The 286,009-nt window shown below is 46.8% G+C and overlaps 1 protein-coding gene across 1 annotated transcript; it reads left to right on the top strand.

Annotated features, from left to right (window-relative positions):
* Positions 1-49,659: 49,659 nt before the first annotated feature.
* On the top strand, positions 49,660-273,417 carry LOC146869341 (coiled-coil alpha-helical rod protein 1-like). Its single transcript, XM_085651076.1, has 18 exons — positions 49,660-49,773; positions 66,528-66,595; positions 67,374-67,644; positions 106,126-106,675; positions 115,112-115,287; positions 131,299-131,434; positions 136,557-136,667; positions 149,066-149,209; positions 149,886-149,996; positions 151,223-151,329; positions 164,060-164,172; positions 164,639-164,717; positions 178,791-178,921; positions 179,034-179,276; positions 199,139-199,240; positions 250,247-250,398; positions 256,577-256,718; positions 273,049-273,417. The coding sequence occupies exons 2-18, from the start codon at positions 66,544-66,546 to the stop codon at positions 273,141-273,143; spliced, it is 2,715 nt and encodes a 904-aa protein (XP_085507202.1). The 5' UTR covers positions 49,660-49,773; positions 66,528-66,543; the 3' UTR covers positions 273,144-273,417.
* Positions 273,418-286,009: the final 12,592 nt, after the last annotated feature.

Genomic DNA, 286,009 nt, shown 5'->3' with positions numbered 1-286,009 from the left:
CCATGACGAGACTATCTCGTCATGAGCCCCGCCCGCTAATGAAACGCCCGGCACAGGGCGTGGAAAGGGCGGGGCACTCAAGGGGTTAATAAAATCTAAGAGATGTAAACATAAACAATAAAAATATAATACATAGCGCATCCTTAGAGTTCTATTAGAAAGTCCCATGGCTTTCGTGATTGCCGCTGTCACTGTTAATGTTACTAAGACTTCTAAAGCGCTCTGTTACCCTGGGGTGTCCTGGCGCTGGGCACTGCCTACCTGGAAGTAGATAAGATAAAACTGTTCACGTAAAGAGCCATGTTTTCAATTCCTTCCTGAAGGGGGAGCTCAGTTGAGTTTCTAAGATGGAAAGGCAGGCTGTTCCAAGCCTTTGTAGCACCCCAGCTGGCCTTTTTAAAACAAGGAACAATCACTTGTTTAGCTTGCGAGGAGCGCAAAGCTCTTCCACGAACATACCATTGTATCCCATTTTTTAGAAAATCAGGACCAACACCCATAAGGGCCTTAAAACTGTACACAGAGCCTTAAACTATGCCCGTTGCATGACGGGGAGCCAGTGAAGATCTCTAAGTCCCATCCTCACAGAGACAAACCTGGGTGTACCTGTTAGCAGCCTGGCTGCCGCATTCTGTACGATCTGGAGTCTGTTCGGGTGTCTCTTTTGGCTGTTCATGTAGAGACTATTGCAGTAATCCAGACGTGACAGAATGAGCGCTGTGGTTGCTATCTTCAGGCTGTCTTCTGGAAGGAGGAATTTAATTTCCCTCAGAATTCGAAGAATGTAGAAACTTGATGAGACGACCTTGCTGATTTGGTCACTGAAGGAGAGTTTCGAATCAAGGATCACCCCCAGATTCTTAACCTTCTCCACAGGGACTGGAATCGTACCCATTGCAGTTGGCCACCAGTCCGGTGTCCAGAGGTTAGAGGTGTTCCCAAGTATGATCACCTCTGCTTTACCTGCATTGAGTTTCAGGCAGTTTGATGCCATCAACTTCACTGGGCTGCTTTGATTCCTGTGTTTGTACAAATGCAAACGATAGTGTAGATGTGACTGACAGCACAGGGCCATGAATAGACCCTTCTTTGTCAAACACAGCGTGATGGTGAACACCCAGAGATTATGCAAATTAGCACCTGCTGCTAGTTCAGCGGCGGCTCGGGGCAACAGATGCGCTTTGGCTGTCAGAGACAGATTCCACTCTGACCGTTTCATGCTCACCAGCACTAGCAGCTAAGGTGACCAACCGTCCGTAAATTTCACGGACCGCCCGTTATTTGGGCCTCTTGTCCGTTGTCCGTGAAGCATTCTTCCACGAATGCCTGTTGTCGGTAATTTCAGACATTGAAGCGAGCTGTCCCCCTTCAAATGGCCTGAGAGTTCTAGAACTCCCAATGCATGGGCCAGCTCACGCTCCTGCTGTGATCAATGGCCTGCAGCAGCCCCTCCCCAACTCGGCAAAGACTGCTATTAGCCCATTAACATTCTGTATGTCGGCCTAACTATCACATACAGAATGATAATGAGCCTCTCTGTGCAGTGACAGTATAACCTCAAAGGGCACCACGACAGCCAAAGTGTACATGAACACCCTCTCACCTCATACTCCGACCCCCCCTCAAGTGCCAGACACTCAAGACTCCACAGCATCAGCAACAACTGTGGTGATACCTGGAAGAGACAGAAATGCAAGTGAGGCGCAAAAACAGATGCATAGTATCCGTTATCCATTTACACTCTGACCACACAACAGCAGTACAAATGAGCACTAACAAGATGTCTGAATTAGCCTCCCTAATGGTGAAACTTGGGCATCTCAGCAGATCTGACAAGTACAAGGGCACCGTGGCACGTGATACCATCAGCAGTGCCAAAAATCACCACCCTGCAGCATATACTAAAGCAAGTGCACAGTCACACTGTAAAATGTTGCAGTGCAAAGGTGCATTTTAGCAACATCAATGCAGCGACTCAGAAATTGCAGCCGTGCCCTAGAACAAAGCAACAGTGACTACAAAAACTGCAGCTTTGTAACATCCAGTCCAGTAAGTGATTGTATCTCAGTCGGTGGAGTTTGCAGAGAGTTGTTAGTACGTGATGCATTTACATCGCAAGTCTTTACAACGACTTCCACTAGAGGCCGCGCTGGACTTAAGAATAGTATTATTTACTATTCCTACTCCAGTTCGCACAACACTAGGGAAGGTGTTGGAATTGATTTTCAATACCTCAGCGCCCCCTAGTTTGAATTTGTTGTAAAGACTTGCAATGTAAATGCATCACGTACTAACAACACGGTTGTTGTAACGACCACATTGTAAAGGTTATCGCGGTGTAACGACCGCATTGTAAAGGTATCACGATGGAATGACCGCGTTGTAAAGGTATCACGATGGAATGACCGCGTTGTAAAGGTTGTTTCCCGGCTGGATTGCACCCCAGCAGCTGAACATGTTCCTGAAGCTTCATTGTGCAGGATCCCTTCTGCGCTGCAGCTCCTCCCTTCCAGCCATGGCATGCATCTCTTTTACAGCTCATAAATGGCTGAAAGAGTGAGAGTTGCTTGTCCTTGACAGGGCAAAAGTGGCAGGAAACCAAAATGCGGGACAATTGACATCCCTCTGTGCAGTGCCTCTGTGTAGGCAGAAAGGCAGGAGCAAAGATTGCGGAAGAAACCTTCAAAATGCAAGACGGTGGCCACTCTGATGAATAGCTCCTCCAGTCTAGGTTTTTTCTGTGCATCCTGGGACTTGTAGTTCTGATTTATAATGGGGGAACCAATCCACACACATGGCCCAAGTCAACTTGAAAGCTCTGCAGGTCTAGTCCCCATCATATGCTCAACAAAGAGGTATAGATTTTTCCATCTGGTGAAATCCCTACATGCAGTAGTTAATTTATTAAAAAGTAAGTGCCAGGGCCCACGGTATTTCAAACAAGTCTACTGCAACTGACACCACTCCCATTTCAACTTAAACTGTAGGTTCATGTCCTATTTGTATAACTTTTTAAGGTACATTAAATAGCAAAATGCTTTAGTAACAAACTCCACTAAAAACACATACACACAGCGCCACCATGAGTAGGATTCTAAAAATAAATGCCGGTGTTTCCAAATAAGTGCCAATGCCGAGCACCTGCAAACACCGGCACAAATTTAGCACTGCCTATAGGCCACCAATATAAATGGGGGTGCTCTCTCCTGGATGTACGACACTATCCCGCATGCATTAAGCATGCATGCCTTTACAACGCCGGCTTTAGAACGAATGCTTTGTTACGACACTTTCCTTTAGCACGCAAGTTATGACAATGACTTACCTTAGGGAGGCGCTGGATTATGGAATAGTATAATTTACTATTCCAACTCCAGTCTGCGCAACAGTAGGGAAGGTGTTGGACTTAAATCCAACACCACTTCACCCATGCACCCTCTTAAAGCAAGACGTTGATACAACTTGCGTGCTAAACAAATGAGTGCTAATGATATGTTTGTTCTATTGCCAGTGTTGTGAAGGCACAGCATGTTTCTGGCTTTGGTCTAAAGGATGTTTCCCATCTCTCCCTATTCACATAATAATATACTCCTACCCTTGCAGGAGTACAACTCCATGTATACACAATAGGGTATTGGGGAAGTATCCCCGTACCTGAAGGGTTTGAGAGGTTTCTCAGTCGGAGTATGCCCTCCCGAAGCAGAATTATAATCATAAAAAATACCCCAATGGACCAGCACGTGGCCAGTGGAACCGATTATCCAACTGTACAAAAAAAGAGGGGGGGGCTCTCTAGTGAAAGGTTGCACCTAACTCAACCATGAATGGGAGGAAGGAAAACACTCTTTGTTAAATTACCCTCACACACCCTAGTGATGTCATGCTTCATCATCGGGTCACCCCGACGCCTAAAAGTCGGGGTGGGCTCAACCACAGTGTTGGGAGCTCTTATGATAAGACCAGGGGGATTAAAGATTAAAAGACCTCAGGCAGACCCCTGGTTTCTCTTTATTCTTGGGTCTGTCCGGGTTATTAAAAACCTTAAAAACGGGTCCGTAGGAGTGTTATGGTCCTAAGACCCTAGTGCCGACATGTTTCAGTCCTGGGTGGCCGTGTAGGTCCCGGACTTTCTTCAGGGCAAAGGATAACCCCCCTTGAGAATTATAAGGATGGGAGACCCTATCTTATCAATGAAGCGAGGGCAGAGTAGCTACTCCTCATGTGCATGTAACAGATAACTTATCCGTTATGTGTGATCCTCCAGCTGTGAACATAAACAAAGGACAAAGACAGACAACACACAACATTAATATAACATCATTTCAGTATTACTGTTGTGCTTATGACCATTTAGGTGCATGGTAGAGACCAGACATATTTGCAAGCCATAATCATGTGCAAGACCATGTCAAGTCAAGTCAAGTTATTCTTTATTCGGTTATTAATACCAAAATAACCATAAAAGTACAAAAACAAAATCACATTTATATAAAATTACATAGGGCCACATATAATAAAAACCGAGTAAGTTCAGATCTCAATTGTTTTCCGCAATTTAAAAACATTTTTGAGGAATGAGGAAATAAATACGACAGTTAAAATATTGTCCAATTTCTGTACAGCTAAAAAAGCAGGGCGACAGCGATTAATTTCCATCATTTTTAGCAAAGGTACAACAAACATTTGTCTTGGTCTAGTATAAAATTTACAAAAGAAAAGTATATGCATATCCGATTGTACTGATAAATCATCGCAGGGACATTTACTCATGATTTTTGACCAATTATTCATGTTTGGAAAGCTGAGTGCTCTAAATAATAGATTAAATCTAAAACGTGTCAATAAAAACCTTTCATAATCACTCATTTGTAGCTTTAAATATGGCTGTAAACTATAGCAGGTTATAATTTGCTCGTGAGCTAACACCGTAGTTTTCTTAAATTCAGTTCTTACTCTGGTCTCTTGCAAATAGGTCATACATTTATCTTTTAAACACTTCCTCGAAATATTACAGAGGGAAAGAGGGTCAGTATAGTAATCCCCTAGTCCTAGTAGCGTGAGAAAATTATTAATATAGTGCAACCATTTAATTTTCCCACACTTCTCTAGACCCATTGCATTTCTCATGATCATTCTGTTTAAACCAGATTCATCTACGGTCCATATTCTATGCCATAAAAGAACTGGTGCAGTTTTTATTGTGTCTTCTAAATATATTTCCCCTAGTTCATTATGGCAAGAGTATGTTGACACACTCTGTGGGACGGCCAGGAGATATTTCATAAAATTGTTTTCGACAACTTGTAATATGCTGACGTTAGCATATCCCCATAGGCCTGCTCCATAAGTGGCAATTGCTACACAAGTTGCTTTGTAAACAGTCAGCATTTCTTTAATTGGTTTCTTCCCTATTTTCCGGCTAAAATTTTTTAAAGCCATAATGGATTTACAGTACAACAGTTTCCTTGTCTTAATGGTATTTTTCCATAGCCCAGAGCTATCGATTAAGACTCCTAGATAAGGAAATGTTAAGGTGTCCTCAACTGGGGTGGTTCCAATATAAATTGCTTTTTTCTTCCTCTGTGCACCCGCCCCGCAGTGCATGGTGAATGTCTTAGAACAATTTATGCTTAAATCTAGCTGGTTCATAAAATCCGAAAAGGAAGTGACTACTCTTTGCATGGCCTGCGGTGTTCTAGCCATTAGTACCGCATCATCTGCATATAACAGAATTGGGATTGATCTATTTTCTACCATTGGTACATCCCTACACTCTGTTATCAGAGTCTTTTCCACGTTATTGATATAAAGTGTAAAGAGAAACGGCGCCAGGACACAGCCCTGTCTTACACCCCTTCTGATTGCAAATGATCTAGTACATTCACCATTTTTCCCATATCTTACTCGGGCCGATGCCCCTGCATAAAGGTCTCTCAGGAAGTCAATGATCTGCTTATCCACACCCAGGTTATCCATTACTAACCAAAGTTTACAATGTGTTACTGAGTCGAATGCGGAGGTAAGATCTACAAAAGTTAAAAACATTCGTCCCTCTTTCACTTTGGTATATTTTTCAATTAAAATATGCAAATTCAAACACTGTTCAATTGTACCAAGACCTTTCCTAAAACCGTACTGCAAGTCACTTAAAATATTTGCTTCATTAGCCCATATATGTAACCTATCTAAGATTACCCTTCCTAGAATTTTAATGGTGGAATCCAGGAGTGATATTGGGCGGTAACACTTGCAGTTTTCACGGTCGCCCTTTTTAAAAATTGGTACTATCAGGGATTCACACCACGATGGCAGGAGGCCTTCTTTCAGAGTGGCATTAAACATATGTGTGAGGATTGGTGCCCAGAGTTCCTTGTTGTTTTTGAATAAATCAACAGGGACTCCATCAGGGCCTGGTGCTTTCCCTGCCAAACTTGCATCAATACATTTCTGCACTTCTTTTATTGTTATTTTAGGTTCGAGTTGAATACTCCTCTGTACATGATCTCTCAGGTGACTATCATCATGGATACTAACAATATGATCCTGTACAATGGAGTACAAATTGGAAAAATGCTCGGCCCACTCATTCTCAGTGATTGCTACATCTAGTGGGTCCGTGTCACTAAAATTTAAAAAGGGGGCATTGACAACTCGCCAAAATGAGGCGGAATCTTTACTTAACGATGCATCACATAAAGCATCCCATGCTTCTACTTTTAGTGCATTTTTCCTGTTTTTAAGGGTCTGCTTATAGACACTCCTGCACTTCCTGATTAGGTCAACATCCTTCTCAGTAGCATGTATAGCATGTTTTAAACTTTTATACGCCTTCGTACATTCAGTATCAAACCATCTCTTCTTCCTTGTGTTCGTTCCTTTAGAATCAACCCACAATAACTTTCTTATTTGAGCAGTGATTGATGTAAAATTACTAATAAAATCTATATCTTTGGCATTTACATCTGTACATACATAAAATTCTGGCAACATGCTTATAATTAATTTCTCCTGAAATTCTACGGGGCAAACTTTTGTCCACTTCAGAGCATAACCATTTTTCCGTACCATAGCAATATCGTCTATTATTACTTTAGTTTTGGTCCTGCCACGATAGTTCTTACATCCCATGGTTATTTTAAAGTTTAATGGAAAATGATCACTAAGTGGGCAATCCAAAATTCCGTATTTCCAGATCATGTCCCTATGTCTAGTGGTCATTAGGGCATAATCAATAGTTGTGTTTGCCCCTCTGCCATTGAACGTTGGTAAAAAGGGGATTTCCGGACTGATCAGCTTGTTTACAAAGTCCAGATCATTTTCAAATATTATTTCATTTAGACAATCCCCTCGTACAGAATGCTCAAAATGACTAGAGCATTTGTCTCTATCCAGTTGTATCCCACACAACCCGTTCTCGCCACTCCTGCATATTTGGCAGTTAAAATCCCCTGCCCAAATAATACAGTAATCCTCTGACCTCCCCCTAGTTGCCAATGTGATGTTACTACCTAATAGTCTAAAAACATCCCTTGGGTCTTCACCTTGGATGTTATCATAAAAATTAATCAAAATTATGGAAAACCCCTTGTTAACTGTGATCCTTATAATATGATAATATACATTATTAAAAACTAACTCGGTTTTAACTCCTACAAGGAGGTTCGAGACATACGTACACAAACCTCCTTTAGCCCTACCATGAACGGAACTGACCGCTGGGGAAAAAAATGTTTTAAAACCATTAATATGTATGGGTTCAGTTGTCCAAGTTTCCTGGAGGCTAATTACATCAGAGTCGCCTACCATTTTTTCCCAGTTTTCATTACCCACTTTAGACCTCAGTCCTGCAATGTTCCAACTCATAAAAGACCAAACTTCCCCGCTAGGTTGATCATCATCTAAAGTGTTACTACTATCAAGAGGCATTTCCTCACCACGGAATGCCTCAATTTGTGAACTATCACTAATAGGGGCCACCTTAACTATCTCTGTTTCGGTGGAGGTATTCCGAAGCCCTTGGTCCCTTGTCTGATATCTTTTGGGGATATTCAAATCAGTAGGTCTATTATCTCCCTTGAGTCAGTCAATATCTTCTAACCCCTGCAGGCTCTGAAATCTATTTGCTAATGGGATTGTAAAATTTGGACTAATATTATCTCTAAGTCTGTACCCATAATTCCCAGAATACCAGGTATTTTCTCTCCTTAGATCCAATAACGGATAAAAATAGGTTAAATCTAGAGTGTGAATTCTGCTAATGTTATAGTTTGGTTCCCATTGACAAATGTAACTCACAGCTCTTCTGTCCCTCAAGTTTATGATAATACAATCTCCTTGGATATCTTTATGCCTTTGTCCAATCCAGTGTACCCTCCTAACATTTAAAATTTCTACACGAGTTTGTCCAGGCAATGGCCTATTGTGATTCAGCCAGTAAATTACCTTATTCTTGAGTTCCTGATAATTCTCTATCTTTCCGTCACTCAATTCTGGTACCCCGGTTAACACTACTGTATAGGGTAATGACTGTGGAGGGAGGTCAATATGTATTTTCTTAACCTTGTCATTCTGTTCCTCAATGTTTTGGTTTATCATTCCCTCCTTATCTCCATATCCCTTACCTTTCTCTTTTTCAATTCTTTTTTCACCAGTATCTATTTTATTCGACATATTTTCCCCCCTAGATATAATAAGGGGTGCATCATCCTTCTTACTCCTTTCAGATAGAGTCACTGCTACTGATGTATGTGGTACATTAATAGCAACATCATCTGCACTAGAGGTGCTTACTGCAACTTGAGATTTAATCAGTGCGCCATGGTTTTCCAAAGATTCTACAATACCTGCCCCTTGCTTTTCTAAGCCCTCAATTTTATCAGAGAGGGACTTTAATCTTCCTACCACTGGCAGTATCAGGAACTTCATTACCTGCTCTATTTTCATCATAAAATCTACCAAATCACTCAGTGTAATGGCTTCTTGTAAAGTGGAGTTTTCTTCAATATTACTTGGTGGCTTTCTTTTAGCTCCATTCTCTTGGCGAGGGGGTAAAACAGATTTCCTATTTTTCCCTTTTAGTTTCCCTTTCTTACGCACAATCTGTGCCACTTTAGTCTTCGGTCTACTATCCTGTACCTCCTGCAAGGAGGTTACACCAATTTTCGAACCCATAGAGTTTGTATCTTCATTCTCACAAATAATTATCTCCTCCCTATGATTGGAGACGTTATTCGTATTAGATTGTCCCTCACTTAGTTCTAATCTAGGAGTTAGAGACAACCTATTGTCTCGATTCATGAACTCGTCAGGAGGTGTACTCTGTGAAGTTACAACACAAATCGGGTCCTTGACCGGAAAATCCGCATAAGAGGCCATTAATATAGATTCTTGTGACAATTGCATACTCAACATAGCATTAGAGCGGTCCTCTGTTTCCTGTTGATGTTGCGCTAACAAACAAAGACTAGGAGGTAGTGATAGCCGCCTCTCAGTGCTCTCAATAGCATTGGCGACGACTCCAATTGTTTTTTGCAACCTCCTGTCTATTGCTGTTAGACTTGGGAGAGGAGTCTTAGCAGGGACTTTAGTTTTAACAGATGAGCGAGTAGCCATCCGTGTAGTTTTCCCCATTGTCCACTCAGAATATACAGTTCAACACTTAGATTTATGCAAGCAGCTAAATAGCTGTGGTGAGGGTCAGGGGGGGGGGCCCTGCCCTGCCTCTTCCTGGCGATGACGGGCAAGGACGGGCCCGCCCTTGGCCCGGGCTTCGCCCGGGCGCTGCCCGCGCGCGTCCCGCGCTGCGTGAAGCCTGGTGGGCTTAAGACGAGCCCGGGCGCTGCCTGATGCCGTCAGCGGCAGGCGCCCGGAGCACAGACTGCTGGGTATTGTGGTCCTTGGGCCGTTCACCTCACGGCGGTGCGGGAGGAGTCCCGGTAGTTGGCTGGCAGGTGTAATGCTCCCCACAGGGCCGTTTCCCTCACGGCAGGCTCTCTGGTCTTTGGAAGGTAGGTAAAGCGCGTCCCGCGCTGCGTGATGCCTGGTGGGCTTAAGACGAGCCCGGGCGCTGCCTGATGCCGTCAGCGGCAGGCGCCCGGAGCACAGACTGCTGGGTATTGTGGTCCTTGGGCCGTTCACCTCACGGCGGTGCAGGAGGAGTCCCGGTAGTTGGCTGGCAGGTGTAATGCTCCCCACAGGACCGTTTCCCTCACGGCAGGCTCTCTGGTCTTTGGAAGGTAGGTAAAGCGCGTCCCGCGCTGCGTGAAGCCTGGTGGGCTTAAGACGAGCCCGGGCGCTGCCTGATGCCGTCAGCGGCAGGTGCCCGGAGCACAGACTGCTGGGTATTGTGGTCCTTGGGCCGTTCACCTCACGGCGGTGCGGGAGGAGTCCCGGTAGTTGGCTGGCAGGTGTAATGCTCCCCACAGGGCCGTTTCCCTCACGGCAGGCTCTCTGGTCTTTGGAAGGTAGGTAAAGCGCGTCCCGCGCTGCGTGAAGCCTGGTGGGCTTAAGACGAGCCCGGGCGCTGCCTGATGCCGTCAGCGGCAGGCGCCCGGAGCACAGACTGCTGGGTATTGTGGTCCTTGGGCCGTTCACCTCACGGCGGTGCGGGAGGAGTCCCGGTAGTTGGCTGGCAGGTGTAATGCTCCCCACAGGACCGTTTCCCTCACGGCAGGCTCTCTGGTCTTTGGAAGGTAGGTAAAGCGCGTCCCGCGCTGCGTGAAGCCTGGTGGGCTTAAGACGAGCCCGGGCGCTGCCTGATGCCGTCAGCGGCAGGCGCCCGGAGCACAGACTGCTGGGTATTGTGGTCCTTGGGCCGTTCACCTCACGGCGGTGCGGGAGGAGTCCCGGTAGTTGGCTGGCAGGTGTAATGCTCCCCACAGGGCCGTTTCCCTCACGGCAGGCTCTCTGGTCTTTGGAAGGTAGGTAAAGCGCGTCATAAGTCTCATCCCCTTTTGTGCCACTCATCTCTTTATCTGTAACACAATAATTCTATGTGACAGGTTTATCGTGTAGTGGCGATTTTATTTGCATGCTAACACTATCTGTGTGTTAGTATGTGTACATTCCAGAGTGCCTACACCATGTGCCAGTCTCTATGAACAGCTAGCCACGTTTATCCTTCCAACTGTGTTCATTAAAAGTGATAATAACTTGACAAGGGAATGTCATATAGACAGTGTAAAATATGTCACTCCCCATAGAAAAATGTGGACCTGAATTTGTTGAACTCAAAACCCAGAGCAAGAAAAAGTCCCTCAGACTAGTAAAAATTCAGGAATTGCTTTATGAACTAAGCCTTAAAGTAAATGAGATGAAAGGCATTATGCGTAATGTGAGAAGTCTGTGGAAATTTAAGTATAGCTGCTGTACGACGACATGGTGACATTTTGGTAAGGGCAGATGCTCTTTGTGCTGGACAAAAGTCAATGTAGCATAAAAGCCACCCTGAAGGCAAGTTGGATGGCGAGCCAAATGAGTATCCTCAAGTGGAGTGTCGTAGAGTACAGTGGAGGACAGTGTTGTGGAGTGGCGTATTGCAGACAGAAGACGAGTGGCACATCGTTGAGTGGCATAGAGTGTAGTACAGTGGCGTAGAGTGGATGGGCATAGAGTGAAGTAGGGTGTCATAGAAGGTAGTAAAGTGTTGCAGGGTGGAGTTGCATACAGAGGAGTAGAGTGTCGGACAGCGGAGCGGCATAGACCAGAGTATACTACAGTAGCATACGCCACTACAGTGAACACGACTCCAATCTGCAGCTAAGGAACTACACCCCTGGATCACCAGCTGCGCAGACAAGCTCGTACCCCTCCACCACTCTGACAGACATCACCCCATGAAGGCCGCCTGGTTCACCACCGACCTCCAAGAATCCAGACGCTCTTGCAGATGTCTCGAAAAACGCTGGAGAAAGAGCAAAACCACAGAAGATCAGAACACCTACAAGAACGCCATGACAGAATACCATCAACCCATAAGAGCCACCAAGAGGACCTTCATCCGGAACAAAATCCTCACCAATGCCAGCAACTCAAATGAACTCCTCAACGTCATCCAGCAGTTCACAAACCCCCCCCCCCCCAGCGAGGCCACGGATGTCACACTGTCCCAGGACCTCTGCAACATGCACGGCTCCTACTTCCACCTGAAAATCAAGGCCCTCTACGACAACTTCAGCGAACAGACTCCAGAAACGACCCTCCCTTCCAGCAATGACAACCAGCGCACCATCTCCACCTGGAAACCGGTCACCTCCGAAGATACCACCACGACCATGGAGAGAACCCACTCAGGAGCCCCACGGACCCCTGACCGACGCACATCTTGCACAGAACTGCCGCTGCCATGGCACCGAACTATGCCGTACCATCAACACCTACAAATCCGGCATCTTCCCCGACGACTAGAAGTGGCTAGAGGTCAAGCCCCTCCTCAAGAAACCCTCGGCTGACCCGACGGACCTGAAAAACTACCAGCCCATCTCTCTCCTTCCCTTCGCAGCCAAAGTCACAGAGAAATTTGTCAACGCCCAGCTAACCACCTTCATCGAAGAGAATGCCATCCTCGACTCCTCCCAGTCTGGATTCCGCAGCAACCACAGCAACGAGACCACCCTCCTTGCAGCCCCGATGACATCCGTGTGATACTCTACCAGGGCCACACCACGACCCTTATCCTGCTAGACCTCTCTGCAGCCTTCAACAGAACCCAAAGGATCAGACTCCCACCCTTCCTCTGAGAACCCACAGAGATCAACTGTGGAGTACCCCAACCCAAGGATCATCACTCAGCCCCACTCTCTTCATCATCTACATGGTCCCTCTCACCGCCATCGTCAGACAGCATGTGCTCAGTATAGTATCCTACGTCGATGACACCCAGATCAACCTCTCCCTCATGAAGAACCTCGAAGACACCAAACTCAGCTTCCAGGAAGGAATGAAAAAAGAAGCAGCCTGGATGCGCAACAGCTGCCTAAAGCTCACCTCGGAGACGACAGAGGTCCTCATCCTTGCACCCTCCCACACTGCCTGGGACAACACCTGGCGGCCCTCCGCCCTCGGAAACCCACTCACCCTGATGGACCATGGCCGGACCCTCAGCATCATTCTAGACTCCTCCCTCACCATGACTCGCCAGATCAACGCCGTAGCCACCACCTGCTTCAACTCCCTCCACATGCCCCGCAAGACCTTTCAGTGGATCCCCCCAAAGCCAGAAAGAACGTTACCCATGCACATATAACCAGCAGACTGGACTACGGCAACTCCCACTATGCTGGAATCAACAACTCCCTGCTATACAAACTCCACACCATCCAGAACACCGCAGCCAGACTCGTACTCGGAACCCCACAACATGAGCCCATGACCCAGCACCCGTGAGACCTCCACTGGCTCCCCCTGGAGAAGAGAGTGACCTTCCAACTACTCACCCATGCCTACAAATCCCTCCACAACATCGGACCCAAATACTTCAACAAAAGAGTCTCTTTCCACATATCCAAAAGAAAACTACGCTCCGCTGACCTTGCCTTAGTAGAGACCCCGCGCATAGGCAGAACCAGAGCAGGTGGAAGAGCCTTCTCCTACATCGCGGTCAGGGCCTGGAATGAGCTCCCAGTCAACATCAGATGCTCTCCTACCCTGCACACCTTCAGGAAGAGCCTCAAGACCTGTTTTTTTGGCTGATCGGGAGCTGCAACCCCCTCCCCCTCCCCCAGAGCCTTGAGACCCTCACGGGTGAGTCACGCGCTGTAAAAGCCCCTGATTGATTGACTCTACGCCGCTCCATTGTATGACACTCGCCTCCACTCTATATAAGTCTACCACACTTCACGGCACTCTACGACATTCTACTCCACTCTGTCCCCATACACTCTATTATCCAACGCTAAATTCCACTCTATGTCAGTACACTGTATTCCACAATGCAACACTTCTCTATACGACACAGCACTTCACTTTACTGTATGAGACCCTACTCCAATTTATAACAGTTTACTACCTACAGTACATCAGTACACTCCACTCCATGCCACTGTACTCTATGACAAACCAATGCACTCTGTTGTGCTTTACTCCACACTACACCACTGCACGCAACCCTACTCCACTGTTCAAGACTTTACCTCACTGTACCCTACTATACAATATTCCACTCTACGCACCACTGTTTCACACACTACTGTACTCTATGAAACTCCCACTCTACAACTCTGTACGCTACTCTGACACTTTAATCCTGTCTATACCCCTTCACTCCTCTGTACCACACTGTACTATACAGTATAACAGTGTACAACATTCTACTCCACTCTACTCTATGAAACTGTAGTCCACTATACAACATTGTACGCAATTCTTTGTGTGGCACTGCACCCTACTTTACTCCACTCTACTCCACTACTTTACTGTACGCAACTCCACTCCACTCAATGTCATTGTCCCCTATAGCACTGTATGATAATCCACTCTACTGCACTCTACAACACTGTACTGTACTGTACTGTACACCACTCTAAAAAAATCAAGCAGCAGCTAGTATGTCAACTAGAATGCATATATGTCACATATGAACATCATAAGGGAACGGAAGGATCCCATACTCTCTTAATATACCCCATACCCCTGACCCTTTATAACCACCGAACTCAGTCTCCCTAGAGCCCGCTCAAACTCACCCATGTATACAATTACGCACACAAGCACATACACATAATAATTTGTACATGCACGCACGCAGGCTCCTTCTTCAAGCCTTCGCTACATACATTCCAGGCCCAATGGTGCTGCAGGCGATTCTTCAGCTCCATCGAGGCCTGGGCGCTGTGGGAACAGACCGGCAGCAGGCCCAGCATCCATGGTTGTCAGCATCTGCGAGCCTCGTCAGAGTCTCTGCTTCTCCTGCCAATCACCAGAGGAGGGTGAGATCTGTGGATGTTCTTTGAATGACCAATGGTTGGTGCTTGCACAGCCCCTCACTCAGTCAAAGCTGTTGATGGTGTTTTTTTCCCTCCAAATAGCATGCAAAAGCAGTACTACGCGCAGCCTCAGGAAGTCTATACGCAGTGCGCATGTGCGCCAAAGTCCCTAGCAAAGCTGATGGTTAGAATTCAGGCACTGAGCCTGGCTCATGAGTCTGCGAATGATCCCTGGAAAGTGGAGGGACCGCCTACACACCCTAATGGACAAAGACACCACTGTACTGGTGTAAAATCTCATGTGAGTAAACTGAAGAACAGTTGTGAATTTACATTCTATGAGTTTGAAAAGTGAAGTTGTAATCATAAATACAAGTGCAAATGGCTTTGTGAATTTGGCCCGGCTAAAGGTCACCAGCATGGCTACTTAGTGCTTTACCTGTTTTCCCCATGTCACTGGCTCAGGCCAGAAGCGACCTACTTTGACTCCAGCCAGCAAGGCCATAATTTTCAATAAGTCATTTTGATGTATGATGCAAACTTAATTCATGAACTTGAGCTTCATTTTTAAAATAATAAGTGCCAGGGCCCTGGCTAGGAGGGTGCTGCTGCTTGCACCACCCTTTGCCCATCATCGCTGTCAATGACGGTACCAAAACAACTCTTTCGCCTTTAAGTGCGACATTTCAGATTATTCGAGGTCCCCAAAACTAAAGGAATGGCTGGGGAGGTAGGTATTAGTAGTTTTTTAAAATGTATATTGCATTCACAAATAACCGTTGTTCTGCTCATCTCTAAATTAGATAAGCAGCACCATCATGTGGCAGACTGCCATACATGTGTTGTTGAAAATTAAGTGCTGGTGCTGAGCACTGAAAACCACCGCCTCAAATTAAGCACTGCACTTGAGGTACCTTGTCTGCTGTGACTGAACTGAGGATTTTTGGTTGACTCAGTAAAAAAACATGAGGCTTTGTTTCGTGATCAGGAAATTAAAAAAAAATAACTTGCACCTTCAAGGTGCACACACTCCAGTGCTGCGGTCAGGAGTGTTGTAAAAAAAAATCACACTAATTTAGGATAAAAAGCATCAGCGACCATCCATTTGAGTGCAGGCGAATTCAGATTTTCCACAACCAGGGTGGGTAGAAAATCATGATTTTATTAAAGACACGGAGGCTGATATTATGCATACTTCATTCATTTGCCAACTCACAGCAGCAACAGCAAACAATGTAAAAGAACTTAGAACATAAGACTTAACATTCCAATTTCCATATAATCCAGAGAGCGGCAGCCAACTTCCTTCTTTATGCTGCGAACACGCTCAAAAGTTCGAACCAAGACTTTAAAACTGATTCCAAAAGATTAAATCCAACGAGTCCAAAGAGCCTTCTTCCTCCATCATTACTTCTTGTTGTCTCCTCCTGAAAGAATCAAGCACAATCATTAGTGGGTGGGTAAAAAACACAGGGAGGGATAATATCAGCCTCCGTGTCCTTGATAAAATCATGATTTTCTACCCACCCTGGCTGTGGAAAATCTGAATTTTATGGCACGGCACGGAGGCCAATATTATGCATGTTTAAAGCCGTGCCATAATATTCGCAACTGGACAATCCACAGGGTTAAAGTACCATTTCTTAAAAAAAGATTCAGAAGACCAATCAGTCGCAGCTAAAATGCTTGTTAAACCCCCACCCAGGATGAATGCCTTAGAAGCCATTGTCCCCCTAGCAGAGTGAGCACCAAACCTAGTTAAAACAATTCCCGCTTTACTCATGACCTCCTTGACCCAACGAGCCAAGGTAGGAGCGTATACTGTGCTTTGTGGAGGTCTGTAAGAAATTAACAATTGAGAATCAGAACAATGTCTCAGACATTCAGTCCTTCTCTTGTACTCACGTATACATCTTACCACGCAAAGTTTCCTACAGTCATCAAAGCTAGGGTAGAAAATTGTTTTTGACATAGTTTTTGTTCTTTTTGAGATACAGAAACAAACACCTTGTGGAACACACCTACGCCCAGCAATCTCTAAAGCCTTAACGTCCAAAACCCTCCTGAAAGAAATCAGACAAAGCAACATAACCAACTTCAAAGAAAGATCTCTGAGGCTTAGAAACTTGTTTTCACTCCATCTCAACAACTCTCTCAAAACAACATCCACATCCCAAAGGGAAGTGTATTTTGGTCCCGGAGGGGCTTCAATTCTCACACTCTTCAAGAGTTTCCTTATCACATCATGCTGACCAATGGGGATGCTATCCACTAAGTCATGACCAGCAGAAATAGCCGACCTTCCAATATTAACAGTACTATAGGACTTACCATCATGAAAAACCTCTGACATCTAGTTAACTACATCGACTATAGGAGCTGATACCAAATCCAGACTCCTCGAAGCACACCAACGAACCCATCTCCCCCAAGCCAACCTGTATACCTTTGAGGTACCTGGAGTCCAAGACTCCTTAATGGGCTTTGATGCTTCCAAAGATAAGCCCGACATTTGCCAGGCTCTCCCAAAATCACCCACGCCATTAGCCTCAAATGGCCCTGAATAACCAACTCGTGGAAATCTCCTGAAGCGTTGGTTAGCAAATCCGGCACATCTGGTAGAAGTACCGGGTCGGCAATCAACATCTCCATAACATCTGGATACCAAACCTGAGACGTCCAAAACGGATTATTAAGACAACGTCTGCCCTTTCCTGTTTCACCTTCAAAAGAACCCTCTGAATCAGGGGGCAAATGCGTAACAACGAGACCTGACCCAAATCTGCAGAAAAGCGTCCACTGCCTCCGCAGATGGATCCGGCCTCCAACTGAAAAAATCTCCGAGTCTGAGCATTCACTCGATTCGCAAAGAGATCCAATTAGAAAGGGCCCCATTACTTGCTGAACGCTAAGAATATACCTCTGTTTACCTCTGTTTAGTCTTCAATCGCTGAAGTCCTTCAATTGCCTTGAATTCCAATCCGCAATGGAATTGCTCACCTCCCGGCAAGTATTGAGCTAGAACCACAATGTTTTTGCTCAGGAAAAAATGCCAAAACTCCTTCGCCAAATCCGCTAAAGCCTTCGAACTGGGACCCCCTAATTTGTTGACATACCTTACTGCCGTAATGTTGTCCATCTTTAAGAGAACACAACATTTGACCTGATCTCTTGCAAAACTCTTCACCGCAAAAGAACCTGCCAACAACTCCAGGTAATTGATATGCATTCTCCTCTCTTGACCTGTCCACTTTCCTCCAGTAGTCAATGAGCCACACCTGGCTCCCCAATCCTGAAGGCTGGCATCTGATTCTATAACCATGTCTGGGCACGGATCAAAGATCGCTCTCCCATTCCATACCTCGAGATTTTCCAACCACCATGCCAGCTCATCCTGTGTCTCTGCATCTATCTGAACTCTTTGAGAATATCTCACCCCTCTGTTCAGATACAAAGTCCTCAATCTCTGAAGGGCTCGATAATGTAATGGGGCTGGAAAAACTGCCTGAATTGAGGCAGTAAGAAGTCCTATAACTCTTGCTACCTGTCTCAATGCAACCCATTCGCTCAAAAGAACCTTTCACACCTCCCGGTGAATTTTCCTGACTTTCTCCATCGGTAATTTCAAGACACAATCCAAGGTCCAAATCTGGAAACCCAGGAAAATAGTCTCCTGAGTGGGTACTAAACATGATTTCTTCCTTTTTACTATGAAGCCCAAGTCCTCTATCACTCTGACTGCTAAGTTCGTATTCTCGTGAGCTTGCTCCTTGTTGTCCGACATTATAAGAATGTCGTCCAAATAAATGATCAACCTTATCCCCTTGATCATAACCATGCCGCAATTGGACGCATCACCTTCGTGAAAAACCAAGGTGCGGATGTCAAACCAAAAGGGAGTCTCTTGAATCGCCACATGATCCCTTGCCATTGGAACTTTAAGAAGTCCCTTTGATTTACACAAAATGGAATAGTTAAGTAAGTGTCTTTGAGATCCAGGTGAGTTAACCAATCTCCCTTCCTCAAGAGGTCTCTTAGCACATGAATACCTTCCATTTTGAAATGGTTGTATTCCACCCATTCGTTCAACTCCTTTAGATTTATCACAGGCCAACATAGTCTTGTCTTTCTTTTCCACTAGAAAAAGATGGCTTATGAAACAATTGCATGAATTCTCTGCTTTCTCTATGGCACCCTTCTTTTCTAATTCTAGTAAACCTCAACTTACCAAATCATCTTGGTCTTTCCCGAATCTTAGAGGGGGAGGACTCATTACCTGAATTGGATCCGCTACAAAATCTATACGGTAACCAGACACAGTCTGTAATAGCCATGGGTCTGAGATAATTTCCTTCCATCTTTCTAAAAAGAGAGCGAGCCTGCTACCCACCTTTACCTGAATAGACAAAAGGTCTTTTCCCAAACATAACTTGGAACCTTGATCTTCTTTCGCCTCTAAAGCGACCTCTCCCCCCTCTTTGTCTCGGAGGGTAAAACCCAGGTGTATAGGAGCTTGTTTGAAAACCTGCTGATCTATAACCACCTCTTGAAAAGGAGCCTCTTGAAATTCCAATTCCTCTGCTTTTCCTTCCTTCAATACATAAAGATGCGTTGGCATTTCGCAACAAACAAATGGCCCTTTGGACCCATTGCTGCAGTTCCTCTGTATTAAACACTCTTTCTTGTAAATAGGCTTCCTCGCATAAATCAAAAATGTTGGTCAAAGGACCAAAAACATCCAGGAGGCGGTCCTGACATTCCTTAAGCCCTTTATCAAGACCCCTTCTAGGGTCCCTCCCCAACTTGTTTAAGAAGGTTAGCATCTTATAGTCCAATTCACGGGTAAAGGCTCATTTATTAGCCAATGATGGTCTAGGGCACTGTTACCTCAGCCTTGTCCTAACCTCTTTTGGCATCTCTTTCCTGATCCAGTATTCAACATATTGTGCGACATGTTTTTACGGCACCCATTGTGGAGAAAGTGGATGTTGAATAGTATCGGGGTTGAACATGACCTCCCCTAATGGATCTAAAACCTGGACCAGTGAACCATCATCTTTCTCCTTTTTAGGTCTCGGCTCGAAGGCTGCGCTTGTGCAGTCTCGCTCCGAGATTTAATGTTTTGGAGTGGGGCTTTAACCCGCCCCTTTTTTTTACCTCTTCTCCATTGGCTGGCCTCTAAAATACTGGTCAGCCATTGGAGAAGAGCATTGTCTCTCCAAACAAGCCCCGTCTTTTTCGGATTCGGGGGCGTGTTTTTTCAATTCTTTCTCTCCTCTGGAATGTAAACATTCCAGCCAATGGCAAGAGGAGAGAAAGAAAAACACGCCGCCGATTCCGAAAATGACACTGCGTTTCTCCGAGGCATTTCTGGCTGACCTCGGAGAAAGGCGGTGGTTTTCATGGCGACTCCCTCCCCCTGCTGCCTCCTTTCAGTACGAGGCGCTACATGCCGCCTTATTCTGCGCTGCCCAGGTTCACGGCTCAAAGGCAGCTCGTACACCTTCCCTCTTCCAGATGTTTGTCGCTGGCGTTTCCAGTTGAATTGACTCAGTGAGGCACGCGCTATTCATTACTTTGTTGGCGCTGCCTGCACAAGTTTAATCTGCAGAACAAATGAATGCGGGTTTAATTAGCGTCTTGTTCCTCGTCTCTAGTATGTTGCACATATTGGATACTGAGTAGTGTGGTTTCTATTCAGCGGCGGTCAGCTGATATCTGCTCTCTTCCTGGCGCGTGTCTGTCTCTGCTCCTGGATCTTTTCTGGTGCCGGCTCAAAGTCCAAAGGCCAGGAGCGGGCGGGTGCGTGCTTGCGTTGCGCTAACATCATTGAGTACTCTTCTTCCCCCACACGTGTAGGCTGAACTTTCCCTCTGTGACCCGGGCCCAAGAATCGCGAGCAGGCTGCCGAGTGAGCGGATAGTCGCAGGTGACAAGGCGGCGGATCATTTCATCGATATCACAAAGCAGGGCCAAAGGGACGAGCACTGAACCTCCTGCCGTGCACCTGATAGGTTTTGAAACCGCTACTACCACCCAATGAACCCCTAGCAGAGCACTTACCGGCCGTTCGGGGAAAAAAAATTGTCAAACGTCGCAACTCCACAGACTGTCAGCCCGACCGTGAATGAAAACCAAATTCTGCACATTTGGGCTCTTACTAGGGCCTGGGTACCTATGGTGCAACAAACTGAAATACCTCAGAAGATAAAGAAAGTCCTGGCTACACCTGTCTCTGACTTAATGCGGAACGGTATTTTCATAACAGGTCATTTTGGTTTGTCAAAAGACAACGGTGCTGTGCATGCACCTGCAATGTGGATTGTGATATTACGGTGTTGCTGTGCAAATCTGGGCAACACACTCCCCTCCCGACCCCCGCCTCAGAGTGTTGAAGCTGCCTGCTCTGAACCATAGCGGAGGTGAGAGGTGTCGCACACTCCTCTCAGGGGCCCCGGTAAGTTCACTTCATTTATGCTCTGCTTCTGAATCCGCTGCTGCCAGTCTCCATCCCCATCTGCGCTGCCCGAGCCTGCTGCTGCTCCCCAGAGCGCCACCTCACACCTCATTTTCCCTGTCTGGATCCCAGTCTGGGCTGTCAAGTGCACCTAATTATGTACTCTGATTTTTTTGTACTTTCGGTGTGCACGGACCCAGTGGCTATGTGTACGTGCTTTGCATGTTTATAGTCAGTCACTCAGTGGAAAGGTATGTCGCTGGTAGAAGGGGGCCCGCAGCGTGTCGGCCGGCAGTGAGTAGGGTGCATGGAGAAGCTTTGACCTGAGTCCTCTTTTACGGAACAACCCTCACGTTTCGTGTCTTCAAAAATACAGCGTGTCTGCCTGTTTCGTATGATTATGAGAAGAAGTGATCTGGTAACTAAACTGCACTCTTCGGAACCAGAGATCCGGGTTTGCAAATTGGTTGCTTCTGTTGTGTGATCCTGCCCAAATGACCCGAGTGTCTTCCTCTGACCCGCGTCTCTTGTCTGGCAAAAATAAACGGGAGTGCCTCGGTGCATTGTGTAAAGTTTGCATTGTATGTTCTCCATGAAAAACATACTTATAGTTAAAAAATAACTTAATGATGGTAAGTGATGAGCATTATACGCGGTAGGTTGTATATGAGGCGCACTTGTTTACAAGTTGGATTCTGAACCAAACCGACACATCGGTGATTGCTGGCCATTTACTTAACCCTCAGATATCTTTAATGCGATTCAATTGTACGAATGACTCGGCGAAGGCTTGTATCAGCTGTGCTCTTCTGCTTCAGTTTCAGTTATTTGTTTGATGCTGGAGGCGAGAGTGCGTATAAACTCCTCCCCCTCGTTAATCCAATTCCGCTTTGGAATTCAGAGATTCGTGCCTGATCCGGTCACGCTAGAAGCTGTTATTTTTAAACATTAGCATATCTGCCAAGTCATCCCTGGTTATGAGATAGTTTAGTGTTTGTCCACGATTCACAAACATTTTGTGCTGGTTTTGTTACAAAAATGATGCAAATCGGAGAAGGTAAGATTAAAATGTTTGTGGTGCACACCTGCCAACTTAATTTTTAGTGATGAATGCAAAGATCTAGAAACAACGGTGCCACTTCTGCTTTGGCTCCCAAAATCAATATGTATGTGTCTAGATCTATGTGTGTGTGTGTGTGTGTGGCTGTGTGTGTATGTGGCTCTGTGTATGTGTATGTGTCTCTGTGTATGTATGTGTGGCTCTGTGTGTGTGGCTTTTTGTGTGTGGCTCTGTGTAAGTGTGGGTGGCTCTGTGTGTGTGTGGGAGGCTCTATATGTGTGTGCCTCTGTGTGTGGCTCTGTGTGGGTGGCTTTTTTTGTAGGTGGCTCTATGCGTTGGTGGCTGTCTGTGTGTGGGTAACTCTGTGTGTGTAGGTGGCTCTGTGTGGGTGGCTCTATTTGTGTGTGGGTTGCTCTGTGTAGGTGGCTCTGTGTAGGTGGCTCTGTGTAGGTGGCTCTGTGTGGGTGGCTCTGTGTGGTGGCTCTGTGTGGGTGGCTCTGTGTGTGTGGGTGGCTCTATTTGTGTGTGGGTGGCTCTGTGTGTGGGTGCAAATGCAATAGGTCTCACATTTGAGAGTGATTACGCTATTGACATTGTAAATAACAATGCCGTTTCTTTAACCCCTTGTGTGCCACGCCCTTTCCCCGCCCTGTGCCGGCCGTTACATTAGCGGGCGGGGTTTATGACGAGCTGGACTCGTCATGGGCACAGCGCAACCGCGGCCCATGACGAGTCCAGCTCGTCATGGGCACACAAGGGGTTAAATGTTTTAAAAACAAAAACAAACAAAAATAATGTCATGAGCAATGCCAATAGCTCTAACTTTAACAATGCCGAGACCGTTGCATTGTAAATGCTTGTTAATTTTCTTTCTCTTACTTTCCTCATCATCCGAGGATTCAAAATCTGAGGAACATGAAATAATGATGTCCCCACTGCTTGAGAACTCATCGCAGACAACTGCCATGCGATCCCCTTTCTTGGCCTTTATAGTTCCTTTAACTACCTAAAAGCTTTATTTCCTGTTCCTTTCTTTATAAAGACCCCTTTTTCATTTCTATCCTTTTCTTTTGCCAACCACTTTCTCTTCTATGTGGCCTTTAAGCCACTTCCTTTGGCACCAGCCATATCCTCCTCTTCTACAGAGCAAAACTGTTCCTCACTATTCCTATTCTTATTAAATCTAACTTCTAACTTGTCCATACAGTCATCTAGCTTCTTTCCAAGCTGTGATGCCAATTCTGAAACCACCTTATCAACACACTCTTTGACTTTAAGGTAAACAGCCTCACCATTTCCTCATGAATGCTCTATATCACTAATAGACTCTTTGAACCAAACCTTCAAAATTTGTTACCTAAAGAGCACCTCCTAAATCAAAACCGTAAAACCCTGCCAGAAAAAACTGTAGTAAATCACCACTCTACAACACCTTTCTAAACACTCTTCTAAACAATGGTGTCAAAAATCACCACTAAAAATCACCTATCTCCAATAGCCACAGAATTCCTGTTGACAGTTGTCCAGTTCACCTCAAACTGACTAGAACAAGCATTTACAATGCAATGGTCTCGGCATTGGTAAAGTTAGAGCTATTGGCATTGCTCATGACATTATTTTTGTTTATGTTTTTGTTTTTAAAACATTTAAAGAAACGGCATTGTCATGAGCAATGCCAATAGCTCTAACTTTAACAATGCCGAGACCGTTGCATTGTAAATGCTTGTTACCAGCCTGGCCGGGGTGGAGACGGCTGCATTCTGCTGGGGCTGAACGGATACCATGTAATCAGCGCCGCATGGAGGGCGGCGCAATCGGTATTAAATAGACAAGCACTGACCGGGGAGGGGGGGTGGACTCGAGGCGGACCACAGCTAGAGCGTGCAAATACGGACTAGAAACTATTTTCAGAAAATGGTTCAATACACCATAGAAACAATTTGCAGAAAATGGTTCACTACAGCCTAGCAACAATTCTCAGAAAATGTAACATTAAAATAATAGTTCCGCGCCTGGTTCCTTTTCCCCCTCAAAGGTAATGAATCCGAAAAAAAAAACCTCTGTTGCAGGCAATCACTACTCTGTCTCAGCGTTTAAAGGGGACAACGTTACAATCCATTTTTTTTTAAATATAGGACACAGTTTCCAATGATGTTTCGAGAAGCCATTAACGCACTAGGCTTCCCTAGGCTGCGTGATCTCACCTGGTCCCTCTCGGAAGTGTAATTCATGCCTCCCTACCAAGGTCCCTTGAGTCACACTGGACACCGTCCCGTAAAACTGAGCATCAAAGTTAAAAGTCCTCAATCCTCACTCAACGTGAAATTCTAAAGAGCAGTGATCCCCACTGTTGCGGTGCTACCCTATGAAGGTTGACAGGATAACGTGGTTTTGGGTCAGAAATGCATTGATCCGCAGGACACAAAAAAGCTACAGTCACCTCAATAAGCAGACACAAGTTTATAGAAAAGTGGCAAAAATTGTGATTTATGTCAGTGGTTTTCAGCCTGTTTCCGATTATTAAACTAGAGCCGGCAGTGCTCAGTGGTTCGCAGACTGCACTGTGATTGGCCCAATTCTCACTGAAATCCTCGAAAACTGCAGAGTTTGATCAGGCGCATCAGATAAGCGGAGCACTTTCATCGATTCAGGGAGCGGATATTTTATGTTTCCAGTTGAATCAGACTGATTTGCTCACCGCTAGTGAAGATGTAATCCTTATGCACTTTGTGTCACACAGCACAAACCTCACCTCTTCTGAACCGTCCCTGAGAGAAGGAAACTCGCACAGCAGGATGTATCACTGTGCGACCCCAGCAGGCGGGGGTGTTGTCGCCACTGCAAGCTCTTTTGGAGGCAGGGGCCCTGCCGAAGGTCAGGCGGAACTCTTTCCCATCTGCGCTGTAGCCCTTTGCATAACACCAGAGCATAGACTGCCTGATGAGCCTGTCGAAGTGCTCCCTGCGGGGCTCGGGGGAGTCTCTTGGGGGGGGGGGAAGCAAGGGGAGCGGCTCTAAGGCGCCCTTACAGGTTGGGACATCCTCCGTAGTCTCCCCACGCAGCAGCTCTTTGTTGTCGGTTGATGGCGGCGCTCCCCAGCAGACTGGGGGGGGGTGCTGCAGTGCTCGGTGCAACCTCGGTGCCCTTGTATTCCAACAGCTCGTGTCCGGGCAGTAACGTAGTATGTTGAGAAGGGAGAGGAATGGAGCGTTGGGCTTCACGAGAAAAGTGGAGCAGGAAATAAATAAATAAAGTGAGCGCGGTGCCTAAAGCGTGCGCCGCGCTTATTTAAGTAAAGTAAAAAGTGGAGCGGGAAATAAAATAAAGGGCCTCTTCTGGTGGCAAGGGCGAGTGAGGTCCTGGCGAAGGCGCAGAGACCCGGAGGAAGTGCGGAAGCGAACGAGGGGTTGGAAGCGGGCGAGGTGAGGGCCAGGAACACCACCGCCTTTCTCCGAGGCAGAGCAGAAATGCCTCGGAGAAAGGCAGCGTCGTTTTCGGATTCGGGGGCGTGTTTTGCTGTTGTCTCCTCCCTGAGACTTCTCGCAAAAAACACGCCCCCCGATCCGAAAAGGACGGGGCCTAATCTGAATGACTGACCTCTTCTCCAATGGCTGGCCAGCATTCAAGAGGCCAGCCAATGGAGAACAGGGGAAAAGAGGGGCGGGTTCAAGCCCCTCTTCTCCAAGTCATTAAATCTCGGTGCGAGACTGCGCAAGCGCAGCCTTCGCAGCCGAGACCTAAAAACGTACTTCTGCCTATTTTGCTTGTCCAAAAGATGGCTGCCTTAAATCCCATAGTCAGTGATGTGTTTTTCCCAAATCAAAATGGCTGCCGCATCACCTGATGCAAGTACGGCGGCCTCTTAGCACCAAAATTGATTATTCAGTGAAGCTGGATCATGAAGTAAGTAAAGCACACATTCCTCTTCATAAACAGCGCGCGAAAACTGTGCCCTTTATAATTCCCATAGAGTGTAAGGTCAATCCTTAATGTTCCTAAATATACAGAATTTCTTAAATAAATTATTTCATTCTGAAACTAAAATAAATATTAAATCTGTGCGCTGCGAAGGAGATGTGCTAGTTCCCCTCGCGTGCACGAGGAAAACATTTGCTTTAATGTGAATAATTTAATTTTTTTGAATCATCAGTCTAGCATTTTTTAAAACATGTGCACTCGAGACACAGCTAAAGAATGCTTTGCTCGAGATGCTGTAAAAGCTCTTCACGCTCGATATGTTGCGCCGTGCTGGATACACTGAAAGAAAGCCGAGGGAGCACGAGCACAGAGCAACGGACGCGCTCACGTCCCAAGGCATTAAACAGCCTAAAATCCAATTTCCCAAACGCGTATCATTTAAAATAAACGTGCATTAAAACAGGATTGAGACTCATCCAAGCAATCACAATACCAAATCAAGCAGATTAGGCGAGAAAACTAAATTATTTTTTTACAATCATAAAATAATATTACTAAATTCTTTAAAACATGAATCTTTTCACCCAATCCATACAGACTGACAAGAAATTCACAACATCATTAGAATAACAATAGATTCAAAACATCACTAGAATAATAAAGTAAGAGCAATAAAGGGCGAACTTATCTCAGCTGTGAGCAGCAACAAAGAAGGAAGTTGCTGCCGCTCTCTGGATTATATGGACATTGGAATGTTAAGTCTTATGTTCTAAGTTCTTTTACAATGTTTGCTGTTGCTGCTGTGAGTTGGCAAATTAAAGAAGTATGCATAATATTGGCCTCCGTGCCTTGCCATAAAATCCATTTTTGAGTTTCGATTGTCAGGGACAATGATTAATTTATCCTATAATAAGTGTCAGGGCTCAAGATATTTGCAGCTTGCACGGCCCAAGATCCCTGCCAGCACTGCTAAATACCAGTGCCAACATGGCTGTGCAGTCGGCACCAGCTCCAGCTGTGTTCTTGCATGATCCAGGAACCCCGATAATGGGATGGGAGGACTGGAAGGAAGCATTCGAAACATATTTAGAAGCAATAGGTGGGAAGTTTTGTGGCTGAAAGGAAGTTATCCAGTCTGGGGGTTAAGGGTAAAAAAGTCCTTAAAACGTTAGTGATTCCTCATGGTGATGAGAATGAAAGTGGTGATGTGTCAGATGCGCAACAAGGTCCTGAAGATGCATCTGTGATGGCCATGAAGGTATTGGAGGAAAATATTGGGAAAAAGTAAGCATGGTGGTGGAATGACACAAGGTTTCTTCACGTGCTCAGCAATCTGGTGAAAGTACTGAGCACTTCATGGCTGTGTTGAGAACGTTGTCAATGTCTTGTAAGTTTAAGGACTTACAAGCAGAAATAATTAGGGGCCAGTTGATAAACAGGGTGAGAAACCTCAAGATTCAGGGTGAATAAAAAATTAGCTAGCATTCGCGCCAAGAAAATTCAATTCTATTAAGGACACGGAGGCGAGGATTATGCTTTCTCTTTCTATTTATTGCTACTCACAGCAGCCAATGAAAACGTTTTTAATATGTAAATAAACTACATTTCCCATGATGCCTATTAGCACATCACATCCTGAAAGACCCTATAAGAGCCACCATAACCGGAAATCCTCCTCTTTCTTTGTTCGAACAGCAAAAGTCCAATAACAATAACGTAAGTCCAAATAACATCCTCCAACGTGGAAGAACCAAACCAACTGGAAAGTGACGTCTTCTTAACCAGAAGTACTCTTAATCCATCTTCTTCTCAGAACCTGGAAGTAATGAAACACAGGAAAAACCCGTAACTTCTGCTTAGACAGAATATAAATACATACGGGTGGGTAAACATTACATTTCTGTAATACAACCGGGTGGGATAATCCTCACCTCTGTGTCCTTAATAGAAATGAAAATTCTTGGCGCGAATGCTAGCTAATTTTTTATTCTATTACAGGACCGGAGGTTTCGGATTATGCTACTTTAACGCTTATGAAAATACCACAGAAGCTATATCACCCACCGGTTTGAAAGGAATCAAAACCCTAATTTAGATTTAGGACCCAATTATTCCGTTTTATCTGTCACATGCCCACACACTGTAAAATATTATGTAAAGACAGAAAAACGGTATAATGCTGTTTAAACGTGCATGTTAAAGTTGCACAATTGTATCTGGAAATAACCTACAGCCTGCTTTCAAAAAAAGGTCTCAATGCGGTTTGGTTTAAGTGTTTTTTCCTCTTCATTGTATTCAAACTGAGAACGTCCTGCCTAGGATATTTAACAGGAAATTCAGAGCAGCAAGAATGTTTTCCATTGTAGTCTGTTATCTTGGCATGAGAAGTCACAAACAACAGGAAAGAGCTGTTCTTTAAATAAATGTATGTAATCTGGGTGGGACATAATGGAAAAGCAGGAAGCTTTTTCTATTGTGAACATTGTACTAACTATGGATCTAGGCCAAAATTAGTATTATAAGAAGTAGACCCAAAGTGTATGTAAGTTGAGACTGACTTGTGCTTCGCTCATAGCACATCACTCTCCCAGCTGAATTAGCCTGGCATGTACAATAAACCTTTTTGTACTCCCTTTTGTTGCAGATGTGGTGATTAAATGATTTGCACTGCTTAAAGGATTTTTTCCAGACAATGCCATGGAGCCACACATCATGCGGCCCGGACACCCAAGAGGGCCACAACACCCACCGACACCACCCCCGTACCACTCCTCCCTGGCACCCCTCGACCAAAGACATGCCACTTCAGCTACACCCAAATATGTATAAAATAATCGTCGCACAATCACAACTGGTGACATGCATGTGTCGAAACAGAAATGAGCAGCACACATTCTCTTCCGAAGCAACCAATTTTACTTTATTAAAAATAACACAGAAATGAAATGATGACAAATGGCCGCTCCCCTCTGGACAATCCGCAGGTCCCAGCCTGCAAGACAAAAAACATGATGAGAAGGTGTGGCCTGCGCACATCAAAGGACAGACAGAGCGAAGGAGAGAGAGAAGAAGAGAGGGGGAGAGAGAAGAAGAGAGAGAGAAGAGAGGGTGAGGGCGAGGGAGAGGGAAGGAGAGAGAGAGATGAAGAGAGGGTGAGGGAGAGCTGCCCCTGCGCACCCAGGGCACACTGCTCACCTGCTGCCACCGGTGTGTCTCCAACCACTTGCTGGCATGCATAGCAGTAACCCGGGTCACACATCTGCGACAGAGCTGTCATCTGAAACCGAGTCCAGATACACGAATGGCACAGTACATACAATTGCACAAGACAACATTGCCTGCCCGCCCATGCACACCCAAGCAGAGGCACACCAGCCCCTCCCGCCGCCCATCGGAGCTTGGCCACCCATGCACACCCAGGCCTCAATGCTCACCTTCCACCACCGGCACGTAGACGGGAGGTCCCACCACGTGCCGCTGCAAGCCACAAGCCCGGGGCCCGCGGACATGGCACCCTCCACACCATGCAGCCAACCTCCGCAGGCCACCAGGTCTCACATGTGATGCTGGGTCCTGATTACTCCATGGCATGTGACATACCAGTGCACCCCGCACCATCGCAGGCTGCACACCCTCTCAGCCCTATGGGTGCCACTAACTCTGTAATTCAGGAGGCGACGGCACGTGGCAGTAGGCCCACGCCGGCCGCTGGGTCTAGCCCACACTGCGGTCCAGCAGGGCACACATTACCTGAGCTGGCCGGACCGCCGGGACGGGCATCATCGTAGGCTGCACATCCGCTCAGCAGCTTAAGGTGCCACTGACTCATTGCACCCGAAGCCATCGTCCCTTGGCGGGGTGCCTGTGCCATCCGCAGGGCCTCCAATGCCACTAACCCTGTGCAACCCCAGTCAGCGCCACGTGGTGGCAGGCCCATTGCGGCTGCAAGGCCTCGGGTTCCCACTAACCCTGTGCAAGCCCAGTCAGCACCATGTGGCGTTAGGCCCATGCCGTCCGCCAGGCCCCAGATGCCACCAACCCTGTGCGCAACAACTAATGTGCCCATCATGGATGAGAAGCGTGAAGCGTCCATCATCCAGTCAGCACCGGAAGAGGGGGATGTGACGCTGTCGGCCCCTTATGTTGGCGCAGTCACATGGCCAGTGACGCCTGTGCCGGATGGGTGTGGTGTGTGTGAAAACCTGCCCTCAGGGAGTGGCTGTGACATGCTGATGACTAGACCAGTGACTTGAACACCACCAGCAAGTACACCTGCGAGGGGTAGCAATGTGGCCCCCCTCTCGGAGTGTAAGCGGAGTGGTCTGGCCTGCCGTACGCCGGTCCAGCACAGGGCTTGCAACAATAACTCGTGGGCTCTGGGCATGGTTCAGTTCATGTCTGGACAAGGAAGTGACTGATGCGTGTGTCTCTGTTGTAGTGTCCACGGGACCATGTACACAAAACACAATCTCGCACACTCTGACTCGCATTCCGCAGGTTGATCATCAGTGACGCAAGGGAAGGCACTGTCCACACATCCATCCACACATCCATACCTGAATGATGTAAGACATGACAAAGCAGTGCGTCACTAGATGTTTATTGGCACATCCAGTGCAGTTCTGCAGCTGGAGCGGTACAGGGCAATTCAGAGCACACCACACAATATGGGCCCGTGGAGGGTAAGCCAGAGTCCATCCGGGGATGACATGTACTGCAGTAGAGGAAGGGTACAGTCCGCAGTCTGTTCGCCGCGTCATTGTTCGTCGGACAGGATGTGTCAGTCCATGTCGCTGTCCAAGGTGAGTGCATCGGAGTGTATCGGGGGACAGTGGAAGGTCATGAGGCGATGTTCGGGACCAAGCAGCAACAGGCCTGTTGGCGGAAATGAATGCTATTGCCTTCACAAACCCATCCACGTCCTCGTCCCCAGATGTGTTGCCTGCCCCACCTGTGGGTGTTGCTGTTCCAGCTGCGGTACTGTGTGCCACTGACACATCAGGTGCCTGAGTGGATAGGCCTGCCGCACTGGGAGGCACCGATACACCAGGGGGCTGAGATGTGGATGGTGTGGGGGCAGCAGCATTCATCAGCGCCTCGCCTTGTGGCGGCGATGCCATGATGTAGACCTGCAGGGCATGATAGATCCCAGCTACATTTTGCAGATGTGTAGCAGTGACTGCCATCCTTTCCGCCTCCATCCGCACCATGTCCTCCATGATCCTCCGTATGTGTGCCAGCTCACGGCTGGCATCGCTGGAGCCACTCTGAGCGGACAGGTGTTCTTCCCTCCACGTCATGACTCCAGCGATATCAGCCAGGGCTCGTTGGAGACCAAGGGTCAGGCCTAGACACCCAAGGATGGCGTCCAGTTTGGTAGCCATGAGGTGAAAGCCCACCCGCAGCTGCTCAGCCGTCTCCCTCTGGCCCTCCATCACACGGCATTGGAAGGCCATGTGTTGTTCCTGGGGGTCTTGGGAGAGTGCCGGGGCTGTGGGTGTATCCTGCTGGGGGGTTTGGGTGGTGGGTGGGGTCTCATCGATGTAGCTGGGCTACCCTGATCCTGGTGGTGATTGGCGGATGAGGTCAATGATGTCTTGGATGGTTTGGGTGTCGATGCTGGTGTTGTCCTCCTCGTCATCAGTGAAGAGTGGCTGGGACTGCTCTGCAGGGGGTGTTGATGGTGGCCCTGCAGTGTGAAGAGGAGATGGTGTATTACAATATGTCCACATGTTGCCGCATGGTACATGTTGACATTCAGACAGCATGGCATTGAACATTGTGACAGTCTGTAGGTCTGGGCGGGGATCCAGGGTCATTGTGGGTGTGCACTGTGACCTGCATAATTGTGCATGTGTGCCATTGTGGCCATCTCCACCCGTCCCCCCAGTACCTGGTGGTAACTCACCCTGTTGCGGTTGTGTTGTGTCATGTCGAGCAGTGTCCGGCCCCCCGACTGTGGACACCAGCTACTCCATGTCATCCAGCTCCAGCTGTGGCGCTGGGCCCCCACCTCCAGTCAGCGTTGCTGCCTTCTGGTTGGCAGAGAGTTTCTCCTTGGTCTTCCGCTTGATGTCATTCCATCGCCTCTTGACCTCATCCATTGTCCTCTTGTGCTCTCCGACGGCATTCACCTTGTGAACGATGTCCCGCCATATTGCAGTTTTGGTGCCCAATGACACGTTGGAGGTGACAAAGAGTTGTTGATGGTGTTCCATCACCTCCGTGACTATGATCCTGTTCGCCTGCGGACTGAATTTCGTCTTCCTCGTCTTCTTGTCCTTGCCCTTCCCTGTCCCCGAGGTCCCCGGCTTGTCGTCCGGGGTGCTTATGGGGTTCCACTCGTCCTCTGCGCCTGCTCCGGCTGTCTCCATGGTGCTTGGGTGTTGGTCAGTTTGTGTTTGTTATTTCTGCTTTTTATGGTGTTTTTTGCCGCCTGCCAGGTGAGTGTTTAGCGGGTGGAATGGTTAGAAAGGGAGAGGTCCCCCTTAACTATTCTAGTATCTAACGTCTCAACTTTAGTTGCAGGCCTTTGTTCTTGCCCGCTCCGGTGACGCGGGCCCGTCACAGGATGATTTTAAGTGCTGGGAGCGGGCATGGAAGAGAGACTGCTCGTCGAGTATTCTATGTGCATTAGGGACAAATAATGTGATAAAATATTAAATACACCAGACTTTTAAATAACAAAAGGGACATATTTAGCAACATACCTTAAAAATAAAACACATACCTAAAATTAAATAAACACTGTTATGGCAGTCAACTGATTGTGTTGTTGACTGAAGTAAATCATCAGAATGGTAGAGAGATTTCCTTCTCGATATCTTTCTCCGTGTGTGGAATATACGGAAGAGGGATTAAGTGTATTATATTGATAGTATGTCAACAATACATTTTATAAATACATTCATGCATAATTCCTGTACAAAGACGTGATCTGGATGATTGTGGAATGATATAAACAAGTGTTTCTGTAGGTATTTCGAGTTGGTGTGTAAAGGGTAGTCCAGCTAAATCAGATGACTACGGTATGAGACTTTATCTGGTCGCACTTGGCCTTGGGCACTGACAGTAATCCTAGTTCTAGTTTTATATGGTGTATCTAGTGATAACCGTTGACAGATGTAGAATCTCACTATGTGAATGAGTGCCAGGGGATCTCATGATTAAGACCTGTAAGGTGTGTCTTGAGGCGGTGAACCCAGCGCTGTTCTTTAAGACTCACCATGTATCGCATTGTAGAACTGAACATTTTGTCTGTTTTCTGTCAGTGTTAACGTATCTTCTGCTTCTTTTGCTATATCACCCTCGTGTGACTCTGCCAAAGACAGCTTCTTTGGCTTCTTCCACCTGGCTCAACTTTACTGACAACTTATTGTTTTGATGCACAAGACACCTGAAATTCTGTGTTGTGTTTACTTTTGTCAGTTACAGGTACCATTGACCTGTGAACAAGAAGAATGGTGAGTCAATAAGCCAACTTCAATGGATACTTATAGTATTTGTGACCAAATATTTTCCCATAGGTCCTGAAGAAAGCCCTCAGACCCCTCCTGGGCATAAACGCAGGGCTGAAACATGTCGACCTTTGACCTTCCCTAGAACAGCACGGTGCTATAGAATACTAACTTTTCTATAGTAGCACCACCTTGTTTTTTTAACCTTGCCACCACTCCTCCCGAATAAAGTTTGTTTAGGAAGAAGAGCGAAGCAATTTTAACTCACGTTTCCCTTCTCTCACCTCACTTCTTGAACCCTATTTCTGGTCACTACTGCTAAAACCAGCGGTCTTACCTCCAGGTGGAGGAAAAGCATTTCATAAAAAAACCCAATGAAGATGCTTTCATCACTCCTGTATGTGACTGAGGGTTTTAATATCGGTTACCAGAATTGACGGTGGGTTTCACAGGTACAAATGATACATTTTCTCTTTGATTACAAAAATCAAAATTATACAACATGGTGTAATAGAGTAGCCTTGGGAATTTCATATAATGAGCATAACGCAAAGTGCAGGACATTATGTGAGACTGTACCATCATAATTAAGAGTTCACCTGGGCTACCTTTTATTCATCGCACATAGGGTAAATAAACACCACTGAGGCTATTGACGTCAGCATCAAGAGACCGCTATGAGAGTGACTGCACAGTACATAGACACCACTGAGGCCATTGCCGTCAGCATCAAGAGACCGCTATGAGAGTGACTGTGCAGTAGATAGACACCACTGAGGCTATTGCCGTCAGCATCAAGAGACCTCTATGAGAGTGAATGCGCAGTAGATAGACACTACTGAGGCTATTGCCGTCAGCATCAAGAGACCGCTATGAGAGTGACTGCGCAGTAGATAGACACCACTGAGGCTATTGCCGTCAGCATCAAGAGACCGCTATGAGAGTGACTGCGCAGTAGAGAGACACCACTGAGGCTATTGCCGTCAGCATCAAGAGACCGCAGTAGAAATCGCTAGTGCATACAGCAGAGCCCAAGAGATTCAAAAGGGTCAAGAGGAACCAACGGGGAAAACAGGAGGCCCAGGAACACATCGTCCTCCCGTCCAACGCTAGCGAAGAAGCCCGAACCCGTAACCATTGTACCCGGATCCCCAATCATCCGACCCCCTTCTATGGGTCCTCAATGTTTCCAGTGTGGAGGGATGGGGCATATCGCCCGGTTTCATCCCCAAAAAGAAGAGCCCGCAACTACTATTGCTCCCCTATAGAGAAAAAAACGCCTCCTGTACAGTATCAGTGAATGGACACCCAGTGACTGCTTTGACTGATACGGGATGCCTACACAGTGTGGTTCGCCCTCAAGACCTGGGATCCCGCATTGGCCCAATTGATGGAACTGTAGCTATACGCTGTGTTCATGGTGATACAAAACCGTACCCCAAAGCACAAGTACGGATACAACACCCACATGACGCAGGAACCACTCTAACGGTTGGACTTATACCCCGTTTACCTGAACAAGCTATACTCGGAAATGATTACCCAAAGTTATCACAGTTGCTGCATGATACCAACCCCGAGGATGAAGAATGGTGGTGCACGGCACCTTTTTCACAAGAAGTAGACAAGGAGTGGCCACAGTCGAAATCTAGAAAGAGCAGAAAACAAAGGAGGGCTGAGAAAGGGAGGAACCTGATGGTTTTACCCTTTCTACAAGACGAGAATCCCTGGGAAACCGATAGAAGTTTCCATGCTGCGCAAAGAGAAGACCCGGTGTTACAAGAAGCTTGGAACAGGGCCCTAGAGGACGAAGACCCACACCACATAGGTCCCTACTTCTTTAAGAGAAATGGGTTGTTATATAGGAAAGGGAGTCCCACTCAAAAACCCCAACTATTGATTCCCGGTCCATCGAAGGAAAAAGTGTTGTATATAGCCCACAGCCACTTATTGGGGGGACATTTTGGTACAGACAAAACAGAAAAACAGATCATGGAACGGTTTTATTGGCCCGGCATTGTTGGACTTGGCCCTTTTTCCCCGAAATTTTTTGCTTTTCTGGGAAATCGCATGATGTGTAAATGCAAAGATTGAATGCTGTGTGATAATGTACGCAGACTGAGTTTCCCCATTTTAAAACATGATACTTAAAATGGATGCCATAGCTGTGTGGTTGCGCCGTTTGACTGAGCTGGGTTAACAGTCTAGTGGTTATTTCCCAGCAACCCCAGCTTTTGGAGGGAAGCCTGGCACCCAGGGTGCTCTACCCCTCCCCCTAGGCAAGTTAGAGCCAGTCTCCCCAAACGCTTCTAGAAGCTTCTGGCACTGTCTGGAAGGTGGGGTGAGGGGCGTATAAAGGGCGGAGCTGGGCTGCCATGTGCTCAGTCAGAGGGTGGACCTGAGCGAGAGGGGACCTGCTGCCACCCGGGTTACCGCCACATGGACCTGTGTGCTGGGCCCTGAGCCTATCTACCCCCCTCTACTGTCCACAGGGCGAGGGAAAGCTATAGTTGGGGCAACGCAGACCTGGAGAAACCTACGCAGGAGTTTTAGGCGGTAGGGCTTAGTCAGGGACCTATGCCGCTGGAAGTGACAGGGCTTAGGTGCTGCCTTTTAAGTGAGTGAGGAATCCTGAACTGACCCACTGATCTGGCCCGGCGGGAGGAGAACCCAGGGACGACTGGCAGAGACTAATTAGTCCGCCTTCAGCCACCAACTCAACTTCCCCCCCCTCAAGAAACCCTCAACCAAGGGCGCAGGAATCAGCAAGCGCCTCGGGGGACCCGGGCTGCAGTCCCTGCGGAGAGAGAGCGCTATTTACGAGCTGCCTGTGGAAGGAGAGCGCTATATCCGGTGAGCGCTGCATTTCTAAGTGACTGTGCCCTGCTGGTGAGTGTGGGAATCCCAGCTGCCGGCTACCTAGCGCCTGTAAAGCGCTATATATCATGGCCCAAAGGGGGGGAGGAGCGTGTGGCCAGGGAGAGCTGGGCACTGAAAGATATAACGGGAGCCTACCCCGCGTGCCAGCCTAATTAGGAGCCCCGCGGGAGCCCACCCCGCGTGTGTGCCACCTTTGAATATTTAAACTTATAGCGGGTGCCCACCCCGCGTATTGCCGCCTGTTTCCTGTCTGAGACCGGCGGGAGCCTACCCCGCGGTCTTTATGCCCAGAGCGGGTGCCCACCCCGCACTGTGTCACCCGCCGAGAATTAGCGCCGCGCGGGCTTCCCCATGACGTCGAGGGAGCCGCGCTGTGATTGGCGCTAGCCGGAGTGTCCCGGGGGGGAAGTCCCGCCCAGCAGGAGGAAGCCGACCGGGAAGAAGAATCCAGGCGGGAGCCTACCCCGCACTGAATGGCGGCCAGAGGACGCCGGCGCTCTCGCAGGGCTCCCATGCCGTGAGGGGAGCCCCGCGCCTCTGCCCCGAGAAGTCCCGGGTCCCAGGAGGGGGCCCGGGTGAAGTCCTGAAGTGAAGCCCAGGGAGGAGCTGGCCGGCGGAGCACTCCGGGAGGCGGGGCGCGCAGGAGGTGCCGGAGGCTGAAGCCGCGCGGGAGCGTTGTCCAAGTTCCGGGTCCCAGGAGGGGGCCCGGGTGAAGACTAGCGAGGCGCGGATGGTGGCGGGACTCCCCGTGAGCCAAGGAGAGCCCCGCCTGAAGCCGGTGTCGTCGGAGTTGCGGCCCTAAAGAGCGGAGTCCTTCCATGAGCCCGGTGAGTGGGGCTCAGCCTTGCTCAGTGGGGGTGTGTCGGGGCACATTGCCAGTGCCCGCCCCTGGTGCCAGGAGCCTAGTGGGAGTGCCGTATTGGTTCCCTGCACAGCTGCCCCACCTGACAGCGGGCAGCTGCAACAGAGGCGCCTGCCTGACGTTGGAGCCCCAGAGTGTGGGACCTCGCCCCAGACTGAGTGCCCCGTCTAAGGCCTGGTATACTTGCCAGGGGTAGCGCTTTGCTCAGAGACCATATTACGAGGCCCTATTGAGTGGCTATGCGCTATTGATCCTCCGGGTACAGCGCTAGGTGCAGACGTCATGTTTTAAAGCGCTATATTCAAATCTCATGTTCTTAAGCGCTGTGTCAACTGCTATGTTAAAGGCTATGCTTTGAAGCGCTAATGCATTGCTACGTGCAGCGCTATGTTTGTATGCCATGTTCTGAGCGCTATTGAATTGCTATGTGCAGCGCTATGGTAAATGCAATGTTTTAAAGCGCTATTGATTTACTATGTGCGGCGCTATGTTAAACTGCCATATTGAAAGCGCTATGGATTTGCTATGTGCTGCGCGTTGATTCCATGCCAGGTTTTGATGTGTTAATGCTTTTGATCCTGATGTTGATCTAGATAAAACTGATTGGTTTTATCCAACCTACTGGTGTGTTGTCAATTATTGCGTGCGTTTCCTGTCTCAGTGGATGTGTGTGCTGTATGGTCACTTTACACGTAAGCCCTTGGATGCCTACCTGCTCGCGCCACGCTACCCCCTTAGGGCCTGGTGACCCCCGGTCCTACAGGACTATACCAACACGTAAAAAAATACTGTAGAGAATGCCCGGTTTGCCAAAGAAACAACAGATACCATCCTCTCAGAGCACCCCTTCAACCGCTTCCCATCATAGGTGAGCCCTTCAGTAGAATAGGTATGGATATAATAGGTCCTTTGTTGCTTTCCCGTAGTGGATGTCGTTATGTTCTTGTTATGGTAGACTCGTTTCCGGAAGCCATACCCTTACGCCAACCGGATGCCTCTAATATAGCCAAGGCCATGATAAAGTTTTTTTCACGGGTGGGATTCCCGAAGGAGATCTTGACGGATCAAGGAACTCCATTTGTGTCCCGATTGATGAAGCAAGTCTGTGTGCAGTTAAGAGTCAGTACAGCTGCCTATCTTCCCCAGACAGACGGGTTAGTTGAAAGGTACAATGCCACCATTAAAACCAATCTCAAGAAGCTCCTAGTATTAGAATCTAGGAAATTTGAAGACATGCTGCCCCTGGCATTATTTGCCATCAGGTGTAAAGAACAAAAAAGCACGGGGTACTCTCCCTTCGAGTTGTTATATGGTCATAAACCATGTACCTTTCTGGAGATGGCCCAAGAGAGATGGGAAACAGAACCAAATGATTCCAAGCCGCTGACTGAATATGTATCTAATCTACGTACCCACCTGGGACAGATCAGGGCTATCGTTAAGAATAACTTGGAGGAAGCCCAGATAGCACAGAAGGGGCAATACGATAAGGGGACCAAAGTACGGTCTTTCGAAGTTGGTGACTCAGTGTTACTAATGATGGCTTCATCGGATCATGAGATGGGAAACAGAACCAAATGATTCCAAGCCGCTGACTGAATATGTATCTAATCTACGTACCCACCTGGGTCAGATCAGGGCTATCGTTAAGAATAACTTGGAGGAAGCCCAGATAGCACAGAAGGGGCAATACGATAAGGGGACCAAAGTACGGTCTTTCGAAGTTGGTGACTCAGTGTTACTAATGATGGCTTCATCGGATCATAAGTTATTGGGGCAGTGGCAGGGTCCCTATACAATCGTTGAGCGGGTAACTCCTCTGACCTACCACATCGAAACGCATTCGGCGTGACATACCTCCCAAATCTATCACGTTAATTTTCTGAAGAAATGGGAGGGACCCTTGCCAGTGCCTGTGAGTATGGGGGAAGTACAGACTCCCTTATTCAACCAGTGTATAGACCCCTGTCTGTCTCCTGTCTGTCTGACCCCTGTCTGTCTCTGTCTGATCCAGCGCGGAGTGCTAAAACCCCAACAGCGAGACCACAAATCTTCCAACATTCATACACTCATTCATTGGTGGGGCCCATAACACCAACATTCATTCTGCACAGCTCTATGGTCATAATAAAAAAGGGGATCATTACTCCGTACGCTGGAATGGGAGGAAAAATATTCACACAATCCCTGATGAGCAATTCTTCCCTACCTCACCGGAATCTAGACATCACCTAGTACATCCTCCCATAAATAGGCCATGAATCAGCTGAGTTGCTTGGTATCGCGACACTTTTCCTTTATACAAATAGAAATGGGAGGGACCCTTGCCAGTGCCTGTGAGTATGGGGGAAGTACAGACTCCCTTATTCAACCAGTGTATAGACCCCTGTCTGTCTCCTGCATTACGATGTAGTCTATCAAAAGTGCTACACCCCCTTCAGGATACCTTCTCTACCTCTCCTGGTAGGACCATACTCATTGAGCATGCTATAAAAACTCCACCTGGAAAACGGGTACGCCTTAGACCCTACCGTATCCCTGAGGCTCGTCGCCAGACCATTAGAGACGAAATCCAAAAGATGTTACAGATGGACATAATTGAACCCTCTGTGAGTGAATGGAACTCACCTATTGTCCTTGTACCGAAGCCAGATGGCTCGGTACGATTTTGTATTGACTTCAGAGAAGTTAACAAGATCTCCGAATTTAACACATACCCCCTTCCCAGGGTGGATGAAATGGCCGAGAGGATAGGCCGGGCTAAATATATCAGTACCCTGGATTTATGTAAAGGTTACTGGCAGATTCCCCTAAGAGAGCAGGACAGAGAAAAGACCGCGTTCTCTACCCCTGATGGGTTATATCAGTTTAAAGTGCTAACCTTTGGGTTACACGGGGCTCCAGCCACGTTTCAGAGAGCTATGAATGTGGTACTACAACCCCATGAGAGATACGCGGGGGCATATATTGATGATATAATCATTTATAGCGATACCTGGGAATAGCACCTGTCTCATTTCTCCCAAGTAGTACAGACCTTAGGGCGACACGGCCTCAAAATAAACCCAGCTAAAAGTCATCTAGCAGCCCAGACCATTCGATACCTTGGGTATCTATTAGGGGAGGGGGTTATACGACTACAAACCTCTAAACTGTCATCTCCCAGATACCGTTACCCCGAACCAAGAAAGATCTCCGAGCTTTCCTAGGGTTGCTCGGATATTACCGCTGGTTTATTCCTAGGTTCTCACAAACAGCAGCCTCTTTGACTAATCTGCTCCAAAAAAAGTAAAAACAGAAGAGATATTAAAACATCCGCCCTCTGAGAAAGTACAGGCCTTTGAATCCAATACTGTGTTAGCTAGTCCTGACTATTCTCTTCCCTTCGTCCTTCAAACAGACGCCTCAGATCAGGGACTAGGGGCTGTCTTGTCACAGGAGACACCCCAGAGAAACCTATCCTATATATCAACCGTAAGCTCTTCCCGAGAGAAAAGAATTATGCCACCATAGAGAAAGAAGAGCTTGCCATTAAGTGGGCCGTAGACACTTTGCAATATTATCTTGAAGGTCGGGAATTCACATTATATACAGACCACGCCCCCCTAGAATGGCTAGCCACGAACAAAGGCCACAACAAGAGAGTCCTTAGATGTTTTTTATCCCTACAACCAAATCGGTTCCAAACAAAACACCGAAAAGGAAGCGAACAGGGGAATGTGGACTACCTGTCTAGATTTCCCCAAGAACAGAATCCTAGTAGAAAGACAGCAAGGGAAAGGGGATGTGAGAAAGCGGACCCAGGGCTCACCTTTGTACCGCCATGGGAAGACCTTCCCCGTAGAATCCGTGGTTCTCTCGACACCCGACTCCCGAAAGGTGTATTTCGGAACATGAAGGCCCACGCAGAACTACAAAATCCATCCACATATCCTGTCTCTCCACAGCGAGGCTTCGACCCCAAACCGGAAGTAGGCAGAGTCGAACCCGGAAGTCATTTCCCCAGTCCAATAAAAGGAGGGCAAAATGAGAAGGAGGGGGTCTTGGACCAGTGGCGGAGAAAGAAGAGAGAGTGGAGCTGGAAGAGAGAGTGCGAATGAGAGCAGGCGGAAACTACGACAGAAAAGATGAAGAAGACACGAGGACGCCCTCAGAGAAGACTCCGATCAGATTCCCCTCTCAGAGGAGGCGAGGTGGGAGATGTTGTGGTGGTTGGAACATATGGAATCATGGAACGGTCGAGCCCTATTCGGCACCACTCCGGAAGTAGTGATCGAATCCAATGCCAGTCGGTGGGGTTGGTGCGGTCAAGTGTCCACAGGCGGCCGTTGGTCTCCGGAGGAATTCAATCTCCACATCAATTGTCTGGAACTTCTGGAAGGCTGTTTTGCGATTCAATGCCTTTCGCCCCATCAGATGAATTGTTGCATTCTTCTCCGCATGGACAATGTGTCGGCGGTTCGTTATGTGAACAAGCTGGGCGGCACCCGGTCCCGCCTTCTAGCGAAGATTGCAAAGAACTTTTGGCATTTTTGCCCTCAGAACAAATTGTTTGTGGTGGCGGAGTACCTGCCGGGGTGTAGCAATCAGGTTGCCGATTGGAATTCCAGACATCTCCGGGATTTCAGCGACTGGAGGCTTCACCCTCGGGTGTTCCGGTTATTGACCCAGATGTGGGGCCCTTGTCAGATCGATCTCTTTGCTTCCAGACTCAACAAACAGATTCCAGTGTTCTTCAGCTGGCGTCCGGATCCGGACGCTCTTGCCACAGATGCCTTTCTGCAGGTGTGGCCCCCAACACTTTGCTATGCGTTTCCTCCGTTTGTGATGATCCCGCGAGTCCTGGCCCGAGCCAAATGTTATCAGTCGGAGTTGATTCTGATCACTCCTCTATGGAGGGCTCAACCGTGGTTCCCAGTTCTTCTGGAAATGTTATGTGCGGTTCCGGTCCTTCTTCCTCAACGGTGGAATCTCTTGTTAGACCCTCTCCACTCTCCGCATCCGTTGATAACATCAGTTGAACTCAGTCTGGTCGCTTGACGAATTTCGGGGATCGCTGGAAAGTCCCGGGCCTTTCGAGAGACGCTACCAGATTCATCGGCGAGGCTTGGTCGCCCAACACACACAAGCGTTATGCTACAGCATGGAAACGATGGTGTGATTGGTGCTCTCAACGGGAGGTGGATCCCGTTACAGCAGATGTCTCCTTGGTAGTGAATTTTCTGGCATCCTTAGCCGCTGCAGGCCTTGCTTATCGCACTGTCAATAATTTCTGATCGACCGTCTCGGCGGGACACGTGGCCATTGACGGTAAACCTCTTGGTGAACATCCATTAGTATGTAAATTACTTGGAGGCATCCGGCTGGTAAAACCTCCTTGTCCTAAATATTTTGAGCTTTGGGATGTCTCCGTTGTCTTACGTTTCCTGGACTCCTGGCCTGTTAATCATTGTTTATCTCGTAAGCAACTTTCTGCCAAACTTACTATGTTGCTTTGTTTAGTAACCTGCAAATGCGTTTCGAATGTTCGCGCTCTAGATCTCGCGGGTCGCAGATTCTCTCCAGAAGGTGTTACTTTTTTGGTCACCAGGCGCACTAAATGTAACACTGCTTCTGTCACCTATCCTGCATTTCCTGATAATCCAAAATTGTGTGTGGTACAATGTATCCGAGATTATGAGGTGAGCACTGCTGGTCTTCGACATGATATGGGCGGTCAATTATTGTTTGCTTTACAGAAACCTTTTCGCCCAGTGACTCCAGCTACACTAGCAAGATGGGTGCGTTGGCTCATGGGCAAAGCTCGTATTGATGTTTCCAGATTTGGTGCTCATTCTGCTCGTGGGGCTATGGCCTCCAAGGCTTTTTCTGTGGGAGCCACTTTATTAGACATTATGAATGCTGCTGATTCATCCTTGGACTCTACTTTTAAAACGTTTTATTATAAACGTATTGTGAATGTTGCATCTGTTGTGGTGGCTCAGCTTTGAACAAGCATAATCAGAGCCTCTGGTTCTGACATAGAAAACTGATCCAGCGCGGAGTGCTAAAACCCCAACAGCGAGACCACAAATCTTCCAACATTCATACACTCATTCATTGGTGGGGCCCATAACACCAACATTCATTCTGCACAGCTCTATGGTCATAATAAAAAAGGGGATCATTACTCCGTACGCTGGAATGGGAGGAAAAATATTCACACAATCCCTGATGAGCAATTCTTCCCTACCTCACCGGAATCTAGACATCACCTAGTACATCCTCCCATAAATAGGCCATGAATCAGCTGAGTTGCTTGGTATCGCGACACTTTTCCTTTATACAAATAGAAATGTGAGGGACCCTTGCCAGTGCCTGTGAGTATGGGGGAAGTACAGACTCCCTTATTCAACCAGTGTATAGACCCCTGTCTGTCTCCTGCATTACGATGTAGTCTATCAAAAGTGCTACACCCCCTTCAGGATACCTTCTCTACCTCTCCTGGTAGGACCATACTCATTGAGCATGCTATAAAAACTCCACCTGGAAAACGGGTACGCCTTAGACCCTACCGTATCCCTGAGGCTCGTCGCCAGACCATTAGAGACGAAATCCAAAAGATGTTACAGATGGACATAATTGAACCCTCTGTGAGTGAATGGAACTCACCTATTGTCCTTGTACCGAAGCCAGATGGCTCGGTACGATTTTGTATTGACTTCAGAGAAGTTAACAAGATCTCCGAATTTGACACATACCCCCTTCCCAGGGTGGATGAAATGGCCGAGAGGATAGGCCGGGCTAAATATATCAGTACCCTGGATTTATGTAAAGGTTACTGGCAGATTCCCCTAAGAGAGCAGGACAGAGAAAAGACCGCGTTCTCTACCCCTGATGGGTTATATCAGTTTAAAGTGCTAACCTTTGGGTTACACGGGGCTCCAGCCACGTTTCAGAGAGCTATGAATGTGGTACTACAACCCCATGAGAGATACGCGGGGGCATATATTGATGATATAATCATTTATAGTGATACCTGGGAATAGCACCTGTCTCATTTCTCCCAAGTAGTACAGACCTTAGGGCGACACGGCCTCAAAATAAACCCAGCTAAAAGTCATCTAGCAGCCCAGACCATTCGATACCTGGGGTATCTATTAGGGGAGGGGGTTATACGACTACAAACCTCTAAACTGTCATCTCCCAGATACCGTTACCCCGAACCAAGAAAGATCTCCGAGCTTTCCTAGGGTTGCTCGGATATTACCGCTGGTTTATTCCTAGGTTCTCACAAACAGCAGCCTCTTTGACTAATCTGCTCCAAAAAAAGTAAAAACAGAAGAGATATTAAAACATCCGCCCTCTGAGAAAGTACAGGCCTTTGAATCCAATACTGTGTTAGCTAGTCCTGACTATTCTCTTCCCTTCGTCCTTCAAACAGACGCCTCAGATCAGGGACTAGGGGCTGTCTTGTCACAGGAGACACCCCAGAGAAACCTATCCTATATATCAACCGTAAGCTCTTCCCAAGAGAAAAGAATTATGCCACCATAGAGAAAGAAGAGCTTGCCATTAAGTGGGCCGTAGACACTTTGCAATATTATCTTGAAGGTCGGGAATTCACATTATATACAGACCACGCCCCCCTAGAATGGCTAGCCACGAACAAAGGCCACAACAAGAGAGTCCTTAGATGGTTTTTATCCCTACAACCAAATCGGTTCCAAACAAAATACCGAAAAGGAAGCGAACAGGGGAATGTGGACTACCTGTCTAGATTTCCCCAAGAACAGAATCCTAGTAGAAAGACAGCAAGGGAAAGGGGATGTGAGAAAGCGGACCCAGGGCTCACCTTTGTACCGCCATGGGAAGACCTTCCCCGTAGAATCCGTGGTTCTCTCGACACCCGACTCCCGAAAGGTGTATTTCGGAACATGAAGGCCCACGCAGAACTACAAAATCCATCCACATATCCTGTCTCTCCACAGCGAGGCTTCGACCCCAAACCGGAAGTAGGCAGAGTCGAACCCGGAAGTCATTTCCCCAGTCCAATACAAGGAGGGCAAAATGAGAAGGAGGGGTCTTGGACCAGTGGCGGAGAAAGAAGAGAGAGTGGAGCTGGAAGAGAGAGTGCGAATGAGAGCAGGCGGAAACTACGACAGAAAAGATGAAGAAGACACGAGGACGCCCTCAGAGAAGACTCCGATCAGATTCCCCTCTCAGAGGAGGCGAGGTGGGAGATGTTGTGGTGGTTGGAACATATGGAATCATGGAACGGTCGAGCCCTATTCGGCACCACTCCGGAAGTAGTGATCGAATCCAATGCCAGTCGGTGGGGTTGGTGCGGTCAAGTGTCCACAGGCGGCCGTTGGTCTCCGGAGGAATTCAATCTCCACATCAATTGTCTGGAACTTCTGGAAGGCTGTTTTGCGATTCAATGCCTTTCGCCCCATCAGACGAATTGTTGCATTCTTCTCCGCATGGACAATGTGTCGGCGGTTCGTTATGTGAACAAGCTGGGCGGCACCCGGTCCCGCCTTCTAGCGAAGATTGCAAAGGACTTTTGGTATTTTTGCCCTCAGAACAAATTGTTTGTGGTGGCGGAGTACCTGCCGGGGTGTAGCAATCAGGTTGCCGATTGGAATTCCAGACATCTCCGGGATTTCAGCGACTGGAGGCTTCACCCTCGGGTGTTCCGGTTATTGACCCAGATGTGGGGCCCTTGTCAGATCGATCTCTTTGCTTCCAGACTCAACAAACAGATTCCAGTGTTCTTCAGCTGGCGTCCGGATCCGGACGCTCTTGCCACAGATGCCTTTCTGCAGGTGTGGCCCCCAACACTGTGCTATGCGTTTCCTCCGTTTGTGATGATCCCGCGAGTCCTGGCCCGAGCCAAATGTTATCAGTCGGAGTTGATTCTGATCACTCCTCTATGGAGGGCTCAACCGTGGTTCCCAGTTCTTCTGGAAATGTTATGTGCGGTTCCGGTCCTTCTTCCTCAACGGTGGAATCTCTTGTTAGACCCTCTCCACTCTCCGCATCCGTTGATAACATCAGTTGAACTCAGTCTGGTCGCTTGACGAATTTCGGGGATCGCTGGAAAGTCCCGGGCCTTTCGAGAGACGCTACCAGATTCATCGGCGAGGCTTGGTCGCCCAACACACACAAGCGTTATGCTACAGCATGGAAACGATGGTGTGATTGGTGCTCTCAACGGGAGGTGGATCCCGTTACAGCAGATGTCTCCTTGGTAGTGAATTTTCTGGCATCCTTAGCCGCTGCAGGCCTTGCTTATCGCACTGTCAATAATTTCTGATCGACCGTCTCGGCGGGACACGTGGCCATTGACGGTAAACCTCTTGGTGAACATCCATTAGTATGTAAATTACTTGGAGGCATCCGGCTGGTAAAACCTCCTTGTCCTAAATATTTTGAGCTTTGGGATGTCTCCGTTGTCTTACGTTTCCTGGACTCCTGGCCTGTTAATCATTGTTTATCTCGTAAGCAACTTTCTGCCAAACTTACTATGTTGCTTTGTTTAGTAACCTGCAAACGCGTTTCGGATGTTCGCGCTCTAGATCTCGCGGGTCGCAGATTCTCTCCAGAAGGTGTTACTTTTTTGGTCACCAGGCGCACTAAATGTAACACTGCTTCTGTCACCTATCCTGCATTTCCTGATAATCCAAAATTGTGTGTGGTACAATGTATCCGAGATTATGAGGTGAGCACTGCTGGTCTTCGACATGATATGGGCGGTCAATTATTGTTTGCTTTACAGAAACCTTTTCGCCCAGTGACTCCAGCTACACTAGCAAGATGGGTGCGTTGGCTCATGGGCAAAGCTGGTATTGATGTTTCCAGATTTGGTGCTCATTCTGCTCGTGGGGCTATGGCCTCCAAGGGTTTTTCTGTGGGAGCCACTTTATTAGACATTATGAATGCTGCTGATTCATCCTTGGACTCTACTTTTAAAACGTTTTATTATAAACGTATTGTGAATGTTGCATCTGTTGTGGTGGCTCAGCTTTGAACAAGCATAATCAGAGCCTCTGGTTCTGACATCGAAAACTGATCCAGCGCGGAGTGCTAAAACCCCAACAGCGAGACCACAAATCTTCCAACATTCATACACTCATTCATTGGTGGGGCCCATAACACCAACATTCATTCTGCACAGCTCTATGGTCATAATAAAAAAGGGGATCATTACTCCGTACGCTGGAATGGGAGGAAAAATATTCACACAATCCCTGATGAGCAATTCTTCCCTACCTCACCGGAATCTAGACATCACCTAGTACATCCTCCCATAAATAGGCCATGAATCAGCTGAGTTGCTTGGTATCGCGACACTTTTCCTTTATACAAATAGAAATAAATCATCACTCAAATAATAATACCGACACAGTTCTAGTAATAATAATGAAATATTTATCTAAGAGAAAGCATGGAAATACGTCATAATACATTCAATATCCCTGTCCGTATATTTACCTATTCTGTCTAATCGTCGTCATCTAAGTCAGGTTCAATCTGTCATTTCTGTGCCCATAAAGATCGGAAAGTTTTCAAAGAAATTGGGCATCTAGATCAGTCCATCAGAGTCTCAGGCAGGCCCTGTCCAGCAGAGTCACCGTCCTCTCCATCAGCGTGGTGTCAGGAATCAATCAAAATAGTAAAGGCAAAGAGTTTCCTTCAAGAAGATCTAACTGAACCCTCACTAGTCTAACATTTTTATAATGAAAACGTCAGAAACATTGGAAACATTACATGTTTTTGGTTGAAGCTTATTGGTTCGCTGGGATCAACCCCTCTACTTCCCAGCGCATATTGTTGCACTTAAAATAATACAATTTTAATATTTATCAGAAATAAGTTCAGCACATTCGTCCGGGTCAAATCTTGTTAGGTCATCAGTTCCCACCATTCTTGTTTAAAGATTGTCCTCTTTCAATACATTTTACCGTCGATTTTGCAACAGTTGCATTCCATGATCCTTGCAAAATAATTTGGCTGGTAATGTCATCACCATGACAGTTCACTTTTTCAGTTGGTCTTTTGTTTAGAATTTCTTTACTCCAGTCAGTCTGGGATTGCAAGTAGGTTGGCTTTAATTGTATCATCTTTCCCTTTCGTTTAGCCACACAGTCTGTAACATTCTTTTGGTTGGCAGGCAGCCTGGACTGGCGGTCCTTGATGTGGTCACTGGTCGAGTTCATTCAGAAGCCACGGCTTCAGGCAGCGACGCATGCGCAATCACCCCTCTGTCATTTCGCTCAGTCAGATGTTAGCAGAAATAAACAGCAGCCATTTTGTGGCCCATGGCGTCGTCTCAACTTAGGCAAAAGAACACAAAACGTAATTAATACATGGAAAAAGCTATTACAGTGTTATTCCCTCACTAAACCCTTTATGTGTATGTATTTATCTAGCAATAAGCAAGACATTTAATGCCCAAATCACCATTTACATCACATAAGCAACGTATAACATGCAATTTCTAATCATCCATCATTAGTATGCGTACGCAAATCAGTTTACATATTAATTAGGCCATGCCATTGCAGTTCCCACATGTGTTTTCACATTAGTAATGTTGGTTAATTCTCACTCAACAGACTTATTAATTAAATTAAGGTTTAGACATTAATCGACTTAGTACTTAACCCCAAAAATAAGAGGGTACACAAAATTTTTAAGAAAACCCCGCTCCATCAATAGAATTCAAAATTTGTCCTTAATAGAATTGAAAATTCTTGTCACGAATGTTTGCAAATTTTGAATTATTACTGGAACCTGGGGACCCCCATTGAATCCCAGAGATACGCACTGACTCATTATTGGAAGCGGGGACCCCAGCTAAGCAATTTTGATGATGTGAACCACAAAACAATACACAAAAATTACAGAAACAAACATTCATCAAACAAATCACGAAACACTTTATTTATACTTCCTTAATTATACTGAAAGAATTGTTTGTCACTGTACTGCATCCTTCTTACCTCTCTGGGCTGTATTTGTCCTTCCTCAATGTCCGTGGTTACAGTAATGTTAGTCCTTCCTCTGTCTCCATGGATGCATTGAGTCTATGGTGGCTCACCGCGCTCTGTCCTACTTCTATGTCTATATCCTGCTCGTGGCAGCCGTTGCTTGGAGACAGGCTGCCTTCGGTTCGAAGAGCAGTGAGGGGCTACACAACCCCGGAGCGCGAGTCCCTGAAGAAGTAGAAGCAGGTGACTGTAGTTTGGTGCATGGAGGGCGGGGTGCTGGGGTCTGTCCGCAGATTGTACAGTGGGGTCGCACTAAGTGCATCTCGCCCCTCAGAGTGGGCTGGGGGCTCCTGTTGGTGCCGAAAGCTGTCCCATCAGTGTCCATCACCTCGAGGGTCTGTAGTGTCACCTGCTGAGAGTGCCGTGTCTGTCACTGGTCTGCAATGTTTCCTCGGTGAATTACTACTAGTCTGTCACTTTTGCCCGTAGGTCTCTTAGTGGGTCTGCTCTGTCCCACAGCAAGAGGTACCCCGTCCCTCACTGAGGTCTGCTCTGTCCCACAGCAGGAGGTACCCCGTCCCTCACTGAGGTCTGCTCTATCCCACAGCAGAAGGCAGCCTGTCCCTCAGTGAGGTCTGCTCTGTCCCACATCAAGAGGTACCCCGTCCCTCACTGAGGTCTGCTCTGTCCCACAGCAGGAGGTACCCCGTCCCTCACTGAGGTCTGCTCTATCCCACAGCAGAAGGCAGCCTGTCCCTCAGTGAGGTCTGCTCTGTCCCACATCAAGAGGTACCCCGTCCCTCACTGAGGTCTGCTCTGTCCCACAGCAGGAGGCAGCCTGTCCCTCATTGAGGTCTGCTCTGTCCCACAGCAGGAGGCAGCCTGTCCCTCAGTGAGGCAGCCTGTCCCACAGCAAGAGGTACCCCGTCCCTCACTGAGGTCTGCTCTGTCCCACAGCAAGAGGTACCCCGTCCCTCACTGAGGTCTGCTCTGTCCCACATCAAGAGGTACCCCGTCCCTCACTGAGCTCTGCTCTGTCCCACATCAAGAGGTACCCCGTCCCTCACTGAGGTCTGCTCTGTCCCACAGCAGGAGGCAGCCTGTCCCTCACTGAGGTTTGCACAGTCTCACACCAGAAGGCAGCCTGTTCCTCACTGAGGTCTGCTCTGTCCCGCAGCAGGAGGCAGCCTGTCCCTCATTGAGGTTTGCTCTGTCCCACAGCAGGAGGCAACCTGTCCCTCATGGAGGTTTGTACGGTCTCACACCAGGAAGCAGCCTGTCCCTCACTGAGGTCTGCTCTGTCCCACAGCAGGAGGCAGCCTGTTCCTCACTGAGGTTTGCACGGTCTCCCACCAGGAAGCAGCCTGTCCCTCATTGAGGTTTGCACTGTCTCACACCAGGAAGCAGCCTGTCCCTCACTGAGGGCTGCTCTGTCCCACATCAAGAGGTACCCCGTCCCTCACTGAGGTCTGCTCTGTCCCACAGCAGGAGGCAGCCTGTCCCTCACTGAGGTTTGCACAGTCTCACACCAGAAGGCAGCCTGTTCCTCACTGAGGTCTGCTCTGTCCCACAGCAGGAGGCAGCCTGTCCCTCATTGAGGTTTGCTCTGTCCCACAGCAGGAGGCAACCTGTCCCTCATTGAGGTTTGCACGGTCTCACACCAGGAAGCAGCCTGTCCCTCACTGAGGTCTGCTCTGTCCCACAGCAGGAGGCAGCCTGTTCCTCACTGAGGTTTGCACGGTCTCCCACCAGGAAGCAGCCTGTCCCTCATTGAGGTTTGCACTGTCTCACACCAGGAAGCAGCCTGTCCCTCACTGAGGTCTGCTCTGTCCCACATCAAGAGGTACCCCGTCCCTCACTGATAATTACACTGCACTTAACCCAACATACACTCCAAATAATACCACTCAGTGCCACATAATTACACGTCACATAATTACTCTACTGAATACAACATACACTCCCCATAATGCCACTCAGTGCCACATAATTACACGGCACAAAATTACACTCTACTCAATGCAACATAAATACACTCCACATAATACCACACAGTGCCACATTAATATATGCTACATAATTATACTGCACTCAATGGAACATACACTCCAAATACCACTCAGTGCCACATAATTACACACCACATAATTACACTCTACAGAATGCAACATACACTCCACACAATACCACTCAGTGCCACATAATTATATGCTTCATAATTACGCTGCACTCAATGCAACATACAGTCCAAATACCACTCAGTGCCACATAATTACACACCACATTATTACACTCTACTGAATGCAACATACACTCCACACAATACCACTCAGTGCCACATAATTATATGCTATATAATTACACTGCACTTAACGCAACATACACTCCAAATAATACCACTCAGTGCCACATAATTACACGTCACATAATTACTCTACTGAATACAACATACACTCCCCATAATGCCACTCAGTGCCACATAATTACACACCACATAATTACACTCTACTCAATGCGACATAAATACACTCCGCATAATACCACTCAGTGCCATATAATTACATGCCACATACTTGCACTCTACTCAATGCACCATAAATACACTCCATATAATACCACACAGTGCCACATAATTATATGCTACATAATTACACTGCACTCAATGGAACATACACTCCAAATACCACTCAGTGCCACATAATTACACACCACATAATTACACTCTACTGAATGCAACATACACTCCACACAAAGTGCCACATAATTATATGCTACTTAATTACACTGCACTTAGCACATCATACACTCCAAATAATACCACTCAGTGCCACATAATTACACGTCACATAATTACTCTACTGAATACAACATACACTCCCCATAATGCCACTCAGTGCCACATAATTACACACCACATAATTACACTCTACTTAATGCAACATACACTCCAAACAATACCACTCAGTGCCACATAATTATATGCTACATAATTATATGCTATATAATTACACTGCACTTAACGCAACATACACTCCAAATAATACCACTCAGCGCCACATAATTACACGTCACATAATTACACTCTACTCAATGCAACATACACTCCAAATAATACCACTCAGTGCCACATAATTACTGAATACAACATACACTCCGCATAATGCCACTCTGTGCCACATAATTACACGGCACATAATTACACTTTACTCAATGCGACATAAATACACTCCACATAATACCACTCAGTGCCATATAATTACACGCCACATACTTAAACTCTACTCAATGCAACATAAATACACTCCACATAATACCACACAGTGCCACATAATTATATGCTACATAATTACACTGCATTCAATGCAACATACACTCCAAATAATACCACTCGGTGCCATACAATTACACACCACATAATTACACTACTGAATGCAACATACACAATAAACACAATACCACTCAGTGCCACATAAATATATGCTACATAATTACACTGCACTCAATGCAACATACACTCCAAATACCACTCGGTGCCACATTACACACCACATAATTACACTCTACTGAATGAAACATACACTCCACACAATACCACTCAGTGCCACATAATCATATGCTACATAATTACACTGCATTCAATGCAACATACACTCCAAATAATACCACTCGGTTCCACACAATTCACGCCACATAATTACACTCTACTGAATGTAGCCTACACTCCACGCAACACCACTCACTGCCTCATAATTATATGCTTCATAATTACACTGCACTCAATGCAATATACACTCCAAATACCACTCAGTGCCTCATAATTACACTCTACTGAATGCAACATACACTCAACACAGTACCACTGAGGGCCACATAATTATACGCTACATAATTCTACTGCACTCAATGCAAAATCCACTCCACATAATTACACACCACACAATTACATTCTATTTATTAAATTTTTATTTTTATTGAAGTACTTTAGTTACAATAAAGATTACTGGTCAAACATATACAGTATCAAATACCATAAAAAACAGCTTCAACATAAAGGATTCTCACATAATAAAGTTAAACATCATCCACTAAATAACCATCAGTCCGAATCAAAAAAAGAACCCCAAATTTTATCAAATTTTCTCCCACCTCCCACCCGCAGAGCATAAATTTGTTCACTCTTTCTTACTCTCCTCATTTTCTGTATCCACTCTAATTTACTTGGAATCTGTTTTGTCCGCCAGTTTTGCAGTAGTAAAGATCTTGCAACTACCGTTACTATATACAATAGTTTAGTCAATTGGGCGGATATTTTAAGATCTGAATCAAAACCATATAGTATCAGTTTTTCATTAAAAGGGAGCGTAATTTTGAAATTAATCTGGCAGAACACAAAAATATCGTCCCAAAATTCCCTTATATTGGTACAATGAGCCATTACGTGAGACCAGTTGGCGGAAATGTGCTGGGTACATCTGAAACAGTTTGAAGGATAGTTTGGATACATTTTGGAAATGGCAGCAGGAGTACGATATAATACCCATTTCCCCAAAAATAACATTCTTCGCCAATTAGCTCCCCGAAATATATTAAAATTAAAATGGTTAATGGTCTTCCAAGTATTCATAGATAATACATGGTTTTCTTGTTCCTTCCATTTTTTAATTACTTTTTGACTTAAATCCGTTTCCCTACTATATGCTAAGCAACGTTTCCATTCCCCTGGTCTCTTAATACACTCATTTATCAAGAGATCTTTAACCAATTGCGTTGGTTGATTAAGCTGTTCAATATCAAGTTGGCCCAAAAATTTAAAAATAGTATTATATGACAAGACCAACAAAAAATTTGTCTGAACAAGACTTGCCATCTCTCTAGGAGTTATCCAGCCTCCATTTTTAAAAAAATCAGCTACTTTACTAAATCCTACTCTGGCCCAATTGTCCACTATATCCGATCTACCTTTAATACCCATCAGTGGAAAAATACTGGACAGTGGAGTTGTTGCATTAACTAGTGGGAGTGAATATCTATTAAACATAACAGTACGTTTTTTAAGAAACCATAAGAGAATTTTATAGCGAACTAATTTGGGGGATTTAAAAATCTGCGGGGGAGGGGGTAGCTCATTTTCGAAACAAATTAGATCGAAGAAACAATTAATAAACAAATTTTGACCTAGAGTTTGATTCCTAAATCTCGACCGATACTGTATAAAATAGGCATTATAATAATCTCTAATATTTGGCAGAGAAAGTCCTCCTTGATCTAAATCAGCATAGAGAGTATTGATTGCTATACGAGGAGGCTTCTTTGCCCATACGAATGCAGAGAACATAGATTCAATCTTGGAAAAATACGTTCCTGATAAAAAACAAGGAATAGTAGAAAACAAAAAATTAAATAATGGAAGAATGGACATTTTTATCAGGGCAACCCGACCCAGGATTGATAGTGGCAGGGAGTTCCAGCGTGTAAACATTAAGCGGATTTTAGAAAGAAGGGGATCGAAGTTAAGCATATATAAGTCCGTAACTGACTGTGAGAAATAGACCCCGAGATATCTTTTGGGTTTAGTATTAATGCAACACTTTAGATCGGGATGTATTTCTGGGTCTCTGTTCCCACAAATCAAAATCTCTGTTTTCTTTTTGTTTATCCGGTAACCCCCTAAGGCTTCGAATTCTTCGAAGATCTGAAGCATCTTAACTTGTGAATGAAGCTCAGGTTTAATTAATAACATAATATCATCCGCATAAAGTTTGATCTTACTTATTGAAGGAATAGGGGGAGAGATATTAACACAGTTCCTTATTGCAGCCGCAAGGGGCTCAATAAAGAACGCAAACAAAACTGGGGATAAGGGACATCCCTGTCTCGTACCTCTCTTAACGAAAACAGTACCGACCATTACCGTATTTATAATAATATTTGCTTTGGCCATAGTATACAGATTTCGAATTAAATTTACAATTTTATGGGGAATACCAAAGTGCCTTAAAATAATAAAAAGTGTCTCCCAAACCACCAAATCAAACGCTTTTTCTGCATCTAATAACAAAATCAATGCTGGGATCCCTCGTGTCTCAAAATAATCTAAGGCATCAACTAAATAATGTGTGTTTGTAAACAGTTGCCTTCCTGGAATAAAACCGTTCTGATCCGGGTGGATCAATTCTGTTGAGATTTGATTCATGCGCATTGATATTAATTTAGTAACGATTTTATAATCTGTGTTTATTAAGGTAATTGGTCGGTACGAGTTTGGGTCTTTAGCATCCTTCCCCTTCTTCAGAAAACTCACCACCGTTCCTTCTCTAAAAGAGTCCGGGATCGGGCCTCCTTCCAACATCGAATTTAATAATAACAAAAAAATATTTGAAAAAGTGCAAAAAAACATTTTAAAAAATTCCGCTGGAAATCCGTCTGGGCCAGAAGCCTTCCCATTTGGTAGATTTTTGACCACCAATTCTACCTCTTCCACTGAGAAAGGGCATAACAATGCTTCCTGATCGGTTTGAAAAAGGCAGGGCAATGCACAATTTTCTAAAAAATCCGATAGTTTTATTTGATCAATACTATGTTGCTGACTATAGATTTTATTATAGTGAGTTAGCATTATCTTCCCTACCCCAATCGAGTCTATTGTATCTATTTGAGTCGCTGGGCATCTTAATTCTCTGATCAAATTAGCCGTTGCTTGTTCTCTCACCTGCCAAGCTAGGAACTTCCCAGTAAAATTACTGTCTTCATATATTTTTTGAGAATGTCTGCGAAAAATCTCCTTGCTTTGAGCATAATAATGTGCGCTTAATGCCCTTTTGGCTTCATCTAATTGATGTGAGATCGTATTGGATGAGTTCGCCTGTCTTAATTTGTTTAAAGCTTGTATTCTTTGTTCCAGCGCCTCTTTTTTACTTTTAATTGCTTTAAATACTGCTGCATCTTTACTTATAATTATACCGCGGATAAAGGCTTTCATAGCATCCCAGATAATATTAATCGGGGCCGAGTTGACATTGCGAAATACAAAATCATTGATCTCTGTTTTCAAAGACGTTACCCACATTTCATCATTCAAGTATGTTTTGTTGAATACCCAACGCTTAGGAGTCTTTGAGTTTGGATCCAGAGCAAAATTAATAACCAACATTGCATGATCTGAGAACCCATTATGAATAGGCCTTTGATTCAACATATTAAGCTGTCTAGAGGCTAGAAAAAAGTCAATCCGTGAAAAGGACTTAAACCTGCCTGACCAACATGTGTATTCTTTTTTTGACGGGTATTGAGTGCGCCATGGATCACAAAGGTCCAAAGTTTTTTTATAGTTAAGAATAACTTTCAATGATTTAAGTTTGACTTGTTTCCTAGATTGCGTGGTCTTATCCAGCCGTAAGTTCATAATTAGATTGAAATCTCCTCCAATAATGATATCTCCTACCACCATCAGTAAAGATTGAAATAGATCCTCATAAACTGAGGAGCAATCGTCTACCGGAGCGTATAAACTAACGAATGTAATAGGTCTCAATCTATTTTTTATTCTACAAGAGGCCCAGCACCAACGTCCTGATGCATCCTCATTTGTTTGTATGATCTCAGGATAAATATTCTTATTCAGAAATATGGCAACCCCTCGCTGAGCCTCTGAAAATGAAGAGAAACCACGATATGAGGCCCATTTTTTAAACATAGAGAATTGATCCAATTTTGCATTTGGGATATGAGTCTCCTGCAGCAATATTACCGAAGGATTTTCCGACTTAATCCATAGCTCTATGGCCCGTAGTTTCTTTTGGTTATTTAAGCCGTTCACATTGAAAGAAATAATTTTCAAACAGTCACTACTCAGTATTTAGATAGATTACATATTTTCTGGAGGAATCTCTCATTTTAGTAAACAAAGAACCACCTATCAGGCAGAGAATAGTTAATAAAAAACATAATAATAGACCTAGCACTAAAGACTTCATTATTTTAACCCCTACAACACACCCACCACCCCCCCAAACCCCACCCTCCAATCGCCCCCCCCACCCCCACCATTGGCCAAGATTCCCCAACCCACGCAGACCAATGGTTCCAACCCCCTGCCAATCGGGTGACATCTCTCACCCCCTGGACCCCCTGGACTCCGCACTCCATCCTGTGCACCTGATCCTCCCCTCACCCTACCAAAAAAAACATCATCTAACCACGACCGTCACAACTATCAGTCTATATTTAGGGAAAGAAAAAACCCCAGACCCAACAAAATCCAAGTCCTTAAAGACCATAGATTTCCCAAATTTTTCCAAATTTATCCTTATAAAGAGCTGGAAATGTCCCGGAGTAGTTCCTGCGCTGCTGCAATATCTGACAACATAAATAATTTGCCTTTCACTAAAACTTTGAGTTTGGATTGCTGTGCTATCGTGGCTTGAGCTCCTTTAGCTTTAAATAATTGTAGCATCTGGACAAACTCTTTTCTTCTACGAGCAGCAGACGCAGACATGTCTGAAAAAATGCGACACTTCACGGTTTCATTGACGAAAAATTGTCTTTGCTGAATTGCCGTTGAAAGAATAGTCTCCTTAATCCGTATGTCCGAAAAATTCAATAAAATTGTTCGAGGAAGGGAAGAATTTGGGAAAGGCTGAGCGGGAACGCGATGTGCTCGCGTAATAGTCAGGTCGCCCTCATGATTAGGGATGACTTTAGATTTCAAAAAAGAGGTGACCCACTGCAGCGTGCTGGGCCCTTCAAGACCCTCCGGAACCCCCACTATGCGTAGGTTAGATCGACGATTATAGTTCTCTAAATCGTCCAATTTGGATTCAAGAGCACGTGAGGTGAGGGAGAGCTGATTTGTGTCCTGTTTGACCTTAATCATTTGATCCTCCAAACTAGAAATGCGGGTTTCGGCTTCTTGCAATCGAGCGGGGAATGCGGAAAAGAGATCTTCCATTTTATCCAGACGTTGATGGATTAAAGCTAGCTCAGATCTCTGGAACCTCTTCAGCTCTCTAACCTCGTCGAGGATTAAATTTAACATATCCTTGACTGTCATCTTCATCTCCCCCACTGTCCCAGTATCCAAATCAAGCAAAGGACTGAGATGGTCCCCATTAGAGACATTAGAGACAAATTTAGTGGTCGAAGCATCTGCCATAGTTGTTGGGGGATGTGCGGAGGGATTATCACTCGACGAAGGCGTAGAAGGCGTAGATAACATAGGGGGTGCCCCTAAATTAGATTTAGGCGAAGAATTAGGAGGGTGAATAATTGGAGGAGAGAGAGCAGAAGAAACTTGGGCAGACACAACATTTTTCTTTTCAAAGAGAGGAAATGATTTAGTGCCTTTAACCCCCTCCACTGGGCTTGCCTGCGTGGATGCCCCGTCTTTAAAGAACGAAGACCCTGCGATTTCTGTGCAGTGAGAAGCTTTCAAAACTGAAGATGGAGATAGAGATGAAGACAGAGTCTCACAGATAGATTCCTCGAGCTCTTCCGAACTTTCTGCACTGTGACTTCTCTCCTTTGCCTTACCATCACCGAGGCACCCCTTATTTAATAATTTGGCGGCATTCCGCGCCTCTTTAGCCTGAATGCGAGAAGCCTTCGCCTTCCGTGTATTCAACAGCTTCCCCATCCCCAAAGCAGATAGAGCAAATATAGGCCTTAATCGTTGTCACCGGATGCTGCTACCATAAGCTAGTTTCTGAGATATGAGAGTTCAAAAAGTTCAAAAAGAAATTTTATGTCGTTTTTGCTGAAGCTCACCTGGCGCTTGCAGCTCAGCCACCTCTCACTGTAGCAGCCGCATCCAAGACCCTCGGGCGCAGCGTCAATGCTGGGCGCAGGTATAGACACCGGCTCTGGGATGAAATAATACTGTAGACGCTGCCCTGCGATGCTGCGATGCTGCAAAGTACAACGCTATGTCAGAAGCGGCACGTCTCGAAGTCCATGAACCAAGCTGCTTCCCTGCCCAGAAACGATGAAAACGATGAAAACGAGCTTTCACGGCAAGCTAGTAGCAGTATGCTGCTCCCCCGCCGTCTCAGACACGCCAGCCGCTCACGCCGTCAGCCGCCATCAACCGCGCCGGAGCTGCAGAGCTTCGAGGGAAAAGGGAGGAGCCAGGAGCCAGGAGCCGGGAGTCCTCAGGTGCACGTGGAGGCGTGGATCTCCATCGCACACAATTACATTCTACTGAAAACAACATACACTCCCTATACCACTCAGTGCCACATAATTACACTCCAGATAATTACTCTACTCAATGCAACATAAATACACTCCACATATTACCACTCAGTGCCATATAATTGCACACCACATACTTGCACTCTACTCAATGCAACATAAATACACTCAATAGCACACAGTGCCACATAATTATATGCTACATAATTACACTGCCCTCACTGCAACATACACTCCAAATACCACTCGGTGCCACATAATTACATGCCACACTATCACACTCTACTGAATACAACATACACTCCCCATAATACCACTCAGTGCCACATAATTACACTCTTCTCAATGCAACATAAATGCACTCCACATCATACCACTCAGTGCCATATAATTACAGGCCACATACTTACTCTCTACTCAATGCAACATAAATGCTCTTCACATAATACCACCCAGTGCCACATAATTATATGCTACATAATTACACTGCACTCAATGCAACATACACTCCAAATACCACTCAGTGCCACATAATTACACACCACATAATTACTCTGCTGAATGCAACATACACTCCACACAATTCCACTCAGTGCTACATAATTATATTCTACATAATTACACTGCACTCAATGCAACATTCACTCCAAATAATAGCACTTAGTGCCACATAATTACACGCTACATAATTACACTCCACTGAATGCTACATAATTACACGGCACATACTTACACTCAACTCAATGCAACATAAATACACTCCACATACCACACAGTACCACATATTTATATACTACATATTTACACTGCACTTAACGCAACAGACACTCCAAATAATACCACTCAGTGCCACATGAATACATGCCACACAATTACTCTACTAAATACAACATACACTTCCCATAATAACACTCATTGCCACATATTTACACTCTACTCAATGCAAAAAATACACCCCACATACCACTCAGTACCACATTATTACAAGCCACATAATTACACTCTACTCAATGCATCATAAATACACTCCACAAAATACCACTTAGTGCGACATAGTTACACGCCACATAATTACACTCTACTCAATGCAACATAAATACACTCCACATACCACTCAGTACCACATAATTACACGCCACATAATTACTCTCTACTCAATGCAACATAAATACACTCCACATAATACCACTCAGTGCCATATAATTACACGCCACAGAATTGCACTGTACTCCATGCAGCATAAATACACTCCACATAAATGCACTGTATACCACATACCACCGATCAACATAAGTGCACTCCACAACATGACACAATTTCTCTAAGCATAATTTCACTGAACACCAGAGTTCCATGCCACACAAATCAACTCCACACATTTCCAATACACACGGCATAATTGCACACCAAACAACATATTTCAACTCCACAACTCCACAATCCACAACGTACCTCCAATCCACACCATATAGTGTCACCACCTGAGCACCAAACATCATTCACCACCACCATTTTGCATCAGCGCACCACCTAAGCATCACGTCAGTCTTCCCTTGGAATCTGGCATCGGTTGATTCACCCCTAGTGTCCGTCCGCTGCTCGTGTTCTAATTAAATTACTGTTTTCCAACCTCCATGTCCCTGTTATTTATGTTCCGCTTCCCCATAACAAAAAAATGTATAACAGACAAGCATGAGAACAGGCAGGAAGAAGTTGCCAGCAGTGCAAGTACAAAAAAAGTAGATGACATTTTTTATGTTGAAATCTTTTTTTAATCAGGTTTTTCAGTTGTATATAATGTCGTCTTCGTTTGTATAAAGGTAACAAAAATGCTTAACACTTTTTATTATAACTTTTCAACATAATGCACGGCAGCCACAATGCTCTACAACATAGCCAAAAGTTCTGGCTAAACACATAAGGTCCCAAAGGCGAGTCCTATTGGCTATGCCATTGCTTGTTTTTTAAAGTGTTGTTTTAGAACACTTCAGGTGGAACAGGCAGTGGTGCCCTTGATCACTGCTTTCTCCTTCTGAGTCTGCCAACACCATTCCCAAATGGGAAGAGGTGTGATTGAGAACCCTCCCCTTTGAAAATCAGTTATCACCCCAACTTAGAGGTTGGTAACTCATCAGTGGTAGTGACCTCACTTGCAGTCTTAAACCATTGACCTCATCAGAAGGAGGCACACCTTCAAGTCTTGTTCTAGTTCATTCAGTCTCTTATTATATCTCCTCTTTTATCACAAATTGACAACATTCCATAGTGTTTCTCTTTATCTGAAATGTGTTTTTTATTCGGATCACAGCAACTCTGTTGGACATGATTTTCCTCAGGTTCCAGACCCAGAAATCTTTTTTTTATTGAAACTAAGTCCATACGTACATCCAACATGTGTTTTGAGGAAAACACCCTCTTCCTCAGGGTGTAAACTCCCAGAGTCCCTCAAGGTCTTAACTCTGCTCATTGCAAGATCGGAACCAGAGCCTCATCCAGGCAGCACTGACTGCAGCATCCACATTGACTTGGAAAGAGGACGCTCAACAGTGGAGCCCCACCCGAGATGAAAGAGTGGATTTCTTTAAACTGCTCATGGTCTGCAAAGGGAGGGTCTGGAACATGAGGAAATTATAACTAAGAGACTTGATGTGATCGGAATAACAAAGATTTCTAATCAAGAGAAAATGAAGGAATGTTGAGAATTTATAATAAACAAGCAGAGATAATAAGGCAGGAAAGAACTAGGATATGTTTCGAAGGTATGCCTCCTTCTGGTCAAATTGAATTAGTACTAAACCAGTAGGCACTGGTTTGGAGGGGAAGACGTTGGCCTACTGATCCGTAAACCTCAACTCTATGTTTCTATGTAAGCCATTGATATTATTACTTTCTGAATCAGAAATAGGAGGTGCTCCCTACTTTCACACCACCTTCTATAGACTAGATAGAATTGATAGGCCAGGTGGTGGTATTGCCTGCATACATCGGAACAGCTTCTCTGTGAACCACTCCAACTCCCCGGTTCTCCCTTCCTGTGAATACCTATGTTTAGACATCTCTAATAATAACAAGCCAATATGCACACTACCTTCCTTTTACCATCCACCAGGAAACCACCTCGCCTTCATTGAACACGTAATGGATATCCTAGCCACAAATGTCTGGCAACAGAACGTTCAGATATTCCTGGGGGACTTTAACCTCCACTGGAATGACCCTGACGACCCAGAGGTCAATAGCCTCAAAGATTTACTATCCGACCTTAATTTGTCCCAAATCTGTGACAGCCCCGCCCATAAAAAAGGGTCAACCCTCGATCTAGTCATTTGCAAAGCGGACTCCACCCAGCTCGAGTCGATCCTCCCCTGTGATTGGTCTGACCACCACATCATCATTTTCCATATCAATGTAGCAGTTAAACTTATCCAGTATTGGGGTATTGCCGACGAGGTGGGAGTCTCGCGGTACAATAAATGTATACATAATAGTCATAAAAACATTATACAATAGGCTACTATGGATAGTAAAGTCACTACATTAGCCTATCTTAGTCCTTTTGTAAAAAGAACCAAATTTGGAACACAGCCAATCAGGCTGCAGCACCCTCTTAGAACCCTCCACAGAGAGGCAAACCCTCAGATTTTCTACCGCACCTCGTGTGACAGGGAGTCTCCCTGAGCTCTGCTCAGTTTTTCTTCACCTTTGGCTGAACTTTGTGAGTAGCTATGTCTGATTCTTCAAAGAAAAGCTTGTTTTTGCCTTGTTCTTCATGTAGGAAGAACAGACTACATTTTGAGGATCCCCACAAGGAATGTATTTATTGTCTTTACCCAGCACACAAGGTTAAAGACTGCAGGATTTGTAGAACCTTCCCTGCCAAGACTTTGAAGGACAGAGAAGGAAGATTGCTGGTTTGGCTGGGGAATTTGAAGGCTACATCTGATGTCGTTTCAGGAGATGATGGCAGTGTTAGTCCTCAGGCGTCCACCCCTCTGGCCAAAAAGAGGGATAGATCTGATGATCCCCCTGAGCGACAGAGTAAGACCTTAAAGAAGCCTCACACTGAGACTGGTCACTCTTCTTCTAGAAAAGAGAAGCTTTCATTCTCTTCAGAGGTGAAATCTGGTGAAAAAATGAAGATTTCCGTGAAAACTGCCTCAAAACAACAGAAAACGAATTCTGAGTCTGTCAGGATCCTGTTGACGTCGAGAAAAGCACCGTCGTCGATGAAATCTCCTCAGATGGTGAGTGATTCCTCGTCGTCGACGAAGAACATCCCGTCGTCGATGATCGCTTCGTCGACGGCGGCACCGTCGATGATTATATCATCGCCATCGACGATGCCAATCTCATCGACGCCTACCTCGTCATCGAGGGGACATATGCTGTCGACGCTTTCGACGTCGATGATGGTTCAGCTCCCGTTGACGGGTCCACCGTCGGCGATGATACTACTCCTGTCGACGAGTCCACCATGGACGACGGCAGCGGCATCGACGACGACCACATCGTCTACGATGGTTTTTCAGTCGACGGTTACAACGTCGACGGTAGCTTCTGTTATGGCTATCTCGGCTGATACTGGCTCACCGTCTATGTACATCTCGTCGACACTGAAGCGTAAAAGGCCTAAATCTTTACAGATTACGCCAGTTTCTACATCAAAATTATCGTCGTCATTCCCATCTTCAAGAAACTTATTACCAGGACGTTTCTCATATTTCACCCTTGTCTCCTAGTCACTATCTGGAGGAGTCAGATGATGATGGACTTTTTAGCCCAGCACATAACCCTTCTCAACTCTGGATCAAATATCAGGATGATGACGATGAGGAAGAGTACTATGAGCCTTGTGAGTCTCTGCGAGGTCCTCAAGAGACTTCATTTCAGCAGGAACCTATGGTGCAAATGCCTATGGCCTTCATGCAGGATCTATCATACACGTTTTCCACCAGCAGCGCCTGTTCCAACACAACCTGCTGCTATTGCAGGTCCTTCTGCCCCTATCAATGTTCCTCAGGAGGTTGTACCTGCGCAACATTTAGTCCAAGATGATGATGGCGATACTGTGGCTGAAGATGGGAATTACCAAACTCTCCCACAACTGTGGATAAATGGGATCAATACTTGATTCCTACGCCATCCTCACCAGTTCCTCAGGCACTAGATTCCCCTCCGGAAGATATTGGAGGTTTTCACACAATTATGGAGAGGGCAGCAACACGGTTTCATCTTCCTGTATCTGTGAAGCAAACAGATTGTTTCCTTTACGATTTTAAGGACCAGAGTAGGAAGTCCGTACGTTCTATCCCTATAATAGATCATATCCGGGAAGAAGGGACTAAAATAATAAACTCAATTTTCAGTGCCTGCGATTCTCCCTAGAATCGAAAAAAGTACAGAGCACTGGATAATGCTCCTGCTTGCCTGTCCGGACATCCTAGATCAGATTCCGTTATTTCACAGGCGGCTCAGCGTAAGTCTCGGAATCCATCCATTCCTGTGACAACACCGCCGGATAAGGATGGAAGGCGCCTTGATAACATTAGTAAGCGTTTCACCACCATGGTGGGTGCTTCAGTTCGTGCTACAAACTCTTTGGCGATTCTAGGGAGATATGACCGCCAACTATGGTCGGACATTTCTCCATACCTCGATTACCTACCTGATTACAAGAAGCAGGAGGCAAAGAAAATTCTTCTTGAAGGAGAAAGGGCTGCATCAGAAATTATTTATATTTCTATGGACCTAGCCTCCTTGGGCTTTCGTCAACTTGCCGGAGCAGCAGTCCTTAGACGTCAGGGATGGTTGAAATCTACCACCTTTCGCCCTAAGGTCCAAATGAAGATTTTGGACATGCCATTTGATGGTGATATGTTATTCAGGAAACATATAGATGAGGCTTTGCAAGACATCAAAAAAGATACTGACCCTGCTAGATCCCTTGGCACCTTACAATATCGGAAGACTCCTTTTCGGGGAGCTAGGGGCAGAGGATCGTATTCCTTTTGTGGTGGCTATCAAAGATACCAAAACCAAGGCAATCAGAGAAGATATAATTATCAAAAGCAGATGTGGTTTTGTGGTACCCCTCTTATTTGATCGTGCCAGGTGTTTTCTCATCCCCTACTATTGAAAATTACGTTTATAAACAATAAAAAATGCAAAAAGTAGGGTCTTTGGTTCAAATAATGGGCCTTTGTCGCAGTTTTGTATTTTGTGTCGGTTTTTGGTATATTGTGGTTTCAAGAATTAAAAGGTCTTCAACAGTGTTTCGTTGCGAGCTGTCTGCTCTGCGCTTCCTCGAGGTTGCATTGAGTAAGACACTGACTCAACTCATATCGGCATATTATGTTTTCACTAAGTAAAGTCCTGTATTTCCTACAGGTCAGTAAATGCAGGTAAGCAAGAAGGCGTCGAAGATGGAGAACAGGGGCGAGAACTGCGAGGGCTCAAAGAAAACTCCATGTTTTAATGTTGTGGTCTCATTTGGAATGCGTGGTGTTAAGATTAGATGCCAGATCCGGGGAATCTGTGCCCAGGGGTTCCAGTGCGGTGTGCATATTATGTATGCAGTACTCACTCACTCTTAAGCTTGTCATTCCTTTAATCAGTGTAGGCTCTACCTTGCTTCAGAGATGTGATTCCATCTCTCCCAGTTCTAAGAGCAACCCATCTCAAACGTTTACTTAAAAGAAAATGGTCGTTAGTCCCAAGAGCACGGGGATTAGGTGAATACTATCCGACACTCATGCACGCAAGTGTGGAATACAAACATCCAAACGGTGTTGTTTTCTATGTCTTCTAAGGCCAAATCAGACAACGATGGATGAGCGAAGAAAAACTGAGGAGAAACTGGAACCTCCAAAGCCAGCAGGTAACACTTCTCAGTTAAAAATCTGCAGCTGAAATGTTATGTTAACAGTTATTTCTATAGCACTAATATACCGAAGTTTCATGGCCTTCAGATGTGTGAGGTTGAACGATTTAGGTCAAACCCATGGTACATAATAAGGTAAGCAGTCATTTCCACTTGTGATGCTATCCTGCAGTCTGATAGACTAGAGTGAAACCCCTTTCTGCATAGTGAGACTTCACTCCGTGAGAGAGTGAATATATATGGCAGATGAGATGAACCCCTGTTTTAATGGGTATTTAAAGTCAGCAGGATTTTGGTGGATCTGGTATCTTTGAAGAGGGAGATTCAATGATTAATTTTTCTGAGTAAAAGGGTGTCTCGGGGAGAGCCCGTGCCTCAAGGGAGGCTTAGAGGGTGTAATTTGAAGGATCTGGGCTAAGGGAGGTCTCTTGTGTGTCTAATTAATGCCTTGAGATGTTGGCTTTTTACGCTTCCAAGGGGGTGTTACTGGGTAAATGGATGTTTTAAGGGAGCATATAGGGTTGCATTCGCTGGATCGGGTTCAAGAGACATCTCTTTTGTGGGTCCGATATGTGGCAGGGGGTGTGGCTTTTGACCTTTCTGAAAGTAGGTTTGTGGTGGGGATGATATCTTAAGGGTGGTCAGAGGTTGACTTTAAATTATTCTGTGCAGGTGTTGAGTGGAATTCTTGCTGGATAGATAATCTGTAGACTGTAGCCTCACTCTTGCTCTTTGGTCTACCTCACTTGTGTCTGTTTCTCTTTTGCTATTCTAGGTCAGCCGAGGTTGATGACCCCATCACACTTCGAGAACAGGCTGCCCCCAGTCCCAATGTCCCTTGCGCCAGGGACAGCTGTTCGGCCCCTGGTACAGATGCCCTTCCCTGCTGCCGCCATTGGCCCCAACCCTTGGGCCTCCATGGGTACGTCCAGCAGAGACTTGCAGGATAGTCTGAACGTGAAGGAGGTGCACAGAAGGACTGATGGGAGAGGGGGAGCACGCGGCCGTGGGTGTGCGGATCCTGAGGAGACGGATGCCAGAGCCAGGTACAGCACCTGACCTGAGAGAGGCCGGACGTCTAATCCTTTCACTGCACCCCTCACACACTGCGGACTCCACGGACAAGCACAGCCTTTCCCACAGTGAGAGCTACTCACGCGTCTCATCATTCCCCTCAGTTCTGGCCCACAGCATGCCTTCTTCGCCATGCTGCAACACGCACACATCTCTCTCTCTCTCGCCTCTCTGTCGGTCTCTCTCGCCTCTCTGTCGGTCTCTCTTGCCTCTCTGTCGGTCTCTCTTGCTCATTTGTTTATTTCCTGTCTTATTTCCTCCTATTCCTCCTTCTTTCCTTCACTCCTGATTTCCTTCACTCCCTTCTTGGAATGTATAGGTGAGCGAGTTAACATGTAAATACAACTGAGCGCCAAGGCACCAATAGGAGGCTGACTCTCTGAAGTACTACAGACCAGCATGTCCGGAAGCAAACCATCTACTGAGTATGCAGAGTACTCGACACTTCCACAACGCACGTGCCACATGAATTGTACATGGATTCTTAGGCTCAGAAAGTACTCATTCCCTATAACTGAAGCCAGCAGCTTCCTCCCCTCTTCACTGGGGGCGCCACTGAGCTTTGCATCGGCAGCTCTGGTACCAGTCCTCACTGGTCACTCTTCAGCATGGCTTGTGTCTCTCGCTGGTTGTAACCTCCACCCCTCTCACAGATGGTCTGAAGGTCTCCGGTCTGCGAGTGACACAAGGAATAATACCCTGACAGGTCTTCTTGAGTCCGGTCATTGAGCAGAATCAGATAACCTCGGCAACAGTTGTACTACAGTTTGAAACCAGGGACCAGATGTACTAAACCACTGGCCACAAAGTGGAAACAAACGTTTTGTGAGCAGTCTTTAATTTTTCAATGCCACCGCTGCACCTATAGATCTCTTCTCCGAATCTGCGGACACAGGAGACTGCAGAACGCTCTGCCTAGCGAGTATGCCGCTGCCTGCGTCCCACGCAGGGGGACATCAGCAGGGCAGCCTTCTAGTGGCCGCCCGTCGGAGCCTCCCCCCCTTGCTCCGCCTCGCGTGAGGCCGCACCTCGGGGAGGGGAGGCCCCCAATGGGATTGTCCGGGAGAGGCGTGCCACTAGGGTGGGCGAGGCTAGCCCCCCCTTTTTAGGCGCCTCACCCCCTCTGATCTTCCTCTGCTTCCTGCGCGCTCCTCCTGGCCACGCGTATTGACATCGACGGTTTCGACCATTCCACGCGGTTACGATCGGGGTCCCCTGCGTCGTCGTGCGTTCTTACCATCGAGCATCGGTGAGTTTTGCAACCCCCCCTCCCACCCCGGCCCTGTCCCTGGGCATGACCAGGTTGACGGGGCCCTGTGGCTCGGATGCCACGGGTGGGGGGGGGGGGACGCAAGTGGGGCCCCGCGCCTCTGAGGGATAATGTGGCGGAATTTTAGAAATAATCGCGGCGGGATTTGACGCTACCGGGCCGCAGGGAGGCCTAGAAGGAGGGATGGCTATTTGGAAGGAAGTGGCATCGCCCGGCGACGCCGGCCGTGTGGGGTGGCTTGACTCGCTGGGCCGTCGTGTGATATCGCGCCCGTTCTTTCTCGCCAAAAAACTGAAAGGCGTTCACCACGAAATCCCCACGACCGAACGCTCCCCTTGCACCAACCAGTCACCCGGCTTGCTAATTCGGCAGCAGCACCCGCCCAGCCGAAGAGTAGTGTGGGGTTAGCGGAATGGTCCGTTGTTATCGCAGGTTTACACGGGATACAGAGCAAACCGCGACGAGCCATGCGAGGAGTTTCGCGCCATGCAGGAACAGCTGCGTAACCCCGCGACCATGGTGTAGGCACTAATGCTGTGGCGGTACCATTGCGGGGGACGTGGGCAGCGGCAAACTAGTGGTGTTAGCAGTGCCGTCCATCGCACACATCGGCATCACACAGAATTTATCTAGCGTGTCACACGGGTAGACTCCAGCTCGTGATGACGACAAGCCGCATTCACACTTAGAGAACGATATACCCTGCACGCAACATACAGCTGCAGTGAGACTGCAACTTAACATATAGAAACACAGTCGAATACATGCAGAGGCGTATAGTAGCGCAGTAGGCAGCGCGTCAGTCTCATAATTAGAAGGTCTTGAGTTCGGTCCTCAGAGAGGGCATTTACTTCCAACGACCATAAACGGACTTCTCACTGACGTGCAGAAGACGTGAAGAGTTGTTAAATAATATAGTTCTTAATGCACTGATGCTAACGCTGCAGACAGCGCTGCGAAGCAGGCGCCTGCACACTCAGCTACAGCACACCCTTAACAAGGCAGAGGAGCTATGCAAGCGCTGTAAAGTCTGGGTGCAAAGACGCGTCACAGTTTTACACCGCAGAGCACGTACGCACGACTCTACAGCGCGCTCAGGACTGTCCTTGTACAGCGCTACGTGGCACTGGTGTCGCCTCCACGCACAGTCCGGGGTGCTCTAGATACGGGCCGTTCTGCTTCCAATGCAGGGTTAGACTCCAAACGGCGCAACACCCATTGCACTCCAAGGGCTTCTGCCCCCCCCCCGTCGTGTTTGGCAGCCCGGGGAGACAGCTTCCGGGCACACACCCAGCCGCACCCGAGCACTTCACAGGTCTTTAAAAGACCAATTGCATGTTAATGAGGCCTCGCTGTTTTACCTCGTCTAAGAGCCCCTGCAGCACAGGGGCACAGAGTGCTTTTTTAGCAGAAGCCGTAGCTCAGCGGCATTGTTGTCAGCCTTTGGTGTTGCAGGTCCCAAAAAAGCAGGGGTTCAATCCCCAGCAGTGGAGGCAAGGTCATCCCTGACGGGCAAAGTCTACAGCAATTGTTTACAGCGTGTCCCCCCATCAACGGCGCAGCCGCCTTTGGGGCAACGGATCGGGGTGCTAGCGTTTGGTGCTTTGGTGCGCGCCGGGGCTTTGTTCGGCAGAGTCGCGCTTTATGTCTGGCGATCAGACCCGTGGATGGATCGGAGAGGGGATGTGGTGCCTCGGCTGGCCTGCCGACTTTGGGGCTGAGTGCCAGGGTTCGAACCTCGGGGTCGCTTCCGCTCCTGTGATTCTGGGGCGGGCCGCTCGGTCTCTCTGTGCCTGATGGTGTCTTTAGATGCGGTGCTCGTGAGGGGCTGCTTGCCCTGGATCGCCCGTAAGATAACCCACTTATCGTCATACTTATGTTGTATGAAATAAACCTGCAGCAGTTCTTCACCCACAATGAAAGTGTCGGTGTAATCTATGGGTGACGTCTGTGCATGTGTGTTGAGTGGAGCGGATGACGGTGTGGTCACTATGCCGCTGCCCGCGTCCCACGCAGGGGGACATCAGCAGGGCAGCCTTCTAGTGGCCGCCCGTCGGAGCCTCCCCCCCTTGCTCCGCCTCGCGTGAGGCCGCACCTCGGGGAGGGGAGGCCCCCAATGGGATTGTCCGGGGGAAGCGTGCCACTAGGGTGGGCGAGGCTAGCACCCCCTTTTTAGGCGCCTCACCCCCTCTGATCTTCCTCTGCTTCCTGCGCGCTCCTCCTGGCCACGCGTATTCCCACCCTTTCGGCTTACCCTGCGCAGCGGAGGTAGCGCGCTATTGGAACGTTTTAATGTTTTGTTTTTTTTTGTTTTTTTTCTTGCGTTGCAGGCGGAGTTACAGGGCGATCTGGAGGCAGAAGGGTACAGTAAGGGTACCTCTGCGACAGGCGGTACAGTAAGGGTACCCCTGTCCGGCACAGTAAGGGTGCCCGAGCCAAGGTCCGGGAGCCAAAGGAGGTTCTGCGAAGACCGCGGCGGCGCCCCGTTAGTCCTTTGGGCGGTTGGGGGGCCTGAACCTACCGGGGGTGTGCCACAACACGCTCCGCCCCTGTCAAAAGGGGCGGGAGTATGCGACAGATCACGTGATCCAAAGGATGATCTGAAAATATGTGCCGCACTGCAGGGCATCGACCCACCGTGCGTGCTGGCTCGCCAGGCGGGCGGAGCAGCGAGGGGCTGCTTGCCCTGGATCGCCCGTAAGATAACCCACTTATCGTCATACTTATGTTGTATGAAATAAACCTGCAGCAGTTCTTCACCCACAATGAAAGTGTCGGTGTAATCTATGGGTGACGTCTGTGCATGTGTGTTGAGTGGAGCGGATGATGGTGTGGTCACTATTACTTTCGCTCATAACGACCCCTGTGATTGGCGACAAAGACGGAAGAGCAGACCATCACCCCTTTGATTGTATTCCCAAGTGAGAAGCCTTGCTTTTTAATTCAGCCCATATTCTTTAAAGGGAACTAGTGCTGCTTGAATAAGCAGAAGTTTCCGTTGTGGGAAAACAACGTGCAGGCTGTCACCATGATTCACACAGGGGAAGGTGCTGCTATGGCAGCCAGCGGGAGGCATCTGAGCCCTGGAGTGGGACTTCACCTGAGGTGCACTGAGAAGGATTTCAAGCACCCTGGTATTCTGTGCTGCTGGTGGATAAATATACATGAACGCGTGCCCCGTGGCTGCACCAGTGCATAGGAAACAGCCTTTAACCTGTGAGTTAAATTAAAACGTCTGTGTCCTGTAGAGCATCTGCTATAATGATTGTGAACCGGTGCAGTTATGCCCGCAGTGTCCCCCCCTCGCCCTTGACAGGGGTGAACCGGTGCAGTTATGCCCGCAGTGTCCCCCCTCCCCCTTGATAGGAGTGAACCAGTGCAGTTATGCCTGGCAGTGTCCCCCCTCCCCCTTGACAGGGGTGAATTGATCCAACGGGTTACTAACCTCAGGTACTCAACTATATACTCACCTAGGCCCATAAACACACACTCCTTCACGTAGGCTAGTAGATACCGCTGGGGGTCAATTTGTTATACTAATACCTGTAAGATGAATTCATCTTAACCATTTCTTACCAAACCTTTCCGACCAAATGTACTTTCCTCTGGTCAATGTATCTTTTAATTAACTGTATAGGTAACATATACGTAGAATAAACCTTTAAATAACCACAGACTCAGGAGAGTTTTTAAATGTTTATCTAGTTAATTAATGTGAGCCAAGAACCAAAATACAGTTAGAACACCATTTTCTCCAAGGAGAGGACGGGAATAAAATTTAAATAGAATAATCGTTAAACAAATTGATAATGATGACAGAACCTGAATAGGGAGAAAACAGAGAGAGCAGTACAATGACATACTACACAGAATTATAGTTACCTAGAATGGTGTGAAAACCAACCCCATGGCCAAGGAATTGGAATGGGTCCCCTGGGACAGATCAGGTGACAAAGGCTCAGGACAGGATTCAGGGACAGGATAGATGACCTCTTCTAGATACGACGCCTGCGTCGCACCCCTCTCTGACACTATCTTCCTCCTCGATTCTTCCGCAATCTTCTTCTATTATGTGCCTCCTCGATTCTTCCACGATGTTCTTCTAATTAATTGGCTCAAAGTTCTAAGTCTGGAAATGGATCTTCTTTAGTATTCTTTTAATTCTCGGACAGCATCTCGGTATCTCATTATTCTCCGTCTCGCTGTGTGTGTCTAACTAAACTACCTCAATTATACCTTTCTAATGGCATGTACCACCCCTTAATGTTTCGAATTTATGAAACTTCTAACTCTGATTGTACATGAAAAGGGGAGATGATCATCGCACCATGCTAAGTTTAATATTTTTCTTTAAGCTCATTGTTCTGTGTTCCCGCCCTTTAATTTACTTTCCAATGCTTTATTTCCCACCCGATTTCACATTTTTATCGATCAAAATTATACAATTTAATAACTTCATTCATCAGTCAGGAAGATGATTCTGTTCCCAGGACAAATAGAGGTCGTGACCTTGGATGAGTTTCAAATTCATTCGTCATGGTCCCTGGCGGGTTACAAGTACACATGTGCGGAGGACACGTGGGGTATGGACATCTGACATCCTTTGAGGCCCAAAATACGAACTAATAAAGAAGTCAGAAAGAGACGCATTAAATTCAAATTAAAACGATTTCACTGTATACCACCTATCTCTACTCTAACCCCCTTTACTTATATAAATCTTTCGCATTAGCATTTTATCAAATTTTGTAGGGGTTAGTTTCAGCATAAGCATGCGCATTAACATGTGAGTTCCAAGCGTCCATTTTGAAAGCGATTACGCAGCTGCAAATATTTCCCTCCAAAGCATAGGTACGTCATTACTACGTATATGTAGTTGACGCATGCGCAGTAAAGATTCCCTCGTTAGCAGCCATTTTTAGTCACTCTCGGGTTACTTGTTAGTACGACACATAGGCAAGCTTCCCCTAAGCTTAAATGTACGAATTTTTGATGGATTATTAGTATTTACAAACACAATTATTACGGTATTGCTAGTTATTTGAGAAGATTGCATTCAAGCAAGTCTCTTTTATACGAGTCCTTGCTCCATCAATCCCCTCTCTGATGGCATTTTACGCCATCACTAATTTCACAGCACCTAAATCGGATGCCAACTTTAGCACATCTCAATTCCCTCTTCAACTTTTTCATATCCTTCCTTTTCATTTCTATACCGTAAACCCTTCATCCTTTTATATAGATTTCCTTTCATTTCTTCGAGTTGTATTTCCGCATACTTTCTTTTCTTTCCATTTTCATTTACTTCATACCTTTTTCTTTTCTTACAACATTTGAATCATATCATTATTGCTAAGACCAATAGTATTATTCCCAAAATTGGTAATATTATTTGACCTATTATGCTCTTACGTATGTTAGAAAACCAGCTCCCTATGGTAGTAATACTATTTGTTAATTTCTTCCATATACTGTCAAAATCCAGTTGTTTCAAATCTTCTTCCAATTTTGTAATATTCATAATATATCCTCCAATTTCAACACTTTTGTCTGGTATGTAGGTGCAACAATGTTGCGCCTTCAGCATTTTACAGACTCCGCCCTCTTTTGCCAATAATATATCAAGAGCAAGTCGATTTTGCAAAACCATAGATCTAATTGCAACCATTTCTGTATTGATCATCAAAAATCCTCCAGCAGTGTCAGTAGATAACCGATCTACTACTGTAGATAGCTGACACATTTTTCGTGAATTCAGAATTACTCCCACTGAAGATATCAGTGCACTAAAAATATCACCTACTATTTCAGAAAAACAAGCTCTTTTTATACGTGTTAGTTCCTTTGCGTCTTCATTGCTTCCAGTGATTCTTTTCACATGGTACACCTTTGGGAATACTATTCCAAAATAGCAAATCCTGTACCAATGATCAGGCAGCCTGAAATAGGCTTTATTTCCATACACGTAATAAACTCCAGGAAATACTGGATCTGTTCCACCTTTCAGTCCCCATCCCCCAATCACTAAGAAATTACGTTCACATTCACTGGAACCAATAAATTCATTGTTATATTCAGTCTTTAATCTATGGAGGCAGATCTTCCCTTCAAAGTCCAGGGACATAGCAGCATGAGTCTTGCCAGTTTTATAAATGTCATCTTTCTCAGCCCATTGAGGTATCTGAGGTTTCGGTTCAGAAGCCCTTCTTTGGAAGTCCGGTCTCCTCTGCTCAACTAAATTCAAAAATATCTTTTCTTCTTCGTGTAATTTACATGTTAAAGTGTGCTTCAGCTATATCTATTGTTTTCATAGTTAGAAAATATTCTCCCATAAACTGTGCATCCTTAGTACTAAGAACTGGGTTCATGCTCTTTCGCATGGGAACCTCGGAAAAAATCACATCTACATTAGAATAATAATATTGTAATTTTCCTGTTCTATAGAACAAACTTGCTAAAATACTACAAGAAATACCATAGGATAATGGAATATGGTGATATGTTACACCTTCTGCTACTGATGCAGGTCGTTTCATACACACATAACAATCACTAACTTCCGTAGTGTCCACGTATTGCACCAATAACTTTGTAAATACATTTAAAGCAGTGTCATTATTTGTCACAGTGTGATGTACATCTCACTCATCTGGTGTTTCTAAATCTACTCTGTCTCCTTTAATCTTATACTCATCTGGTGCTTCTAATACTACTCTATCTCTTTTAATGTTAGCTACCCTTTCATGCGTATTTGTGTTATTCTTTTCTTTTGTAACCATCAAATAAGGGATGGCTACTGTTAGTACTAACCAAATTATAAGTACTAAAAATATACTACATATGCATATTCTACAGCATCTTTGTATACATTTTCGTTTTGGTTTTCCAGCAGCCCTATCATCAGCCATTTTGGGCTAAGAAGATTTCTCTTCTTTACTTTCGAATTATTTGTGAAATTTAAAATTCTTGGGGAATTTTCAGGTTGGTCTCACTTCTTTGACAATCTGCTCTGCATTTATTTCTTCATCACTTTCTTCATTTAAATCTAGATTCTCGAATTCTTCAAGAATTACATAGGTCCATTCAGGACCCTTGAACTTATTTTAATTTTTTTTTTATTAATCCTCATTCGCCACCAACCTTGCTTCAATTCACACCGAGATGTCTGTACCCACACTCAGCAAGCTGAGGGACGTAGGCAATTGGAAGTGGATACCCGCCTACAGGTAACAGACCTACTTGGGGATCAATGAAGAACCAACTGAGATAACTCTTCCGCCAAGCTCCAAGAGTTAGATGACACTCGTTGTAAAACTGCCAGGGGAAAAACTGGAAGTGGCCGACTTAGCCCAAAGAGTATTAAGGCGGCATAATCATCCTGGCTAGAAGGATAGCATAGAAAAGCAATGATCCAGCAGGGCCGGTAACTTTGTCTGCAGATCCAAATATTATTAAAGATAAGTCAATGTTGATAGGGCATCCCAAGGTACTTACCAAAAAGTTTCCAACGCTATCCCAAAAGGAAGCAAGGGCAGTGCATTCTTTAAACATGTGGATGTCAGAGGCAGAAACCTGCCCACATTTCTTGTAACTCACCGGTGGGCCTTTAACAATTTTTGACAGTTTACGTGGAGAAAAATAGGCCCTGTGGATAGTAAACAGGTGGTTCCTTTTTAATCAGGCCGGTTTTACTACTTCCTTTAAGATTTTACAAGAATTCTGCCATAATTGATCGCAGTCTAGTGTAGGTAAGGAGCCACCCCACAATTCCTCAGCAAGATTGAATTCGCCATCCACCGCTTGTATGGCCTGGTGCCAAAAAGACACTTCCTTCTTCCCAGGGGGCTTAGTCACAAGCTGGCGTTCTAGGAAGCTACCACAGCCCACTGAGTTCTTACGATTTAGTTGTGAGTGTGATTGGGCCCAGCTTTCCAGCTGAAGGTGTTTAAATCTAGAGAGGCCTGCTCCAACCTTGACCTCGAGTTGTTCCCATGAAACAAAGGTACCCCCAGGGAGCAGGTCCACCCAGACCTCTAACCCAGCTTCTCTCAAAGGTATTGCCAGCCTGTCCCTCAGACACTCTGGAGCCCCCGGGGAGTCCAAGAGGGGAGCCAAGCTGGAAAAATAACCAAGCGCCACCGAGCCCCTCAATTTGGCCCAAGTTTTTGCTAGGCCCTGGAGAACCTTCAACTTGACCTTTTTAAAAATCTTTGGGTCGCCGAACTTGAACAGAAAACCCTCCTCCGGTAGTTTGGTGCCTCTAAGCATAGCCAGGAACATCCCACCCGCACCAGTGTTAACAGACATTCTCAAAAGCATACGTGAATGTTAAAGTTGGAAAGCCCAGGCATAGAGCTGGAGATCTGGGAAAGCAAGGCCTCCCTTTTCTCTCCTTCGCCTCCGCTTTTTCCATGCGATCCTGGGAGATTTATACACCCAGACAAATGAGTTGATATCCCTCTGCAACTTATCAATGCTAGATTTTTCTAAGTGAAGGGGGATACAATTAAAGAGGAAAGTCATTGTAGGGAGTATTGACATCTTAATCAGGTTGACCCTGCCTATAATGGATAAAGGAAGTAGGGCCCAAGATTTCATTAGCCTCTGGCTCTCCCTTGCCACCGTAGCTATGTTGGTCTCGGTGATCTTAGTGATGTCTTGAAGAACAATGATTCCCAAGTATCTCATTTTGGAACTGATCTGGTGCTGGTGCTGAGTCCCTCCAAGATTCCAAGTCATGATTTCAGTCTTCGAGGCATTGATTTCATAGCCTGAAACCAAGCCGAACTCCTGGGCGAGACTGATAACGGCTGGAAAAGCTGATTGCAAGTTAGCCGAAAGATCTAAGATATCGTTTGCATACAGGGCGACCTTCCTCTGCCACTCCCCATACTTAAAAGGCTGGATATTAGGGTAGTCTCTAAGCCGTTGAGCAAATGGCTCAAAATATAGATAAAAAAGGAGAGGGGAGAGTGGGCAGCCCTGTCTAGTCCCCCTTGAGATCTTAAAGGGGTCAGTAATGTTGCCATTAACAAGAAGTCTGGCAGATGGATTCTGATAGATCAACTGAACCATACGAGAGAAATTTTCCCCTAGGTTAAATTTCTTCATGACCTCCGACAGGTAGGTGCAATTCACTCTGTCGAAGGCCTTGGTGGCGTCTAAAGTCATGGCTGCTAATGGAAGGGAATATGCGGAAGCCAGATCAATCGTGCCAATAAAGTCATAAGTGAGGTCAGAAAGCTGCCGGCCCCTGACAAAGCCCTTCTGATCTGAATAGAGGATGTCTCCCACCACGAGACCTAATCTTGCTACCAATATTGAAGTGAAGATTTTATAGTCGGCATTCATGAGTGATAAGGGCCTATATGACCCACAGCTTGATGGAGCTTTCCCTGGTTTCAAAATCAGGATTATAGTAGCGTCATTCCACAAAGCTGGGAGCTTTAGTCTGAGAAGTTGGCCTGGCATATGCTGGTCACTAGTTATAGTGGCCACCTTGCACCAGCCCAATTCGACTCTTATGGTAGATAGGTTTAAGACAACCTTTTAAAGAAAGCTATCCTAGTGATAGCTGTGGAGAGCAGCCTTCAGGCTAAGTCTCTGAGGAATGTAAAGCAGCTTGTTTTACCTTATAATCTCTTGAATTACCAAATGAAAGAACACCACACAGGTATATATATCAAATATATATGTATTTATTTCTAGACACACTCTACTAATCTCTTTATGAGATTAGAAGCCAGGTACACATTCAAATGTCAACGTTTCACAATAAATTAAGCACAATTATGGCTGGAGCCCTATGGGCGTACCAGACCATATACTAAAAAAATGGGTTAACAATGTCGACTTGCAAAATGACAAGGCCTAGGGCCTGGGGAATCGCTGGGGCTTCACTACTGCAGTGTTAGCAGGTAAGTAACAAGCCCACGGGACACGCGTGCAGTGTGTGAACACAGCCGCGGGTTCCCTATTGGTTTCAATGGAGCAAGTCGCGGTTTGAATTTTAAAGTTCTAGAGCACTTCGAGGAAGTCAACAAGCAAGCCATTTACAAGGTAAGTACTTCGAGGGCCAACACACACTAGGGTACCGGAGTGCACGAGTTACCTAACCCAGGGAAGCCGGGTGCATAGGTGTCTTTTGGTGTCGGGTCGAGTCGCTGTTTTCAAGGGAGACCAAAGAAGACTTGCTGCTTGAGACGACTGGAGAAGTGTCCGCTGGAATCTGAAGATGGATTGAAGATGTGGAAGACCTGAAAATTAAAGGGACAGTGTTCAAGGTCACTTGCCAGTGACCGGTGGCCAGCAAGATGGATGACCACAGATGTCGCGTTGCTTCAGGTCGTCGATGGTGTTTTGACTCTTCGCTCACGAGGTCCAGGAGGGATCGACGATGACCAGCAGCTGGATTCGGAGTGTCCCACGACGTCTGCAGCTGATGACGGTGTCGGCAACCGGATTGGAACCAACAAGCCTTGGCAACTGCAAGTCTCGTGTAGACTGAAGAAAGTCGATGGAGCAGACCAGCAAGGTCTGATGGACTCACCCAACAAGGGTAAGTGAGGGCAGGCCTGGAGCAACCAGGAGAGCCCTTTGAGTCGATGAGAAAGTCTTTGGGGGACCCACTAGCCAACGGGCAAGTGATCGCGAAGACGCCGCCTCAGGAAATGCTTCACAGGAGCCCACGGTCACTCAGGACGGGGTAGGCAGCTGATTTTTGGTGCAAGACCTGCTGAAGCCTTGGCCACAAATGGTCCAATGCACAAGTTCGTAGAACGTTGTTTAGGGTTTGCACTCGACAATAGTGCACGGTCCCCAGGTATTGCTGTTCCTCGTCACTCGTGGGGTCCACTCGCCACAGCTTCACTGGGGACTCACAATGGCCGTCGAGAAGTCAGGAAATCCACTTCCGGGGCAGCAGGGACTTCGAACTCCGCCGGGAGCGGGAAAGTTTGCAACCGTTGATTAAGGTTTTTGGTGCCTGCCAAGCAGGGGAGTCACTCCTTGACTCCAAGGGAGATTCTTCTGACTTCCAAAGGTAGTGGAACGTCGAAGGGCCAGGATTCTTCTTTGTAGAGCGTCGCCCAGGGTTATCTGTTTTGCAATGGCAATGCTTGCTATCTTATAGTGAAGATAGGGGAGGGCCTAGCTCTATGACCACTCCTCCAGGAGGGTCAGGGTAGTGGGTGGTTACACCCACTTCCCTTTGTCCAGTTTCGCGCCAGAGCAGGGACAGGTAGCCCCTGAACCGGTTTGAGCTGGCATATGCACAGAGGAGCCTACTGCTCCCCCAGTGCAGGACTTCAAAGCACTCTAAGAGTGCACCCACCCAGCTCCAATACACTAAATCCTTTCTGGAATGTGGTGACACCTCCCTATGACAGGATGCCTTTTGTTGGGCTTCCTCCACTGCGAGTTTCAGTCAGCATCAGGAGGGCAGCCCAGTGTCTGTGCTGGTGGCATCCATTTTGTGATGCCAGGGCTCTTTCAGATTTCTACCGTTTAGTACAGTGGGTACATGTCATCCCCTCTAGAAGGGTGGGATCATACTCCCACACCAGTTACTGGTGTGGGGGTATGATTCCAAGTTGTTTGACACCAAACACAACATGTTTTGATGCAGTCATTCCAAAGTTAGCATTTACCGCGAGGTTATAATGCACTTAAGAGTATATGGTTTAACCGCATCCACAAACAGTAACAGAGAATAGACTCTGCCAGCTGCAGAGAGGTCCTGCTCATGCAGAAGCATCCCCTCACATAGTAAACCAAGCACCCTGCCCTCTGGATTGATAGGGCCTGCTATAGGGGTGGTTGATAGGTTTATATATATATATGTGTGTGTGGTGAGATATAGGAACCTATACCGCAGTGAGGAGTGCTAACACTACCTCACACAGGCTGCAGTAGCAGGCCTGTGGTGTCCGATTGAGAATGCTTCCCAGGGGTGGCATAATACATGCTGCAGTCCCTGGTAGGCCTGTAAAGTACCAATGCCCTAGGTACCTAAGGTACCATATACTAGGGGCTCATAAGGTACCACAGTATCCAATCACTAGTGCATCTAATATGCACACCAAGTTGTTTAGAGAGAACAGAGAGACTGGGGCCCTGATTAGCAGGGACCCAGCCAGACTACAGCCAGAAACCAGTGTATACATCAGAAAAAAAGTGGGGGCAACATAAGTGCAGATCCTACTCTCCTACATTTAGGCCCTCCTCTAACACCTGATTAAAAAGCGACGTCAGGGTGGGAACGATCTTATCGCACAACATCTTATAGATCTCGGCTGGGAGCCCATCAGGGCCCGCTGCTTTCCCGTTCTTACAGTGTTAAATGGCTTCCCTGACCTCAGTATGAGTGAAAGCCTGGTCGAAGTATTGTTGCTGATCAGACTTCAGAGAGGGAAGAGGGATGCCTCCCAGCCAGCTCTAAGCACTAGAGCTATCCACCCTTTTATCTTGACAATAGATGTCCCGAAAATAGGTCTGGAAAGCATGACTGATTTCCCCATCTGAAGAAAAAGTATCATTGCCACTGATAATTTCCTTAATGTGATTCCTTGTCTGGTCTGATTTTGGTCTTCCACGCAAGGAGCTTGCCTGCCCCTTCACCATACTTCAAGTGGGCGATTTTGCTTGCCTCCCATTTTCGAGTAAGCCTAGAGTGCAAGATGTTCTCTAACTGATCCTTCAGACCATCCAACTTAACCTGACATTTTTACTGGATTTCATGGGAGGCTTGGCGAATTAGATCGGCCTCAGCAACCTTCAGCTTTTCTTCAATGGATGAGATCTCTTCTTAGTATCTTTTGTTTCTATAGCAAGAACTACTGGTGATTTGGCCTCGCAAAAAAGCTTTTAGAGAGTCCCTTACGTTTGTTATAGAAGTCGACCCTGAGTTCGTTTTCAGAAACCATTTGGTTTCTAGTACTAGGAACAAGATCTGTTCTTCCTCCAAAAGTAAGGAGCGGTCAAACGACCATGTCTTAGAGGGTCTAGGTAATGGATATTCTAGACCCAACAGAATACCTGAATGGTCTGAAAGATGGTTAGCCAAGTAAGAGATTTTTTTCACTCTGCCTCTTAACGAATTACTTATCAAAACATAGTCTATTCTAGATTGGTGCCGATATTTGTAATTTCGAAACGAGACACCTGGCTGCTGACCTGATCTTTCCCTCCAAATATCAGAGAAGGCGAATTGCTTCATTGCCCCTAGTAGAAAATCCCGAGATCTAGAAGGGACCATGGCTCTATTGTTTGGAGTCTTGTCTAATAAGGGGTTCAGGATGATATTAAAGTCCCCAGCTAGGATTATTGTTCAGGAAAGTCCAACAAATAGGGAAAAAATAGTCTTAAGACAGGAGGGGTCATCTTGGTTGGGTCCATAATAGCCGACCATGGTAAACAAAGTCCCCATTATCGTACCTTTAACAATAGCCCATCTGCCAACTGGGTCAACTAGTTGCAGTAAAATGTGCGCCTTAGCTGATTACTTAAATAGAATTAGAATCCCTCTGAGATTTGCTGACTGACTAGTACAAACATACCAGCCCACCCAACTTTTATTTTTAAAGAGAGAGACTGTCTCTTCTTTGAGAAGGTGCGTTTCCTGAAGAGCTATGACTTGCACAGATGAATCCTGTAGATACTGTATGATGTTGTCTCTTCTCGGTCTAGTGTGCAGGCCCTCTACGTTCTAGGACAAGATCTGTATGGAACTCATAGTAGGACAAGCCAGAGACCAATCACTAAAAAGGGAATTTGAAATGACCCGCACCAGCACTTAAACCAACACAGTTCCAAAGCCATTACTCTTAAGAATGAGATAGATACAATCAAGAAAGGGAGAATGAGGAATGTTTTTTCTCTGCTGCACCCACCCCGTACCCATGTACCCCGCCAACCCTCCCCCCACCGCTGGAGAACCCTTACCCCAATTATCTGGACAGATGAAGTCCAGGCAGTTGCATCCCGGAGGTGCCCACCCCCACCACTTACGATAAAGTGAAGAAAAGAAAAAAGTACAGAAACAAAGAAAACATTTACGGAGAGGACCTTTTCGACCCTGAGAAGCAGTCGGGACCAATTTAAAAGAGAAGGAAATCAGGTAAGTATACACTATTATCCCCCTTTTCTTTTCCTCAATTTTATCTTATTGTTTCCTCTCATTATTGTCCCCCTTCCACCTATAATCACCTATTATACTAACTCTTCAGCACAAAAGGAGAAAGAGAAGGCAGAACCCTCAATTAACAATAACGATGTTACCCCAGCCTAGCGATATCCCAAGTTAAGACGATCCCTTATGGTCCCCCTTTGCTAATGCTATCAAGCAGCTCATCCGCCTCCTGAACTGTTCTTAAGTTGTGCATTTTATTATTGTGCATCCCTTTCAGGAAGGCTGGAAATTTTAGTTTGGCTACTGCGCCATGTTTTTTTAAATCCTCCAACCTCCTCCCAAGCTCCCACTGCCTATCCAAAGTGGACCTCGAGAGGTTGGACCGGATCTCAAACGAAACCACATTTGTATGGCGTGGGGAACATGGCGCCTGCATGCTAGCAGTCGCTTGCTCCCGGAGCTCTCGCTTCAGCCACTGAACATACCTAATGAGCTAATTAGCTAATTCAGCCGGCAGCCGGTAGACCTTTTCGGCGTGTGCCTCTCTGCTTTCTTCACCTTCCTTTTTGCCGTCTTCTCCCCGGGTTATTTTGCTTCGTTCCTGCAGTGAGAGGTGAGCGTTGTCAGCGTTGCCGACTTTCGTGCAGCCGAATATGTGCAGAGACGAGGCGGGTCGACGCCTATCCGCGCCATCCCGCTGGTCTGAAGCCGCCCTGGAGCTCTGTAGGGGACCTAAGGCGGCCGCACGAGGCCATCTCCGGGGGAACGACAGCAGAGGCAGCATCAGTGGCTTTTTTCGAGCTGCTGAGCAGAGGATCCAGTGAGAATGTTGCTGTGAGATTGTAGAGGACTATGCCGCTATATCGGAACCAGGTACCGGGGCAGGGACTGGGGGCACAGCTCTTCAAATAACGCAGCATTCTTTGGAGGTTTTGGCCCCCGAGGGTCAAGCCCTCCTGTCCCTCAAACCCCCGCAGGAAGCTTCTCTCCCCACTAAGAAAACGTCGCAGTCGGCTACTATTGCTAGAAGGGGTTGTAAGAAGCAAAGGAAAGGCGCTGGGGTGAGTTTTGGTCGGGCTAAGGCGATTTTCAAAAATAATTCTATTGCCATAGATAATTCCAGTAAGGACTCTGAGCTGGTCCTAGATCTGAGCACCGACAAGGTCGTCCCTGGGGGACTAGAGTCTCCTCCTGCCCTCGCCGCACCAGCTTCAACTAGCAACTCTGCCTTCCAGATCTACCAAGTTAAGGGCAGATCTATAAAACCCAAGAGGCCAAAAAGTAACTCCACAAACATCTTAGTTAGGGTTACTGCATTGCTGCGTTCCTACTTTAGGGTTCAACCAGAGGTTCTGGATATCGCTGCACAAGCCGAAACCCTCAGGCTGAGCTCAGCAAGCTTAAATACCTCCATAACATCGTCACTATCATTCACAGTGTTATCTGATAGTAATATGGAGTCAGCATCAGATTTGGTCTCTCATCAGGGCCATTTGGGGGTACCTTGGGTACCCTCGGACCCCCATGAGCCCATGAGCAGCTCGAACATCGGCTCCTTGGCTTGCTCACAGACCCAGAATCAGTCACAGCCACTGCCACCTCCACAACAAGTCTCTAACGGCAAATCCAAGGGGGAACAAGTGGCAGGCTCTTCATCTTTGCTATCACCTTCACCCGCAGGCTTGGAAGCTCTCTTCACATTATCTGAAGACATAAAAAAGGGCTTTGCAGTATCTGCAGTTAATCAAGGAGAAATCAGAAATTTCTGTGAATCCTTGGTAAAAAAAGTGGATCTTTTAAACTCCAGGACTGTAACTCATGAGAATAGTGTTAGTGAACTAAAAGAAGACCTCGGGCTGGGGAAGTCGGAAATTCTACTGCTAAAGAAAGAATGCATAGAGCTTAGCGATAGACTGGAAAATTTGGAGAATAACGCGCGTATAAATAACTTTCTCCTATTGAATGTTCCGGAAGGCAGTGAAGGATCCGACATTAGACCTTATATTGTTTCTTTACTCAAGGCCTCCCTACAGCTAGAGGACTCAGATGAAGCACTAAGTCATGATATACAGAGGGTGCACAGATATCCCTTCTGAAGGAACCCCAATAGATCCAAACCCAGAAAAATTCTTGTTAATTTTCTTACCTTCGCTCTAAAAGAGAAAATCCTCAACGCAGCATTGAAATTGAAAACAGTTAGGGCAAAAGAGTTCTCGTTTGAGACCCTTGAACGTATTGTTCAATACTTTTAATCTTTGACTTCTTCGTTTGGGCTTATCAGTAGATGGCCCAGACTGACTAGAAATTTCGTTTACCTGGTCAGGTTCTTCATTAATTGTCTTTAAATGATATTTTAACCTTTTCACACCACCTGGCCAGTTATCACCTCATCTGACCTTTTTTGCTTGCACTGCACTGTCACTGTCTTCAAGTGCTCTTTTATTTTCATTAAGTTGTGGCACAATCTGGTTATTTTCGTTTTCCGAATCCCTCTCTGTCTGACCTTGTCCAGGGCTTATTTCCATAACGTTCTTTTCTGCCTGGATGCGTTCTTCTTCCCTGGCCTGACACTGTTCAGGTTTTATCTGGATTTTCCCTTCTCCCTTTACCTGAACTTGTTCTTTTTCTACCTGGTCCTGCTCAGGTCTTACTGCCCTTTGGTTTCTGGAGCCTGAACGTGTTCTTCTAGACCGATCTGTCCCTCCTCAGACTCATGAATGGTTTCATCCACTTCTGTCTGAGTAGATTGTTCTCTCCATGTCTGATCCTGCTCAGGTTCTCCAACAGCTGTATTTTCACTTTCCTGAGCTTGTTCTTCAATACCTGACTGGTGCTCACTATTCTCCTGTCTCTCTAACTGGATTTGGCTTCTTGTTCTCACATTTACTTCGGGTATATCAACCACTGGTATCCAGTCATCCTGACTTATGCTCGGTTGTTCTTGATCAGCTACTTCAGGATCTGTTAGTCTAAGTCCTTCAGCTGTACAACCTTCTGCAGCCTCAACTGCTTGAGTCATTTGGGGTCCTTCCTCGTCGGGTGCTGGTACTCTTAGTGTGGCTTGCATGAATCCAATTAGGTAAGCCTGCACTTTTCACTGCTGTTGTTGTAGTCAACATAACCTGATGTGGTTTTACCCACCTTGGTGCTAGGCATGACTCTCGAGTGTGATTCTTCACCAACAGCTAGTCACCGGGATTTAGATCCGGCTGCCTTGCAACTGTATCCTCTCCAACCTGGTGAGAGATAGAACACACTAGGTCAGCCAGTTCTTTGCAATAGTCTAATACCAAATCATCAGTTCTATTCAACAGTTTGTGTCCTGGTATACATGCTTGCCTCATTGCACTTCCCATGAGTATTCTTGTCAGGAATACTTCTGAGTCCCATCAGAACAAGAGGTAAAGCATCAGACCACTCCAGTGGCGTGGATCCACATACCTTTGCAAGTTTTGTTTTTATAGTGCCATTTATTTGTTCTACCACTCCAGAAGCCTCTGGGCGATATGCACAGTACAGTTTTTGTTCAATTTTAAATGCTTCACAGATTAGTCGAATTATTTCATTATTAAAATGAGACCTATCTGATTCCAAAGTTACTGGAAAACCGAACCGTGGAATCAGTTCTCTCAACAATAGTTTGGTAAGTGTTATACTGTCATTTCTTCTAGTAGGGTATGCCTCCACCCACCGTGAAAACAAACAAACTATAACGAGTATGTACTTCGAACCTCTGCAAGGTGGTTATCGGATAAAATGTATTTGTAGCCTTCTAAATGGGCCTTCTGCCTTTCCAATTATCCCCATACAGACCACTGTTTTCCTGCCTGGATTCATTTGTTGACAGGTTAAGCATCTCTGGCATAGACTCTCTCTGCTACATTCCTGAACTTCGGATTAAACCAATCCTGCCTAAAGAGTCTGATCATGGCATCCCTGCCTATATGGGTGACTCTGTGATACATCCTAGCCAATTGTGAAATCATATAGTCTGGCATTACTGGCCTGCCATCTAGGTAAATCCATACATCATCTTCTGACCTCTTTTGGCACCCTACTTTCACCCATTCTTCCTTTTCTTTCATCTCTGCCTCATCTTGCAGCTGTTTCCAATCCTGAGAGTAACATAAGTTGGCAGCTAATTCCACTTGCTTCAATTTTCTTATTTACCGCCAATTTATTTCTGGCACTGTATTGGGCAACCTGGTCAGCATATCTGTTACCAGCTGTCACATAGTCATCTCCTGACTGATGTGCGGCACGCTTGACCACTGCCACTTCTGGCAATTGTATTGCTTCAAGCAATTCTTTTGCGAAATTTCCATTCTTAATTGGGGATCCTGAAGAAGTCAAGAAATCCCACTGCATCCAAAGTTGGCCAAAATCATGCACAACCCCTTAACCATACTGACTATCAGTAAAAATGGTTACTTTCCAATTTTTCCCCATTTTGCAAGCTTTAATCAAAGCTATCAATTCGGCTACTTGTGCAGATTTGACTCCTGGTAAATAGGATGCTTCGACTATTCCAGCCAATGTACATACAGGGTAAGCAGCACTTAGCCCTCCCTCCTCATGACGCATACACGAACCATCTACAAACAGCTCATGTTCGGCATTCTTCAGAGGTTCTTCCTGTATGTCTGGACGGGGCTTGGTGCAAAGCTCTGTCACATCCAAACAATTGTGCTCGACTTCATCCTTCACCTCTTCTCCATGAACATCTGGTAACAAGGTGGCAGGGTTCAGAACAGTACACCTGACTATTGTCACGTTTTCAGCACCTAAGATGATTCTTTCATATTTAGTCATCCGACTGGCAGTGAGATATTGAGTTCGAGTTCTTGTTAAAAGAATCTCAACTGAATGTGGAACATTTACCTTTACCAGATGTCCCATTACAATTGATTCGCTTGGCTCCGGACTCATGCATGTTGCAGCTATTACTTTTAAACAACCAGGTAAAGCTGAGGCTACAGGGTCCAAAGTGGCAGAGAAGTATGCCACTGGTCGTCGCATCAAACCATGTCTCTGGGTTGAAACTGAAAGTGCATAACTATTTCTTTCACAACAAATCAGTGCAAATTCTTTTGAGTAATCTGGCATACCTAAAGCTGGGGCTTCACACACGCATTTCCGTACATTCACAAAGGCTCCCATACTTTCGTCATCCCATTCTATAGGATCTTTTGCTCGCTTCTTGGTCATTTGTATTGGGGGTTTGGCCAGCATTGAAAACCCTACAATCCACTGCTTACAGTATCCTACAACTCCAAGGAACATTCTTATTTCTCTCTGAGTTTGAGGCAATTTCATTATTTCTATTCTTTCTGGGGTCACTTTCCTTACTCCGCGTTCTATTTGGTGTACTGGGTATTTGACTCCGGTTCTGCGAAACTGTAATATTTCTGGGGACACTTTGGGGTCTATTAGGATGGCGGGCGGACTTTTGTCCGCCCGCAACCCGGCCACCAGTGGTGCGGCGGTCCCTCACCGGCAATTAGTATGCCACCGCCACGGTGGCGGTGGCATCCTCCATCCACAACATTGAGGTGGGCGGTGCTCACAGCACCGCCCGCCACAATGCTGTGGATGCACCTTGTGCATTTGAATGCACAACGTGGCAGGCACCACGCAGTGCCTGCCACGTTGTGCATGCAAATGTAGGGGGGTACCATAGGTACCCCCTATGTGCACCCCCCACCCCCCAACACCCTGGGGACCTGCAACGGGCCCCCACATTCAGGAACCGCATGCCGTTGCCGCCATGGAAAGGCACTTCTCAGCCTGTGTTTTAATATGGGTGTCAGTGTCTTGCAGACACCGCCACCATATCCAGCCCCTTTTCTGCCTGGGCGACTCGTCTACGGTCTGTCCGTCCCCCGGGGTCCACCCGCCATCGTAATATGGCGGGGGAAATGGGAGGCGGGCAGCAGGTAATGGCGGGCCCGCTATTATAATAGATCCCTTTATGTCCACCATGAGCCAAATGATTCAACAAGGCAATTGAATCAGTAACACAGTCATCTCTTGTCTTTGACGCGACTAGTAAGTCGTCAATATACTGCACCAATACTGACTCTCTGGGTAATACTAAGGTTGCTAGGCACCTTCTCAGTATCTGATTGAATATTGAAGGACTTTCAGTGTACCCTTGAAGAACGCGATTCCAAACTAAAATACGGTCCTCAAATTTAAATGAGAAAAGATATTGGCTGCCTGTGTGTAATGGAATAGAGAAAAAGGCACGACATAGATCGATTACAGTAAACCATCCTGCCTACCGTGGTATCTGGTACAGCTCACAGCACCGCCCGCCACAATGCTGTGGATGCACCTTGTGCATTTGAATGCACAACGTGGCAGGCACCACGCAGTGCCTGCCACGTTGTGCATGCAAATGTAGGGGGGTACCATAGGTACCCCCTATGTGCACCCCCCACCCCCCAACACCCTGGGGGCCTGCAACGGGCCCCCACATTCAGGAACCGCATGCCGTTGCCGCCATGGAAAGGCACTTCTCAGCCTGTGTTTTAATATGGGTGTCAGTGTCTTGCAGACACCGCCACCATATCCAGCCCCTTTTCTGCCTGGGCGACTCGTCTACGGTCTGTCCGTCCCCCGGGGTCCACCCGCCATCGTAATATGGCGGGGGAAATGGGAGGCGGGCAGCAGGTAATGGCGGGCCCGCTATTATAATAGATCCCTTTATGTCCACCATGAGCCAAATGATTCAACAAGGCAATTGAATCAGTAACACAGTCATCTCTTGTCTTTGACGCGACTAGTAAGTCGTCAATATACTGCACCAATACTGACTCTCTGGGTAATACTAAGGTTGCTAGGCACCTTCTCAGTATCTGATTGAATATTGAAGGACTTTCAGTGTACCCTTGAGGAACGCGATTCCAAACTAAAATACGGTCCTCAAATTTAAATGAGAAAAGATATTGGCTGCCTGTGTGTAATGGAATAGAGAAAAAGGCACGACATAGATCGATTACAGTAAACCATCCTGCCTACCGTGGTATCTGGTACAGTTTCACGGCTGGGTTGGGCACTACAGGGCAACAAGGTACAACAATTTTGTTAATCTTTCTTAGGTCTTGAACTATCCTATATTTCCCGCTAGGTTTCTTTATACCAATTAAATGTGAATTACAGGGACTACTCATTATTTATTTTTGAATGCCTTGTTCAATCATTCGATCGATTTCTGCTGCAACACCAGCTTTAACTTCTGGACTCATTTTGTATTGTCAAGTATTTGGGTAAACTGCACCTTCCTTCACAGTTACTTTTACTGGGTCTACATTTGCCATTAACCCTACATCTTTTCATGGAAAATCCCACAGATCTGGATTGACTGTCGTTTTGACCTCGTCTGTTAAATCGTCTTTCGTCATCATGGAATACATCTCGTCTACCTCTGTGCCTTGTTTAGCTAACATGATTTTGTTGACTCCGTCTTCATCTGGGGTTTGAATTGCAACACCATCCAGTGTGCAAAAAATTGTGCAATTCATTTTGCACAGTAGATCTCTTCCAAATAAATTTACTGGACTGGAGTAGCGCACTTCAAATCTGTGCATTTCCCTGAAATTGCCGATGCGTACCTCCATGGGTTCTGTAATAGGGGTTCTAATCTGTTTATTGGAAACGCCCACTACTTGGATCGCTTTTCCCGCGAGGGGTAGGTTTGGAATGTCTGTTGTTCTCACAGTAGAACGGGTAGCACCAGTGTCCAATAAGAAGGTAATATCTTTTCCTTCTACTTTACCATCAACATATGGAACTGACTGATCTACCATTAAGGATGCGCCAAGTACGCACTCCTTTTCCTCCCCCCTCAGGCACCTTCATTGGTCGCTGTCATGTAAATAAGGGTCCTGTAGAAGAAATTGCGAGGTTACAGAATTTTTCTTACCACTTCCTCCTTGAAATCCGGTGTCCACACCGTACTTGGCCTGGTTCACAAAATTTGGCATAGGGGCAGGTGGCAACTGACTCTGTAGATTTACAACCTGCTGCCGTTGACTCATTATCACCTCATTCTGCATCTGTGGATTTAAATTTTGATTTGGGCCATTATTATTCTGTATATTTTTACACTTGTTTTTCCAATGCCCGAATTTTCCGCACCCGTGACAAGGAAATGTTTTCTTTGCCTCCTCTCTACTCCTTCGTCTCTTTTGTTTTCCCCCATTAATTTCATTTTGGCCTTGCCCCTTTCCTTGATTTCCTGTCTGGCTGTTTAGTTGGAATTCCTGCTGTTCTGCTAATTTTACTTGGGCCCACATCACCTTTTCTTTTAATTTATTTCGTTTATTGTCAATCTCATCTCCGCAATACTTTGCGTATTTGACAATATCATCTATGGGTCTCGCTTGCCAACACAACATGTGTTGACGAATCATGTCTCCAATTTCTGGTTTCAATCCTGTCACAAACGATACACAAAATGTCCCATATCTTTATCTCCAATGTTCTCAAAACCACTATACGATTTAAATACCTGCAGTAAGCGTTCATAATAAGTATGTGTGGACTCATTTCTATCCTGGGTCGTTCTATCTATCTTTACCCAATCTGTTTCTTTTGGAAGAATTTTCCCTTTCAAGAAAGAGATCACCTGGCGATATTTCTTCATTACCTCTTCTAAAGGGGCTCCTGTTTCAGCATCTCTCGTGTATTCATCACTAGGCCAATCAACAGTAATTTTTCTTTCTGTCCACAAATCAGCAGGTACTACTATGTCAAATAAACCATCCAAATCCTTTAACAATACTTTAGAAACCTTCACAAATCTTTCAACTTGCCAGTACCATTCAACTGGCTTTTCTCTTAACTTCGGGAAATCATTCGTAAACGATAAAATGTCCTGTCTGGTCCATGGAACATGTATATATCCTCCTCCAGGCACCTCTCTCATTGGACATAATCTTTCTACCTTTCCTGTGTCTTTCAACAAAATTCAGAAGTTGTTCAATTGGCGTGTGCTTCTTCCCTTTTTTGCATCCATCTAGCTTTCCATTTGTCTAGGTCACCCCATTTTTGTAAAATGGTCATTAATTCTTTGACCTGAAATTTTCTTCCAGACACATTCATATTTTCCAGGTCCTTATCACTGAATTCTGCTCTGTATGGTTTCTGTAATACCTTGGATTTCCCTATTTCAACTCCCATATCAGAAGCTAGGTCTGTCAATTTCTCATGGAATATTTTTGTATTTCTAGTGATACTTCTGCAAATGAACAGTAACTCTTCTTCACTGTAAGTATTTAGCTTGTCTAGTCCCACGTTTTCAGGTATCATTTCTTCCAATTCCACTTTCAATTTGTAACTATCTAGAACTTTCAGTGGCTGTTTTGGCTTGTCTATTTCCTGGGCCCATCTTTCTATTTCTTCTGGGGATACTATTGTGACACTCTTGACTCCTGTAGGCGTTTCTATTTGTACTTCTTCTGAGCAACTAGGTGTAACTCTTCTCGGGGTATCATTTAACTGTCCTCTTATCACCAAATCCATTAATGATATCACCAAAGCACATTCACTGCCTTGATCATCAATTATTATATTCTCTTTTCTGGGTTCTATTGTGGGTGTGGACATGACTGGTGGTTTGTGAGCGATTGTCTTACCTCCATATAATGGAACCACCAGACCTATAGTCACTGGTATAGTTAGTGCTTCAGGGTGGGTACTCGATTGGGTTATTTTCTGTATTAATTCCTCTCTATTCTTGTTTATTGCCTCTTTCTTTTTCCTGAAGTACTCTTCCGCTCATTGGGTCATGTATAACTTGAGGAACTAATGGTGTTCCCAAAACCGGAGAACTAGGAGTAGTTTTACTCAGTCCTTCTTGGTAAGTTGTAGGGCTTTTCATCAAAATGCCCTCCAAAAAATCATCTTCCGATTCTCTGCTACCTATCATTGTTAAATGTTTGGTCTTCTCTGTGCACTTGCCTCCTGACTGTTCCTCAGCCATTAATACAGGATATAATCCCTTAGCCACCATTGCTTATCTCCATTGTTTCATCTGAATATCTCGTGATTCACACGGTAGCCTAAGATAAAACCCTCTAAAGCTTCTGCTACTTCTGGATCTATCACGCTCAAATGCTTCAGTCTCCCATTCCTCTAAAGCTTCATATTGGGTTAATCTTGGTCGGGGCTCTAATTCATTCATTTTTAATCTCCGGTTATGCAGAATTCTCCCATTAAACGTACCATGTTCTGGAAATGCTAGCACTCCATCGCTTTTTGTATATTCTATCCAATTTTCCAACCATACGCAAGTATGATAGCCTCTTTCCATCATCATGTATAATGCGGGCGATTTCGGGGGAGGGATAAGAATTCCCTCTCTAGTCAACGGGTTTATCCTTTTTAAGATAATTTTTAATTTTCTGCATAAATATCATTTTCTTTTTTTCTCCGTACATTTTAGCTGTCGATCCTTTTATATATTGTTCTCTGGCAAACCATAAATACCTTCTGTCTGGGCGATTCCCTATTAATGTTGGATTGTGTCTCCACATACAAAGCCCACTGTCAATTATTATTGTAGCTCCTATTTTCTAGCCAATCAAAGGTTCGTTTTTACTCTAATACTTGACCAATATCAGTGCGGATTCTTTTGACCAATCAAATTCTGTTCACACTATGCGCTTACCCAATACTAGCGCGTCTTTTCTGTGACGTTAATATCAATATCACTCCTTACTACTGACCCCTCCTTAACAATTTCTGTTCCAACCAATCCCAGCGTGGCCCTCTGTGACATCAGTGCAGCACCCGCAGCTGACCCCTCCTTTACAAGGTAACACGAATAACTTATTTTTCTTTCAATTTTCATACAAATCCGCTAAAATCAGAAAGTCAATTTTACTTTTACTACGAGTACACCTTTCCGCTTACTCTTCACACCCTACAAGTAAATCTCTTCCGCTTACTCAAGCGCCGACGAACCTGCTACTCCTTCGGTATTACCCTTTCTAGGTGATGTAAGCCCAAAGTTTCACCAGCGAACTCTTTGCTATCAATCATTCTCACTTTTTTACAAAATAATCCCTAAAGCAACACTGTCAACCCCGCATAGTCTTACAGTGCTATCTTTAGCAAACGATTAACCTCACTGCAGTGTGGTTTCCATTCACCACCCGCTATTCAATATTCCCGGGAATTTCCATACAACATAAAACAAATACAAACGGGTTTGTTAATACATAATCAATATTTCAAATTCAAATATTTTTACCTAACTAGTTAATAAAATAAACCATAGCTCTGCTACCAGAAAAACTGATCTAATGGGTTACTAACCTCAGGAACTCAACTACCATATACTCACCTGGGCCCATAAACACACACCCATTTCACGTAGGCTAGTAGATACTGCTGGTGGTCAATTTGTTATACTAATACCTGTAAGATGAATTCATCTTAACCATTTCTTACCAAACCTTTCCGACCGAATGTACTTTCCTCTGGTCAATGGATCTTTTAGTTAACTGTATAGGTAACATTTACGTAGAATAAACCTTTTTTAAATAACCACAGACTCAGGAGAGTTTTAAAATGTTTATCTAGTTAATTAATGTGAGCCAAGAACCAAAATACAGTTAGAACACCATTTTCTCCAAGGAGAGGAAGGGAATAAAATTTAAATAGAATAATCGTTAAACAAATTAATTACGATGACAGAACCTGAATAGGGAGAAAACAGAGAGAGCAGTACAATGACATACTACACAGAATTATAGTTACCTAGAATGGTGTGAAAACCAACCCCATGGCCAAGGAATTGGAATGGGTCCCCTGGGACAGATCAGGTGACAAAGGCTCAGGACAGGATTCAGGGACAGGATAGATGACCTCTTCTAGATACGACGCCTGCGTCGCACCCCTCTCTGACACTATCTTCCTCCTCGATTCCTCCGCAATCTTCTTCTATTATGTGCCTCCTAGATTCTTCCACGATGTTCTTCTAATTAATTGGCTCAAATTTCTAAGTCTGGAAATGGATCTTCTTTAGTATTCTTTAAATTCTCGGACAGCATCTCGGTCTCTCAGTATTCTCCGTCTCGCTGTGTGTGTCTAACTAACTAAACTACCTCAATTATACCTTTCTAATGGCATGTACCACCCCTAAATGTTTCGAATTTATGAAATTTCTAACTCTGATTGGACAGGAAAAGGGGAGATGATCATCACACCATGCTAAGTTTAATATTTTTCTTTAAGCTCATTGTTCTGTGTTCCCGCCCCTTAATTTACTTTCCAATGCTTTATTTCCCACCCGATTTCACATTTTTATTAATCAAAATGATAAAATTTAATAACTTCATTCATCAGTCAAGAAGATGATTCTGTTCCCAGGACTAATAGAGGTCGTGACCTTGGATGAGTTTCAAATTCATTTGTCATGGTCCCTGGCGGGTTACAAGTACACATGTGCGAAGGACACGTGGGGTATGGACATCTGACATTCTTTGAGGCCCAAAATACGAACTAATAAAGAAGTCAGAAAGAGACATATTAAATTCAAATTAAAACAATTTCACTGTATACCACCTATCTCTACTCTAACCCCCTTTACTTATATAAATCTTTCGCATTAGCATTTTATCTAATTTTGCAGGGTTAAGTTTCAGCCTAAGCATGCGCATTAACATGTTAGTTCCAAGCGGCCATTTTGAAAGCGATTGCGCAGCTGCAAAGATTTCCCTCCAAAGCATAGGTACGTCATTACTACGTAGATGTAGTTGATGCATGCGCAGTAAAGATTACCACGTTAGCAGGCATTTTTAGTCACTCTCGAGCTACTTGTTAGTACGACCCATAGGCAAGCTTCCCCTAAGCTTAAATGTACGAATTTTTGATGGATTATTAGTATTTACAAACACAATTATTACGAGTTATCTGAGAAGATTGCATTTGAGCAAGTCTCTTTTATATGAGTCCTTGCTCTATCACCCTCTCCCCCTTAACAGGGGTGAACTGGTGCAGTGATGCCTGCAGTTTCTCCCCTCCCCCTTGGCAGCGGTGAACTGGTGCAGTTATGCCTGGCAGTGTCCTCCCTCCCTCCCTCCCCCCCCCTCCTCTTGACAGGGGTGAACCGGTGCAGTTATGCCCGCAGTGTCCTCCCCTTGACAGGGGTGAACCGGTGCAGTTATGCCTGCAGTTTTTCCCTTCCCCTTGACAGAGGTGAACCGGTGCAGTTATGCCTGGCAGTGTCCCCCCTCCCCCCTTGACAGGGGTGAACCGGCGCAGTAATGCCTGGCAGTGTCCCCCCTCCTCCTTGACAGCGGTGAACCGGTGCAGTTATACCCGCTGTGTCCCCCCTCCCCTTGACAGGGGTAAACCGGTGCAGTTATGCCTGGCAGTGTCCCCCTCCCCCTTGACAGGGGTGAGCCAGTGCAGTTATGCCTGGCAGTGCCCCCCCTCCCCCTTGACAGCGGTGAACCGGTGCAGTTATACCCGCTGTGTCCCCCCTCCCCATGACAGGGGTGAACCGGTGCATTTATGCCCGCAGTGTCCCCCCTCCCCCTTGACGGGTGAACCGGTGCAGTTATGCCTGCAGTGCCCTCTGGCTGGACTCGCTCCATCAGGTGATCATGCCCAGGTGTACCTCTGGACTCGCTCCATCACGTGATCCTGCCCAGGTTTTCCTCGGCCTCGCCGGGGCTTCGGATCTGGAGTAGGCCTTATCCCTCTGGCTGGGCGCACAACATCACATGGTCCTGCCCAGGTGTTGTTCAGTCATGCCGGGTTTTCAGATCTGGAGTAAGCCTCAGTCCACTGGCTGGGCTCGCTCCATCACGTGGTCCTGCCCAGGTGTTCTTTGGTCCCGCCAGGGCTTTGGATCTAGCGGAGGCCTCAGTCCTCTGGCTAGACTCGCTCCATCACGCTATCCAGTCCAGGTGTTCTTCAGTCCCTCCGGGGCTTCGGATCTGGAGTAGGCCTCAGCCCTCTGGCTGGGCTCGCTCCATCACATGGTCCTCCCAGGTGTTCTTCAGTCCTGCCGGGTTTTCAGATCTGGAGTAGGCCTCCACACTCTGGCTGGGCTTGCTTCATCGTGTGATCGTGTCCAGATGTTCCTCAGTCCCGCCGGGGCTTTGGATCTGGAGTAGGCCTCCACCCTCTGGCTGGGCTCTTTCCATCACGTATTCCTGCCCAGGTGTTCTTCGGTCCCGCTGGGGCTTTGGATCTAGAGGAGGCCTCAGTCTTCTGGCTGGACTCGCTCCATCACGCGATCCTGCCCAGGTGTTCTTCAGTCCCGCCGGGGCTTTAAATTTGGAGTAGGCCTCGCCCTCTGGCTGGACTCGCTCCATCACGTATTCCTGCCCAAGTGTTCCTCGGCCCCGCCGGGGCTTCGGATCTGGAGTAGGCCTCAGCCCTCTGGCTGGGCTCGCTCCATCACGCTGTCCTGCCCAGGTGTTCTTCGGTCCCGCTGGGGCTTTGGATCTAGAGGAGGCCTCAGTCTTCTGGCTGGACTCGCTCCATCACGCGATCCTGCCCAGGTGTTCTTCAGTCCCGCCGGGGCTTTAGATTTGGAGTAGGCCTCGCCCTCTGGCTGGGCTCGCTCCATCACGTATTCCTGCCCAAGTGTTCCTCGGCCCCGCCGGGGCTTCGGATCTGGAGTAGGCCTCAGCCCTCTGGCTGGGCTCGCTCCATCACGCTGTCCTGCCCAGGTGTTCTTCGGTCCCGCTGGGGCTTTGGATCTAGAGGAGGCCTCAGTCTTCTGGCTGGACTCGCTCCATCACGCGATCCTGCCCAGGTGTTCTTCAGTCCCGCCGGGGCTTTAGATTTGGAGTAGGCCTCGCCCTCTGGCTGGACTCGCTCCATCACGCAGTCCCGCCCAGGTGTTCTTCGGTCCCGCTGGGGCATTGAAACTGGAGTAGGCCTCAGCCCTCTGGCTGGACTCGCTCCATCAGGTGATCGTGCCTAGGTGTTCCTCTGGACTCGCTCCTTCACGTGATCCTACCCAGGTGTTCCTCTGCCCCGTCGGGGCTTCGGATCTGGAGTAGGCCTCATCCCTCTGGCTGGGCCCATGACATCACATGGTCCTGCCCAGGTGTTCTTTGGTCCCACCGGGGCTTTTGGATCTAGCGAAGGCCACAGTCCTCTGGCTGGACTCGCTCCATCACGCTATCCAGTCCAGGTGTTCTTCAGTCCTGCTGGGTTTTCAAATCTGGACTAGGCATCAGCCCTCTGGCTGGGCTCGCACTATTGTGTGATCCTGTCCAGGCGTTCTTCAGTCCCGCCGGGGCTTTGGATCTAGAGGAGGCCTTAGTCCTTTGGCTGGACTCCCGCCATCACGTGATCCTGCCCAGGTGTTTTTCGGTCCCGCCGGGGCTTCGGATCTGGTGTAGGCCTCATCCCTCTGGCTGGACGCGCTCCATCACATGGTCCTCCCATGTGTTCTTCAGTCTGGCCGGGTTTTCAGAATTGGAGTAGGCCTCCGCCCTCTGGCTGGGCTTGCTTCATCGTGTGATCCTGTCCAGGTGTTCCTCAGTCCCGCCGGGGCTTTGGATCTATTGTAGGCCTCAGTCCTCTGGCTGGACTCGCTCCATCACGTGGTCCTGTCCAGGTGGTCTTCAGTCCCGCCGGGGCATTGGATCTGGAGTAGGCCTCAGTCCTCTGGCTGGACTCGCTCCATCATGCAGTCCTGCCCAGGTGTTCTTTGGTCCCTCTGGGGCTTCGTATCTGGAGTAGGCCTCAGCCCTCTGGCTGGGCTCGCCCCATCACGTGGTCCTGCCCAGGTGTTCTTTGGTCCCACCGGGGCTTCGGATCTGGAGTAGGCCTCAGCCCTCTGGCTGGACTCGCTCCATCACGTGATCGTGCCCAGGAGTTCCTCGGCCCCGTCAGGGCTTCGGATCTGGAGTAGGCCTCAGCCCTCTGGCTGGACTCGCGCCATCACGTGATCGTGCCTAGGTTTTCCTCTGGACTTGCTCCATCACATGATCCTGCCCAGGTGTTCCTCGGCCCCGCTGGGGCTTCGGATCTGGAGTAGGCCTCAGCCCTCTGGCTGGGCTCATTCCATCACGTGGTCCTGCCCAGATGATCTTTGGTCCCGCCAGGGCTTTGAATCTAGAGGAGGCCCTTAGCCCTCTGGCTGGACTCGCTCCATCACATGATCCTGCCCAGGTGTTCCTCTGGACTCGCTCCATCACGTAATCCTGCCCAGGTGTTCCTCAGTCCTGCCAGGGCTTTGGATCTGGAGTAGGCCTCATCCCTCTGGTTGGGCGCGCTCTATCACATGGTTCTCCCAGGTGTTCTTCAGTCCTGCCGGGTTTTCAGATCTGGAGTAGGCCTCCGCCCTCTGGCTGGGCTTGCTCCATCGTGTGATCCTGTCCAGGTGTTCCTCGGCCCCGCCGGGGCTTCGGATCTGGAGTAGGACTCAGCCCTCTGTCTGGATTCGCTCCATCACCCGATCCTGCCCAGCTGTTCCTCTGAATTAGCTCCATCACGTGATCCTGACCAGGTGGTTCTCGGCCGCGCTGTGCTTCAGATCTGGAGTAGGACTCAGCCCTCTGGCTGGACCCGCTCCATCACACTGTCCTGCCCAGGTGTTCTTCGGTCCCGCTGGGGCTTTGGATCTAGAGGAGGCCTCAGTCCTCTGGCTGGACTCGCTCCATTAAGCAGTCCCGCCCCGGTGTTCTTCGGTCCCGCTGGGGCTTTGGATCTAGAGGAGGCCTCAGTCTTCTGGCTGGACTCGCTCCATCACATGGTCCGGACCAGGTGTTCTTCCTTCCTGCCGGGTTTTCAAATCTGGACTAGGCATCAGCCCTCTGGCTGGGCTCGCTCCATCGTGTGATCCTGTCCATGCGTTATTCAGTCCCGCCCGGGCTTTGGATCTAGTGTAGGCCTCAGCCCTCTGGCGGGACTTGCTCCATCACGTGGTCCTACCCAGGTGTTCCTCTGGACTCGCTCCATCACATAATCCTACCCAGGTGTTCTTTGGTCCCGCTGGGGCTTTGGATCTAGAGGAGGCCTCATCCCTCTGGCTGGGCGTGCTCCATCACATGGTCCTCCCAGGTGTTCTTCAGTCCTGCTGGGTTTTCAGATCTGGAGTAGGCCTCCGCCCCCTGGCTGGACTTGCTCCATCGTGTGATCCTGTCCAGGTGTTCCTCGGGCCCGCCGGGGGTTCGAATCTGGATTAGCCCTTAGCCCTCTGGCTGGACTCACTCCATCACGCAGTCCTGCCCAGGTGTTCTTCGGTCCCGCTGGGGTTTCGGATCTGGAGTAGGCCTTGGCCCTCTGGCTGCGCTCGCTCCATCACATGGTCCTGCCCAGGTGTTCCTCGGGCCCGCCGGGGCTTCGGATCTGGAGTAGGCGTCAGTCCTCCGGCTGGACTCGCACCATTACGTGGTCCTGCCCAGGTGTTCCTCGGGCCGCTGGGATTCAGATCTGGAGTAGGCCTCAGTCCTCTGACTGGACTCGCTCCATCACGTGGCCCTGCCCAGGTGTTCCTCGGGCCCGCCGGGGCTTCGGATCTGGAGTAGGCCTTAGTCCTCCGGCTGGACTTGCTCCATCACGTGGCCCTGCCCAGGTGTTCCTCGGGCCCGCTGGGGCTTCGGATCTGGAGTAGGCCTCAGTCCTCTGACTGGACTCGCTCCATCACGTGGTCCTGTCCAGGTGTTCCTCTGGACTTGCTCCATCACGCGATCCTGCCCAGGTGTTCCTCGGGCCCGCCAGGGCTTCGGATCTGGAGTAAGCCTTAGTCCTCCGGCTGGACTCGCTCCATCACGTGGTCCCGCCCAGGTGTTCTTCGGTCCCGCCGGGGCTTCGGATCTGGAGTAGGCCTCAGTCCTCTGACTGGACTCGCTCCATCATGTGGTCCTGTACAGGTGTTCCTCTGGACTTGCTCCCTCATGCGATCCTGCCCAGGTGTTCCTTTGGCCTGCTGGGGCTTCGGATCTGGAGTAGGCGTCAGTCCTCCGGCTGGACTCGCTCCATCATGCAGTCCTGCCCAGGTGTTCCTCAGTCCCGCCGGGGCTTCGGATCTGGATTAGGCCTCATCCCTCTGGCTGGGCGCGCTCCATCACATGGTCCTCCCAGGTGTTCTTCAGTCCTGGCGGGTTTTCAGATCTGGAGTAGGACTCCGCCCTCTGGCTGGACTTGCTCCATCATGTGATCCTGTCCAGGTGTTGCTCGGGCCCGCCGGGGCTTCGGATCTGGATTAGCCCTCAGCCCTCTGGCTGGACTCGCTCCATCACGCAGTTCTGCCCAGGTGTTCTTCGATCCCGCTGGGGTTTCGGATCTGGAGTAGGCCTCGGCCCTCTGGCTGCGCTCGCTCCATCACATGGTCCTGCCCAGGTGTTCCTCAGTCCCGCCGGGGCTTCGGATCTGGAGTAGGCCTCAGTCCTCCGGCTGGACTCGCTCCATCATGGGCTGCTGCCAGTTTACATTCCTGCGCCCTCTCTCTCATTGGGAACCTGGACCAAATTTCATAAACATGGTAGTTACGGGGCTCTCGGCGCCTGTCATCCCCAGTTAGTTAAAAACTACAGAAAGCTGCTCAGACAACCCTCCTTAAGAAGGCCAGCCCTGCCTGTCTACTTATTAAAACCCTAAAATCTCTAGTTGAATCAAGCACTGACACCTGCACTAGCAGTGCTCGAACCTTACCTGCCTGCTGCTTCCAGCGCTGCGAAGCCGACACACAACACATCCGACTGCGGTGCCTTCACAGCTGTCTGCCCCGGAGCCTCGGGTTACACTGTGAGGGCAGGCACCTCATGTGCAGAGACTGCGGGGTTCTCACACACAAGATTGCTTCCTCAGTGGTTTTCCACCCCACGAAGAGGCTGGGAGCTGCTTGGTCAGACCTGATTGCAATGGTTGCTTTGTCTACAAGCAGCAGCAGAGGCCTAGCCCCGGTTCTGCATTGTGCACCAGATGCTTGTTTATTCAGACGCACATTTACGTTTCTGAGGCATAAGTTAATGCTGCCTGCCCATCTCCTGTACCAGTGAACCACGTATCCACCGCATCTCATACTGCACGCTTGCAGCCGGTTGTGGACATGAAGGCTTGGGTGGGAATTGTTAAGAAAAGGAAGCGTTTGCTATTCAAACGTGAGACAGTCCTAACTTAGGAGAACTGGCAGAAACGGAGGAAGGTGCAGCTGAATATATATCCGTGACCATAAGTCACAAAAAAAACACAGTGCACAAAGCACAGAACTTAAAATAGCCTGGAGACTGACACAGCAACCGAAGGACAGCTTGTAATATTTAATTTATTTTACCTCTTTTCTTTGGGAATGCCGTTATCTTGCTAATAAATTACAGTTTGAGTTGGCTGGGTGAAGGCGGGGCAGCTTGTAATTCTGGGTCGCCAGCATCTCCCCAAGGTATCAGAAACATTAGCAGTCGCGGCTGGCATGACGGGCGGGTGGGAGGTGGGTGGAAATGGGGTCGTCGCGGGGTGTGGGGGGGAGGCGGGAGGGGTTTAATTAAACAAAAATTAAAGAAACATATTATATAAAACTTACCGAGTACGACTCCCGCCGTCCACCATTTTCCAATTTTGACCTGCAGCACTCGTCATCTTGGAAGGCAGCCTCCCTCGCTCCCCTCCGCCAATCACAACACTGAGGCGCAGGGGAGCGCGCCCCACCCAGGCCATTTTCTCTATGTATAGAGAAAATGGGAGAGTGGGCGGTCCTGCTCGAGAGCAGGGGGGGAGTGGCTTGCCCACTGTTGTGGGTATTGACTGTTTGGTCAGCCCCAGGGCTGACCAAACAGTCAGTACCCACAACGGTGAGCAAGCCACTCCCCCCGCCCTCGAGCAGGACCGCCCACCCCCAATCAGGCACTTCTGCTTTCTCGCCGTGCGAGAAGGCAGAAACATAAAATGGTAGTTATTACCATTTATGTTTCTGCCTTCTCGCACGGTGAGAAAGCAGTGGGGCGACGCCCCCACACCCCAATGGGGGAGCCGCCACTGAGGAATAATAGCGGGGGCAGCTCCAGAAAGAGGGTCATTAATATGGTCATGTTATGGAAAGTGTGTTTGTCCAGCAGGGGCAGACTCCTTCTCCCTCCCTCCATTACATCAGCTTGCCGTGACTAAGGTGTTTACATTAAAAAGAGTAGGACAACCCCATGCATAGCTGAGCACGATCCAAGCGTGAGATTGGGGGTAGCCAAAGGGATCTCTTTCTGGACCCCACTTTTTTGTCTTACATTACTTCATGTCCAGGGAGTGGTTTACAGATCCTCTACCTTTTCCAGCTTTCGAGGCTTCCTCCGTGGTTTGAGTTGTGCGGTTGACACAGCCAGGTCTGGTGGCTGTGCCGCTGCACAGGTTTTATATCCCATACCCAGCCGATTCTGCCTCTGCCCCAGAGTGAGCAGAGAGGTGCATTCTCCAGCCCTGTAGAGGCTCTCCTTCTCCCACTGTACTAGTCATTGCCATCAAGCAGCAGCTGCTCCTCCGATCCTTGTGTTCTGCACCTTTCTTAAGCCCTCTCACGTCTCCTGTGATGTACCTTCATTTCCTGGATTTGTTGGCACCTCCTGCTTTTTTTCTCCCTCGCTGTAACTTGTAAACTCCTGTTTGAAGCTGCGAATTCTGGACTCTAGATCTTTAATGAGGGTGGAATGCACAATGGGAGCGTCAGTTGGTTGAGATCTGTTTGTGCCCTGGGAATCACCTCCATGCTTCTCAAAGATGGCCAGGATGGCGGAAGGAATCACAGAGGGCCATACATTGACCACAGATGAGGGTCTGGCCAGGCTATCCCTTTCTTTGTGCTGTGTGTTATCTTCATTTCAGAACCAGAAGAGCACTGGCAAGAGCTTGCCCCATTTCTCATCCTGCTTCAGGATTTCCCTTCTCAAGCTGTATACATGTTCTTGGCCATCTGTCCTATGAGACAACCTTTTTATCCCTCACCTTACAATTGATGTACCTCTTTAAGTTAATCAGGGACTGAACTCTTTCACCACCAAGTGGGAACTCGACCCATGTTCTTCAGCCAATCTCCCAGCGCCTCACCTGAGTTGGCTTTCCCTCCCCTCACATTCTGTACATAAACAGTGTAGGGCCTGGGCATGGGAGAATCTTAATACCTCAGAAGACCCGACCAGCTTTCTCAACTTGCCAACACACTAAACAAAGGGCTAAGGGGACCTAAATCCTCATGCCTTCAATGAGTGCCCATATCGCTCGTAATCACAAATGTCGTCTGCTAATCCTCACCATGGACTTTACGTGGTGTACTGAGGCTACCAGAGGTCTTGCAGCTGTTAGCTCAGTTCATTTTGTCACTAGTGCAGATTTTGGTTTGGGGTAGAGTAAAACTTGCTGTGGGAATTATTTTCTGGGGCCAAAAAAGAAAAGGAGTTTCTTAGAACTTAAATGATTATTTTTGTAAAAGAATTTAGAAACCGTAGCCTCTTTATTGTATGAAGACTGCACGTACTAGGCCCAGCTTTCCCCGTGCTGCCGCATCGCTCTTGCTCCTGTATTATCCTTGCTTTTTCTCCTGATTTTTGTGCCTTCTCTTTGCTTTTCCCTCCTTCACACTGCTCTCTCCTTGCTTTTTACCCTGTTTTTCGGTGCCTTCTCCTTCCTTTTCCCCGGTTTTCTGAGTGCCTTCTCGGTGCTTTCCCCTTGTTTTCACTTCTTTCGCCTTTCTTTTTCCCTTATCGCTGCTCCCGCATGCCGACCGTTACTTCCTGCCTAGCCCCAACGCCTCTCCCGCCTCCCAGGATCTACTCAATGGACCCCTTTGAGCAGGTTTCAGGCCCAGCTCCCTCCGTGCTGCTGCATCACTCTTGCTCTTGTCTTCTCCTTGCTTCCCCCCCATTTTCTGAGTGACTTCTCCTTGCTTTCCCCAGGTTCTCACTACTTTCTCCTGCTCCCCCTCCCCCCCTGTTTTTGTGTGTTACTTCTTGCCTTTTCCCCCATTTTTTGCGTGCCTTTTCCGCGTGCCTTCTCCTTGCTTTTTTCTTGTTTTTACTATTTTCTCCCTGCTTTTTCCCTGGATTTTGTGTGCCTTCTCCTTGCTTTTTACTCGTTTTCACTGCTTTCTCCATGCTTTCCCCCCTGTTTTTTGTGTGCCTTCTCCTTGCTTTTCCCTCATTTTTACTGCTTTCTCCTTGCTTTTTCCCCTGTTTTTTGTCTTCTTGCTTTCCCCCCTGTTTTTTTGTCTACTTGCTTTTCCCCCTGTTTTTGTGCCTTCTTCTTGCTCATCCCTCATTTTCACTGCTTTCTCCTTGCTTTTCCCCTTCTTTTTTGTGTGCCTATTCCTTGCCTTTCCCCCATTTTTTGTTTGCCTTCTCCTTGAGTTTCCTCCCGTTTTTTGTGCCTTCTCCTTGCTTTTCCCCCTGTTTTTTGTGTGCCTTCTTCTTGTTTTGCCCCTGTTTTTTGTGCAGCCTCACCACACAACTCCAGATTACACGTCCCTTCTGTAATTCCGAATGGCCCTCAATACGTGGTTGTTCAAATGAGCCTTCAGGACATGAGAGAGCCTGGATACCCTGTGAATAGCCGTGCTTTACAAATCCATCTTGATTGACTGGTTTTTGCCCATAGGCTATCCTCATGGCTTTAGCCATGCAATAAGCAGGACTGATGACAACCTTTGGCCATGGAATGACCATTGGTTGTTTTGAGTCTTATTAGCACACATGGCCCTGATGTTCACTGGAGGTCATCAAATGGTGCAGATATGGGCAACAATTTTCTGAGGCACCACAGGACATATAGATTTCTTAAACCCACACACAGCTCAACCAATGCACCCCAATCAACACCTGCTGCACTTACTGTTATTCCGTACTAGGGCCTAGCACAGCTCTACCAATACACCAATGCCATGGCCCACTGCACTTCCTACAATTCTAGTACTGGGACCCTTACACAACCCTGCCAATATCACATTTTCGTGACCAACTACCTCCCTTGCTGTGTCATTACAGGAGGAAGGGGATTGGGTTGTGCGGGCCCAAAATAAATTGTTCAACCTGGTCAGTTGCACTCTGTTATTCTAGTGCTTCCGTGCACAATACTGTTTGTTTGTGTGCTGTGCTCTAGGTCCCTGGACAGTGGCCCTGAAGAAGATCGTGCATCACACAGGCATGCCCTGGATATCTCCAAGCAGGCGGAGATCATCTCACAGCAGATCCGTGATATCCACCGCCTGGAGGCTGAATGCACTGGGCTTCAGGCTTTATCCAGCCTGCAGGAAGCACGGCTGCAGGAGCGGGAAGAGGTCCTTGGCCGGCTGCAGGAGGAGCTGAAGGGAGTTCGGGTGCAACTGGCCAGCGTTGAAATTCAGAAGATGCTGGAGGCTGAGAAGGCAGCCATGGCCCACCAGGCTGAGTTAGGGCGACTGCAGCTGCAGGCGAAAATTGAACTAGAGCAACTGGAGCGCAAGCTAAGCCAGGAGCGAGACCATGTGCGGGCAGAGAATGAAAGACTGCGTGCTGAGTTAGAGTCCGCTATGGAGCTACACCAGCGAGAAGTGTCAGCCCTGAGATTGGAGCTGCGCGAGACAGCTGAAGGAAGAGAAAGAGACCGAAGAAGGCATGACGAGAGATTACAAGAGCTGGTTCAGGATGCCGAACAGAAACTTCAGTCCCAGGTAAGAAAACCAGGAGAGATTTCTGTGCTCCTTCAGAGGCAAAACCAACTACTCGTATGCACTCTTCTGGCCTAAACATCCCAATAATGTGCTCTCACTGTTAGCCTTAGCCAGTATTGTACTTCGTTCGGCCTAAGTTCTTTCAGTATTGTGCTCTAGGACCTACGTAATCCACTAATGTGTCCTTAAAGGTCTGGGTCTGCTCAGTTTATATGCTTCATGTGGCCAGGGGGCATACATTAATGTTCATCATAGCCCCTACATCAACCCTCTCAAGTGCTCCTCATGGTTTACCTTTGTCATTAATGCACTTCCCAAGTCTTTGGTCAACCCATTACTTTGCTCCCTTGGACCTTCCCAGGTTCAAAGTTTGTCATAAATGATCTATTCAGTATCTGCTTCTCCCAATAAAGTAAAGTAACAAAAAGATTAGAAAATTAGACTACAAAAATAGATTATAGACTGTTAGTGTTGGGGTTAGGGATGAGGGATGGGGGTAGGGATAGGTTTCTGTCCAGACGTAAGGGATGGTGTGAGGGATGATGTAGGGGAATGTCTACAGGTCAGGAGTTGGAATAAGCATTAGGAGAGGGCTAAGAGTACTGGGCTGTGTTAGCATTGGAGTAAGGGAAGGTGTTTTAGTTTAGATTGGAGTAAGAGTTTCTATTGGGGTTTGGGTCAAGTGTGCGGGTTTGTGTTATAGTTAGGATAAATAAATGAAAGGCTTATATGATGACTAAAGAGATGATGCAAAAGGCAGGTGCAGTAGGAAAGTGCCACAGGAGGCGGTACAGTAGGTACCCCCTTGTAAAACGGAAAACACATTGTGTAGGTACAAAGTTAGGCTCTGGAAATAAATGTTAGAGGTAGGTTAATGGTATGTCTTTGTGTAAATTAACAATTCAGGGATGTGGTAAAATATTCTTCCTATCTCACTTGACTTTTTTGAAATCTTATTTTGTTGTATTATAGTTTTTTTACATATAAATTCAAATAGCTTGCAGAGTCCTAGCCTATCACTGCATCCCCATGACCTAAGTCTACTAAAAATGTGCTATCCGAGACCATTTCTGTTTCCGCATTTGCAAAAGTCTATCACATCTCGCTAATTTAGTCCCCTGCTCCTAACACTGCATTTTATTGTTCTCTGAGTCCTACCTCCTACCACGTATTACGTACTGACCTATCATCACCCTCTGATTCCATTCTTGCGTCCCTTGGTGCCGGTATCCTGGCGGTCATAATGCACCTTAAATGCAGTCTATGATAAAATCACCCTCCCTCATTGCCTTTATCTCCATTCCAACGCTCCGGCATCTGTAGAAGTGTGCACATCTGGAGTGTATGTAGTGGTGCTCTCATCAGGAGTCCACTGGGTATCCATGGGGTCTTCTTTGCTACCTTTTCATTGATATATCACTCTGTTTTTCCTCTGCTCCTCCCTGTGTGTCAGGGCTCTGCCAGTTACGGGCAGTATTTTCCCTTTTCTCTTATTTCAAGGCAGAGACTGAGAACGCCCAGACAGCAATGCTGGCCTTGTACGCTCCCATATACATTTGCAGTGCCATTCTTAGAATTTCACGCAAAGAGACTGAGCACCAAGAGAGTTGCAGGTCGACAAGGGTGCAATGTTTTCTACAGCATAGCAACAGCCTGCATAGTCCAGCAGCATACTGGTGTGCTTGCAGCCTCCAAAGCAGCAGAGCATAGACATATGACATCTCGTCCACCAGGCACTATAGTTTCCCCTTTCACCAGCAAACAATGTGTAATGTGGTCCTTTTTAGGTCTCGGGACCATCCGGTCGGCAGACCGGAAGTCCGGAGATTTAATGACTTGGGAGAAGAGGGGCTTGAACCCGCCCCTCTACTGCCCTGTTCTCCATTGGCTGGCCTCGTAAATGCTGGCCAGCCATTGGAGAAGAGGTCCCGTCACTCCAATCATGCCCCGTCCTTTTCGGATCGGGGGGCGTGTTTTTTGCGAAAAGTCTCAAGGAGGAGACAACAGCAAAACACGCCCCCGAATCCGAAAAGGAGGCTGCCTTTCTCCGAGGCATCTGCTCTGCCTCGGAGAAAGGCGGTGGTGTCTTCCGGTGCCCTCGGCTTGTTCCTCTTTACTTGCGTGAAGGAAGGACAGCCTGGTGCGCCGATGAGGAATCTGCCAGACAAAAAGCAATCATCGGGTTTTAGCTGCCATCCTTCGGATCGCAAGAGCTTTCTGGTTCAGTTTTACACTTTTGTGCGCGAAATAATCCGTTTCGCGTGCAGGAGGTAAAGGGGATTCAGCAGGTGGGGGCGAATTGGCATTTGGGTGGTCTTTGTTGTTGAATGATGTTACTGTGGCCGCATCCAATGCTGGGCGCAGAGCGATCAATGAATTAACATCTTTACAAAGTGACAGCGGGGTGGCGGCTTTACAAAGGGGGTCGTGGAGTGAACGCACGGTGATTAAATCTGTGTATTTGCGAATCCAGACACCTCGATGAGGCGCTACCTCTTAGACTGGGAAGTACCCCCCCCCCCCCCTTCTTGAAAAATAATAGTATCCGCTGTATGTAAATCTGGGGCAGCGCCGATACTGCTGCCGAACGTGCTGTAAACAAATACTATTGGCTCTTTAAAGTGTGGTTACCATGAATGCCCGCCCAACCCTCGGTGTCGAGAGACTGACATTTTATAGCAGCATCCTCTGATTGGAGTAGGGACACTTCAGGTTAAATCAGCGAGTGGTTTGACTCCTTGGATGTTCCTGGCAAGACTAACGTAAGCGGGGACCACCCGTTTGGTGTGTCCCCAGCGAACGGATGCAGCGGATCATCTGTTTACATGATTTGGCCTCTGGCCTACAGTAGCTGTCAGGACACCTTATCGTGCCAGTGTCCGCCGAAATCCCTCCTAATCGTGTTTACCTTTCTTCTCGTGGACTTTATTGCTCCGATGTTTGCGCACATCGCCTGCCGTTTTACTTTTCAGTTATCCATTGGGCTCCAGTTTCCCTTTCCTCCTTCGTGGTCATGTCCCCGTCTCCACGTCACTGATGAACTTCAGCCAACAAGGATGCATTGTGCGCGCTGGGCGATCAGTCCCCGCGATTCTCTGGATAGGCAGGAATATCGACGTCTTAGCTATTCCTCGATGTTTCAAGGCTGCCGTGGTGAGTGTAGATGCCTTTCTAGTTATTTTGCCAGAGAACCTGCAGCTGGCAGCAGAATGGTATTATGAGCGCACAATGTTAGCTTCTAACCTCTAGTGGAGTTTCGCACCGTTCGTGCTACATGATCTACCGCCCACCCGATCTGTAGATAAGGCCTCTTCTTGTTTTTGGTAATCTTCACAAATGGTAATTTTCAAGGTAAAACTTTCACCTCGTTACTGAAACCCCGAATATAGTCTCACATACTCTTCTTCGTACAGACCTAGTTTTACCAGTTCTTTAAAATGTCTTTCAAGTGTGCTATGGTTCTAACAGAGCAGTGTTGCTGTCTCACTTCAAGTTGTTCGTTTTCTTGAAACATTTTATTGGATTAAAAAAATATATGCACTTTTTGTTTACTTTGTGTTGTGCATGAGGTTTTCTACGCCCTGTAAAGTCATTCTTTAGATCAGTTATCTTACTATCAGGACTCACAGGGACATCTAAAGGAATTTGGGGCCCCAGGGCTGAAGGTATTTTGGGGCCCCTGTTTGGAAGAGCTTTGAATCAGCTCTTTCATCCAAATCCTAAATGTGTTTACAACTAATATTCAGAAATAGTGATGTGTGTTTTCAATACTGTAGCACTGCATTTCTCATATGTCAAGTCCTGTTTTGATCTAAAGAAACTTTTTTATGCATGTTGCATGAAACAAACACAAAATGTCTCTGCAAAATGTCTATAATAGAGTCTCAGACATCACCAACATTAAAAATAAATTGTAGGAAAATAGTATTTGAAACAATCTGTTTAATGATTATTCAAGGGCATCAGGTCAAAACTCTGCAGAACAGAGCTGTCTGTATGGGGGGTCCCCTGAAATGCTGGGGCCCTGGGCCAGAGCCCCCATTGCCCATGCCTTAAAACGTCTCTGAGGACTCATGGTAGTGTACAATGGCAGCTGGTATTTGAAGGCGGCGGAAGGCATGAAATAACAAGCATTTACAATGCAACGGTCTCGGCATTGTTAAAGTTAGAGCTATTGGCATTGCTCATGACAATGCCGTTTCTTTAAATGTTTTAAAAACAAAAACATAAACAAAAATAATGTCATGAGCAATGCCAATAGCTCTAACTCTACCAATGCCGAGACCATTGCATTGTAAATGCTTGTTTAGAGATGTTCACAGCTCAGAATGTGTGATGGGGATAATTCATGCACTACATGGGTTCCAAACAAGCAGCAGCAGTTCAGACTTCAGGAGTTTTGTGTCCAAGACCTGCATGTGGTCAACTTGTAGGCTTTAATAAAACACTTTCCTAGTATCCTGATGTGCAGTCATGCCTTTCTGGAGCGACAAAACTGGAACACCCCATCTGCCCTCACACACAACACCCATAGATGCCTGTGCTGGTTGTACTTTGAACATAGACGTTACCAACCATGACACAACTATGGCTTGAAACAAAGCTGCAGCACTTTGGTGTGAGGAAATTGGGTGTATTATATCATATGGTGTGGTTGTGAAACTTACCAACCCCTTGAGGGCCCTTGGGTTTCGTCTGTGAAACCCTCAGCTCAACCCTGGGTAGCTGTGGCACTTAGCAGTAAGGGCTACACAGAGGAACTAGTGTAAAGCATTTAAACAGCACCAACACAATTGAAGAAGAAATCGACACAACACTCAAATCTGACACCAATTCATAACAATAGACTGTATTTTCATAAGACTTTAGACACTAGAACGAAAATGATCCATTGTAGGGTTCCAGAGTTATGGATTTTACAAGAAATATTAAATCACAGCATTTTCACTCCACTGGGAACAAGTCTTAGCAAATTCAAGGAAATGGACACGTCAAACGTTTTTAATAGAAAACCGGTAAGGGTCAATGCAGTCACGTAGAAGTACTTTGGGCGGCAAGCAAGGTCCTCAAGAACAGTTATCGCCACAGAAAATGCAGCCTTCCGGCAGTTCCAGGCACTTTATCTGCATTGGAATTTATTCCTTTGCAATGGTCCTGATGCAAGGGATGAAGGATGCTGAAGTTGCTCCAAGGATGCTGTGGATGCAACGTGGTTGACGGGGGTCTTCTCGGAGATTCTCCTCGGTCCACAAAGATGGTGCAGGGATTTGCAGAATCGACATCCCACAAGGTCCTCTCCGGCCTAAGTCCAGTCATCACTGGACTGCCAGTCACCTAGTGTCGCAGTCACAGGCCAATCCTTCCTGGGTCAATGACTGCCTTCTGAGGTCCCTAGGGGCTCTCCAACAGCACTGCCGGGCTCTGCAAACTCTGTACATCGGGTATTGGTCCTTGGTGCTGCACAGTGGCAACGGTAGTTGCAGCTTGAAGAGTTTGGGCCACCAACTTGCCCCAGCAGGGTTCTACAGCTGGCGTGTCCCTGTGCTGTGAACAGAAGGCCAGTTAGCTGGCTCTCTGAGTCTTTTGGCTTGACTGGGCCCTGAAGACAGTTTCTCCTTGAGCAGGTAACAGCTGACCCAGTCCCTCTCTTTGCTAGCCACCTGGTGCAGTCTTCGATGATCCAGTCTCTCTTTACTGGTCGCTCTTTTCAGCAGGGCAGTCTTTCTTCGATCCTTCTTCCAAGTCAGTCGAGATCTCAAATCTGGGTGCCACTCTTATGCTCAGAAAATGTCCTTGGGGCAGGATGCGATTGGTAGCCTATGGGCTACCAGGTTCTCTCCCACCTGGTGACCACTTCCTGACTATCTGATGGCTATACGCCCCTGGGGAAACCGGTTTGGCAACTGTTTTGCCCTCTCTGCTCCCCGTGCCAACCTGTCTGCCAATGGGGCAGCATTCCTCCCTAGTGACACATATGCCCCTCAAAGGCGGCTTCTCCTTTGAAGCCTGTCTTTTGGGGCTAACACCTAAGTGGCTTCCTGCAGGATGGAGGTAACACTTCTCTGGGCTGCAATCCCTCATTGTACTCCTTCCAGAGAGTTGTTGGCACATCTCTTCAGAAGGGCAGAAGGCTGTCTTGTGGAACAGGCTCCATATGTGCCTTTGAAGGCACACGAGTTTTAAAGGCAGCAAGGTGGCAGCCTTGTAAATGTGGCACATTGCAACCACTTACATTAATTTAGACTTGAGATACAAGTTGGGCCTAATGTAACTAGTTGTTTGATAAAACGAAATCCGAAAATGTCCTCTGGGGGAAAGAAAGAATCCCGTGCTATTTCAGCTATCAGTTAGCATACATTCACCACTTGCTACTCGGTCACTCATACGCGTATCTGTATTGGCACACAAATTCCTCACGTGATGAAAAAAAAATTTTTTTCCACTTCAATTTATTATATAAATCTTTACACAAAGTATTTTATCGGACATCAATAATTAAAAATTAAAAGACCTTTGTTGCTACATTCGGTCACAATAAAAACATATATGTAAAAATGCAAAATTAAAAAACACAATATGACATAATCCTATCTATCACTGTCTACCAAGGTACTCTTCAGGGAGAAATACAATAGACAAAAATATCTGTCATTGATTACCACACTCTAACCCGACAGTTAGACCAACTTGTGAGGTGTTTCAATGTGAAGCATCAAAGTCTACTGTCCATCAGTATATGGGAACAATTGTGGATTTTTTGGAGGGCGTCGACGCGTTTCGAAGGAGTATTCAGATTAGGCCTTCTTTTTCAAGACCAAACATTATTTTTCAACTCCCGTATTGAAAAATCTATAAACATAAACATATACATATATTTAAAAGAACATTTAAACAAGGGTTATATTTCATCAAAGATGTTTCTATGTTTTATGCATCACGATTCAAATATGCCATCTCTTGTTATCCAACACTAGAATGGTCAATAATGCTAATCCAAACAATTATTCATATCTATTTGCCTGATATAGTAGACCAATTTATTCGATACTTTAGGTACTTTAATGTCATATTGAAATAGAAAAAAGGGAAAAAACTTTTTGGGGTATGTGCCAATACACAACCTCATTCACTCTGGTGTTATTCACACCCTGAACAATGCACATTCATATGATCAAACCTCACAATCTCACTCAAGTGCACCCGAATACTCCAACTATTGTGATAAAGTTCAAGGTTCAAAAATTATTTTTAATCTTAGAGCAGAGAGGATATATCGTCCTTCCCCTTACCTCTTCCCGTATTTATGATGTGGGGAACCGACTAATTGTTTCTGATTGTTGGCCACCTTAATTCTTTTGGAAACGTGATCCCAGGTTGCTGTGATAAATCCTATGGAGACCAGATATCATTAGTCTACCCATAATGATTAAATCTCTAATTACGTTGTTATGTTTCATTAGTATGATATCTACCTGGTTCTTTTATTTTGAATTCCTATTCGTTCTCTCTGTAGTTGTTTGATGCCTTGGAGTGCCCTCTTTGGTCGCACCGTTCAGGCGTTAGCAGAGCTGAGAGGTCGGCTTGTAACCCTGTACTCGCCAATTGGGCAACCAAGTCACAGTAAAAATAGGGGTTTCGTGTGTTCACTGTCAGGACATGTAAAGTATGTGTCCTGCCTGTGTCAGATGTTGCACCCTGCCTTAGGCCTGTCCGATGGGTGACTTACACAGATGTGCAGAGAAAGTAGTGGCTTTGCCATTGTTTTCAATTGTAAAATAGGGCTAGCAGTGCAGGACTGGTCTGCAGTGGCGGACTGGGGGACTAGTTTTGCTTGGGGGATCTCCAGGGTGGCACAACCAGTGCTGCAGTCTGGGGTACCCCTCTAACTTACATGCCCTAGGTACCAGGGTGCCATTTACTAGGGAATGACAGGTAAGTTAGCCATTTCTAATTGGGTGCAGCCAATTCAACATACACTTTAGGGTCCGGGCACAGGCACCCAGGTCTGGTTAGCAGGCCTCCATGCACTCTCAGAGGTGAAAAACCAGCAGCATTAGTTGAAAACCTTTGGGGTGGCCATACAAAAAGAGGCATTTCCTTACATTTGGGGTTAGACTAGTGGTAGCAATGCACTTTACATATGCAAAATGCACCACAATACAATGGAGCAAGTGGTTCCAGAGGGAGGATGTAGGGAAAACAAATTTGCAAATCTCCACCACACAGTCTTGTAACAGGCTAGGGATCCCATGAGATCAGTGACAGTAACGAGGAATTCAAATAATCCTCTCTGAAAGCCATCCAAACAACCATTGTCATAAGCTGCTTGGTAAAATGCTGCTGGCATCTCACACTGCTGACTTTGGTAACTTGATAATGATTTCTCCAGGTGGATGCTTCCAAAGAATTCCCTCCATGTTCTGCTCCTTTTTACAGCTTTCCGCAACCGCTGTGGCCCAGTGCTGCGAGGCGGACTCTCTGCGGCAGACTGCGCAAGCACTGCAAGCAGACCTTCAGCAGGAGCGTGAGCAGAGCAGACAGGAGGTCATGAAACTTCAGGAGCAGCTGCTCACATCCAGGCAACAAAAGGACAACCTGGCCGAGGAACTGAGGTAGAAGTGAACATCTTGTCCCTCTGGTGTTGCCCGGGCATTTAAGCATAGGTGACCGCAAGAAGTGGTTTGTAGTTCCAGTAATTCATGTTCCACCAAGCAGCCATCATTGAGAACTGAAATGTTCTCCACGATGAAACAAAAATAGTTTGCTTTTTAAACGAGTTGGAGAGTGTTGCTTTGTCTGCAAGTGTATGGGCTGCCAAAATATGTATTCATTGTTTATCATGAATGACTGATATGTATTGGTTGCACTGAGAGAATTAAGCATGTGCTACAACAATGTCTTAGGTGCTTTGTTGACCAGTATCAAAATGACTGACTCATCCTCTTGGTTGGTAGGAGAGTGGATACCATTTCCAAACTCAGACCTCCAAATGTCCGCCATCTTGTTTTTGTTCTTATGGATCACACCCTCATGAAGTTAACCATTACATTACCTCTTTAAAGCAAGCCCAAAAACAAGGACGTACACGTATAATGTAAGTAAATGTTATGTTACGTTAAAAGTATTTGTATAGCGCACATACACCAAGTGGTTTCTTGGCGCTAATTGTAAAAGGTATCCTCCTGCTCGTTGATTCATTCATAAGCCTGGTGGAACAGCCAGGTTTTTAGCAGTCTCCTAAATTGGGGGTAAATTGTCGAGAATCTGATGTTAAAGGGGAGAGAGTTCCAAAAGTGAGGGGCGAGGACAGCAAATCTTGATCCACCTAATCTATTGTGTATAAAGAAAGGAGTAGCCAAGAGATTAAGATGCGATGACCTAAGGTCCCAGGTAGGAACATATCTCTGGACCAGGGTGGAGTCTCCGGGCATGTGTTGTGGAGAGAATTGAAGATGAGACACCCTATCTTAAATGAACAGCATTCTGCTACAAGGAGCCAGTGTAGCTTCTACATTAGGGGGGGGTAACGTGATGCCATTTCTGCTGATGATAGATTAATCTAGCTGCCTAGTTTTGCTCCAGCTGCAGTCTTCTTATTAAATATGCCGGGAGGCCGAAGTAAAGTGAATTAGCATAGTAAATATGGAAGATGACCAAGGCTAGAACGACCTGGGTAAGAGCTTCAGGAGTAAGGAATCTACTAATCTTCCTGATCGTCCGGATCTGAAAAGAAACGGGTCAAGACCACCGTCCCAATCTGAGACTTCATAGTCAGGTTGCTGTAAATTGTGACACTAAGGCTTTTAGCTGATCTTGAGGGTGGGGTTCCCAACTCAGCAGGGCAAAAATTCGAATTCCAGGTATTTAGGGGGCCCCCCGACTCTTATCAGTTCTGTTTTATCCGAGTTCAATTTTAAGTGATTGCTATTCATCCAATTACATATGTGTAGCATGATTGTCTGAAAATTAGTGATGGAGGTAGCAGACTTGTCGATGGTGAGATCAGTTGCAGATCATCAGCGTAGTTGAAAGTGCACACATTTCTTTCACCTAAGGATTGAATTATTGGGAAGAGGAACAAATTGAACAGGTGCGGGGACAGGGAGGATCCCTGTGACACACCACATGTCAATTTGACTTGAGGAGCCGTGAATTGCGAAAGACGGACAGATTGAGAGCGGTCATCTAGAAAGGACGTGAGCCTTTTATGGGCCCAACCTGGATCCCTGAGTCCTTGACTCGGTCCACCAGAAGTTCATGGTCGACCGTGTCGAAAGCCGCAGCGAGATCAAGAAGCACCAGAGCCTGAGTGGTGCCCTTGTCTGCTTCTTTCCTCATTCCATCTAATACGGTCAGGATTGCTTCCTCCGTTGAGTGAGAGGGCCGAAAGCCCGCTTGATGGGAGTCAAGGAATTGAGACTGTTCAATAAAAGAGCAGAGACAGTTGGCAACATATGCTTCCAATACCTTGGCTAAAAAGGGGAGCAATGAGATAGGGCAATAGTTTGTAGGGACCAGTGGGTCTGTACCTATTTTCTTGATAATTGGAACTATTTCTGCCTCTCTAAGCTCTGGGAGCCAAGCCCAGGATAAGTGAATTATTCAATAGAGAAAGAGCGGTGTCAGGACAAGTGAGAAAAGTGTAGTAACGGAGGTCCACGCAGGTAGGTTGGCAAGAGGGCGTAAGCAAATGTAATTGGGAAAGATCCCAATAAGACACACCCTGTCTGAGGGTATCAGTGTATGTGAAAGTGGGACTGGGACCCATGACCTACTCCCTGTTGTGATAGTGAGTAGCAAATGTAAATGGGACAGAAACCCATGCAATGATGCCCTGTGTATGGGTGAAAAACGTATGTAGCCCGTGTAGGCACGTGTATGAGCGAATGGGGCAAGAACCCATTACCATCCCTGTGTAGGGAAGAATAAAGTGTAAAATTGTACACATGTGAAATGAAGAATAAAACCCTGAAGGTGTGTACTCGGAGTCCATGTACGAGAAATGATGAGCGGAATAGGCCCCAAAAAGAAACACCCTGAGAGTAAATTGGAGAGACACAACGTTATGCCACCTCCCAGAAGATATAACGAAATGTAATGTGAAGCAATGGGAATGGTAAGTGACCAAACCCCACAAACCTAAGCATCCACATAAATGAGCAAAATGTTCTCATATAACAATCCCATGAGAGAAGGATAGAAATAAATGTGGAAAAGAATCGTCAAGTGTAAGCAAGACGAAATGGTGTATACGTAATGGAAATAAAAATTACCGTTCACTGTTCAGCAGACAGCAGTGCACCATTCCTGGAAAGACCGGTAAAGTGAGGCACAATGTCCCTGCTTTACACCAGCCCATGTCCTTTTGAAGCCAGAAGAACCGCATAGGTAAAGCTGAGCACAACCCAGTTCCCACTGAAGTGTCAGAGCGACGTTACATATATGCGATCCATAAAGTTTCTTCCGTGATTATCATCAATGGACCCATGAAGCTCATTGTTGTAAACATACCGCACAACTTGTGATGGAGGAAATTCCAAATGACACTCATCAACCAGCACAGAGAAACGTCGGATATGTTCCTCCGTAGCATTTGACAACTTTACAGAGATGGGGGCACGCATCCTGACGCTGAGCCGGGTGGATCACGGCGTGCTAGAGCGCCAAACAGTATCACTAAGAAAATTATGACGTGTAGCAGCACAGGAGGGCTCGCTTGTTGAGATGTCCCGCGCGGCTCTACCAAGGAGGTAAGAAGCACGCGCAATGTAAAATGGCTCAAAAACGGAAATAACGGCCGAATTGCCGGCCAAGTGTTAAATTCTGAAGAGAGCGGCAAATGTAAGGGAACACACCACGGTGGCATTGTGAAGGCTAGTGGCAAAAGAGGAATAAGTGGAATGTAACAAAAAAGACTCAAATTAACGTGCAGAGCAGGACGAGAGTCAGCAGCGCGTTGACACCTAGGAACTCCACTTCAGACAACGACAAGTTGAAAAAACTGTCAATTACCTCATATGTGAGATCAATAAGTATGCTACAGCTGTGCTTCTCCCAAACACCAGAACACTGTAGACAAAGGTTGTTGCCAGCATCAATGTCAATTACCTCCCACATGAGCCTTTATAAAGATTACAACAGCTGGGCGTCTCCCAAGCACCGCAACACTCTAGGCGAAAGTTTTTGCCAGTATAAAACACACCCATGAAGACTGGAAACATAAACGCTGTGTTACTTGCCGTGAAAGGTTGTGGAATAAACCATTTTTCCCTACTTTGTAGACAGGACTGTACTCCCATGCTCCTAGACATTTCCGAAAGACCATGGAGTTAAATTGATTTACAATATGTAGATAGGCCAGTATGATGACAGAAGCAGTCCTTTTTAACTTCATAGTCCCAAACAAATAAACCAAAAGAACACAGTCTTGCCTAGGGCTGTCAAATGGTGATGACACTGGTGGGGGCTGGAAGGCGTAGTTCTTCATCTTAACCTGTTTCTTGTTGTCTTCATTTCTTTTCTGTGTAGGACTTGTGTAGTAATTGACTACTCCGACGCAGGTGATTCTGCATGTGATTTATTCAGACACAGCTACACAGCAGACAGGAGCACGGTGAAAGCTTCCTCCTCCACCAACAGCTCCGCAAACGATTTAAAATGAACACAAACAATGGGTTACTAAGCAACCATAGTATTCTATGACACGGTAAATAGATAGACAGAGTAGAGAGATATAACATATCCTCTTTCCTCCCAACAAAAAACAAAAGAAAATAATCAAAACAAAAAAACTAGAATAACAAAACTACCACTTGATAAAGAAAAATATATATATATATGTAGTCACCTTTACAACACAGTAACTATAAAGAACATATGTTCACATTCTCAATTACGATACCTGTAAGGTACATTTCTCGATCTATTGCTTCTTCTTAGAGAACCATCCAAGATTTTTGCGTCTTGAGCAAGGTGAGAGGTTGAAGGTGAACATGGTAAACCCACAACCTCCTTTACCTTTACAATTTTGCTAACATTCCACCATTTTCCTCCATCAACTTGCACAGCATTCCTTCCCACCTTAGTAACCTGTACAGGAGGACCAAACTTAGATTCACCTTTGTTTACATGAAAAGGAGTTCTAATGCGGACAAAATCACCTACAAAGACATGCACAGATTTGACACCACGTTTGTTATCAAACCATATTTTTTGTTTATGTTGGGAATTGGAAACATTTTCATGTACCACTGTCATAAGAATGTCAGCATCAGGAACAGAATTAAGTAATCTATTCATCCATGCAGGTTTGAAACTTGTATTGGCTCTCCTACCTCTCAGAAGTTGAAACGGAGAGATTTTGGTTGTGGAGTGTGGGGTAGTTCTATAGAACCACAACATACTGTCAATTGAGGTAAGGACATCGGCGTTTCGAGATCTAGCCATTTAATGCAATCACCCACCACCCTGTTCATGCGCTCAACGAGACCATTAGATTGAGGGTGATAGAGCAAACTTTTTACATGCTTAATATGACATGAGCGCAAGAAACATTCAAATTCCGAACTAATAAATTGTGTCCCATTGTCTGAAACAACTGTATCGGGAAAGCCTTCCCTCATGAAAATCTCCTTCAGGAAAGAGATCACAGAACGAGATGAAGAGTCCTTGACAATTTTAAGTTCTGGCCATTTAGAAGAATAATCAATCATGACAAAAATAAAACGACACCCCCCTGGCAGTATTTCTAGTGGTCCCATAATGTCCAGACCAACCTTAGACCACGGTTCAGATGGACATTCTATGGGGAGAAGAGGAGGAGTTGTCACCTTCAAACCCTTGTCAGCTGTACGACAAATCACACAGCAGTCGATAAGTTGATTGATATCACTATCCATAGCTGGCCACCAGAAGGACTGACGAACCCTTCACTTAGTAAGCGTAGTACCCAGATGACCCTCATGTGCTTTAGAAATAATACTCTTTCTGAGGCTGTGAGGGGCAATAAGCTTGTCACCACGCAAAAGTACTCCATCCTCCACTGAAATTTCAGACTCGACTTTCCAAAAAGGTTGTAAAGGTTGTGGGAGCACACATTCTTTTGGCCACCCTGATTTAAATAATTCACACACACGTTGCAAAACTTGATCCTCACTGAGGGCTTTCACCCATTCATCAACTGAGTCAAAACCATCCTCATGAAGATCCATAGAGTCTACAAAACAATCTTCAGAGTCATCATCCCCAACCTCGCATTCAGAATCTTCCAACTTGCAATTGTCAAGTGGAAAACGCGACAAGTAATCAGCTCTAAGGTTTCTACTCCCAGAGATGTGCTGTACATCAAACTGATATTGCATAAGGCGAGAAACCCTGCGAAGTATTCATGGAGAACATGATTTCCCAGTACACAAACTTAATATACTGACCAGGGGTTTGTGATCAGTTTTTAAAGTAAAACGTTTTCCCCAAACATATGGTCGGAACTTTTCAACAGCCCACAAACATGAAAGTAGTTCCTTCTCAATTACAGAGTATTGTAACTCTGCATCTCTCAAAACTCTGGACACAAACTCAACAGTATTTTCCCCCAAAAGAGAATCTTGGGTTAAAACAGCTCCCAACCCAACTTGACTTGCATCAACTATGATACATGAAGCGAGGGTAGGATCATAAGGTTTAAGTGCCCCACTCTTAACAAGTGACGATTTCACGTATTGTAAAGCTGATTCACACTCATCCGTCCATGCAAAAATCACTCCCTTGCATAATAATGAACTAATGGGACGAACTATTGTAGCATAGTTCGGGACAAACTTGGAATAATATTCCAGCAAACCCAGAAGTGATTTTACTCCTGCCTTGTCAGAAGGTGTTGGGGCACAAGTGATTGCATCAAGTAAACCTTGCCTAGGCCTGATTCCATCACTGGAAATCAAATGACCTAGATATTCAATTTCATCACAAAGAAATTTGCATTTCTCTGATTTTACTACCACACCCTGATTCTTTAACACATCTAAAACTTCTTTGAGTAGTGAATTGTGTGAAGGAATATCTTTTGAGTGAATTAAAATATCATCCTGAAAGACCAGGACTCCGCTGATCCCACCTAACATGTTTTGCATCACCCTCTGAAACACTGATGCCGCAGAGGCAAGCCCAAACGGCATTCTTTTAAACTGAAATGTGCCAAGAGGTGAAATAAATGCTGTAAGATGACGAGAGGAAGTGTCTAATTCGATCTGATGATAGGCACTTGCCAGATCTAATTTTGAAAAATATCTAGACCCCTTGACACTTGATAGGAGATCAGAGATTTTGGGCAACGGGTGGGAATCGACCCAGATCTCCTTATTGAGAGACCTCAAATCCACACAGACGCGAAGTTTTCCACACCTTTTCCGGGCAACTACCAAAGGAGAAAGCCAAAGCGAGGACTCCGTTGTCTCAATGATCCCCTGCTCGCATAACATTTTAAGTTCTTTGTCCAAATCATCCCTCAAACTGAAAGGAACACCTCTCAATTTGTGTTTGACTGGAAGAGCACCTTCTTTTACTATGATTTTATGTCGAAAGCCCTTAATTGTACCTAAACTTTCCCCAAAGACAGAAGGGTATCGTTCCTTCCAACTGCCCAATTGTTGATCTTCTGTAATTACCAAGACTTGTTCACTAGTACCTGGTCTGAGTACCATTCCGAACAATCCTTGATGGTACCAACCAAGAATGTTAAGGCCCTTAACAGCAACATAAATCTTACCAGAAATGTTCCTGTCTTTGAAAACAAGCTCGTCTTCAAAAAAACCCCAAAAGGTCAATTTTTCGTCCCTCATATGAGACTGGGGAGCGATCAGGAGGTTGTAGTTGTTTGTCACCCCATGTATCATAAAACAACTTTTGAGTAATCATTGTAATTCTAGCCCCAGAATCAACTAAGAGATTGAGAGCTTTACCACCCACTATAATCTCTACAATAGGATCCACACATTCAGATTAATCATTAACGTAAGACACCATATCATGAAGGTCAGTAACCACTGAAATGATTTCAGGATCAGAATCCTGATCAGATTCAACAATACAGGCAACAGATTTGAGTGGTTTTTTCCTTTTCATGCAAACTTTAGCAAAATGTCCTATTTTTTTGCAATAATTGCACGTAACATTTGCTCCTGGACACTTTGCACCTTTTTGATGAGGAGGGTTTCCACAACGGTAACACATATTCCTTGTAAACTGAGCTTGATAAACACTGTTGCCTCCACTAATGTCTTTGCGTGAGCTGATCTTTGTCAATGAAGATTTTGACGCATTTTGTTTGTCTTTACCCTGGCTAGTAATAACATTAACAGATTCTGTAAAATTGTCCTCCAGTTCTTTTAAAGAGGTAACCGAAGTCTCAATGCTTTTAGCAATTTTTATAGTTTCATCAAGAGTGGGATTTGCTAGAGATAGCAGTTTCTGACGAATCTGTTTATCTTTACAGTGGCATACAAACTGATCACGGATCAATGGTCAGTGAAATTTTCGAACTGACATAAAGAAGCAAAATTACGTAATACTGAAATGTACGAATCCACGTCTTCACTTTCACTCTGTTTGCGTTTGAAGAATTTGTGTCGTAACACCATTAGACTGGGTTTTTTATCAAATCTTAACTTAAGTTTTGCAACAGTATCTTGAAACGCATCTACAATTTCTTCAGGAGGATAAATAATTTCCGGAAGGTGTTTGAAAATAGAACGTCCTTCAAAACCAAGGGCATGCAGAAGGAGATATTTTTTCCTTTCACTTGAAAACCTGGATGCACCAATGGCACCCAGGTAGTTTGAAACGCATCAAACCACACCTCCCACCTGACAGGAGGTTCTCCTGGAGATTCTAAAAACGAAGGAGGTGGAGCTACGGATTGCATAATGTTGACCAAAAGAGGTTATGTCTTTACCTAGACTTTAACATGTAAATTGAAAAACAACTTGGAGTACACAATTTAACACTTAATGCATGAATATACATGAAAATGATAAGAACATAACCATGTGTAGACACAAGAAAACTTATTTTCATAAGGTGTGAACATCAACTTCCAAACATAAAAAAATATTTGTTGAAATCTCTCCTTATTAACTAAGTGTACACATAAATTGAAGCAAATAAATGTGAAATTAACTTAAATACATGTTTTGCAATGTGTGAACAGGCTCCTTTAACACACTAATGTATGCAACATCAAGACGTGCTGATCGTCGATCAGCAGAACAAGTAAGTTCCTCTTTTTTTAATTTATTTCTGCCTTTGCTTTTCAAGTGAGGACGAAAGACGTGCTGATCATCGTGTGATGACAGCACTTTTAATGCATTTACATCGTTGATCGGCTGAGATCGTTATATTTTTGAAGGGTTAAGACGTGCCAATCGTCGTGATTGGCTGGATTGTTGTATTTGGCCTGACGGGGTGAATAAACGCTGTTGCGCGTTGATCACGTTGATGATGACGCGATGTCCTGCAAACGAACGTTGTGGATTTGCGGCCTAGGTCAGGCAAATCAGGCGGATCTGGGCCTGTAACCGTCCGTGTGCAACTGCGGTGATCGGCCAGTGCTAGGTTAACTGCGCAAGTCCGGGGAAGAGACGTTGCAGTCTTTGAACAAGCGAGAGTTTCCTTCGTGCACTGGTAGGAATGTTAATTTCTAAACATCCTTTACATCTTTAACACTTCTTGTTACTTAAAACTTGATTATATCAGCCTCTTTGCGCGATTCAGTATGTGAAGACTTTGCGGTGAAAGTCTAACGTGGTAATCCTTTCTAAATAAATAAATAGTCTTACCGCAATCCGTCTTAACAAAGAGCTTGTCACTCAGCTTTGCGCGCGTAGTCCGAAATGTGACTGTGTAGCACTCGATCTTCGCCACAATAATTGTAGTAATTGACTACTCCGACGCAGGTGATTCTGAATGTGATTTATTCAGACACTGCTACACAGCAGACAGGAGCACGGTGAAAGCTTCCTCCTCCACCAACAGCTCCGCAAACGATTTAAAATGAACACAAACAATGGGTTACTAAGCAACCATAGTATTCTATGACACGGTAAATAGATAGACAGAGTAGAGAGATATAACAACTTGTTTCTTCCTTGTTGTCGTCTTTGTTGTTATATGTAAAACACCCTTGTATCTTGATATCTTTTCTTCTTGTCTGAGAGGAAGGTCTTTCACTCATGTAGACGTCTTTGTTGTTCTGTGTAGAACAACCTTGTATCTTCTTCGCAGATTTTCCTTTCTTGTGGATACCTCCTCTCTTGAAAATTGTGGTTATTGCCACTAGTTTCTCTAGGTTGCGCCATCTCCAGGTCCTTTTTGGTTCGCCAGTTTCCTGAGATCTGCTAGTAACACCTAGGTTCATCACCAGCTCGCCACCAAATAAATGTAGTATCGGAGGTCCACGCAGGTAGGTTGTAATTAAAGATGATTTATTCAAGCAGGTAACATGTTGAATTGTTCCAGTACAACAGGTAGTTGAGTTGTGAAGGGGAGCCCCACCAGGAGCAGCATGCCTGCTTCTCAGCCCATGCTCAACTGTCCCTTCACCTCTCAGGCACCCAACATTCCGAGGCACATCATGACTCCAACATTCTGTTGAGCACACAGCACAAAGACTGGCTGAGCAAGAGGTGTAAATCACATAAGAATAAAAACGGCAGAATACTACAAAAAGCTTGATATAGAACAGAGATGAGAAGATCAGGGCACTAGAGAACCTGCACCAATCAAACTAGTACAATGTTGTATATGAACAAAAATATGGTGCAAAGAGCCAGGGACGTGACCTTCATGCGTCCCTAATATTTGGTGTCACCCCAAAAAATGCACAAGACAGAAATAGCTCAGCACACACTGTGTGCTGAGCTATTTCTGTCTTATACTACAAAAAGCTTCCCTCAAAATGTGCGGGGGCAGCTATCGGCAGGAGTTCCAGATCTAACTTTGGTCAACAGATCCAGAAAGACTTCTCTGCTAATGATGGGAAACTGATGCAGAGAGTGAGAGTTTCTGAGGGCAGCTGGCTGGGCACCAGGAGTGGAATTACCGGATATACTGGATTTAATGGTGATGATTGTATCAATAAAAAAGGTGTTCAGGGAGTTACACAGTGACTGGGTAAGAGCTAATTTGACCATGACTCTGTCCAGATTGGATAGATCAGCAACAATTGCGAATATGTTTCTGGATTTGTTTGTTGATTTCAAGATTTTATTAGGGAAATAAGTGGCCTTGGTTTGAAGGATAGAGTTTTTCTATTGTTTGAGTTGAGTTTGGTAAATATCTTTTTTTATCTGAAGAGTAATTCCATCTCCAGATACTTTCAGTACGGCGTATCTCTGAGCATTGTGTTGTCTGGCCGTTTTGACTTTCCCGAGAGGGGCATGGATATCACTGGTGGCCGCTATCCATGATTTAATATTTTCTTCATGTTGGTTGACCAGAGACTGTGTAGTAGGCACCATGGTTGCCAGGAGATTACAGAAGGCGTTAATTTTGGTACGATTTCAATTCCTCACCATTCGGCCTGCCTTAACTTGGGATTTGGCTGAAGTCCGATTAGTAAGGGAGAACTTTATTAAAAAATGATCGGACCAGGTGCATGGAGAAACCATCAGAGTAGATAATGTGAGGTTTAAAAGTCCAGACTTAGTCAAGGTTAGTCCTTTTATAGGAGTGGGAGATGTCACATGTTAAACGCAATTCAATCCATTAAGTATGCCAGTTCTGATGAACTTGGGACACCCATCTGTAATGCCAAACTTAGATCTCCCCTGGACCAACGTATGTACCGTCACTTTCCCAGGGAGAGAATATCAGTTCCAAACTTATGGAATATAACATATACACAGCACTTCCTAAGGTGGGCAAACTTTCAACACTCCCCCCAAAGGCAAGGCAAGAAAACAATATACAAAGGTACTTTGCGCATCACTTGCCAGGAGTAGAACAACTTCCTATAACACAATTACCTGCTAGAAGTGAATTCACCCATCCTTCGACAACAGAATACTTGGCCAAGAAGAGTCCACACCTCCTGCTACAAGGAAAAGACGAATTCAAACATATGGAATATATAAATTTATTAACACAATACTTCAATCACGGGCAGGCCGAATATATAATGATCATGGCAGACTCTCACATATCAAATAACCGATTGAAATACACAATCAAAGCAAATATATATGTAGAAATATATATATGTATGGATATAAGAATCAGAAAATAAGAAGGAAAGGAGAGAATCAGTAAAGAATCAAGAGACAGTTAGTAGCAGAGACACCTCACCTAATGCTCCATCATTTCACCCCACTTCGCTCAAGGGGAGTCCATTGCTTGAACCGGGCGAAAGCTCAGCGGTGACACCAGCCTCTACTCTTCTGTGACAGCACGTCTGCTCCACGGCGTGAACTTCCACCAGGCCAGTGTAGGCTCCCCTTTTTAATACAAATTCAAATACAGCGTAGCTTCTAGCAAGCCTCGCCCCCTCGATCTCATGAGAGCCCGTACCAGCCTGCTCCAAGGCCACAGCAACGGTCGATCAGGCCCTTGCTATGGCTACGAGACAGACCATGTACATTCCTCTGATAAGAACCAGTTCTCTCTAGTCAGTAAAGTGCGAAAACAGGAAAAAGAGCAGAACATGCCCTCTTCACAGCAAATGGCTTCAGCATGAAAATGGAGTTAGTTAAGCCATGCACACAGAAAGGCCCAAAGCAAGATGGAATCAGAAAAGCAAGGATGACATGAAACCATGTCCAAGGCAATAGTCAGCACTGCCATAAAGCAAGGTAAAGTCAGAAATCAGAATGACATTAGACCACGTCAAAGCCAATAGGTCAAAGTCATAATTCACCTAACCCAAATAACATTATACGCTTAATCCCTCAGTATACAACATTGAGCACATGTGTGCACGATCACCCACAACACTGCACCTCAACATCCCATACCTTCTATTCTTGGAAAGACTATTCCACTAAAAGACAGAAGAAAAGCAGGCATATGCAAACCCATTCTACATTAAGGCTAAGGTAACATAACACACTTAAGTCAGTACAAAATGGTGGTGGTTGAGGGTCATCATAGGGTGTCAGACCACAAAAGTGGATCATTCACTACACCATCTCATCATTAGCCCAGTAGTTGAAATAACTGATTAGAAGAATTTTAGCTTGATTGATTACTAAGTGGGTGTTGGAAAACGAGGCAGCATCTGTGAGGCCTGCACAAATAACATGACTACATTTGTCCTTCACTGGGAACCAAACACCCAATTGTAGCGCCTGACTCTCAGAGAGTAGCGTTGCAGAGCAGTCTGAGGCTTACTCAAGGGAGGTGGTGTGGGCTAATTATCGCCATTTGCAGGTGCACAAAGATAACACTCAATAATTGATTGTCCAGTCTGTACTTTGCTTTATAAAAGTAAGATTACATTTATTAAACACACACACTACTCAATACTATGCACCAATTTACAAATATTCATAAGCTGTTGGAATTACTTTGTGACATTGCATAACATCTCCACCCCTCCCGCAAAGGGGGAGTGGGGTCTAGTACCACCACTCCCATGTATGCACATCAACTTGCCCCCAATGCAGATAGTTGAACATAACCTGGAGCAAGGGCCCTGCGCACTGGCACCATCCCAGTGGCGACCCACCCCATTACCTCAACAAGCATTAAAAAGGGGTAAACCTGCCTTGGTGACACATGACTCTGACTGAGCATCTCCTGCTGACCATAAAGTATGCACCTCTATATCTTAAGGGCTAACAGTCTGGGGTCTTCACCTAAGCGCAGCAGCAAGAATCCATGTTTACGCACACTTTAGAATGACAGTACTCATCACCTTGGTTGATCATTTGAATGCATTGCAATTACAGCCCCTAAAGGCATCACAGATGAAATCACAGGATTGCGCATATACAGCCAGACACCCTAGCAGGACTGTCTGGCAACAAAGCCCCACTTGGCTTATGACATCTCCTTACACATGTGACTTACAGTCCCTTCAAAAGAAGTACTCCTGGCAACTACACTTCTCCTGCAGTGCGCCTCTTCACTTTAAAAGGGGGGGAAGACTGCGCTCCTCCAGCAGCTCCCCCACCACCTTTTCACAAGTGAGGGTGACTCCCCTCCTCTGGGGGTCACAAAGCACCAAAACGGCAGATTTCCAAATGCCTGGCGAGGCATTATGTGGCGCTTCATGCTCCTCTTTACCAGCCCCAGCCACTGGGAACACTCTCCTCCGCTCTCTGGGTCTCTGATTCAGCAGGGTGCATTCTTCACTGGCTCCCTGCGCCAGCCTTTCGCCTGGCTCTCCTCCGTGGCCGCTCTTCTCCCTGCGCAGAGGTCACTGCTCCTGCGCACCGGTCCTGGGCACTTCTTCTGGTGCTGTTAGGGTCCTGGGGGCAGTCAGGGGGTCTCTCCTTCCAACTGCCCATTGCGCCAGGCTCCAGCACCTTCAGCCTCAGCAGACCACACCCCAGAGAGACTTCTCTTCCTGTGCAAGCACTTTTTAAAAGTTGAGTAGGGGGCTGGCAGGAAGTCTCTGTTGGTCCTATCAAACAGCGACCCATCACGTCCCTGCCCCTGCTCCCTGCTTGTCCAGCCTCTGAGCTTGTTCAAAATGGCGTCGTCCAGGGTTTCTGGCCACATGTCTCTGAAGCCCCTTTCCCCCACGCTGGCTTCCCTCATTGGTGCAGCCTGGTGCCTGGCACCCAGTGACAGCTGGTAATTGATGAACCTGTAGCCCCTCCCATCTTCTCTTCGTGGAGAGGAGGCCCTAGCTTGTGGAAGAAAGGTTATCAATCCATCCAGCTCAGGTCAGCCCTCAGCCTGGGTCTGGTCCTGGCTGGCTCAGAGAAATATGACAGTTCTGGATGACCCAAAAGCAGTACAAATATGACTTTGGACTCTGCAGAATACTTATTTTCACATTCGCTACATTGGACTTAAGTGCGTGTCTGGAATCTGTCGGCCTAACGGAAGTTAATCTAGCCATGGGCCCCACATCCCCATAGGGGAATAATGAAGTGAAAACACAGTAAAACACACTGACTTTCCCTGGCATGTTTCTTTTCAGTGTATAAAGCCTATTCCATGTCACCACCCAATACTGCATAAGTCCTGCCACACCATTCACTTTGTAGCTGCTCCTGGACTGCGCATGCTAGGAATCTCCCCTGCGCAGCCCGTACACGTGTGCACACGCATGTACACATGTGTCTGCATGTAACCAGCCTGGTGTCCCTTACTCCAGCTGCTGCGCAGTGGCCTGGTCCAGCCAGGAGAATACCAGTAAAATCCCCATGCAGTCTCTTACATCCTGAGTTCACTGTGGGTGAGTCCCAACATATGAGGCTCCCCCACAGTAAAAGCTCCACAATTAGGTGCTCAAAAAGCGAAAAATCCGGGCGGCCCATAGTGTCAAAACCACCTTCTAACAGTGGGGTATTTGTTCACCCAATAGCTGGGAGAAGTGAGGCATATTATAGGGGGGGTCTATAAATTAGCACACAGATCAAAAGGTAAGAGCGGAGTCCTATTTAATAATTATGCTTTTAACTGAAGTGATTTCTAGAGCAGTTAGGGTAGTAAACTTTAGCTTTTGACTAATTATAGCAGCAACCCCCCCCCCTGTTTTCCCTGGTGCCCTATTCGCCTGGAGAATGTACTAGTTACTAGGGAGTGCGACAAGGAAGTCTGGATTAGACTCCTGAGAGAGACATGTTTTGGTTAAAAAGAGTAGATCTGGCTTGGCCGAGTCCAATAAATGAAATATTTCCAGTTGATGTTTCGCCAAGGATCGCGTGTTCAGATCTGTCGCTGTGAGTTTGGTCGTCCTATGGCTGTTCTGCCTATGGAAGGTATCTTCAGTCCTTTGATTGTCTTGTCTGTGAAAGCTATCTACAACGGGACGCAGCTGGTTGCGTTCAGGAAGATGATCGCTAAATTTCATGATCTCCAAAGTAACCAGTCTAGAACAAGTTGTGGGTTTAAGTATATGGTCGTTAGAATACAAATGTTTTAATTCGGACATGGAATAAATTAAAACATGTGACCCGAAACCTGGACATAGAATAAGTTAAAATATGTGACCTGAAAACAGATCTGGTGTTTCTTGTTCTTTTCTAGTTTCTAGCATTCAATTCTGTTACAGCTGCACACTTGGGCACCAACACAACAAACACAATGTGCATGAGCTGCTACAGTGGCCTCTGACACTCTGCTGTCCGAAGTGTACTACACTTTCAGAACGCCTACAGACTATGTAAATGGTTCCTGTTTAGGTTCATGGTACTTAAATTAGCTCCTAGATATCATAAAAATCTGGCATGTCTCCGACCATCTTGGACCAGCATTTGGCAAACAATCTTGATGTAAAGTGACTTCATTTATCATTACAGTTTTTGTGAGTAAAGTATATAGGAAACTTTCTGCTCAGTTGGTTTCCTGTTTCCTCTGCTGTTCTTGGCATGACAAAGGCTTGTTTTTTGTACACTTGGTCTTGAAGACTTTGCTTTAATCTTTCCTACCTCTTGTTTGTCATCATGCCCAAAACGTAGCAAGGTCACCACAGAGCTGGACACCCAGAACGCCCTAGTACAGCAGCTAAGGACGTACATTGGGGAGGTTGTGCCGGACAACAAGAAGGCAGAGGAGTGGAGGCGGGAGAGAGAGACCTTTGTGGGCACAGTGCAGGTAAGGAGCAGTGGGACTTACGCTGCAGGTAAGAAGCAGTGGGACTTACACTGCAGGTTAGGAACAGTGGGACTTACAGTGCAGCTAAGGAGCAGTTATACTTACAGTGCAGCTAAGGAGCAGTTATACTTGCAGTACAGGTAAGGACCAGTTATAATTACACTGCAGGTAAGGATCAGTGGGACTTACAGTGCAGCTAAGGAGCAGTGGGACTTCCAGTGAAGGTGAGGAGCAGTGGGACTTCTAGTGCAGCTAACGAGCAGTGGGACTTACACTGCAAGTAAGGAGCAGTTATACTTAAACTGCAGGTAAGGAGCAGTGGGACCTATAGTACATGTAAGTAGCAGTGGCACTTTGGTGGAAGATCTTCCAGGGGTGGTTCATAGGCTTGGAACCTGATAACTATATATTTTACACATCAATCAATCAATCATTTGTAGAGCGCACTACTCACCCGTGAGGGTCTCAAGTCGCTAGAGGGGGTGGGGGGTGACGCACCTACTGGTCGAACAGCCAGGTCTTGAGGAGTCTCCTGAAGGTTGGCAGGTCCTGGGTCTGTCGCAGGTGGATGGGCAGTGTGTTCTATGTCTTGGCGGCGAAGTGGGAAAATGACCTGCCGCTGGTGGTCGTTCAGCGGATGCGTGGGGCGGTGGCGAGGGTGAGGTCAGCGGAGCGAAGCTGGCGGTTTGGAGTGTAGAAGGTGAGTCGTTCGTTGAGGTAGGCTAGTCCGGCGTTGTGGAGAGCATTGTGCGCGTGGGTGAGGAGCTTGAAGGTGATCCTCTTGTTGATCGGGAGCCAGTGCAGGTCTCTCAGGTGGGCGGTGATGTGGCTGTGGCGGGGGATTCCGAGGATGAGGCGTGCGGAGGCATTTGTATGCGTTGGAGTCGTTTCTGGAGTTTGGCCGTGGTTCCTGCGTAGAGGGCGTTGCCGTAGTCCAGCCTGCTGCTGACGAGGGTTGGGTGACCGTCCTTCTGGTTTCGGTGGGGATCCATTTGTAGATCTTGTGGGGCATGTGGAGGGTGTTGAAGCAGCAGGAGGAGGAAACAGCGTTGACTTGCTGGGTCATAGAGAGTGTTGAGTCCAGGATGAACCCCAGGTTGCGTGCGTGGTTGGTGGGTGTAGGGGCAGCTCCCAACATGGTCGGCCACCAGGAGTCGTCTCATGCACAGGGGGAGGAGCCGAGGATGAGGACCTCCGTTTTGTCAGAGTTCAGTTTCAGACAGCTGGTCTTCATCCATTCTGCGACGGCCTTCATTCCCTCATGAAGGTTGGATTTGGCAGTGGCCGGGTCCTAGGTGAGGGAGAGGATCAGCTGGGTGTCGCCGGCGTAGGAGATGATGTTTTGGTGGTGCGCTCAGACGATGTCGGCGAGCGGTAGATGTTGAAGAGGGTCGGGCTGAGGGATGATGCTTGGGGTACGCCGCAGGTGACCATGGTGGCTTCGGTTCTGAAAGGGGGAGGCGGACTCTCTGGGCTCTGCTGGTGAGGAAGGAGGTGATCCAGTTCAGGGTTTTGTCACGGATCCCTGCGTCGTGGAGGCATGTGCGCAGGGTGTGGTGGCAGACGGTGTCGAAGGCGGCCGAGAGGGTCCTGATGTCGTCGGTGGCGGCGATGAGGGCGGTTTCGGTGCTGTGGTTGCAGCGGAAACCGGATTGGGAGGGGTCCAGGATGTTGTTCTCCTCCAGGAAGTGGGTGAGTTGTTGGTTTGCGGTCTTCTGAATGACTTTCGCCGGGAACGGGAGCAGGGAGATGGGGTGAAAGTTCTTGAGGTCCTTAGGGTCCGCCTTGGGCTTTTTGAGTAGGGCGTTGATTTCTGCGTGTTTCTAGTTCTCCAGGAAGGTGGCGGTTTCAAAGGAGCGGTTGATGATCTTTCGGAGTTGGGGTGTGATGATGGCTCTTGTTTTGTTGACGATGTGGTGGGGTCAGGGGTCGGAGGGTGAGCCGGAGTGGATGGTTTTCATGATTTTGATGGTGTCTTTGTCGTTGACGTTTTTCCAGGAGAGCAGGAGGTCGGTGTGTTTGGAGGGCGTTGAGTCAGGGATGTCGGCATATGTCGTCGGTGTCTGGGTGTCGAAGCTGTCGTGGATGTCTGCGATCTTGCGATGGAAGAAGGTGGCCAGGGAGTCGCAGAGTTCTTGCGACGGTGGGATGTTGTTGGAGCTGGAGTTGGGGGAGGCGAGCTCTTTCACAATGCTGAAGAGCTCTTTGCTGTTGTGTGCGTTGTTGGCGATGCGTTCCTTGAAGAAGGTCCTTTTTGCGGATCGGATGAGTTGGTTGTGCTTGCGTCTGGCGTCCTTGAGGGCTGCGTGGTTGTCTGATGTCTGGTCTTGGCGCCACTGCTTCTCGAGTCTTCGGCAGGTTTGCTTGGAAGTCTGGAGGTCGGCGTTGAACCAGATGGCTCTGGTGTTGGTGCGCCTGTTTGAGGGATTCCTGAGCAGGGCGAGGGTGTTGGTGCAGTTGTCGATCCATTGCCTGAAGTTGTGGGCTGCTGTGTTGGTGTCCGTGGGCTCAGATGGAGGGTCTCAGGCGAGGATGGTGATGAGCTGGTCTTCTGTGACTTTGTTCCAGCTGCGGTGTGAGATTCGATGCGGTTGGCTGTGCTTGGTGTGTTTCACGAAGGAGAAGTGGATGCAGTGGTGGTCAGTCCAGTGGAGTTTGGTGGTGTGGCTGAAGGTGACGTGTTTGCTGCCGGAGAAGATGGGGTCGAGCGAGTGTCTGGTGGAGTGGGTGGGAGTTGTGACGAGCTGTTTGAGTCCGAGGTTGGTGAGGTTGTCTATAAAGATTGTGGAGTTGCTGTCGTTGGCGTTTTTGAGGTGGAAGTTCAGGTCTCCGAGGAGGATGTAGTCTGTGGAGGCGAAGGCGTGAGTGCTAATGAGGTCGGCGATGGAGTCGCTGAACTGTGGTCGGGGCCCGGGGGTCTGTAGACAAGGGATCCTCTTAGGGTGGTGGTGTGATCGACGTGGATCTGGAAGTGTAGGTGTTCGGCCGTGCTGAGGGAGTCTTCGGTGTTGGTCGAGATTCTGATGGTGTTCCTTAGGACGATGGCGATTCCTCCTCCCGGTTTGTTGTTGCTTCGGTCCCTGCGGGTGATCTTGTAGCCGTCTGGGATGGCTATGGCTATGGCTATGTCGGGCGCAGAGGAGGCGTTCATCCAGGTCTCTGTCAGGAAGGCGACGTCCGGGAAGGTAGAATCGAGAAGGTCCCAGAGTTCTATGGCGTGCTTGTGGACTGAGCGGGTGTTGAGAAGTATGCATCTGAGATTGGTGTGGCCTGCTTTGTTGGGATGGGCAAGATGCGCTGGGGTGCGCTGGCTGGTGTAGCTGCAGTTTCGGCAGGTGAAGGGTCCGTGGGTGAGCTTCGGCGTGGCCTGGAAGCAGGTGGAGATTCGGTCGGTGTTGAGTGCGTGGAGGGAGTTGGCGTCTTATCGCGTCGGGTGTCTAGGCGTTCGCGGGGGACAGGGGGTCTGGCGCTGGGCGCGGTCCAGGTGCGGACGGGCACAGACGGGCTTGCCTTGGGTGCGCCAGCGGCACAACCGCGCAGCGGTCTACATTAAGTAGGGGTGGGGGAGGGAGGAGGAGCAGTTAGAGAGGCGGGCGGGGCGTGGGCGGGAAGCCGAGGGCAAAAGGACGAGGGACACAGAGATGAGGCAGCGGGGGCCAAAACAAAAAACCAACAGGACTGAAAAACAAAACGAAAAATAACCAGACAAGGCAAAATATAGTGACACGATCAGATAGAATAAAGCAGGAAAAACCAGTACCGGCACCAGCAAGGTGCAGACTCGAACCCTGCCTGGTAGGACCGCAGGCAGAGGACAGCATGGAGTAGCTGCAGGGAGGGAGCTGATCCCTGGCCGAGAGTCAGGGGTCAAGCCCAACACATCTGGCCAAGACAGAACACAGATATTTCTGTGAGTCACAGTCATAGGGAGGGTTTGTTGAATGACTGCAGTCGAATAAAACATCCGCCTACAGGGGATGGTAGTGATATGGTTTTGGAATTTGTTGTATAGTGCAGGTGTTTGAACACCAAAAACAATGCAGTGACCTGCAGAAGGGTGGAGTGTTTGTGGCCGATGAATTCTAGAGGGGTTGCATTGTCCTCATTCGGTGTGGTGTTAGGGATTGTCATTGAGCACAGAGTGCGTTCGTAGTAGAGCCCCATTAGGGTGTTGCAGGAAGTTGGGTATGGTGTTTAAACCTAGAAGGTGTCTGTGCTCGCTTAAGAAAGGAACTTGTGTGGTGCATGTTTTGAAGGGAATATAGTGTTTACAACGCTATCTCCACAAGGCAGTACTATTACAACGCGGTTGTTACAATGACCGCCTTGTTACCACGCATACCATTACATCACAAGTCATTACTACGACTTTCTGTGGGGGGGCGCACTGGTGTTGGATTTAGAATCCAACACCTTCCCTGCTGTTGCACAAACTGGAGTAAGAATAGTAAATAATACTATTCCTAAGTCCAGAGCGCCCCCCTACAGCCAGTCGTAGTAATGACTTGCGATGTAATGGTATGCGTTATTGTAACGACCGCGTTGTAATTGCATGCAATGTATTCGCATGCGTTGTAAGGGTATATATTCGTTTTGAAGGCATAAGACTAAGCACAGGGCCTCCTATCGGGCGGAGTGTTTCGAGCGCTTACTATGATGCAGTGCTCCCATTGGCCAGTGTGTTGATCATGGTGTTTGATCTCAGAATGCCATTGTAATAACTTCCTTTTGGGGTGGGGGCGGGCTGATTACAGAGATAAATGCAGAAACTATGGCATTGATATATTAATAGACTATTGTGTGGTCCTGTATTGAGTGTTAATTTGTTTTTGACTTTCAATGAGGAAGAGCAGTCTGTTGGTTACAGTGTTTAAACTCAGCAGGCCTTCAGTGGGGGGGAAGGTGGGTGCGGAGTGAGAGAAATGTTTACTGTATAATAACTGAGAAATATGATGCGTGGGTCTCCTTTTAAAGAAAGCTGCTGGCCTCTGCTCTCCTCTGGGTGGGAGTTTCAGTTCGAAGTGTAAATATTGCTCAAAGATTCACAGATAGTTTGTGCTTTTTGTGTTGCCATGATGTTTGGAGTAATACTTTACTTGTCCCCGCTGATGTCTTCTTCCAGCACCTGGAAAATGAGCGCGCTGCCCTAAGGACCACTACAGAGCTTTTGAATGTCCGTCTGTCCGCATTGACTGATATCCTGTCCATCCAAGAGCTGGAGCTTGGCAAGAAGGTACCATTACACTTCTAGGGTTCTGTTTGCAGCATTGTGGGCAGCGTCTTGGAGAGCTATTCAAATCCCGCAAAGATCACAGCAGCAGAACCCAACATTCCCTGGGCGTTTGGCCTAGTACACCCTCGCCTCTTTGAAGGATTGTACAGTTAAACATGATAAACCCTGATCAAAGGCCAAATCTCTTTATTCTGTTGCAGTTAGGCGGCAAGTTTCTTGTTTAGTTCATGGTGACAGGATAACTCAATTGGGCTGAGGTGTGCTGCGTCAGCCAATTTGATTTTTAAATTTCTCTAAAGTGGTATTAAACATAAAGTAAACCTAACTGGTTATATTTGTCTAGCTAATATTTCCAATCTGGACAAATATTGAATTTTGTTCTGTTCTACTAATCATCAAAGTGACATTCAGACTACCAAGCTGCTCAATTCTTGTCCCACTTGTGATAAGACAGCTGAAGTGTACTTTCCAACGTTGCTTTTTTCCCATCCCCACTGTAACAGTCTATTCCCACTGCTCTTGAAATCTGAGATGACTGATTTGCCTCCCTTGCTGCTACTGTGGAAGGTTTTCTGGCATTCACACTTGAAATCCTTTCGCAAATTCTCTTTTTTAACGTGTGACGCAGCCTAACCGATTGTGTATAGCAAGGGTCTTTGAGGACCGGTGACTTCCCAGATGTCTGGGACATTTGCTGATCCTTAATATCTATTTTCCAGTTATATTTTCAGTAGTTAAAGGCACATGTTGATGTTGAAATTGGAGAGAGCACAGCTGGTTGTTGTGATCCCTCCCACCCATCATCCAGCTCATGTGGAGCATCAGGTGATGTAAAGACAGGAAAAGGAGAGGCGTGTGGTCCCTGCTTCAGGGGGTGGCTGTGGCACGAAGAGTGATATGAAAGTGCTTTACCTTCTCAAAGTCTCTCTGAGTTCAACACAAGAACAGTCTATGGAACAGTGAGACAGCGGAGATATATGTGCAAAATATGCTGCATCCTGGTTTCTGGGAAAGCCAGTATTTTATCAGTCCTTTCAACAAGAATTATTTGTGGTGCACTGAGTTGTAGTTATGTCATTATATACATGATGGGCATTAAATAGCACCCAGTGAACTCTATATTGAGTCTTGGCGGTATGCGATGCAATGGGTGTTTAAATATCGGTGTTGGGTTGTAATTATTTACCTTGAGAAATGAAAACTGATTTAGCCGTACTGATATTCAAACTAATGCTATCAAGTTACATGAACATATTGCAATAGGCACAATCGCCATGGAACTATGTTACTGGGGTTGGAACATGTGACCTACAAATTGCACCCAGTACTCTACAAGAATCAATCAGCCCTCTCAGCTATGTTATGATTAATATATGGCCAGACTTGAGTGAGTCATGTGCCTAAAATGTGACCACTTTACACCTATCCTGCCTAAGTTACGCTTGCTTCTCATTGAAGCAAGAAAAATGTTCAAATTGGTATGTTTTGTTTACAAAGTTATCCACCTAAACTCCCTGCTCTACCTTACTTCCACACTCAAACAGTCGGTGGTAAAAGAGTAGTACAAATTAGCCTACTCAAGCCATCTGTCATCAAATCTATTCAGCATCAATCCTTCTCAGGTGCTGCTTCACTTTTGTGGAGCTCACTAGCACCAGGCTTAAGAGTAAACGCACCCGGGTAAGAGTAAACGCGTCCGGGTAAGTGTAAATGCGTACACGCCCGGGTAAGTGTAAACGCGCCCGGGTAAGTGTAAACGCGCCCGGGTTAGAGAAAATGCACCCGGGTAAGAGTAAAGGCACCCGGGTAAGAGTAAACACACCCTGGTAAGAGTAAACGCAAACGCACCCTGGTAAGAGTAAACGCAAACGCACCCTAGTAAGAGGAACCGCACCCGGGTAAGAGTAAACGCGTCTGGGTAAGTGTAAACGCGTACGCGCCCGGGTAAGTATAAACGCGCCCGGGTAAGTGTAAACGCGCCTGGGTAAGTGTAAACGCGCCCGAGTAAGTGTCAACGCGCCCGGGTAAGTGTAAACGCGCCCGGGTAAGTGTAAACGCGCCCGGGTAAGAGTAAACGCGTCTGGGTAAGTGTAAACGCGTACGCGCCCGGGTAAGTGTAAACGCGCCCGGGTAAGAGTAAACGCGTCTGGGTAAGTGTAAACGCGTACGCGCCCGGGTAAGTGTAAACGCGCCCGGGTAAGTGTAAACGCGTCCGGGTAAGAGAAAATGCACCCTGGTAAGAGTAAACGCAAACGCACCCTAGTAAGAGTAACCGCACCCAGGTAAGAGTAAACGCGTCCGGGTAAGTGTAAACGCGTACGCGCCCGGGTAAGTGTAAACGCGCCCGGGTAAGTGTAAACGCGCCTGGGTAAGTGTAAACGCGCCTGGGTAAGAGTAAAGGCACCCTGGTAAGAGTAAACGCAAAGGCACCCTGGTAAGAGTAAACACAAACGCACCCTAGTAAGAGTAACCGCACCCGGGTAAGAGTAAACTCACCCTTGTGTTCTTCCACAAACGCCCGAAAATGAATCTCTTGAGTTATATTTGTCAGACTAAGATAATCTACTATTTGTTCCTGCCTGTCCTGAGCCGCACCTTCCTCCCAATACTGCTGCTGTAAAGTGGATACTTGCCTTACTGCTCGCTATTACTATTTTTGTTTTAAGGGTGCTCATTGTACACTGTGCTGAGGTATCGTAAGAGCATTGGAAGCTCAAAGAAGGGCTTTCTTACCAGCAGAGTTACTTGGCCAGCAACTCAAGCTCATACGATTTCTCAGTGGGTTAATGTTCCTTCCAAATCCTGTGGCAAAGCCACCTTTTCATTCTACTGGCTGTTAAAATATGTCCATCCAGGAGGGAGATGAAGGATATTATGGAGCAGCCTTAGCACAACCTCCCTGGGACTGCTAACTTTTACCTGCAAGGGCTGTATGACTGACATCATTGAAGGCTTCACCTTACTAAATGGGACTTTTTTTGAACGGGTGTCGGATCCCGTCTAGGGTCTGGACAGATTGGCCACAACTGGGGTAACAGGTTGTTTGCAACTGGTGTCCTGAGCTTGTCCTTCAATGGCTCTGCAAACTGAAACCATTTCTGCACTTGACTGGCAGGGTAATCAGGGCAGCAAACAAAGGCATCTCATAGACGTAATGTGAGGGCCAAGATCTCAGAACTCAACAGTCAAACAATATACACATGGACATAATGTCCAGCCCAGTGCTTACCTTTCTGAACAAGAAAGTACTTTTAATCTCATAGCAGAACTAAATATTACACAGTCCAATTAATGCATCATGCAGGGTTGTCATAAGTTAATTTTACCATGAGGTGTTACACTTCCCCTTCATTACCCGGTAACCGTCTTCCCTTCCGATATGGTAAAATCCCGCTATTATTACTATTAATACGCCTACTATACTATTTCATAGGCAACTATTAGGCTCAGATGCAGATCATTCAAAATCTTTCACAAGTTAGGTGTTCAGCTTAACTCTGTGTCCTTAGCGGCTTTTGTAACAAAATCTCAAGTGGGTGCAGCAGATTTGCCAGCGTGTCTCAGTCTGCCTTGTCCCTAGGTACAGTTGTGCCCCAAGGTTACTTGTTGATTATCGCTACCATCCAGGCTGATAGGGTGTCTTTTGCACCCTCATGGTTCTTCATCTGCTCTCAGCTCAATGTTGGGTTTTCTAGCCTCCAGCTACAGGAACGCAGGCAGCCCCATTCCACTGTCTGAGAAAGCTGTCCTCACCCTCCATCTTGTGCAATGCTACAACCAAGGACACCCAAAATGGATCCCTCTGGCCTCAGAACTCACTCACAGAGGCCCAGAGAATAGCACTGTATCACAAGCTCACTGTATATGCCCTGCACATACACAAAGAATGTCCGCACTAGGTACTGGATTTCACCTTACAGTGGAACTTTACATGGTCTGATCACACTACAAACTACTGTACACTGTAGACACTACTTTACGTGATACACCCAGGACAAGTAGAGTACTCCATAGCCTACTTTGAGGGCCTGCTTGGTGCTCCATTTCAAGTCACAAGACCAGTCCTGGACCTCTCGTGGTCAGGAACAGGCCGAGGTTTCTGCACACATGCTAGATGAAGTACGGATACCAGTTTCAAATGCATTTAGTCAGTCGAGCCAGGGAGACTCCATGCAGTGAATATTCCTGCCTCAAAAATAACATACTGAGTTATTGAGAAAAAGGATGCATACCCTCACCTACATAAGGTGGCATGCTTCATCATAGGCTGTGCTCCTTCTCCAGCAATAACTGTTGCTCAGCAGGCTCATCCGAGCTCTTCGTTTGAACTGTTTTTTGGTAATATGAGAAAGATCATGATCAGTTAAAATTGTATTGCCATTAGGAGTTGTACTTAGTTTTAAAGATATCAGGACACCTACCTTATCTCTTAAACAAATCAACATGCCTATGTTTTGCAAAAGCACTATAGGACTTTTTTTAGGGCCAATAAGACCATTCTATGTGGCTTGCCTCAACCTCTCTAACCCTCAGTTGTGTGGTGTAGGGGGTAATGCAAATGTAACCTGTCAGCAAGAGTAATTGGGTACATAGGACGTTGTCCTGTAAATTCAACACCTGATTACTCCTAGTCCTTAAAGATATGTTACTATCTTACTAGAAAAAGAGTTGAAACTCCTGGTGCCCCATGATATAACTACTACCCTCACTCAACACCATTCATGTGTTCACTGTAATCCAAATAAGTCAGGTGGGCCATGTATGTTTTCTATTGCACTCAAGCTTAAATCTGTTCTAGAATCAGGACTCAATTTGAGCTTGGATTTTAAGTTTACCTCAGCTTAATTTTTATCCCAGCACATCCCTCCACCAGACAAAAAGTATGTAGGTGGGTTCCTGGCCGTTCCCCCTTTGGATGTTAGAAAATACTCCTAAAAGGACCTCTGAGAGGTCAATAATTTAAGGAGTCAATCTGGTATCTACACCACTAATGTCTGACTTTTCAAACTGGCTCCAGTGGGATCACTGACAGAATATCGTAACAAAAAATATCAAGTGGACAGAATATTGTGTCAAAAATATCGAGAACCAAAATAAGGCAAAGTGCAAATAGGTAAGTGTAGATTCACTATTCTTAACACCACATCTACGTACCTTGAAGATATATATATAATATATATTCACTGAAAAAACCATAGGTTTCTGGGCTGTTAGCTGGACATTTCACTCGCACAAAACCATTGAAATTCCTCTGTGATAGTTAGTTGTACTCACTATAACTCGCGCGCCCACAATCTACTGCTGATGATGTCACATATTACATCATTCATGACATGGTCAGTGACATCACTGATGACATCACTGAATACATCTCAAATGACATTACTGATGACATCACTGATGACATCATCCAGTGAAAGTGGTTTGGGTCGTTAGTTAAATATGTATGATATATATAGCAATCTGCATTGAAGAATGATTGGATATATAAATATAAATATCTGCATGGAGGATTTAGTAGCAGTGTGATTGACTGTTTACCTGACTATTTTATAGTATCTCACTAAATATATTGGATAGTGACTAAACTGTGTGAATATCTGTATCACTTTGTCAGTTGTTGTGTAAACTGCTGTGTCAGTTGGTTACTAGCTATGTGAAAGTCTATATTAGTTGTTGATTAGTTAACAGAGTATTTGTATGGGAGAGTGAATGTGTGTGTGGTTCGGTGGGGGGTGGGTGACTGCCGAAAGATGTGTGAGTAGTTGATTCAGTAGGTATATGAGGTTAAGACTACATGTTATAACAGTTGTTTGGGTGAGTGAATATCTTTATGGGTGTGCTGATGAGCAAGTATATCTCTTAATGGTACATGTCCAACAAACTAGAAAAAAAGGCAGTGTATGTGACAGTTGTTGTAGGATTCGTTGTTTGCATAAATGAGTAGGATGACTGCATAAGTGAATAGGATGTGTGCTGGTGTGTAATGTCGATATAGGTGTATAAGTATATTTGATAGTGTTCTATTGATCATTGACAGCATGTATGAGTGAATCTATAGGTAAGTGATTAGATGTGTGTGTAGATCTAGGAATCAATGAGTGGGTTTTTAGAAACTTGTATTGGTGTGTCAATGGATTCAAATATGGTACTCTGTATTTTAAAGTGAGTGATGAAAGGTTATACTAGTGTATGATGAGGTGTATCTGATTGTCACGTGGATGATGTCATCAGTGATGTCATCAGTGATGTCACTGACCATGTCATGAATGATGTAATATGTGACATCATCAGCAGTGGATTGCGGGCGCGCGAGTTATAGTGAGTACAACTAACTATAACGGAGGAATTTCAATGGTTTTGTGCGAGTGAAATGTCCAGCTAACTATAACAGCCCTGAAACCTATGGTTTTTTCAGTGAATTTCTAAGATTTTTTTAAATGCTAATAACTAACTATAACATGTCTGAAACCTATGGTTTTTTCAGTGAATTTCGAAGGTTTTTTAAATGTAATAATAGTTATATGTATTTTTTTATACTGATTTTTACCGTTTTTTAACTGTTTTATTTTTTAAATTACATTATATATTTTTAATATATAAATGGAAATAAAAATGTTTTTTAAAATATTGAAACTGAAATATTGTTTTTTTTGTTGAATGTATAAGTGCAGAACTATAAGTGTGCTGGTTAGTTAGGATACTGCATGCATAGTGGATAGGGGTTTGAGGCAGTTCATGTGCTAATGCCTGGCTCGCTGCATGAGTACTTGGATACTGACTGAATTAGAATACTGCAAGGAGAGTGCCTGGGTGAATTTATAAGTGTTAGAATTACTTTTCAGGATCAGTACTGGGCTAAAAGATGCAGCACTGAGGTCTCTCCTGATAACAGGTGAGTAAATCGGAATTTGTAGTGCGGCTGATTTTAGATGAATATTTTAAAGTTCCAAAACTGCACACTTAGAAAAATTTCTAAGTGAAACCAGTCAATGTTAGCCTATGGAAGGAAATTCAAGTTACTGGTAAGTACGCTTAGAATTACTTTTCACGATCAGTACTGGGCTCAAAGATGCAGCACTGAGGTATCTCCATGTTCACGGAAGTACTAATAAACAGGAACAGGGGTGGGAGCACACCGCTACACCTCCCAGCAAGGTTCACCACTGGCATTGTGGTAAATGCAGTTTCCGTTACTTGCTTGCTTCAAGAGTGTTCCAGTGTTTCGCCACAGTTGGCGCTGATAGTGCTGATCTCTAGACACGTGTTTCTGGTTCTTTAACCGTCATCAGTAGAGATTACAGTCTTTCAAATGTGGGGTTTGCTGAGTAGGCTGCCAACATCTTTCTCAGGTCAGGTACCTCTCACATCTGTCTGATGACTGCAGCAAATGAGGTGGTCTCTTCCACAGCAGTTGAAGTCCTGAATGTCCAGTTGCTATCTGTTGAGATGAAAACGAATGTCCTCCCTGAAGTTTTGCACCCTGGTTAGACCTCGTCCAAGCCCTTGCTGCCATTCAACGAAGGCCTGACTGGCATTCTCATGGGCACCTGTACTAAATTCCTGCACAGGTATAAATAGACAGGTAGCACAACGCCACTGACCTGCTCCAAGTGAGCTTGTGTTTTTGCTGCAACATCCTGAGAGCCAGATCTCCCTGCTTCCACTAGCAGGATTAACCCAAACTCATTCCCTATGACTTCCCTGAATGGAGAGTTGAAGAGAGTTAAGGCATACGGGAAACATGTGTATTCCTCACTCAGAATCACCCTTCAATCAGACAAAGCCAGCTACTTGCGGGTAGGTACTCCATTGCATTATGGAATGTGGTTGCAGAGATTTTGCCAGCAGACCTGGAAGAATTCTGCGCCAACATGTCTCAAACTAATGAGGCTTAGACCCGACTGACTGTTTAGGCAGAACTAGCATGGTGCTCCAGTGCCACGTATTGATGAGTTCCACCCAATTCTCAGGTGACATCCTGGCATCCCTCATGGATATGCCTTTTCACAGGTCTCACTTATTTGGCAAAAAGGCCAATTCTGCCCAGGAGCTTTTTAAAGAAAAGAGAGCCACAGCACGCTTCCTATGTCTCGCCACACGCAATGGAATATCCCGAACAGCTGTGCTGCTTTTAAGGCATCACCAGGGGCTTAACATATAGGCAACACGAAGCCCTTTGACCCAAACAGAAGGCTCCCCACTCGTTTCTGAAACGGTGTAGGGGGTCCAGCAGACAGCATCCAGGCCCAAGGGGACAGCGAACCTCCCAGTCCCCTGTCTGTCTGACTGCAGTCTCTAAGCCACTTTAGTTTGCCCATAGCCAAACATGACCGCCCTGTGGAAGGCAAAATCAGTCATTTTCTCCATTGGGGCAGGCGTCTGCATCTGGCAAGTGGGTCCTTCAAAGCGGTTGATAGTTGAATGAGGCAGCTACCATTTCTTCCCAACCCACTGCATCTTCCACCCACATCAGAGCAGCTTTCAGAGGAGCAATTGTCCATCTTGCTGCAGGAAATTCAGGCTCTTTCGGCAAAAGGAGCCATAGAGAGAAATTGGAACTGGATGCTACTTCCGCTATTTCCTAGTGCCCAAAAAGGGTCCTTCATTGTATTGTAGATGTTTGACTTCTCAATTTCTTCCTGTGGAAGGACACATTCAAGATACTTACGCTGGCCCATGTTCTATTCGCCCTGGATCCAGGAGACTGGATGGACCTACAGAATGCCTACTTCCATGTTGCCCTTCCTGCAGGTCCACAAGTGCTGCTTGTGGTTCAAGGTGGGCCACAGGTATTTTCAGTTTGCTGTGCTAACTTTTAGCCTCACCAGTACCCTTTGGGTGTTCACAAAAGTGATGGCTGTGGTCGTTGCATGTCTTCGAAAGTCAGGTGTACTGGTCTTCCCTTACCTCGAGGACTGGCCATTGAATGTGGGCTTGCCACAGTGAGTCTTGGACCACCTCCAGACAACGGCAAACCTCTTGCTATCATTGGGGTTCACTATCATCGCGTCAAAGTCACACCAGACTCCTTTGCAGAGGCTCCCTTCCATTAAAGTCATCTTGCATATGGTACATTATCGGGCATTCCTCCGGTTTAATGAGTCTAGTGAATTAGGGCAATGAGCCTTATGTTTTAACTTTGTCTTGGCCTGATAGAGGGTGGCTCTGAGACTTCTTGGACTATTGGCCTCCTTTATCCTGCTCGTTGACAATGCTAGGTGGCATATGCCGTCTCTGCAATGGAATCTGAGGTCTCAGTTCCGGAGGTGGGGAATGATGTGGGTCCATTTGGGGTGTCGAAGATGAGTCTGGCTGCCGCGTTCTGTATCATCTGGCTCGTTCACCACCGTGTGAGCTATTTAAACATTAGCGCGGACAAGTCGAAGAGCTACGATGCTTCTTCGACTTCTTGATGTGCTTTGACTTACCTGACCCCGAGTGCAAAGACTTAGACGAGGAGTGATGATGGCTCCACTATCGGTCCCTCGACCTCCCACACGACCTGGATCTCGAATGACTCGGAGCCGACTGCCGGGCCTCGAGTAGCATTCGGAACCGCTCCCGCAAAGACTTCGGGCCATGGTTCGGTAGTCTGAGCACGACTTGGGGTCATAGTCGCACTTCAGGGAGTAGAGGCACACGCGGTGTGGGTCCATCACCGACTTCAGTCAGGTACAGGAACCGCAGGCCTTGAAGCCAGGCATCCCTCGTGCACCAGGAGTCGATGTTAGACTCAAAAACAAAGTCAACAAAAGTCACAAAAAAGTCAGTCAAAAAGTGACTGGAGGTACCGCTCTCTCCGGATCTCCGCTTGCTGGCGCGGAAAAAGAAAGGACTGACGTCAGAGCACAAGGGTGGCGTCTAAGTACCTACCGCGACATCATCCCGGCAACCACAACGCCAACGACAAACGTGGAGCCGACCGCCACCATCTTTCGACCAGAAGGGGTACTACTGACGAAAAACCTTCCGGATCCAGTCTGACGCCTGGGGGTAATTCTAAGGTAAGGAATCTATAACTAATCTATGTTTCTTACAGATATATCGTTACCAAAGGTAAGTAACTTGTTTATTATCTGGCCGTTCACCACCGTGTGGGCTGTTTAAACATCAGGGTGGAAAAACTCAGTTTACAATGCATAGCTGAGGTGGCACCGGACATCTTCCAGCAATGGGGAGAACCATGACTCACACTCTTGACTGCTGCTGAGAATGCCTAATGTCAACACTTTTTCTCACTGGAATTCCCAAGAAAGCGCTCTTGCGGAGAAGCATTCCACCTAGAGTGGAGCACAGGACTCCTGTATGCCTTCTTGCTGCTACCGCTCCTGTCTAAAATTCTGAAGAAGATCCGGAATGGCCGCAGTTAGCATTCAGTCTCCCTCTCGAAGTAGCGGATGTCTTCTTAGCAGCCAGACGCCCTTCAAAGTCTGCATATGCTGGAGGAATTTTATGGTTTGGTGTAGCACCCATTGCAGGCTAAACTATCTGATGTATTCTTGTTTATTTTGTATTTGCCCCATCAATGACTTGCAAGTGGGCACTATTAAAGGTTATTTGTTGTCCTTATCTGCTTTTTTGCATTTACCAAGCCATCTAGCCGTGCTTAAATAACCTGTTGTGATGCGAATTCTATAAGGATTAACCCACATGTTTCTACCGAAAGCCTTTGTGATGTCACAGTTGGACTTTAATTTTGGTCCTTACTTTACTTTACTTATTGGACCCCGTTTCAGCCGTTACATAGCTGTTCTCTACATCTCCAAACCCTGAAGATGGTGTTTCTGTCGCGATAATCTCAGCTCATAACGTGAATGAGCTCCAAACTTCTTCAGCCCAGTTGTATTACACTACTTTCTTTCTGGAAAAACTGGTGCTGAGGGCTAGGCTAGAGACAGTCCATCACACTTCCAATGTTCTTTACACCTCCTCACCCCCTCGAAAGGAGGAGAGACTGCAATGTCTTGACCCCAGAAGTGTGCTCAGCTTTTACATCGATCATACCGAAGACCATGGGGTAGACAATCCGCTCTTTGTGAAATTCTCTGGGGCAAAGAAAAGCAAGGCAGCGCAGAAAAAGGCTTTGTCTCGCGTCCGATAGCCCTCTGCATTAGGATCTGATACACGCTGAACAATAAACAACCTCCTGAATGATTTAGGTTGCGTTCCATCAGGGCCAAAACTGCTACCAATGCGCTGGCACACAAAAGGCTTGTGTCGAATATTTGTCAGGCCACACCTTGGGCAGTGCACACATTTACCAAGCATTAATGCCTTGATGCCTTGATAGGCAGGCCCTACAAAAGGGTGTTTTGGTCGTTCAGTCCTGCATGACCTTTTAGTCTAATCTATTCCATAGATCCACCACCGGGGGAGGTACTGCTTTGGTATCTATTCTAAAAGTGAGGACTCTAAGGCGAGTAGTATCCAGTAGAATACCAAGTTATTTACCTTTGATAAGGATCCATCTGGTGGATACTCTTATCTAACCACAGATTCCTTGCCGCCCTCCCACCTCCCAAGTCTTTGGAATGGGCTCTTTTACATCTAAAAAAGGTCTGACGTCCGAGGTCTGCGCATTAGCGTATACAATTTGTTTTTGTGCACCCCATCCAAGGGCATAGATAGTGTTAATAAAGAAACTGACGTTGGCGCATTTAGGTGGCACTTCTATGCAACTCCAGCCATTACTTCTAGGGTGGAAAGGGTCGACGCAGAGCTGCATAACGGCACTAGGGCTATGCTGAACATTTTTCTGGATCAAGTCTTTCACCTGGGGATATTCTAAAGGTGAGGAACCCATGATTAGATCCACCAGACAGAGTTACTAAAGGTGAGTAACTTGTTCTTTCAGGCCCTTTAAGGGACTGATCCTCCCTTCTGTCGGTCTACCTTTTAGGACCCTCCAAATCTCCCCCAGAGATTTCCCCTTGCAGTCTGTATCTGCCTGGAGCACAGTGCTCCAAGCCTGGCACAAGACAGCTGGCAGTCAGTCGTTGTCATGTCTAGCACCTAAATGTAGAAATGTCTTCCCCTCTGTGCCAGTCTTCTCTTCAGATTTGTCCAAATCCTGAAGCTGCTAAAATCCCTCATTTTCAGTTTTTCTTGGCAGGGTCGGTTATCCGCCGGGGTCAGTTATCTGTATTTCAATCAAATTTACAATTTTCAAACTGGCAATGAACTGGGTGGCAATTTACAGTTCTATAATGTGGAAGATTGTGGTAAATTGTGTTCTCGCATACATGCATTTTTTGTGTGTGGAAAAGGATGGTTTGGATGTTAGTGAATTTTTCACATATGCCCGGTTGAAGTCCATATTATGCTCAGAACAAAAGTGGTCATAGTTCAATGGTAACCATTTTCAACTGACTGCCCTCATTCCCCTCTCTTTCAAGGTCCGATCAGACGTTCTAGATACGGAATCCCCAGCGGCTGCAACCCTCCTGACCTGCTGGAGGAAGAAAGTCTTTGCTTTGATGGTGCAACTGAAGTCACAGGAGCTTAACCAGGAGAACGACGCACGGCACATCGGTAGCAAGGTGCGAAGCGGTCTGCCTGGGTGGTGGTGAAGGAAGGCTGTACTCTGGGGAGTATGGAGATGGGTAGCAAGGTCTTCTGCTGTGAGAATGGTCTGTTTCAAAGAGTTAATCTGGGTATACACAGTTTGTCAATTGTAGCACAAGATGGCATAAGAATTGGTACTAGGATACAGAGCCTGTCACTCTTGGACATTTGTCGTATTTGGAATAGCACAACAAAAGCCTTGTCATCTCTGAGACTGGACAGTTCAAGAATGGGAGCGGGGACACAGAACGTGCCCTCTTTCTCATTTGATGTCTTCGGGATTAGCAAAGACATCGGTCACCTCTGGAACCGTAGAGGGATAAGGAGCCCGTCAATTCTAAGAGTAGATTTTACCAGGGTTAGCTCGGAGATACAAATCTTTCACCTCCTGGGCTTGGGTTTTGACTTGGCACCTCTATGTATGCCTTGTAGTCTCGACAGGTATAGCCTGCAACATCTATGGATGGGTGGTATCAGCCTGTCACCACTATGTTTGGATGCCTTTGGATCTGGCAGAGAGAGAACCTGTCACATCCTAAACGGGTAGCTTGGGAACTGGCACAGCACTACAGAACCTGTTGTGGTTTGGACTGGATGAATCTCTCACACGAGACAGTTGTGATCTCCTCACTCTGTTTTCTTGTGCATCAGATCTCGGAGCTGGAGGAGGAGCTTCAAGCGAGTATTCAGAAGCAAGCTGTGCTCATCCACAGCCTGCAGGACAAGACAGCCCAGCTAGAGATGGAGAAGGTCAGCAACAAGGTAAGCTCTTGCACCGCTGCCACGTATGCTGTACCCACTCTGAGTGCAAGGGAAGCTTGCACTACTGCTGCCTGTGCTGGACCCACTCTGAGTGCAAGGGAAGCTTGCACTACTGCTGCCTGTGCTGGACCTGCAGCGAGCCTCAGGGAACCTTACATTGCTGTTCACCATGTTGTATCGTGCTGTACCTGTTGTGCTTGTGAGGAAGCATGCACTACTGTTGTGTATTCTGTATAACCCTGGGCGGACAAATACGCAACGCTCGTGAAGTTTGCGTAGTTTGTGCTACTTCGCGCTACGCAGATTGCACGTAGCACAGTGCAAAATTGCGTAGCGTAGCAGGCATTTTTTGCTTGCTCACGGTCCTCAACGTCAAGTTGGCGACCGCGAGCGAGCAAAATGACATCCCGGCGCGACTTTTTCTTCGTTCGTGATCAGCAACATCAAGTTGCCGATTGCGAGAGTGGAAAATAAACCTCCCGGCGAGATTCTCAATGCGAGGAGGTCAGTTTTCTCATTGCGAGTGGTCTCGTATGCTCGCGACCGCTCGCGATGAGAAACTACCATTCCACGTTGAGAAAGCTGCTGCTCGAGTAAAAATCTACTCGAGCGGCAGAAAACGACCGCTTGCACTGTGCAAGATGCCGTTTGCAATGATTGCACAGTGCGGACAAGCATCCGGCACTGTGCAATCATCGCGAACAGCGTACAACGCAGTTCGCATAGTGCTACGCGTATCTCGCGAAGTGCACTTCACGTAGCTACGCGTAGCGCTACTACACGAACTACGCCCAGGGTTAATTCTGTACCCCTTTTATATAAAGTTTTAAATTGCCTTTCTTAGAAAATTGGCTTAGTTTTAACAAGTTTTAAAGTTTTGCTGTTTTCCCTTTCATTGTGTTGCATGTGATATTTTGTTTGCCCCTCGGATCGTTTATATTCTGCCTGTGCTTTGCCTGTTTTCTTTGTATGAGGGAAAGGTGAACTGTGGCAGTGCCGTACCTGCTCTGTGTGAGTGGAGCTTGCACGCCTGTTGCCTCGGCCTGTTCTCGTGTGTGAGGGACATATTCATTTCTGCACCTTGTGCTGTATCTGGTGTGTATGTAAGGAATGCTTGAATTACTGTTGCAACTATGTATCTCCTGTGTGCCTGGGAAACAGACACACAGAAATTGATCCCTACCTCGGTCACTCACATGGGTAAAACTTTTATTTCTCCTACACAGACTCTGCAGGAGGAGCTCACTCGAACCCGGGTTGGGGTTTCGCGAGTCCTGCAAAGAGCAGAGCGAACAGAGGAGGCACTGCAGCACCTGGAGAAAATTGTGGGCAGGTAAGAAAGTCACTGTTTGTAAACCAAAGTTAGGGAACAAGCGAAGATTATCCTCACTTTGTAGAAGAAAGAAAGGAGCCTGCTTACTCGTGTAGTAAGGTGCACTCATCTCACTGAGGGTGGGAGATGGGGCCTGCAGACAGTGTGGCAGATTCCACCAGTGTCCTAGGGGCGTAGCTTGATTCCACAGATTAAACTTCAGAATTCTTCAGACTGTTTAGTAGCACAGAAGGTGAAATGGAGTTGTCTTAAACGAGATGAGAGAGTCCTTTTCATGACTCCTTGCCATTCAGAATGAATCACAGAAGGCAGCATCTCAGGCAGAAAGGCCTTTCTGACTGTCAGATTTCCTTTGGTACATTGCTACTTGTAAGTTTGATTGCCTAGAGGGAAGTCAAGCCTCACTGGGCTCAGTATTCGTGTTCCTTGCCCCTCGTACATGACTGAACGGCAGAGTTAGAAAATTACAAGCACCATCAAACAACCTTAAGCTAGGTCCCTGGTTTTGTGAAGCATCATGTAACCAAGGGTTTTCCTCCTGCTAGTACTCTGCTTGAGGTTCAGATTATATGGGGCACTGGGCATTGATGACAGGGGTTAGTGTAGTCTCCTAATTCCACATTGTGTGTAGAGGATAACTAGCAGTCTGAATTATATACCATGCCTGGTTGTCAGAATGCAGTACATCGAAAATCAGCGATGAGTAAAAGTTCTGACATGCGGTGAGAGACTTTAACAAGGGAATGTACACAGCAACATCTCCTTGCTACGGCATTTGACATGGAGATTAGTTTTCTCTGGGCAAATCTAGATTGGATAGTATATGGTGAGCAAACGTTGTGCCTACGTCTCACCGAACATTCTTCCTTTGTTATCTGAGATGTTTTCATATCATCCCATAAATATTAGACAGAACAATAATCCTTATTTTCCCCTATGCGCTTTTGTGACCAATAGTTTTGTGGGCCTTATTTGGATAACTAAGAGGCCTTGAGATATAGTCTGACACCTCTCTAGACTGGATGAGGACTTCCACCCACCAATGCCGTGTAGCTCTCAGCGCTGCTATCGAGATCCCAGTTTTAAATTAGAGGGCTTGGAATACAGTCTGACACCTCTAGACCGGAGGAGGGCTTCCACTCTCCAGTGCCTTATAGCTCTCAGCACTGTTATCGTGCTCCCAGTTTTTTGAGGCTCAGGCATGTGTGCTGACACACAGATCTTTGTAGACTTTTTATGAAGGCTACACCCCTACATGTAGTAACCTTAAGTAAAGAAGGAATCAGCATACACATTGTTTTCTTCATCTGTTTTCCGGAGTCTGACGTTTAGGTCTGTGAGTGCAACATGAAAAAAGAACCTTCTCTTGAGTGCTTTTCTCCTCCATGCCTCAAACACTAACCCCGGAGACAGTTGTTCAGTTCAGATATATATATTCCAACTATAGGATTATTGTTTACAGTCTTGTGTATTGAAGCCCAGACACGTGTCTGATTTGTGTCATTATTTCCACAAGGTTCACTGCCATGGGGCCTTCTTTTTGGTCACCGACTGCTTAGTAAAAGGCACAAGCCCAGCACAATCGAGGTTTTCTTAGTGGGCTATTACATTGTCGGCACTGGCTTGACCAAGAACCTAAATATCTAATGGTGGGTTGGACTATTTCTCTTTCCATTTGTCAAAGAAACTTAGGCTGCAGCGGGACAAATGTGCTGCTTTCTAAATTTGTAAAAAGCCATTAGAAAAGGTGTCTCTAACCTTTTCTGTAGTGAGAGCTACTTCTGATGAGTGAAAATCAAAGTGAGATACTCAAGGGTAAGCAACTTACGTATTGTTACAAGACACCCCATGCACAGCTTAATTGCCTTTAAGCCAGGTTTTCTTCACTTTACATTTCTCCCATTTGGGAAAAAAATACAATTCTTTTACTTATAAATATGGCACAGTGTCTACTGGCCACTGGGAGCAAAATGCCTGCTGCTTGGAAATGCAACACTATGAAATGGGAGAAAAATAAAATGAAGAGTTAATCATAAAGGTAAATTTTCATTTTCTCCTATCTAAAAGCATTCAGAAACATCATTTTGTCCTCATGCTCCAATACTGAGTCGACAAGGGCTTTTATGTAAGAGTTGAATAGTTCAGTTCTGCACCTCTATGATCCAGCGTGGCCCATAAATCTGACCGAGCCCTGCTCTTTATCAGGCTCTGCTGTCTGCAGCCTGGTGATAATAATGGAAAGTAAACACACCCTTCCATTAATGTTGAAAGAAAATGTGACGCTGCGCTAATTTCAAAATGAACGCAAGGCTGCAGGCTACTTTGAAGATGGGTGCGAGCTACTGGTAGCTCGCGATTGATTGGTTGGAGACACCTGCTTTAGAATGTTGATTCAGTACTGTAGTGTTAAAACAACCTTTGCTTCTTGATATTTGTTTAAAGGCCTGTCCCATGAGTAGCACGGTTGTCTTTTCTTTCACACGTGTTCATGCCATTAATTACGTTTCTTCTGTTTCCACTACTTGTGATTTTTCTGCCGTTTTTCTAAAGGGATGACCTTGCTATCCATATTCCTGGATGTTAATGAACATGCCTTTGGAAATGAAAAGTCACTTGCCTGGAACACCTGGGGTTGTATTGCCGGAGTGCCCCAGGGCACAACGTACGTTTGCGCCCACTTTGCATGCCCCTGGGGCGCTTTGGTATTACAGAAAGGGCAGCAGATGCTTGTACTTCCCCTTCTGTAATACCGATAATGCCAGTGCACATAAAGCGACAGCGCTATCATCAGAGGGCATTCCCTCCTTTGCATGGGCCTTGGCCCCATGCAAATGAAGGAATCCCTTTGCCTCTGTGCCCACGCCGTATTACAGAAGCGGGCGCAGAGGCAAAGAAACTGTAAAGAGGCACACTAACAGTGTGTCCCCTAAAAGGTGGCACACTGTCAGTGTGTCCCATGATAGCAGCCCTCTGGAGAGGCGAAAGGGGGTCCCATGAACCCCCCCAGACATCCCCTAGCAGGCATGTTCAGTCACTCACTGCATCCGCCTGCAAGGGGGATCTCTAATCCCTCTTCAAAGTGCCGGCGGGTTGCGGCCTGAACAGTGAAACACGGAGCGGCTTCTAAGCAGCCATCTGTTTTTCACCTGAAGGCGCTGCCCCCAGGGCAGCATGAGTTCGCGGCTGCCCTAGAGGCAGCGCATTCACTATAATGAGGTGCATTTTAGTGGTTAGCGCTGGGCGCACCTTTTGAATGGTGCACCAGCTCCAACCAGGAGAATGCACCACATACCGTAATACAGCCCCTGTTCTCCAACATGAGCATCTTCTTTAAATTAATAAACAACCCTTGTATCTTCTCTGTTTTCATCAGATTGGAAGTAAGTGTCTGGGTTACATCTTAGTTTCACTTCTTGCTCATAAGTATGAATTTCCTGTTGCCCAACTCACTAACATATTGTATGGGGTCACGGACAATGAGTTTTCGTGTTTATTTGGAAAACAAGGCCCAACACACTCTGTATAAACCCCTTACCTGCCAGTTTACAGTATGGATTCATGGCTAAGGATTGTCTGACACAAATGCAGGATTCGTATCCATATGTATAAGTTGTTCACACGTGTATATATGATTTATTAATGCAAACACTTACTAGTGGGGTGCGTGATCGCAGGAACTGCTGAGAGCCAGAGAATTACCGGTGGTTTTACTATAAAAATGTATGTAAATGGACAGAAAGTCTAACATATTAAGGCCACTTATAATGCTTCCCCACTGCTCTCTGATTATATGAAAATACACACAAGACCTGAAAGCAAAAATTGGTGGTTGTTTACTTTCTAAATAAAATGTATACAAAAATATGCAACTTGGGGGAAAAACACTTTACTGAACTATTATGCAGTTTTAGATGCCATTTCTTTGACGTTTCAGTTGGTAAAATGGTTTGATGCAGGACTATATTAAAAAAAAATAATAATAATAATGGAGATTCCGCTTAAAATCAGAGATTAATAATGGAGAATCAGCATCAAACCAAATAATAATAATGTATAATCTGAGTAAAACAAAAGATTTAATAATGAGGAATCCGTGTAAAACCAAATATTAATAATGGAGTATTATCTTAAAAAAAGAGAGATTAATCACAGAGAATCAGCTTAAAACCAAATATTAATAATGGAAAACCAGCTAAAAATCAAAGATTAATAACGGGGAATCATTGTAAAATTAAAGATTTAATAATGAAGTTCGGGTCTGTAGGAGGCATACAGGAGTCACTGAACATTCACCCCAGAGAGATTGCAAATGTACTTATACAGAGGTTTCGCTTGATTCATGAGCAATGTAAAGATGTACACCTTGTATGCAAAGTGGCCTTGAGCCTTCATTGGAGTTTATCGAACATTGTAAATGCAGAATCATTTTCTGTTAATACTTCTGTCGAAAATTACAATTATGGATTTGTCTAAATATGCTGAGCAAGTGTTGAAAGAAAAAGATATATTGAAGTTTGGGGAGAGGATGTAGAGTTGCGGCTCGAGCAGTCAACCTCGAAGCTGGGGAGCCGGGTTCAAGCCTGGCAGGGACGCTCGCCAAATTCCGGGCAAATCACTTCATCTCCCGGCACCTAACAAAAAGGAATGTGTCCATCTGTAACGAAACTGGTGCTCATGTAAAGCGCTCTGATACCGGTTATCTTTGGGTCGAGTTTGTGCTATATAAAACTCTAGAAACAACTCTAACACTTTTTTTTTTTTCTAAAGTCTCAGCGTAAAACCAAATAATGGAGAATCAGCGTAAACCCAAAGATTAATAATGGAGAATCAGCGAAAAACCAAACATTAGTGATGGAGAATCAGCGTAAAACCAAAGATTAATAATGGAGAATCAGCGTAAACCCAAAGATTAATAATGGAGAATCAGCGAAAACCCAAAGATTAGTGATGGAGAATCAGCGTAAAACCAATATAGGCAAAATCAAAATACATCAGGGGCCCGATCTCTAGGGGCCCAAAAGTGCACCCGCAGTATGTCCTTGTATTGGTGCTAATTTGCTACATTCAAGGACTCACCAGATTTTACAGGAGCAGGCTTAGAAACTGTGCTTCTAAAAAGAACTGTAAATTCGATTCTAACATCAACAAAGATATGTTTGCTGATGTGAAAATCTGCTGAGAGATTACTATTTAATTTCACTACACCGCCTTTTTTTTCTAGACTACCTTTTGATCCCAACCCTGAAAAAGATTTTACTTTGGTCTTTGTCAGGAGTACGTTTTCCGCCATTTCCAGTGTGGGCAGTGATGTGAGAAGCGTTGGTGGATAAATAACCTTAAACATACAAGTCTTTGGCTGTGCCCAGGTTTAACAGGCAGTGCAGTCCTGGAATGACCACTTCCCATCAAATTCCAGCCTGTGGGAGTAGAATTGTGAGAAGCTGGCAAAACCAGAGCTGTATTACAATCCTAACTGTGATAGAATAGGAGCCCTGGCATAATCGGAGAGGCTGTTATCAGAGCTCTAATATTTATCACCTCATTTCACATCACCAAGAGGGACAAGTAGATTTGTCTTTACAGGACCAGTAGATTGAGGAGGCATTCACTCCAGTGGACAGGTAGATATTTTATAAAATGCCACACCCCTATTTCAGTAGACCAGCACAATGCACCGAGGAGCCTCTGCCATTTTGCTGCATTGTAGGTCTAAGGATGACCTTGACTGCCATAAGTCAACAGTTCAGCTTTTGATCTGAGAGGCTGCATTGCAATACAAAACTGTTGTTACGTCCGGTTTGGATGAATACAGGAAGTGACGTATCAGCGATTCGGAGTGAGCGAGCCAGGCACTCCGTGAGGCTGTGGTGTGATGCGGCCCCTGTGGCGGCCCCGTCTTCCCGGCACTGTGAACCTGGGCTGTGTGGTGAGGTAGGTTTTGGCACCAGGGTAGAGAGTGGTGACCGGAGCAGAACATGGCGGGGGGCCGGACGGCTCTCCAGCAGCCCCACCGGTGCGGAGTCACGACGTGTGGAGATGCAGAGTCTGCGCGAAAGTGGTTGAGATGTCGCAGCCTGCTACGGCCTCGGCTCCAGCTCCCACTCTGCTCTAGTAGAGTTGTTTACTATGGAATCCGCAATGGAGTAGCGAGGGTGTGCGGCCCTCGTGTGTGGTCCGTGACCTCAGCTGCTCAGCAGTCTGGCAGTGGTTAGCTAAGAGCAGTTTGGAGGCATCAGCGCTTTAGCGGCATGGAGCGGAGTTGCACTGAGAAGAGCTGATGTGAGTGAGTCCCCCCTCCTGTGGCGTGTCCCGATATCTGTTGGTAACAGCGAGTGGGGCTCTCATCTGTTTTTTCTTCCTTTTCCATTTGACTTTCTCCTGTTTTAACAACAGAGTCTCTTATGCACCCAGTTTAATTTGCTTGCCCGCTCCCACCGCCCCTCTCTTGTCCGCACGAAAAAAATCTCTGTGCTAACAGTGGATTATATTATATATCTTATATCTTATATATAGGCTTTCCTGTTTTCAGTTTCTATTTTTGATAAATTCTGGTGGGGTTTTTTCAGTGTTTTCAAGTGATTTCAGTACTTTAAAAAAACAGTGGTTATCAGTGGTTACACATTTTCGCGCCATTAAAAACAACATAAAGTGTTTTTCAGGTGTTTTTGGAGCCTTTTGCTTTTATTATTGCTTGCTTTCTGCACTGATGCATGGTATATAGACAGTTATACGTACAGTGTATATGAGGTCCAAATACATTTTTACAAATCAAACTTATTGTAGTACACCATACAATACTTCTTCAGTGAGTCTTTGGTCATGCACACTCGCTCTTTCCTTTCTATGTAAACTTTTATCTGTGAAAAGGCCCTCTCAACATTGGCACTTGAGACCGGCAACGCCAAAACAGCCAGTAGATAATTTGCTAACTCTTGCCTCTGACATAGTGTTCCATGCCAATGCTGATGCACCTGAAGATTGCGATTCTCTGGGACAGGTTCTGCATGATTTGAATTGGGCGCATATGCCCCCAGTTATTGAAGTGGTCAAAAATGAAGCAGCACTTTTGAAAGTCCAGATAAAATTCCCCTTTATGGAAGGGATCTAAAACTTTTGCAGAGTACCATAGTGAGACTTCATTGACTTCAAATGCCATGGTTGGTGAAGGGACATTTCTATGCATCATTGTGAGGCATTTCTCATACATTGTAAAATAAAAAGTTCTGAATTGCTCCTCAGCATTTCTTTGCTTACTAAGTGGCAAGCACTTTAACATGGAATATGTTGCAGTGCCAAGTCACTAAAAGTGTTTCCCAGCCTACTCTCAAAGAGATGTTTCACATCTACACCAATTATGCACCAGAATGCTGCTGTTTCCGATTGTGGGTTGCCTTGTGGATTTGTTTTGTGTTGTTATTTATATTAAAAAGAAACCGTTATGTGGGGTCCGGTTGGTGTGGCTGCCAACGCTTTCTCCAACTCCTGTCAATTTCCCTCTGCCGCAGCATGCGTGCTATTGTTTGTATCACATGCTCCTTTTGCTTGCTAGCGGCCGGCCTGAAGGTTGTAGGCCCATCTTTGTATATTTTTTGGATTCTGTAATAAACGGTTTCAAAAAAAAAAAAAATTATGCACCAGAATGGACTAAAAAGTCAATAGCATTCTTCATTAACTCTCAAGATTGTAAAGATGGTTTCAGCATACCATCTAGCAAGTGGCAAGGATCTCTTACAGGGAAGCACTTCAGCTCAGGCATCGATTTTGACAGGTCATCACACAACTTTTTCACATACGTAGCTGAATCCCTGCAAATACAAACAATATCACTCCAATCTTTTTTGAACTTGGTAAGAACTTTTTGCAGCAGCATTCCAAGTGACCCTGCGCTCCATGTTTCCCAAAAGTCTGGTGTCATGTTTTCACCACTATCCCAGATGGTTGGTGACAGCACACTTCACATATACCTGTCACTACACCTCGCATTGAATATTTAAAGCCTGAGGTGTTTGGCAATTCACCTACTATCAATACTGACTCGCTAGAAAAGGGGGCTGATGTATCAAGGGGTTTTACCCATTCTGTGTGAGTAAATGTGATAGCACATATTCGGAAAGATTCTTGTGAAACAAACCATGATTTTGTTCTTTCCTGATTCTCTACAGTTTTATTAAATTATTAAACAAGACCTAAAACATGCTTCTAAACCCTGCATCTTTAGACCAAAGACCACAAAACTGAAAAAAAGCAAAAGGAAGAAGTAATAATATTTTAGTGACCTCTCTAAACAACAAAACTCTAGCAGAATAGTGTTAGCTCAATCTTTCTTGCTGCTATCTTGTATAACAAATTTACATTGTATTGGCCCCTTCAAAAATAAATAAAAATAACTCTTTCACTCTCCTTTTCCTTGCTTTTGACTAGCTTTTAGTTTGTGGTTTTGTTGGTGTTTTTTCAGCAAAAACAGTGATTCAGCACTCCAACGAGTCAAAAAATATAATTTGCAAATACAAGCAAAGTAAGAAGAAGCACATGAATTCAGCAGGTTCTTATTACTTGGTTTCTTTATTGAAACAATCTTTTTAAAAACGTCTGTAGCCAACGCGTTTCGACCCAGAAGGTCTTCTTCAGGGCAATGACAATAATAGTAGTATTTCTTAATTCATTTCTTTACTTTTTCTGTAACCTTTACGATTTTTGCAACGCGGAGGGAGCGGTCCTTAAAAATACCAAATATACATGGGCTAAAATATCCATGTGCGCACTGGAATAATTTATTTGAAATAGTCCATTAAGAGTTTACTGTACAAGCTATACTTACTTTGTTGATGTACTTGAAGAATACGAGGTCCAATGGGTACTCCCTTTTAGAGTGAGGGACCAAGTAGAATTTCAGAAAAATCTAGAATTGTTCCTCTTTGATTTTTGGAAATTGAAAGTTGGAAGAGGTGTGGAATATTCCAGAGGGTGTTTTGCCAGGTAATATTAGATCAGCCAGGCGGGGCCTTTCCCTTCTGGACTGCCTGAGAACTAATGATCTTTTTGCTTTAAATGGTCGGTTTCTGAAGGACTCGCCAGCCTCTGTTACCTTTCGTTCCTTTCGGTGTCAATCATCATTAATCGATTATATAGTGGTAGCATGACAAATGTTTGGTGCCTGCTCCCATTTTGAGGTATTAAGGATGAATTTAAAGTTCAATGTTTTTCGATTTAGATCTTAAGTTGTTTGAGAGCTGTTATTCAAGAAACGTTAGCATTGTCTACAGTAAAACTAATGTGCACACTTTTTGGTCTCAAAATAATATGATAAATCTGGTTGCTTATGTTAAAATGGCGACTTCAGCCAGTTATTTTCACAGAGAACCCTATTGCTTGGTTTGAAGAGCAGCTGTCTGTGTTTCGATCATGTGGGAGAAAATAAAGTACTGCCAGTGTTAAATCCTCTGTAGCTATCTCCTGGGAGGTAAAGAAGGTAAACTGTGATATATAAATTCACTAGAAAGAAAACAATTTAAGCAGTCGTCACTACTGAGGCAAAAGGAAATCAATCGATTGAAGCGGTGTGAGAACTAGATTGAAGGTGTCTGAACAGAGGAGGCAGGAGGACCGGAAATGGACTGCGTTGAAAGAAGCCGCTTTCTCTGGTGACTTGTGTAAATACTGGTTATTGATCGCAGAATACTGTGACACTAGAATTAAGGCTGAGACCATTCTGATTTCCGATGCAAAATGGTCCCATTAAGTCTCGCAGTTCTATGCCATCAATTCCAGATGTGGGATGTTGTTGGAGTTGAGTGATGAGCCTCCTCGTTCGGGCGAATATGGCCCGCCCTCTTGTGAGAGGATATAGGTTTTTATTAAAGGCGCAAGATTCTCTGGAGCAATGGGCCCATATGAACGTCCAATATCTGTTATCAAACAAGAGGTCTCTGCATGGGCCTGGCTGCTGTGTCCAGTGTTCCAATATGGTTACCAGTATGGGGTTATTCCGTTGTCATGCAAAGGTGGTGTGGTTGTGCCTCCTTCACCTCCAGGACTGGGCGTTTGGTAATAATCTTGTTCCTGCCGAGCAAGCTGTTTTTTGTAAGAACTGCGGAACCTTGGATATTATTTTGGCCCTCCAAACATTGATAGATAAGTATTCTGTGGGCACGGAAATGGCCTTATATTCTGCTTTTATTGGTTTCTCCACAGCGTTCGATAGGGTTGACCGTGGGACGCTGTGGAGGAAATTGGTGGCATTGGGGGTCCCCGCACATTTGCTCAGGTTGATAGTTGCTTTTTACTCCTCAACTTGGTCTCAAGTTTTGATGGGATGGAATCGGTGTCTCTCGAGCAGGTCTGAAGCAGGGGTGTTTACTTGTGCCCCTTCTTTTCTCCATCTACATACATGATCTACCTTGCAAAGGGGGATTTGGCTAAATTAGGTTTAATGATTATTGGCTGTTTGCTCTGTGCTGATGATGTTGTTATGATGGATTTAACTCAGATAGGGCCACAGAGGTGTCTCTATGAGTTGGGGAAATTATGCTGATGAGCATTTTTTAACCTCTTCAGTGCCCATGACGAGATAGTCTCGTCATGGAGCACGGTCGCGCTGTGCCCATGACGAGACTATCTCGTCATGAACCCCACCCACTAATAAAACGCCCGGCACAGGAGGGGGAAAGGGCGTGGCACAGAAGGGGTTAAAAATAAATATCCTGAAGAGTGAAGTCGTGTTTTTTTGGTCGGGGTGCAGAGTTAGGATGGGTATGCATCGGTTCCTGGGAAATGACAACATGGAAGCGGTAAAGGTGTATCCATAGCTAGGTGGAATTGTTTCCAATAACTGCCTAAATAAGGATCACATTAGTCAGCGTAGAAGTAAGGCTTTAGCTCAAGCTTCTGCCACATGCAGATTATGTAGGTGTTGTGGGCAAAGGCATTTCGCCCATGTATTGGCGGTCTATTAGTTTAAGATTCCACCTTCATTGAGCTATGCCAGTGAGGTCATGGAAGAACGGCATTGGTCTCTTTTTGAGAAAGTCGAAGGGCATTTTTGGCGACAAATTTTTTGTTTGAATTCTTTTGCCGTTCCATCAGCTCTCCTGCTTGCATCTAGGCTCCTCTCCACATAAGTGTTTGCTATGGCTACTGTATTAAGGTGGGGGAACAATATACTGAATGGTGAATCCGAGTCCATCTGAGCTGCATTGAAACATGAAATATTTTATTGTTTGAGCGGAAGAAGTGTCCTCTTTTTAAACTATATGAAAGCTCTGGATTTCTTTTTTTTAATTGGTCAGAATGGGATGGTTCCCCTCCTGAAGCTCACCTTAAAAAACGTAATCAAAAAATCAATCTAAGAATTAAGCTAGAAAAGGGATATTGTGTTGTGTGCTCAGCGTGCCCGAAATAAAATGATACTGGAGCGAAGCATATGTAAATATGTAAAATAAAAAAACTACAGTATGTACTGTGAAATCTCCCCCATGGTACGCGCAGAACCATTTTGTTATTAAGCTTGAATCTACTTTTGTTACAAATCATTACTGGATCCTGGGAAGGGCTACCAAAGGAGGAGAGTCTTTGTGATTTCTGTGGGAATTGGGCGCTATTTGTATGGCCTCCTCTTCATTCATTGCGGCGCCAATTGCTAAAACCCTTGTTTTTAAAGAGCAATATAACCACGGCAGTGGAGGCCTGGAAATGTTTATCTGCACCACCATCAGAAATCGCTTTTAAACAATTATTTAATATTTTCTAGAATTGTCTGGATTTTCGTAGATTTCATAGTCATTGCACTGGTTCATGAATTTGAGGAATTGGTACTCTAGGTTTCAAATACTTTTGCACAGTATGAAATTGATTTATTGTACTAAGTTCTGTAGTAGCGTTGCACTTTAAAACATTTTGCTTCACTCGTTTGTTGTATTTATTAGGCCTGGCTTGTATTGCGTTATATTATTTTAATTAATTGATTGCGTATTTGCTCTTTTTTGTGTCAGGGGCCTTAGAGCTTAGTTGTAAGTTGATTATTTTTTATCATGTATTTCAGAGCACCATGTACTGTATATTGTATGAATTATTAGGTTTTTTACTTTTTTACTGTATTTTATGGGGACCTCTTTGAGTTCCAAATCATCACATTAAAAATCTTGAATCTTGTTGTTATGGGTAAGTAACATTTCCTCACTTAGACTACAGAGAGTATGAGAGCCTCGAAGTACAAGATCCGAAAAGTCATAGTCCGGACAAAGATTTGTGAACTGGTGGCTACCATCACTTGAGAACATTTTGAAAGCACCACTTGAGACTGTGCAGCACTCTGGGCATTTTGTGATGCCTTTCAGCTCCCGGAGAGCTATCTTTAGGACAGGAAAATAAACTGTTACCCACAAAGGCTGGGGGTGTGTGGTGAGGAGGTGAGGAGGTGAGGAGGTGAGGAGAGAGAGAGAGAGAAAGAGAGAGAAAAAAAAAAGGAAAAAAAAGAGAGAGACCTGCACAGACACACTGAGTCACCTTCCTTGGTAAACAAACAAATCTACAGAGGTCTCAAAGGAGCACGCTATCCATGGCTTTGGCAGAATCAGGAGAGACTGCTGTTGTAGAGACTTCTAAGCCCACTCTGTGAAATGTTTGGAAGGCGAATAATCGAAGCTGTAGGGGGATTTCTAAATTGTCCACGTGTCCTGTTGGACTCCACAGTCCTTGTCAGGAAGCTACTGATTTTACTTTTGTCTTTTTACAGCTTCCACCAGGTGTTTGAAACCCAGGAGTCTGGGCTGAAGGCTGCTGTTACTCGCCTCGGGAGTTTGGGCCAGCGCATGTGTTTCGCAGCAAAGAGAGTGGACACAATCCAAGGTTGGTTATGGATTTCCTTCTCATTGCGTTCGTTGTGGAGTTTAAGGCCCTGCAAGTATGCCCACCATCTACACTACTTCCCTGCTTTCCCATGCAGGCGGTGGGCTGGATTGGGACCATATGGATAGGACAGGAGTCTCTCAACCACCCTACCTGTGGAAAAGGTGTACTGCTGCCAGCTCCTGGGGTTCTGCCCTCGTACTACATAATGCACCTTCTGTGTTGTATCTGCTAAGTCTTTAGCTATCTCTAGCCATTTCCCTCTAATGTGCTCCAGGCCTCCATCTCAGGGGACTCTTGCAACCTCCTTCCATCAAGGCCTTTACTTGTAATAGCCTTCCCATGCTTCACTTCATTTGTTGGGAAGGCCTAGCGCTGATGAAAGAAGGTGCAATGAGCCCCAAAGGCGTATCACGACTTCTTCAATGCCGTGATTGAGTTTACATGTATTTGTTTACTTCTGCAGGGATGGTGGCCAGGAAGATGGCCATTGCTGGGCTGCAGTTGGAGGAACGGAACAGAGCCCACGAAGTTGGTAGAGAGAGGTGAGAATTGTGCCCAGGGTCTTAGCTGGTGGGAGCAAAAATAGTTCAGGCCTGCTGGCATAACAGTCATGTTGGTCTCGATGAGTTGGAGGGCAATGTTTTCATCCATGTAGTGTTGCTGAAAGGCTGATGATTTCCAGGACGTTCATGACCATTACAAGCTAGGTCAGTCTTCCTCAGAAAGAGACTTGGTTATTATCAATATAGGCGTCGTAATAATTAGATATATATTTGATGAAACTCCTGTTCAACACATCCCTTGCTCTGCCAAGACAAGCAGCAAATACAGATCATACTAAACTCTGATTTGAAATAAAACCGGTGTTCGCTCACCGTCATCAATTTCAATATTTGAACATCGTTTGACCTCTGATACTTCTAATATTTAGATCTAAGTAGGCCCTGCAGAAACTTTGAGTCACAAGCATTAAACTGTGAATGTTTTGCCGTCCAAGACACTTGGTGCTGAAGCCATTTGACACCCGAGTTGCAGAACATGATTATAGTAGAGGGCTCTTACAAAGAGGGAGGTCCCTGAGATTTGTATGAAGGCAAAGCTGCCTAAAATGACTCCTCACGTGTAGGAATTTACCCCAAGCACAAATTGGAATGTTATGTGATAAACCTCCACCATTCCTCTACCAATGTCAATGTGTGCAGTAACCCTCTAATGGTAAGTGTAAAATAAAATGTACTGCAAAACATAGCTAATGTAATGTGCTGCCTTATTAACGCTAGCTCTCCCCCAAGCATGCTCATGACTTCTGCTGTGGGTAATCTCACAGAAGAACCAGTCAATCCTGAGCCAATCGCTACCATCCCTTTAAATCTGAGTAAAAACAGACATGATGGTGTTACCTCAGAACCCAGAGGAAGCGGTTAGGAAAGAGCGAGAGAGGGAATCACTGGTCCGGTCGCAGAAGATGGTGCAGCTTCATGAACCCAGGAACCACGGAGTTGAATTAGTCAAACGTACCACTATCAAATAATACAAGCCCACAGTGAGCATAACAATAAAAGGTCAGCAACATAAGGCATACGTGTCTCAGTAATTCAGTCATTCGATACCTAACACACCTCCTTGATGAACACCATAATGTACCCTGGGAAGATCAGGACCCAACCTTTATGCCGGTGAAGGAGGAGGAGAGACTGAAATGAAGTACAGTGGGAACAAGAAACAGACAAACAAGTAGTGACGCTAAAAGGATACGTGCTGGAACCACAAGGAAGAAAATAGCAAAGAAGAAAGAACTAGGAACCTCCATGCAAACGCAAGGAGTTGGCAGGCATAGACCTAAAGGACATGCTCACTGTTAGGCTGTCACTGGGTATGATGACTTCACAAAGTAAAAGTGTAAAACTAGTTGTGAGTGCTCACCCATAGTTTATGGCCTCCAAGATGATGTGTCCCCATTCGCCATACGCGCCACCATCCAATCTTCATTGTGTGCTGAGTTTTCTCCATACTATGGCTAGCCAGTTTAATAGATTCTAAAAAGTACAGAGCGTTTGACGTTTCCCCCGTATAGAGAATGGAAAAAGCAAACACACCATGTACTAATGCCAAAAACTCCCTTGCCTTCCAGTTTTTGATACGATTACCTTCAAAATCCTCTATCCTCTTTAAATCCATAAGTAGCTCATCTCTCTCTTACCTACAAAAAAGATACAAAATGATGACCCAACCAGACTTTTGCATTCTACCAACCTCATTTATTTATTTATTTACGTAATTTTTATAGCGCAACAAATACCCTGGGGTGTCTCGGCGCTGTGGAGCTACTGGGGTCAGTCATCCTCTCACTGGTTAAATAACAACGTTTTTAAGAGCCTGCGGAAGCTCATCAGATTCGGGGCAGTTTTGATGGAATGTGGCAAAAGATTCCAGAGTTTTGGGGTGGCCACCAAGAAACGTCTATCTCCCCAGGTGGCCGTTCTTGTGCGTGGAACAGTGAGGAGGTTGGTATTGGCCGATCTTAATTGCCGTCTAGGAGTGTATGGCTGAAAGGCTTCCGTCAGGAACCTGGGTCCTATGCCGTGTACTGCCTTATATGCAATGCAGAGGGCCTTGAATTTAATGCGGCTCTCTACTCTCAGCCAGTGGAGTTGACGAATGCCAAGAGTGGTGGAGTTGCGGCGAGGAATGCTCAGGAGAATCCTGGCTGCCGCATTCTGGATGGATTGCAGCTTTGTTATGACACGCTTCTGGGTATGGAGAAAGAGAGCGTTTCCATAATCCATTTTGGAGAAGACTAAGGTAGAGACCAGAGTCTTCCCAGCTGAGGGAGGGAGATAAGGGAGCAGCTTCTTAATCTTTTTCAGAATAAAGAATGAAGACGACACAACCTTGTTTGTATGAAGGTCAAATACCAACTTGCTGTCAAAAATGACTCCCAGGTTTCTGGCTTTTTCCACTGGGTCAGGTGGATAGCCGAGCTTTTCTGGCCACCAGTTAGAAGACCATTCTGGAGAGAGTTTTCCAAAGGTCATAACCTCGGTCTTGTCCGAGTTGAGCCTAAGACAATTAGAGGCCATCCAGGTACTGACCTCAAGCATAGCTCTCTGGAAGTTGGCTGCCACAGTGCAGCCGTCCTTATGGATGCCCAGGACCAGCTGGGTGTCATCTGCATAGGAAGTTAGCCGTACTCCATGTGCCTTTATTACCCTCGCTAAGTCCGCTACATAAATGTTAAATAGCATGGGACTTAGCGAGGAACCTTGTGGAACTCCACAAGGGAGTGCAGAGGTGGGTGAATAGAAATCTCCCAGCCTTACAGTCTGTGTACGGTCTGCCAGGAAAGATAAAATGAGATCCTTGGCCAGACCGCTTATGCCCAGAGCTGTGACACGGTCGACTAAGGTGGCATGGTCCACCGTGTCAAAGGCCGCTGACAAATCCAAAAGGATGAGGACAGCCGCCCCCCCCTGATCCATGATTGCCCTGATCTCGTCAGAGGCCTTAATCAGGGCGGTCTCTGTCCCATGCCCTTTCCTAAAGCCAAACTGCGTTTCATCGAGAAGTTGGTGGGTCTCGACGAACTGTGAAAGCTGTCTATTCATCATGAATTCGCATACTTTGGCGGCAAAGGGTAGACACGCAATGGGTCTATAGCTGGCGACCGCTGTGGGGTCTAGGGAGGGTTTTTTCAGAAGGGGTTTTATAACAACCTTCTTCCATATACTAGGAAATTGACCTGTCTGAAATGCAGTGTTGCAGATCTCCATAAGGGGGCTTGAAATCACCTCTGTGAGTTTTTGCATCACAGAAGGAGGGCAAGGGTCCAAAGGGGAACCCGATTTAGTGGATGAGATGAGGGTGATAACGTCATCAAGTGAGGCAGGTGAAAAACATAAGAAAGAGTCATAATTATGATGAGAAGGTACCTCATTCACACTACCGCCTCTGTGTTCAGTTTTGGTATCCCCTTCAAATGAAGCATATATATCTGCCACCTTTGTGGTGAAGAAGGTGGATAAATCATTACAAAAGGTCTGTGAGGGCTCTACCCCAGGGCCAGAGGGGGGGGTGGACAGGGTCGTAACAACGGAGAACAGCTCTCTGGCAGAGTTGGCAGCGGTTTCAATTTGTGCCGAAAAAAAGACTGTTTTTCGGGCCACAATTGCCTTTTTGTAAATCATAAGGGCATCTTTATAAATTTGTCTGGCTGTGGGGCAGTAAGCTTTTCTCCATCGCCTTTCTAGATTCCTACAGTGTTGGCGATGGAGTCTTAAATCGTCATTATACCAGGCAGCCGAAGGAGATGCTCTGTTAGGTCTTGTGAGTTTTTCTGGGGCCACTAGATCGGCGGCACTTCGGATCCAATCTTGGAAATCTATAGCTGATAATGCTGAAGAATTTCCTCCCTGAGGATGGGAGGAGGCAAGGGAGTCTAGCATCTGAGGAATGTCAGCGTTTTTCCAAGCACGTGTCCCCACCCTAGTTCGGGGTCTCGGAAGAGAAGAATGTAGGGCCCGTATATTTTGCTGAAATATAATAGCCCTGTGGTCTGACCACGTGATGGGAATAATGTCCAACACAGAGATGTCAGGATCATTGGTGAACAGACCATCAAGGGTATGTCCAGCTTGATGTGTAATGCCCTTGACTAATTGGTGAAGTCCTAAATTAGCGAGGTCAGTCGTTAGTTGAATTGTATCAAGATTATCCTTCTCTTCCAAATGAAAATTAAAGTCTCCAAGTATCGTGTAATTTTCTGAGCCGACAACATTGTCATTTAGGTCAGAGAGAGTGGAGAGGAAGGCGCTACGAGGGCCAGGGGGTCGGTATAATATTATACCCTTTAGGGCTTGTTTGGGGTTAATGCTGATCGCAAAGGCAGCTGACTCACAATTAGCAGAGTTTATAGGATCGAGTGTGGTCCGGTATTTATCCTTGTAGATAAGTGCAAGGCCACCGCCTCTTCCTATGGGCCTATCATGTCTAGCAACGCTATATCCATCTGGGATAGCGTCGCAAAAATCCGGACCAGAGCCGGCATCTGCCCATGTCTCAGTAGCGAACAGTACATCTAGGTTATGAGCGATGATAAACTCCTTGATGTGAAAACTGTGGCAAGGAAGTGAGCGCGTGTTGATAAGCGCGGCTCGACAGCCATGCGAAGGAGCATTGTCTGGAACGTGTGACGAGATATAATTAGGATCTAGATGGGCTAGAGGGTGGGAATGAGGAAGTTGGTAGCCTCAGCCTGGACATGGGGGGTGGCTAGTGTCCCTCCCAACAGTGAGAGGGACGGGGGTACAATCCTTATGAGTTTTACCAGGATTCAGCTCTCTTAAGTACAGAGATGAGTACAGCAGTCGGGGACCAGGGGTTATGGCCCTGGGCCGTGTCCGGCCGCGGACGGGCGCAGACGGGCTTGGCTTTGGCGCGGCTTCGGCGCGCGCCCGCTGCGCCAGCCCGCTGCGCCGTCTGTTATTAGTGCCCATTTATAGGCTGTGAGGAGCGTGGCAGGCCAGCACGACTAGAGCGCAGCCCCAGCCCTCACCCAAGATGGCGCCCGCTGCCGCCTGCAATCAATGAAAGCGGCTGGCTAGCGAAGGAAAGGTAGGATAGCGTGGAGAGGGGTGTTAGAGTGCCTCTGACTAAATTCCCAGTTAATCTAATACAATAAAAATGCCCCCAGAAAGATTTTCAGCACGATTTAAAAATGATGATAAAAACGAGTGCAGTCACGTTTAAAAGCAGCATTGACAGGTACTGGTCTCAGGTAGCTCGCAGCCCTAGTGCTCACACAGGGAGAGCTCAAAAAGGCAGCCATCCACGCTCCCAAATCCACTGGCAAATCGGGAGGTGAATAGATACTTCTCCAGTATTTAGGGTGTCTTTCAAAGATTCACATGCCTGAATTATTCCCCATCGTCGGAGTGGGAGTGGGAGTGGGAGTCCTACAGTACATAAAAAAACAATAATTATGCATATAATAACCAAAAAACCTTGGTAACACAAAACCAGGAAGTAAAGTAGCCTAAGCTACAAGAAAAACCTTCCACACTTATGACTATCAAAGTCATTATGTACAGTCCAAACTGCAGCCAATCAGGCGACGGCACCCACCAGAATGTTCTCCTCAGAGGCTCAGGCTCTCATATTTTCTACCGCACGTCGTGTGAAGGGAGTCTCCCTGAGCTCTGCTCAGTACTTCACAGTTTTTTCTGGTTTTTTTTGCTTTTCTTCAAAATGTCATCTTCTAAGAGGTCTCTCTTTAGGCCTTGTGAATCTTGTGGGAAGCTCCGGCTATTTTCTGAAGACCCCCACAAGAAGTGCATTTACTGCGTCTATCCGGATCATGAGGTGAGGGATTGTAAGATCTGCAGGACCTTCCCTCAGAAGACCCTCAGAGATAGAGAAGGGCGCCTACTTCTGTGGCTACAGAAGATCAAGGACAAGGATAGCCCTTTATCTGAGGTAGGAAGTGTAGCCTCTGGTTCATCTATGTCCTCTAGAAAGAGGGTGGCTGAGGAAGACTTGTCATCTCCTGGGGCTAAGGTGTCGAGAAAAGTACAGCCTGCTAAGGGCTCTAGCTTGCCTTCTACTTCCTCTTCAAAAAAGGCTTCTCCACCTTCAAAATCTAAGCTTGTTACGCCCCGGAGAAAGACTGGAAAGTCTCTGGCATCAAAAAGACTTCCTGACAAAGATTTACCTCAGCAGAAAGCTCCGTCATCGACGGCGTCGTCGACGGCTCCTTGTCGACGCTACTTCTACGTCGACGGTTACCTTCTCGTCGCCGAGACCCAAGATGATCATGACATCAGCTTCTTCTCCATCGACGCTGGTCTCCGTTGCTGTTCGACCCATCTCGTCGACGAAGGAGACTTCATCTCTTGTCAGCGCTCCGTCGAATGTAAGGGTTAAGAAGATCTCGTCGACGACTGCTGCGTCGACGGCCACCTCATCGACGACGGCCACCTCATCGTCGAAGACTACCTCATCGTCAACGACTGCCTGGTCGATGAAGACTGACTCGTCGTTGACGAAGATTGCCTCGTCGACGAAGATTGCCTCGTCGTAGACTACCTTCTCGTCGACGAAGATTGCTTCATCGACGGCAAACCCCTCGTCGACGAAGACTGCCTCGTCGACGAAAACAGCTGCCTCGTCGACGCTCACTTTTCTGACGCCAGCTCCATCGACGACGATCTCGTCGACGGCACACTCGTCGACGCCTCTTTTGTCTTCCTGCACGGATTTGCAAGTTTGGTCTGCAACATCGGCTGCTGCCTCCTCCGCCCTGCCTACAACGGCGGCTTCTTTACTACAACGTCGTGGCTCCTCATTGGAAGCTCTTTCGCCATTGAAGTTGCCTGAGCAATTATTAGATTCTGAGGAGGAAGAAGAAGAAGAATCGGGAGAGGATGACAGATTCCGCACTGCTAGGAGTCCGTCGGAATTGTTTATAAAATACCAAGATGACCAGGAGGAAGAACCTTGTCCTGAGCCTGAAGCCCCAGCTCCTGTCACGGTTCCCACAGCACAAATGCCAATGGAATTGCTTAATAATTTGCAATATATGTTGCAGGACTATTATCGTCATTTTCCTCCATCTGAATCGGCGGAGTCTCTTCCATCCACGCCCATGCCAAGAGTTCCTGTAACTTCTTTACGATCTTCTAGACCACCTTCTCCAGTACCATCTTGTCATTCCCATGATGCTAATACAACAGATGATGACAGGGAAGAGGGAGAAGTGGATGATCAGTCTGTTCTTTCGGAGTGGGACGAATACCAAATTCAAACTCCATCACCGTCAGCTCCAGCTCCCATGGACTCTCCTCCTGTAGACATCGGAGGTTTTCATCTTCTTATGGAGAGGGCAACGAAGAGGTTTCTCATACCTATGGAGACAAAGAAAGATGATTGCTTTCTTTATGATTTTAAAGACCAACCATGAAAGCAGATCAGGGCAATTCCCATCATAGATTTCATCTGGAAGGAAGGGTTGAAGATCATGGCAGCACCAAATTCTCTTCCTGCAGTCTTGCCTCGGTTAGACAAAAAATATAAGGTGCCAAGTGATTCACCTGCATGCCTCATCGGCCAGCCGAAAGCTGACTCTGTCATCGCCCAAGCGGCGCAGAGACGGACCAGGAACCCCTCTTTCCCTAGAACAGCTCCGCCAGACAGGGATGGAAGACGGTTGGATTCGATTGGAAAGAAGGTTTCCACTATGGCTGCAACAACTGTCCGTGCAGCAAATTCCCTAGCCATATTAGGGAGATATGATAGGCAGATGTGGTCTGACATCTCCCCCTACATTAACATACTGCCAGAACCTTCCGAGGCCTTGAAGATTTTACAGGAAGGAGAGTATACCTCTGCGGAAATCATTGACGCATCCGTGGATGTTGCATCCACAGGATTCAGACAGCTAGCGGGTGCAGCAGTCCTGAGGAGACAAGGTTGGGTGAAATCGACATCTTTTCACCAAGAGGTCCAAACCAAAATTATTGGCATGCCGTTTGATGGGGAGTCACTATTCGGTCAACATGTTGATGAGGTCCTTCAGGCTATTAAAAAAGACATGAAGACAGCGAGGTCTCTTGGTAGCCTTCAATTTCGTAAGTTGTCCTTTTGTGGTGCCAAAGGACGTGGATCATTCTCCAATAGGGGAGGTTACAATCAGCTACGATCTTATCAAACCTCTCAAAGTAATCAAAGGTTTCAACCCTACAGACAGCAATCATACGGACAGTGAGGTAACTCCTACTCGCAATCAAGAAGGAAGCCATCCTATCGTGGACGGGATTCAAATAAAAAACAATGAGATCCGCCACCTGCCACCATCTCTGCCGTTGCCCCGTTCAAAAATTGGAGGAAGAATATCCCACTTCTACTCGAACTGGTCCATAATTACAACAGACAAGTGGGTTTTGGATATAGTGGCCAGAGGCCATGCTCTGGAGTTCATAAAGATTCCCCCAAACTCTCCTCCCAAAGGACCACCTCCTGCTCATCTCAAGGACCTTTTTTCCCAAATAAATCTCATGATTCGAAAAGGAGCAATCGAAAAGGTCCCTCCTTTACAAAGAGGAACAGGATTTTATTTGAGTTTTTTCCTGATTCTGAAAAAGTCGGGAGCATGGCGCCCCATTCTCGACCTTCGCGCCCTCAACAAATATCTGAAAAAGTTATCCTTCAAGAAATCTTCCAATTGCTTTCGGCGGGGCTCACATGGCCACCCTCGACCTCCAAGACGCTTATTTTCATGTACCAATCCTACCCAGACACAGAATAGTTTTACGGTTCAGGGTGGCTGGCAGAGACTTTCAATTCAGAGTCCTTCCGTTTGGTCTTCGATCAGCACCCCGTGTATTTACAAAGGTCCTAGCATCGGTGACCGCACATCTTCATCTACAAGGCATTCAAATTTTCCCTTACTTGGACGACTGCCTTATCAAAGCGAATTATTTTCAAACCACAAACGCACATGTTCAGAAGTGTCTGTTACTATTCCAATCTCTGGGTCTCTCCATAAATTTCGAAAAGTCTCATCTGACTCCATCACAAAGAGACTTTTTTGGGAGCCACACTGGACACTCCGCTGGCTCAGGCTTTCGTCTCAAAAGAAAGACAACTCAAGATCTGCAATCTCGCTCGCTTATTGCTGTCAAAAGAGTGTGTTTCAGTCCGTGTGTACAAGTCTTTCCTAGGGATGATTTCTTCTTGCATCTCTCTGATACCCAACTGCCGTTACAGAATGAGGCCATTGCAAGAGGAACTCAACCTTCAATGGTTACAGGTTTCAGGGTCTTTCGAGGACATCGTTCACATCACTCCTCGGATGCGAGAAGCCTTTCAGTGGTGGAGCCAAATAAAGAACATAAGGGAAGGATGTGCATTTCTGGTCGAAATGCCGGATTTCACTATAACCAAAGATGCTTCCCTCGAGGGATGGTGGGCGCACCTTCAAGGGATGACGGTCAACGGCAGATGGACTTTCCAGCAAAACAAGTGGCATATCAACCTTCTGGAGTTACGAGCCATTTTCTTGGCTCTGAAGTCATTTCGACCCATCATTCGAGGAGCCTCAGTAATAATTCGAACGGACAATACTACAAGTATGCATTACTTGAACAAGCAGGGAGGGACGAAGTCAGCCCTACTATCTCTACAAACTCAAGAGATTTGGGACTGGGCGATTCGTCACAAGATCAGCCTTTCAGCCATTCATGTTCCAGGGGTCGCCAATGTTCTAGCAGATTCCCTCAGCAGGTCCACAACATCCAACCACGAGTGGGAGCTACATCAACCAACCTTAAACAGAGTTTTTCGAGAGTGGGGGCGCCCAGATTTAGACCTGTTTGGGACCAGCCAGAACCGCAAATGCCCATCCTTTGCAAGTTGGGTTCCCCACAAAGACTCATGCGGAAATGCGTTTTCGATGAACTGGTCGCAGATATATGCCTACGCCTTTTCACCGATTCCGTTGGTTCCACGAGTTCTCCGCAAGATCAAGAAACAACCTTGCCGCATGATCCTCATTGCTCCCAGGTGGCCTCGCCAATACTGGTTCACCAAACTTCTCCTCCTCTCGGAGTGCGAACCTATTCAGTTTCGGCCAATACCGAACCTTCTGTCCATCCAGTACGGCCGGATCTGTCACCCGGACTCGGCATCGTTGAGATTAGCGGGATGGCTCCTCAACATCTTGAATTCGCACATCTAAATATTCCTGCGGACTGTCAGGAAGTTTTAGCTAATGCTCGAGCACCTGCTACTATTAAAACTTACAAACTAAAATGGAAGAGATTTTGCATGTGGTGTCAATCTGTCAATATACACCCAATTCATGCAAAACCAGAATAACTTTTACGGTTCTTTCTTCATTTGGCGAGATCGGGCCTCTCCCATTCTACATTGAAAGTGTTCTTGGCGGCGATTTCAAGGTTTCGGCAGGATGGTTCTAATTCTCTTTATTCAAATAGTCATTCAGCAATTCTTCAAGGGGTTGTTTCGGATGTTTCCCCCTATTCGACGTCCACCTCCATCCTGGCACCTTAATGTAGTGCTTACACAACTTATGCGGCACCCCTTCGAACCTATTCATAAAGTGGACTTAAAGTTCCTTTCTTGGAAGGTTTCTTTGCTATTGGCTCTGACATCAACAAGAAGAGTCAGTGACCTTCAAGCGTTCACTATTAATCCACCTTTTCTGCAATTTACATCGAAATCTGTAGTTCTACGCACTAATCCCAGCTTCATGCCAAAAGTTCCTGCGGACTTCCATCTTAATGAACCTATCATTTTAAAGACATTTTTCCCAAATCCGCTCACAGTTGCGGAAAGGGCCTTGCATTCCCTTGACATCAGAAGATGTCTCAAGTTCTATTTACAACGGGCAGCAACAATACGTAAATCAGACCAACTGTTTGTGGCATATGGTAGGTTACGTCAAGGACATTCTGTCTCCAAACCAACCATAGCTCGTTGGATTTCTGCTGCAATTTGTTTATGCCATGAACAAGCGGGAAGATCTTTGCAGGCAACCCCAAGAGCGCACTCTACAAGAGAAATTTCTTCATCCACCGCTCTTTTTGCCGGTGTGCCTCTTCATCAGGTCTGTAGAGCGGCAACCTGGTCCAACAGACACACTTTTACCAAGCACTACTGTTTGGAAGCCTCAAGCGATGCAGATGCGTCAGTGGGACAAGCTGTTCTCCGCAATCTTTTCAAATAATGTGAGCCTCTGTTCTCCCTCCTCCACTATGCTCTTTCCTATAAGACGCTTATTCCATACTGTTTTCTATATCTTGAAATTGTTCTGCATATATTGAGCGCAGATGTATTTCTATATGATTATACATTTTGGTGATGTGTAGTTACTATGGTACATAAGGAGCGTCTTATGACCATTATGATCTGTACTGTTATCTACTCTGATTCAGGCATGTGAATCTATGAAAGACACCCTAAATACTGGAGAAGAACAATAGTTACTTACCTGTAATCTGTGGTTCTCCAGTATTGGTGTCTTTCATAGATTCACATGCAACCCGCCCACCTCCCCTCATAGGCTATTGGGCTGTTATACTTTGGTTCACTCCTGTGCGAGAAAATCTAAGAGCCTGAGCCTCTGAGGAGAACATTCTGGTGGGTGCTGTCGCCTGATTGGCTGCAGTTTGGAATGTACATAATGACTTTGATAGTCATAAGTGTGGAAGGTTTTTCTTGTAGCTTAGGCTACTTTATTTCCTGGTTTTGTGTTACCAAGGTTTTTTGGATATTATATGCATAATTATTGCTTTTTTATGTACCGTGGGACTCCCACTCCGACGACGGGGAATGATTCAGGCATATGAATCTATGAAAGACACCAATACTGGAGAACCACAGATTACAGGTAAGTAACTATTGTTCTTTTTAGTTGCAGGGCTCCCCTTGTGGCACAGCCTCCCCCTTTACATGCAGAACTAAAACAGCATTCTATACAGTAAATAAATAAATCTGCAGATGATTGACTCTACATAATCTTCTGCCATGAGATTCTTTCTGATATCCATAAAGAGTAGAACATCTCCATGTGTGGGATCCCTGGAACACTGCTTTTCCAGCTTTCAACGTCCAGGATTTACCTTCCCCAGAACCTCATCTCTCCTGTAGAGGATTCCTCTCGACACCCTAGAAGTCAAGAAGGTTCCTGTACTTCAGCAGAATTATAGCTTTCAACAATGCCACCTCCTGTGATTCTGACACTTGTAGTGCATATTACTGTACCAGCTTCTCTTCCTCCTTCTCCACGTCAACCTAATAAGGACAAGTCCTTATCTGTCCAAAGTGGATGAACCTGCAAAGAAAAAGGAGAAAAGGAAATGCCATTTTTGCTACTCGAGGAGAAGAGCCTTATGCGTCCTGAAGTTCGAGATGGCATGCTCCTCATGGAAGAGACACATCATTCCCAGCCGGTAGAAGCAGATTTTGAGTCAGATCTCCAGGATCTCCACCTTGCTGTTTCTCCAGGGGGTGATGTGGTTTCTTTCCTGTAGGTCAATAATAGAGTGGCAAGAAAACTTAACACTAAGGCACTAGCGCCTGTTTATGAGACGTCAGTCATTTTTGAGACACTACTGCTGCTTGGGGAGTTGTTGCAGCCCACCTCCCGTACCTTCCAGACTCCGGCTTCCATAAAACCTGTGGATAGACCCAGAGAGAAGAAGTATAGAACTTTAGTTTTGATTCTCTCGTATTATCGGCTGCTAGAACAGGCTAGCATGCCACTTACTCTTCTTCCTGTGTCACCTAAAAAGGGAAAGTACAAGGATGGCACATTGGGTAAGAAAATCTGCATAACTTCTGCTGCAGCTTGGAGTGGGTGGATCCACAGCTCTGCTACGCTGATACAACAGAGAGCCATGGAATCCCCTGAAGCACTTTGTTGATCTAGAACTGTCAGAGCATATACAGGAATTTAAAGTGGATGAGTTTCCAAGCTCCCTAAGGTTGAAGAACTCAACCCCTCCTGAAAGAAGCAGCAGCGTCTCGGACGACCTCAGCAACTGTTGCTCTGCTTCTGGTCTGTCTTTCTTCGCTAATTTCATTGTTTGTTGTCTACAATCCCTTATGAAGAATCTGTGCTTGCAGCACAGTGCAGGGATGTTTGAAAACATCCATTTTACAATGGCAGCTTGTGCTGTGGGCCTTTTTCACCTGCCGCACAAGCTGCCATTATAAAGTGGATGTTTCCTATCGCCCGTAGTGCAGTGGCATCCTAGTACTGAGGTCAGAACCGTCGACCTAAGGTCGTGCGGTTCCAGACCTCTACGGTCCTCCAGACATCCTAATGAGCCCCTGAGTCTCCTAAGGCTCTATCTCAGCCCCTATGTTATTCAGTCTGTACATGGACCCACTTGGTGAACTACTGGGTGATTCAGTAATAGCCTATGCTGATGATTATCTGAATCAGATGTCCTGCTGCTCATGATAAATATATAAGTGTGGTCGAACCATGGTCATGACCGGCTAATACCGAAAGCATCCTCTCTCCTCCAGCAATCTTTGACTTCCTCATTCAGTCCTGTCGGACTACCATGAAAACACTTGACATTGCTCCCAAAAGCATTGATAGCACCACGTCTATGACTTTGTAATGGACGAGAAATTTCCTTTACAACTACATTTAAAAATCTGGCTGTCTTTCTGAAAGAAGTTTTTGGTTTTTAGGGGCATCAATAGCCCATTCTGGTAATTCTCTTCCAATCCTACCTACTTTTGTGATGTACCTCACCACGACTGTTGCCCTGTTCAGGGCAAAAGTGGACAACTAAACGTAAATAATAAACACTCACAGGGTTGCTTTTCAGATTGAGACCAGACCACTACATGGCAGAAGTATGTACATCATATACTTCTGTAGCAGATTTGTGCTAAACACTATTATCATTGGAAGGGAACATTTGTAATCTTATAATCAATATGAGATGTTATCTACTACCACGTGACAGACTGCCTCTGAAGCACATACTCATCTGTAACCTCTGAGTAAACCAAATGCTGCCCCTTCTTGGTACATGTGTAATGCCTCCGCTTTGGTTCTTTTTCTCTTCTTGACGCTGCAGTGGGCAGCCTTCTTACTCAGAGCTCCAGGACGAGGTGACCCTGCTCCATGTGGAGAGAGACCGGTTGTCTGCTGAACTCAAGCTCACTGCTCAAATGATTACAAAGAAGGTCGGCGAGGCTCGAGATAAAGGCGAGTACTGCTTCTCTGGCATTCTCTGGTTTGGTGGTACTCAGGCCCTCCTACCTCTCTGGGACTAGGTGGGGATTCTTCTCTTATGCTTCCTTGTTTTGATTCTTGGCAGCCGACCAGGAGCTGCGTGACCAGCAAGTGAAGATGAGCCTGCTCCAGGAGGCCTTGGAAGAGAGGGTTGCATCAGAGCAGGAGTTAACACAGAGGCTAATATTGATCCAAGAGCAGAAGGAGGAGGCAGTGCAGGATCTTCAGCAGAGACTCAGTGAGGTTGAGGCAGAGCTGCAAGAGACCTGTGGGAGCCTAGAAGAGCAGAGACAGCATCTAGAAGGGCTGAAGGATGAGTATCAACAAGGTAAGCTTGCGGGAGCATCAGCACACTTCTACTTTGTTTCCATTATTTCTAGATTCTTTTCCCAGTGGAAAAGGGCCCAAGTAATGGAACAATCAGGAGGCCTGCGGAAGGAGCAGCACTAGCATCCATGCAGTCATGGAACCCAAGGTGGAAGCTCCAGAATCCAAAGAGGCGCAGTACTCATGCATTCACAGTGTCCAGGGTGGAGAAGCTCCAGTATCCAAGGAGGCACAGTACTCAAGCAGTCACAATGCCCAGGGTGGAGAAGCTCCAGTATCCAAGGAGGTGCAGTACTCAAGCAGTCACAATGCCCAGGGTGAAGAAGCTCCAGTATCCAAAGAGGCACAGTACTCAAGCAGTCACAATGCCCAGGGTGGAGAAGCTCCAGTATCCAAAGAGGCGCAGTACTCAAGCAGTCACAATGCCCTGGGAGGAGAAGCTCCAGTATCCAAAGAGGTGCAGTACTCAAACAGTAACAATGCCCTGGGTGGAGAAGCTCCAGTATCCAAAGAGGTGCAGTATTCAAGCCGTCACAATGCCCAGGGTGGAGAAGCTCCAGGATCCAAAGAGGTGCAGTACTCAAACAGTAACAATGCCCTGGGTGGAGAAGCTCCAGTATCCAAAGAGGTGCAGTATTCAAGCCGTCACAATGCCCAGGGTGGAGAAGCTCCAGTATCCAAAATGGTGCAGTATTCAAGCCGTCACAATGCCCAGGGTGGAGAAGCTCCAGTATCAAAGAGTCACAGTACTCAATCAGTCATGATGCCCAATGTGGATCAGCCTCTGTGATTAGTGATAGTATCTGGGGTGTAATTGCCCCAAGATACAAACTGTGATGGTACACTGGTTGGAACTGCCCCAGTTTTCTAACAGCTATGGCTTCTGGTGCAGAACAGCCCCAGTATACAGTCACAGTACCTGGAGTGAAACTGATCCACTATTGGTACTTCAACATTGTTATCCTATCAGACATGATACAGAATGAAATTCTCACATTCGAACTGGCAGTCCTGAAGGAAATTTCCAGAGGTGCAACAACTACCCCTTCCACAATCTTTCAGCCTTAGAACTCGCGGCTGTGAATTCTTTGGCCAATGATCACAAGAGCATCATTAAACAAGCAGATAAAGGAGGGGCTACCGTGATCATGTGCACCTTGGACTACGATAATGAATGTAATCGTCAACTGACAAACCACCATTATTACACCCCAATCACCAGTGACCCTACTGGCTGTTTGACCACACTAATCACTGCAATGATCTCCACAGATGAAACACAGGGTTGGATCAGTCAGAATGAGGCCGATTTTTTTTTTATTTTTATCAAGATGCAACCCAGACCGCCTTGTTATTATATCCTACCCAATATTCACCAGGGCCTTGATCTTCCACCTGGACGACCCATTGTATCAGGAATGGATTCCCTCCTAGAGCCCCTGTCACGTTTCTGTGACCACTTTTTACAACCTGTGGTACAGAAAACACCATCATTTCTACAGGATACTAGGGATGTACTGTGTCTCATTGAAAACATCCACACCACAAATGAGATTGACTTGTTAGTCACGTTGAATGTGGAGGCACTCGACACAAACCTCCCCCAAACAGCCTCACTAGAGGTAGTAGAAGCTGCCCTTTTAGCTGAGGACTGGGATTCTCCTACCCCAATAAACTTCATTATGGAGTGTGCCACACTATCTTTAACGGAAAACTTTTTTCAATTAAAAAAAACAACTATACCACCAAACCCAGAGGACTTTTTTGGGGAGTATGTTTGCCCCAAGTCTGACAAGGCTGGTTTTGAAAAAAGGATGATCTTCGATGACTCGAATCCCTACAACACCAACATATTACTCTGGCGTAGATACATTGATGATATCTTGATATTCTGGAAGGGTGAAACGACATTTTGTGAGGATTTCTGTAGGTGGATCTGTAGGTGGATCAATACTCTTAATCCCTTCCTCCATTTCACCAACACCATTTCCCACAAGAGTATTCCCTTCCTAGATTTCATGATCACACTGACTGAAGGACAATTAAGTACCACATTCTACAGAAAACCCACAGACTGCAACAACCTCCTCCTATTCAGCAGCCACCATCCTAAAGCCCTGAGAGATAATCTCCCTTATGGACAATTTTTACAGCTGCGCCGTAACTGCAGTACCTTAACGGACTACAATATTAAGGCTGACCAACTTGCATACAACCTGAACTCTCGGGAATACCCCACACACAGTATAAAACTGGCAAAGAAATGGGCCAGAAAACAATAACAGAGGCGCTGTTGGAACAGAATCCGAGACAAACAGACGCATTGACATGTGTCACCACATACACACCAGATTCTAATTGAACCCTTAAGATCATTAAAAAAAACACAGAGGCATTCTAAAAACTGGTGAATTGACATTACCCCCACCTAGTTTTGCTTTTAAACGCATGTGGAACTTGAAGGACATACTCGTACAAACCAGACCACCACCTTCTACCCGCTGTGACCAAAGATCCCTGTGGGATCTCCCCCCAGTGACAGGACACTACCCATGTAGAGCGTGCACGGTATGTGCTGTCACTGAGATTACCAAAGAAATTAAATTTTCCAACACGTTCAAATTAGTGCAGAAAAAACACACCAACTGTAACACAAGCAACTGTACATACACCCTCACCTGCCCTGTTTATTTATTTATTTGCAGAGTTTTATATAGCACTGGCTAGACACAGAGGTATCAGAGTGCTTTACATGAGGATTATCGAGTTACAAAATTCCACCAGTTATAGGAGCATGAGTTACTAGAGCATAGATTAAACAAAGAAAAAAATGGGAATGAATGAAGATCGGGTCAGGAAAGAAAGGCAAGGGGGAAAGTAATTCAGGGGAACCAAAAAGGCAAATTGAAAGTCAAACAAGCCGGCTGAATCGTCGGAAAGCGGGGAGGAAGGAGACACTGCAGAGAGACAAAGGAAAGTCTGCCCAGTGTCCGGCTGGGTAGGTGACGACAGAGGGGGAAATCCACGGCCCATCTCCTCTATAGCTGGGTAGCTCCACCGGGCATGGGTCAAATTGCTAGATCTCCGCGGTCGGTAGAATGTTCACAAATTCGTCAGAAGTTGCTGAGGCTGGTTTCAAATTCAATCGGGGGAGTTGGAGAATCAAACGACCACAGTCCTTGGAGCCCCAGGTGTATTTCAAGGTTCAAGAAGGGGAACTTCGTTGGAGGGAGGGGGAGGAAGGAGATACAGCGGGTAGACAAGGAGAACAGTGCCCAATGTCTGACTGGGTAGGTGACGGCCGAGGGGGTGAGCCAGAGCCGATCTCCTCTATAGCTGTCTGGGCAGCTCCACCGGGCATTGGGCATATTGCTCGGTCTCCGCGGTCAGGATTATAATCACGGTTACTCTGACAATTTCGAGTTTAAACAAGGGAGTTGGAGAGATGAGAACCGCAGTCAAATCAAACCCCATGTGTAAATAAGGGTCCAATAAGGGGGTAGTTTCCAGGGAAATTAAAGCCAAAAAGGCAATCCCTAGCTGGGGAGATTCCCGGCCAGCGCTGATCATCTGTCGGCCATCTTGAAGACATCCGGTATGAGATACATTGCGGGACAAGCTGGTACCCGGCTGAACAGTATTGGCAGATTGATTCCCCAGCTTGGTGCCATAAGGAAGGGTTGAAATGAAGGTTTGCGTTGCAGCAACCACAGACGGCTATATTGCTGATTGATTTGCCGATAGCTACATCAGGGGTGCCATCTTGGGGCCAGGCCCCGCTCTGGGCAAGATCGTCGTGCTCGTGGAATCCGATTTGTGCAAAAAAAGCGTTCCTTACAGTAAGCAGATACAGTCTTACTTAAGATATTGGTTCGTATTGCTGATCTTTACAGCACAGCTCCGCACGGAAAGATATAGCGCTTCCCGTACACTTCAGCCGCCATCTTAGGGTCAGGCCACTTTAATTGACGATTGCCGCAAGGTTAGGAAACACTGGTCATAGCAACAAAAGTACTTATGCCTTGTCAGAAAAAAAGGTCTGTAAAATCGTTATGAAGCGGGTGCACAGGAGGGCAATCTGGTTGTTATTCAGTACCATCTGAAAGAGACACGTTAGTGATAGATTCCTTACCTTAGAATAATCCCCAGGCATCAGACTGGATCTGGAAAGTTTTGCTAGCTGTACCCCTGCGCATCAGTAGGTGGCGTTGTGCGGCTCCGCGTCCGTCGCTGGCGTCGTAAGCGCCGAGATGACGTCACGTAGACTACTTAGGTGCCACCCATGCGCGCTGACGTCAGTTCTTTCTTTTTCCACACCAGCAAGCGCAGATCCGGGTAGAGCACGTACCTTAGTCACTTTTTGCCTACCCTTTTTGGGACTTTTTGTCTCCTTTTCTCCTTGGTGCACGTAGGGATGCCTGGATTTAACTCTTGTGAGGCCTGCCGTCGTAATATGTCAGTGGCGGACCCCCACGATGTTTGCCTCTACTGCTTGGAGACTGACCATGACTCCCAGTCCTGCCGGGACTGTCGGGCCATGGCCCGAAGGCCTTGAGGGAGCGGCGCTGGAAGTTGCTGGAGGCCCGGCACTCGTCCCAGCGCCGTTACAGGTTCAGGGACCGTTCCTGGGAACGCTCGCGGGGCCGCAGTCGTCGCTCCTCGGACTCCAAGTCTTCAGATTCGGGTAAGCGACGACATAAAAAGAAGTCGAAGAAGCGAGTTCGCTCTCCGACGTCCTCCCGTCGGTCCTCGGATGCAGACAAGGGGGACAGGGGTTCTGCCCCTGTGGCTCCTTTGGAGCCTGGGAGTCCCGCGGCCTACCCGCCTTACCCGGGTCCGTCGACGACTCCCGAACAGGTGCAAGAATTTCTTGCTACCATGGACCGCCTTTTTAGGCCTTGGGCTCCTGCTGGCGTGCTTCGGGCCCCGCGGTCCCGTGTCAGGATCCTTTTGGGCCGCCGGTGGATCCAATTTCGGTGCCACCGATTCCTGCGCCGTTGGCTCCGGCCCCGGCGCCAAACGGTCCAGCGCTGCTGGCTCCGGCCCCAGTGCCACCCTCGGCCTCCACCTCCAGCACCGCAGTGGGTGTCGTTTGTCCCGTCTTTGCCCCGGTTCCAGGACCATTCTGTTCCTACCTGGGATCCGCGTTGGGACGTGGCGCCGGCTCGGCGCCGGCTCAGCCCCTGCTGGCGCAGTTTCTGACACCGTATGTTCCTTCTCCAGCTCTGCCGCTGCGGTCTGTTCCCCATGCAACAGAGGTGGAGGACACCTGGGAGGGGTCCGAGGACCCTCTTCCCCGTCAGTGTGACTCCGAGCAGGACTGGGTGGACACCTCACTGAGGTGCTCCAGATGGCGTCCACTTCATCGGAGCCCCTGCTCCCCTTTAACGGCACCCTCACGGACGTCTTGTTGGGCACTTGGTCGCGGCCAGCCACAGGGGTCCCTGTGGATAAGAATGTCGCCAGGCATCATCGCCCGGCACCTGGTGATCCGGCGTTTCTGACCACTCATCCTACGCCTGAGAGCCTGGTCATCCAAGCCTCGACGTCACAGTGCCTTTCCCATAGCTCCGCCGGATAAGGACTCTAAGAAGCTGGAGCAGTTCGGTAAGTGGTTGTTCTCTTCGGCCAGCTTGGGGCTGTGGTCCGTGAACACCGCCTGCTTATTGGGCCGCTATTCCCATGCGGTGTGGGATGCAGTTGCACAGGTGTTGCCTCGGTGTCCTGAGGAGATCCACGCTGTGCTGTCCCAAGCTGTTGCTGAGGGTAAAGATGCGGCTACGTTCGCCATTCGGTGTGGTTTGGACACCACGGATTCTCTGGGTAGGGCGATTTCTACGACTGTGGCGCTGCGTCGCCATACCTGGTTGCGTACTCAGCATTGCGATCGATCCGACTGCCTCTTCGGGAGGATCTTCTGTTGCAGCAGCAGGGGACGTTCTCCACCCGAACCTGTACAGCCTCCACCTCCATGCTTGGAGATTGAGAGGTGACAGTTGACAGCATTTGATCTTCCTCCCGAAGTCTGTGATGTCATTTTGGCAGCCAGGCGTCCCTCCACTAAAACGGTATACGCCTGCAGGTGGAACAAGTTTGTGGCATGGTACACTGCTAAGGCTGTGGATCCCCTCTCTGCCCCTCTTTCTGAAGTCCTTCAGTTCCTTCTTTCTTTGGCCCAGCAGGGCTCTGTTCTGGGCACTATCAAAGGTTATCTTTCGGTCATCTCTGCCTTTTTACGGCTTCCAGATCAGCCTTCTCTTTTTACGTCTCCGGTTGTTAACCGTTTCATAAAAGGCATTACGCACACGTTTCCTCCCGTGCCGTTCATAATGCCTCAATGGGACTTGAACCTTGTCTTGATATATCTGATGTGCACTCCCTTCGAGCCCCTTCATACCTGTCCTTTGCATCTTCTCACTCTCAAGACGACCTTCCTGCTAGCTATCACCTCTGCCAGAAGAGAGAGTGAGCTCCAGGCTCTTTCTTCCAAACCTCTTTCCTTTCTGTTCATCCGGCCAAGGTGGTTTTAAGGACCCGTCCTTCTTTCCTGCCAAAGGTTGTCTCGCCCTTCCACATCCGGCAGACCATCACTTTGCCCATCTTCTTTCCACCTCCGCATCCTTCAAGGGAGGAGGAGAGGCTCCACTGTCTGGACCCAAAACGTGCGCTTGCGTTCTATCTGAAGCGTACACAGCAGTTCCGGGTGAATGACCAGCTCTTTGTTGGCTACGCGGGCGCCAAAAAAGGTCAGGCCGTGCACAAACGATCCATCTCGTGGTGGGTCGTTCTGTGCATCAAAGCGTGTTACTCCTTGGCTAAGAAGGAGCCTCCTGTGGGGCTGCGTGCCCATTCTTCCAGGCAACTGCAGTCACTACTGCCTTGGGACGCGGCGTTTCCTTGCAGGACATTTGTCAGGCAGCTACGTGGGCCTCGCTGCACACATTTACCAAGCATTACTGCCTTGACAGTCAGGTCCGTAGAGATGGCTTCTTTGGCCGTTCTGTTCTCCGTGACTTTCTCCGTGTAATCTGTTTGCAGACCCACCACCGGGGTTGGTATTGCTGGGGTATCTATTCTAAGGTAAGGAATCTATCACTAATGTGTCTCTTTCAGATGCACAAGTTACTACTTATGTAACAATATATCTGTAAGAGACATTAGCTAGTGATAGATTCCTTACCGCTCCACCCATCCTCCCCGTTCTCCGAACTGATTTCTAGGGTTAAGGTCATCCCTTTCAGGGCCCTAGTTTCTTGGTACCAGTGGTCAGTTTCTTGCGTGGCTCTGCTTTCCTGGCGCGGAAAGTCGTGTACAGAACTGACGTCAGCGCGCATGGGTGGCGCCTAAGTAGTCTCCGTGACGTCATCTCGGCGCTTACGACGCCAGCGACGGACTCTGACCCGCATGACGCCGCCTACTGACGCACAGGGGTACTGCTAGCAAAACTTTCCGGATCCAGTCTGACGCTTGGGGATTATTCTAAGGTAAGGAATCTATTACTAACTAATGTCTCTTACAGATATATCGGTACACAAGTAGTAACTTGTGCTTCAGTGCTGGTTTTATTGATGTCTCTCGTAATCCGCCATTTTGAATCGCCGCGTTCCTTCGTCCGACAAGGATGCGGCGGTGATTCTGGCAGTATTGGCAAAGTGTCCCCTGGCTTGGTGCAGCAGGAAGGGTTGAAATGAGCTCAACATCGCAACAACCTCAAATGGCTATATTTCCAAATTATTTTGCCGATATTAGACCATGGTCGCCATCGTGCGGCCAGGCTCCACTGTGAGGAAGATCGCCGTGCTTGTGGAAACGATTGTGTGCAGAAACTTTCTTTATAGGCAGCGGACACAGCCTTACTATTCAAACTTGCAAGAGTTGCCAATCTTTTGGAGTGCATCTCAGTAGGGAAAGGTAAAGCTCTTTCCGTACATTTCAGCTGCCATCTTAGGGTCAGGCCGCTTTAGTGACAGATCATTGTAAGGCAAAAATCATTGAACATGGCAACAAAGGTTATTGTACCTTGTCGGAAGATGAGTCCGTTGAAATCCCTACGAGGCGGGTGCTCAGGAGGGTCCACACGCTGTCTGTGCTGCCGTCACGGGGCTCTGCAGTGCGGGGATCGTGCTAGAGGGGCGGCTATGGTGCAATCTTGCTTCTGAGGCAGTGCAATGCCTCGGGCCGCGCCACACCAAGTCATCAAAAATGGCAGAGCGCCGCAATGAAACTCAGCGCAAGGCTACCTTCTGCCTCACGCCACCTTCATAAAGTGGCACATAATGTTTTTTTGGGCTCCTCCGATCAGAGGAAACACCATACGGCAGATTCGAGCTCCAGAGCTGTGGCGGATCACGTTTCATCCGCCATCTTCCACATGATCTGGCCTGTAATTTACAAGACATAGAAATGACTACCAGGATGGTTAAAACACGCATCATGGTACACTGCTGCAGCATTCCTTATCACAAACTCAATACTAAGATGTGCACACACTTCAAACAGAAGGGACATACACCAGACAACTTACGATGTACAATAATTGAAGCACATCCCCAGATGAGCAAAAATGCCCTCTTCAGGAGAGCAAAATTAGATTTTTCGACTCTCCACTGACAAACAGGTTCTCAATGAGGACACCCCTTCGAGTGAACTGAACAGATAGACCTCATTTCTCCTTTGTGGATAAAATAGGCCTCAATGTAGCTTCTCAGAACTAGGAGATCCTTCCACATATATTGACAAAGATGTCTACAGTTCTGCATATATCTATATGGAATAACCCTATTACATAATTGCCGTACTGCCCTTTTGCCTGCTCAACCTTAAGACACTGTTCTACGAGGTTCCCTTACCCCAGGAAACTGTGTGTCGTACTTTGGCCACATTGCAACCATAGTGAGATGGCCCTTGACCGTATACTTCCATCTGGCATTTATATACAACATCCCTGTCTCTTTGATATCCAGGGTGCATGACATACTTCCGTTATGCAACGCTCCATTTCACTGTACCATCCCATGCTACTTGATTTGTCATTTTCCTTTTGGCAGCACATCACTTACACACTACCTCTCCACCATGGCCTGATTTAGATTGATATCCTGATATACACCTTCTGTGGCCAACTCACTCCCTGTCCACCGTGACCATGAGGGTGGTCTGGTTTGCATTAAAAAACGGCAGCCACACGATCACTAATACCTTTGTGGTGTACACGTTGTTTCTGCCTGTTTAGTCTTGTTTTTATTAAACTCTAGCAAATGCCATTACATCCCCCCATACCCGCTCACATTTGGCCTCCACTCTGTGTTCACACATTCGTGAACCTATTGTGGCCCACGCGCTGTTTCAGCCTTGAATACAATCTTGTCATTTTCATCACACACTCCGCCCCTATGCCGGCTGCTATTTATACTCTTGTCAGTAACTTAGTCTCTAGCGGTTAAGTACCGTTCCAATATGGCGCCGATTTTTTGCGTTCGAGGCATGTGGGCTGCTGAATTCATATCTGTGCATAGATCGCCGCCTAGTGTTGGGTCCGGATGTTTGCACGTTGTTGTCCTGGAAGAGTCTTCGAAGTATCCTTGGATAGGTGACTCCTCCCCTGGACTACAGTGCGCATGGGCATCCTCTCCATCCTCAGATTGTTTTTTTCCGCCATTGGGTTCGGATGTGCTATCTTAGCTCAAGTTAGGAAAATATTTTTTCGAGGCCAAAAGGCCTTTAGTTCGCGTCGGTACTGTTTATCGATCGGGTTTCGATAGAATTTGTTAGTTTACTAACTTTCAGCACCGACTGCTTTCGCATTTACCTGTCCATCGACGACTTCGACGATGGAATCCAGGACGCCGTTCAAAAGGTGTCCGGTATGCAATGCGAAGTACCCACACATCGACGTCCATCCGGTGTGCAACAAATGCCTTTCGCCGGACCACGACGAATCAACATGCATGGCCTGTGCCCGGTTCCGCTCGAAGAAGACTCTGCGGAATCGACGAGCGGCGAGACTCGAGGCGCAGCACGCGGCACCGGCCCCGACAGACATCTTCGGCGAGGCCGAGGACGTCGAGGAATTGGAAGTCTTGCCCTCCAGTCCCGTTTCCGAACACGAACCCGGATCGGACGAGGAAGACGAGTCACTCTTCCACAGAGGTGAAGACGACACCGAGGTAGGAGACGACGAGGAGGCCTTCGGGGCCGAAGAAAGTAGCTCCAATGATGAACAAGGCCTACCTGTTCAAACCGTTCAAACACCAGTGCCACAGCCTATGGCTCCGGTCGAGGGATCGCCTTCGGGCCTTACCCGAGACCCATCCCGCAGTTCTTCGGCCCCGCCCTCGGGCCCGGCCTCGGACGTTCAGCGGCAGCCATTACTACATAAACAGGCTGGTTTCCCTATCACAAAACCGAAACCGAAAGCTGCTCAGGTTCCACCGAAACCGAAACTGAAAGTAGCGCTGGTCGGATCGAGGCCTTCGACGCCAGCGCACCGCGTCGGCACCGACCGCACCAAGAGGGACTTCGGTGCCGAACTTGAGGCGGGCGACGTTGGAGTCGACAAACGGAAAAAAGCCATCGGCACCGACAAACCTGCTCGGCTACCGGCACCGACGACACCAAGGGCCGTACCGCCTGCTGTGTCTCACATCGCTCCCTCGACGACACCTAAGCCTCAGGTATCGAAGACTTCGACGGTGATCTCTTCACCCCGACTCGATGACCCTCCGGCACCGAAAAAATCTACGGCCGCCTCTACGAGCCTGGCCGGTGCCAAAGCCTCGAAGGCGCCCCAAGTACGACCTGGTGTGACGCAAGGCAGCAAAACCACACCTGTCCTCCAGGACACGTCGGGCTCCGGTTCGGTCGGAGCTCCCGCAGCCTCTTCGGTGCCGACCAACATTACCTTCGGCTTGCCTCCGTCAACAATCCCAAAAATGTTCCAACTCAGGACACGGGTCACCCAACCTACGGTCACACCTGCTGAGACGTCTCCAGCACGTATCATCGACGCCGGCACTGGCAGAATGATTCTCCAGGACCGAAGGATAACTTCGGAGCCGCCATTGGACCCTTTCAGGATCCCACTAAAAAGGAAGTTGCCTGCAGAATCGGAACCTCTCCTTTATGAACCCTTCCATTCATCCTACCAGGATCCACACCGGTTCTCCCCCACACGCTCCGATACAGACGCATTGGAGGACTACATGGCTGACCAAGTCCCCTACCATGTAGACACGGACCCTGATGACCAGCAGGACCCTGATCAAACTTGGGGCGACCCTGCAGACCCCAGTGCACCTCTCGATGCACAGGATCCACAACTCTATGGGGCAAAGACATCTCCTACGGAGGATACTGCAGCGTTCAATGCTCTTATCGAACGTGCTGCCAATAACCATGGGGTGCAGCTTCACTCTGATACCATCGAAGATGACTTTCTAATGGACACCTTTGCATCCTCAGAAAGACATGTAAAGACTCTGCCAATGTTGAAGGGGGTCCTCAAACCAGCCAAGGACATTTTCAAAGAACCCACCAGGGCACGAGTCATAAACCCCAGGATTGATAAAAAATACAGATCAGCACCTGGGGATCCTACTTACATCAGAGGACAATTACCACTCGACTCCATCGTCGTAGCGAATGCACGCAAGAGGGCACACTCGCAAACAACAGGTGACGCTCCTCCCCCGGACAAAGAGTCCAAGGTGTTAGAAACCTCTGGCAAGCGAGTTGCCGCCCAAGCTGCCAACATATGGCGCATAGCCAACACTCAGGCGCTCCTTGCTCGCTATGATAGAGCGCACTATGACACACTTGAGCAAATATTCCAACATCTCCCTGACCAGTTCAAGGAAGGCGCAGAAATGCTCATCAGAGAAGGACAGCTACTAACGAACGCTTCCATCAAATGCGCACTAGATGTTGCAGACACGGCTGCCAGAGCCATAAACACAAGCGTCATGTTGCGACGACATGCCTGGCTACGGATCTCAGGATTCAAGCCTGAGGTACAAAACAATATACTGAACCAGCCCGTCAACCCCGACTATTTATTCGGGCCAGAGGTTGACACCACCCTCGAAAAGATAAAAAAGGATACGGACACTGCAAAGTCCATGGGCGCACTACAAACTCAGTCCTTTCGGAGCGGCTCCTTTCGTCGCCCCGGAAACAAGGGAGCAGGTAGAGGACAGGGGTCACAACAAACATATAACAAAGGCAATACACAGACCACCTATGATAAAAACACCCGAGGTGGATATCGTGGCTCCAGCACAAAGGGCAGAGGACGCGGCTACGGCAACACCAGGTCCTCCCCCAAGAACAAGCAGTGACGCCCTCTCCCTTCCTCCCGACCACATAACACCTGTCGGGGGAAGGCTACAAAGGTTCCTGTCCACGTGGAATTCCATCACCACGGACAGGTGGGTCAAAGATATTATAAAATACGGTTACTGTCTGGAGTTAACCTCCACTCCACCCACAATACCACCAAGAAGCCGTCCTATGTCCTCAGAGCACTTAACGCTCTTACAGCAAGAAGTGCAAAGTATGCTTCTAAAAGGCGCTATAGAGGTCGTACCCATCCACGAGCAGGGTGCGGGAGTGTACTCCCTCTACTTCTTAATTCCAAAAAAGGACGGGTCGCTCAGACCTATATTGGACCTGAGACCCCTGAACCAGTACATTCTTTCAGAGCACTTTCATATGCTCACTCTACAGCAAGTCCTTCCGCTTCTCAAGCAGGGAGACTTCCTAGCCACACTGGACCTCAAGGATGCGTACTTTCACATACCCATCCACCCCTCACACAAAAAATACCTCAGGTTCACTGTTCAGGGGCAGCACTATCAGTTCAAAGTCCTTCCCTTCGGCGTGACAACAGCGCCCAGGGTTTTCACGAAGTGCCTCGCTACGGTGGCAGCACATCTACGGAGGCAGCATATACACGTCTACCCCTACCTAGACGACTGGCTCGTTCAAGCGAAGTCAGCCCAGCAATGTGCAAGCCACATGTCCCGCACCATTCACCTTCTTCACAGTCTGGGATTCTCACTGAATTATCCAAAGTCCCATCTCCAGCCCGCACACGTACAACAGTACCTAGGTGCGACTATAGACACTCTGGCGGCCACAGCTCAGCCAAATTTAGTGAGGATCGACAGCATACAACTGCTGATCTCCAAATTCAAACCCAATCACTCACTTCCAGCGCGAGTGTTCATGCAGTTGATAGGCATGATGGCCTCCTGCATCTTCATAGTCCCGCACGCGAGATTACATATGCGCCCACTTCAGGAGTGCCTAGCACGTCAGTGGAATCAGGCTCAAGGACAGTTAAAGGACCTAGTGTTGGTGAGCGGTCGGGCATACAACTCTCTGCATTGGTGGAATCCACAAAACCTTTGCAAGGGCCGACCGTTCCAAGAGCCTGTCCCACAAATAGTACTAACAGCGGACGCGTCTCTCCAGGGATGGGGAGCTCATGTACTCCACTACACAGTGCAAGGACTATGGACAACACAACAAAAGAAGTTGCACATCAACCTTCTGGAATTGATGGCAATCTTCCTAGCCATGAAGGCGTTCAAAGTACATCTATGCAACAAGGTCGTGTTGATCCGGACGGACAACATGACCGCAATGTACTACATACAGAAACAGGGAGGCACACACTCTCCACAGTTGTCTCATCTGGCTCAGAGCATGTGGAAGTGGGCCATTCAAAGGAACATGTTCCTCATGGCGGAACACCTCCCTGGCAAGGACAACCAGATGGCGGATCTGCTCAGCAGACACAGCCACCAAATGCACGAGTGGGAGTTACACCCATCAGTACTCCAACCGTACTTTCAGCAGTGGGGTCATCCGGAGATAGACCTATTCGCGACAAGCGAAAACGCAAAATGCCCAAGCTTCGCCGCCAGATTCCCACATCCGCAGTCGCAGGGCAATGCGATATGGATGAACTGGTCCGGCAGATTTGCGTACGCTTTTCCCCCAGCGCCATTGATACCGCTAGTGGCCCGCAAACTCCGACAACACTCCCTGACACTCGTCCTAGTTGCTCCCACGTGGGCACGCCAGCCGTGGTACACCACCTTCCTCGAACTTTCCGTGGTGCCGCATCAAAGGCTGCGGATCAAACCCGCGCATTTGACGCAGAACCATGGAGAGGTTCAGCACCCAGATCCGCAACAGCTGAATCTGGCGATCTGGCTCCTGAAGTCCTAGAGTTTGGCTATCTCAAACTGCCACCTGACTGTATGGACATCATCAAGGAGGCCAGGAGACCCACTACCAGAGCTTGCTATGCAGCCAAATGGAAAAGGTTCGTCATTTATTGCGGAAATAATGACATCAACCCGCTGGACACATCCATCCAAAACATCATCTGTTATCTCTTACACCTATATCGATGCAATCTGGCGTACACCTCTATACGTGTCCATTTGACCGCAATATCAGCCTATCTGCAAACCAGGCAGCACCTCTCTCTATTCAGAGTGCCTGCCATCAAAGCATTCTTGGAGGGGCTCAAACGAGTCATTCCACCTAGTCACCCACCGGCTCCAATGTGGAACCTCAACTTGGTCCTCACACGCCTGATGGGTCCACCCTTTGAACCTCTACACTCATGCGAGATTCAATTCCTTACCTGGAAAGTGGCCTTCCTGGTAGCGATCACTTCCCTCAGAAGAGTTAGTGAACTCCAGGCACTAACCGTTCAAGAGCCATTTATTCAGGTTCACGCTAACAGGGTCGTACTACGTACCAACCCCAAGTTCATGCCCAAGGTAATATCACAGTTCCACATGAACCAGACTATTGAACTGCCCGTTTTCTTCCAAAACCCACAAACTGTTGCAGAAAGGGCACTACATACACTAGATGTACGGAGGGCCCTCATGTACTACATCGACAGGACTAAACCATTCAGGAAGACAAAACAACTGTTCGTTGCCTTTGCCCCACACCACAAAGGTAACGCCATCTCCAAAGCAGGGATAGCCAGATGGATAGTTAAGTGTATTCAAATCTGTTATCAAAAGGCAAAACGCACATTAACTATTCCACCACGAGCCCACTCAACACGTAAGTTGGGGGCTTCCATGGCCTTCCTAGGAAATATTCCCCTGCATGATATATGCAGAGCAGCCACATGGTCCACTACACACACATTTACAAAACACTATTGCGTAGATGTGCAGTCAAAACAGCAGGCAGCTGTAGGACAGGCTGTTCTCAAAACACTTTTTCAGACCGCTGCAGCTGGCACGGGTAGCCGCCGCTAATAGAGGGCACTGCTATGTATTCTATGCACAGATATGAATTCAGCAGCCCACATGCCTCGAACTGAATATGCTACTTACCAGTATGCATCTGTTCTTGGCATGTAGGGCTGCTGACATTCATATCGCCCTCCCTCCTCCCCGGCGCCTGTCGCAGCTGCAGCTCTCAGAATTACTGCAAGCATGGTCATCACTTTCTGTATCTACTCCATCACTGCCACAATGGCGAAAAACAATCTGAGGATGGAGAGGATGCCCATGCGCACTGTAGTCCAGGGGAGGAGTCACCTATCCAAGGATACTTCGAAGACTCTTCCAGGACAACAACGTGCAAACATCCGGACCCAACACTAGGCGGCGATCTATGCACAGATATGAATGTCAGCAGCCCTACATGCCAAGAACAGATGCATACTGGTAAGTAGCATATTCAATTCTTTGACTGGAGACCCAGACACCTCACTTTTATGCACCACCACCCCCTGACGGGTTGTGCCCCCCACTCGGGCTCCTGCTCTGATTATCTCTGCTGGTGCGAGTATTTAACCTGGCCCCACAGGGTTTCCGACACGCCGCCGAGCTGGTAGGGTAGGTTTGGTTTGGCTGAGGGTAGGTTTACCTGCTACTGAGCCGCTGCTCAACTGTAAGTACTTCATCCTTGTGGTTACTATGGGGTGTACCCTTGGACCCCCCTTCCCCCTCCCGGTTTTGTTGGCAGTACTTCTTCTGATGTGACAGTTAGATTATTCTATCTGATGCAACTTCTTTTTTACACACTAGGACCTTAAACATTCTTAACGTTTCCTCTATCAGCAATCGTTGCAACTGGTGAGCCACCCCAGATGGGTGAGTTACAACAGTTTTCCTACATACCATGGTGGTTGACAAGCCACCCCGCCTGTCTTTGCCCTTAGATGTGCCACCTGCATGCCCCTTATTTATTCCTTTTCACTGCGCCTATCACTTTTGATCTTTCACTAACAGCTTGACTACAATTCTAATGCATGCTGTCTTTTCAGAGGATTTTTAATGGTGTATACCAGTATGTTTTCTAGGTCGGTATTACTACAAGGTACCTCACTGTCAGGTTGCGTGAGTGTTCCGTTTACCCTGGATACTAATAAGGAAACCAACCACTGTGTAGAGAGTTATTTTATTCTTGGTCCTGAAGAACTGCCATTTGATCTTTTTGACAACCTAGGCATGAAACATGTTGACCTCTATGCTGTAGCCACCGCTGAACATTACATCAGTGGTGTGCCATTCTAAATTTTAACTAGGACAAGTGGACTTGCTGATTAAAATTAATTCTGAGTACCAATGAATCCTATTTTATAATCCCTCCCACATTTTCCCCACAAACTTTACACTCATCTACACCTCGAGGCCCTGTACCCGCGCCGCACCATATGGCTTTGGGAATAGATCTCCGACAAAGAGCCCCTCATAGGGTGCCCGTCAGGCAGTGCCTGACAAGGAGCAGGCTCCATGATGAAGCATGACACCCAGCCAGGTGTGTGATGGCCCTAGTTCCTAAATTGGGAGACACCCTCTCCTCCTTTTGGACATTTATCTGCACCAACCAGTCCTCTATTCTCTTTAATATCTCCAAGGAACTGCATACTTTTGTTCAAATACTTATACCCTAGGGGCATGTATGCACCCCCAGTTCCCTTTTGATTGTTTGATATACCTTATCAGACTACCACCTATATTTCTCTATTCCCTCTCTTCTGTTCTTGTTCCTTCACCTCCTTCACACTTTCTCTAACTCTGCTCCTCCTCCCCTTTGATATTTTCATCTCTCCCACTTCTCTTTTATTTGCTGCCTTTCTCATGTCCGCTTTCTCTCTTCTTCTCCCCCTTCCTTTCCCCTTTTCTGTCTTTTCCTTCTATATCAATAATCTCCGGTCATCTCCTCTTAAGCCATTGTGGGTGAATGTGCCGTTGCCCACGTCCACAGCAGCACTGTGTGAATGTGTTGCTGCCTCTTGAGTCTGAGGAAGCATCATAGATGGAGCGGCTCGTACTGCAGTTTGTGCACCTCACTTGGGTCGGCTGCTTCTTACGGCTTTGATGCTTTACATTGTCCTCAGGTGGGTGAACTGCTCTTCATAGACATGCCTTGGCCGAGCTGCTCCTCACAGTCCTCACTTGGGCCAGCAGCTCCTCACAGTCCTCACTTGGGCGAGCTGCTCCTCATGGACATGCCTTGGTCGAGCTGCTCCTGACTGTCCTTACTTGGTCGAGCTGCTCCTCACAGTCCTCACTTGGGCGAGCTGCTCCTCACAGTCCTCACTTGGGCGAGCTGCTCCTCACAGTCCTCACTTGGGCGAGCTGCTCCTCACAGTCCTCACTTGGGCAAGGTGCTCCTCTTGGACATGCCTTGGTCGAGCTGCTCCTGACTGTCCTCACTTGGGCGAGCTGCTCCTCACAGTCCTCACTTGGGCGAGCTGCTCCTCACAGTCCTCACTTGAGCAAGGTGCTCCTCATGGACATGCCTTGGTCGAGCTGCTCCTCACAGTCCTCACTTGGGTGAGCTGCTCCTCACAGTCCTCACTTGGGCGAGCAGCTCCTCACAGTCCTCACTTGGGCAAGGTGCTCATCATGGACATGCCTTGGTCGAGCTGCTCCTCACAGTCCTCACTTGGGCAAGCTGCTCCTCACAGTCCTCACTTGGCCGAGCTGCTCCTCACAGTCCTCACTTGGTTGAGCTGCTCCTCACAGTCCTCACTTGGTCGAGCTGCTCCTCACAGTCCTCACTTGGTTGAGCTGCTCCTCACAGTCCTCACTTGGGCAAGCTGCTCCTCACAGTCCTCACTTGGCCGAGCTGCTCCTCACAGTCCTCACTTGGTTGAGCTGCTCCTCACAGTCCTCACTTGGTTGAGCTGCTCCTCACAGTCCTCACTTGGGCAAGGTGCTCCTCATGGACATGCCTTGGTCGAGCTGCTCCTCACAGTCCTCACTTGGGCGAGCAGCTCCTCACAGTCCTCACTTGGGCAAGGTGCTCCTCATGGACATCCACTACAAAGGGGAACCCCCAAGTTAATAGAGGTAGATCAGCAGGGGATAAATCAAAAGTAAACAAGAAAGAGTCTGCTGTACATATATATTTTCACAACACGCATTTAAGTCAGTTTTTAAAGGAAAACCACTCTATCTAGACCTATTTTTACCCAGATGTGTTAACACCCTTAGAAATGCAACAGATGCCTTGATTATCTGGCAAGACTAGCATTTTTTGGGTTTTCATTATTATTTTTCTTCCTACTTAATTGGGGACTTTTCATTTGTTTCTTGTGTGCAACTATCATATATAAATCATTTATCCTGACCTTTACCACTCATATATCTAGACCAGTGCTTAGATTTTCCATGGGCATTATTGTTCATAGGACCATTATGTCCTTTGCTAGTTGAACCGTTTTTTCAACATATGATTTGTGCATCCAAAAAGAAGTTTCTTTCAATTAATTTGAAAATAAAAAAAGTATAAATATGGCAATTTGATTCGTGGCATAATTTATATGCATGGTCTAGATAGAGTGGTTTTCCTTTAAAAACTGACTTAAATGCGTGTTGTGAAAATATATAGGTACAGCAGACTCTTTCTTGTTTGCTCCTCATGGACATCCCTTGGTCGAGCTACTCCTCACAGTCCTCACTTGGGCAAGCTGCTCCTCACAGTCGAGCTGCTCCTCACAGTCCTCACTTGGGCGAGCTGCTCCTCACAGTCCTCACTTGGGCGAGCTGCTCCTCACAGTCCTCACTTGGGCAAGCTGCTCCTCACAGTCCTCACTTGGGCGAGCTGCTCCTCACAGTCCTCACTTGGGCGAGCTGCTCCTCACAGTCCTCACTTGGGCAAGCAGGTCCTCGCAGTCCTCACTTGGGCAAGGTGTTCCTCATGGACATGCCTTGGTCGAGCTGCTCCTGACAGTCCTCACTTGGGCGAGCTGCTCCTCACAGTCCTCACTTGGGCGAGCTGCTCCTCGCAGTCCTCACTTGGGCGAGCTGCTCCTCGCAGTCCTCACTTGGTCGAGCTGCTCCTCACAGTCCTCACTTGGGCGAGCTGCTCCTCACAGTCCTCACTTGGGCGAGCTCCTCTTCACAGTCCTCACTTGGGCGAGCTCCTCTTCACAGTCCTCACTTGGGTGAGCTGCTCCTCATGATGCTTAGTTGAGCAAGCTGTACCTTTATGAGGCCTCTTGGCAGAACTGCCATCTTGCACCTTGTTGCATCACCAACTTCTCCTGCATCATTCTACGGCATCACTTGGGTCTTCTGTGATCTTTGACGCACAGCTATACCTCTGGTAACTGATCTCATGAACAAGGCCTGGTGCTCACCTTACTTGACATATTGTGCTTCTCTAGTATAGGGGCGGCCTGGGTTCATGTTTTCCGAGTGGCAAATTGTACAGGTGTTCGCCTCACTCCACATCAAGCATACATATTTTAATTGTTGTTTTTTAGGGGATGAGCTTCGCCCCATTGTTCAGTCAGAGGTGAGACAGTGCGGCATTTAAGTCCTTAAAAGACCCAAACTATTGTATTATTATATTCTCCCCCAGCACTCCAGGAGAAGGTGTCCGAAGCTGAAGCCGGCATGATGCAACAGCTCTCAGAGATGGAGAAGAGAGTCCAGGAGGCCAGGCGGGAGCACACAAAAGCAGGTGAGATCCCAGGAGGCCATGTTTGGATCCAGTAGAGCAGGTCCTTACTTGTACTGTATGAGGCAGCAGTGGTGACAGGAAAAAACATTCCATGTCGGATGAAACCCAATATAGGAAAGCATTAAAAACCTGGGTATACGCTATGACTGAGTCAGCTTGCATAGCTATGGTTTGAGATGTGGTGTTCTGTGCAAATGAGGTCTACTTTCTCCCCCTGTCTCGTACATCTGAGCTGGGTGAGCGCCAAGATACTCCCTGGAGTGATAGTTGCGCTATAAAAGTGGATTTTACATTTACATTTACATTTACAAAAACTGAAAAGATCCCTTTTCGCCCGAGGATTGAATCAATGTAGATAATTTCTTTTACAAACTGGCAAAACTATAGGTCAACATTTGGTTATTAGGAGATGGGATTACAAAGCTGAACAAATTTATAGAAAGAACAAAAAGTAACAAACCTCAAAGTCGCAAAATTATGTGATACTCTCAATCATAAGCCAGTAAACGCAAAAAGATAAAAATATGTGCATTTAAATATTTTATTCTTCATTGAACAATTAAGAAAACATAATGTTCGAGGCATATGAGCTGCAGATCACACACTTAGGATATTAGATCGCCATCTGGTGTTGGGCTCGGATGCTTGCAGGTTGTTGTTGTCTTCGGAAGAAGTCTTTGGTCACGAGATAGGTGACTCCTCCCTTGGACTACAGTGCGCATGGGCATCAACTCCATCCTCAGATTGTTTTTTTCCGCCATTGGGTTTGGATGTAACTTTTCCGCTCCGGTTGAAAATCTCAATTCACAAGCTTTTCGAATACAAAGATATCGAAGCACCTTCACTCGACATCGATTTCATCGGCTCGATTCCGGACGTCGACGCGGACTGCTGGGCCTATCCACGCCGTAAGGCCTATGGCTCATGGAAAGGACGCCGTTCAAAAAATGCCCCCAGTGTGGAGCAAAATTTCCGCACAGTGACCACCACAAAGTCTGTAACCTGTGCCTATCACCGGAAAACGACGAGTCCAGCTGTCCAGCCTGCGCAGCATTTCGATCCAAAAAGACCATTCGAGATCGATGAGCTCGACGCCACATCATGGCACAGAGACCAGCTCCGGAACCAGAAAATATCTTTGATGAGGGTCCCGATGTCCCGGAAGAAGATTCCGAGAATCTACAAATCATCTCCGAAGCAGACGACTCAGACGACCCCATTACACCTGGGCAACGTGTGAGTACTACTGCCCCTGACCCAACCCCTCCAAAACCAAAGGCATTGGTCAAGACTTCGCCTGCTGGCCTCAGTCAAGACCGAAAACATCCTTCAGAAGCCCCGCCTCCGGGCTCGGCTCCGAAGAAACATAAGCCCTCCGGTAGCTCGGGCCCGAGCAAGCCGCATGTCATTGTTCCTTGGGCACCGAGACAAAAGACCTCTCGGCACCAAAATCGGCTCCAACGCCTTCGGCACCGAAAACATCGAGGTCCATAGATAAACCGGCACCGAAAGTTCCCAAGCTGAAAGATTCAACTTCGGCTCCGAAACCTTCATCGGCACCGAAACCACCGGCTAAGGACTCTAACACACCTCCTAAAGCCAAAAACTCCACCGATCAACCAAAACCTTGATCGGAACCGAAAAAATCGGCACCAAAGACTGTTCCCGAAGAACAAGAACTTTTCCATCCAGATCCCATTGATCCAAGACAGAAAAAGATCTATATTAATCCAAAAACTGGACATGTCAACGCGGTGCCATGTAAGAAACGGAAACTGGACACAACACCTGTCCCAGTTCCTATAAACAACAAGCATTTACAATGCAATGGTCTCGGCATTGGTAAAGTTAGAGCTATTGGCATTGCTCATGACATTATTTTTGTTTATGTTTTTGTTTTTAAAACATTTAAAGAAACGGCATTGTCATGAGCAATGGCAATAGCTCTAACTTTAACAATGCCGAGACCGTTGCATTGTAAATGCTTGTCATGTCTTGTTAGCCTCTGTCTGTGAGCGCACCAAGGCCACCCCCTGTGCTCCACGGCCAGTCCTGTCCTGGAAGTACCCCTCTGCCCTCTTGCATTGCCAGTCCCGCCCTCCCTGTAGACCAGTCCAGCCCTGTCCTCCTTTCTCCCCCACTTGCACTCCTGTTTCCACCCCCTCCCCCACCCTATGCTTCCCTCCTGTTTCCACCTCCCTCCACCCTATCGTTGTTCTATTTTTTGCCATCTGTGTGGGTAAACATTCGTTTGAAGGTCTGGAGTGACTTCTTCTGTTGCTGTGATCGGGAGTACCATGTCACGACGCCCATCCGTGTCACGATGCCCCTCAAGGCCGAGCTGGCCCTCGGAGGGGGCTGGCTGATGATAGATAGCGCTGATGGCGGATAAGGGACGCCAGACCCCGCCGCTGGCCTCCTTCCCAGGTGTGGAGGTGTGGGTATGGGGGGCCTGCTCCAGAGCCCCCCGCCTCTCCCTCCTCGGGGTACGCCTGCAGGTGTTTCCTGCTGGAGGAGTTGAACTGAGAGGCCTGAGCTTTGACGGGGGGCGGGGGCGGGGGGGGGGGGCGGCGGAGACGTCTGATCCAGCGACCGCCTCCCTGGCGCCCCAGCAGCACAGCGCCAAGAATGGTTCTGAGTCGAGGCGCGCTCCTGAAAACAAATATTGCTGAAATCTCACTGTGAGCGTGACTTGAACGAGAAGGCAAGCAGTTTTACTGGCTCGGCTACTGACTTTATAATTTCAGTATTTGTTTTTAAATAGCGCCGCCATCAAGCCTTTGTCAAGCATTGTAGTAGCAGGCAATTAAAATGCTCATAGCAAAAGAGTTTTACAGACGGTACAAATTATTAAAAAGCCCAAGCGACGTCTTTCTCGGAAGTCCTAATGAGTGGGTGGATTTGCAGATTTTTTTGTACAGACCCCCTTAACCGAAAAATGCACACACGCAACTTTTGGGCGCCCTTGAAAGGGAGGTGTTTAAAGAGACGCGTAGTGCATTTACCACATAAACTACATTCTAGCAAAGAGATTTTACAAGAGGGACGGGGATTTTATTTATTTATACATTTTTAAATAGCGCGGGTATTAATCAGAGGTACTGGAGCGCTTTACAGTAAATCGATATGAGGAACAAGGCAGAGCAAAATGCACACCACCGCCTTTCTCCGAGGTCAAGAAGAAATGCCTCGGAGAAACGCAGTGTCCTTTTCGGATTCGGGGGCGTGTTTTGCTGTTGTCTCCTCCCTGAGACTTTTCGCAAAAAACACGCCCCCCGATCCGAAAAGGACGGGGCATTATTGGAGTGACGGGACCACTTCTCCAATGGCTGGCCAGCATTTACTAGGCCAGCCAATGGAGAACAGGGGAGAAGAGGGGCGGGTTCAAGCCCCTCTTCTCCCAAGTCATTATCTCTCGCGAGCGAGACTGCGCAAGCGCAGCCATCGCTAGCCGAGACCTAAAAAGGACTCTGCAACATCACCTATTCTTCCTTCCTCTCCTATACTACCTTCTACCCCACCCCCTCTGCCTACACCACCCTTACCTCTACCCACTCCATCACCTACACCACCTCCACAGGATGATGATAATGACCTAGGGGGAGGGGGTGATCCTAATGATCCATTCACGGATCCAGATACCGCACCACTGGGCATACCCTCTGCCAGATATGCCTGACCCTACACCATATCCCTCCAAACCATCACCTCCAGATGACCACCTGGGGTTTGGCCAATTATTAAATAGAGCAGTGTTGGACTTGGCCCTTCTGGCAAGTTCACCCCTAGAACTTTTTGCATTATCCTAGCCTTTTTCCTGTGTTGTACTAGTGGTTTTAGGCCTCTAGGCGCTTTCACACTGTGTCCCAGTGGAAAGCGCGTGCGCTCTGTGTATGGTTTAGTGAGACTGACCTGCCCTCCCATAGGAATGCATGGGGGATATGAGTGACCGTGCTAAGCCCTGATGTGAGAGGAGTGCAGGGTCGAGTTTGGTATGTGTGAACTCGTGAGATTAAATGCTGCGTGATGATGTGTGCGGCGTTACTGTGTCTAGTGTAGAAGTGCCACTTCTAGACACTGACATAAATGTGCAGTGACTGTCTGGCTTAAGATTGGCTGATGTGTCTGTCGTCAGGATGGGTCTGCCCCGGTGGTGGGTGGGGAGATCTGCATGTTGATGGCAGGGAGGAGTACACCTGGGACCTGAATAAGGCTGGGCTATCCCCACACAATGCTGGCTCCACCCCCTGTGGTGCGTCTGATGTCCCGGGCCTGTCCTGTGAATAGGGAGAGGGGCTGAGCAAAACAAAGTGCTCAGGAACCAGTTGCATCTGGTCCGCCCCTTCCCTGCACCTTAGGAAACAAAGGATTCTGTGTATAAAAGAGGGGCTGTGACCCCATGAAAATGTTCTTGCTCTGACTCGAATCTACCAGGGGCGTGCTGCTGCTGGGGCCCAGGGGAAGGCTTGCCTCCCTGGGCCCTGCCCAGCCCCTGGATGCCCTGGATGCTGGAGGACTTTCCTGGTTGGGACCTATTCTTTTTCTCCAGGACTTTCTGTTGCCCCTAGCGCCTGGGAAGCGCTATCTTTCCCCCCAAGAAGGAGGAACATGTGGGCCTTGGCAGCGCTGCGCTGCATGAGGAGGAAGAGGGATTCCCCAACGTAGGGATTCCCCCCTGGATGCCGATTTGGCGGGTGCCCACCCCGCGTTGTTGCTGCTTATCTTTGTCTTTACCTGCGGGTGCCCACCCCGTGGTATTGGCCTTTTGGCGGGTGCCCACTGTGAGAAGTTGGCCTGGCATATGCTGGTCACTAGTTATAGTGGCCACCTTGCACCAGTCCAATTCGACTCTTATGGTAGATAGGTTTAAGACAACCTTTTAAAGAAAGCTATCCTAGTGGTAGCTGTGGAGAGCAGCCTTCAGGCTAAGTCTCTGAGGAAGGTAAAGCAGCTTGTTTTACCTTATAATCTCTTGAATTACTAAATGAAAGGACACCACACAGGTATATATATCAAATATATATGTATTTATTTCTAGACACACTCTACTAATCTCTTTATGGGATTAGAAGACAAGTACACATTCAAATGTCAACATTTCTCAATAAATTAAGCACAAATATGGCTGGAGCCCTAGGGGCGTACCAGACCATACACTAAAAAAGTGGTTTAACAAACTCGACTTGCAAAATGAAAAGGCCTAGGGCCTTGGGAATCGCTGGGGCTTTACTTCTGCAGTGTTAGCAGGTAAGTAATCAGCCCACGGGAGACGCGTGCAGTGTCTAAACACAGCCGCGGGTTTCCTATTGGTTTCAATGGCAAAAGTCGCGGTTTGTATTTTAAAGGTTTAGGGCACTTCTGTACAGTCAACAAGCTAGCCACTTACAAGGTAAGTATTTCGAGGGCCAACACACACTTGGGCACTGGAGTGCTTGAGTTACCTCACCCAGGGAAGCCGGGTGCATAGGTGTCTTTTGGTGTCGGGTCGAGATGCTGTGGAGATCACTGAAGACTTGCTGCTTGTGGCGACTAGAGAGGTGTCCGCTAGTTTCCGAAGGTGGATTGAAGTTGGAGAAGACCTGAAAATTGAGGGGACAGTGTTCAAGGTCACTTGCCAGTGACTGGTGGCCAGCAAGATGGATGACCACCGATGTCGCGTCGATTCAGGCTGTTGATGTGGTTTTGTCTCTTCGCTCACGAGGTCCAGGAGTGATCGATGATGACCAGCAGCTGGATTTGGAGGGTCCCACGACGTCTGCAGCTGATGGAGGTGTCGGCAACCGGATTGGCGCCAACAAGCCTTGGCAACTGCAAGTCTCGTGTGGACTGAAGATTGACAATGGTGCAGACCAGCAAGGTCTGATGGACTTACCCAGCGAGGGTAAGTGAGGGCAGGCCCGGAGCAACCAGGAGAGCCCTTGAAGTAGATCATAAAGTCTTCGGAGGAGTCACTAGCCAATGGGCAAGCAACCGCGAAGACGCCTTTGCAGGAAAGGTTTCACAGGAGCCCACGGTCACTCGGGACGGGGTAGGCCGCTGATTTTCGGTACCAGACCTGCTAAGGACTTGGGCCACAAGTGGTCCAAAGCACAAGTTCGTGGAACGTTGTTTAGGGTTTGCACTCTAAATCAGTGCACGGTTCCCTGGTATTGCTGTTCCTCGTCACTCGTGGGGTCCAGATGCCACAGCTCCGCTGGGGATTCAAAATGGCCGTCGAGAGGTCAGGAAATCTGCTTCAGGGGACGCAGGGACTTCGGACTCCGGCGGGAGCGATGAAGTTTGCAACCGTCGATTCAAGTTACTGGTGCCTGCCAAGCAGGGGAGTCACTCCTTGACTCCAAGGGAGATTCTTCAGTCTTCCAGAGATAGTGGAACGTCGAAGGGCCAGGATTCTTCTTTGTAGAGCGTCGTCCAGGGGTAATCAGAATTGCATTGGCAATGCTTGGTGTCTTATAGTGAAGATATGGGAGGGACTAGCTCTATGACCACTCCTCTAGGAGGGTCAGAGTAGTGGGTGGTTACACCCATTTCCCTTTGTCTAGTTTCACGCCAGAGCAGGGGTAGGTAGCCCCTGGACCGGTTTGAACTGGCATACGCACAGAGGAGCCTACTGCTCCCCCAGTGCAGGACTTCAAAGCACTCTAAGAGTGCACCCACCCAGCTCCAATACACTAAATCCTGTCTGGGAGGTGGTAACACCTCCCTGTGACAGGATGCCTTTTGTTGGGCTTCCTCCACTGCGAGTTTCAGTCAGCAGCAGGAGGGCAGCCCAGTGTCTGTGCTGGTGGCATCCATTTTGTGATGCCAGGGCTCTTTGAGATTTCTACCGTTTAGTACAGTGGGTACATGTCGTCCCCTCTAGAAGGGTGGAATCATACTCCCACACCAGTTACTGGTGTGGGGGTATGATTCCAAGTTGTTTGACACCAAACACGACATGTTTTGATGCAGCCATACCAAAGTTAGCATTTACCGCGAGGTTATAATGCACTTAAGAGTATATGGTTTAACCGCATCCACAAACAGCGGCAGAGAATAGACTCTGCCAGCTGCAGAGGGGTCCTGCTCAGGCAGAAGCACCTCCTCACATAGTCAACCAAGCACCCTGTCCACAGGATTGATAGGGCCTGCAATAGGGGTGACTGATAGGTTTATATGTGTGTGTATGGTGAGATATAGGAACCTATACCTCAGTGAGGAGTGCTAACACTACCTCACACAGGCTGCAGTAGCAGGCCTGTGGTGTCAGATTGAGAATACTTCCCAGGGGTGGCATAATACTTGCTGCAGCCCCTGGTAGGCCTGTGAAGTACCAATGCCCTAGGTACCTAAGGTACCATATACTAGGGGCTCATAAGGTACCACAGTATCCAATCACTAGTGCATCTAATATGCACACCAAGTCGTTTAAGGGAGGAAGCAGATAGACTGGGGTCCTGGATAGCAGGATCCCAGCCAGACTAGTCAAAAACCATGCAAACCCCAGGAAAAAAGTGGGGGCAACCATATAGTCAGATTCCAACTTACTACACATCCCCCCCCCCCCCCCCCCCAAACGAAAGGAGATAAGGCTAACCTTGCCCAGGTAAGCCTTTATTTCCTGAGTGGCCATATAAGGAAGAACCTGCACTAGCATGGTTGCTCCCTGTCTCATGGTCCACTTGGGAAATCCTACCCCAAGGGGTTCTAGAGTTTCTCCAAAGTCTAGGGAAATTACCTGTATTGTGTTTTGGTACAGAAGTAGGTTGGTGGGGTGTCTGAGTCTGGAAGTGAGGCCCTATTTGGGGTGGTCTCAACTTCCTCAGAACACTGGTCACCATGGAAGCCTTTCTGTCCATGACTGTGTCATATCTGGCCCTAAGGGTCAACCTCTGGCTGCCTACAGCTGGGGGTTGGGTCCCTCTGGTTGGAGCAGTGGAGGGCATTGGAATGTTTGGGGCAAGTATGTCCCAGGTCTTCCTGTGCCCAACAGAGTCCATCTGTGGGATGCCTGTACCTAGGGGTAAGGGGGATCCCTCAGTTTGTAGAGGAATATTCACCTGGCTAGAGCTACTCTGCTGGGTGTCCCTAATCTGCTGATGAGGGGGTTCCTCTGGACAGGGGCCCATTAAGGGTCCACTGACCTCCCTGATCTCTGCAGCCCTGGGCTGACTGAGGCAGGGTAGAGAGGGGCATGATACCTGCTCCAGACTGGGTGCCACCTTGGAAGGATCCCCTGCCATCAGAGCTGTGGTCAGGACAGGCCTGACCACTTCTGGGGCAGTTACTTCACAATGGGCAGGATCAGTTCCCTTAGAAACTTGACCCTTACCTTCAGTCTGGTGGGGGGAGGACTGTTCCTCACCCCCCTATGCTCTCTGTTTGTGTGGAGTGATCCATAGTTTCAGGCTTCACTCCCCTTACTTTCTCCTGGGGTGGAGGTGAGGCCCTCAGGGTCTCATCCACTCTCTCAGGGATGCCTAACATTCTTAAATGGGCATTGTGGTCTACCTCAGCCCAGGCTGAGATTTCTAGATCATTCCCCAGTAAACAATCTACAGGCAAGGTTGGGGACACTGCCTCTCTTTGGGCCAGTGACCCCTCCCCAGCTGAGATTTACTACTGCCATGGGATGGTCTGTCCTAATTCCATCTACATTGGTCACCTGGTAGCTAAACTCAGGTAAAAGCTGTTCTAGGGGCACTAGTCTCCTTGTCACCATGGTGACACGAGCCCCTGTGTCCCTGTAGGCCACAGCCTTCTGACCATTGATCATGGGCTCTTGTCTGTACCTGCCCAAGATATTGGGACTCATGGTAAAGTTGGCAAACCCCGTGCCACCATCACAGACTAGAGTTGCTTGTGTAGGGGACCTGGTTAGGCCAGAGTCCACCTGAGTTCCCCAAGAAAACCCAACTAAGTTTTTGGGTGCACTCCCACCACCTGGGGGATTACTATTGGTAGTAACAGGAGGTGTGGGAGCTGCAATGGGAGGAACTTTTTCTTTATTGCCATTCTTTGGACAGCTGGAGTCAGTTTTCCAGTGGCCAGGTTGTTTGCACACATGCCAATATGGTTTCTTATTGGAGGAGGAAGGATTTTGGGACCCACCCCCAGAACTGGGTTTTTGGGGCCTTTCAGAGGACTTTTCTGTTTTATCATCCCCACCTTTCTCTTTGGGCTTAGTGGAATCTTTCTTCTGGTCACCACTTTGGTTCTTGGGCCTAACCCTGGTTCTGACCCATTTGTCTGCCTTCTTTCCCAATTCTTGGGGAGAGGTCACATCAGAGTCCACCAGGTACTGGTGTAAGAGTTGGTTTTGACAATTATTAAGGATCTGCTCTCTCATAATCAAATTATACAATCCTTTAAAGTCAGTGACTCTACTGCCAACTATCCAACCCTCCAGAGCCTTGGTAGCACAGTCTACAAAGTCCACCCAATCCTGAGTATGTGCTTTCTAGGTGTCTCTGAACTTGAACCTGTACTGTTCAGTGGTTAAGCCAAACCCATCTATTAATGCACTCTTCAGGGATTCATAGTCATTAGCATCCTCTTCTCTAACAGTGAGGAGCTTGTCTCTACCTTTATCTGAAAAGGAGAGCCACAAGATTGCTGCCCACTGTTTCTGGGGGACCTGCTGAACTTTACAGGTCCTCTCCATAGCAGTTATCCATTTGTGGATATCATCCCCACTCTGGTAGGGAGGAATAACCTTGGACAGGTTCCTATGGTCTGGAATGTAATCTCTGCCTCTAGGGACACTGTTGCTGCCACCAGGGGTATCTAACCCCTCCTTCTTAGAAGCTCTTTGGAGCTTGAAGGCTTCCCTATCTAAGGCCAATTGCTTGGTTCTGAGGGCAAGCCTAGCTTCCTCATACTGGAGCATCTTGAACCTTCTGTCAGAGGAGGTCTCTCTGGGATAGTTAGAGTTCCTCTGCTGAACAAATACTCTTCCAGAATGGCCAGAGTCCCTTGAGAGGGACCTTGGCCTATCTTCCACTCTTTCAGCTCTCTTAGGGAGAATTCCTCTGTTCTTTTCAGACCCTTCTGGGTCTGGCCCTTCAACCTCAGACTCCTGGTCATCCTGATTTTCATCATCAGACCCAGAGACTATGGTTGACCCACCCCCTGATCCAGATCCACTAACTCCTAGAGCTAGTTTCAGATCATCTGCTACTAACAGATCTATCAGGTGTTGTGAAGAGGGACTCCTGCCTACCCCCAGTTTCCTTTCAAAGCATAATGCCTTCAGTTCAGTGTAGGCTATGTCTTTGTACTGATATGGGATGGACCCACTGGCTCCACCCTGGTAGGACATACTAGTGTTGTGCAGTGTTGTACTACCTACACTAGTTGAGGCCTACTGAACCTAGCTTGAGTTGTAGCAAGGGTGTGCTTAGCCCTTCACAAACAACTCTAAGTTCAGTAGAACTTATTGATACTAGCTTGACTTTATATGTACCTTGAGTACCTTAAGTGGTTTTCAGTTAGTAATTCAAATAGAGATTTTCTGGTAAAACAATGGCAAGCTGGAATCCCACACGCTGCCCACCAATGTGAGAAGTTGGCCTGGCATATGCTGGTCACTAGTTATAGTGGCCACCTTGCACCAGTCCAATTCGACTCTTACGGTAGATAGGTTTAAGACAACCTTTTAAAGAAAGCTATCCTAGTGGTAGCTGTGGAGAGCAGCCTTCAGGCTAAGTCTCTGAGGAATGTTAAGCAGCTTGTTTAACCTTATAATCTCTTGAATTACTAAATGAAAGGACACCACACAGGTATATATATCAAATATATATGTATTTATTTCTAGACACACTCTACTAATCTCTTTATGAGATTAGAAGACAAGTACACATTCAAATGTCAACACTTCTCAATAAATTAAGCACAAATATGGCTGGAGCCCTAGGGGCATACCAGACCATATACTAAAAAAGTGGTTTAACAAACTCGACTTGCAAAATGAAAAGGCCTAGGGCCTTGGGAATCGCTGGGGCTTTACTTCTGCAGTGTTAGCAGGTAAGTAATCAGCCCACGGGAGACGCGTGCAGTGTCTAAACACAGCCGCGGGTTTCCTATTGGTTTCAATGGCAAAAGTTGTGGTTTGTATTTTAAAGGTTTAGGGCACTTCTGTACAGTCAACAAGCTAGCCACTTACAAGGTAAGTATTTCGAGGGCCAACACACACTTGGGCACCGGAGTGCTTGAGTTACCTCACCCAGGGAAGCCGGGTGCATAGTTGTCTTTTGGTGTCGGGTCGAGATGCTGTTTTCAATGGAGATCACTGAAGACTTGCTGCTTGTGGCGACTGGAGAGGTGCCCGCTGGAATCCGAAGGTTTATTGAAGTTGGAGAAGACCTGCAAATTGAGGGGACAGTGTTCAAGATCACTTGCCAGTGACCGGTGGCCAGCAAGATGGATGACCACCGATGTCGCGTCGATTCAGGCTGTTGATGTGGTTTTGTCTCTTCGCTCACGAGGTCCAGGAGTGATCAACGATGACCAGCAGCTGGATTTGGAGGGTCCCACGACGTCTGCAGCTGATGGAGGAGTCGGCAACCGGATTGGCGCCAACAAGCCTTGGCAACTGCAAGTCTCGTGTGGACTGAAGATTGACGATGGTGCAGACCAGCAAGGTCTGATGGACTTACCCAGCGAGGGTAAGTGAGAGCAGTCCCGGAGCAAACAGGAGAGCCCTTGAAGTAGATTAGAAAGTCTTCGGAGGAGTAACTAGCCAACAGGCAAGCAACCGCAAAGACGCCTTTGCAGGAAAAGTTTCACAGGAGCCCACGGTCACTCGGGACGGGGTAGGCCGCTGATTTTAGGTACCAGACCTGCTAGGGACTTTGGCCACAAGTGGTCCAAAGCACAAGTTCGTGGAACGTTGTTTAGGGTTTGCACTTGAAATCAGTGCACGGTTCCCTGGTATTGCTGTTCCTCGTCACTCGTGGGGTCCAGATGCCACAGCTCCACTGGGGATTCAAAATGGCCGTCGAGAGGTCAGGAAATCTGCTTCAGGGGACGCAGGGACTTCGGACTCCGGCGGGAGCGATTAAGTTTGCAACCGTCGATTCAAGTTACTGGTGCCTGCCAAGCAGGGGAGTCACTCCTTGACTCCAAGGGAGATTCTTCAGTCTTCCAGAGATAGTGGAACGTCGAAGGGCCAGGATTCTTCTTTGTAGAGCGTCGTCCATGGGTAATCTGAATTGAATTGGCAATGCTTGGTATCTTATAGTGAAGATATGGGAGGGACTAGCTCTATGACCACTCCTCTAGGAGGGTCAGGGTAGTGGGTGGCTACACCCACTTCCCTTTGTCCAGTTTCGCGCCAGAGCAGGGGCAGGTACCCCCTGGACCGGTTTGAACTGGCATATGCACAGAGGAGCCTACTGCTCCCCCAGTGCAGGACTTCAAAGCACTCTAAGAGTGCACCCACCCAGCTCCAATACACTAAATCCAGTCTGGGAGGTGGTAACACCTCCCTGTGACAAGATGCCTTTTGTTGGGCTTCCTCCACTGCGAGTTTCGGTCATCAGCAGGAGGGCAGCCCAGTGTCTGTGCTGGTGGCATCCATTTTGTGATGCCAGGGCTCTTTGAGATTTCTACCGTTTAGTACAGTGGGTACATGTCGTCCCCTCTAGAAGGGTGGGATCATACTCCCACACCAGTTACTGGTGTGGGGGTATGATTCCAAGTTGTTTGACACCAAACACGACATGTTTTGATGCAGCCATCTCAAAGTTAGCATTTACCGCGAGGGCTCATAAGGTACCACAGTATCCAATCACCAGTGCATCTAATATGCACACCAAGTCGTTTAAGGGAGTAAGCAGATAGGCTGGGGTCCTGGATAGCAGGATCCCAGCCAGACTAGTCAAAAACCATGCCAACACCAGGAAAAAAGTGGGGGCAACCATATAGTCAGATTCCACCTTCCTACACCCACCCCGCTGTACATTTTTGAATTGCGAGGGATTCCCCCGTGATGTCTTTGTGGTGATTGCGAGTGCCGCCCGCTTGCTTGGTGTACCTATATGCGGGGGCCCGCCCCGCTTTCATGCCGCTTGTTTCTGTGGCGATAGCGGCGGGTACCCACCCCGCCTTGTGAAAGTAGTTTTTACTCTCGAGGGAGCCTACCCCTCTCGCGAAGAAAAATCACCACCTCAGCCGGGCCGCAATGGAACCTCTTCCGGGCTGCTGCCCAGCGCGACCCGGAAGGAAGGCAAGACTGTCCCAGTGGGCGGGGCTTCCTCGCTCGAGGAGGGAAGCCCCGCCAGGGAGAGGAGCCGAAGTCCCGGGTCCCCGGAGGGGGCCCGGGTTAAGGAAGATGGCCCAGAGGACTGTGTATGCCTCGCGGGGCTCCCGTGAGTTGAGGGAGCCCGCGTATGTCTAAATAGTCCCGGGTCCCAGGACGGGGCCCGGGTGAAGTCCAAGGTGAGAGCCTGCCCCTGCCGCACTGGAGATGAGCCAGCAAGGGAGAGGAGCGCCTGATTCAAGTCCCGGTGAGTGGGGCCTAACGTGGGGCAGTGTTGTGGGTGGAAGAGCCCCAGTGGGCACCAGAGTTATAGGGGCAAATCAAGGCGCATTGTCGGCGCCTGGGCGGTCCCGCAAGAGAGCGGGCCGCCCCAACGATGGGCACAGTCATGGAGAGAGGGCCCAAAGGGGCCCGTGCCGTTCCAGCCATATTTTAACAGTTGCCCTACGTGACAGTGGGCAACTGCAACGTTGGCGCATGATTATTTCGGGAGCCAGTGCGCTCCAGGGGGGGGCATGTTTATTTACAGAGCCCCGTGTGGTTCCAACGCTTTGCCTATTTGTTTGCAGAGCCCCAGTTGGCTCCAATGCTGGGGGCAAGTTCTCTTTCTGTTTGGCCCAATGATTTCAGGAGCCAGTGCGCTCCACAGTACTGGGGGACATATCGTTTTTAGAGCCTAGGTGGCTCCAACGTTTTGGACATTATTTCAAGGGCCATTGAGAGCCCATGACTCATTTGACTTCCCCAGCTGCGCAGCCCTTCGTGCCAGCTGCAGCGTTTAGGCCCTGTTCTTGTCCCCAGCTGCCCAGCAGGTAGTGGGCAACTGCTACGTTTAGGTTCTGGCGCAACCTGGACCCTAATGTGATTTAGGTGTTATTGTGCTTTATATATTAATGCTTATGGTGTTAGGAAATGTACTGTGTGTAGTATGTTTTGCGCACCCTGTGTTTTATACCTCTAGATAGGATTTCTGCATAGGAGGTTGTTTTACCTGTTTAGGTCGGTGTTAGGGAGATTAAACTTCCCTGTGTGATGTACGCCCCTAGTGTAGTTATACTTAGGTGGTTAGGTCTAATGCGTTAGACTAATGAGAAATTGCATAATGTGTTTATGCCCCTGTGATGGATGCAGGATAGGTTTTATACCTGATGCTAGTGTGATGACGCTGAGGTCATTATTGCGCCAGTAGTTACTGGTTGTGCTCTACAGTGATAATTTGTGTTACAGTTGGTATATGTTCTACATGTACAATTGGTGATTTGTGCTGATTCTGACAGTGGTCCATGTGGCCCTGTCCCGTGTAAATAGTCCCTTGTAAAATTCTGCCCAGTGCCAGTTGGCACAGTGTAAATTGTGTGAATATTATCTAATGTGTTTTGGTATAATACAAAGGCTATTTTTATATATAACCATGTGTGGAGTTTCCTTTGTGGTGGGCCTTGGGTGTTGTTGCTGTGTGCGCGCGCAAACGCTTTACACATTGCCTCCGGGATAAGCCTGACTGCTCGTGCCAAGCTACCAAGGGGGTGAGCAGGGGTTATCTTTGGCGTGTAACTCCCCAGCCCTGACTAGAGTGGTGGTTTCTGCCTGGCTTTGGCGCAAGCCCTAGCCAACCAGAAATCCCATTTCTAACTTTGGTGATCAGCGGTGGGATTAGGACTTGCGTTTGCGCAGTACCACAGCGACAGCTGGCTGCACTACAAAACTCTGCATTTTAGATAGTCACATGGAAAGGGATTATTGTTCTAAGTTGTTTTAAGTGTCATTTCTGTGGAAATGTGGTTCTGGATTCACCAGTAAGGGTGGGATCCAGTGGTGGCAGCAGATGTGTGTCCAGTGCATGTATTCCCATTCCCAGTTCCCGGAGTAATGGTACCTGTGTCACGTGGTGGTCAGGTTGAGAAATCAGGGGCGGTAGAAACTGTCTTACCAGTCTTGGGAGGGGTTTGGGGATGAATGTGTAATGCGCTGGATGAATGTGAACGTCCCATTCCCAGTTCCCGGAGTAATAGTACCTGTGTCACGTGGTGGTCAGGTTGAGAAATCAGGGCGGTAGAAACTGTCTTACTAGTCTAGGGTGTGTGTGTGTGTGTGGATGAATGGTGTGAGTTCTCTGAAATAAGGAGCTTGCTAAATACTTTGGTGTGAGTTCTCTGAAATGATGAGCTTGCTGGTTGATTGGGTGTGAGTTCTCTGGGATAGGGAGCTTGCATTGGGGAGTGATTCCAAAAGGAGTGGCTGAGGTGTCTTCCAGCCCAGCGTGGTGGAAGAGGTTCAGAGTAGCCCAGCTAGGTCTCGGTGTAGGGGCTCACGTCCTGACTCTGCGGAGAAGGAGTGGGTGGGACTGCGTGTCTCCAGGTGCCCGAAACCCAGTCTCAGGGACTGGATGGTTTCTTTAGGGAACATCAGGTCGGGGGCCCAGGCTGTACCAATAGGTCATTTGAGGAGGATCTCCCAGTGTCTAGATGACGTGAAGTGTCTGTAAGCAGGGCTCCAGTAGTTCTGGTGTCTGGCGGTACCGCTCCAGTTGGGAGGGTGCAGAAGTCCAGAGGGAGGGGTGAGAGGGGGAGGGAGTCCCCAGTGGGAACCAGTAGGTCAGGGACCAGCCGGGAGGCCTGAGTCGCCACTGAGTGACCGTGGTGTCGCCACTTCTGTCCTGAGGGGTCTGCACGCACTGTCAGATGGACAGGAGGTCGTGAGATCAGCACCAGGCAGACTGTCACATGACCCATTAGTTATGTGTCACCCTCGTTAAGCCCTGGTTCGCCAGGCATCTGACCAAAGGGTACGTCCCTCGGTTGGGGAGCCAGTAGTCGGTGTTTCCGGATCTGGACGTAAGGGCAGCTGTAGTCCTGAGGGCAGGTGGGGCTCATCTTACGTGAAGAGACCCTGCTCTACAGTGGAAGGGGGTGCAGAGGGAGGGAATCCTCGCCTCTGACCCCGGTGGATCCCAGGTGGTAGACCAGTTGATGGAGAGAGGTCCTGAACTGGTGGGAGAGTTGTGTTCTGGAGGGTGCTTCCCTGGGAGGGTGCGGAACCCCAGAAGTAGAGGTAGGGCGGGGCATTCTTGCCCGTGACCTCTGGTCAGCCTGAGGGTGCGGACCCTTGGTTAAAGGATCAGTGGTAGTTTGGAACTACACTGAGAGGGAGAGTGGGGAATGGCTTGTATGCCAGGGGTTACTACCCCCCACTCTGGGTTTGGCAAGGACCAGTGGTATCTGGGTGGCCTATGGCCTGGTCCAGGCCGTGGACAACTAGGTAGTACCAGTGGGGTAGCCTAGTTGGGCCTGAGTTTTTTTTCAGATGGAACCACGTTGATTCAGAATGGCGTAGAACCGGAGTGTGTCCCTGCAGTGCGGGCCTGCATCCGTGTTCTATCGCCCCAAGCAGGGAAGACAATCACGGTGGTGATTGGTCTGCCCTGCATTTTGGCTGGAAGGGGGTTGTGTTGGACTTGGCCCTTCTGGCAAGTTCACCCCTAGAACTTTTTGCATTATCCTAGCCTTTTTCCTGTGTTGTACTAGTGGTTTTAGGCCTCTAGGCGCTTTCACACTGTGTCCCAGTGGAAAGCGCGTGCGCTCTGTGTATGGTTTAGTGAGACTGACCTGCCCTCCCATAGGAATGCATGGGGGATCTGAGTGACCGTGCTAAGCCCTGATGTGAGAGGAGTGCAGGGTCGAGTTTGGTATGTGCGAACTCGTGAGATTAAATGCTGCGCGATGATGTGTGCGGCGTTACTGTGTCTAGTGTAGAAGTGCCACTTCTAGATGCTGACATAAATGTGCAGTGACTGTCTGGCTTGTGATTGGCTGGTGTGTCTGTCTCCAGGAATCAGGATGGGTCTGCCCCGGTGGTGGGTGGGGAGATCTGCATGTTTATGGCAGGGAGGAGTACACCTGGGACCTGAATAAGGCTGGGCTATCCCCACACAATGCTGGCTCCACCCCCTGTGGTGCGTCTGATGTCCCTGGCCTGTCCTGTGAATAGGGAGAGGGGCTGAGCAAAACAAAGTGCTCAGGAACCAGTTGCATCTGGTCCGCCCCTTCCCTGCACCTTTGGAAACAAAGGATGGATTCTGTGTATAAAAGAGGGGCTGTGACCCCATGAAAATGTTCTTGTTCTTGCTCTGACTCGAATCTACCAGGGGCGTGCTGCTGCTGGGGCCCAGGGGAAGGCTTGCCTCCCTGGGCCCTGCCCAGCCCCTGGATGCCCTGGATGCTGGAGGACTTTCCTGGTTGGGACCTATTCTTTTTCTCCAGGACTTTCTGTTACCACTAGCGCCTGGGAAGCGCCATCTTTCCCCCCAAGAAGGAGGAACATGTGGGCCTTGGCAGCGCTGCGCTGCATGAGGAGTAAGAGGGAATCCCCAACGTAGGGATTCACCCCTGGATGCCGATTTGGCGGGTGCCCACCCCGCGTTGTTGCCGCTTATCTTTGTCTTTACCTGTGGGTGCCCACCTCGTGGTATTGGCCTTTTGGCGGGTGCCCACCCCGCTGTACATTTTTGAATTGCGAGGGATTCCCCCGTGATGTCTTTGTGGTGATTGCGAGTGCCGCCCGCTTGCTTGGTGTACCTATATGCGGGGGCCCGCCCCGCTTGTTTTTGTGGCGATAGCGGCGGGTGCCCACCCCGCCTTGTGAAAGTAGTTTTTACTCTCGAGGGAGCCTACCCCTCTTGCGAAGAAAAATCACCGCCGCGGCCGGGCCGCAATGGAACTTCTTCCGGGCCGCTGCCCAGCGCGACCCGGAAGGAAGGCAAGACTGTCCCAGTGGGCGGGGCTTCCTCGCACGAGGAGGGAAGCCCTGCCAGGGAGAGGAGCAGAAGTCCTGGGTCCCCGGAGGGGGCCCGGGTGAAGGAAGATGGCCCAGAGGACTGTGTATGCCTCGCGGGGCTCCCGTGAGTTGAGGGAGCCCCGCGTATGTCTAAGAGTCCCGGGTCCCAGGAGGGGGCCCGGGTGAAGTCCAAGGTGAGAGCCTGCCCCCGCCGCACTGGAGAGTGGGGCCTAACGGGGGACAGTGTTGTGGGTGGAAGAGCCCCAGTGGGCCCCAGAGTTATAGGGGCAAATCAAGGCGCATTGTCGGCGCATGGGCGGTCCCGCAAGAGAGCGGGCCGCCCCAACGATGGGCACAGTCATGGAGAGAGGGCCCAAAGGGGCCTGTGCCGTTCCGGCCATATTTTAACAGTTGCCCCACGTGACAGTGGGCAACTGCAACTTTGGCGCATGATTATTTTGGGAGCCAGTGCGCCCCCGGGGGGGGGGCATGTTTATTTACAGAGCCCCGGTGGTTCCAACGCTTTGCCTATTTGTTTGCAGAGCCCCAGTTGTCTCCAGTGCTGGGGGCAAGTTCTCTTTCTGTTTGGCCCAATGATTTCAGGAGCCAGTGCGCTCCACAGTACTGGGGGACATATCGTTTTTAGAGCCTAGGTGGCTCCAATGTTTTGGACATTATTTCAAGGGCCATTGAGAGCCCATGCCTCATTTGACTTCCCCAGCTGCGCAGCACTTCGTGCCAGCTGCAGCGTTTAGGCCCTGTTCTTGTCCCCAGCTGCCCAGCAAGTAGTGGGCAGCTGCTACGTTTAGGTTCTGGCGCAACCTGGACCCTAATGTGATTTAGGTGTCATTGTGCTTTATATATTAATGCTTATGGTGTTAGGAAATGTACTGTGTGTAGTATGTTTTGCGCACCCTGTGTTTTATACTTCTAGATAGGATTTCTGCATAGGAGGTTGTTTTACCTGTTTAGGTCGATGTTAGGGAGATTAAACTTCCCTGTGTGATGTACGCCCCTAGTGTAGTTATACTTAGGTGGTTAGGTCTAATGCGTTAGACTAATGAGAAATTGCATAATGTGTTTATGCCCCTGTGATGGATGCAGGATAGGTTTTATACCTGATGCTAGTGTGATGACGCTGAGGTCATTATTGCGCCAGTAATTACTGGTTGTGCTCTACAGTGATAATTTGTGTTACAGTTGGTATGTACAATTGGTGATTTGTGCTGATTCTGACAGTGGTCCATGTGGCTCTGTCCCGTGTAAATAGTCCCTTGTAAAATACTGCCCAGTGCCAGTTGGCACAGTGTAAATTGTGTGAATATTATCTCATGTGTTTTGGTATAATACAAAGGCTATTTTTATATATAACTTTGTGTGGAGTTTCCTTTGTGGTGGGCCTAGGGTGTTGTTGAAGTGTGCGCGCGCAAACTCTTTACACATTGCCTGACTGCTCGTGCCAAGCTACCAAGGGGGTGAGCAGGGGTTATCTTTGGCGTGTAACTCCCCGGCCCTGACTAGAGTGGTGGTTTCTCCCTGGCTTTGGCGCAAGCCCTAGCCAACCAGAAAATCCCATTTCTAACAAGCAGCACTTTACCATGGCGTCACCATGCACCTGACGCACCCGAGGAAGACTTCCTACTAGACAATTTCGAACAGTCTCAAAAGTCTGTACAAATTTTACCTATGATTAAAGGAGTCATAAATCACGCCACAGAGGTATTTAAAGACCCCGTCCGTGCCAGGGTGCTTAACCCAAGAATCGAAAAGAAATACCGACCTGCCCCAGAAGATCCTTGTTACATCAAAGGACAGCTCCCTCTGGATTCTTTGGTCGTTTCCAACGCAAGGAAACGCGCCCACTCGCAAACCACGGGAGATACACCACCCCCGACAAAGAATCCAAACTGTTAGAAGCCTCTGGCAAACGAGTAGCAGCACAAGCCGCTAACCATTGGCGTATTGCCAACACTCAAGCCCTACTAGCAAGCTATGATAGGGCTCACTACGACCAGTTGGAGAATCTGCTACATCTGCCAGACCAATATAAGACCCAGGCAAATGACCTTATCCAGGAGGGAAAACTTATTTCAAATGCGTCAATTAAATGTGAGCTTGACGCGGCAGACACCGCCTCTAGAGCAATAAACACAAGTGTGCTCCTTAGACGTCATGCCTGGCTACGCATCTCAGGCTTTAAGCCAGAGGTACAAACTACCATACATAGTCAACCATTTAACCAAGAACAACTATTTGGGCTAGCAGTAGACACTGCACTTGAAAAGATGAAAAAAGACACCGAGACTGCTAAGTCCATGGGAGCATTACAGTCTCCACAACCATGTGGCTCCTTTCAACGCTCCTTCTACAGAGGAGCCTCCAAGAATATGGGAGCGGACACCTCCTCTACGTTCAAACCCTCTACACAAACATCCCCCAATAGAGGATATTTTAGAGGAGGATATAGAGGAAACAAAAAGAAGGGACAAGGCCGAGGCAATACTAACACTCGTACCTCCCCTGCCACAAAACAGTGACTTTCCTCCACTCCCCCCAGACCATTCCACTCCAGTCGGGGGAAGACTCAAACAGTTCCTACCTGTCTGGAACTCCATCACAACAGACAAGTGGGTAAGACAAATTATCCAGTATGGTTACTGCCTGGAACTCACCACTACCCCCCAACACATACCATCCAAGCAGCGTTCCATGTCACTAGAACATCTTACGCTCCTCAAACAAGAGGTTCTCTCATTGCTTCAAAAACACGCAATAGAGCCAGTTCCCTTACAACATCAGGGTACAGGGGTATACTCTCTATACTTCCTAATCCCCAAAAAGGACGGGACTCTAAGACCAATACTCGACCTCAGACCCCTAAATCTGTTCATAAACTCAGATCATTTCCATATGATCACTCTTCAACAAGTGCTCCCACTACTATAACAAGGCTATTTCCTTGCCACACTAGATCTCAAGGACGCCTACTTCCACATTCCCATACATCCTGCTCACAGTAAGTACCTAAGGTTTGTGGTGGACGGACAACACTATCAGTTTACAATCCTTCCATTCGGAGTAACAACTGCACCCAGAGAATTCACCAAATGTCTAGCAGTAGTAGCAGCGCATCTCAGAAGACAACAAATTCATTTCTTCCCGTATCTAGACGACTGGCTAATAAAAGCCAAGTCATTCAACAAATGTGTTCTACACACTCACCAAACTATCCAAATTCTACACAACTTGGGATTCACAATAAACTATCCCAAATCTCATCTCCAACCCTCTCACATACATCAGTATCTGGGAGCCACCATAAACACCTCCAAAGCCCTAGCATATCCCAGCCCAGCCAGGATAGCCAATATACAAGCTCTAATCTCAAAATTTCAAGCCCAACACTCTCTTCCAGCAAGAGTGTTCATGCAACTCATAGGCATGATGGCGTCATGCATCTTCATTGTGCCTTATGCAAGACTTCAAATGCGTCCCTTGCAAGAATGTCTCGCACGTCAGTGGAACCAGGCTCACGGACAACTTACAGATCTGGTGTTGGTGGACAGCCGCTCACATCGCTCTCTAAAATGGTGGAACATAATAAACCTGTTGAAAGGGCGGCCGTTCCTAGAGCCTCTTCCACAAATAGTGCTGACAACCGATGCATCTCTCACGGGATGGGGAGCCCATCTCCTCGAACACACCACTCAGGGCAAATGGACCACTCAACAGAAAGTGCTCCATATCAATTACCTGGAACTGCTAGCAGTGTTCCTAGCATTAAAATCATTCCAACTACATCTCCAGAACAAAACTGTCCTCATCCGGATGGACAACATGACAGCCATGTATTACATACAAAAACAGGGAGGCACACATTCTCTCCAGCTGTCCCAGCTCGCACAGAACATTTGGAGATGGGCCATTCCCCAGAACATATACCTGCTTGCAGAACACCTTCCAGGGGTTCACAATCAAATTGCCGATCTGTTGAGTTGACAAAATCAACAGATCCACGAATGGGAATTACATCCGCCAGTCCTATTGCCCTTTTTCCAACAATGGGGCCAACCAGACATAGATCTGTTCGCCACACACGAAAACGCAAAATGCCCAACCTTCGCCGCCATATTTCCCCACCCGCAGTCGAAGGGCAATGCGATATGGATGAACTGGTCAGGCAGATTTGCGTACGCTTTTCCGCCTCTCCCACTCATTCCATTAGTGGTACGCAAGCTCAGGCAACAGTCTCTCAAACTGATCCTAGTAGCTCCTACATGGACACGCCAGCCGTGGTTCCCAACACTACTGGAACTCTCGCTAGCTCCACACCAAAAACTGCACCTCTCCCCGCCCTTATTAACCCAGAACCATGGAGAAATCAGACACCCAGATCCAGGTCCACTGAATCTAGCGATCTGGCTCCTGAAGTCCTAGAGTTGGGTTACCTAAACCTGCCAACAGACTGCATGAATATTATAAGGGAGGCCAGAAGACCTACCACTAGAGCCTGCTACGCTGCAAAATGGAAAAGATTTGCAATTTACTGTACTAACAATCATATAAACCCGTTGGATGCATCCATCCAAGACATCATTTGCTACTTATTGCACTTGCACAGATGTAACCTGGCATACTCATCCATACGTCTCCACCTAGCAGCATTAGCAGCCTACTTACAAAATCGACAACACTTGTGTAGGAAGGTGGATATCTGACTATGGTTACCCCCAACTTTTTGCCTAGTGTCTAGCTGGTTTTTCGACTTAGTTGGCCTGAGATCCTGCCATTCAGGGTCTCAGGCTGTCTGCTCTCTCTTTAAAATGGACTCCATGTACCCTAGGTACATTCCCAATTGGTAAGGATCACCTTATTGGACCCTGTACAGTGTACCCTAGGTACCCAGGGCATAGGTGTACCCTAGCCCTCCCAGGGGCTGCAGCATGTATTATGCCACCCCTGGTCTGGCCTTCCAATCAGACACAACTGGCTGATCACTCAGCTGGGGCAAGGTCGTGTAATCACCCCTTGCTTAGATATAGTATGCCTATATCTACCCTTATATATAGACACATGTGTACCTATCAGTCACTCCTATGGCAGGCCTTAACAATCCTGGAGGCAGAGTGCTTGGTAACATGTGAGATGGTGCTCTAGCATGAGCTGAGCCTGTCTGCAGCTTTCGGAACCATGTCCTTATAGCTGTTCTATGATATAGCCTACCATATACTCTTAAAGTGCCTTATAATCTTAAACGGTTATGGTAACTATGGTTTGGCTTTATCAAAACATGTCGTGTAAGGTGTCTAACACTTTGGAATAATACCCCCATACCAGTTCTGGTGATGAGGATATTATCCCTCCCTTCTAGAGGGAGAGACATGTTAAAATCCTACTTTGCTGTTTAACTCTAACCAAAGCCTCAGCCTCACAAAATGGATGCTGCTGCCACAGACACAAGTCTGACCTCCTGCTGCTGGGAGTGATCCCAGCCAGGGAGGCCTGGACAATAGGTTTCCTGCTTGGGGAGGTGCTAGCACCTCCCCAGACAGCCTTTAGTGTATTGGGGCAGGGTGGGCTGAAAGGAATGAGACATGCCTGGGGCACACAAGGTGTTCCTGGCACTCCAGCCCCAGCTCTGGCGCGAAACTGGACAAAGGGAAGTGGGTGTAACCACCCCCTCCCAGGTCCCACCCATAAGGCGTGACCTAGCAGGTATCCCAGCCCCCCAGATTAGTATAAGAGTGGGAGTTGGGCCTCAAGAGATTAGATTATCCTGAACCTGCAAAACTGAACAGAAACTCTGGACCTTCGACATTCGACGAAAGAAGAAGACTGAAGAATCTCCCTTGTAGCCAAGGAGTGGCTACCCTGTGCAAACAGGCACCATCAAGAGACTACCCTTTGCTTTGCCCACGTTCTACGAGGAACCGACTGCAGAGCCCGACCAGAGCCTTGACTTCCAGACTTCTCCGACCCTGATCCACATCGACAGCAAAGCTGAGATCCGTGGAGGCGACGAGCGACGTGGGACCGGCTACCTGGAAAAAGTGGCTAGTAACTTAAAGCGCAGCTTCTGAGGTACCCTCGAAGTTGTGCACCGGGGATTGAGAAGCCCCAACCTCAAGCACCATCTGCACCGAAGATCAGCCCCCCACACTCCACGAGTCCTGCGTGGGGCCCTTCTGCATTTTCCTGCTTGCCGCGTCTGTCCGGTTGCTTGCCCGCTGGCTAGTGGCCTTTGTGACGACGCACCCTGAAATCTTCTGCGCTGGTTTGGCTCCTCCAGACTGGCTCCCGCTTCTCTGCGAAGAAGAAGCACCCCAGACCTTCCTGGTCTGCACCAGAAGCAAGTCCTTCTTTCTTCGTGGGTTCCGCTTGCCAAGGCTTGGTGAGTCCTAGTCCAACTTCGACGCCGCCGACAGCAAGAGCCTTCGTGGGACAGCTCGCCTCCTGGTCCTGGTCGTCCTCGACGCTTCCTGGTCCTCCTGGCTGCAGCGACAAGCCTCACCTTCACCTGCAATCTTCACGACATCGCCTGGTTCCTTCCTGGTTCCACGTGGTAACTGGCTAGTGACCTTGACTCTGTCCCTTCTGCTTGCAGGTTTCCTCTCTTCTTGATCCCAGCCTTGGGATCCACCGGACACTCTTCACTGACTGCCTGTCAGCATCTTTCTTCAGGCATCCATAGGAGTCGACGACGAAAACGACGCATCTTCACCCCTATGCACCCGCAGCCTGTGGGCTAGGTAACTTGGGTACTCCGGTGCTCATCAGGATAGTGACTATCCTAGTGTCTAGTTTTCAAGTCTCAACTTCCTAGCTACTCCGGAAGTGTCCTAAATCTACCGTTTTCTAAACTGTACTATTACTATTGACTTTTACGCATTACGCGTGAGTGTTTCCACTCTGCACACGAATCCCGTGGGCCTCCCACTTCCTAACTAACGCTAGTGTAGTGTAGCCCCAGCGATTGCCTAGGCCTATTCTAATTCCGTGACAGTGGCTCTTATACCACTTACTTAGTATATGGTTTGCGTGGCCCCTAGGGCCTAACTGTATTACTTACCTGTGTGACTTAATGTATGCTTAAATAAGACTGTGTTGTACTTACCTCTAATCTCATAAAGAGTGCTGAGGGTTTGACTAGAATAAATACACTTTATTTTATATATATATATGTTGTGGTGTCCTTTCATTTGGTATTCAAGGGATTATATATGGTATCACAGCTGGCTTCACATGCCATTCAGAGTTTAGCCTAAGACTGCTCTTGTCCATGCTACCACTATGATAGCTGGTCTATAAGGTTGACTTTACAACCAATCACCATAAGGGTATTTGGACTGATATAAGGTGTACACTAGAACTAGTGACATCATACATCAGGCCAACTTCTCACATTGGTGAGCAGCGGTTGGGATCTGAGCTTGCTGTTGTAATACCATTGTAATCTTGAGATACTAAATTGAAAGATCACACAGATATTGTCTAGGTACATATAACATAGATTATAATACTTAAGTCCTACTGGACTTAGTAGTTGTAGGTTGAAGGGAGTAACACACCCTGACTACAACTACTAGAGAGGTTTAGTAGAAACAACTAGTGTAGGTAGGTGCACACACCACACCCTCACTAGATCATGTCTCTGAGAGGAGATCAAGTAGATGCTCTCTCAGGAGGATCAGGTCTGCAAAAGACCCCCTCTAGATATGATACCTTAACATTCCAGGAGATGAGACACTTGTGTACCTCCAGAGGAATAAAACAGGGTGCAAACCCTACCCTCCTTCAGTTAAGACAACTCCTAGAGGAGTATGATACTCTTAGGGCATCTCAGGCAGGTACCCTAGGTACAGAGGAGGGTCTACCCACCACAGAGGAGTCAGATGGGACTTCAGATGAAGAGGTAGACAGCCAGGGCCAAGTAGGAAGACTTAGCCAGGCTAACCTAAGCTTACATGGGAGTTTGCATGGGGTCCCCCCATACAGACCCCCAAGTAGGCTTACACAGAGAAGCAGGAGGGACAGATCCCCTTCAAAGGAATCCATCCACTCCCATGTCTCTAACATCTCTAATGCTTCCTCTCACAGGGGAATGACTTCCCCCTGAGAGAAAGGAGCATGAAGCCAGAATGAGGGAAGCTAATCTGAGGATTCAGAGGGAAGAACTTGCCCTTGCCAAAGAAAAGCTTGCTCTGGCTAGAGAGCAAAAATTGTGTGGGTCAGAACCCACTGGTGGCAGCAACATTCCTAGAGATAGGGATAGGTCTTATGACCATAGAAACCTAAGCAAGATAGTGCCCCCATATCAGAATGGGGATGACATCCACAAGTGGATGACTGCTTTGGAGAGGGCCTGCAAAGTACAGCAGGTACCCCAGAGTCAGTGGGCAGCTATCTTGTGGCTCTCCTTTTCTGACAAAGGTAGAGACAAGCTCCTCACAGTCAGTGATGAGGATGCTAACAATTACAAAGTCCTGAAGAGTGCTCTGATAGATGGGTTTGGCTTAACCACTGAGCAATATAGGTTGTTGTTCAGAGACACCCAGAAGACACAGACACAGGACTGGTCTGATTTTGTGGATTGTGCCACTAAGGCTTTGGAAGGTTGGTTAAATGGCAGCAAGGTGCAGGACTATACAGGATTGTACAACTTGATTATGAGGGAGCAGATCCTTAGTAATTGTCAGAACCAGCTTCTCCATCAACACCTGGTAGACTCAGATTTGACCTCTCCCCAAGAATTGGGAAAGAGGGCAGATAAATGGGTCAGGACCAGGATTAGGCCTAAAAATCAGGGTGGTGACCAAAAGAAAGATACCACCAAGCCTCAAGAGAAGGGTGGGGATAAAACAAAAGAGAAATCTTCCTCAGGGCCCCAAAACTCCACACAGGGTGGTGGGTCCCAAGCTCCCTCCTCTACCACAGTTAAAAAGCCTTACTGCCATGAGTGTAAAACTCCTGGGCATTGGAAAACTGACAGCAGTTGCCCAAGGGCTAAAAACAAAACTGTTCCTCCAACTACTCCTGTCACACCACCTACTACTGTCAGCAGTAATCCCCCAGGTGGTGGGAGTGCCCCCAAAAATTTGGTTGGGTTGTCTTGGGGAACACAGGGGGATCCTGGCTTAGCCAATTCCCCTACAGCAGCTACTCTTGTCTGTGATGGTGGCATGGGGTTTGCCAACTTCACTGCCTGTCCCAACACTTTGGGTAGGTACAGACAGGAACCCTACATCAATGGTAGAAAAGCTGAGGCCTACAGAGACACTGGAGCTAGCATCACTATGGTGGCCCATAGGCTAGTTCCCTCTGAGCAGCTTTTGCCTGGTTTCTCATACCAGGTAACTAACATTGATGGCAAACAGAACAGTCATCCCATTGTGGTAAATAAAATTCCTTTACCGGGACTTAATTTGATATATATACATAATAAAATAGCTCAGTAAAATGAGAGGCAGAATCCGTGGTATTAGAGGTTCGGAATGGGCTTTATTCCAGTGATCGATTATAATCGGTTGCTCCAAGTTCCATCACCACGGGGGTTCAGGAAGTGAAGTACATACTTTATTGACAAGAAATGACTTTTATAGTACATACATTACAATGAAGCGAATGCAGTAGGCGTAACAATTGATAAGGAAAATGACGATTTATCTGCGTAACCAAAAATGGGTGTAATAAGGAGTAAAAAGGAACGTAATTGGTTATGATGTCACATATAGGTGGATCCATAAGATAATACTTGGCATAGATGCGCGCGTAGCAACATGACGTGTAATTGACGTGTAACTAGGGGGTGAAGGGGACTTGACATTTAGCTCTACATGTGGAGACAAGAAGTCTGGGGGGTCAAGTCAACCTAATCCCAAATCATATCTAACATCCTATGTTTAAAGAACTATGTTATCCACGAAAGAAGGACTCTCGAACAGAATCTATTCTATACTGACTGTGCGTGCGTGTACAAGCGTCTAAGTGTCTACACTAAATGCGAGGGGATAGGAATATTCCATGGTAACAGGGCTATGAATTACTTGCATGAGGACAGAGAAGCCGGGCCTTTTGCTCGGTAGCTGGAAGAATGTTTACTTAAACTACTAGGCAGGAATGCATTGGCTGAGGGGGAAGCAGATAACTCGAAGGTGAAATACAGTTCTTGGCAGAGAATAGGCTGATGTCAGGCTTCGTGAGCCGTGCAGAGAATGAGACAAAGTTCATGGTCACAGAGGCAGGCTCAGACTGGAGTTTTCAGAGGCAGAAGGCAAGAAGAGTTTGATGACAGAATCAGGGCCTACTTGCCTGGACTGTAAAATGGCATAAGTGAACCATATAAAACCGGTGGCCTTTCGTACTTAGGAATGGAATATCCGTCCTATTCATGGCGGATCTGACAGAGGACATGTTAACGGTGGACGCACATGTATTTGCGTCTTCATAACTGGAACTGGAGGGAATATACATGTACTTGTAACATGCACATAGAACCGTTGGGGTCCAAGATAGGGGACATAACTGACCAGAAAAATCCATATTTCCACATTCCCTCCTTGTCCCCTACTTGCCCGTCAAGAGATATCAATCTTCATTAATCCATTGATCTGTTCGTATAGCATCATTTGTTCTTCTTCCGTGACGAATGAGATCTTGGTGGTGGAATACACGATGTGGCACACAGGCCACAGATCGCTGGTCCACATTGTAGACATAGACAGCAACTGAATAGTATGAGAAGGCCAATACCTAGGAAAGATAGGACCTTCCATCCAAAGGTAGATAATACACTCCAAAACCAACCGGACCAAGTCCAAGTGCCTGGGTTCTGGTGTATCTGGCTTACAATCTTATGAAGGCGAGTTATAGCTTTATATACAGATGGCGAATTTTCTGGTATGAATACGCAGCAGCTTGATCCGATGACCCTACAAACTCCGCCCCTATCAGCCAGGATGACGTCAAGGACAAGACGATTTTGAAGCACAACAATCCGCATAGCAGACTGCTCTTCTGTTAAATTGCCTAAGGCGGAAATAGTTTCATTCACTACCGCTTCAAGGGTTCTAGTTAATCTACGTATCAGCTTACTATTAGTAACAGTACCTATATAGGGAAAGATGCCTTTATTGAAATCTGTGTATTTTTCCCATGCTGTTTCAGTGTAATCGACAATTGGGAGATCTCTCCGCTCTCTGTTGTGTACTAAATGAATATTTCTATAATAATCAGGAGGAGCTAGGAAAACAGGTGGCAAAAGGAATGCAATGTAGCAGGTACCATCCCAATCTAGAGGTAGACGCATATATGCAGTCTGACCACATATAAAGTAGGAGTGGCGATAAGCTCTAAATGAAGATTTGCCTTGATCACTGAATTCTACTGTAGTAGTGCATTTACTATGGCCCATATGTATGGAACCAACCTTTCTTACACACAATTCACCCTTCGCTGGGAATACTGACATGGTGGGTAAAACTAGTTCAACTTCGGATTCGACATTTAGAATCATGAGATTAGGTGTAAAGTTACCTAATCCATATACTTCATTTTCTAGATCAGTTCCTGTTCCTTTGGGGCGACCCTCCTTGTCAGGATAACAGACTTTGAATAAAACTAGGTTCAGATTTCCCCATACCCAATGGTCTTGATAAACTGCTGTGTCTGAGTCTATGGAATTGATTAAACTAAACCATGCTCCACAGGAGCCATTATGTGTAAACGGATGTGGAAAGAAAGGCAGGACTCCTTCATAATTCTGATAGGGAGGGAGCCGGCCACACACCCAACAATTAGTTGCATTACTAGTCTGATGGGAATGATGTAACATACTAATGAAAGTGTTATTGCGCAGCGCAAGTCTATAAGACAATTCATGCGGCGGTAGGTCACTAAAAGAATGTTCTGCGGTAACATTGTAAACGTTTCTGGCAATAGGGTAATATATGTGCAACAATATACTTGCAGTAATTATTAAAAGACTTAAGGAAAACAAGATTATTAATGTCACTATGCAATGGCTACGCAGTGATTTACAATACGCCTGTCGTTTCAACATTTTCCGCGACTGTCCATGATTCAGGTCTAGAGGATACATGTCAGAGACAAATTCAACCGCTTCACCTTGGAGAGGACTTAAACAATCAAATTGTCTGACGTTCTAGGCCTCAATTTTACTTTATAGAGTTCGGTTTTAGTCTTTTCAACCAAAGGAAGTTTTGAATCAGTCTGTGAGGGAGTACAGGGCACAATGTCTATATCCGAGGATAGTCCATGAAATTTCTTGATATGACTTGAATGAATCCAGCCCTTGCGGCCCTCGATCTTCACGGCTGTCCTTGTAGTGAGCAGAACCAACTTGGGTGTCTTCCACCTGGGCTCCAGCTGAGTCTTTCGGTCGAAATTTCTCACAAATACGAGATCACCCGGAACTACGTCATGGGGTTTCACCTCAGTGTTGTCGGGAAAGGCTGCAGCTACCTGTGAACGACAAGATTGTAGTGCAGACATCAAGGAAGCCAAGTAATCTGTCAGCATATTACAGTCAACATCAGTTATTTTGCGTGGTATAGGCGTCCCCCACATATTTGGTGGTCTGCCAAAGATCACCTCATACGGGGATAGCCCTGTTCGAGAGTGTGCTACCATTCTCATGTAAAAGAGTGCAACTGGTAACGCTACTATCCAGTCGACACCTTTCTCTCTGCATATTTTGGACAATCTGATTTTCAGTATCTGATTATGTCTTTCTACGAGACCTGCTGCCTCGGGGTGTCGGACACAGTGGAATTTCCACTGATATCCTAACAGAAGTGAAACATGTTTCATTAATTCGGATGAGAACGGCTGGCCGTTATCTGAGTAGACAACACGTGGTAAACCGTATCGTGGGAAGAATTCTCGAACCAACTGTTTGGCAGTAGTCGGGGCAGTGTAATCTGAAACCGGGTATGCCTCCGTCCAACGGGACAGAGCGCAGACAACTACGAGAACATATTTAAATCCTCGACATCGTTCCATCTGGATATAATCCATCTGGAGCACTTCAAAAGGGTGATCAGGAGGATGAAATCCACCCTGTTCTACGGGAACGCTTTTTCCTGGGTTGAACTGGCAACAGATCATACAGGTACGGACTTTTTGTTTGGCTGCTGCTCGTAAATGTTTATTGAACCAAATGTGTTGAATGCTGTCTAGCATAGCTTTTTCTCCTAGATGTGCTGGACTATGTATAGTGTTAATTATAACTTGGACCATTGAATCAGGAAGGAACCATACAGACTTTTCCTTCATCATCCATCCTTGGTCCGTTTGGATCCCTCCTAATTCAGTCCATTTCTTTATTTCGTCTGGTGTAGCATGTGTCTGTATGTCAATTACGTCAAGAGTAGGATCTTTAACTGTCATACACTGTGTCGGTGTCGGGACTATTGTCTTTATCATGTCGGGGGTTTGAGTTTGAGCAGTCTGTTTAGCTGCTCTGTCGGCTAGATCATTGCCTTGGGAAATGATATCAGTAACCTTCGTATGAGCCTTACATTTCATAATTGATATTGCAGTGGGTCGATGTATTGCATCTAATAAGGCATGAATGAGGGGTCCGTGCTGAATGTGGGCACCGTGGGAAGTTAAATAACCTCTCTCTCGCCACAGCACGCCGAAGTCATGTACAACTCCGAATGCATAACGTGAATCAGTGTATATGTTGACTTTTTTATTTGTGGCTTGAATACAGGCTTGTGTCAGAGCGATAAGCTCTGCGGCTTGAGCTGACAAAGTATTTATACAATTAGTTTCAATGACTTCAGTATCTGTTGTGACTGCGTAAGCAGCCACCAACTCTCCTGTATTTGTTCTCATACATGAACCATCTACATACAATGTCAGGTCTGGATCTGACAATGGGACATCGGTTAAGTCTTGTCTGGGTTTTGTCGTTATAGTAATAACTTCAATACAGTCATGAGCTAGTGGGTCTGTTCCGGTTACTGGCAAAAGTGTGGCAGGATTCAATGTGTTACAGCGTCTGATTTCTATATGTGGCTGAAACAATGTAAGTTCGTACCCTGTAAGTCGCGCTATAGTCAAGTGTTGTGTTTGCGTTCTGTTTACAAGAACCTCTACTGCGTGTGGCACTTGAACTGTCAATGGATGTCCTAACACTATGGCATCGCTTTGTCTGATTGCTAAAGCTGTCGCTGCTACTGATTTCAGGCATGCAGGCAAAGCCTGAGCTACGGGATCTAATGTACTAGAAAAGTAAGCACATGGTTTGTGTGCTCCTGCTTGTTTCTGTGTGAGTACTGACAAAGCAGTACCTTCGCGTTCTGTAACAAAGAGTGTAAACTGTTTTCTGTAACATGGTGTTGCTAAAACAGGTGCTTGACATAAAGCTTTCTTTAGGCTTTCAAAAGCTTGTGTATGTTCCTGAGTCCAAGGGAGAACAGTCGATGTGGCTGCCTCCTGTGTGGTTAACTGAATGAGTGGTTTTGCTAGAAATGCGTACTGAGGGATCCACTGCCTGCAATATGAAGTGAGACCTATGAAAGCCCGCACCTCCTTTTGTGTCTTGGGTGTTGGCATGTTAGCTATTAACTGAATGCGGTCCGGTGTAAGCTGCCTTCCCTCCTTGGACAGCGAGTGTCCAAGATAAACAACTCGCTGGACACAGAATTGCAGCTTAGAAGGGGACACCTTGTGCCCCTTTTCGGCTAGAAATTTTAAAACTGTCAGTGATGCTTTTTCACATTCCGGTTCGCTTCTTGCGGTGATCAGCAGATCATCGACGTATTGGAGCAGAGCAGTGTTAACTGGCATGTGGATACTATCTAGTTCTCGTTTCAGTGCTTGGCTATAGATGCTGGGGCTTTCTGTAAATCCTTGAGGTGCGCGTGAGAATTTAAAGCTACGTCCATTTAAACTAAATCCGAACAAATATTGGCTCTCCGGATCTATTGGGACGCTGAAAAAAGCATTCTTGAGATCAATTACAGTAAAGAATGTTGCTTCGGAATCAATGGCTGTCAGTAATGACGAGATATCTGGGACCACAGGGAATTGTGGCACAATGCACTTGTTTAATTCGCGCAGATCAATAACCAATCGATATACTGGCGGGGCCTTTGGATCTGTTCGTTTAAGAATCGGAATTATCGGTGAATTACATACATTGGAGTCTGTTTCCACAACTACTCCTTGGGCAATGAGCTCGTCAATGATTTGTAGTAAAGCCACTACAGCATCTGGTGGTAACTTGTATTGTCGCATTCGTGGTAGCACCACTCCTGCCTTTAATGTGACTCGATATGGTGTAATATTCATGCAACCAACATCAGTAGGGCCTTGTGCCCATAGATGTGTAGGTAAAGTCTGCAGTCGGGGATCCATGTCTCTAGACACATAGTGACCTTTAAAATCACGTAAAAACAACCTTACTCCTTCCGGAGAACAACATATTATGGCTCCTAGAGCTTTCAGTGTTTTTATTCCTAACAGATTTTCTGGACATGATTTAGTAAGCAATAAATCTGTAGTTCGGGTCAGAGGTCCTATCGTAAGTGGGAGAGGCTGTGATACTTCATTAACAATAGGTTTTCCTGAAAAACCAAGGGAAATATTTTGTGAGCCTGAGAGGGGTGCCCCTGGAACTTCACTACGTTTTATAGTTGTTCGACTTGCCCCTGTATCGAGTAAAAATTTTCTATCTTGGCCTAATAATTCACTATGTACATAAGGTCCTTCTTGATCTACAGGTATTTCAATAAGGGGTAAGTCAACTTCCCTCTCTAGGCTAGTTCATGCGTAACGCTGATACTCAGGATATTCATACTGTGCGGTCTGATACATTTGTCGTGTTGTTGTCTGTGTGGCAACAACAGGCAACGGTGGTGCAGCTGGCACAAACTGTATTGGCTGTTGTGCGGCTGGCATGGCCTGGGCATGCTGCAGAGCTCCTTGTTCATTCTGATCTTGTCTGAGTGGCCGTGATCTTTCTTGTGTTTTACCTATGGCGATATTATGTTTTAAAACTGGACAGTCGTGTACGTAATGACCTGGCTTTTTACAATAATTGCATGTCCCTTTTACAGGTCCTGCTGAATCACCGGAATGTGTCATACCCTTCTTATGTCCTTCAGCTGGAACTGTCTGAGAAACTAGCATTTTCATTTTCGTGTCTTTCATGCGTCTGTGTTCATGTTCTTGTTCCTCTCTAATCCTATTGTGATGGTATTGTAACATTTGTAACATTTGTGATGGGGTGTTACCTTGCCACGTACTCTCGAATTTTAACACTCTATTCTTTACTTGGGGTAGGGCATTTTCTACTAATTTTGTTACGAACAGATGCGGGTATGATTCGCTACTTGCTTTTATGCCACTATTTATACCAAAACATTTTTCAAATCGGGCATAGTAATCACTAGTGTCTTCATCTTGCTTCTGTTTACAGGCTGAAATTGTACCCCAATCTTCCTTTTTCGTAGTTAATAAACGTGGCAGTACCTGTACTAATAAACCTGGTAGTGCTTTAGTTCTATCCCCAAGCCCTGCTCCTGCAGTTCGGGCCTTTTCTTCCGCTTCTAACACTGACCATTCTATCTTTTGGTCTCCTACCTCCCACTCTTTTTCCTTGAGTTTCTCATAAATGCCAGCAGGCATCAATACCTTTAATATTGTCATAATGTCGGGATAGGTATACTCTTCCATGAGTAACATGTCTTTAATTTCTCGGTGAAAACCCGCTGGGTCTTTGTCATGACTGGGTACCACTTTCTTCATTTGTAACAATTCTATTTTTGATATGGGCGTATATACAAATACGCGCTTAAACTCATTGTCCTCGCCTTTTATTGGGTGCACTTCTCGTAAGGGATTCTGTCTATCCATGTGATACGTGGTTCTTTCCTTGACGGGCAATGAGACATGCTCTGCGCATACAAAAAGAATATACTGCTTTCTTGATTCTAGAATTTCTTTAATTAATTTAGTACCTGCACCTCTCCATTTATTCATAAGCAATTCAGTCAATATGTCAGGTAAGGGACCAGGGTCCGAACGCTGACTCCGATATAGTATAATGAGTTGTTGAATCATATAAATCCCAACTAACCTCTGTTCATCTGGGGTGAGATTCAAAAATGTGCGTACTACTGTATCATCACTATATTTTCCGGGACTGTCCACCCAATGGACAGCTGCCCTGGCTAAATCTTGTTCATCCATAGAATCGAGAAAATGATAACCCCTTCGTTCTCGGAGTAGTTTGTCGGCGGTTTGGAACGAATGCTCGTTAGACCTTATATTAATTATAGGTATTTGGAAATTCCTGTTATTATCTGGACATATCGGACGTATCGGGTCAATAAGACATCTATTACTATTACAAGATCTTCCTCTTCCTACATAGGCTATGGTGTCTGACTGTCCTGTGGGCAGTCCTGACCCTTCTTCCTCGCTTTGTTCGAACTCGTCTACCTCTAATCTCTCTTCGTGTAGGCGTTCTATTTCTTTACGGATCTTTCGGCACATGGCTATTATACAATTTTGCTTATCATGTCTCCCTTCTGATATATTCTGGCTCCATCTGGTAAGAATTTGCATTGCTTCCGGGTTTACCCCCGGTCGGTCTTGATTTCTGATCACACAATTTATGAGGAAACGTAACAGTTCCCCCTGTATCTCTACTTTCTGGTATTCCATAGCTCTGTTAATACATTCTGGATCTCGCCCTGTTTGGACAAAATGATATATTTTATCTAGATGCGCAGTCATTCCTGGTAACTTCCCTAAATACACTGCGGCTCGTCTGATACGCAATGATGCCAGGGTCATTTCGTCCTCTTTGCCGGGCACAGGGTCATATCTGCAATCTATAAGAAGTTCCTTCAGCGTACGGGCACTTATGAGTTTGGGTGTACGTGAATGTTCTGACTCTTGAAAAGTAAGTTTATTCATTCTGGGTGGCGTAGAAAAAATATTGGTAGCACCTCCCGTGGCCCCATCTGGGGTGTCGGGTGTGAAAGGATTCGTCGAACGTGACACAGCAACTACAGGTGTGGACACAGCTATAGAAGTAGCTGTAGGAGCGGATGCAGAAACAGATGTGCTTGCCGGAACTTGTGACTCGATTTGTTGCTGTAGGGATACGGGTACTGGATCTTGGCGTTGGATCTCCCTGGTATGCGGTCTATGTGGGGCGGAATTAGCATACTCGGGAGCTGCGTCATCTAAATATGAGGAAAGAAAAACATCTTCTGCGGTTCTAGGATGCCCCTTAGGATGTACCTTTATTGGGAACAATGGGGGTGGCAAGTCTTTCGGTTTTTCTGGAGTAGCCTTAGGTAATCCTTCGGCCAGGAGGGGATACATACCATTCATAAGGGCATTTCTTTGCCTATCTACTTGTTCTGATTTCACTCGGATACCTTCCTCAATTAATGGATTCTCTCGAACTTTATTTGAACTCTCTTTATTCTTTTCTTCCTGTCTACGTGCTTTTTCTGTGCGTCTATGAGATTCTTTACGCCATAACTCAACGGCGTCTTTCTGTGACTGTCTGACCTTCCTTTTCCATAACTCTTCCTCGATTTTCATGATGCACTCTGCATCCCAGGTTCCCGCTGTGGGCCACCTCTGACTTTCTGGTAATTCCTTGGTGTAGTCTACCCATAAATCAAGAAATAATATAGCGTCTAAGCCATGTTTATGATACATGAAGTACCCTGGAGTGTCCCTAGGAGGAATAGGGACGGCTTCTTCGAGAACCCCTTTTCTAGTAGTGATCTGTCTTAATTTCGAAAAGAGCGGCATATTGGCAACTGATCCGATACTTAATCTTGAACACACTTAGTACAAAAGCACAATAATGAACAACCATTCATACCACAATATGCAGGACGTTTAACACATTAAACATTAAACATTAAACATTAAATATTTTTAACCTTTAAAATAACCAACAATGATGATCGTCTGCATAACTAATCACCAAGCATAATTCTTTGACAATAACTAGATACTTCGGAATACTTGATATACTGCTAAACAGTACAGATACACTGCTGAAACAGTGCAGACCGGATTTGTGTACCCAAACCCGTCTTGACCGGCACAACCTATGTGCACGTCAGAAATGCCTCCCCAGTAATGGTACTCACCGGGTAGCTTCGGAAACGGAAGGCCTCGGAAACCGGACTTGGACCGGACTGGACTCGACTCGACTCGTCGGAAACTGGACTCGACTTCGAACTGGTGGGCCTCTGTATACCTCGGATCTTGCTCTCTCAGCTAGGCTCTGGTCGGGATACTTCGCACTTCTCACCGCCTCGTCTGGGTGTTGATCGCAGCCTCAGTCGCCCCCGCTTGACCGGAGGGAGATACAGGAAATCCTGCTGGTACGCGTTATTGTCCGTCCAGCTGTGGCAGGAGACCGGGCCTGCAACTCACCGCCGGCGCGTGAGATGAGAAAGTGTCCCTGTTCGGGCGCCATTCATGTGGTAAATAAAATTCCTTTACCGGGACTTAATTTGATATATATACATAATAAAATAGCTCAGTAAAATGAGAGGCAGAATCCGTGGTATTAGAGGTTCGGAATGGGCTTTATTCCAGTGATCGATTATAATCGGTTGCTCCAAGTTCCATCACCACGGGGGTTCAGGAAGTGAAGTACATACTTTATTGACAAGAAATGACTTTTATAGTACATACATTACAATGAAGCGAATGCAGTAGGCGTAACAATTGATAAGGAAAATGACGATTTATCTGCGTAACCAAAAATGGGTGTAATAAGGAGTAAAAAGGAACGTAATTGGTTATGATGTCACATATAGGTGGATCCATAAGATAATACTTGGCATAGATGCGCGCGCAGCAACATGACGTGTAATTGACGTGTAACTAGGGGGTGAAGGGGACTTGACATTTAGCTCTACATGTGGAGACAAGAAGTCTGGGGGGTCAAGTCAACCTAATCCCAAATCATATCTAACATCCTATGTTTAAAGAACTATGTTATCCACGAAAGAAGGACTCTCGAACAGAATCTATTCTATACTGACTGTGCGTGCGTGTACAAGCGTCTAAGTGTCTACACTAAATGCGAGGGGATAGGAATATTCCATGGTAACAGGGCTATGAATTACTTGCATGAGGACAGAGAAGCCGGGCCTTTTGCTCGGTAGCTGGAAGAATGTTTACTTAAACTACTAGGCAGGAATGCATTGGCTGAGGGGGAAGCAGATAACTCGAAGGTGAAATACAGTTCTTGGCAGAGAATAGGCTGATGTCAGGCTTCGTGAGCCGTGCAGAGAATGAGACAAAGTTCATGGTCACAGAGGCAGGCTCAGACTGGAGTTTTCAGAGGCAGAAGGCAAGAAGAGTTTGATGACAGAATCAGGGCCTACTTGCCTGGACTGTAAAATGGCATAAGTGAACCATATAAAACCGGTGGCCTTTCGTACTTAGGAATGGAATATCCGTCCTATTCATGGCGGATCTGACAGAGGACATGTTAACGGTGGACGCACATGTATTTGCGTCTTCATAACTGGAACTGGAGGGAATATACATGTACTTGTAACATGCACATAGAACCGTTGGGGTCCAAGATAGGGGACATAACTGACCAGAAAAATCCATATTTCCACACCATGGCAGAGGTATGTCTCAGCTGGGGAGGGGTCACTGGCCCTAAAAGGGTGGCAGTGTCTCCAACCTTGCCTGTGGACTGCTTACTGGGGAATGACTTAGAACTCTCAGCTTGGGCTGAAGTTGAACAAGACACCCATTCTAAAATGGTAGGCCTTTCACAAAAGGGTAGTGGGGTGTGCCAGCCACAACCCCTGTCCAAGTAGATTTCCTCCCTGAAAAGGTTGGAAGGGCAGTGGTAGCCACAGCCCAGGCAAAGACAGACTTCCCTGTAGAGACTGGCAGAGCTGTGACAGTCACAGCTCAAACCCAAACTGAGTGCCTCCCTGAAAAGGTTGGCAAGGCTGTAATGGTCTCAGCCCATACTCAGACTGACATAGGTGTAGTGAAGCCTGAAACTATGGATCACTCCACACAAACAGAGAGTAGTGGGGAGGAAGAAAAGTCTCCCTCTCCCCAGACATTAGGAAAAGGTCAGCCTCCTCCGGGATCTGACCTCACCCCTTGTGAAGGAACTGCCCCAGAGGTAGCCAGGCCTGGCCTGGCAGAGCCTCTGATGTCAGTGGCCCCTTCCAAGGTGGGACCCAGTCTGGTGCAGGTAGCCTGCCTCTCTACCCTGCCTCAGTCAGCCCAGGGCTGCAAAGGTCAGGGAGGCCAGTGGACCCCAAGAGGGCCCCTGTCCACAAGAACCCCCCCATCAAAAGAATGAGGATTGCCTGGCTAGTAGCCCTAGCCAGGTGATGGGTAAAAACATTCCTGAGGGATCCCCTTTACAGGTAGTTAGGGACCTCCCCCAGAGGGATTCTGTTGGGCACAGGCAAACCTGGGACCTTAGGGCCCCAAACCTGACCTGTCCCTCCAGTAAGCCCACAAAAGGGACCCAGCCTCCAGCTTTAGGTAGCCAGAGGCTGACCCTGAGAGCACAGTGCAACTCAGTTAAATAAAGAAAGGCATCCATGGTGGAGGATGATTGGAGGAAGCTGAGGCCTCACTTTGAGGACACTCACTTCAGTACTCCATCTCAACACCAGCCTTTTACTTTGCAAAGACACACCCAAGGTAGAGATTCCCTATGGTGGAGACCCTATGATACCTTTAGGATGAGGGATTGCTTTGTGGACCATGAGACAGGGGGTAACCATGCCAGTGCTGGTTCTTCCTTATATGGCCACTTAGGCAATAGAGGCTTACCTTCTCAAGGCCAGCCTTATCTCCTTTTGTTTGGGGGGGGGGGGGTTGTGTAGGAAGGTGGATATCTGACTATGGTTACCCCCAACTTTTTGCCTAGTGTCTAGCTGGTTTTTCGACTTAGTTGGCCTGAGATCCTGCCATTCAGGGTCTCAGGCTGTCCGCTCTCTCTTTAAAATGGACTCCATGTACCCTAGGTACATTCCCAATTGGTAAGGATCACCTTATTGGACCCTGTACAGTGTACCCTAGGTACCCAGGGCATAGGTGTACCCTAGGCCTCCCAGGGGCTGCAGCATGTATTATGCCACCCCTGGTCTGGCCTTCCAATCAGACACAACTGGCTGATCACTCAGCTGGGGCAAGGTCGTGTAATCACCCCTTGCTTAGATATAGTATGCCTATATCTACCCTTATATATAGACACATGTGTACCTATCAGTCACTCCTATGGCAGGCCTTAACAATCCTGGAGGCAGAGTGCTTGGTAACATGTGAGATGGTGCTCTAGCATGAGCTGAGCCTGTCTGCAGCTTTCGGAACCATGTCCTTATAGCTGTTCTATGATATAGCCTACCATATACTCTTAAAGTGCCTTATAATCTTAAACGGTTATGGTAACTATGGTTTGGCTTTATCAAAACATGTCGTGTAAGGTGTCTAACACTTTGGAATAATACCCCCATACCAGTTCTGGTGATGAGGATATTATCCCTCCCTTCTAGAGGGAGAGACATGTTAAAATCCTACTTTGCTGTTTAACTCTAACCAAAGCCTCAGCCTCACAAAATGGATGCTGCTGCCACAGACACAAGTCTGACCTCCTGCTGCTGGGAGTGATCCCAGCCAGGGAGGCCTGGACAATAGGTTTCCTGCTTGGGGAGGTGCAAGCACCTCCCCAGACAGCCTTTAGTGTATTGGGGCAGGGTGGGCTGAAAGGAATGAGACATGCCTGGGGCACACAAGGTGTTCCTTGCATAGTCCAGTTCAAACCGGCGCTGGGGCACTCCAGCCCCAGCTCTGGCGCGAAACTGGACAAAGGGAAGTGGGTGTAACCACCCCCTCCCAGGTCCCACCCATAAGGCGTGACCTAGCAGGTATCCCAGCCCCCCAGATTAGTATAAGAGTGGGAGTTGGGCCTCAAGAGATTAGATTATCCTGAACCTGCAAAACTGAACAGAAACTCTGGACCTTCGACATTCGACGAAAGAAGAAGACTGAAGAATCTCCCTTGTAGCCAAGGAGTGGCTACCCTGTGCAAACAGGCACCATCAAGAGACTACCCTTTGCTTTGCCCACGTTCTACGAGGAACCGACTGCAGAGCCCGACCAGAGCCTTGACTTCCAGACTTCTCCGACCCTGATCCACATCGACAGCAATGCTGAGATCCGTGGAGGCGACGAGCGACGTGGGACCGGCTACCTGGAAAAAGTGGCTAGTAACTTAAAGCGCAGCTTCTGAGGTACCCTCGAAGTTGTGCACCGGGGATTGAGAAGCCCCAACCCCAAGCACCATCTGCACCGAAGATCAGCCCCCCACACTCCACGAGTCCTGCGTGGGGCCCTTCTGCGTTTTCCTGCTTGCCGCGTCTGTCCGGTTGCTTGCCCGCTGGCTAGTGGCCTTTGTGACGATGCACCCTGAAATCTTCTGCGCTGGTTTGGCTCCTCCAGACTGGCTCCCGCTTCTCTGCAAAGAAGAAGCACCCCAGACCTTCCTGGTCTGCACCAAAAGCAAGTCCTTCGTTCTTCGTGGGTTCCGCTTGCCAAGGCTTGGTGAGTCCTAGTCCAACTTCGACGCCGCCGACAGCAAGAGCCTTCGTGGGACAGCTCGCCTCCTGGTCCTGGTCGTCCTCGACGCTTCCTGGTCCTCCTGGCTGCAGCGACAAGCTTCACCTTCACCTGCAATCTTCACGACATCGCCTGGTTCCTTCCTGGTTCCACGTGGTCACTGGCTAGTGACCTTGACTCTGTCCCTTCTGCTTGCAGGTTTCCTCTCTTCTTGATCCCAGCCTTGGGATCCACCGGACACTCTTCACTGACTGCCTGTCAGCATCTTTCTTCAGGCATCCATAGGAGTCGACGACGAAAATGACGCATCTTCACCCCTATGCACCCGCAGCCTGTGGGCTAGGTAACTTGGGTACTCCGGTGCTCATCAGGATAGTGACTATCCTAGTGTCTAGTTTTCAAGTCTCAACTCCTAGCTACTCCGGAAGTGTCCTAAATCTACCGTTTTCTAAACTGTACTATTGCTATTGACTTTTACGCATTACGCGTGAGTGTTTCCACTCTGCACACGAATCCCGTGGGCCTCCCACTTCCTAACTAACGCTAGTGTAGTGTAGCCCCAGCGATTCCCTAGGCCTAGGCCTATTCTAATTCCGTGACAGTGGCTCTTATACCACTTACTTAGTATATGGTTTGCGTGGCCCCTAGGGCCTAACTGTATTACTTACCTGTGTGACTTAATGTATGCTTAAATAAGACTGTGTTGTACTTACCTCTAATCTCATAAAGAGTGCTGAGGGTTTGACTAGAATAAATACACTTTATTTTATATATATATCTGTTGTGGTGTCCTTTCATTTGGTATTCAAGGGATTATATATGGTATCACAGCTGGCTTCACATGCCATTCAGAGTTTAGCCTAAGACTGCTCTTGTCCATGCTACCACTAGGATAGCTGGTCTATAAGGTTGACTTTACAACCAATCACCATAAGGGTATTTGGACTGATATAAGGTGTACACTAGAACTAGTGACATCATACATCAGGCCAACTTCTCACATTGGTGAGCAGCGGTTGGGATCTGAGCTTGCTGTTGTAATACCATTGTAATCTTGAGATACTAAATTGAAAGATCACACAGATATTGTCTAGGTACATATAACATAGATTATAATACTTAAGTCCTACTGGACTTAGTAGTTGTAGGTTGAAGGGAGTAACACACCCTGACTACAACTACTAGAGAGGTTTAGTAGAAACAACTAGTGTAGGTAGGTGCACACACCACACCCTCACTAGATCATGTCTCTGAGAGGAGATCAAGTAGATGCTCTCTCAGGAGGATCAGGTCTGCAAAAGACCCCCTCTAGATATGATACCTTAACATTCCAGGAGATGAGACACTTGTGTACCTCCAGAGGAATAAAACAGGGTGCAAACCCTACCCTCCTTCAGTTAAGACAACTCCTAGAGGAGTATGATACTCTTAGGGCATCTCAGGCAGGTACCCTAGGTACAGAGGAGGGTCTACCCACCACAGAGGAGTCAGATGGGACTTCAGATGAAGAGGTAGACAGCCAGGGCCAAGTAGGAAGACTTAGCCAGGCTAACCTAAGCTTACATGGGAGTTTGCATGGGGTCCCCCCATACAGACCCCCAAGTAGGCTTACACAGAGAAGCAGGAGGGACAGATCCCCTTCAAGGGAATCCATCCACTCCCATGTCTCTAACATCTCTAATGCTTCCTCTCACAGGGGAATGACTTCCCCCTGAGAGAAAGGAGCATGAAGCCAGAATGAGGGAAGCTAATCTGAGGATTCAGAGGGAAGAACTTGCCCTTGCCAAAGAGAAGCTTGCTCTGGCTAGAGAGCAAAAATTGTGTGGGTCAGAACCCACTGGTGGCAGCAACATTCCTAGAGATAGGGATAGGTCTTATGACCATAGAAACCTAAGCAAGATAGTGCCCCCATATCAGAATGGGGATGACATCCACAAGTGGATGACTGCTTTGGAGAGGGCCTGCAAAGTACAGCAGGTACCCCAGAGTCAGTGGGCAGCTATCTTGTGGCTCTCCTTTACTGACAAAGGTAGAGACAAGCTCCTCACAGTCAGTGATGAGGATGCTAACAATTACAAAGTCCTGAAGAGTGCTCTGATAGATGGGTTTGGCTTAACCACTGAGCAATATAGGTTGTTGTTCAGAGACACCCAGAAGACACAGACACAGGACTGGTCTGATTTTGTGGATTGTGCCACTAAGGCTTTGGAAGGTTGGTTAAATGGCAGCAAGGTGCAGGACTATACAGGATTGTACAACTTGATTATGAGGGAGCAGATCCTTAGTAATTGTCAGAACCAGCTTCTCCATCAACACCTGGTAGACTCAGATTTGACCTCTCCCCAAGAATTGGGAAAGAGGGCAGATAAATGGGTCAGGACCAGGATTAGGCCTAAAAATCAGGGTGGTGACCAAAAGAAAGATACCACCAAGCCTCAAGAGAAGGGTGGGGATAAAACAAAAGAGAAATCTTCCTCAGGGCCCCAAAACTCCACACAGGGTGGTGGGTCCCAAGCTCCCTCCTCTACCACAGTTAAAAAGCCTTACTGCCATGAGTGTAAAACTCCTGGGCATTGGAAAACTGACAGCAGTTGCCCAAGGGCTAAAAACAAAACTGTTCCTCCAACTACTCCTGTCACACCACCTGCTACTGTCAGCAGTAATCCCCCAGGTGGTGGGAGTGCCCCCAAAAATTTGGTTGGGTTGTCTTGGGGAACACAGGGGGATCCTGGCTTAGCCAATTCCCCTACAGCAGCTACTCTTGTCTGTGATGGTGGCATGGGGTTTGCCAACTTCACTGCCTGTCCCAACACTTTGGGTAGGTACAGACAGGAACCCTACATCAATGGTAGAAAAGCTGAGGCCTACAGAGACACTGGAGCTAGCATCACTATGGTGGCCCATAGGCTAGTTCCCTCTGAGCAGCTTTTGCCTGGTTTCTCATACCAGGTAACTAACATTGATGGCAAACAGAACAGTCATCCCATGGCAGAGGTATGTCTCAGCTGGGGAGGGGTCACTGGCCCTAAAAGGGTGGCAGTGTCTCCAACCTTGCCTGTGGACTGCTTACTGGGGAATGACTTAGAACTCTCAGCTTGGGCTGAAGTTGAACAAGACACCCATTCTAAAATGGTAGGCCTTTCACAAAAGGGTAGTGGGGTGTGCCAGCCACAACCCCTGTCCAAGTAGATTTCCTCCCTGAAAAGGTTGGAAGGGCAGTGGTAGCCACAGCCCAGGCAAAGACAGACTTCCCTGTAGAGACTGGCAGAGCTGTGACAGTCACAGCTCAAACCCAAACTGAGTGCCTCCCTGAAAAGGTTGGCAAGGCTGTAATGGTCTCAGCCCATACTCAGACTGACATAGGTGTAGTGAAGCCTGAAACTATGGATCACTCCACACAAACAGAGAGTAGTGGGGAGGAAGAAAAGTCTCCCTCTCCCCAGACATTAGGAAAAGGTCAGCCTCCTCAGGGATCTGACCTCACCCCTTGTGAAGGAACTGCCCCAGAGGTAGCCAGGCCTGGCCTGGCAGAGCCTCTGATGTCAGTGGCCCCTTCCAAGGTGGGACCCAGTCTGGTGCAGGTAGCCTGCCTCTCTACCCTGCCTCAGTCAGCCCAGGGCTGCAAAGGTCAGGGAGGCCAGTGGACCCCAAGAGGGCCCCTGTCCACAAGAACCCCCCCCATCAAAAGAATGAGGATTGCCTGGCTAGTAGCCCTAGCCAGGTGATGGGTAAAAACATTCCTGAGGGATCCCCTTTACAGGTAGTTAGGGACCTCCCCCAGAGGGATTCTGTTGGGCACAGGCAAACCTGGGACCTTAGGGCCCCAAACCTGACCTGTCCCTCCAGTAAGCCCACAAAAGGGACCCAGCCTCCAGCTTTAGGTAGCCAGAGGCAGACCCTGAGAGCACAGTGCAACTCAGTTAAATAAAGAAAGGCATCCATGGTGGAGGATGATTGGAGGAAGCTGAGGCCTCACTTTGAGGACACTCACTTCAGTACTCCATCTCAACACCAGCCTTTTACTTTGCAAAGACACACCCAAGGTAGAGATTCCCTATGGTGGAGACCCTATGATACCTTTAGGATGAGGGATTGCTTTGTGGACCATGAGACAGGGGGTAACCATGCCAGTGCTGGTTCTTCCTTATATGGCCACTTAGGCAATAGAGGCTTACCTTGTCAAGGCCAGCCTTATCTCCTTTCGTTTGGGGGGGGGGGGGTTGTGTAGGAAGGTGGATATCTGACTATGGTTACCCCCAACTTTTTGCCTAGTGTCTAGCTGGTTTTTCAACTTAGTTGGCCTGAGATCCTGCCATTCAGGGTCTCAGGCTGTCTGCTCTCTCTTTAAAATGGACTCCATGTACCCTAGGTACATTCCCAATTGGTAAGGATCACCTTATTGGACCCTGTACAGTGTACCCTAGGTACCCAGGGCATAGGTGTACCCTAGGCCTCCCAGGGGCTGCAGCATGTATTATGCCACCCCTGGTCTGGCCTTCCAATCAGACACAACTGGCTGATCACTCAGCTGGGGCAAGGTCGTGTAATCACCCCTTGCTTAGATATAGTATGCCTATATCTACCCTTATATATAGACACATGTGTACCTATCAGTCACTCCTATGGCAGGCCTTAACAATCCTGGAGGCAGAGTGCTTGGTAACATGTGAGATGGTGCTCTAGCATGAGCTGAGCCTGTCTGCAGCTTTCGGAACCATGTCCTTATAGCTGTTCTATGATATAGCCTACCATATACTCTTAAAGTGCCTTATAATCTTAAACGGTTATGGTAACTATGGTTTGGCTTTATCAAAACATGTCGTGTAAGGTGTCTAACACTTTGGAATAATACCCCCATACCAGTTCTGGTGATGAGGATATTATCCCTCCCTTCTAGAGGGAGAGACATGTTAAAATCCTACTTTGCTGTTTAACTCTAACCAAAGCCTCAGCCTCACAAAATGGATGCTGCTGCCACAGACACAAGTCTGACCTCCTGCTGCTGGGAGTGATCCCAGCCAGGGAGGCCTGGACAATAGGTTTCCTGCTTGGGGAGGTGCAAGCACCTCCCCAGACAGCCTTTAGTGTATTGGGGCAGGGTGGGCTGAAAGGAATGAGACATTCCTGGGGCACACAAGGTGTTCCTTGCATAGTCCAGTTCAAACCGGCGCTGGGGCACTCCAGCCCCAGCTCTGGCGCGAAACTGGACAAAGGGAAGTGGGTGTAACCACCCCCTCCCAGGTCCCACCCATAAGGCGTGACCTAGCAGGTATCCCAGCCCCCCAGATTAGTATAAGAGTGGGAGTTGGGCCTCAAGAGATTAGATTATCCTGAACCTGCAAAACTGAACAGAAACTCTGGACCTTCGACATTCGACGAAAGAAGAAGACTGAAGAATCTCCCTTGTAGCCAAGGAGTGGCTACCCTGTGCAAACAGGCACCATCAAGAGACTACCCTTTGCTTTGCCCACGTTCTACGAGGAACCGACTGCAGAGCCCGACCAGAGCCTTGACTTCCAGACTTCTCCGACCCTGATCCACATCGACAGCAATGCTGAGATCCGTGGAGGCGACGAGCGACGTGGGACCGGCTACCTGGAAAAAGTGGCTAGTAACTTAAAGCGCAGCTTCTGAGGTACCCTCGAAGTTGTGCACCGGGGATTGAGAAGCCCCAACCCCAAGCACCATCTGCACCGAAGATCAGCCCCCCACACTCCACGAGTCCTGCGTGGGGCCCTTCTGCGTTTTCCTGCTTGCCGCGTCTGTCCGGTTGCTTGCCCGCTGGCTAGTGGCCTTTGTGACGACGCACCCTGAAATCTTCTGCGCTGGTTTGGCTCCTCCAGACTGGCTCCCGCTTCTCTGCAAAGAAGAAGCACCCCAGACCTTCCTGGTCTGCACCAAAAGCAAGTCCTTCGTTCTTCGTGGGTTCCGCTTGCCAAGGCTTGGTGAGTCCTAGTCCAACTTCGACGCCGCCGACAGCAAGAGCCTTCGTGGGACAGCTCGCCTCCTGGTCCTGGTCGTCCTCGACGCTTCCTGGTCCTCCTGGCTGCAGCGACAAGCTTCACCTTCACCTGCAATCTTCACGACATCGCCTGGTTCCTTCCTGGTTCCACGTGGTCACTGGCTAGTGACCTTGACTCTGTCCCTTCTGCTTGCAGGTTTCCTCTCTTCTTGATCCCAGCCTTGGGATCCACCGGACACTCTTCACTGACTGCCTGTCAGCATCTTTCTTCAGGCATCCATAGGAGTCGACGACGAAAATGACGCATCTTCACCCCTATGCACCCGCAGCCTGTGGGCTAGGTAACTTGGGTACTCCGGTGCTCATCAGGATAGTGACTATCCTAGTGTCTAGTTTTCAAGTCTCAACTCCTAGCTACTCCGGAAGTGTCCTAAATCTACCGTTTTCTAAACTGTACTATTGCTATTGACTTTTACGCATTACGCGTGAGTGTTTCCACTCTGCACACGAATCCCGTGGGCCTCCCACTTCCTAACTAACGCTAGTGTAGTGTAGCCCCAGCGATTCCCTAGGCCTATTCTAATTCCGTGACAGTGGCTCTTATACCACTTACTTAGTATATGGTTTGCGTGGCCCCTAGGGCCTAACTGTATTACTTACCTGTGTGACTTAATGTATGCTTAAATAAGACTGTGTTGTACTTACCTCTAATCTCATAAAGAGTGCTGAGGGTTTGACTAGAATAAATACACTTTATTTTATATATATATCTGTTGTGGTGTCCTTTCATTTGGTATTCAAGGGATTATATATGGTATCACAGCTGGCTTCACATGCCATTCAGAGTTTAGCCTAAGACTGCTCTTGTCCATGCTACCACTAGGATAGCTGGTCTATAAGGTTGACTTTACAACCAATCACCATAAGGGTATTTGGACTGATATAAGGTGTACACTAGAACTAGTGACATCATACATCAGGCCAACTTCTCACAACTTGTCACTATTTGGAGTACCTGCAATCAGAGCCTTCATGGAAGGCCTTAAGAGGATTATTCCTCCCAGATTACCACCCTCTCCAGTGTGGAATCTAAACATTGTTCTTACGAGGCTCATGGGACCCCCATTTGAACCTTTGCATAAATGCAAACTACAATTCCTCACATGGAAAGTGGCTTTCCTTATAGCTATCACATCCCTCAGAAGGGTAAGTGAAATCCAGGCTTTAACCATACAAGAACCATTCTTACAATTACACCCCAACAAAGTGGTTCTTAGAACAAATCCAAAATTCCTTCCAAAAGTCATATCTCCGTTCAATCTTAACCAATCAGTAGAGCTACCAGTGTTCTTCCCAAATCCGGACTCGGTAGCTGAAAGAGCTCTTCGTACCTTAGACGTTAAAAGAGCCCTGTTTTACTACATTGACAGAAGTAAAATCATTCCGCAAAACAATTGTTTGTTGCGTTCTCTCCACCACATAAAGGCAACCTCATTTTCAAATCTGGGATAACCAGGTGGATAGTTAAATGTATCCAAATATGCTACCACAAGGCTAAACGCACACTAACAGTTCCCCCTAGAGCGCATTCCACACGCAAAATAGGGGCTTCCATGGCATTCTTAGGAAGCATTCCCTTAGAAGATATTTGTAAGGCAGCCACATGGTCTACAATACACACCTTCACTAAACACTATTGTGTTGACGTGCAAGCAAAGCAACAAGCTTCTGTGGGTCAGGCTGTCATTAAAACGTTATTTCAAACTGCTGCAACCGATACAGGTGACCACCGCTAGGGGAGACACTGCTATATAGTCTATCCTAAGTGTGTGATTTGCAGCTCATGTGCCTCGAACGGAATATGCTACTTAATAGTATGCATCTGTTCTTGGCATGTAGAACTGCAGAGCCACACACGCCCACCCACCTCCCCGGGACCTGTATCTGTTCCAGCATCGTCTTACTTAGACATTACACATGGACATCTCTCTCTTTTCTACAAACTCCATCATTTCCCATCATGGCGAAAAACAATCTGAGGATGGAGTTGATGCATATGCGCACTGTAGTCCAAGGGAGGAGTCACCTATCTCGTGACCAAAGGCTTCATCCGAAGACAACAACAACCTGCAAGCATCCGAGCCCAACACCAGATGGCGATCTACTATCCTAAGTGTGTGGCTCTGCAGCTCTAAATGCCAAGAACAGATGCATACTGGTAAGTAGCATATTCCTTTCAAACACAGGGTATATTTAAAAATACATCATTTTAAAGTGCTAGTGCAGATAATGTAAATCTCTAATATAACGTATCTCATGAACACATTCAAATACACATAGACACTGTAATCATCAATAGGACCCTGTTTTGTTAGAAAAATGTATGATTAAAAACCAGCTTCAAGGTAAATCGAAACTGTGGAAAAAATGTTGATGCGGCGTTACGGTGAAAGATCAACTATTCGTCACCTTCTTCAGGACAATCATTAAACAATTTAAAATCATCACTTCTATGAAAAATTGGCGCAATACAGAAAAATATGTTACGTCCCCTAAATCAGGGAGTAACATTTCATGGAACAATGTGAAACTGCTTCTATCCAAAGGATTGGTAATTGCGGATTAGATTTTAGAATAATGAGTCTCCAAAAATAGTTTGAACGTTTACTAGTGGACCCTGGGCGGCTAATACTCATGCTTATGGGCGTCCCTAATTTAATGGAAAGATCTGTATTGTCTGCGTAGCCATTAATAAACTGAACTTCAACTCATGTCCAATGGTCTCAATTGATTGGATACCATCATAGCTAAAAGGCAGAGCTTGTTATTGGGACTGTCCGTATCGCAGCCCGCTGTTTCAGGATCCCGAAACAGTGGGCTGGGATTCGGACGGTATATACACCCTGTCCCTTTTCCTTGTAGAACTGTAACTCCTTCGTGAGTTTGTGATTCTCTGTTAGACAACCTCAGTGCAATGGCTTTTCCCACTCCTTGTTCCCGTACTCACTCTGCCACAGAACAGAAGCGGTACCTCACTGGTCGAGATCGGGTGCATTCAGGATGATATGGCCATAGGCTGCTGTACCTCACTGATAATACCCGAAACATGTCTGGGGTTACTCGTGTTCCCCTTCAGAGAGGATGTGGCCAGCATTTCAGGCTGGAGCAGTCACTTCATCTGTCCGTCATGTGCTCTTGTGTTCCACATGTTTCATTCCCACTTGGATTCACAGTGCTGGTGGATCATTTACGTTTATCCTTGTACATGCCATTCTCACTCTCTTGATTTGGGATTGCAAGAACACCTAGAATTAGGTACCCCACAGCAACTTATAATAAGCGCATCTGTCTCCATTAACTACTAAGATTATGTCCTAAAATCTGGATGTTTTCCCCTTTGCAGTGGTTGCTCTGAGACAGGCTGAGCGGCAAACTGTCCGGGACAAGGAGCGGAGCCAGGACATGATAAGGCTGCAGGAGGAGAAGCATAAGCATGAAACACAGCGGCTGAGCCAGCAGCTTCGAGAGCTGGAGAGGGATCGGAATCTCATGATGGTACAACCTCGGTTATAGCTGCCACCTTCTGTTCTTGATCTATCAGCGCCAGATAGTCTTAGAAGCGTAGACTTAAAACACTGTCCTGGTCAGATCTTCATCTCTGAAATCTCAAGACCCAACACCCAGGCTCAAATCCTTTTATTTATTGTACTTGTTTTAATATGAACCCAGCATGAAGGTCAGTGGAGCATTCTACATGGCATGCGTGGGTTACAGAATAACGAACACAGATTTACAAGTTAAAAAAAGGTTTTTGGCCTTAACCACTGAGTTAGTTACATGAGCAGTAGGCTAGGGTGATCGGCCAGCAGAAGAGTAGAATAAGGCATGCTTTTGAGAGCTATGAAAAACTAATAGCTTGGAGAAAGGAGGGAGACAACTCCAAAGAGTAATCATTCTATTGAGGATGTACTCAACTCTGTGCAGTCCAGGATCCAGCAGGTCTGCTGATTCAAGACACAACTTAGTTCCATCAGTGACAATCGCACAAGATTGAAAACACTTTCCTTCCTAAAGGACATTACAGGAAAGCACTAAGAGGGCGAGGAGATGACAAGTACATACATCAACACCACACTGTATGTTTTTCTAAGTGTGGAGTTCTTGCATACAACCTAAAAATACCCACGATTCTCCTCGGCCGGCAAGCGGGGAATGGTGTCGGGCTGTACATATCTCAGATCTTCAGAGTGCAGGCGTGAGACATCAGGATTTGTATCTAGTCTTCCTGTTTTGACTGATGAACTGTGCCCCTTCTTTGCATTAAGAATGTCCTGGGTGGACTCTTGCAATGGCTGGTAACCAGGGTGGACCTTCAAGTCATAGGAGTAGAAGTTCCCTCATGACACCCTGCATGGCTCGTCAATGCCACAGTCTTGTAAGATTCCAGTTCAAGAAGATTTGTTCCTTGATGCCTTCACTGGCACCTCCTTTTTCGTAGCTTTAGTTTGGGCTCTCAAGCTATATTGCCTACGGTTACCTCATTCAAACAGTTTATCACCTACATGTGTATCACTATTGAAGACCAAACACTGCATGTAGTGCTGTACCTCAGGCATATACAGGGCCACTGAAATTATGCAGCAGAGGACAACCACATTTACTAAATTATTCGGCAAGAAAAGCCAAATTATCCAGTGTATTTTGCCATTTGTACACATTGTAATACTGTCTGGGAAAGGAGTTCACATATGTAGTACCAAGTTAACACCCAAATACAGTTATAAGCAACTAAAAGAAGACCAGTCAACCGTTTCAAAGGGCTTTCTCGTGCATCGGAATGCATGTCGTCATGTTTTTTATTAAAATCTACAGATTATACATCAAATGATGTTATGTGGTAAATCTATATTTATTTCCAAAAAGCTGCAGCCGCAGAATCCCTTAATTCTTGTAGCCCTAGTTCTAGAATACTTATCATCAGCCAGAGCAGGAAATCCCAGTAGACATATGTTCGTAGCTGTCGCCTCCTTTTCATGGTGCTTCACCTTTGATTCCACATAAACGATTATCCAGACGCCGATTCCTCAGACCTCTGAAACTACAGGACAACTTCTGTCTTTAAGCTGAAGAAACCTACTGTTTAAGGGTGTCAACACCACGTTTGGCAACTGACACTTGAGCCTTGAGTTCTTACAGCGCCCCTTCCATGGTCCGCACTTTATTCTCTGCATTCCTTGAGGGGACCTCAATGTCTCTCATGGTAGGCATTATCAGAAATACTCCCTCTCTAAAGTGCTCTCCCACATATACAGCCAGGTCCTGATCTCATTCACAGGATTCTCTACGGGTTGAGGGTTTTGGGACAAAAATACCACTCTTACTCCATTTAAAGAGCCCGACTTGTCATTTGTTTTCACTTGTAAGTAGTGTCTCTGCTGTTGAAAGCCTCTACATTTCTCCAGCGTGAGATTTACCTGTAAGCTGCAGGAGAATCTGACTGCCTGGAAGTTACCCCCTCACCCTGACCCCTCCCCCCCCCTCCATTCATCCCAAAGGGGCTGCCCTCCCACCACACCTCTGTGACACCAGAATCTGTTTCCACTGGTGAAGGCTCACAGTTGATCAACACTCACTAGCTTGTCCATGGTTGGCTGGAGTGTGATTGTCCAGACTCACTAATGCCCCTCCCAACTTACTGCCATCTTGTCAGCGGTGTGGACGTGGTACGTTCTCGTGAGCTGCAGCTTCCTCTGTCTCTTACAGAACAGGGTGCCGGGGGATCACTAGATGCAGCCAGCTCGGAGCCCTGCAAGCTCCATCCTGTTCATTGCTCCTTCAAGCATTAGGTGGTTGAAAGGTCAGACCTGGCGGAGATCAAGGAGCAGGTTGTAGTTATGTTACAGTGGTTTTCTAGAGTGCTTAGACACTTGCTAGTCTCTTGGCCCTGTAGTCTGAACAACTATTGATTAAAAAATGTAAGCCTTACATTGTGTCCTGAAGTGTATAAGAGGAGATGATTCCAGAGTGAGGAAGCTTGGTTACAAAATTAGCGGCAACCCAATACCCTATTGTAAAATCTTGTGAGCAGAAGAGTATTAGATGAACACAGCTCTCTGGCCCATTCATAGTAATGTGACAGATGATTCTACCCTGGATTAGTAAAGGAGGATGTCCAGAGAGTGGATGGGGAACAGTATAGTGTAGTTCATATTGGACTTCGATGAGTGGCTAGTGGAAAGAACGAAGCCTAGGAGCAGCAAGGCCAGAGTGTCTGGATCAACAAACTAGGCATGTCGCTGTAGTTAAGATGCCTTAGATAGAGCGGCCCTCGGTGAAGCACGCAGCTGTAATCCACTCTAGATCGTACCATCCCAAGCAGAGACAGTGTATAAACAGCAGAGATAAGGCTAAGAGAAGGTCTGCCTCAGACACCTCGGCAGGTAGAAGCATGTTGATGAAAGTGACTATAGGCCTTAAGGGAAAGAAGATTTCCAGCAGAAGCTTTGTACCCATTTACACAAAGCAAGAGACAGGTGGACTCAGGTGGGAGACTGGGGAGGAGGCAGCGATGTTAATTGAGGTATTAGAGAAGAGGGTTTCACTTTATTCCTGGGAGAGAACAGTATGTTCAGAATCAAATAAGAAACCTTTTGTCCTAGATAATTGATAAGTAGCAGGAGCATTGTGTTTGTGCTGAATATGGTATGATCACAACCAGAATGAGAAGATTTTCAGCAAAATTTGTTTTGTTTGATGGTTTTTATGCTCTGACAAATAATAAAAAGTTACTGAAACTTCATACGAGCCATGGTTGTGGTGGCGAACTGATCGTGTGGCCGTAAGCCACTGGTATCTTCAAGAACAGAGCAAAAGGGAGGGATGTTGCCTCCGTTAGTGTGTGAGAGGATGAGTGGTTAGAACAGTAGCATATGGTCCTTCATATGAGGCTTAGTTGATACCAAGCTGTCTGGGTTTTCGTCTTCGCCTGCTCTCTGAATGTATGGCAGAGTCTGATGTAGAAGCTTAAGGACTGGGCATTGGCAGAGATGGAGTGGCCAAAGCCAGCCAGCTGTGTTTTTATCACAGTCTCAGTCTTCTAAGATTTGAGCTTCCCACCGATTGAAGATAAACTTAGTTTTGACTTGATTATGTTTGAAATATACCGTTGCCATGCAGGATCAGGTAGAGGTAACGTCGAAGGTGGTGTATAGTGAATGCCATATGCCACATTAAGATACAACTATGCCAGCAATGAGTTTACACCTGAACTCCCAGGTAGAGGATCAACACTAAAACAATGGTCAACTCCTGTTCAACAATTAATGGAGATGATCTGGGAGGGTCATAGGGATATATTGTTGCCTGCTGCCTATGAAAGATACAAACCAATTGAGTAGTGTTTGAGTGATGTCCATGCAGGAGGAAAGGATGTTGAGTGTGGGATTTGGTGATCAGTCTTATTGAAGGCCAAGAGGCTGGGATCGCCCTGGTCCATGGTGCTTCAGGGTGTCGCTCACATCATGGGTTCCGTCAGTTTTTGTGCCGCACTGGGACAGACGAGGCATGGTTTAGTAGCTGAGCTGCTGACTTTGGAACCTGGTTTGCAATAGAAGCCTCAATAGCTAAATGAAAAAATGAAAATCATGTGATTTTGAAAATAATTCTTAGTATCAATGGAATATGATGTGAAACATGTTCTCGGGGAGGGTACAGAGCAGTAAGGTGGTATTAGAACTTAACTGTGGTGGTTGGGGTTGATTGCCTTTGGTGTCCTGGAGTTCATTCACTTATGGAAATGGTTTTGGCAGACTCCCGAGTAGGAAACTGTGAACTCAAATTAAGACTAAAAGAAGCACTTGGGTTTGTGAAACTCTATGCAGTTGACAACAAATTACATTACTTTATAGGAGATTAATTTACTCTACTGTAAGTGATTCGCCGTGCCTTGACACCCTGCAGTTCGGGCGTTGTTTATTATATGTAAACCTTAATTTCACTTATAACCTTTTATTATACATCCATTTTCAGACTTTAGCTTTAGCGATTATGATTTATAGTTACTTGGTAGGCCTCGCCAAGATAGCCTCGGTTGCGCCTGTATGTGGTTTAGGTTTGTGTCCTATAAAGAGTCGGTCACCCAATTCCTTACTTATATGATGACATTTTGGTTTTGAATAGTTGCATTATATTTCTCACGATCTACTGCATAGTACTGACCCAGTTGCTAGAAGGTTGACAACCTCATTTTTAGTGTGGTTTCTGTGTCAATATGTTGTGGGCTATACAAATATATATCAAGAGGAAATATACTTTACTTTTCATTTGACACTTTTAAATGGTGGCTACGAGATATTGCCCGTTCTTGAGATGTGATTAGTCCGCTATTGCTCTTTCTATATTAACTGTCTCAAGATAGCGCCTATTAAGATAACAATAGAGACGAGAGTTGTGAGGTCACGGCTAGTCCTTATTCTATTGCTGTGTACATAAGCTGTTCTAAGATGGCGCCCATCCACAATGCCACAAACGAGCACGCAAGTGGACAGGTCGTGCACTACGCTCCCGCCCGCTAAGCCCATGTTTGATTTAAACTTGCATTAAGCAAGGATCAGGACCCATAATGTTACTAATGCCCAATACCAGTATTTTTTTGAGAGGACTCAAATTGATTTATATTAAACTTCATAGAGTGTTTGGCTGATACGCATGCATCAACAGAATTATTCCAGTGGGTATATGATTTGCATCAATATGATTTTTACGATGGATGGATACCTTGTATGATCAAGGTGCTGTAACGCGCAAAGAATTTGATAATTTTATCTTTATTTGGATTATTGTTAACGATGGACGCATTTCGGTTTTCTTATATTTCTATTCTTCAGTTTTAGTGGTGAGATTGAGTTTAGACCAGGAGTGCTTGGAGTCTTCATGGGATAGGCTGACATGCTGTTGGTTATTTTGATTATTTGATTCTCAGGTGTGTCATACCAATATATCCAAGGGTTTAGGGGTTAATTCTAGAACTTCAGGTGAGTCTCCTAATCTAAGTGCGTTATAATATGGTGTCTATAATTGTACGGTATCACAGATTGTGGACTTTTGTATGATCACTTCTTCCTGTCGTTCTGTCACAGCCTTTGCTTATTGTCTTCCTTTGTTATCCTGATTTATGGGTGCCAACAACTCTGGTGTGTCACATTAGGAAATGCATTTCGGGTTACCACAATAAGGGATTTGACTCCTGGTCTCACATTGCTGGTTACTATAATATTGTGTATTTACAGCATGGACTTACCACTGATTTTGATATACAGCACTGCCAGTTCCTCTTTCTTGCAGACTTAGTAATTTTTCTAAATGTTAGCAAATGGTGAAGGTTGCCTTATGATGTTTTAATAATGATTACTATGTAATGCCCTCATGTCTGTTTCTGTTTCTAGCCCTCAGGAAGTTAATTGTACAATAATTTCCAACAACGAAACACGTGTTGGCTAGCTTTTGGGGAGATGTTTTCATCAGGGATGCGATTTATATTTATTTTTATAACCTATATTGAAGACCTTTTGTTTGAAGATTGTAACTGGCTTCTTTTGGTGGAGTGCTCAGGGAACATCTCTCTTCTGTACAGCTCAGATTGAGACCAGCTTCACGTTCCATGCAGTAGCCCATCATGCTGCACTTTAATCCTTTGATCCCGATCTCTGTTACAGTCTAACTTCTTTTCTCACAGGCTACACTCAGACAAGAAGGGCTTCTGAGGCAGCACAAGCAGAGCAGGTTCCCTGCCCTTCAGACCTCTGAGGCCATGGGCGAGGAAGAGACAGAGCAACTACCAACAGCACTTGCACCCAAGGGCACACCGCTCTCTAAAGGCAAGTACTCTTGTGTATCACTTCTAAACCCAAGTGATGCGGTTGGCACCCCAGGTGAACATCTCACCATCTAGAACTACCTAAAACAATCAAGCAAAACAATACCTAGGACAATCCCTAAATGACTATACATATTTACCTAAACAATACCTAAAACAATCAAGTAAAAGAGAGAGCTGGAGCACAAAGACTAGTCCGCAGTGTTGTATCAGGTGTATGTTTGTGGAGCGCAGAGAGCAGTGTTGTATCAGGGTATGTTCTCTCATAGGGGATTTCCATGTATAGTCATAAGCACTTGAATAGCCCTGCCCACTTGCGGGGACCCTGGACCACTTCTTTAGATATATCTTCTTAAGTGGATATTTTTCGCCTTTATTCAGGAAGGCCTGCAAAGACACTTAAGAGCTAGAAAGACAATTATGCAGCCTAAATACATAGACTACCCTGGCCGCATCCTCATAAAGAATTGAAAAAAGGTAGCCAGTATACTAAATTTGTGTCGTTTTTGTAGCATTAAACACACAGAATAATCTCCTTCACAAAGCCCCTTTTTTTCATGATAGAGCTGAAAGGAAAGGACAGAATAGCCCCATAGGCTGCCATTATATGTCTTTGAAAATAGAAGCTGTGCCTTTAAGATCCCAGAGACCATTAGTATCCCATCATGCACAGCTAGTGGCAGTTACTTCAGTTCTTTTTCTGGCTCCTGCTTTCAGGACCCTGGAGCATTGAGCTCTACCGATTTTGTGTTTTTCTTCAAAATTCACTTCTGAATTTTGCAAATAACCACTTCACTCGACGTCTTTGGTCTTCCTTTTCGTTTTTCTGTCTTTTTCTGACAGAAACTTTGCAGTTGTTCACTCAAAAATGCCATCTCTTTTTGATAAGTGCCCAGACAGTGGTAGGACGAAGGCCAAGACTGATCTTCACAGTGTGTGCATAATTTGTCTTCCTGCTGCTCATGTTCCTGATGCTTGTTCAATCTATAAAACCTTCTCAAAGCGTACTCGGCGGTACAGAAAGAAAATCCGGCTTGAGGGAGCAGAAGAGAGAAGAAAACAGGAGGCTTCAGCCTCTGGGGGGCTCTCCAGCAGAAGAAGGGATAAAAAATGGTCCCGGACGAGGACGTCGAGAGGAGGCACAGCTCCGACCTGTTCGCCATCTACCCAGGGCTCTTGGGTTCAAACGACGTCGACGTTCCACGTCGCGAAAAAGATTATTGACGTCGATTTCGAAGCCGAGGACGATACCACTTTGGTCAGCTTCAGGAAGTCCACCGCTGACGATGACACCTCGTAGGTCACCGTCGAGTACCTTTTCTCACCGGCAAAGTCGCTTGACGTCGAGACGGCCCCCAAGTCATCACTGTATATCACCGACACACTCCCACCGTCGATTGACGCAGAGAGGGTGGCGCTCAGTGTCGAAGCGAGATCCTCCATCTAGGCTACATCGAAGGTCGCCGTCGACGAGTAGATCGACGTCTAGAGGGAGTCAAAGAACCTCCTCAAGAACTTTGTCACCATCTTCAAGACTTCAGAAGGTACGTAGGAAAAGACGTATCTACACGTCAGATTCGGATTATTCCTGAACCTATTGACCATCTAGGCTCGTTTTTTCTCCAGCATCTCATCAGCCGTCTCCACCACCTCTTCCAAATTTGGAACCAAGATCTACGACTCCTCCTCCGCCTCCTCCTCCACCACCACGTCCTCCACCATTTTCGCCACAAAGACCGAGGTCTAGATCCCACACGAGCCATTGTTCTTGTAGTCATAGATCCTCTACTCATTCACGTCATCGCCATCATTTTTTTTTTTTTTTTGCAGAGTTTTATATAGCGCGAACTTGACCCGAATCCAATCGGGTATCAGAGCGCTTTACATAGCACCAGTTACGTTACATTAGGACACACATTATTTCTTTGTTAGGCACGGGGAGATGAAGTGATTTGCCCAGAATCGCAGGATGTTCAGCGTCATTACCGAGACTCGAACCCAGGTCCGAGGTCGAGCGCCCTAGCCGTTAGGCCAACTCCTCTCCCCATCATAGACGAAATTCTCATTCCAGACATACCAGAGACACTTCCTCGTCAAGCACTGGCAGACATTCACCTACACTGACGGATTCACCTCCCCCACGGATCTCGCCAGTTGATGACATTTCAACTTCTCATGAGGTTTTAGTGAGGGGTGCTTTCAAGTTCAACATTCCACTCTCTACTCCTACACCTTCCATCATATTTGAGACTGCAACAAAAACAGGTGTCATGCCCTTTGCTTCCTCTGGTGCCAGGACTGTTAGAACCAGCGATTGAGCTTTGCTTGACACCCTTAACTGTGAAGTCAGCTCTTTCCAGGCTGCATAATAAATACCGGCCTCCGGAGCAGGATCCTGCTTTCCATAGGATGGGCCCAACTCAAGTTCTATTATTGTGGTGGCTGCGAAGAAGCAACATGCCACAGCTCCAACTTCAACAGTACCACCAGATAAAGAAAGCCACAAAATGGATTCGGTGGGGAGGAAAGTTTGCAACACAGCAGCGACTTGCATGAAAGTTGCTTGTGCCACACCCTTGTTAGGGAGATATGACAGGGCAGTGTGGGAATCGCTTCCGCAGTTTGCGGACTACCTCACTAGAGACAAGAGAGAGGATTTTAATGAAATACTGGTAGAGGGTTTGATGGTCTCTAATCAAATTATAAGTGCAGCAGCAGACACATCCATTCTTGCTGCACATGAGTATTGCCATGGCGTGGCATTACAGCGGCATTCATGGCTACGCCTTACGTCACTCAAGCCTGAATCGCAACAACGCATTCTGAATCTCCCGTTTGCAGGTACGACTCTTTTTGGCACTCACTCAGACGAGGAGATGGCCAGGATGAAAGCCGAAATGATACTAAAAGCAGTAGGCCTGGAGAGTCTTAAGAAGCGGCGCAAATCTTTCCGTCCTTTTCAACGGCGTTGCTCTACACAGAGGGTTCAAACCCCTCGATGGTATCGGGGCTGCCAGGCAGGTACGCAACCATAGTACCTACGTTCCTACCAGCCGTATCAGAAAAAACAAACAAGAAGAAGATTAGGCGAGCAACCTGCTCAAGGAGGCAAAATGCCAGCTGGTGCAAAACTCTGAATCCTGTCTTCCCCCTGTTCCATTACCTGCTCCGGTAGGGGGAAGCATCAAGCATTACCTGACAGAGTGACAAAAAAAATAACGCAAGACACTTGGGTGCTGAATATTGATCGCAATGGATACTCACTCAGGTTAATCAACTCTCCACCGTCAATACCTCAAACAATCCATGTTCTAATTACAACTGGAAGCGGACATTCTCTTACAGAAACAGGCGTTGTAACCCGTTCCTCCCTTACAACGAGGCAGGGGCTATACTCCAGATTCTTTCTTGTCAAAAAGAAAGACAAGAACGAGTATAGACCCATTCTTGACCTAAGGATGGCCAACAAGTGGATTCAGAGAGAGAGAGAGAGGTTCAGAATGCTAGCGTTACACCTAATCTAGCCTCAGTTACATCAAGGAGATTGGTTATGCGCAATCGACCTTCAAGATACTAACTTTCACATTCCCATCATAGAGAAGCATCGCAAACTCTTGAGGTTCACTGTGGGGATAACCACTACCAAAACTGTGTGCTCCCATTCGGCCTGATGTCAGTGCCCAGGACTTTCCCCAAATGCAAGGCGGTGGTGGCCGCGCATTTGAGGAAACACAAAGTGTTCGTCTACCCCTATCTAGACGATTGGCTCATCAAGGCATCCACGGCTCAGGAACCTCAGCTGCATTGCAGTTGGACTGACGATCTCCTTCGGTTGGGTCTTCATATCAACCAGGCAAAATCCACTTCGGTTCCCGTGCCGTTCCTGCAATATCTGGGAGCTTCCATCGATACTCGCACGGCAAACGTTTGTCCTTTGGAGGCGAGACGCTTATCGATACTTCGGAAGGCTCAGGCTCTCATGGCACTGTCTCGCCCGACTGTGAGAAAGGTGAGAAAGGTATCCTCACTACTGGGTTCGATGGCATTCTGTATATTCCTCACTCCGAATGCACGTCTCCACATGAGACCTCTGCAGGAATACCTGGAAGATCAATGGGATCAGCGAACAGGCGACTGGGAAGACCAGATCCAATTGTCTCAACACGCCCTCTGGTGCATCAAATGGTGGTGCAATCTCACCAATCTCCTACGAGGGATCCTGTTTCACAAGGAGATACCTGTTCAAACTATAGTCACGTATGCTTCTCTCCTGGTAAGGGGAGCCCATAAAGGTCAACTTCAAATCCAGGGCAAATGGTCACACAAGGAATCTACTTAGCACATCAATCTGCTAGAGCTAAGAGCAGTTCACATGGCGTTGAAAGCCTTTCGACCATCACTCAGCTCCAACTCCCTGATTGTACAGACGGACAATACAATAGCAATGTACTACCTCAACAAGCATGGAGGCTCGAGGTCCAGACCTTTGTCTCGGGAAGCCCAGACGATCTGGAAGTGGCTTCTGGCCAGAAACTTGACCATAACAGCAACTCACCCCCCAGGTGGTCAAAATGCTCAGGCTGACTCTCTAAGCAGACTCCTCCAGGAAAACCATAAGTTGGGAGGGTATGCCCAGACGTGGTCCCTTGCTCACTTTGCCACTGGATTCAAGCTAGGCTGGCTGAAGAGGGGTGTTACCCCGAAACCGTTCCCAGGATGCTTGTTTCCAGTTCAGGGAAGACCTGGCTTGGCAGTTCGGGCTGGACTGTTCCCATGAGGCACAGGGTCAAGACTGATTTGCATATAGCTGGGTCTAAACTGAGGTGGCGAAGTGAGCTAAAAAACGATGATGGATTCAACCCAGATCTGTGACTGGGGTGAGTGTCTGAAAGTTTAAGCACTCCGTCCATCATCTCCTTGTGATTGCTTTGTACTCCGGAGGTCAACTTGTTCACCACCGCAGAAAACAGCAAGTGCCAAAACTTTGGGTCAAGGTACTACCAACCGGGAACGTTGGGGAATGCCGTATGGATCAACTGGTCATGCAGACTTCTCTACGCCTTTCCTCCAGTTCCCCAAATCCCGACAGTCCTAATCAAGCTGGCATAGTCACGGACCACAATGATTCTCATAGCTCCAGAGTGGCCACGTCAATCGTGGTTCATGGACCTCCTTCACCGGTCTATCCATCCACATCTCAGGCTTCCTTGCCAATCAGAGCTACTAACGAAGTTCAGAGGCCAGATGGTGCACCCCAAGCTCTCCTCTTTGAATTTGGCAGCATGGCTACTGAGATTGTACAATATGGACATGTGAACTTACCCCAAAGCTGCATGGACATCCTCAAAGAAGCTAGGGGGCCATCTATGCGGTCCTCTTATGCTCATAAATGTAAGAGATTCTGTATTTGGTGCTAATCAAAGCATGAGGATCCTACCTCTTGCCAGAAAGATGTCATCCTTCCATATTTGCTTCATCTGGCATAATCTGGCCTTCAATTTTCTTCCATTAAGGTCCACTTGGCAGCCCTTACTGCCTACAGGAAATGCCCTTCACAAACTTCCTTTTTCAGAATTCCTGTCATTAAAGATTTCCTGGAGCATTTGAAGAAGGTTTTTCCTCCCATTAAGAGTCCTTCTCCTCCCTGGGAGCTTAATGTGGTACTTTCCGTCTTATGTAAGAACCTTTTAAGCTTATACAAAAAATCTTCTCTTCAGCATCTGTCTTGGAAAACGGCTTACTTGTGGCGGTTACTTCTGTCCGCAGAGTTAGCGAAATCCAGGCACTATGCTGTAAAGAGCCATACACACTTTTTCACGCATCTAAAGTGCTTATAAGGACTCATCCGAAGTTCCTCCCTAAGGTGGTTTCAGATTTTCATGTTAACCAGACTATTTCCTTGCCTACCTTTTGCCAGAATCCATCTACTCCAGCGGAGAGATCTCTTCATTCCCTAGTTTTTAGACGGGTTTTAAAATTCTATTTAGCTAAGACTAAGGAGCTACGAAGATCTTACCAGTTATTTGTAAACTATGGTTCCTTCCGTACTGGTCTGGCGACTTCTAGGCAGTCCATCTCTAGATGGATTGTTTCCTGCATCCTTCTCTGTTACCAAAAAGCTAATAAATCCTTAGCTAGTAAGCCTAAAGCTCCCTCAACTAGAGGGAAAGCAGCTACTGCGGCCTTACTTTGTAATATTCCCATTGCAGCGATTTGCGAGGCTGCTACCTGGAAATCAGTTCATACTAAACACTACTGCCTAGATTCAGATGCCAAGGCAGATGCTCAAGTAGGGCAGGCTTCCCTCCGGAACCTGTTTGCCTAAATCTACATATCTCTTTCTCTGTCTCTTCCACTGCGTTTTACAGGGATGGACTTGCTAATCTATTCAAGTGCTTATCACTATACACAGAAATCCCCTACGAGAGAAGGAACTGTTTCTTACCTGTAACTCCTGTTCTCTCGTAGGGGTATTTCCATGATGTCATAAGCAACCCTCCCTCTTCCCCGGTGGAATAGACACAGGGATCCATAACATAGAGTATACATGCTCTTCTCATCTCCCTCAAAAAGAACTGAAGTAACTGTCACTAGCTATGCATGATGGGATACTGGTGGTCTCTGGGATCTCAAAGGCACAGCTTCTATTTTCAAAGACATATAATGGCAGCCTATTGAGCTATTATGTCCTTTCCTTTCATCTGTCATGAAAAAAGGGGTTTTGTGAAGGAGATTATTCTGTGTGTTTAATACTATAAACCTACACAAATTTAGTATACTGGCTACCTTTTTTCAATTCTTTGAGGATGCGGCCAATGTAGCTTATGTATTTAGACTGCATTATTGTCTTTCGATCTCTTAAGGGTCTTTGTAGGCCTTCTTGAAGAAAGGCGAAAAATATCTACTTAAGAAGATTTATCGAGGAAAGTGACTGGACTGGAGGGGTTTGCGGGATGGAGAGCCTTAGGTAACTATCATCTGGGTGACATATGGAGAGGTACAGCGTCACTATCATTTGAGGACTTACAAATAGAATTCAGGCTTGCACCCTCCCAGGCATTTCCCCATATGCGGCTTATACATGCAATCCATCAACAAATTAAGGCTGGAGAGGCTATTCCGGACTACTCACCCCTGGAGGATCGCTTATTGGCGGACCCCATACCGGACAGGGCAACCTCGACAATATACAAAAAATTAATTCACAATGCGCAGGACCCCTGATACTCCTGCGGACAGTGTGGGAGGCTGATGTGGGTACTCTTGAGGAGGAGGAGTGGACTGATGCGTTTCAGGGGCCCAGAGAAATAGCGATCAGGACTAAATTTAGGCTGATACAATTCAGAATCCTACATCGTACGTACTATCCTCGTACACTTTTGCACGAATGGGGCAAGGTACAATCAGCGGACTGCATGAGGGGATGCCAGGCAGAGGGGTCATTCTTCCATATACTTTGGGACTGCTCAGTGATCACGAGTTATTGGCAAGGAGTGGCGGCAACAATGTCCAGGGTAACGGGAGTAAAGGTACCGGTGGAGGCCAAGGGTCTCCTACTGATGATTAAGGGTGAGGAAGACGGGCCTAAGCACACGAGAATTTGGCTTGCCCTTGCAGCCGGGGTGGGCAAACGAAACATAGCATGCAAATGGGGGTTCTGTGTATCCGCCACTGTAGCCGAATGGGAGGCAGATCTTGATTGGTGCTACAAAGCTGAAAAAGTGTTATATGATAGCAGGGGATGCAAGAACAAATTTGATAAAATATGGTCTCCTGGGATACGTATAGAAACCTAGAAGGGATCATAGATGTACCTTCAGCATAGAGGCAATTCCGAGTACGGACTGTCTGGTCAAAGCGGTGATATCCTGCCGCATGACTGGAGACACACGATCCTGGGCATTATTGACGGGCTGGATGGGTCCAGGAATGACATTGTTTTTTACTACAGCAATGGTGGTGGCTAAAAGGGACATAGCGGCCTTATGGAAAAGCCTTGAACCCCCATGTGTCAGGCGCTGGCAGACCGGGGTCGACTGGTGTGCTACGTAAGAAAAAACTCTGTATGAAGCACGTGGGTGTCCTAAGAATTATCGGAGTATCTGGGGGAAGTGGTTGAGGGGAATGGTTTAGTCTCATTGGAATGTCCTAACACATGCCGTTCTACCATTCATATTCGTGGAATGGGTCGCACAGACCATTGTTTGTACTCCTGGTCTTCATGGTGTCGTAATGTATGGCTGGTGTCTTTTTTGTCAAATCAATAAAAATGTGTTTATCATAAAAAAGAGAGGTGATATCCTGACGAAATTGGGATGTGATCTAAATGAATGAATGAATCTGAGTTTTATATAGCGCATAGTTACGCTAGGGCATCCCAGCGCTTGTCCAGGGCGACAACCATAAAAAGCAGACAGGTTCAGCAGCGTCAGGCAGGGAAAAAATAAGTTTTAAGAAGTTTACGGAACCGCAAAAAACAAGTCTCTGAGCGCAAACTCAGAGGAAGTCCGTTCCACAAAATGGCTATATTAACCGAGAATCTTCGTCCACCAGCCCGAGCCCTTTTCACCCTGGGAACTTGAAGCGGATGTTTCTGGTCAGAACGCAAGGCCCTCTTAGCCTTATAAGGCACAGCTAGATTCCCCAGGATAGGAGGTCCCTTCCCCTGAAGAATTTTATGCGCAGTGCAAAGAGCCTTGAATTTGACCCTTTCCCGCACCGGAAGCCAGTGCAGGGCCTTCAATGCAGGTTTAGCTGACTGCATCCTTGGTGTATACATAAGCAGCCTTGCAGCAGCATTTTGGACCCGCTGAAGTTTATTAAATGTAGCTTCAGGGGCACCTAGAAAAATGGTATTACTGTAATCTAATCTAGATACAATAAGCCCCTGAATGAGTAGCTTCCTAGATGTCCAAGGGAGCAGGGGGAGAACTTTACGAGCTGAGCGGAGAAGACCGACACATACTCCTGCCGTTTTTTTCGCCTGGGTCCTGAAAGAAAGATCTTGTTCCAGCCAGATCCCAGACTTTTGATCTCCTTTTTAGGACTAGGAAAAGCTCCCAGACAGCTATGCCAGATTAGTGTCCTAACAATATTAATTCGGTCTTTGAACCGTTCAACTTTAAAGCTGATTCGCACATCCAAGTGTGGACTTTGGACATACAGGAGCGCAGCGAATCTGGGTTATCAACAAGATGGGATAAGGCAACCACCAGCTGAGTATCGTCAGCATAGCTGACGATTTTAATGCCAAATGGGGCTACCACGTCCTCCAGGGGGGCCATATAAACATTAAACAATGTGGGGCTGAGGGAAGAGCCCTGTGGCACACCACACTGGAGGGGGATAGACACCGACCGTTCACTGCCTTCCCAATGTGGCGCTGTCTTTGAACAATGCTTTGGACAACAATGTATGGAAATGGTTAATTATGTGTACATGTTGTAGGAAGGTGGAATCTGACTGCATGGTTACCCCCACTTTTTGCCTGGTGTTTTGCTGGTTTTCTGCTTAGTTTGACTGGGATCCTGCTAATCAGGACCCCAGTCTATCTGCTTTCTCCCTAAATTGGTTGTTCATGTACTTTACTTTAGGTACACTTCAGATTGGATTCTGGGGTACCCTTATAATGCCCTAGTATATGGTATATTATATACCCAGGGCATAGGTACCACAGAGCCCTCTCAGGGGCTACAGCATGTATTATGCCCCCTCTGGGAGACCTTTCAAAATGACACAACAGGTCTGCTACAGCAGCCTGTGTAAGGTGGTGTATGCACCCCTTACTTAGATATAGGTTCACTATATCCATCCATATCACTGCACATATAAACCTATCAGTCACCCCTATGGCAGGCCTTATCAATACTGAAGGCAGGGTGCTGGGTTTTATGTGAGAGGGTGCCCATGCATGAGCAGAGCCCCTCTGCAGCTTTCGGAACCTCTATTCCGTGGTTGTTTGTGATGCAGCCTACCATATACTCTTAAGTGCATTATAACCTCGCAGTAAATGCTAACTTTAAAACAGCTGCATGGAAACATGTCGTGTTTGGTGTCAAACACCTTGGAATCATACCTCCACACCAGTAACGGGTGTGGGAGGTATGATTTCACCCTACTAGAAGGAGAAATATGACAGCACCGGTACACCCGGTACCAGCTTTGCAAGCTCTGGCATCACAAAATGGGTGCTGCCAGCCACAGACACGAGTCTGCCCTCTTGCTGCTGGACGGCAGGGGACGGCTGGACAATAGGTTTCCTGTCACAGGGAGGTGTGACCACCTCCCAGACAGGCTGTAGTGTATTGGGGCAGGGTGGGTGCTCTCCGAGAGTGCTTTGATGTCTGCACTGGGGGCACATTTTGTGTCCCTGTGCATAGTCCAGCTCAAACCGATTGCAGGGTCTATCAGCCCCTTCTCTGGCGCGAAACTGGACAAAGGACATGGGTGTAGCCACCCTTCTGTCCTGACCCTCCCATAGGTGGGTCTCTAGAGTTTGTCCCACCCCTTCTTTGGGTATAAAGTAGGAACCCCTGGCTAGACGAAACTCTGCTACAGGATCCCAGAACTTCAACTATCTACTCGAAGTTGGATGACCGAAGAATCTTCTTTGGAGTAAAGGAATTACTCCCCTGCAAGGCAGGCACCAAAGATGCATGTGTCCGGTTTGCAACTACGCAGCTCCTGAAGGACTCCGAAGATTTTGCAACACAGGAGGTGGGTTTCCTAGATTCCCCGAGGCCAATCCGTGCTCTCAGCAAACCTGAGATCCAAAGCCCACATTTGCAGCAGCATATGCTTTTTCGCGATCCCTGAGGCTGTGCTTTGGCCTACTTGTAGTCCAGACCCCGAGCAGTGATTCCACCGAAGATTACTGGCCTACACTCCACGAGTGTCCCGTGGGCTGGTATTTAGTGATTCCTCTCGAGGTCCTTTCGCAATCCCTTGTGCGTCGACTTGTGGGTCCCTGAGAAGGGTACTTTAACTTTCAGTGGGCTTACCCGGTTGCTCCAGACATGCCCTGACTCTCCATCGCTTGGGGAGTCCACAGGACCTTGCTGGTCCACACCGAAGCCTTTTTACTCTCACTGCGTGGGTTGCCGTTGCCAAGGCTTGTTGGTCTCCAATCCGTATACCGATCCCCCCAGCACTCGACATCCTTCGTGGGACAGCTCGCCTGCGGACTTTGGTCGTAGTCTCCTGGTGCCCATGGCAGTGGAGTCAAGCTTCACCTCTTCTCACCTGAAACACCCGACATTGGTGGGCATTGTTCTACCGTGCCCCTAGTCCCCCTGAAGTGACCCAGACTCTGTCCTCTCTGTTTTGAGGTTCTTCACATCTCCAATTCAGGCTTGGATCCCACCGGACACATTTCCTCTTCACAGCAGCAGCACTCTGCAGCATCTCGCCATAGAAAATGACGAAGATTTCTGACACCATTTGACACCTATGCACCCGGCTTCCCTGGGTTAGGTAAAACGAGTACTCCGGTGCTCACATGGGTGCTGGCCTTAGAACCTTCTAAGTTTGAAAGGGTTTGCTCAAAGTCCTCTCCTAAGTGTCCTTGATCTTTAAAATTCCAACCGCGACTTTCCCATAGGATTGTACGGAGCTCGTGGCTGTGTTCTCACACTACATGCGTCCTCCGTGGGTCCCCTGTGTCACAACCTTGGGTGGTTCCTTGGGGTCCCAGCGATTCTACGTGCTCTAGGCAATGTGTCTAGTCAAGTAGTGGTTCTTATACCACTTTCTTAATATATGGTTTGGTTCCCCCTGGGGCCCATTGTATATTGTGCTATTTACTGTCGTTCTAGTGATTTAATATTGTGCATCTTGCTCTCTAATCTCATGAAGAGGTTATTAGAGAGTGTTTAGAAATAAATACATATATTTTATATATACCTTGTGTGGTTCTCCTTTCATTTGGTCATTCAAGAGGTCATAATCTGGTAAACCAAGCTGCTTTACATTCCTTCGAGACTTAGCCTGAAGGCTGCTCTCCATAAGCTACCACTAGGATAGCTTTCAGTAAAGGTTGTCTTTAACCTAATCATCAATAAGGGTTGTTTGGACTGGTACAAGGTGCCCACTATAACTAGTGGACAGCATATACCAGGCCAACTTCTCACACATGTAATGCATTATATGAGATTTTGTGAGCCTGTTTAATTAATTAAAAATAAAAATAATTAAAAACCATTTATCTAAAGAAGTGCTCTGGGGTCCCCGCACATGGGCGGAACTTTTCAAGTGCTTATGACTTATCATGGAAATACCCCTATGAGAGAACAGGAGTTACAGGTAAGAAACCATTCCTTCTGGGAGTGCGGAGAGCAGCCGGCAGTGCTTCATCACAGATATATTCTTGAAAGACAGTGAAGTCTGGAGTGTTCTCACATGGATATATTTAAGGAGCGCAGTGTGCAGTGTTGTATCAGGGATATGTTTATTGAGCACAGAGAGCGGTGTCCTACCAAGAATATGTTGGATGGAGAGCAGTGTTGTATCAGATATGTTCATGAAGAGCATTGTACAGCGTTGTATCTAATATGTTCATGGAGGCCGGAGAGCAGTGTGCAGCGTTGTATCAGATATGTTTATGGAGGCCGGAGAGCAGTGTGCAGCGTTATATCAGATATGTTCATTGAGGCCGGAGAGCAGTGTGCAGCGTTGTATCAGATATGTTCATGGAGGCCGGAGAGCAGTGTGCAGCGTTGTATCAGATATGTTCATGGAGGCCGGAGAGCAGTGTGCAGCGTTGTATCAGATATGTTCATGGAGGCCGGAGAGCAGTGTGCAGCGTTATATCGGATATGTTCATGGAGGCCGGAGAGCAGTGTGCAGCGTTATATCAGAATCATGGAGGCCGGAGAGCAGTGTGCAGCGTTATATCAGATATGTTCATGGAGGCCGGAGAGCAGTGTGCAGCGTTGTATCAGATATGTTCATGGAGGCCGGAGAGCAGTGTGCAGCGTTATATCAGATATGTTCATGGAGGGCGGAGAGCAGTGTGCAGCGTTGTATCAGATATGTTCATGGAGGGCGGAGAGCAGTGTGCAGCGTTGTATCAGATATGTTCATGGAGGCCGGAGAGCAGTGTGCAGCGTTATATCAGATATGTTCATGGAGGGCAGAGAGCAGTGTGCAGCGTTGTATCAGATATGTTCATGGAGGGCGGAGAGCAGTGTGCAGCGTTGTTTCAGATATGTTCATGGAGGCCGGAGAGCAGTGTGCAGCGTTGTATCAGATATGTTAATGAAGGGCAGAGAGCAGTGTGCAGCGTTGTATCAGATATGTTCATGGAGGGCAGAGAGCAGTGTGCAGCGTTGTATCAGATATGTTCATGGAGGGCGGAGAGCAGTGTGCAGCGTTGTATCAGATATGTTAATGAAGGGCAGAGAGCAGTGTGCAGCGTCATGCCCATGATATGTGGAGTGCTTCTGTTGGGCGATAGCTAGTGGTCATCCACAAACCTCAGCAGCTGCTTTTACGGGAGCCTGAATTGCATTGGGAGTGACACCAGAAATCAAAACTTTGGCTACAAGACAATCTGTTGTGTCTGTTTTATTCATTATTTCCAGGTGCTCTTGTTTCTCTAGAAACTGTAGGTTTTGAAACGAGTCTTTCATAATTTTAGACACTATTGTTGCTCCAGAAGGGTTAGGGTTTGGAACCAAGCTTATTTTTATTCATTTAGTCAGTGTGCACTCATTGCTCTTGAAGGGATAGATTCTGAAGCTAAGCTTACATTTATGCTTAGAGGCACTCTTGTGCTAGAGAGGATAGGTTTTGGAGCAAAGATTTTATTTATTCGAGGTGCTCTTGTTTCTCTAGAAGGGTTAGGTTTTGGGGTAAGGCTTACATTCATTCATTCGAGGCTTTCGTGTTTCTCTAGAAAGGGTGGATTTTAGGGTAAGGCTTAAATTCATTCATTCATCTGAGGAGCTCTTGTTTCTCTAGAAGGGGTAGTAGGTTTTATGGTGAGGCTTAGATTAATTCATTCATTCATTTGAGGCGCTCTTGTTTCTCTAGAAGGGATTGGTTTTTGGGTAAAGCTTACGTTCATTCATTCACCCGAGGCGTTCTTGTCTCTCTAGAAGAGAGAGGCTTTAGGGTGAGGCTTACATTCTTTCATCTGAGGAGCTCTTGTTTCTCTAGAAGGGATAGGTTTTTAGGGTGAGGCTTACGTTCATTCATCTGAGGAGCTCTTGTTTCTCTAGAAGGGATTGGTTTTTAGGGTGAGGCTTATATTCTTTCATCTGAGGAGCTCTTGTTTCTCTAGAAGGGTTAGTAGGTTTATGGTGAGGCTTAGATTAATTAATTCATTCATTTGAGGCGCTCTTGTTTCTCTAGAAGGGATTGGTTTTTGGGTAAGGCTTACGTTCATTCATTCACCCGAGGCGTTCTTGTCTCTCTAGAAGAGAGAGGCTTTAGGGTGAGGCTTACATTCTTTCATCTGAGGAGCTCTTGTTTCTCTAGAAGGGATAGGTTTTTAGGGTGAGGCTTACGTTCATTCATTTGAGGCGCTCTTCTTTTTCTAGAAAGGATGGGTTTTGAAGTGAGGCTTACATTCATTCATTTATCTGAGGTCCTCTCGTTGCTCTAGCAGGTGCAAGGGTAGGTTTTAGACTGAGTCTTACACTTTCATTCATTGGCTCGTTTTGTGGTTCCCTTACTAAAATAGGTGTCACTTGATCTGAATGTTGCAAACAATCGCCTGCCAAATGTGCATTAAACACACTTCCCTTTGGTAAAATCCTGAACTATTAACAGTATACAAAGACTTGATATCATAATCCGGTCTATTGAATATGTTTCTAATCTTAACTCTGCCACGTGGCTCTTTCTCCCGTGTTCAGTATGGGGCTGGCGACTGTTGAAGTAGCTATCCCTGGGTCCCTTCTGTCTGCCAAGTGACAACCTTTACAGAACTATCCCCAAGCGCTAATGTTTCAACATAATGAAGTGAAGACTTCACTGCTCATAACCTCTGGGAACTGCGATGAAGAATCCTTGAGAAATGTGTCAAGTCACTCCAAGAGTTATGTGTTTTATCCAGAAAAAAATACCTCATTGTGGTAGAATTCAGTCAATCAAACAATTAGTATTTGTAAATCGCAACACTGTCAACGCTGGGGGTATCTGGGCACTGAGGGTGCCATGTCTCCGTCAAAACGTCAGGTATTGAGTTTCTTTCTGAAGTCCGTCAAGGAGGGGAGGTTATTGAAGGTCTTTGCAGCGTTTTAGGAGAAGCAGTGGCCTCTGCTGCGGCAGCGTTGGACGTGGGGGGGGTCTGTGCAAGGGCTAGAGAAGCGACGGTGTCTTGAGGGCTAATGGAATACATGACAGTGGTTGATGTAGGACGGTCCTTGGTCGTGGAGGGCCTTGTAGGCGTGTGTGAGGATCTTGAACTGGCATCTTTTCTGGATTGGGAGCCAGTGGAGCTGTCTGAGGTGTAGAATGATGTGGGTCTGTTTAGGGAGGTCCAGGATGACTCTGGCTGCTGCGTTCTGTATGGAATGGGTGGGGATTCTGGCATAGAGAGCGTTGCCGTAGTCAAAGTGGCTGGTGACAAGGGCCTTCGGGACAGTCTTTCTGCTGCTGATTGGCATCTGAAAATCCTGCAGAGCATGCAAAGGGTGTAGAAGCAGGAGGAGGCGACGGCGTTGACTTATCGTTTCATGGTCAGTTGTCTGTCAAGGATGAGGCCAAGGTTGTGAGCATGGTCAGTCGGTGTGGGTGCAGGTCTGAGTTCTGCAAGCCACCAGCTGTGGTCTCAGTGGAATGCAAAGCTTTGCTAAATAAAAAGTATTGATTAAGCTGTATTAGGGTTATAGTAAATGGAGGTTTGGTCTATGCTTTATTGATTTGGGTGACTGTCATCAAATGTATTCTCTAAACCTTTTGGACTATGCTGCCCCCTTTTATTCTCAACCCATTGGGGTCCCATTTTGTCTAATATCTGAGTCATGGGGTAAGATAGGTCACTGATTCTGGTGCAGGAAGCAATTAGTAGGGTCTTCTTGGAACAGTGATCCTAGCTTTGTGCGCGTTAGTTATTTATAATGAAAAGGCAAAGCTCAAACAGTCAAATTTGCTCCATTGTCTTGCAGAGCACCCTAATTTCTTTTAAAGCTGGTGCTCTTCCATACAGTTATTAAAACAACCTGCTGGTTGGCGCATGCCAAGTGGAGACGAGATGCACTGTTGTGATTGTGGTGATAGAAGGGTTTGTTGTAAGATGTGTGGATGCCAAGATACAATTGAAGTGGGGCTTCTCTGTTGGTCTAAGGACTTTGAAGACTCATCACCTGCTCTGTTTTCACCTCCAGAATCCCTGTCCGCCATGTTGAACAATCTGCAGACACTGAGCGCAGCTATCATCAATGAGGAAGAGGAGGCACCATCTGAGGATGAACAGGACTAGAGATGCTATTGTTGACCGCATGATCCTGTTGTCATTTAGAGAAGAGATCACCGTCCATCCTGAGAGGGAAGCTTTGGACAGGGACTGGACAATCGCCCTTCCTCTCTCTGTGGTATAGACTGTGGATGTTGGTCATCTGCATCACTTCCATCTGGTAGCTTAAAGCTCCCCTTTTGTTTGCAGAACTCATGCTTCAAGGTTGGACTTAATTTATGCACTAATTGAAAAACATTTTTTTTTATACATTCTATTAAAGTGCCTTATGAACTTTGGACAGTTGTCGTCTTGCCCATTATAAGTACTTAACTCCTCAAAACGAGCAGCTCTTCGTAAGTCTCTAACTTCTCTTGCAGAATGAATTGCCCCAGTGGAAGTGACCTTCAATGTTGGGTGGTACGTACTGATGCTTGGACTCAGAGTAGACCTGACACGTGCTTTCTGATAGGACCACAGATGAGATAAATGTTCCTTTTTAGTACCCTACAGCAAACTCATTACAGGAGAATCTTGAAAGAGAGAACCTAGTTTGAGAGGGCAGAGGCTTGTTTATAAGTTTCTTATTTCAACCCATACCCCTTTGTGGTAGGGGCTGATCTGACTCTCCATTGAATCTTCATGTGATTATTTTAATAGGATAGCTCGTGGCCGCCAGCAAGCACCTAAGATGGGCGAAATAACAAAGACCAACACAGCCAGGTTGGGACACAAGCATCATGTGTTGTAGTGTCCTGGAACATCTGACACTTTAGGAAGTAGTGTGTGCTAAGTACAGCTTTGTCCAACCAAACCATCAAGGGCTAATCACACAGCACTTCCACTTTGCGTGATGGCCTGAGGCGCATATATATATTTTTGCATTCTCCTATAAGAAAAACGCATCTACTGGAGAAACGTCATAGTATCTCTCCCAGTCCACCTTCACTTGACTTCATGTATTTGATTTAACTTAGAACAAAACGACTATATAAAGCAGCAAAGCTCCGGCTAAATCTGCTACCTCTCTGTCTCGAAGGCATACTCAAATGCTTCCTTGCATGTAGGACCTCTTCAGTTAGTCAGATCTTTTCAGCACCAGTCCAGAGAATGTAGCGAAGCAGAAATGTATGCCTCCGCTGAAACTCTAAGCGCCTCCTGGTGCTGGATTCTTTTTGGACAGCTCGAGCACTAAGCTGAAAGCGAGAAACCTGGCACCCGTTCCTTCAGGCATGGGCTTGCTCGAGATGCTTCCAATGCAGCTTTCTTGTATCTTGGTACCTGCTATCCGGTGCCCGAGGCTGTGGTGGCTGTCACCCCAGTGCTAGCTGTTGTACATATTCTCCAAGTCACCACTGGTCACAATGCCAGATCCACTATGCCCGCAGCCTGCTGTGCACCAGCCCAACATTGGTCTTTGCTTGTGTTTTATTCTTTTGGATTGAGTCCTTTGACATTTGAGCTGATCCTGCTTTCACGTCAACTCAGCATAAGAAATAGAGGGTAACTGGCTCAAAACTGACGCAGACATTATCCATGCCAGTATCAACTAACCCAATGATGTGCACTCAATGAGAGGATATTTTCTTCTCCATCATAATAAACATACTTAGAGTGCCATCCATTAAGACCTTACCCCACCCATATTCCTTGGCTGTAGAGTAAGAGAATCTATGACTTAGGGCTGCCTAAGTTTCCTCACCAAAAGGCTTGCCTCTTATGGGTTCCCAAGTCCTCAAGCAGGTACAGGATCCTCAGAAGAATCAATCTTCTGAGTCTGCGAGTTCATAGTTTGAGCAATATATCCAAAGCTTCAAAAGAAGACGCTGTCTGTGGGAGCCTTCCCAACTGAGTCTGTTTTGGGGATGTCCGCCTCCCTAAAGGGGAAGGCTTGTCCCCTCACATGGACATGGAGGCTGAAGATCTAAGAGCCTGGTGGCCTTTTCCTATCATTTACCAAGGCCAGGGCGATCATGGCGTCCTGCAGTTTACAGCTCTGTCTTTAATGTCATTCTACTGCCTTTCTGTGGTCAAAAGGCGTCTATGAAAGTAAATGTTCCGCCTAATATTGTCAGAGAGGCTGTTCGGTGCCCCTGATACCCATGGAGTTCATAGACCACGAATAGCAGACTCCATGTCTTAGACGTCCTAGTTCAGGTGACATGGACTGGGCCTGACGCGCTGTTTGATGGGAACCACCCTTTGGTGCTTCAGGTGATGAGATGAAGCAGCGGTACAAAACTGCTACCTTAATGGCAAATCACAAAACTCCACCTGACCACAGTTGTCCTTCCTAACAGCCATGAGGATTTTCGCCCTTTCAAAGCAAGGCCAAATTACCACCCAAGTTTCTCACTTCCCCAACACTAGAGTTCAGGAGAAAAGCCATGCTGGGCTGAAGTACACCCACATGTGGTCGCCCACATAGCAGACTGGACTCAAGCGGGTTGGAAACAAATACTACTTTACTTTTCTTGTCTCCAGTGACACACAAAGTTTTGGAGAATATCGAGTAGTTTAAACCAAAATAAATAATCTCTGATTTTGTAAGTAATGGCACATTTCACAAAAAACGTTTTGACAATGTTCATAAAAAATAACACTTTGTACCAAAACACCTCTGGTGTGAAAACTAAACAAAAATTGAAAGGTTTTAGGAAACGTAAGAATACATAATTTCTTTATTTAATAATGGAAAGATGGAATAGCAAAAAAGTTATCATAATGTGTATCTGTAAAGAACACCTTCACCTAAAGAGACATCCTGGCACTGATTGATGGATGTTTGTTTCCCAACTCAGTGGTACTCAGTTTAATGATCTTGTAAGGATGAAAGGTCCTGTGGCAAATCCTCAAGTGGATGCATTAGTCAGCAGCCAAAAGACACAGGTGTTGGGACAAGAATGACCCCCGACAGTGTTCAGTCGTGCTCCCTGGCCCACTTGTGTAAAGCTCTGCAGCTACGAGCTAAACCCAGATTCATGCGCTAACAACCCAGCACGTGTGCCTATGTGTGTGCGTGTGTGTGTGTGTGTGTGTGTGTGTGTCCTATGGGAAAATGCATGGGGAAAACACATGGGGAAAACGTGTTTTGGGACCCCCCTTTTTTCTCAGCCCCCGCTTGACGAATCACCCCGAGACTTTCAGGGTAGGAGCTGAGCGGAGCGCCCCATTAGTTTTGAAAATTCCGCGAGGATTCGTCAACCGGCGCCAAAGTTATTCAAAATAGAATTTTCATATTTCCTATGGAAACAAGGTCCTAACTATAACTATCTACTGGCGACCGCCAGTAGATAATATATATATATGTGTGTGCGTGCGTGTGTAGTTTATATGATGCATACAGCATGTGTTTCTGAATGAATCAGAGGGGGACGCCTGGGGTTTCTATGTTGGAAACCCTGACATGTCCATGCGCACAAGATGGAGGCGAGGTTACTTTCTTAGTGGAAGTGTATTGCTGACATTCTTGAGACTGGAGGGAGGGGACCCAGACACACAAGTGGGGAAAGAGGAGACAGGCTTCCCCTTAGTAATTCTCTATGCTCATTTTTCTGCGAAGAACTGCTGACATGTCTTCCTGGGAAATATAGGTTACAACAACTCATATCACTATCACACATGCATTACCAAGCAAGCACTACACAGGATACACTTACAACGCATTCCCATCCATACATATTATTTTTGCCACAGCCACCTATACCACAGATTATTATTTTGCATACTGCTATCCTTCCCTGTAGCCTAAAAACTCCTTACTACCCCATAACTCGATTCCAGAAAGACCATTGCGGTAGCCCTCATACTCTCTCGAGTGGACTATTGTAACGGCCTCCTGGCAGGGACCAAAAAGTCCACCCGACTGAAACTGCAAAGTGTCCTGCACACTGCCGCGCGTCTTGTCTTAAAACTCCCACGCAAATCTTCTATCTCCACTGCCCTCAGATTCCTTCATTGGCTCCCCTTGCACAAGAGAATACTCTTTAAAATTCTCGTTGTAGCCTTCCGAGCCTTCAACAAATCCGGCCCAGTCTACCTGTCGAGACGCTTCCCTCACTACACCCCGGGTCGCACTCTCAGATCCTCTCAAGAAAACCTCATGACCCCCTCTAAATTCAACCTGAAGTCCAAAGGCGGAAAAACACTCAGTACCCTGGCTATTAGAGCCTGGAACAGTATGCCAAGGCATCTTAGACTTCAGACGCATGAGAAGCCGTTTAGGAAGCTCCTCAAAACGTGGATTTTTAGTCTCTCTGATGACTGGACTAAAGCAGCCATTTAGCCCCCCACCACCTTTCCAGTGATCTGGTCCCAGGTTTTACAGCGCCAAGATGCTCCCTTTGGAGCGAACGTTTGCGCTCTATAAATACCTATCCAATATCCAATATCCAATAACGCGACACTTAACTGAACTCTAACAACTTCACGCTACTTTCCCTGAATTCTAAAACTCCTATCCAGTGCGTTGTATTACGTAGAATGCATTTGTTTCAACTTACCTCATTGAAGATGTTGACGCAAATGCGTTTGAAACTCTTTTCCATGGTAATGAATTCGTTCTAAGTGTAAAACCTTCCTGAGTTCCTCCATTTGGTGCAGGGTGAAACTAAAGTCTCTGTTCAGAATGTAAAGAGTCCTTTAGAGTCTAACCTTTTTGGGTCGAGCATTAGCGCGCATGCGTTGTCTGCAAGACCTTCAGTAATCACTCTACGGAGTGTAATCTCTGGCATTCTGGAATGCTTCTCGCAATTGGTTAATTTGTGTGTAGTTTTTTGTTTCCTCTCTCCTTACACCTTAGCGCTCCGATACATAATTTCCGGTTTTTCGTGAGGAGCACAGGCCAATTACAGTTCCCTTACACTAGTAAGTGTTATTTGGGGACTACTTGTTTATTTAATTTAATGCTAGTATGTGAAATGAGGAATTTAATATTCATGAATTTCAGTCTTCTGACAACAGAGTATTTTTTTTTTTTTTGTAGAGCTGAGCAAAGGACATGACAACATTATAGTAAAGTTGATCGTCAGGAATAAAAAAAAATCGACAATTTACACTGGTATACATTCTTATTCAATTGTCATCTGAAACCCATGGAGAATAAATAGACATACCAATTACTCTAAATACTTTAAAAGACACAACGGGCAGTCCGGCAATCCCATATAATCTTTTAAAACTACCTCATCATTTAGCTGTCAGACCCATAAAATAATTTTCTCCTAAAGTGCTAAAGTGCTTTAAATTCAAACTGCCTCTAGTTTACACTGTTTACATTACAGTGCAATGAGTTGAGGAAATCTAAATTGATATTGTTGTTTTCCAAATACAAGAAAAGCTTCCAGACAGTTATAACATTTTTTTTTTTTTTTTTTTTTTTTGGGGGTGGGGGGGGGAACAACATTAAGGTACAATTGCACCTTCCCTCAGATATAGGACCATGAAGTGAAATGGGCATAATTACCAACGGTGTTTACATTATTACACCCTCAAGATTGCCCAAAAATATTAACCTTAATCGCTTATTCTCATGATCATCACATGCTATCGCACCAACAATGAAATAATCTGTTAATATATGTTAAAAACCTTCTGCCTGTGCTAAAAATAAAGTGCAGTCGTACTTTCCCTTCAATATAAGGACATAAAGTGCAATGTGCTAAAGTGCTAAATTTGTGTCCCAATTATCAAAGAACCTCCAAACCGCTGTAAACCTTTTTGTTGCCCCGACCCGCTTAGCATAAGCTTCTTCAAACCTCCTTATCCTTTGTATTTTGTTCAGCCATTTAGGATATGATGGTACCTCTTCAGATCTCCAATTTTGGAGAATTAAAGAACGAGCTACAATAGAGCAGATTGCAATATACGTCTCTTCTACTTTGGTCAGATCTGACCTTACTTTAGAAAAACCGAAAAGTGCTACTTCAGCCGCAGGGTCGCGCTTCTTTTTAATTACCTGGCATATTGCTGAGAAAATCTTACGCCAAAAAACTTCAAGCTTTGGACACGTATAGAATATATGTAACCAGTCTCCCTCACCTTGGGACTGGCATCGAAAACATTTATTGTCCACTTCCGCATGACGTTTATTTAACGTTTTCGGGGTGTAATAGGCCAGCCACTGCGACAAGAAGGCCATTCTTTTAAAATTGGCTGCTCTCAAGGCCTTGCTTCCTACCTTGGATATTGACTGCCATTCCTGGGGAGAGAAGGAGCAGTTGGTTTCCCAAGTTACTTTTCCCAGAAATTCCTCAACCAGGGGGGGGGAGCCTTGCGTTTTATCAACAGAGAGTACCAATTTCCTAGCCCCTTTAGTTTTGCTGTATATAAAGCGTTACCCTGATTTGTTGGCACACCACTTGACAATAGATTATATTTTTTTATAACATTTGCGATCTGCAAGTACTCCAAAAACCCCGGCCTGTTTCGATTGCCAAATCTACTTTGAAACTCCTACCAGGAGATCACTGTCTTAGAAATTAAGAAATGGCCCAGGTCTCAAAGCCACTGTCCTTCCATCTTTTAAGCCGGCTGGAATGAATTTGCAGACCAAAAGTTTTACATTCCTCTAGCTTCAAAAAAATAAACCCTGAGGAGTCTGCTTGTTTAAAAAGAAGACTGCAATCTTTCGGAGTAGTCATGAATTGTCTTCTAACGGGACTTTTTAGGTAGTTTGGATGTTTTTAAAAAAAGATTGGGATTTGTGTGCCGGACTCACGAATCATCCTTTCAAGAAAAAATATGTCTAGCCGACCATTAGGTTCCAGTAGACTTGCTGTAAGGTCTAAAATAGCTGCCTCATAATAAGTTCGGATATTTGGTATGGCTAAACCCCCTTGATTTATTTCCAGCTGTAATATGGGCAATTTAACCCTGGAGGCCTTCTTATTCCACACGAATTCCCTGAACATTGAGTCTATTTCTTTACAATATTTGGAATTAACTTTCAGGGTACGTTTATAAAAAGAAATATTAATAGGGGAAGGATAGACTTTTTTAAAAGTGCTACATGGCCAATCTGATTTAAAGGTAGAAGGGTTCTCTTATCCAGTAGGGTTTTAATTTTATTCCGCATGGCTAAATAATTCAGACTAAATAATTGTTCTACTTGATTGGAAACGTAGATACCCAGATATCTGATTGGTTCTTCTTACAGTGCCTTGATTTTTAGATTAGTGGGGAAAAAGTTGCAATCAGCGTTTAATATTACAATCTCAGTTTTATTTTGGTTTATTTTGTATCCCCCTTATTTGTTCAAATTTACTAAATTCTTCCAAAACGTGTTCCAAATTCTGTTTATCAGGGCATAAATACATAATTATGTTACCCGCCAAAAGTTTCAATTTGGCCATCCCTTCAATTGGAGCTCTAATCTGGGGGTTTCCGAGGATTCTTATAGCCAAGGGTTCGATAAAAAAAAGTGAACAGTATAGGCGACATCGGACAGCCTTGTCTACTTTCACGATTTATATCCACTACCCCTATTGAGTCCCCATTTACTATAACCCGGGCTTGGGCACCTTGATAAATATTTCTCAACATGCTTCAAATTTGGACCGGGATGCCGAATTTTCCAAAACCATAAAAAAGTGCATCCCAATTGACCAAGTCAAACGCCTTTTCGGCGTCGACCATCGTAATAAGGGTTGGAATTTTATTAATAGTCGCGTAGTCAAGAGCCTAAATTAAAAACCCGGTATTGGTGGACATAGACCTTCCTGCAACGAATCCGGTCTGATCACAGTGGATTAGTGCCTGTGCGATGGAGGTAAAACGTTGTGCCCAGACTTTCATTAATATTTTAAACTCTGCATTAAGAAGACTGATTGGCCTGTATGAATTGATATCCTTACAGTTTTTCCCCTTTTTAACAAAGCTGACCAGTATAGACTCCTTGAAACTTGGAGGAACACTGCCTCCCTGTTTGATATTATTAAACAGTTTCTCCAAGAAGGGGGTCAGATCCTTGGGAAAGGTTTTATAAATTCAATTGGGAGCCCGTCGGCTCCACAGGCTTTTGCCCCTGCAATAGACTTTACCACTTTTATAGTTTCTTGTTCAGAAATGTCAAGCTGGAGCTGTTCCGCTAATGGCCCTGAAAGAGTGGGAAGATTTACCTCCTCAAAGTAATTGCTAATTTAATCCACTCCTGCTTCATATCTGGTAGTGTATAGCTGCGAGTAGTGCTCTAAGAAAACTTGGGCTATGCCTTCTTTAATTTGGCTCTGGTTTTGGGGTCAATAATTTCAGAAATCATGGCTGCTTCCTGTTTAGTTTTGGTTGTTCCTGCAAACATTTTACCCACCATTTGACTCTCCTCATACACTCGCTGTTGATATGTTCTGGAGCTGGCTATCTCTTCAATTGTAAAAAAAACTCCTTCAATTCATACTTTGCACTTTCTAGCTGAACTCTGGCGTCCCGCGTCCCAACGGGCTGAGTAGTTCTTATTTTCGTGGCATTTTCTACTGCCGCCGGAGTTTAATGATTTTTTCTCTCCTTTGTTTAGCTTGAGCAGCTGCGAGTGCAATCATCTGCCCACGAAAGGCGGCCTTAAATCCACCCCAAACTAAAAAGATATCTGTCGTATTATCATTTATCTTGAAGAATTCTGCTATCCACTCTTTTGTATCGGCCACCCATTGAAGGTCCTGCAGGAGGAGACGATCCATCTGCCACCTGGATCTCAACCTCCTGCATTCCTCAATCTCCACTTCAAGTTTAATAAGGGAGTGATCAGGGAATGGATTTATCCCTATTTCAATGCTTTATTATCCCAAGGATTCCGATATTAAAAAGAAATCAATTCGGGATGCTGTATGAAATTGATTAGAGTAGCAGGAAAAAAACAGCTTGGTTGGATTGGCGTCGCGCCAGGGGTCTATCAAAATATGTTCCTGTCTTAGTACTTCTACCACTTTTTTAGTTTTGGGTTTCAGCTCTTTTTTATTCGAAGTATCTTTCTTTATATCTTGAATAAAATTAAAATCTCCACCCAAGATTATCTTTCCCGGTGCCCCTCTAAGTATCTCACTAATTTTGAGTAGGGCTGTAGTGTCATGTACAATTGGACCATAATAGTTAATAAAGTTTAATATCGTACCTCAACCCAGATCCTGATGCTCGACCTAAACATTTAAGCTGCTTACAGTTTCCATACAGATAGCTTCAGTATTTGGACCCATGGTAGGCGGGCACCAAAAGAACTCTACCAGCCCCAGGCTGTAGAAACTGTGAGTAAACAACAAATATTATGATTTTGTATAGCCCTTCACATCTCACTTTTGCAGTTTAAAAATGCCGTAAACAACATATCTTTAATACTAGTGAATGACATGCACGAAGACGACTGTATGTTTGCACGTGTGCCTGTCTGTGTACTTGTAAAATAAGCTGGTTTGCCAAACATCATTAAAATGTAAACGAGCATTACATGAAAAGATTATAAAACGAATGATCGAATGAACATTGCTCTAATTATCTGGAACTCTTCAAAGCAGCTGTCAAAAGAGCTACGTGAAACAGCAAAGCTTCACATCCGGTTATGACCACTCTTAGACACGATGACCTTTGGCCCTTTAGTCAGCACTTTTAGATTTACACATTTTGTTTAAAGAAATGTTATGTTACTGCATTACTGTACATTTAAAGGTGTTTGAAAGAAAGAACAGCAGTGTGTAAGATTAGGGCACCCCCAATAAAGTAGGGAGGGTTAAATGTGGGTTGCGGGGCCGGAGGAGACCACATTTCTGGGGGGGGTTCTTGGGGTGGGGGAGTGGAGAGGGTGAGCGGTGGAATAGTAAAAGCAGAAGCAAAATGAGCAGCAGCAGGGACATTTCTGGAAAGATTGTTAGGACTGAGATTTTTGATGTTTTTGGTTCCTTTTGTAGATACACTGCCGCAGGTGCCAAAGCAGGACGTGCGCGGGCGTGCCCGGGCCAAAGGCGGGCCCGTCTGCACCCGTCAGCGACAGACAGGTGGGGCAGGGCCAGCTGCAGGCTCCTGCAGCGCGGGACGTGCACGGGCGTGCCTGGGCCAAAGGCGGGCCCGTCTGCGCCCGTCCGCGACAGACAGGTAGGGCAGGGCCAGCTGCAGGCTCCTGCAGCGCGGGACGTGCGCGGGCGTGCCCGGGCCAAAGGCGGGCCCGTCTGCACCCGTCAGCGTCGGACAGGTAGGGCAGGGCCAGCCCCCTTGGTAGCAACATAGAGGTCTGTACCGACTATAAATCTACGCTGCAATAGGGTAAGAACTATGCTCATTCACCTGTTTTTAAGAAACTCTGCGAGCCGTAAGGTATTTTATTCTTTAATTAACCCACAGGTCTAATTGTGAACCATAACTGTGAATTGTAAGTCTGGACTGAAGTCGCACCTTTACCGAACCCTTTTGAAATAAATACGTTGGATGGTAGAACACCGTCTCTATCCTCACAAAGATTCATGCGTTTTTGTGACTTTGATTAGTATAAATCAGCTGAACGTTGCTCTGTTCTATAGGCCTTAGGATAAGGGACGTTGCGAATAATACCTACCAGCTGAATAGCCAGAACACTTCTTTTCTGTTACATCTGCCCTGAGGATACTGTAAAAGCGTGATAGATTCCCCGCTACTAGAGGAAAAAATCCAGTCGACAAGTTTGAGCGGCTTGCTGACAGGAAAATGGGAAAAAGGAAGGCAATAGAATCAGGAACAGGTTGGAAGAAGATGGCTAAAATTACAAAACAGCAACCTCTGCAGCTGATAACTGGACTTTAGCAGCTATTGACGAGTTGATCGAGGAGGTTGAAACTACGCTAGCAAATGGGGAGGAAGCGGCACCTAAAGACCGTAAGAAAATCTCTACATATGTTAGCAAGCAAAGTAAAGCATCACCTATTACACAAATCCCAAAGCAAAAAAGTCCTTTAGTAATTGTGCATTGTGCCCCAGAGCCCCCTTAACCATGCAAGGTATTTCCACCCAAACCGATTCCCCTAGACGAGTCACTACAGACCTGGAAGAGCCCAGCACTCCAACTAGGGACTTTATAAACTTAGAATGTTCCAACAGATACTTAATACTAGCAGACGACCATGAAGAAAAAATTGAGGACGAACTAGAGAAGATCGAGAGTGCACCAAGGGTTGTAGCAGCCTCAAGGGAAGCAGGGACCCAAACAGAACCAGAGGTCACTAATGAGGTATTGAGGGATCTTTGTCAAAAGCAGGACTCTACACAAAAGGAGATAGCAGGGCTCAAGAGAATGCTCTCAGACTTGTTAAAAAGTCTGCTTCTAGCTTATAAAGAAAATAATAAATTGACAAACTGCTTTTCGCACTCTGGTGAAAAAACTGATTTGACCAACAGGACAAGCAAGCGATCAATCTATCCATCTGGTGTACCTACCAAATATATAGCAAAAGACCCAGTAGACCAGAATAGACACCTAATTAGGACAGCCTCTCACTCACCAAGACCAAATGCACACAGGATGAACCAACTGTCCCATGCAACTCCATGAATAACGAGAGATGCACTATAGCCCCCTAGGTGCATCAAAATGCACACAGGTTGAAACCATCCAGCCACTATGAGCCAGGTCCAAACTCAAAAAACGCACGAGAAAGGGGGGAGGGGGGTCACTCTTACTTACAGAACACCCATCAATCAAACCAAACAAGCATTGGCATAGCCAACAGGTCTCCCCTTTGGGACGTTATATGTGTTTACCCATGCCCAACAGTTGATGTTGTTGCACTAAGGATATTGTGCTGCATAACTAAATAGTTATAAGGTCCCAAAGGCGAGACCTATTGGCTATGCCAATGCTTGTTTTTATAATGTCGCTCCATCCAATCTATGCATCCAGGTCATATATAGGGTATACTTGAAAATTACACCAACAGCATTGCCATAGGGCGGGGGCAGGAATGTTTCTCCGTGCATGTTTAAAAATTCCCACTTTAAATTAATACTTCTCAGTAAAGAGATATATTCTGATGCACTACGGTGACACGCTTGTGTGTGTTAAAGAAATACACTTTTTTTTAATGTTAAAGACACCGTATCATATTGGAACGTGATGTAGGTTACAGGATTTACATGCCAAATCTGTTTAAGGCTCGGCTTGTGCATTGGCTCTTTAACCAAAGCCGACCCTTCAAGTCTGTTCTCCTTGTTAATTTGCTGGTTCGCTCGCCTCTAGTTTCTGCATGTGTTATTTGTCAAAAGACAGGCCGGTGAGTGTCAAAGCACAGCAAGGCCAATCTCTGAACTTGGCATTGTTGTAATAACCATCACTACCTCGGAGGAGGGGCGTCGTCGAATAGGGGAAAAAAAGTCAAATATACTACTTATAATTAAACAAGATGTCACGAAGCCTCACTCCTCGGTGACCTCATACTCACCCACGTGGGAGGGTGAGGTCTAGGCACACAAGAGCAGCAGTGGTACTGGATGCGATTACGGCACCATACGAAAACGTTAAAGCCAGACCTCAGATAGCACAAACGATTTTTCTATACGCATGCATTTTGTGAAAAAACGAGTGACGCAATTCATCATATGAAATCAGATTAGTGATAACTTAATGAATTTCGGGAGATTTTGAGTTTCTTATATACATTACACAACGTTTTTTGTAAACAAACAAAACAGGCAGATGCGTACAAGTATATAATGCAAGCCAGAACGAAGGACCAGTTTATAAAGTAGCCTGCTAGCTCGTTGTGGCAACAGCATCTTTAGTATGCCAAATAGTTTGAAGATCTAAAGAACGGTCTCGTTTAAAATGCCTAGTTTACTACTTTTACGGTTTCCCGAGTAGGTTAACCTGCGTTGCCACGCTGAAAATAGCCGCGAGTTATGACACACGCCAGAGCTCATGCAATGCTGACACTTGAAGCTGCCAAAGT

This window comes from Triturus cristatus, chromosome 1_1 (assembly GCF_964204655.1).
Source record: "Triturus cristatus chromosome 1_1, aTriCri1.1, whole genome shotgun sequence".
In the NCBI taxonomy this organism is placed as follows: Eukaryota; Metazoa; Chordata; class Amphibia; order Caudata; family Salamandridae; genus Triturus; species Triturus cristatus.
Note: the sequence above shows the minus strand (reverse complement) of the source record. Positions and strands in the feature narration are given on the sequence as shown.

What these genes read in the sequence shown, in the direction of transcription:
- LOC146869341 (XM_085651076.1), top strand. Translation starts at nt 66,544, where the DNA reads ATGGATGAGCGAAGAAAAACTGAGGAGAAACTGGAACCTCCAAAGCCA. An exon ending in CTGGAGAAAATTGTGGGCAG is followed by an intron (nt 151,330 to 164,059) that starts GTAAGAAAGTCA and finishes GTCTTTTTACAG; the next exon opens with CTTCCACCAGGTGTTTGAAA. An exon ending in CGGCGAGGCTCGAGATAAAG is followed by an intron (nt 178,922 to 179,033) that starts GCGAGTACTGCT and finishes GATTCTTGGCAG; the next exon opens with CCGACCAGGAGCTGCGTGAC.